The 262,692-nt window shown below is 43.8% G+C and overlaps 4 protein-coding genes across 6 annotated transcripts; 2 read left to right on the top strand and 2 right to left on the bottom strand.

The window, feature by feature from the left end:
* The first annotated feature begins 82,338 nt into the window (after positions 1–82,338).
* On the top strand, positions 82,339–173,262 carry pdzrn3b (PDZ domain containing RING finger 3b). Of its 3 annotated transcripts, none has more exons than XM_041959471.1 (10): positions 82,339–83,328; positions 89,757–89,843; positions 91,824–91,931; positions 164,580–164,833; positions 166,753–166,840; positions 168,700–168,798; positions 168,959–169,021; positions 169,214–169,315; positions 169,554–169,670; positions 170,880–173,262. In XM_041959471.1, the coding sequence occupies exons 1-10, from the start codon at positions 82,615–82,617 to the stop codon at positions 172,389–172,391; spliced, it is 3,144 nt and encodes a 1,047-aa protein (XP_041815405.1). In that variant the 5' UTR covers positions 82,339–82,614; the 3' UTR covers positions 172,392–173,262. The 3 variants fall into 3 exon arrangements, with proteins under 3 accessions (XP_041815405.1, XP_041815407.1, XP_041815408.1); XM_041959474.1 differs by lacking the exon at positions 82,339–83,328 and adding an exon at positions 85,082–85,097; XM_041959473.1 differs by lacking the exon at positions 89,757–89,843 and having other exon boundaries at positions 82,340–83,328.
* Positions 173,263–188,532: 15,270 nt separating this feature from the next.
* On the bottom strand, positions 188,533–195,943 carry ppp4r2b (protein phosphatase 4, regulatory subunit 2b). Its single transcript, XM_041954469.1, has 9 exons — positions 195,807–195,943; positions 195,005–195,086; positions 194,478–194,648; positions 192,824–192,917; positions 192,706–192,743; positions 192,498–192,572; positions 192,206–192,346; positions 191,808–192,106; positions 188,533–190,130 (listed from the first exon to the last, which is right to left on the bottom strand). Exons 1-9 carry the CDS (start codon positions 195,838–195,840, stop codon positions 189,745–189,747), a joined length of 1,320 nt encoding a protein of 439 aa, XP_041810403.1. The 5' UTR covers positions 195,841–195,943; the 3' UTR covers positions 188,533–189,744.
* Positions 195,944–197,007: 1,064 nt separating this feature from the next.
* gxylt2 (glucoside xylosyltransferase 2) lies at positions 197,008–215,387 on the bottom strand. Its single transcript, XM_041955707.1, has 7 exons — positions 214,966–215,387; positions 207,268–207,466; positions 205,999–206,130; positions 201,664–201,915; positions 201,195–201,318; positions 199,263–199,435; positions 197,008–198,243 (listed from the first exon to the last, which is right to left on the bottom strand). Exons 1-7 carry the CDS (start codon positions 215,253–215,255, stop codon positions 198,067–198,069), a joined length of 1,347 nt encoding a protein of 448 aa, XP_041811641.1. The 5' UTR covers positions 215,256–215,387; the 3' UTR covers positions 197,008–198,066.
* A 1,440-nt stretch (positions 215,388–216,827) lies between these two features.
* On the top strand, positions 216,828–257,633 carry shq1 (SHQ1, H/ACA ribonucleoprotein assembly factor). The gene is made up of 12 exons (XM_041956542.1): positions 216,828–216,893; positions 217,818–217,984; positions 218,196–218,260; positions 220,445–220,573; positions 220,701–220,858; positions 221,015–221,127; positions 221,212–221,309; positions 225,783–225,940; positions 226,474–226,527; positions 231,944–232,067; positions 239,850–239,970; positions 256,412–257,633. Exons 2-12 carry the CDS (start codon positions 217,842–217,844, stop codon positions 257,031–257,033), a joined length of 1,785 nt encoding a protein of 594 aa, XP_041812476.1. The 5' UTR covers positions 216,828–216,893; positions 217,818–217,841; the 3' UTR covers positions 257,034–257,633.
* Positions 257,634–262,692: the final 5,059 nt, after the last annotated feature.

Genomic DNA, 262,692 nt, shown 5'->3' with positions numbered 1-262,692 from the left:
GGTTTTTGTGCCTCCAGGGGGAGCTGTGCGAAGTCTGACGCACATTTCCTCGTGTGACATAACTTCAGGCGTAACAGTGATTACGGGTGGTCAGCGCAGAAGGACTTCATCGGTAAACTGTGATGGAACGCGTGGGTAATCATTTCATCGTTTGGGTTTGCTTCCTCTTCGCTGTATCATTCGTGTTTCTTGCCCATGTCACCATGTTCCCAGATCTCAGCAGTTCACTCGGTGAGTACGGTATTATCAAGATATCATCCAACCTAAACAACAGAACAGTTGCTAAGCTCATTCAAATAATCAGCGTTTTCACATATTTTCACACCATCGCTATGGTTATGGTTTGGTTAGGTTCAGAAGACTTCAGCTACGTTGTTCAGGTTAGGCAACAGTTATGGTTGAGGTTCAGAGAAGTGTTGATTGTTATCACCAAAAAATGTTTTTTGAGCAAACTTCAGTTTACTTCTATTGAAGCAGTTCATTTTGGAAAGCGTATGTGTACAAGAATGACTGTCCTAAGATGCACCATCGGTGGAAAAAATGCTCAGTATGACGACAGATTGGCGAAGGTGTTGCCAATCACTTAGCAAGATCATGATTGGTTCTTATTTTTAACTGTCAATGATGTGAGTGATCTTTTCCATTCATTACTGGACACCTCCAGTTCTAGTTCTTGTAGCTGCTAATGTCAACAGGCTGTCACCGACCAGGCCAGCAGAGTGACACAACTCGCGATCAGACATGAACTAGAGTTTTATTCCTAAGAACAACTCTCAGGCCTGCAACTGTGCTACTCAGCTTCACTAGATGCAAACAGCTGCCTCGTCTTAACCACTATAACCGGCAGGGCTCCGGCTATGTCCTGGCACTCCCTCACACACACCGGGAGAGCCTCTTGTAGTAGGACTGCTAGGCCAGCTACCCACACAGGTACTGCGCCAGACTTTGGTGCCTTTCCAGTGGAGACATGAAGAGCTCTTTTTTGACATCTCTTGTCTCTTACACTCCTGTTGAATGGCGTTCTTGTCTTTTCTCCCTTTGTGTTGCTGGTCCCTTTGAGCACTGCTTCTTGTGTGCAAGAAACAGTACTCCTCCTGTGTTACTCTCCCTGAGGTCTGTCCCTTTTTTGCCATTTTTTTTGCCGTGGAGTTTTTCCTTATCTGTGTTGAGAGCCTTAGGATAGCTAGTGTCAGATTGTAATGCAAATTTCGGGTCTTGGGATGTACAACTAAAATCGACGAGACTTGACTGCATGTTTCGGCGAGAACAGTCAGCATGTTGTTATTCCCGAAATGAACAGAAATAAACTACAAAAATAACAGCCAGAATAAACTTCGCTTCTATTGTATTTCAGGCTAACATCAATACACAGTACATTTGTTGCTGGGGAAACAAGTGACATTGACTTTGATCAGTCTTGGAGAGTAGTTTTCATCAGGATCTACGCGAGGAAAATAATCAGCTGTTGCATTCATTCATGATTAAATCAATTTCATCAGCCATAGTTGCTGTAATCCTTTGAGTCTGGATTCATTATCACTCTACAGCAGTTGAACAGCAGCAGCTGTCATTTACAACTGTTCAAATAGTTTGCTCCGACATGGGAGCTGATATGTAACACACAGGTGCATGTTTGAATTCTTCCAGAATACGCTGTCACCGATATTTAAAATTGGGTATTTTTTCGTTGCAGACCTGTTCACATGAACATAAGTGTAACTATAGATGTGCCATTTTGAAAAGAGCAAAGGCAGAAAAAAAGCAGCTGATATTTATAACATATGCACCTGTGGCCCTTTTTTCTGCACTTGTCTAATTGCATTTTGGTGAATCTTTTTTGATTCAGATTTCCATTGCCAGTTTTATTACAAAGTAGTGCATGGAAGCAAATTATACCAGTACATGCAGCTTGGTGATCAAGACAGTGATAGATGATCTTCTTCATGCTTTATAATTTTTCCTATACCATGAAGAATTTTCTGCTAAAAAAACTTAAAAGGATTATGCCAAAGCTCAAATAATAAACCTTAATGATAAATCCTCCCCTGGATCCAAGCAATAAGGTGCTGAAACTGAATTATAGATAGACTTGATACACACTAGACATGTTGGACTTTTTTCAGCATAGTTAGTGATAAGAGTGGAGTTTTAAGTTTGCAACCTGAAAGTCTTCAAACGATGAACAATGTTAGTTTATTCTGTTTTCTCTGCTTATAGAGCATTTTAAAGGCTCATTAGCGCACAAGCAGAGTTTCAGGAAACACTGTATCCACAAACTTTGAAACTCTCTCTACTTTCAACTTTGACATTATAACCACACATTCTTAAGTCAGCGACACCATTTCTTTTCATCAGCCCTATTAAAAGAAGAAAAAAAGAAAAGAATAAACTGATCAACTGCTACGCTGCGCCAAGAAGTGTGACTTACGTAGGCAAGCTGAGCAGCCTGCACAGCCAGCACACACAGACCAGCACTGACGCTGATTTGGCTTCATATTTCTGGCCACCTGCTAAATGTAAATCCACTATTCACCCTGTTCGGTTTTTTCTTTGGTCTCCACCAACTCCTGAAAAAAAAAAAAAAAAAAACGGGTCTTTCGAGGTTACAGCAAATGCTCCATAATGTGCACCAGCTAGTTGCTTGCTTCCTGCTGGTTGGTGCTGGACGGATAAATGCTCTGCAGAGCTGAGAGCAGCTGTGGAGTTGGGTGATCGTTCACAGTCTTTTTGTCACTACAAGTGACCCCTCTCTCACAATACATCCGGCCCATTGTTAATAATGATAACACCTTTTTCTGTTGCAAAGCACCTTTCATGCAAGAACTGCGGCTCAAAGTGCTTTACAACAAAGAAATCACATGCACTGAGTGCTTTGCATGAAAACACAAAGACACAGAATGGACATAAAAACAGGGACAGGACTTTCACATAAAATAAGATGGAGAATAAAACCCAACTTTAATAGCCTTTCATCCGTTTTGTGAAAGGGGTTTGCCTTGGCTAGCGACTGAATAGCAAACTATTGCCATGCCATAATTGATAGTCCAAGTTATTTCATTAACTGTGACAGTTTGCAGTGAAAACAGCGTCACTGTGTCTTCAGCGATCTTAAGTTGCACGGGATGCTCTAAAACAGAAGCAGCAGAGGCACCAATCAGAGTGTTTGCAGTCTACACATGGTATATCTGTAGCCTTGGTGTATACATTTTTCAGGAGGAGCAGGTCAGCCATGGCGAGGACTACAGCAGCTACATGTGTATGCTCTTAATGCATAAGCATAGATACGACTTTAATAATGCATCCTAATGTCTAGAACACAGAATTTCTACACAATTTCCTTCAAGTTTTCTACACATGTGCATTTGCTGTCACTTGGTAAATAGGCTGAAATATGACCTTACTAGTCAACACAGCACATGCATGTATTTACAGTATATGCAGCACTTACAGTGCAGCCCTGTAAGTTGCATGCATCTTAACAAGCCATTTATGCAGCCTGGGTGTTACTGTGACAGCTTTGAGAGATATGCACGGAGACTCTAAACAGCCATTTAATTGAGCAGCTAGCATAAAGCCGGAGCCTGGCAGATGACATATGTTAATATGTCAGTTCTTTTTCTGCACTGTAATTTGTTCCTTTGCACACAAGCCTGGAGCAAATTAAATATGTATTTGAATTGTTTGAATTATACATTTGTATCAGCAGCACGCTAAAGCAATGGATGGTTTGGTGATTAACATTCCTAAACTGCTATGCTGTTATGTTAAATCAACCCGCGTCGACACAAGTGCAATTTCTTTGTGTTCTTGAACGATCATCTGTGTCCAGTGATAAATATTTTCCAGGGGAAATTAACATGTTTTTCGCTACTGGATCTCTCTGTAATTTCTCAGTTTGTAAGTTTGGGGTGTTCAGTCTTGCTTTTAGCCTGTAGTTCTGTGAAGCAGAATTTCTCCAGTCTGTTCCTGGTGTTCATGTTGCCCTGAGGTTTCCTGAAGACTGAGGTGCCAATCATGGAGCCTAGTGGTATAAATAAGGTCTGACACTGTGCATCAGAAAACCCTGAGCTGGATGTAGCATCCCCACTGCTTCATTATATCTTAATTAAGCCCCTCAAACACAGATGTGGCTTCTGTATGCTGATGGTGTGGAAATTCTCAGTTAAATATACTCACAGGGGTTTTTTTGCTGTGAGAAGGACATGGGGGCTTTGCAGCGTTTGTGTGCATCTGCCAAGATGCGTATATCAGCACAAATATCATGCTGCTGCTGCTTCTGCTGCTGATAACTGTTGTAGAGATCCAGCTACACTGGGTGGCATGAACTCACCCGCCTCTGTAGGCTGTGGCAAAAGGACACTGCAGTGTGATGCTGCGTATCATTACACTAATTTAATCCCCAACAACCCCTCAGAGTTTAATTCTGATATCGCTGAAATACAATTTGCTCAAGAAAAACGCAGAGAGGGAGTTATTATATGTGTCACACACATCTGCTACATCCTGAATAAGACATGAACTGAAAAGATATGTTTTAATTTTCTTTTCTACAGTGTGAGAATTCATGCACAGGCACATACTGAACTGCTGTGGAAAGCCACATGCCAATTATTGGTGCCAATATCATCTGATGGGGAGGCAGGGCCAGTCGATCATTACTAATCTAGTTCATAGCATAGTGGCTCTCCTGTGGTTTTGACACAGGGCATCCTTGATCAGACGCCAGCTTTTCATGGCAGGACCTGGATTTAGTGAGGCCTGTCGGGGCAGGAGAATGTGAATTACGGCTCAATGTTCCTCGACAGTGCTGAGCCGGTGGCTTCATCTGTTCTGACAGGCTCTTGACTGTGTGTGATGATGAGAGACAGCTCCGGGTTGGCGCTCGGCACTGGCTCTTCAGCTGACAATGTGAATTATGGAGACCCGAAGGAGCAAGAGCATGCATCAGCAGACCCCCACTCCTATTAATCCTTCCCTCAAAGGTTCCACTGCAGAGACCCCAGACGTACCTCAGTGCGGCTTGCACGCACTTCAAACGCTGGCTGGAACATGATGGAGGTAATGGACCCAGGAGCTCCATTGACTTCTTCTTCAGTTTCTTAAATTTCTCTTGTATAGATACATAATCCTTCAATGGATTCTACTATTTTTTGCTGAATTCAGAAATTATGAGATTGAAATTCTAATATACTATCTGTCTTTTTGACTGGTTGCTTGGTCTACGCAGAACAGATCTGTAGCTTTCTAGTGTATATATAACTTTATGGTGCCCCAACGTGTTCAACGCTGACAAAGTAACAGACATTATGTAATAATCATCTGAGTAAAACACATGAATGAACCAATAAATTGTGAAATAATCTGAAAAAAACATTAAAACGCAACCTCATTATTTTGAAATTGTTTTAATTCGTCCTTATTTTGATATTAGCAGTTTTATTTGATAGAATTTGTTTTCTTTAGAGGAATCTTTATTTCACAATGTTCTTATTCAAAAGCCTGTTTTTATTTCATCATGGCGTTTTTCCTAATGACACTTTTATTTCATGTAATTTTTTCTTGACTCTGACATTCTCATTGGCCCTCACCTTTCAGCCAATCACAAGCACAGTCACGCTCTCCTAAGATAGCGAGCTGGACAACTGATGCTAGATTTAATCAGTTAGCTGGTGTTAGCTTGAGCTACAACAGTGTCAAATACATTTTTAAACCTGCCTAGCTGACTAATGATCTAGGCCAAGTGATCATAGATTGTTTGCTATTTAGCATCACAGTGAGAAGGCATTGTTAGCAGTGTAAGCTAGTCCCTGTTTACAAAAGCAACCACAGTGAAAGACAATTTGAAAGAAAGTGTCTTTGAGGAACAATCAAATTGGCCATATTGGTACAGGGAAGCCATGCCTCCTAATGTTTTATAGTCTATTGAGGCAGGAGCTCTATTCACAATTAAACTAATCAGAACTGAACTTCAACATTGCACTAAGCTAATTGAAAGAGGATGTTTCTATGTGTGCCTTTTGTGTTTATTTACAGCAGGGCCCTCCAGAAAGTTGAAGTTCAGAATTGCAATTGCATTTCTCCAGCTCACAGGAGCTAACCAGCTATACTTGTTAGCATTTGGCGAGCTTGCAAGCTGAAATGAAGCTGGGGCCATGGAGTTGGCTGAAAGCTGAGAGGGCTCTGTCAACAACTGTGCATGCTACATTATAAAACATAGCCTACATTGTCAAATATATGAAACAAAAAGTGACATCAGATAGAATTACATTATAAAAATATCTGACTTTTTTGCAATAAAAATTTCCATAATGAACTGAAAAAAACAGTTTATTCAGGTGATTAATTATTTATTTATAAATTCAACAATGAACACTTTGGGGTACATTACCCTCCAGTGTGAAAGCACCATTTTACCACGTGCAAATCACTGTGTATTTCCACAAAGGTAAGCTCACAATTCCAAAATATTATTTCACAAGGTCAAGGACTGAGTGCCTGTTTTGTTGGCTAACATCAGAAATCAGCGCTATCTACTGCAGCCGATTTATTCAATAACATCTCCCTCACATTTCCGTTTATTTAAGAATCCATTCATGGCGTTTTGCGATTCCGACCATTTGTTGAACCCCAACTTGAGCCTCTGCTGAAGGAGATATGAAAATTGAGCCATTCCAGAGAAAAGACAAATCCTGTTGCGTGTTCCCCGCTAATCCTCCCTTTGGACGGTAAATGCAGCACAGAGCTTAGAAACACACCACCCAGGCTGAACTGTGATGTACAATCTCAAGGAGACAATAGAATTGGTGAGTGTATTTTCTCATCTCATGTCTCTGCCAAGTTCACATGCCCACACACACACACACACACACACACACACACACACACACACACAGGCACTCCAGTGCCAACTGCATCCCTCCCTCTGCCCCCGGCCCTCACAACCCATCCGCCACCGCAAACCACCATAATATGACAGATTTTTATGCCGGAAGGCATTGGTAAGAATATATAGAAAACAAGCAAACTTTATATGAAGAATCTTGCACTTAGGGACCGTTTCCTCCACAAAACGAGCTGAATAATCCACAATTGTTACAGCCAATAAGATGGAGTTTGTTCTTATCTTATCAATGACTCTTAATTCAGAGATGATATGAAAGCTAATGGCTACTCCGTTACAATACTGGCAAGCCATTGGCATCTTGCAACAGTAAATCGGACCAGCGTGTGGAGTTTGTGAGGAGTGCATTGCAACAGAGACTATCCTGTTGCACATACGCTGTCAGCTAATCTCATTACTTGGAAAGAGCAGTCTCCACGGTTGGCATGTTGTGTAAGGTTAACACAACACACACGCACACACAGAATGTGTTGCTGAATATATCCATTTCACTTGCAGTACATTTGTATGTGTCGATAGAGATCTTTGCTTGACTCTAATGAAGGTTGCGATTGATTTTACATTCCGGGCATGCTGTGTTTTCCTAGACGTCGGATTGGGATGTTCCAGCATCAAAATGTATACGGTTGCACTAATGCAAGCAATTGTGTGAACAATTCCTAGCTGACTGGAATTGCGATGAAGTCTCTCGCATCATGAAATGTATTCCATTAAGGTTTTCTTTTGTGCAATCTGCATATGAGTTTTGAGATTGGGATTTAACAGTTCAAGGAGAAGCTAATACTAATAATTTTTTCAAGTCAAAATTGGCTATACACACGGTATGAGTGTATGCATCTATACGCAGCTGAAAAGGCAGTAAGCATTTATTCCTCTCATTGTTTTCTTGTATGTCATTTGGAGGCCGTCTTTCCTGGCTGTCAGGAACAATAAGATTTCCACGGGAGAATTGTCTAGTCCTATCATCGGGTTTTAACCTCTGCTGAATTGAATAAGATCCTGCACCAGGAAGGACATATTATTGAATTGACAGCTCCATGCTAGTGTGAGCCAAACCTCCCCCCTTTATACAGCCCGATATGCATTTCATTCCACACAATTAAGTTAGTTTAATATCAGTCACATTTCTTCCACTCTGTGTTTTCACACAACATCATCATCATCTTTCATTATTTGCTGCTTCTTTGGAGGTCCTCCGCGGCACTCATAAATACTCTGGATTATTCAATTGCTGTCAATATGTCTGCTGCCTCATAAATTCACTGGCATCACAGAGGGTCTTGGGATTGAAGGGGAGAGCTCCTGAATATCAGATTGAGGTCTGTAAGGCATGAGGGGTGTGGTATACTGTGTGTGCACTCTCCAGCTGCACCCCCCTCCCCATGCACTGACCCAGGTTTCACTTGCCCAGGGCTGTACCTGATCTGTACAGCGGTGGTCACATAGATGCCACCGGCCTTAAACATGCAACCTTGCTGAATTATTAACGCTGTAGCAGAGGTGGGTGGTGGAGACAGAAAAGACATGCACTGACAACACATCTAGCTAGCGAGCTGCACATGTTTGACACAATTTTACAAAACCTCGCCTACTTAGCATTTACAAGCAGAATATAAACACTTTATAACACGCTAAAATGTGGTTGCAAGCAAATATAAGGACTTTCTAATGGAATATTTGTGAATTGTCAACAATGTATGTTTTATAGCAAATATATTCATCGTTTCTAACAAACCAACAACATCCTCACAGTGTGTTAAACTAAAATAAGTATCAACTGTTCATACACACTATGCTAATGTCTGCTGTGCTATGCTAATATCAGCATGCTAACAATGTGTGTATGTCTGTACAGAATTTTGTGCCAATCCATCCAAAAGATATTTAGGCTAAGGGAAAACTTTGACCAGCCGGTGGCGCCAGAGAAGGAGTGGATCATTGATCAGTATGCTTCTTCCTCTGGGGACCATGAATGTCATAGCAATCCATACAGCAGTTGAATGATGTTTCTTCTTTTACAGTCAGCGGGGAAGGATTTATCATCACGAGCACTTCATCCTCTAGACTGGGGTGACAGATGCCAAAAAAACACAACAGGCCTAGCGTTGCAACACAGGGAAGTTAGTTTTGCAAGATTTGCAGATGATACAAAGCTTGTAGTGAATATCTATGCACCTTAACTTATTTTAGATACTTGAAAACCCAGTGTCTCATGTAATTTCTCTCCTTAAGTGCTGTCAAAGGCAGCCATGCTAATACTGCCTTTCTAGCTCAACAGGAAATCTGAATATCTTAAAGTGAAAACGCTTTAAGAACTCGTACTGTATCCACACTGGATGACACACTTACCCTTTTGTTTGAACTGCTTGTTGCTAATACACTAAGCATACATAATACACTTTCTTACATGTGCTCTTGTTTAACTATTCAAAATTGCACCATTATGTGGGAGACTTTGGGTGGAAAAGCGAACAGTTCATCCATGGGAGCTAACTGTGGCTCACATTTGGTTTTTTATGTCGGCCAGTCAATCGTCTCTTTCATAAAAGTATTACAAGGTCAAATAAAATGTCAGCTGCAGACACAAAAGCTTGCTCTGAACAGTATTGTGCTGCTGTCCGAGTGTGACTTCAAAAGGCTTGGCTGCACTCAGATTTATTCCATATATCATGCTCAAATGCATGTGTCAAATTTGGATCTTGCAAAGGTTTGAGATTATAGCCTAAGTGAGATGAAATATGTGTACTATACAGCTATAATAACATGGCTTTATCCCAAAAAAGCATTTTCATTGCTGCTCATTTCACCTCTCATCTCTCCGGTTGTAGAGAGACCGGAGGCAAACAGGGCCAGACTTTTCCACCGGACCAAGGCAGAGTGTTTGTTTTGCTGTGGCCTCCTCTCCCCACTTGGCAAACGCCGACGCTGTCACATCAGGTCCTGAACCTCGCTGAGCTCTGGATACAGACATGGCCTGTCTATCAGAATGGCTCAGTCAGCACAATTCCTGCAGTGCAAAGAGACTTCGCCCCCAGGCGCCAACCCCCACCCTTCTTCGCCCCACGTATTCTCTAATAGCACTCCACTTGATGTGTGAGAAGCACAGCTTGTGGTAGACCACAAAGCATTGAATCATTGTTTGCTGATAAAACACTCAACACAGCGAATGCGTACAGGGAGTCCATCTCCAGAGTGCCAGCAATGACTGCAGATGAGACGGGGCAGTCCATGCTGTTCGATTTCATTACAGGCAGATATAATGGCATTGTGTTTGCTGGAGAGAATGGCAACTTCAGTGGATACTGGGTTTCATTTAATATTTCTTAAGCCAGCACAGGTAGGGGTTATCAACAAATAGGATTGGGAAGGATTTTGGTCCATGTCTATAAAAGGATAATCGCATGTCTTCTGCAACAGTTCCCTGTGACGGGCTCCCATTTAGTAATTGGGCTGGCTTCCCAAATGAGATGCAGAAATCCAGTGTTGAACGTTTGATGCAATGCCCAGTTTCCATGTGTTTTAATTTTCTCCGTCTCTTGAAACACCGTTCTATATCACACTACAATAACGCACCAAATAAAAACAATTTTGTGACCTTATTCGATTTCACCATTCCATTCCCACCATCCCCTCCTCAGTAAAAAGGAAGAGATTGCAATGCCATGCGAGGCTCCCAGACTCTGATGGTGATGAGAAGAAGGGTTTCAACAATTACCTCAACAAGAGATGTGCACTCAGGTAAAAATAGCTTGCGATACATGCAGAGCTTGTTCTGCTGACTGAGAACCTACAGGCAAAACAGGCTGAAGTGAAGACTGTCAAATTAGGCACCAAATTATGCATTAGATAGCAAAGGCACGGCTGGTGACTGGTGTGCTGTAAAGCAGCACGAGTGCTCCTGGAGGTGAGGTTGGAAGGTTGTCTCCCACTGTAATGGAGCCTGACAACCCTGTAAAAGAGCAGAGAGAAGGGAAAAGCAGATCTTCTGTGTTTTGAATAACATGACATGCCTCATTCAAGACCCATCTACACCTACATTTTCTAGATGTATGGTATCTTAATTAATGCAGTACGCTGTAGCCAAATTATTGAAATGTGTTGATGAAGAGTAAAAACTTTTAATTAGAAGAGTTTCATGGGTCATAGAGTTAAGCTGCCAGAAAATCTTCAATCTCAGTCAATCTGCACTTTTTTAAATTATATTTTGTGAGTATCCATACTATTTTCACAAACAACATATTTTGTAGAAGTACGTGTTTAATTGTTGATCATTGTGCGTCTGTATGAAACGCACCAGGCTCCAATGCTCACTCCAATGTAAGCCCATCCGTGGGAATATTAGCTGCCCGGAGCGACTGCTCCTGTCACAAAAACTTTCCAACATGTGGTTAATGATGTAAAACAGTCACAGTTCGATCAGGTTTAGGCACCAAAACTACTTGGTTAGGTTCAGAAAAAGAATGTTGACTTTTGTTTCTTTGTCTCCTGACATCATGACACAAGGGTGAAATGTTCAGTCAGACATGGCTTAGGGCAGAAGGGCTTATCTTGGACTTTTTAGCTAATTAAAATGAAAATTTCCTGAAAGCTCTGATGGAGCTCAGCATTCATCCATAATGGCTGATTTATTACAAACAATTCCACTGTCTAACATTGGCATCTGACAGAGTTATTATAGTTCTGCATTTTTCATTTTTTTTAATGTCAGTTTTCAGTTATTTCGTTTTTTCTTGATTCAGTCCTGTAGGCACCCCAGTCTCAATAAACATGCACCAATGTGCTTTTTTGTGCTTTACCTGACAAAACTGCCCAAACTGACAAAAACAAAGACATCTCCTGTATATTCTTTTATTGTATTTATGTCATGTCTCGTCATGTCTGTTAAGCTGTTTGTTTCACAAGCGTCTAGTCTGGTCTTGCACTTCCTGTTTTATTGTGAAACCCTAACTCTCCTCTCATTTCAGACCCATGACTTCCTGGTGTGTTTTCCCACCTGTCTGATTGTCTGCCCCGCCCTGATTGTCTCCACCTGTTCCTTGTTACCTCATGTATATATAGTCTGCGACTTTCCTTGTCCTGTGCCAGATTGTCTTGCTGCCATTCAGTCTCACGTCAGTCCAGCGTATTATCCTTGTTCACCCAGTTACCTTAAGAGAGTTTTGTTTTTTTGTTCCTTGCCTTTTGAGAACTTTAATTATCCTTAGCGTCCTTTGTTTGTATTTTTGATAGCCGTGTGCCTTTTGTTCATCATTTTTGTAAAAGAATCTTTTTGTTATTAAAAACCAGCCTGAAGTCCTTTTACCCCGAACCTGTCTGTGTCATGCATGTGAGTCCTGATCCTCGTGCCTGAGCACTTGTGTCAATTTGGTTTTGTAAGAGCACAATATTGTTTTAGTTTTCTATTTTCTGAAGTCAAATTTTTATTTTTATTTAAATTAGCTACAATGTTTTTTTTTCACAACTTTTGAAATAAAATGTCAAAATTAAATGCAGTGATCCCTGCACAAAGCCAGGCAGCTCATCTGCCAGCTGCTCCCTCAGTGCCTGTGCCGCTGCTGGCATATTTGGGTTCATTGGCAGTGGCACATGCAGGCCAGCATGACGCCCTCCTAAGTCCTGTAATGTGTCCTCATTTATGTCCAAGAGACATACATGGTGCATGGCAATGTTATGCAACACCCAAAATGCCACAAAGAGTGCTTCGACCTGCTGAGGGCTTTATTGCAATGTTCCACCTGACCTATCCAAACATCTGAGTCCAAACATTGTTTTTATTGCAGCTTGTACTTTTTTGTGTCTTTGAACGGAACATCATGCACTGTTGTTGGCATGGTACTCTGTGTAATTAGCCATGTCTTCAACAGACAGCCCCCTAACAGCCACCCATCTGGAGGAGGTGGACCCTTCTGGATCCCTGCAAAGATGACAGTGTTGGCCAGCGTAAAGGAGTCATGGCTTGGTCCAGTATAACTTGCAAATACATGTGGAACCTTAATACATGTGGAACCTTACACGTTGTATTGCAAATCACCCGGGTGTTGATGGAATGGGTTCCCTTACATTCACATATATCACAGTGTTCTCTGATGGGGCACAGAGTTGCACATTCCTGCAATCTATCGCACCTAGGACCCCAGGGAACCCACATTTTGCTAGAAACGCCTGCTTAACCCTTTTTTGACCTGCAGCTGTCATAGGGAATCAGATTAAATCACCAGCATGTTGGACTAGGCTTAATGTGGCGTTTATGTCCGAATTTACAGTAGACTGTGCCATGCCTCCAATAAAACTCAGGCGGTGCTGAAAAGACCCGCTTGTGAAGAAATGCAGCACAGCAGTGGTTTTGACAGCAATGTGGAGTGCATAAGGACAGCTGGCATTAGTCTCCAAATCATCTGACAGGAGATTACAGATGTCTGTTACAGTCTGGCAGGATAAGCAAAGTCTATAGCGACCCTCGATCGTCTTCGTTGAGGGACAGGTACGCGGTCCTTACCATCTGAATAATGCTCCCTTTAGATAGCAGGAAAATACTACACCAGCAACTTTACTCCAGATTTTTTTTGGTTAATCGTGCAGTCGCTTTATGCTGCATCAACAATGTGCCTGACAACACCTCTATTTAAGACCAACACGCCATAGGTGCACAGATATGCTTGTAATACAACGTGCATGCTGGCCGTGAAAATGGCCAGTAGTTGAAGGGCTATTTAACACATATTCATCCTCTGAAGACCATGTACTGTACTGTACTGTGCAACATCTCACGGCAGTCTGTTCATAGCTATCGAGATGATTACTCTGTGGACTCGATCGAGGGACCAACATCACCATCCCCAGAGCACCTCTGCTTTTTTTTTTTTTTTTTTTTTGGTGCTTTATCATTGATGTGTCTTATTTTAAAAATTGGAGAATTAATTCTGTAGTACTTCAAAACTACTAATGCATCCATTCCTAACCCACAATACTGCCATCACTATTCTGCATCTCTGCTTTTGGCTTCTTGACCCTTATTTCTTACAACTGACTAATCTCTGTATTGCCATTCCTCCCCACGGTTCTTGACAAAAAAGGGCCAAACTAATTAGTTACTCTTTCGAGCTGTAATAGTCTCTGAAGAAATTTCAATCTGCCTTTCGTGCACCTCATAGCAGTGAGACAGCTCCTCTCGAGGTGATGAATGGCTTGCTTTTAGTAACTAAGGTGGAAAATCCTGTTTTAGTTCTCCTACATCTCAGAGCAGGTTTTGACACGGACGATCATTCACTCCTACTCTCTGGTTTGGCATCTCTGCCACTGCTTTAGGCTGCTTTCCCTCTATCTGCTGAACAGAACTTTATCTGATGCCATTGGAGAGCTCAGGTCATCGCTGTGATATCCTCCATGGGTCCACTGTGGGTTCAGTTCTTTTCCAAATATATACCATCCTTACATTAGATAACATGCTGAGAAAGAACACTGTTTTGGCATTCCTCGCTCTCCACTAAAACTCTTTCAAATGATTTGAGTCTTGAACAAACATATTCAAATATATCAATTACACTTCAGCAGTTTCCGCTGTATTTGAACTGGCCTTAAAGTTGCATGGATCACCAGGTAGAATTTGGACCAGCAGATAACTGTGTACGTCTCTGTGTAATGGCTCGGGCAGCATGCTGCTGGGGCCGGATGCATTAATCCATGCATGTCCATGACCAAAACTCTTGAAGTGTTGTGTTCACACAAAGACAGAAATAAGCACAGACTCTTTTGGTCAGATGTCTAAAGCTATGGGTCTGTTTTTAAAATATGAATCATTGTGAAACGAGACAGCATGTGGAGCCCCTTTACTTTACACATCTTCATTAGCCATAAATTAATGTTGCTTCATCAGCTGTTTGTTTTCATGAAGTACCTCTGTCCACACCACTGTTTCTCAAGCCTGGTCCTGGAGTACCACTGCCCTGCATGTTTTAGATGGATCCCTGCTCCAGCACACCTGATTCAAATGAATGGCTCGTTATCAGGCCTCAGCAGAGCCCAGTAACGAGCTGAGCATTTGAATCAGGTGTGTTGGAGCATGGAAACATCTAAAACATGCAGGGCAGTGGTACTCCAGGACCAGGCTTGAGAAACACTGGTCTACACCACCAGTCTGTAAGACCCATCGCTATTTAGAGCACCTGTATTATCATTAAATCAACATGTGTGTGATATCTCATCACTATCAAACATCAGAAAGATAATCAAACATTTTGAGAATAGCCCTGAAACAGACAAAATGCTTCACATAAAGGAGAAAATGAAAAGAACATAAATGCAGGAAAATCAACACTAAGAATCATAGCATTAAACGCACAAAGTGATTACGTAAAATTAGGTATTCAAACATGACCTCAAATGGCACACAGTGGCGTGTTTGTCTGACCCATCCATCCACCCACCTTCCTTCATCAGTGGACTTTCTTGCTTATTTTCTGCGTCACTTTGCTCTGAGCCTCTGACGCTGCAGCAGAAGGGTTAACACTGGAGTTAGCTGAAGGCCTGGTGGGCCTCTTACAGACCCTAAAGCAGGCATGTCCAAACTATTCCATAAAGGGCCGTGTGGCTGCAGGTTTTCGTTCCAACCAAGGAGGAGCACACCAGGCCAACCAATCAACATCAAGGGATCCCTTAGTTATCAGCTGAAAAGTGAGATCAGCTGATTAAATGAGTCCAGCCTGGTGCGCTCCTCCTTGGTTGGAACGAAAACCTGCAGCCACACGGCCCTTTATGGAATAGTTTGGACATGGCTGCCCTAAAGGGTACCTTGTGTGTCCAGTATTTGACGCCCCTGGAATGAGACCAAGTTTGCATGGTTTTTGTACTCATGCATTCTTTGGCACATGCCTAACCTTAAACAATATTCATGAAACTCTTTAGGTTTGTTTACGTTATTTGGGGTTTATTTTGTTTCCCTTTATAATCTTGGTTTACATATTTATTTGACGCCTACATTGCAATTCAACTTTTAAAGCATTTAGTAGCTTTGATAAGTGCTGAAATACTGAAGCATGACGCTATTGAAACAGAATACTTCATGTGGAACTGCACCTCAAGTCATATATTCTTCTCTTAAAATGCCAATCACAGTTCAGCATGTGTAAATAATGAATAGTAATGATAGACTAACCCTAACCCTAGCAGCAGTGGATCAGCATGAGCCAAAGCTTGTGTGTTTTCCAGATCTTTGGGTTGTAATGGACAAACGCTGCATCCCTGATTTTCTCTCAGATGTTGCCTGAAACCTCCAATAAACCAGCAGCAGATGATCGCAGTGATCATGAAGGCAAATAATAAACGAGGGAGTTAGCAATGTAGACTTGGTCCTAGTTCATTAAGTGATTTGTGTACAAGGAGGAGGACCTTAAAATGTACGATGGCTGCGTGGCTTCCTTAGAGAATAAGATTAAGATTAAAAGAGTCATCTGAGATCGGGCAAACCCAGTGGAGGTCTATTCAGACAGTGAGGTGAGTGAGAGGTTTCACTTTGGCAGGGTAGGTCCAGCTGGACACTTTTCAGTGGACATTACAGTGACATTTACAAATGGTAAGTGCAGCCTAGAAGCCTCTAAACTGTTATGCAGTCTTAAAACAAATCCCACAGATAGCGTTCGGGTAGTTCCCTCTCCCAACCTTCCCCGAAGTTGTGGCGTTAATGAGACAAGGACGTTAACAGTGATTCAGTTTAATTTTGTCCTGATACAGCCACATAATGCATCAGCCAGTGCTTTTGTAAACTGAAAGTTCGGTTTCCCCCTAAAGCCATGAAAGATTAGGGCTGCTCTGGTTGTCCGGTCTATTTTCTATCACCGCAGCTCTCTCTCCTAATTTGATGTCTGCTGCCCGACTTCACTCTCACAGTCTGTAAATTCTGGATTATGATTATTACAGGTGCTGGTGATAAGAACGTGCTGCTTCTTTAATCCTGATGAGAGATAAATAGAAAACCCCGTACAATGTCTCCACTTGTTAATCAGATGCCTATTATTTCCACACGGAAGTGCTGCTTGTGCTATCGCTGGCACTGCACTGTTCTCTCATGGTTCTGCAGGCTCTGATTGCACATCAGCAAGGCATCATTTTCTTATTACATCAGTCATAGGTCCTGATATCATCCCCAAATCATATCATACATGGGTTCATCATGATAATCCTAATTATTTTTGCTGTTCTTATTTAATCTGAACAATAATGTGTAGCACACTGCAGGCTTATTTCATTTCATTTAGACGTATAGCTTTGATGATAATTGCATGTTTTATTATACAGGCTAATTGTCTTATTCTATCAGTATATGCTATCATGTATGGCATATCATCTAATTCAGATTAGTCATTCTGAGTGAACTCGGAGGAGGGTAGAACCCAGAGTTTGCATCATCCATTTTTCTTTGGTGGTTTGCTTTGAACATTTGACGACTTAAACAGGCTTAAATTCTGCAAATGAGCCCAGTAAGAGCTCCTGTTTCTTCGCTATTTTTAATGTTAGCCTAATCTGAGGCTGACCATCAACTACTCCTGTATGCAAGCACCCAATTAATTTATGTCTTAGCCAATTATTGTTGAATATTAATGTACACAAAAAATCTAGACATCCCTTTGCCACCCCAGTTCAAAACTCCTCCGTCTCAAATGGTGATATATTTTGGAAATAGTCACATGTGTTGTGTTTTTGTTATCTGTCATTCATTTAGACTGAGGATGTGTTTCATCCTTGCCTATAGTCTAGACACCAACTTTTACAATGTGCTCTGTATCTGAATCCAAAATATAAAGATGCAGTCAAAGGTCTCTCATTAAACATTTCACACCACAAGTCACAACAGCTCCTTTGACATGACATGACATAAACAATATTCCAGTTCCAGATGCCGTCAGCACTCAGCTTAATGGTCTCCAATCATTGTCTCTTTTAATGTACAGGAATTGACATTGCAATACACAGAGGGAGCCGTGGTATATTTATTGAATCGCCCTCCCTCCGTGTTCAAATCGATACTTGGATTTATGAGCAAGTCTGCTACATATTTTTACCCTCACCTCCAGACTGGAGGACACATTAATTGGTGAAATCTACTCCTCTGATTAGACATAATTCACATTGGGTATTGTTTAATTCACTTGTAATTGAAGAGCAGAGTAAAGAGACAGGGCTCTTTAATTAATTAACACTTGGATCACTCACATGTAGACAAAATCAATGGCACATTCCTTCATTTATAATTCAGAGACAAAAGTGAAACATTTGCTGCTTGTCCCTAAAGCGATAACATTTACTCAGACAAGACGCGGTGTCTTCGACTGCACTGGGCTGTGTGAGCTTGACAAGTCAGACGATTGGATATCAGTCATGAGGAGCCAGTCTGCAGTCATGTTAATTAAAGTTAGACAAATTTGCATAAAAGCCTACATATGATCATGATTTATATCCATGTGCTTATCCAAATTAGAATGCAGTTTGAGTCACACTGGCATGCTTCTCCACTAGCTCTGATTAACTTTTTACAGTATCAGTAATGTTAGCACCAGGCGCCTGAAGTAGGGGGGCTATCGATGCCCCACTTCCTGTCCCACATTCTTTTTAAGTAGCGAATCACTGCATCCCCACCAATGCCCTATGCTGCTATACTAAAAAGACCAGATCTTTGTTAGCAGGAGGCCTATTTGCCTATTTGATGCCATACCGCCATCCTCAGTACAGCTGGTGAACATTAACATCAACTGTCGAGTCGTCGTTCACTCAAACAGCATCCACCGATAGAACAAGAGGAGGAAGAAGAGGCTTACCCGTTCATCAAAGTCATGGTTTTTGTAAGATATGTCGCACGGATTTTAGTGTCACAAAGGGACGTGAGCCAACAGGACGAATGAGCCAAGTACAAGTGCACCGAAGAGGTGCAGAAACATGCTCCACCAGTGACTGTGTTTATACTGTCTGTGCCATCCAGTTTCATCATCACCCTCTCCTACCAACTGTCTCACCTGCCAGCAGCCTCTCCAAATCACAGCTGAATCATAATGTGGAAGTGATGTGTTCATATCCTTCAACTAATACATAAATAAACCAAGAGCTGAATTTATCTGCCCTTTAGTGTTTTCATTGATATATAGTTATGTTCACAGCGTTTCACCTGCAGCCAGGTATCTGATTCTGACCACCTGACTAAAGCAGGTGGTTGCCTGGTGGCGAGTTTATGATCCACTGTGTGTCCCCTTGTGTAAATGTGAGGGGTATTGTGGACAGTGGTGAGGGTGCTGGGATGGACCAGTGCCAGAAAATTTACCTGATTTTCAAATCCCAGTTCTGACATGTTTGAAAGACGTTGCAATCATTCCCGTCCACTCTAAGACATGAGGTCAAAAAAAAGCAGGTAAACATGAAACAAATTTTTACTTTTTACAGTGAGCATGATTGTAAACTGCTGTAAAATGATGAACACATTTGATTCTGAGCAATACCAGCACCTTATATTATGCCACTGTATGTCATAGAAGTGGAAAGACCAAGAGGGCTGGGTCCAAGAGGGGAAGATTTTGAATGAAAAGCACTCATGCTCATCTGCAGACCTCACAAATGCAACCATCTAACAGCCATTTGCTTAACTGTCTGCGCACTGCAGTTACTTTGTCCCACATACATCATTTATGTCAATGAGGAGATGAATGATTGCAATGTGTAATCATCAGCTGACTTTGTCTTCAGTGAAGATGAAAATAAAAGTGTGTTTGGTGACGGTTACAAATCCGCCTTTCTACTGATACTTTTGCAAGTCTAATTTGTACCGGGTTGTAGTGGCATGTACTACCTCCAGGACATGCCCCTCTGCTTCCAGCAAAGGATCTCGCCTCCTCCCACCTGCTGTGTCTTCATAGGTAACCGGACTAACAGTCAGTGATCAAAATGGAAGCATTGCAAACGCAGTCATTAGTGACAAAGTTTAGCTTGCTTTAAGCCGTGCAGGTGGTGACTGTCTGACTCATGTTTCCCCTCAGGGCTTATCGTAGCCGCATCAGACCGTTCAGCGCCACAAGCCGTATGCTGGACTGGACTCGGCTGCTGCTGATTCCAGCTCTCGCACATACTCGCTGCCCTCAACACTTCCTGAACATGCTGAACGCCAAAGAGACGTCTTTTGGGCTCTGCAGACTCATTCACGCACCGAACAGAAGACTCAGTGCTTGTTAGCCGGTGGATACTATTCCTGCTGCTACAACTCGCTGATGAAGTGAGGCTGATAGACAACTTCTAGTGCATGCTAGTGTTTTTGTTTTGCATTTTGATTTAAATACTGTCAATAGTAAGTAAACCACTTCTTCAGTGTATAAGTTTTATGTAGCCTGCAACTTATTTTGGAAGGAAGATGAAACATAAACTTCTTTACTTCCACTTGAAATACTTGAAAGACCAACAAATTCAGGGCATCCCAGTCCACTAATGGTTAAGACGCATGCAACCTCTATGGCTCCGGAACTAGTTTAGGGATTTTCGTTGCATGTCATGCCCCTCTCTCTCCCCACATTTCCTGTCTGTATCCCCACTACCCCTGTCGGATAAAGGCCAAAATGCCCCAAAAGAAAATCTGTAAAGAAAGAAAAACCAAAAGACTTGAAAGCTCAATATATCTGGAGGTCTGGACCCAGGTATATAAAGGCAACACAACACTCAAAATTATATCACACTTTCCCTGTAAGAAAAGGCATGAGGGACAGAAGCAAAACAACAATGCTGCTTTTTCCAACCACGCAGTGCTGGGCAGTATGCACGGTGTGAGTCATCGCCGTTCACTCAATCCCTTCTTCTCCGAAGGTCGATCTCGAGTCAGCTTGAGTCAACTGTATTCTCACGAGGGCAAGCAAGGAAAAAAACACTATGGATGCACACCGGGCTCCCTTATGGGCCAAAAAAAAAAAGCCTGAGGAAGCCTGAAAAAGTTCTTTGGTGTATGCGCCCAGTGAGCAACTTTTATTGGAATGAATGGACGCGATCTTGGAACACACTATCCAGCTGTCTTAATGTCCATGGTCAGAGCAGTCTGCCAGCTCTGCCTCCATAATTTGCATACAGTGTTTAGATTTGATGACAGGGCAGGCACAGTTTCAACATTGATAATGATTATTGATAGCAGGTGTAATTGCATAGACCCCATGATTAGATGCTTTATCCAGATAATGTGTCCATATAGACTGCATGTTAATACGGGATGAAATTTGAGTCTATCTGCAATCTGCCTTAGTAAACACAAACATGAGAAAAAACATGCAAGCATAACTGAGAAAAAAAATGATCAGAGCATCAGTCGCAGCTCCAAGAGCTGTTAGCCAGAGCAATCTCTGCTGATTTAGATTTACCTGCTTTTAAAAATGTTCCGACACAGCTCTGAACACATCAAATGGGATTGCGCTTTGGAGGAGGGAATCAGAACAATATCATCATTGTGGCTGATCTTAGCACACACAAAGAGCTCAGTTGCAAAAATCTGCGCTGATTGATACTTATGTGATTTTGAAAAGGTTCTGACAGTGTGCTGAAAACATAAGATGGAACGATACTTCAGAAGACGGCAGAAGATATTTGCCATTACCTTTGAAAATTGATTTCTTTTTGGCCTGTAAATAATTTAATATGAGATAAGCTTCTGGGTTTGAAGTTTGCCTCTGTCAGGTCTTGATATCCCTCTGCCTGTTGAGTCGCTCAGTCTGCCCCAGTGCAGCGAGGACGCTTTTCCAGGCACTGATGACGGTCACATTAAAATGCTCAGTGGGGTTTTAAAGCAGGCAAGTCTGGAGAAAAAAAAAAAAAGCAAAATCAATCTTCAGATGATTAACTACCATTTTCAGCTGCAGCGAACTGAGTAATGCACACCCTGGAAAATAACTTGTGTTAAAATCCCTTTTCTCCACCAAAAGCAGAGCATTATATTACATCACCGACACAGCATGCAAAGTGACACTAAGTATTGCTTGGGCAGCTGTGTGCCATATTTTATGTTAAAATACTACAGCAGATGACTGTATGTTGGGGTGAGTGAAGAAGATGTTCGGAGACGAAGGGGTCAAAATGATGAAGGAACCAGAGCACAGTCATTAGGTGGCCGTGACCTAGTAATGATGTTAGTCAACAGAATTGAGCGTCCGTGTTAAAGCAATGCTTTTCATTACATCATCATTGCTGCTTTAACTGATTACTGTCAAGCACGGTCAAGCCTTTTTTTTTCTCCAGACACTGCCGCTCCATTAGGACTGTGTACTGCTCCAGGGACTGCCTTTTCTAATCACATGTATCACAGGCACCCGCACATATTTGTCATGCAGAGCGCACCATAAGCCCAGTGTTCAGGCATTATGCTGCTAGCTCTGGCATGCATTAGGGGAACTGGTATTCTGTAAATATTAGTCTTGCAACACATTTTCAGCTTGAGTGACTCTGTTCATATTAAGAGGTGACAAACAGATGGGATGTGCGAGCGACAAAAAGAGGCAGACTTAGGGCTGTCAAATCAATTCTGGGAGAAGTTGTAATGCTGCCTACGTTAAGCGATCCTTTAATTAAATACAAAGACTGATGCGGCTCCATCTTTTCTGCATTTAGTATCTGAGGAAAAGAATCCACACTATTGAAAAGGCTCCTTATTATCGCTAATAAACAAGCTGTGTTGGATTACTGAAATCGAATTTCACTCAACCAACAGCCTGAATTGCTGTAGCAGGTGAATCAGCATTGCATTGTTGAAGCTGCGGAATTCTTTAACTTGGGCTAGTTGAGTCCCAGGTAGTAATAATAATAATAACTGTGTTTACTTTTCAAGCATGGAACGCTTTTCAGAGGAAGGGAAATAAAGTGCAATTACAAAATATAGATCATCTGTTGCACAAAAGAAGCTAAATCAACTTTAGACACAAACAAAGGAATTTATCAAAAGGAATATCTGCAGAAAAGATATAAAAGGAAAACCAACAGACGGACGTGGTAACAGGACAAAACACCATAATGCAACAACAAAGCAGTCATTAGTCAGAGAGGCAATCTTTTAAAAAAAATTGTTTTGAAGCAGAGTTTAAAAACAGACAGTGGCAGAGTGAATACTAAACGTACTGCTCTGGATCCAGCACAGCAAAGCCCCCATCCCCCTCTGCAACAGCTAAAAGACTTGAACTGCTGGATCTGAGACGCCTTTGGGGACAGGAAGGTGTTAAAAGTTCACTAAAATAATCCATCGTCAGGCCGCATAAAGTCTGGTATGTAATTTTAAAGTGGATTCAGAGAGAAATTGGCAACTACTATAAAGGAGTTGAGGTGATGTTGGAAAAATGTCTTGGCTGCAGAATTCTGCCAGAATTGGGAGCTGAGCTTCAGATTCAATTTTTCAAGCAGGTAAGCAAAGAGTTTCAAGGTTCAGGCAGAAAAATGCATGAATCATGTTATCAGGAGAGCTGGAGACTGCTGATGTTGAAATATTCCTAAATTTGGTGAAACGTGACTGAACAAATTTAGAAAACCACCAAAGTTCAAGGAAACATGTTTGACACTTGAACACTTGCTCGTTATCAGGTATCCACGTGTACTGAAAATTGTGTTTTGCAAAACCATCCAGTGTGATTGAAGCTCCTGAGGACGCTGGGATTATGTAAAAAATAAATATGTCATCTGCGTAATTGCATGTTTCTAAGGAAGTACTGTGATGATGATGAATGACGAACCAGGACATTGTTCTGGTAAGACATGTTGCTGCTTGTTCAAAACCTTTTTCTTCTTAAAATGTCTTTCTTCGTCCGTCTGAGTGTCCCAACCATCATGTTTGAGTGGCAGCACATATCTCAGGCATGTCAGAACCCGGCCATTTAAAATCAAATGGGCATAAAAACAAATGATTACAAACAACAAAAGACCTCACCCCACTGAACCTGACTGCGCTCAGTGTGCACTGCGTTGTGGGCTGTTTACAGTGAAGGCGCTGTTATTGTATGTTTCCCCCAGATCTTTTGAGCTAACGTATATTAGTTGTACATGAATGCAATCAAAGGAGACAGTAGGAAATTACAGATTGTGTTCCAGAAGTGACACCCACAATCTCCAATACAGGACTGCACCATGAAATGCTCATAATACTACATGATACTGATATTATTAAGGGTGGCTCAGGTTCATAATACATGTACACATACTAATAAATCATACATGTCCCATGATACAATTACAAACTCTGAAAATACGAAACACCTGATTTATAAGAAAGACGTGCAAACAATGTTTTATTTATTGCAAAAACGGACAAACTAACAAATTAGTGTGAAGAAAACATTCATATAAACCCACTCTTCATAATTAGAGGCCGACAATATAGGATTCAAGTCCGATCCTCTGTAGTTTGAGCTTTGCAGGTTTTAATTGGGACCATCTAATCAGCAACGATTGTGCACCTGGGACCCCAGGTGATAGCAATTAAATATAAAGCCTGTGTTCTGCAATTTAAAAGTAAAAAAAAGAAAACCCAACATATTTACATGAGTATAACCTACTTACAAAATGAAAGTGACGTTTCCTGAAGTTTTCTTATGCTTCATTTCAGGTTAAAAAATAAAAAAATATTTAGGATACAGCAAATTAGACATATATATTAGACGACAAATGTGTGTGCTACCAAATTCTAAGTGTACGTAACGCTAGTGGCAAGTTGGCTTTGTAACGACTAAATAAAACACCACCACCAGAGATTCAGAGTTGTAAAAGTTATTTTATTTTCAGCTGGTAGCAGCTTTGTGGTTTTTGATTTATATATTATTTCCACATTAGAATGTCCCGTACTTATATTATCTCAAATGTTTCCAGCAATGTTCAAACCCACAGAAATCCATGATTTTATTCAGGGTAAAGCTGTGTTGCATTTGGTCGCCTGTCAAGGCCGACGTACCCTATTTACCACTCTGGTTGCTATAACCTCTGGGGAAACGCATGAAACATTAGATGATACGTCAGAGGGAGGAAAGAAGTCAGCAAACGTGGCTTCACATACCTTGAATAAAATTCAAGGCATTACCTCATCTGTGAATTTCTTCATGTCTGAGTCATGTCAGGCAGATTTGGTTGTTTAACAATGAGGACAACAACTCCCATGATCCCACGCTACTTCACGACATCATCAAATTACGGCTTTTTTTCCAGTGTTTTGATTGAGACATCATTCGCGAGGACAATTTTAAACATCGATTCAAAGCAGCACTCATTCAGCATTATGACGAGCTCACTTCCTGCAGTGCACTATATCTACCCTCACACACACACACACACACACACACACTGTGATGCCCTCAACATTTTGCACACAAATTAAAACAGTAGTCATAATACACTACTTTCTGCTAACAATCCCACAATGCAATGTGTCACATTATGAAAATGACTCTTGTGCATCTTTACTGATTGTGATTGTGCAAAATGTCATGACTCCAAACTTCCATAATGTTACACGTTTACATGCATTATTTGCTTTTTACTGGATTTTTCCTGAAACTTTTGCATCTCAGCAGCTTATGTGTAGGTATGTAAATTATTCTTTGCCATCACATTCAAGTTTGGTACTGTGATATGACTCAGTTTGGTCCGTGTTTAAGGCTTGAGTAGATTATGCTAAAGGACTGTGAAGATTTTTGAACAATGATCAAATTATGCTGAGCTTTATAACACAAGGTCCAAACACATCTGGACCGATGTCAGGTTAAATGAATTGGGATCCCTCATGCCGTGCATGAGAATGTGAGTGTGTTTGTCTATTTATATATCACATACTGTGCCGTTATTCCAGGGTGGATAGATGCATAACAGACAATGCAATCCTCCTCCAGATTTCTGATACAGTTGCTCGGTGACAGCTGGAAAACACATTTAAGGTCTACACTCAAAGGTTCACAAAAGTGAGAAAAACACATTTTCAGCCCCTTCTCCTCATTTTCTCGCTTTCTCCCCAAAGCCATTCCAGTTCATCACCTTCCTTATATTCAGCTGAAATAAGCAGCGGACGTCCAGCTGATAGATAAATATATAAATGACTGGGAGGTTTGGTTCTGTCACCACAGTCATATCCTCATTCACTCACAGGGATCCGTTTTGGCAGAGGTGGTATGGTGCTTGAAGGGCTTTGGAAGTAGGAGTTCTGGAGTCTCCGATGAGAGAGGGAAGAGAGAAACAGAGAGGAGGAGGGCTCTTATCACTGTGCCGGCAATTAATCCTTGTGTGCTGCACTCCCACATATACTGTACACCGCTCCTGTGTCGCACCCTCTAATTTACAGGCTGAGAGACGGCAGGTGTTCAGGACAAAGTAAACAGAGGGGACGTTGGAGGGAGGGATCTTTCGACCTGCTCCAGTCTGCTATGATGTGGCTCCCCGCTGGACTGAAAACAAGGAGGCACCTCTCTTGGTATGCAAAACCTGTTTAGCCTTCCCTGTCTAAGCACTAGGCCAGGGCCCAAGGTCACACTTCCAGGGAAGGCTTCGCAAATGTTGTTCTACCCCCGAGGCGTCAGGCAGCGAGAAAATTAACAGACACTTTGTGTTTTTCAGTGTGTTCCTGTGGGAGAGATGGCTGACTGCCACACTGATCCTGTCTTGATCTCCTCGGCTGAACACTCCATTATTCAAAACAACAGTTTACCCTCTACCCAAAGTTATGTTGCGGGATAAATAAGTTGTTTCTCAATTAAAGCTGTACGTGACGACTTGAAACAATTACATCACCTTGGACAAAAGGTCCAGATTTGTAAATGCGGTCTTTTGTGTTTGTTAGACAATAAACAAGGGTGAGCTGCCTGGTGATTGCAAATCATCGTGGATCAAGACACAAATGTTGAACTTTTTTTAAATAATTTTTCATTATCAACAAAAACAAACATGCATTTGTATTGTAACTGGTGCTAAAACACTTTTGGACTGTAGTTTCCATGAAGTCAGCGGAATCACAAGAGACGGATTAAACTAGATGGGGCTGGCATATTCACTGAGGTTAGCAGCCCTTTTTTTCTTACTAAACTGTCAAGTTGTATTTGTCCTTGTGTATTAAAAGACCAGACCAAGATGTTCTGTAGGTAAAATGTCAGAGTAGCATCACTGCTACAAATTCTCATGCAATATGTATTTGAATGTATTCCAGTATGGAGACAAATCGCTGCTGCGCATCATTTATTGGTGTTGGTCTCAAAAGTATTGAAAAATATACATTTTTACCTCATGATAGCAATAGCTGATCAGTTAACAATTCGTAAAATCCATCCTCTGGAGACATTAATATCTGTACAAATTTCATGGCAGTCTGTAAACTTGCTGAAAAGTCTGGGGGTCGTTAGGATTCATGTCTGGTTCGTTTGTGTCTGAGCCAAAGTTTCTGCCAATCCAGCAAATAGATATTGAGACATTTCACTGGATAACGCTCATCTGTGCTCATCATGGTACCACACCACTAGAAATCAGGTGATCACCAAAGTCATTAGGATTCCAGATGTGTTTCATCCCCTCTAGACACTGAATTTTATCCATCAGTCCATCAAATATTTGTAGGGATATTTCAGTCTGGACCAAAGTGAACCGACTGGCATTGCCACAGTGTGGCAGCTCAGTGGTGCCCACTGACAGACCCTTCCTGCCTGGAAAACAGCCATGCCGACCAACATTTATAACACAGCTTTTCCATAAAAAATTTGTAGTCTCAAGCATAAGCCAATATAACCCCGATGACATCATGAAAGGCTATTTTCTCAGACTCGACAAAGTTCCTCCAGAGCTGCAGAAGACATTTTACAGTTTTTTTAGATTCATAGGCTGAGCTCTTCGCTGCTCCGCATGATGATTGAATTGATCTTGATGTGTAAAATTAATGGAGTTCCCCTTAACTGTCTATAAAACTGTTTGATCTACTGGCAAAAATGAAATGTTAATATTTTGCTGTAAGAAAAGTGTGCACATAGAGCTTTAAAGCACATTTGTTAAACCCCTTGTCTTGATAGTGGCTCCGCTGTAGCAGTACGAGAGCACTGCAGTGGTGTTGCTGCCTGAGCTGCTGCAGCAGTATAATTAGCATACTGTCAGATGTCATCCAGTTGGCCTCCAGACTCGTTGCAATGACCTTTAGCACTGCTTGAACTTTCTCTCAGTGTTAAATATACATATTCTACATTGTTGCATGCTGCTCCTTCTTTACATGTTGGCTGACATTTCCATGCGAGTCACTCAGACGTCCATTGTTATCTTATTCTAGGAAACATACGAGTACTTGTTGGTATTTCCTTCTCAAACTACTGTTTACAGTGCATCACAGTGATTTTCTCACTTATGCTTCAATTCAATATCTATTTACTTTGAATATGCCATGTTTAAGCCAGGCTACAGGCATGACTCCAAGGATAGCCTTCTCAGTCTGTTGTTGCACCACTTTGGTCCAGAAATACCTTGACAATTGTCGGATTGCTTGACATGAAATCTTATACAGACATTCAATCTGCACAGATGATGAATCCTACAGATTTTGGTTACTTTTCTTGTAGTGCCACCATTAGGTTGATTCAAGTCATTTTAATGATATGTCTGGACGACTATTGGATGAATTGCCATTTACTTTGGAACAGATATATACGTTGCCCAGAGCATGTTGACTTTTTGCCAGCTGGTGGCGCTAGAGGAGAGTAATGAAATGAAATTTGGTTCAGACATTCATGTGCCGGTCAAGATCAATTCTACTAACTTTGGTGATCCTTCAATCAGGAGAGGATTTGTCCTAATCTTTGGTCCGAATGCCTCCAAAATTAATGACAGCCTGTGCTGAACTTTTTGTGTCTACTGTTTAATAAGCAAATGTCACCATGGCAACATGCTAAACTAACACGGTGAAAAGGAGAATATGGTATCTGCTTAATGTCAGCATGTAAGAATTGTTGGTGCGAGCATGTTAGCATGCAGACTCACGTAAGCGCTGTGCCTGCTTTAAGTACAGTCTCACAGAGTTAGCCTTGCACATAGGTTAGCATGCACTGATTGTACAAGCCAAAGATCCACGTTTTATTTCTGTCTAGTTTTTGACCAGAGATGTCAAATCACATCACGTAGTAAAAGGCCAAGAATGCTTTCCAGACCAGCAGCTCTTCATGTCCAATCAACAGTGGCCTCATTGTCATTTCCAGCCAATGATGTCGAAGTAACTGACTGTCCAAAGACATCTTCTGTACGCCATGGAAATAACAATGGCTGAATGGGAGCATGGGGTTGAACATGAGTATGGGGCTGTGGGCCGGAGCAGTGCAGTAAATACAATGGTAGCAGTGGTGTATGCTGCTAGCAGATGGTATGAATAGGTTTATAAATGCTTGAGTGGGCTGTCAAAATGATGTGATCTGGCATTTAACCATTTGTGATCTATGGAGGAAAAAAATCTGATGTGATAACCAAAGACAGCGCTATCTGTTCTGTGGCACTGAGCAGGAAAAAAAATCAGATCTGAAAGTGCGGATTTGCTTGGAATAATGGTTTTCACAGTGTGTTCAGATAAAGCATCTCATTTTGTAGATGTCATATGTTGTGATCAGCGGAGACTTCTGTACCGTATTTCCACCCAGAGACGCCTTTGAGATATGAATCCCTGCCAGACTGCGCTCTCAAGAATCCGTGTGCCTCCTCTTGAGCAAACATTTGCATTCGCCACACATCTGTTAGTGTATCAAATTGTCCTCTTGCAAAGTGTACTTCTCTGAAGAAATCTCTGTCAAGGTTGATTTTCTAGCTCAAGGTTGCAAAATGCTGCTTGGACCTCAGTCCACTTAAAATAAAGCTGAACTGGACCATCCATTAATGAAGCAAGCTGAGCATTCTCCTCCACATCCCATACTGTGGATTTTATCAATTATAATCTCATAAGTGCTCATGCTAACATGCCTCCCTAATATAAACTGGAGCATTAGGGATATGAAAATGTATGTTTCATGATCTTCAATCTTTACAGGAAGTCACTGTAATGATTTGTGTACCATGCAAATTAAGGAAACAGTTCTTTTCAAGGTCATTTAAATGCAAGGATCCGCTAATGCATTTTGTATGATAGCAGAAAATTACACATAAATTTGCTCTCACAGGCGAGTGTTTTTAAAAAAAAACAATGACAGGGTGGCTGTGTACCAGGATGACCTTAAAACCTTGCAAAAAACAAAAAAAAGATGGCGTTTGCTGTCCAAAACCTCATCGCTTGTCCCTTTGTCTGTGAGTTAATTGGATGTCAAGGCCTTTAAACAACAGATTTATGTTCTTTCAGGCTCATGCTTCGTCTGGAGAGCGGCTTTGGTCTGGTTAATGTGCAGCCTGAACACTGACACGGCCTTGCCTCGTGTGTCACCGCCTCCGCTCTCAACGTGCTAAGCAGCTCTGCCTCTCCCGACGCCATGAGCCCAAACACGCACTCAGTCCATCCCACAGAGCCGCTGCGCATTTTACCAGGCCCCCTCTCTATGGAACAGCCAGACTGAGACCTAAAGTAGTTTCTGAGCTCTTATACCCACTGAGATGCATTTAAATCAGGTATGTGACAGTTGCGCGTATGTGCATGCACCGAATATAAAGGCAGTGAGCGAGGCTGCTGAGGAGCAGATGAAAAAGAGAGCCATAGACAGAGGTGAAATGTAATGTAGAGGGCGGCTTTGGAAATGCTGCCGGAGCTGGAACATCTGAGAAATGTCTGCTCTTGGCTCAACAGAAACAGATAAATATAAATTGATTGGAAGTGAACTCCCACAATGCAATGTGCCGTAGTGTTCATAGACAGGTGGAGATGCAGAGTGAAGTGCTGTGGGCCTCAGAGGAAAGAGGTTCTCCACAAATGTAACATGCAATCTGTAGTGTGGCACCATTCAGCAGTGGATTGCTTCCTCCGCAACACGGTGATGAAACAAATATGAAAGACATGATGGCCTGTTTTGGCCCTGACTTGTATTTGGAATAATGAATATCTTACAGTTATAGACATTGCCACCGCTTTGACAATGCAATGCAAAAGTTTACTAGAAATCATTATGGCCTCTAATAAACTGTTTTACCCTGGTCAAACTGTAATTTTAATGTTATAGACCATGCTTAGCTTCATCACCGTGCATCGTACAAACAGCTGTTTCCAGCTGGTGTTTGGATGGGCAAAGGCCTCATGGTCGCTTCAGCCAGAAGAAAAAAATCAGCTACTGGTGTCACAAACTGATCAAACCGAGCTTACATCAAAGTTTTCACATTCAAAGCTCATGCAAGCATCAAAGCATCTTCCCTTTAGCCGCCCTGTACGGCGGCAGGAAGAGCGCAACACACTGCATCTGACAAGAGAGTCGCTTTGACAATTCATGAGTCGCATTCAGAAAAAAGCAATTTAGCAAATAAGACCAACAAACAAATGAAGAAGCAGATTTCCCTGCATGACAGTGAGTAAGCAACACAAGTTAAAGGCTAATGCTGCAGACTATAAACAATATGTTGATGTTTTCTCTATTTATTTGTGTTTTGTCTCTTTGCACACATTTTCTTAAGCTGCAAAGCAAGCGCTCTCAGTCGCCGTAGCGATGCCTCTGGAGAGGTCAGAACATTGGTAAATGGCGTACATGACACATTATTTTAGAGCAGGCAACACATCCACATTGTGTTACATCCATTTGTGAGCACAAAGACAACAGCGTAATAAAACATTTGAAATATACAACATATACAGCACATTAGAACCTGCACCCACCCAGATTCCTGCTTAGGTTTGAATGTGATAAAGAGAGTTGTATAGGTACAAATGGGTGGTGCAGAAAACAGTTATGAAGAGATAGAGTACTTACTTGTGGAATAGCTACATGCCTTTGTACTGCTGAGGACCTTAACCTCCTGTTGTTCATGTACGTTGACCTCCTAATACATAATCGAAATAAATACTCTAAAATCAACTAGCATTCAATTTTCACAACAACACCAGCTCAGCATCAGGAAGCTATGGTGCTACATGCAAGCGGGGAGCCCACCGAAGCTCTGCTGCGCCTCCTTCACTATCACAGTGTTGCCACCTCTCACACTTCGTTTGCTGATCAAACAAATGTAGATTGTGTGGCTCCTTTTCTTTGACTTTATTAAATAGCTGTGGCCATCACACAGCAGCAGCATCGATACATGTGACTTCAAATTGAGAGAGGGACTGTGTGCAATTTCTGCACGTGTACAGCAGCAGTGCCTTCATAAATTATTTACATCTGCTAATGTGGAATTACGGTAGCCTTATTAACCTAAATGCTTTTCGGCACGGCAAACAGATAAGCTGTTGCATACAGATTCCAAGTGAAATCATTGGAAATAAAGCGGCCGTGCTCAGGACGAATCCATCAAAGCGGTCGCTCCATTTTTGTTTTGAGGTCCAAATATCGCTTCCCCTATCTTTTTTTTTCTGTCATGTCAAGTCGATTATTAGAGGGAGGTTTCAGTTTTGCTGCTTATTTAATTAATATTTGCAGTAGGTGCATTACTGCAAATGTGGAACTTCTCTCATCTCTTCAGCAATAAAAAAATTAAACAGATACCAGACCTAATTAAGAAAACGCAATTTATTGTATTGAGAGTTACTTTAGTTGCCTCTGTGCAAAGATATGGGACTATTATAAAACAGGGGCAACATAAAAAAAAAAACATAGAACATAAAATTACCAGCACTTGCATGCAGATTATTTAAAAAAAAAGAACAGGAAATAATGCCATGTCACTCACATGTTGTAGTGCAAACATGGAAATGGCTGTCAGTGGTCTCTACTGATTGGCTTGCATTTCCACAATTTATTCTCTATAATACAAAAACAGTGCAAAATCTGCTCTTTTACTCCTCCTAATTATCTTCTGGTATAAATGAAGAATAAAATGAATCATGATGCATGAGATTAAAGTAAAATCTTCAAACTGGGGATGCTCCACACGTTGATACCAGCTCCTGATTGAACAGATTGCTTTATTTCGCTTCAGTGATGACTTATATTTAAAACACTGAATGCTGCGCTTGTTTTAAATAGCGTTTTTTATGCTTCATTTTATCACACACATGGAAAGAGTGGCTACTGTCCCCCTTTATTCACTACAAAAGTGTTTCCAATTAGATTTCAAATGCCATCGCAACTCTTGTCTCCCCAGGCATTATGTGAATACAAGTCTCCGCGGGCTGCACATATTATATCTCATTACTGACAGCGCTGGTCACCTGGGACTCCAATCAGAATAACTGAACACTTAAGCAATTGGCTTCTCTCTAACTGCCTTGCTGAGATTGATTGGGTTTGGGCTCCCGGAGCACCACTTTAATGTCAAACACATAATGCATCGGCCAGACTTGAGAGGAAAACATTCAATCTTTTCATACAATTCATCTAATGATAAGTAGGATGCAGATTGCAATTTGTTTTATATATATCTTTTTCATTTATATTCTTGAATGCTTCTGAGACACCATAACAACACAGCACTGAGCACCAGATGGTTTCCTAATTTGGATAATCTTATCATATGTGGATAGGATGGATCCCAGTACCGTCAGTGCAGAGTGTGGCCAGAGCCATAAATAAAAAAAGGAGCAACACGGGTTGAGAAGTTAATGATCTGAAAGGAGAAATGCTAAAAACCCAACTGGAGCTTAATACAATGGATTAGTTATCTGATCAGAATTTAAAAAGGCATTCAGTATTCTTTAATGGCATGAATTTTGGAAGGGTGGCCAAAGCATTGCCTTCCCAGTTGGTGCCATTAATGGTGATAGTTAAAAAGAGTACAAAAGGCTGGCAGAGGGCAGGCTTGTTGGCTGTGTTTGCACAAGCTGTGACAACTGAATCTGGCTTACCACCGCTACACACTGTTCTATCTCTGTCTGTCTCTCTTGTTTCTTTATGAGAGATCACACCAAACTCTGTGCTGAAAATGGCCATTTTAATGTTTCTTTGCTTGCCACAAATCATGAATCTGGCAGCAGATCTGGCTTAAGTAAGCAGAATTTGCTCTTCGCTTCAGCATACATCTCCTACCGCTATCCCCCGTCATTGTCTACTCATGACCCTCAATCATCACGGTTTGCATGTCTTTAAGTTGAGAGCAGCTCTACCACAGAAAGCTGTTCTTTTCTCTGATTTAGTTTTTTTTAATGAGGATAGACTTGAAGGTAAAACTATCTCGTTATGACGAATGATTGGAGGAAAGTTTGAAAAAGAAAACAATCTGTGCAGCAGAAATCTTTTTTTAAATTTCCTTTGTTTTGATTTATCTTGTGACCCCCAGAGAGATCACAGGATCGGGAGGCACGAGTCTAAAGTATGTCATGGCTACTGTTTTTATTCTTATTAATATTCGCATTTGTTCCTCACGTTCTCTCGTCTTCCTCCAACAACAGACACTGCAATGATAAACAACTGTGGCCAAAATGTGAAGCAGAGCTGGAACGTTTTCACAGTTGTACCACGGTCAGTTATCACAAACAAGCTATAGGATTCTTTCACAACTAAGCTGTTTGGTGTTGATGCCTTTGCCTGTTTGTGCTGCTGTGAAAGCTGTCAATTGATCACTAATGAACACTGGTCCAGAGAGCTGGGCCGAGACCACCTGAAAAGGTGGGTCTCTCAAAGTGGATTCTGGTGCGATTGATTCCCGGTGTGAAAGCAACGCACTCCAACAATTCATCAACAAAACTGCGAGGGAAGCGAACTCCGGAGCGTTTCGGGGATCGATGCAAATATGCAAGATCCCTTGGTAGCCATGGCAACACATAATGCGCACCAGCATGTAAGAGCAAGGATTTCTTGTGAGCATCAGAAAGCGCAAAGCAGTTCAAATAGAGATGTGTTGTGCATTTAAGCAGTCCCACATTAAAAAGCGAGTGAAAAGCAGCAACCACAAAGTGACCGTTCAGGAGCCCTTCCCCTCAAGGAGAGAGGCAGCATCCGTCATGTCAGGTACGCGTGCTGACCCTCAAGGTACAAAGCCTTTCGGAGGCCGCAGTAACTATGAGCAAAGGATGGGAGCCAGGCGACGTTGTAACAGCGCAACAAAGTCCGTGTGGGGATCAGGTCGGGGTGGGTGGATGGGTCAACAAAAGGTCCAGTAAGGTCCAGTCACCGTCTCAGCTGATGATGCTCATAATCTTTTTTTTTTTTTTTGTGAGCTCTTTGTAGCGCAGAGAAGATAAATGTAATGATCTTCCCCCATGTCGCACTGATGATGCAGGATGTTTGTATATGAATCCATTTTAAACATGAAATCAGTCTCCTGCTTTTCTTTGTCTTTGGACATGGTAATTTCACCCACTGACATTAGTGAGAGTTACCTGGGAATGAAACACAATGCTGATGAGCTGTTGCTATGGTTACCTGCATACACCTTGCCCACAGATTTTAGAGCGAAGGTGAAACTGTTCACTAGGGGTGCCCTGTTATACAACTTTAAAAGAAACATGCCAGCCAGTCAGAAACCACTCGTTTCCGAGGCCGTGGCAAGTATAGATCGAGTTCTAAAGGCTGAAATCATTTTAAGTAAGTGCACCATCAATAACAAATGTTATCCTTCAAAAAGGATTACTGCCTGGCCCTCCTTGAATTTCAGGTGAATTCTCCATAGTATCTGTTTTATTGGCCAAATTATGGAAGCTTTTCCGACTTCTTTTCACTCTCTCCATTGTTTTCTTAAAAAAACAACTTAATATTTTCTTTATAGCTGCAAAGTGGGGGAGGAAATAGTGAGAGTGTAGTGGCAGAGGCAGTAGTGTAGCTGTAGATGGGTATTTTCTGACATCCAGCATGCAGCCTAGCTCAGTGGTGGTTTGCTTAAAATAGAAAAGCTCTTCTTAAAAATATAGCTACGGGGGCCTTAAAGGAACTGCAGTCGCTATCTTGCTGTGCACACTTACTCCCAAGGCAGGTCCGCCTTTGGAGGACAAAATGCGTTTGGGTTCCATGGAAGTACTGCCAAAAACGTTGCATTATTTCTCATCGGTTAGCCGTGGCTGTGTACCTGTCAGGCGGCCGCTAAACTTTTCCACACTTATGAAGATTTAACCAAGCATCGCTCTGATGTGTGTTTTATATGGAGAGGGATATTCGTTTTGGCACTTTGAAATAACATCTTACAGATCTATTTTTGCATTTCCACTTTTTTCATTTTCATGCATTATGGATGCATATGTCTACGAGATGAATCGTCTGTTTATGCAATGGTCATGTTGTGAATTTTGGCATCAAAGAGGCCTTTATTTTCTCCCCAAATACCAAGGTTACGGCTCCGATGTGTGACCCACATTCGATATACTTCAAACAATACTGTCCTACGTCAAATCTCGGACACACTCTCAGAGCTTTGCACTGAGGAATAAACAGAAACTACGGCTGCTCGTGAAAGCTCGCCACCGCTAAGCATAATTGGTAAAAGCGGGGAGCAAATGCTACCTTTCCAATATTGGAGCGAGTCCCTCACCATCTCATTGTATCTCTGTTTCTCTCCTGCTGTGTGGCTGCTTATAATTAGTGCAGCACGGACATTATGCAGACACCCCTACAGGAGGTGAAGAAGAGACCACTCCAGTCTCATTAAATATGTATATTTACCTTTAATTAGGAGGTATTCATTTGCAAGTACAACACCCCCGCCCCCCTCACCTTGTTCTGATTTTACACTGAACCTGCTGTATGTAGAGCTGCTGACTGGGTTGAAGGGGTTGAAGCAAATAGACTGTCAACACTCCTCACAGGGACCCTCCATTAGGCTGTCTCTCTCAGCAGCGCACACCCCCGAGGCTATGAAACATTTTGCTCTCTTAGTGCTGCACACTCTCCTTCTTTGTCCATCTAAAGAAGCAGCCCCTTCACCCTCTACTGCTCTGTCTCTGTCTTTTTATTGCTCTAGCTGTCCTTTTGTCCAGGTACAATATTTTCAGTATGTCTTTTTATGATGTTCAGTAAGATAAAATGTATTAGAATAGCTTAAGACAGCGTGAGGCAACCTTTTTCCTATCAAGGGCTGTTTCAGTTTTTATAACATCCCTCTGGGGCTCATACTCAGTGGGCAGGGGGCTCGCTGGTGATTGGGCAGCATCTGAGAAGCTTATTAAGCATATGCAATGGAGGGGAGGAGGGGGCAGCAATTGTATCAGGGTGGCCTTGGAAGAACTGAGTCTTTGCAAGAGCCAGTTATAAAAAGAGTAGGAGGTAGCAGGTCGTTGCTTTGCAGCTCGGTGATTTCATGTTGGAGGTTGTCAGGAATATCAGCTGGTTCCACATTAAACGTCGTATGAAATATGTTCAGTTCCTTTTGTTTGCTCTTTATGTCCTGAAAGCTCTCACCGAATAGATGAAGGAGTTTTCACACTCAGCAGCATATTCAGACGTCACAGCAGCTTTTGTTCATGCAGAGTAGGAAAATGCAGTGTTTCCTCTTTCCATTTGCACTTGTCACAGCTTTAATTTCACTTCAGATGATTTCATATTTGAAGGTTTGAGAGCTGAGAAGCTGCTGGAGGTTGAGGTTCAGCTCTGAGAGGTTCTTGGTAATGTCCACAATGAAGGCCCAATCACACCGCCTGGACTGCCTGGAAGAATGTGTTAATCTACTATTTTATGTTATTGTCTTTATTGCTTCAGGGCCAATCAAATGGTCCCTATAAGGCCCGGGGGTGGAGGCTCTTGTGCCTTCAAGCAAATATGATCATTATGGTTTGAACCTGGGATCAGAATTTGGTCAAAAATCAAACTGTTCTGCTTAGCGCTCCCCTTAGAGGCCTGGAGTACTTTCATTGTGTTGACTGAATATGCAACGTTTTTGTGCTGCATTTGTTTCCGGGTTTTGTGTGTTTTAGACTTAGCATTCCTGTATTTGCAGCCTGTTTCCTGATGATATATTGGTCTTTCTGCAGCATGTATTTCATTTGCATCATTTCTGAAGCTGCAGCACGTTTCTCCTAATGGAAACGTTGTGGCCCGTTACAGTGCTTGACCATTGTCAGCCACTGTAATGTAGCGCTGGTAATCAGTGATTTAAGCTGTACATCCCATTACAACATTTAACATGTGGGAGGACCCATCACGCTGTCAGATTCTATTTCAAGACAAGCTAACAAGCTTCCACTTTCTGAGAGCAAGCTAGTTTACCCACTTTGCTAAAGTTAGCACTATTGGCCACAACACATTACTTTTTGTTTATGTTGTTTCTTGTGTGTGAGTGTGTGTGTGTGTGTGTGTGTGTGTCTGTGTCTGTGTGTGTGTGTCTCCTGTAAAGCCTCTGTTGTGTTTGCCCCACATTATACAGGGTAGTAGTAGTGGCTGTCTCCGTCTCATGGGGCTGAAACTTCAGCACGCCGTATGTTCCCTCATAACTTTAATCAAAACATAGTAATGTAAGTACCATAGGGAATGGTCAAATAAATAACAGATGGCATTAAGCAATTGCTAATAATGTTGGCCTCTCCAGCTGTTTAACTGCCTGTGTGGCTGCTGGTATTGAAGTGATATAACAAATAATTTTTAGCACCCGCCCACACAGCTAACCAATCACATTGCAGCACCAACACTGTTAGTCAGAACCAAAGATCCACATCCCCTGGAGAATGCTAATGAAGGATCACTGCAGAAAAATAGATAAAACTAAAATGTCTTTCTTCAGTTCCACTCGATGGCAACCACTGGCTTATAGGACATACAGTAGCTGATGCCACAGAGGCGTGAGAGACAATCCTGTAAGCAGAACCTGGAAAATGATTGCTCAAGCATGAGAGTGGGAAGTGCATTTGCATAATGTGGAACCTGTTTCAGACCTGTACGTCGCTGTTCATGGACTTCGCTGCATGTAATTCCTTTTAATTTACACTAAATTATCATTAATCCAACGTGAATACACATGGGAAAATAGTGTTGGATGACGCTAAAGGTGGGTTAATCTAAATTACCCAGAATTCGAATCTTTAAGCTCTTCAGGCAGCATTTGCACTGTTGCTTGGTTATAAGTCACATTTACAGCGTCTACAAAAATCAAGTATCAATAATGAATGTCCAAGTATAAAGCACCTTCATCTTGGCTGTTGATCAATATCTTTATGCCCAGCGCACAGCAACACAGCGCACTGCAATTGTTTCTGACTTGTATCAGCTGTATGGGCAGTCAGCGAAGCTCACGCAGGCTTTGAACAACAGCAAAATCACAACTAACAAGTGCACCACTTGAAACCTGAACAACTCAAAGCTTAAAATAAAAGACTTTCTGCTGTGCTGCCTTACATTTGTCTGCCTTTAACTTTCAAGCGCTTTCCTGGTGATAGAGCCGAAGGCAACGACCACCTTAATCCTCTCCACTTCGAGATAGACGAAATGAATCAGATAATGAGTATCTCCCACAATAAAGAATATACTGGCAGAATAGGCACGCTATAGCTTAATATGCTGCCAAAAAGTCTTTTTCATTGAAGTGTTCTCTAGATAGTAATTTAAATGTAAACAAGCAGATTACTCTCTATACCGTTTGCTTTTAATAATGTAGTATGTAAGCTTGTCTGTTCTGATACACAAGTTGAATTTGTTCTGAAACAAGAGAACAAGGTAGCAAAAGGACAGTAAAATCAGAGATCTGTATTTTCTTGCCTTAAAGCTGTGTACCAGGAGCTTTTGTGTGATCGGTTCAGGAATTTCAAGGATTCTTTTTGATTACCCAACTGCAGGTCTGAGAGGAAGCTCGCAGTCCCAGCAGCACAGAGGAGCAGCTTGAATCGCCAGGAGCTGCAGGTCTTACTCAGCTATAGCAGCCATGAGGCAAAAGCAGGCAAAAAGGTAAGCAGATTCAATTAAATCATGGGCTCCGTTATTAAAGCTCATTTAGACCTGTGACTCAGCTTTTAGAGCTTTTTGTTAATCCAAATCGTCGCTGTAACGCTGGTACCGTCTATTTTTCTCATTGGAAAAAGAGGCAGAAAAAAAAACATTTCCTTAAGAGTGTTATGCCAAAAATAAAATGCAGCAATCTGGATGGTGGAACAAGAATCATGTGGGAGTTTACTTTCAGCTACTCAAAACACAGCCCTGTTCGATGTGTGATGGTATGATGAGACTAGTGTTATCTCTCAAATCAACGCATTAATTAATATGTAACCTCAAAAATAGAAAGTGGTGGCAACCTCACCGATTTTCTTTTCCTTTTTTTTTCAAAGTAAGCAATGTAGTTTGAACATGAGTTAGCTGCAGTGCCCGGGTTTAATTTTAACCCTGTGTGAAATGTCATGAGCCTCATCCAGATTTACGTAAACAATCAGGGTAAGAGCTTCATTTTATGACCAAAATGCCCGAAATTTATAGGACCAAGTAAATCAACATAATCGACTGAGAGAACTCATTCAGCCGCAACACGAATTCTTTGTTTATTCCTCATTCCCCCTGTTTGCTTTCCTGTTTTGTGTCATGTCATATCTCTCTCGTCTCTCCACTGACAGAGTGTTGTCTGTTTTCCTGATTTGCGAGGCAGCACACGTCCAACAAGAGGTGGGTCCGGCTGAAATGACTCCTGAAATATCCATCACCGCAAATTACATCTTCGGTAGTGCTGATTCCCTCTTTTGGGCTAATGAAGTTATATGCCCCTGCACAACTACCAAGACGCCTGCTAATGTCTTTTAATTTGCAAAGATAATTACAACAAGGCTCCACTTGAAAATCCATACATGCCAGTAAACGGAGCCAAAATCGACCAATCCACGGGGGTAATTATTTCTCCCTTAGGTTCGCTAATGTACAGATACATCTCAAGGGGCTAATGACACCGATTCGATGATTTATGCAATAATAAAGCAGTCAGGGTTGATATGACATGTGTACAGGATATGAAATAAGCATTTGCATGCGACGAATTAGAATGAATACTAATGTGCTTAGCATCGCTCATATTCAGCGCATTGTTTAGGAAATACCAACATTTGCATTCGTTGCCTAAAGGTGCTGGAAAACCAGGCAAGGTTAGCCCCAACATTATGCAATCTACAAAAAGCCATCGGCTGTGGAGAACAGAACATGTTGTGCGTGCCGCTATCTTAAGGTTAGAGCCTCAACACGCGTACGCATGCTCACTCATATGCATGCAGGGCGAGTGGGAGAAACAATGCAGGAGCAGGCTGAAGGAGACGTAGTGGCAAGGAGAGTCTAGACATAATGAGTTTAATAACGTACAATGTTCATTAAAACGTAGCTCACAGCCTCTCCGGAGGTGTCATCCCTGTCAGATTAGCGGTGCTGAGATATGGCTGGTGCTGAGCTGAAGCAGCCCATATGGTCTGTCTGCTTGACAACACTGTGACCCACAACAGATGTGTTGTTTTTCTCTCCCCTGATGTTAGGATCAGCGTCTTTGTCACACCTGTGTTTTCACCCAAGTCACACAGTAACATCAACAAATGAGACTGTTGGATTTGCCCTCTGAGTCAACGAAGAATGTTTCGACTGTGTTAAGAATACTGGCTTCTTTATGGGCATTATTTTACCTAAAGTGAAAGATAAATCAACCCCATATGGTGTTTGCATGCTACCAGGTTTGGACTATTCTGGAAAGCAAGACGGATATTCACCTGATTATTTTCTCAGATATGTTTCCTCAAGTCAAAGAAGTGCTGTGTTCTTGTTCTGCATGCATCAATTCGTTTACAGTGCATGGCTTTAACAGAGACACCAGGGGTCTCACACGTGGTTAGATTTAGGCAATAAAAGCCCTTTGGTAAAAGTTAGAGAAAGGCTTAGGGCTTTGTTTAAATGTAATCAAACATCTTCTTTCTCATCCTTCAAGTCAGGCTTGATGTTTTGAGTCATTAAGGTTAAGGACAGATTGTGGTCTGGGATAAGTTAAAGTCATTCATCCAAGACGTTTTAGTTGATTTGGCGACACCTGTGGTCACTGGTGGTAATGCTAAGAACTTTTTATATTTAACTGACTTTCATCTGGAATAATAAATTTACTTTGTCAGAAATACAAAAGATGAAATTGAGCAACTTATTTGTTTCCCTAGTTATTTGGCCATGATGAAAATTTGATGGCTTTTTTTATAGGCAGGCTTTTTCTGAATTTCATCCAGCACATGCAGGTGTCATTTCCTGTGAGTCCCTTGTCACATGTGCACACCATTCGAATCACCATCAATGCAAACTATTATATAAAGAGGCAACTAATGAATGTAGATACACTTAAGTTGACATGATATAAATCTAAGTATTAGCATTTCAACACACTGTTTACAGTCTCCCCGAACATAACCATTAAGACTGTAATCATGCTGTAGCTGCTGTGAGAGGACAAAAAAACAAATTAAATACAGTGAGCATATTCCAAAAAACAGAACAAAGGTAGCACATCCTAAGTGTTCAAGGAGTCAAGGAGGACAAAATGGTCCCATTTCACCTGTTTATTTGGCTCACATCACCTTCATCAGAGATCTGATGAACTGTCGCCCTCCTTCTCCAAAATACACATTAAATACATTATTAGTGTTTTTTCTGATACATTCAGTATAAACAAAAGTCCTAACATTAGACAACATTGTTTCCCTCAAAACATGTATTTTCTGTTGTAAGTTAGTCCTGTGTGAGTGTAATTTCTTGGAGACAGAGTGGCTATTTGGACATGTTCTCTTGTTGTCCAGATGGTTTGCCTTCCAATCGTACTTTGTCACCAAGACAAATTATGAGGAGGTTTTCCTGCTCAACTGCGAGTGAGCCGTGATTTATAGAGTTTTCCTGCCACTTCTGCCAACGCTACATGACGAATGCACCTGATAAGCTGTCTGTGATTTCAGCTGGATTCAAAGCGATTTCTTCCGAACATGCAAAGCGCTGATGAACAGGTTCAATATGAACACTCCCATGACAAATGTCTCTCGGCTCACTGGCAGCCATAAAGCTTGAATATTGGGTCATGTACTACATGTGAATGCTACATTTCATTATTAAGCCCCCCATCAGGGCGCATCATTCATTTCCTCATATGTATGTGCGTCACAGGTATCAGGGAAAATGTGATAAATGTGGAGCATGACACCCAGCAGGGACACTAGAGCCAATATTTCTGAGAGGTGTAGATTTCTGTTCAAACACTGTTATATTGGTGCTCTGTAATACATGTCCAGTTTTTATGGATATAAGTGTCTATCTTAAGCAGCAGCTGTCTGCTCTGGCTAATCCTTCAGCTTGATTTAAATGTCAATACCTCCTTCACATGTGCACAAGCATAAATCTGTATGGGCCGAGTGGGTGGTGGTGACATCACGGGGGGCAAGGGGTGAATAGATCTAGACAGGCGCTCGCTGCAGCAGAGGATGCTGCGATAGACCAGTGGCAGTAACAGCGGGCTTTGTAGACTTTAATGCGCATCCCCTGTTGAAATGCCATCTGGAAGAAGCAGGGTGCCTATGGATTAATCACCTGAAGGTTCATTCCTGTCCTCAATCACGCACCCTGCGCTCGTATCTTCGGTGGTCCCTCAACTGATGGACCCTTGAACTACATGCCTGTGTTTTTTAAAGCTTGATGCTGACCGCATGAGAGGCCTGCCGGCATGGCTTTTCAGTAAATGGGGGATACGGAAAGTGGGACGGTTAATGGACAACCCAGGGTGCACACAGATAGATTAATGTGAGGAAAGGAGGGAGCGCCACGGAGGATGCCACTCCGTTGGGGTGTTGTCTTGTGAGGCAACTCGAGGGTTGAGATTTATGATGTCTTGTTAGAAGCGTGCAGATGAATGATTGTTGCCCTGTGTATATGGGACATACCTGTTGGGCCGGCGCAGAGAACTACAAACACACGGGCGCTCTCCTATCACTGGGAGATTCATTTCCTCGCTGCGCTGCTGTATTTTCCTCTTCCTCGAGCAGACGCAGGTGGTCTGTTGTTTGAGAAGGGAATAGGAGCGAGCTGAGTTTGTTTGAAGCTGTTTTTCATCAAAGTATCCCTCTTAACATATTCTCCACCCTCGGTTTGACGTGCCAAGTTTAAAGTAGTCTGCTGGATCTTGTAAGGATTACCAGTCACTATGCCACACTGAAGGTAAGGAATGAATAGCAATTAGTGTGGGGTTTTTTTGAGGAGCGACGATACTTAGAAGTTGGTTTCCAAATCAATAACCTTGTTAACTGAGCAGCAGCAGCACACTGTTGCACCTCACTGGGCACGGAATTAGCTATTGGTGGCATGTGTACAATCGCAATGGAGAAAATGGAAAGAAAAAAATTTGATTTGCGCCGTGACATAGATTAGCAGTGTCATGTTGTGGACGAAAGTGAGGCCGACGCATGAAGCAGATGGAAATTAGCAGATTTCATCGACAAAAGAAAAAAAAACATTTGAGGCAGAGTTTGTTGTTGGGGGCTGTTTAAATTCCCTGCCTGAGGATAATAACATTAACACAAGCTAAAATGTCACACAGAGGGGGAGTTCTGGTGGCCCGGTGGTCTTAGGCACCTACTCTTTCTGACTAAGCACAAGGCTGGGCATGAATCCAGCCTGGGACCTTTCTCACAGGTCATTTCCTCTCTCTGTCTCCATATTTTCTGCTGAGCACGCCTGATAATTATCTAATAAAAGCAAAAAATACAATGAAATATTGATCCAATTTCCTACGCATTGGATAAGTAATAACAAAATTAAAGGAGGTGAAAGAAGTACTCTAACTATTTACTTCTATAAATAAGATGGTTTCATTCAACTTGGGTCTAATTTTCATTGTTTAAACCATCATTCTATCATTGTATTCGTCAAGTTCATCGCTGGGATCTCAGGAAACGGTCCAGGAATTGAGTCCATGTTGGAAGATTGTGTATCTCATAATTTATGCCCAATGCCAACGATCACCACCAATGCAGTAGACCGAGAGCAGAGTTTCCCCCGACATAAATCTGCAATTAATGTTCAGCTTTAGTCGTGGCCATGATCTTGCCCTTGCCATATATACCGACCTTCGCCATGTTTTCCTTGCTAACTCTTGAAGTACCCTAGCATATTTCATTTGCCATGAGCACAGTTTTATTTTGCCTCCATGGAAAACAATAATAATCTGGCTATTGGCTTTTTTACAACCTGTCTGTACACTTGGTGAGTGCATGTTTTTAAATTCAATGGAAATGATGGCCAAAGCTGCAAATTGAGACAATTTAAAACAAAATGAACAAACAATATAATACTACAAATTAATAATGTCTAATTAAAAATAAAAAAAAAGGTCTGACAGAAAACTGCAGTATTTGATCAGCAGATAGAAAAGGGGAATGCAGATGAAACAGCCAGACAGCGGGAGACGATGCTGCAGACAGCCTTGCATGGTACCTTGAAAGACGGGCTGGTATGACAAACATGAGGTAAGGATGGAGCAGAAAAATCCTGACAAGATAAGCACAAGGCTGAGAGCTTTCCTTGGCTGTCAGCGACAGCTTGGGCTACAATGTACTCTATTAGCGGAGCAGCTTGCAATCAAGGAGGAGTGTGTGATTGTGAATAAAAATCTGAGAATGGAAAGCAGATCAAATCAGGCAAGAAGAGATGGAGAGCTGCAGCAGGATGAGATGTTAACAGAAATGACATCTCAATCACTGTCTGTTGCCGCCGTCTTGATCCGCTCTTCCATAGGATCCTCTGTGGAAACTGTTTCTAGTCTAAGTCCACTAATTAAACTATGATTAGGTTCCACTAATCAATCTCTTTCGGATTCCTAGATGTTCAGCAAAGTCAATTACATCGTATCTATGAATTTGACTTTCTCATTACATTTTTTTCCCCATGCCGTTTTTAAATTAAAGCGAGAGCCGAGTGCATTGAGTCGGGCTTAATCAAGAGGGAACTACCAAAGCCCTGTGACTCCGCAGTAGGCAATCGCCCTGAGCCTCTCAGGCTATTGCTATGAGCCAAGGCTTCATCAGGCTTATGAGCGCTGTGTCATATCTGCATTACAGCTGATGGAGGCAGCAGCACCACTCTGAAAGTACCCCCACTGCCTGACTAACCAATGAGGTGAGGTCCAATCCGCAAACTCCGCTACTGCTCCAAAAAACGAGCGGAAAAGACATCTCAGTGCTTCCCACGAGTACACTATCTTCAGCAGCGGAAAGCTATATGAATGATTTAAACTAGCATCTGTAGAGGCGCATCAGCTGTCAGCTGTCAGGAGATGAAAGCCTGGATTGGCTCACAGGGCTTGATGAGAGACCATAGTTGCTGGGTGTTCTGGGACAGAGAATGGAGGCAAGCATGGAGACCAGCTGTCGCACTAACTGCCAGCACCACAGTGCATGGCGATAGGAGGCCCGGGGCACAGAAGGATGCTGTGACAAGAGTAGGAAGGAATCCAGTGTCCCAGCCTCTATGCTCAGCGTTCCCCGAGTCTTCCCCACTCCGGATATTTTATATCCGCTTCGGAATAACCCGAAATCGATAAGGTTTCAATCTCGCTTTATCAGACCGGGCCTGGGAGGGCTTTTTTCCACTATCATAATTTGGACACTTCAAAAGATAGGGGAGGAGCTCTCTCCTTGCATTTTCTCAATAACTGTGCCAAAGCACAGCCGGTTTGATGTGCACTCACTCAGCTTGTCAAAGGGTTATGACCTACATGCTCTACATTTCCGTGCTTCTGCTATTGAAATGTGTGCACCGCACAGAAGGCCTTTACACAGCGGCATGCCCATAAAGACTGCATTCACACCGCAGCGAAAGGTGTCCTCAATGTAGATTTTTTTTCTGTGGCATATGACACTGATCTAATGACTTCTCCTCGGTGTGAAAACAGTAAAGTGCCACTGGGGTTGCTGGGGGGTTTTTGGTTTGTACATTTTTTGAAAAGGTACACATTTTTTCTGGAATTCATATCCAAACCTTATTGTGGTTCTTACTGCAAAGAGACAATGATCAGTTCACTGTGAACAAGGTTTACTCGCCTCAGCCTTAACTCAGAAAATCTTCTTTTAATAGTGAATTGAAAAACAGTGGAGAAGTAGCAGATGTCGCGCCAAGTATTTGTATATTAATTTTTTAAGTCAGATTTTCACATATTTCGCATTTCTTTTTCATAATCAATATAAATTAATCAATGTATCCTATCATTTATTTATATGGAAAAAATTATCACTGAAAAAAATGTGTTGCATTAAATGTGGTAAAAAAAAAAACGTTTTAACACGACTGTTGAGAAGTTTCTGGGGCATGCAGCTCGTATTTGAATCAGAATCGATGATGATCAGTAAACTACATTATTTAACTGAGGAAACTGTCATATACAGATAGCATAGCACCACTCAAACACCTGCCTTGATTAGCATCTTGGTCTCAATGTCTCAATTTAGGTTTAGTTCAGACAAGCAGGATGTGGCTACGTACATGTGGCGTCTTCTGTATGCCATCCTCTCCACATCGCTGTCAGTTCATATTGGTATCAGATGCATCCTAGAATAGACTGGAACAGTGATCCAAGAACATCAGATATAAGCAGCCATTCAGAACTGAGCATGAAGGTCTGCAGTATGAATGTAGCCAAACACACCCACTCAGCCACATACAAATTCCCAGTTTTATTCCATTGAGCCTCTGCGCTCATCTCGCAGACGTCCCCCAATGCTGCCACTGGTTCAGACGAGAGATGGATGGTATGACAGATGCATGGCACAGCCCAGGAGAGGCACTGTAAAAGCAATCTGAGATAAATATATATATATATATATATAAAATGGGAAGCTCAGCCATATCCTGTGTGTGTGTGTGTGTGTGTGTGTGTGATCAAAGGGCATTGGTAAACCAGTATCATCTGGCCTCACCAATCAGGATTCTGTGTGGTCAAGACATCACATTGGTTGTCCATAGCGTATAGTCAAAGTCAGTGTGCATCCTCATATATATATATATATATATATATATATATATACATACATATATGGCAGCAGAGATGCTCATCATAGGAACGTTTAGCAAATCTGTGTTTGTTTTCGCCTTTTTCATCAATTTCAAAACCATATTCTCAAGAGGGAGGTGGGGATGACGCATGGCACTTCAAAGACGGAAACTAGCGAGAAAACTACACATTATGCACTGCAGGTCTCGCATTGCCAGTGTAAACATATTTATGGGCTCGGCACACAAGCTTATGTTAGAGAATATATCGAAGGATAAAAGCATGCAGCCTTATAGGAGATTTTGTCTTTTGAATTCGTCTTTTTATCTCGAGTGTAAAACACGCACCATCTGTAGGCTTGAAAGATTTGTGGCTGAAAAAAGTTAGCCGTTAGCAGCTTCTTCGTGGAGAGAGCAGCTGTAGTTAGTTAGAGCTAGCCTCTGTTCCACCAGCTTCTGTAAATCAATGAGGTCTCTCATTCAGCATTTCCTTCATCTGTGCTTCTGAAAAAAAGACATGTGTTCTTGGGGTTTATTTTCCATATTCTAAAGCAAATCCACATCCACTGAAGCATAGCTTATTTGCAGCAGAAACCTTTGTGATTTAAATAAAGTTAAATGATTTTGTGAGCATAAAAAAAAAAACTACAGCTCCCATGAAATTGCACCAGTGTGGCAGCGTCATTACGACTTAGGTATAATTTTTTTTAATTAAGATTGAAATACTCAATAAAGTAAAAGTACGTCAAATATTGAACTTGAACAGTACTTGAGTGCATGTACTTAGTTACTTTCCGCCACTGCAATAAACAGATATGGCAGCTGCTTTGACACATCGCTCCAATGAACAGCAGCATCTATCTGGCATCTATTTGTGTTATTACAGAATAATATCACAAATAAGTAAAATAGTATATAGAGTAAGTTTCAACAGTCCCTGCTTAGCCATAATGTGGCTAAATGCACTACCTCCAACAGAGCTCTATGGAGGGCTGAGGAAGCACAGTTTGGCCCAACTTCTGGAACATGTCAGTGGCAATGTGAGAAAAAGTTTTCACAGCAGACATGAGTTTTAAAATGCCCAGAAAGCCTTCTCAAACTTCTGTTGCAGCACAGGCCACCTCTTTTCCTCCGCTCGCTCACTACATTCCAATTGTCATCACTTTGCTAAAATATAGCTACATACAGTCCAGATGTACAGCTTTACGGAGCTTTGAGGAGGGCGACTTGGCAAGACAATGGCCGTTTGGAACAAAGTGATCATGCAGATGGACAGCGGAGGAGTGGATTATGCTGCAGGAGTGGTTTGGGAAGTTCATACAATTTCCTCCTTGTAAAAACTTGTCGGCAATTAAATCCATCGTCATCGACAGGAATGCCAGCCGACCGCAATCTCCGTTGTTTGTGAGCAAGGCAGCAGAACCTTTTCGCAGCCTTCTTTTAAGCCTGGCCACTGTTTTAGACTCAGCTTGTGGCTGGAGAGTCACTTTAAATTCACACAGAGTTCCAGACACAAATTTGTATCTCTGACAAAATGGCTATTCTCAACATGACACATCTGTCCACAGTGCTTCTATTTAATTCCAGTTGGATTTGCAAATTATAGCGCTTCCGCTTAAACTGTTTTGGCTTAAGCAGCTAAGTGCATACTATTACAGTTGTTACTTCCCACGGCACATCAAATCACAGGAAGTAGCTGTTGGAGAGAATATGTCGAGGCGGTTAAAGCTCCAGTCCTTTCAGTGTGATGTAAAGTTCATCCCAGCCTCCACTTTTGTTTATTTCTTCCACCTTATTTTGATGTCGTGGAGAAATTGAGATTTGAATAAAAATATGCAACCTTGAGATTTTTGCCTGAATGCATAGGTTGCAAAAAAAAAGGAGGATGTTTTATGACATAATGGTTTACTAAAATATATGTGAGTCACTGCAACACCTGCGAAACAACCTTTTACAGCCCTCTCCCGCCGAGAAGCAGCGGGGGTGTAACGCCTCCCTCCACACCCTGGATTTCATCTGTCTTGTATTTCTCCATAACCAAGCATGGACTTTAGATCGTTTTCACCATTAAACGCGCTAGCTGTAAACCGAATGGTGGCTGTAAACTGGTAATATGAAAAGTGCAGCCCGGGCTGGTCGCATATTTTTGTAAGAATCTGAAAATGAGCTTTGTGCTCTTATCTGAAGGGATCAGCTGCTCAGTTGCTGGATCTTGCTTCGGCAAATTGGCCCTCAGATATCCTCTTGGCACCACTGTCAATCCGCTGTTGTTGATCTCGCCATGTTCCCTCTGTGATACACATAGCATCGCACAATAATTCCTCTGAATGAGGCCCTCACAGAAACTGACACCATTTGAGCATCCCTTGTGTTTCTGAGTCTGTCTTTGATAGAGTTGGGTCACTAAAAAATGCTTCCTCTGAATTGCGGCATGTTTGTCATTTCCCTCTACTTCAAGGGCATCGAGGTGTTCTTATAGGAGCCACATTAGAAAACTTTTACTTTATTGCTCTGCAGCCAAACTTGCTATGACGAGCATTACAGCGTGTGACTTATAGAACCAGAGATTTGAAAAACAGTTTTGCAATACAAAATTTGCTAGAATGGTCCTCTCACATCTTAACAGGTCATTGCTTAGACTGGGTGATCTGGAGTGATCTGCATCAGCAACAGCAAACAATAAACACCAAGGGCATTCGAGTTTTGTAGGATATCGCAAAAGCAATCAATGCAAACACTGTTTCGGGGTGGGAATGTGCAAGGTTAGCCAAGGCTGGAGGAGAACAGTGATGCTACCTGTCAACTTCGTGATGCAGTCCCACAGGGGTCGCCCACTGATTTAATGTGAATAAACAGGTGAATGACAGTAGGAAAGCGGGAAAAAATGGTGTCAACTGTTCGCCGTTTCCAGAGAGAGATTTTCATGAAAGTTGAGGTCGTTCCCGTGTGACCTTTGCGAGTGTCAGCATGTGACCCGAGCTGCTGAGCGGCGTGCTGTGATTTGCACTAAAAAGACACTCTTCTTTTTGAAGCGCCAGACGGGAGAACAGGTTTTAACTGTAGGTGAAGGTTTCAAACATGAATCCAGTTTACCCAGCAGCCCACCTCACCTGACTCTAAATGCAATTCCACCTCATTGGCCCTCAGTTTTTAACACATTTGGGCCTACCTTTGTCCTCTCAGGAAGCAGAGTAGTCAACTATGTGGAATGTGATCCAGCACTCAAAGTGCTTTTTTCCCCCCATTTAGAAGATTGTGTTTTTGAGTACTCAAATTGAGAGTTTCATTTCAAAATGTGGTGGTATTGTTAATGGTCATTTGGCACACTTTGTGATATTTCTCTATTATAAGGCCATTGTAAGATAATTCTTGCATGGAGAGCTGCAGCCTGCTGGTCGGCTTTTACATCTTCTAATTGAATAACTGCTGTTACCAAAAACTGTTTTGTGCACCTGCCAATCACTGTAAAGTCTGGACGGACAATACAGGCCTGATGAAAGATATATTCAATAGAGCAGCTGCATTGTATAATGTATGTCTTTTTAACTGCCACAGCTCCATGGTGTTGTTATTATTACAGCAGGATTATTTCCTTATACCCTTGTGTCAGTTAATTTACATACAAAAGAACCAGTCCCTTTAGAAACAGCAGCAACAAGCTATCATTATTGTACATGTGCAGCCGTAATGTTAACTCTCTGTTCAGGAGCTCTGTAGCACAGAACCTTTTTGTTTGGCACATCATATATTGTATGAGGCTCCACTTGCTCACAGCACAAGCTCAAAACCAATTTCATATGTGTCTATCACAGTTTGAATATTTCCACCAACAGCTCTGCAGTCTCTCAAATTTGCACGGCAGTAGGTCATGGGAAAGCACAGAGGAGGCGAGGCCAAGGAGAGACACAGGGGGACAGGCGAGGGAGAGCTCCATGTTTGTGTTGCTACGCCGATGATGCATGACCTCTCTCTCACACCCTGCTGATTGTTTACCGGGCTTACATGCACACACTTGAACAGTGATGATCCTGCCTGCCGCACGCAGTACTTTCACTGCCCTCCAGTGGCTCTCTAATAATAGTACGACTCAGTGTCACCCACCCCCCCCCCCCCACACACACACACACACACACACACACACACACACACACACACACACACACACTCACTCCAACATGCCGCCGCCCTAACCAATTCCATCAGCGCTTGCTTGCACAAATGTTCCTGGAGCTGAAATGTCAGGATCCACAGAGAAGATCCAATAAATGTTTGCTTACTCCACTGCTATCATCATTTCAGTTTATCTCATTTGGCATCCCTAAGGCAGAACATAAATTACTTTCAATGCAATTATGGAAGTAACCAATTACAACCCTTGTAATTTCATCATACAGTGTACAAATAAGCAGCACAACCCTCCATTTATTACTTGAAACCGTGTTTTTAAGACTCAATTGAATGTGGGGAGAGATCTCAGCAAAACAAAACCAGATGTGGTTCGGAGGGCTTCCTCCAAGCCAAACCGTGAGGAATGCAGGCTCTGGCAAGGTTTTTTGTGAGAGTCTGCGTGGTGAGGAGAAGGGTTCAGGGGTCGAGGAGTTCGTTGTTGTGATGGGCCTGCACGAAGAGCGGCGGAGTCGTGAGGTCACACACCGCGCCAGACGAGGCTCTCTGCAGCCAGGCCGGAGGGGGGGGGGGGCTGGAGCAGCAGGGCGGATGGTGGCGTGTGTCTCTTGGGGTGGGGGGTGAGATCGGTCAGGCAGCAGGGGGCGTTATTGTGTTGCCAGACTCACGGCGAGAACACAGGAGTCCTCTATCATGTCTGGCCTCTCACTCTCCCCCTGCCTGCATCGCAGCCCATCAGATCGGGAGGGGGATTGGAAATAGCACTACACGCTGGCTGAGATGACTGGCTCTCTGTCCTTTGAAGCTTGTTTGCTCTAATTTGGCATCTGAATTACACTGGGATTTTCAATTTGCCTGCAGAGGAATTGAACCAGATTTGCCGTCTCTGGACATAGAACAGACACTCCTAAAGGAAAAGTTCTGTTGGGTCAACTAAACCATATCCTCTACACGTCTATAAATAGAGAAATCATCTGAAACATTGACTACATGTGCTTTTTCATTTAATGACTGTGGTTGTGCACATGCATGCGCACGCACGCGAACGCACAAGCAACTAAAGCCAACCTATAAATACAGCTGAGGCAGAACATTTTACTGTCTTTGCCAAAGCAAGATTATCTGGTTAGAAGTTCAAATCACCAACCCAGTGATTAAAAGATCTATTCAAAATTTCCAGCAGAGGCTGTAGCTGCCACAGATAAAAACAGGCAATTTGATTTCACAATTTCCTTCTTTTCAGCTTTGCCTTCAATGCTCAATGGATTAATATGTTTGTTTTTCAATTTCAGATCTAAAGGCTTCACATATTCGGTTTCTGTGCCGTCTTTGTTCCAGCCTGCCCCTGTTTGAAATTTAGTTGACCTTCTTATTATAGGCATGCTGTATGGCACTTTCTGGAAAATGTCAAGGCCCTCCCCTTCACTGATGTAAGGATTACCAGGTGTTGACCCAGAATCCATTCTCTCCTATTAGAGCTTGTCTTTCTTTTCTCTTTGGAGTGGGCATGTGGGGGTGTGTGTGAGTCTGTCCGTGTATTTGCACACACACTTTAGCTGATGGTTTTTGTCAGTCAATTGCAGAAAATCCTTCTAAACTCAGGAAAAGGAAATGAAAGGAAATTAAAAGCAAAGTATATTATATAATCAGAATGAAAATAGAGGCATTGAGCACATTTTTACATTTTCAGACAAACCAATCCGTGCAAACAGTGTCCAAGCTTCAGGTCTCTGGTTGGCATTTCCATGGCGACAGTTCACTAAATTGAGAGCCATCATTGTTAAAAAGCATGCTGTCAACCTCTGTGGTACTCATATATGAGCCTACCAACTTATAAGTGTTCTTGGTTGTTTTCAACAAGCCCTAACAATCGCTAATGATTTAGCAGCTCTCACACACTCAGTGTTGTGTCTGTCCCCACGCTAAAAGAGAGGATCTAGCTAACGTTAGCCGTCCCCCTTTCATGCTGATAGCAAATGAACAGGCTGCTACTGAGTTTTGAGTTCGGCAGTTTAGTTGCTTAAGTTGCTTGTTGTGTGAATATAATATGAAATATAATGTGCCTCTTTTCAATTGTTGTTATGTGCTTTGAATGCTTTTCTCCAGATGTCTGATATGATGCAACATACAAAGTAAAACCCATGTCAGAGTCCCCACCACCACCACCACCACTACCACCTCCAAAGAATTTTTCTTTCTGCACCTGGTGTCTGTCAAGCAAAGCCAATACAAAAGGCCAGTTGAGGCGTATCCTTTAAGAGGGTCATGTGTTCAGATTTCCTTTCACTTTTTCTCCCCTTGAACTTCTGAAGGATGTGCATGAGCTTAAATGCCTCAGCCTGAGAGAGGGTCAAAGCATAAAAAGCAGCTCCAGCGTCCTACTGTTCCAGCGGAACAGTATCTTTTTTTTCCTGTGTACTGCCGTCTGCCCTGAACTTGGCCGCTTAAAAACTTTGGCCCTGACAGTTTTGTTGTTTCACCAGGCCAGAGAGAAAGAGAGAGGAGAAATGATAGAAGAACTTTTTTTTTGAGGAGTTGTGTTGATTAAAGGCAGCAGCGTGGGATCCATTGAGAGCCGAACTGTGCGCTCATCACACATTTTAAATCAACTCGTGGATGCCAGCTCTTTGCTTTGGCACAACGGCTGATTTCTGCTCTGAGAAATTACCCACAGTGCCTCTGCGTCCACTTAATTCTTATGAAATCAAACTATGCTACTGTATCTGTGCCCTCATGTACTTAGTTCAAATTATGTGTTTTATGACCTTTTCGAATAATTACCCTGATACAAGTGAGCAGAACCTGAATATTCCCTAATGAGGCGTTAACAAGATGAGGTCATACGAAAACACTGATCTCTGTGTCTGTCTCCCGCTCGCCGCATCCAGCTAATTGTTATTGTAATAGTTGTTCTCATCATTATCATCCTCATTATACCAATCAGCACTTGTAATCGCCACCAGTGCCATCATCTCCACCTCTGTCACTACTTAAACTATCACAACAACCCTGCTCGTCACCACCCGATCATTAGCTTCATCAGTGTCTGTTGAATTTCCAGTCAAGCTTCTGAAAACAACTGCGCTTGAGTTTGCTGAAAATCTAGGTTCGACTCGCATGGATGGTCATGCAGCCAGTCCTGCAATTAGCGCTCAAAGTTGCAAAAGTAAATAGAAGATGATGTTCTGTCATTACCGCTGCTGATTGGGAAGGTTTCCCCGTTGTTTAACTGTGCAGAACTCATTTTAATTTGAAGACGCTGCAAATGGCTGGCTCGATGCCAGGCGGGCTTTTATTTTACGAGCCTCCTCGTCATCTGAGAGGCTGCTTGTCAAGCAACCTGGCCCAGATAAGATTGAGGGCGTCTGTCTTGACTACAGTTTGACTCTGTTCCCTTTTAAAAAACATTATCTTCTCACTTGACATTTCTCCATTGTGTCGTGGAGTATCGCTTATTTGGTTTTTATAGCAGCCCTGCAGCTACCTATGTTTTCGGGTCCACTTAGGATTCCTCCAACTGCTGTTCAGACATGTTGCTATTTTCTGGCTCCGACCTGGATGTGTGCATTAAGAGATTCCAGCATTCCTCACAATCCTCCCTCCTTCCCTCCTCCACTTTTATGGATTCCGCCTTCCTGTTCTCTGTGTTTTTTAGCCCAGACTCAGGTTAGAGAGATGGATGTTGTGTAATGAGCGTAATTGTGTTAATCCTTCCGTTTTCACAGCACTTTAATTTGTTCATGCTGTTACCTAATCTTTATTGGGCCATAATTTGTATTCTGTATATGATTACATTTCCTCTTCCAGTGGTTTGGCAATTATGGGGCTTGCACTCTCATGCTGGCTTGTGCAATGCTTGTTGTCGTTACTTTGACACCAACTTGTAAATAACAACATGAAGGCAGGACCTGTGCGGAAAATCCATGTTAACAAGAAAAAGCGGTTCATCCAGATGTTCTTTTTTACGTTCAACGTTTGCTACGCAGCTGCCAACCTCCTCTGACATGACTTACACGTTTAATTGAGTCGTGACGTTCAATTACTTGGTGCCTGCTTGTCTAAGGCTCTCAACATCTCGCTGATTTTTCACTTACAACACATTCGCATTCAGGAGTCCAGCAGAGGGAATATTAGGTATGTAATTTGGTGGTTTTGTGGACTTCTGCTGGGTTATGCCATGTGATGTCTGAGATGGCAGGGAGAGCGCTTTTAGGTCAGCAGTTGTTTATTTTGAGTGCTTTCCAGCAGGGGAGAGGACGAGCTCTGTCACAATCGCAGCACATGCCACTGATAAGCTCCACTTCACATTGTGTCTTTTCTGCTTTCGCCCTCCTGTATCTGATAGGAGGCTCTTGGATGTGTAAACAAGGCCTGGATGGTGTCAGTCCCATGCTGTTCGACTCTGAGTGATGCACAAAGACGTCTTTGAGCTTGAGACAACGCGACTCCTGTAGGATATAGTTTTGGTTACCGCCCGCCTTAGTCAATACCTTCGCTGCAACATCATGAGGAAGCAGAGCAGCGGTGAGGGTGTAGTGGATGCCCTGTTAGACTCATTATCATCAGAGGCACATTTTTCCCCAGCCGCACTGGCTTCTGGACCGCTAATCTACTCCATCTGATTCACTGACTCCTCATTTCCCTGCTGATTCTGAGAGGAAAGTCCCTCTACCGCTATCTGCAGGGTCTAATTTAGCTGTCTCTACTCCGTCCAATCTCTGTTCACATGCGAGCCGCTCAGGGGAGGTGGCTGCAGCTTGATGCAGGAACTGACTTGACCTGGATGCCCATGTACAAGCCTGAGTGAGGTAACAGCAGCAAATCTTCTTTGATTAAGCCTCTCTTGGTTTAAAAATCCTACAAAGGGCTTCCGATAAATGTGCCTGTTCAGCCGATGAAGAATGTCGCCTGTTTTTCAACAGTTTGCATCCATATATATGAAATGCATGTCATAAGGCCAGCTTCTCAACACAGCTTTTTAGATTTCAACATGCTGCATGCGCTAAACACAGCAGCCTCCGTCTACTTCCCAGTGGCAGTTTGAGCCATAGGTCAGAGAGTCAGCGAGGACACGGGCCAGGTGGCGTCTGAGAATGAACAGCAGTGTAGTCGTCGAGATTTACGTCATGAGAGGAGTTAGCATGACAGAATGAATCAACCCTGACAAAGTCCCCGCAGTCAAGGACAGAGGAATTTTAGAACCCATCTCTCGGGCCCTTTTCTGTTCCCGCTGCCTCGGACTCATCAGCACCATGACCCGCAGTGAAACGTGTCAGGTCAGACTAACCCAAAGAGACATTTTCAGGCCACAGTCGGTACCTCTCTGCAGTGTCTCAGGTCAGTTCAGTTGTTGTCGTACTCCCAGCGGGGAGCTGACCTGCAGTGCAACAGAATACAAGATAATATCTGTGGTTACATGGACAGCCCGATTCAGATCATTCTGGTTAGGGAATCTAACATAAATGTTTATATGGACGTGAAATAAAGTGATCCAACAGGATGTGCGTTGACATGCCCTAAAGCATTTCATCAGAACAGAACTTTCTGACATGCACAGAGTGGTCCTGCCTGCTGCAAAGGGTGTAATCTGCCAGAAGCGAAACAGCATTCGATTAAGCAGCAAGTTCTCGTAAATTTGGCATATGTCTTGTTGACAAAGCAACAATTCATTCGAATGAAATTTCCACTTTTATAGGCGGTTCATGTAACTCTTTGTGATTCGTCAAAGATCTTAGGTGGTGTTGTCACGTTATGAATCGGATGAAACAAAGTGATGGTACTCGGCTTGTTCTGGTCCATGGGGAGCCAGCTATGTCAAATACCCTTTAAAAGTTTGTAGAACATGACAACATGCGCTTCAGCATGAAGTTGTTGTGAATAAACCAGAGAGAAACAATTCTTCAGATTAAGCTTTTATAAGCTGCTTTTTTCCTGTGGATTGGGCCAGTCTCCTCCATCTGTGGTGGTTACATGAGGCTTTTTCATTTTCCTGTCAGTCGCCCTGATGCATTAACATGTAATCAAACAATGTGCGCTTGTGATCGACTGAGCCTTTCCAGGATGCTCCTACAACACGCAATCATGATACTATCACCTGTTACCAATCAACCTGTTTACCTGTGAAATGATCCAAACAGGTGTTTTTGGAGTGTTCCACAACTTTCCCAGTCTTTAGTTGCTCCTGTCTCAGCTTGTTTGAAATTTGCTACCATCAAATTCAAAAATAGCAGATGAAGCTGATGAGGTAAAACATTCCATATATTGACTTTGTACTGTGTTCAATTGAGTTTATGCCAAAAAGGATCAGCAAATTACCAACTTCTGTTTTCTTTCTTTTACACAGCTTCCCAACTTTTTTGGAAAATAAAAGCACCAGTAGAGTCTGTAATGCAGTGTGTCAGACAGAGAAAGACTGCATTCAAAAGAGGGAAACAGGAATCAAATTTATAAAGTCAAGTGACACCTTTAATGCTCCCTTTTTGGACTTGCAACATGATACAGTACACTTTCTGTCCCTGTAGGGAAATTTGTCTTGGATTTAAATGCTGCACACACATCAGCTGCCTCCACAGTACATTACTACAGAAGTACTAACTAAACAAAACATATAAACAGCACATACCACAAATTACATATTATTACACATCAAACATACGTCAAATGTATTGCACATTTTGCACATATTACACAACCAGTGATAAGAACACTATGAAGCTGTTGCATAACGCCTGCAGCCTCAAGCAACATGATTTCAGATTTTAATTCAGGTAGGCACTGATGAGTTTTTAAAACGGTTGCATTTACATCGGGATACTCTATATTTTCTGCCAGAGGGTAAGAGCTCATGCTCAGCATGGAGAATATGAGACGGGTCAGACAATATTCTCTGTGCTTTCATGAGAACAGAGCGCTCATATATTGACTGGAGGGACTGGTGTTCATTCCTCCTCATAACCTTCATGGCAGTGTGTACCAGACGAGCGAGCTCAGATAGCACATGAGTCCGGGTCGCAAGCAGGGCAGCGCCACTGGAAGGAATTCGCCTGATTGTATTAAATTTCCCATCAGTGATGCTCTCCTGAGTCTCTCAGAGCCGTACACAAAAAAACAAACATACAAAAATAAAACCAAAGCGTACGGCATCGTGAGCCAAAAGCAGAGTGACGTCATTGGAGCTTTGATTTGGTGCATCTTCAATTTGTTAAAGATGGCGAGTCCGGAGGTTCTAACGTAGCCAACAGTCCGATATGGCTACGTTAGAACTCTCTATGGCTGCAAGTGTTGATGCTAAACAGGAACAGATGTTCTATGAGGTCTGAGGAGCTGACACAGGAAGCAGACTCATACTGGTGTTAAGCCCAAGGGGATCACATCACCTTGCACGGGTAAACCTGCCTGGGCAGCGTCAAAACCCTCAGCATCTGGCCTCCGATGTTTCATGTTTAAAATGAACATTGGTAAGAACGGTATCCCGCTTACTGTAATACAGATCAAAGCAGCCCCTCAAGGACATGGCAGAGGTTCTCATTGATAATCAGCAAAATGCAAGACGTATTCAACTCACATTCAAAGTCCAGCTGAGATTTTGAAACTTCATTTATTCTGCAACAGAACATAGATCTGCTCCTTTTAGAAAACAAAATAAGACAGTTGTATTTTATGTTGCTTCCATGACAATGGTGCCGTCTTGTCATTGTCATGTTCATTCTAGACTTCTGAAAGAGCAGTTTAACCAAAAATTTGCTCATAAACTTTTTTCCTGAGCTCTCAATCACATGTTATGGTCCTCTTCAACTAGCATAACCTTGTAGGTGATTTCTATCATTTTAAATCCTGCATTGTTTCCATCTACAGTATGTTTACATGTTAGCTGTCTTCTTCTTCTTCCCTGCCTTTGTTGGCACATTAGTGCGCTTGTTTGCATGTTTCTGCCACCAACTGTAAATTAGTGGAATAAAGTCAGTTTATCAGTAGAAATGTTTGTGGCTTTGCCCTCATACATGATGCAAATAAAAACTACTACACTACACTACTTGAGTTAAAAAAAAAAAAAAAACATTTCATAATATAAATTGCATTTTATATTGGGTTTTCTTTTTTGTGAGGGTCCATAATTATTCATTATTATTCATAACCTGAGCATGACGTGCCGAGTGATACTTGCAGGAAGTCAATTAATCCTAGTACCATATTGCATCTTAACAGTGCAATACAACAGGTGCTGCTTTTGGCCCGTGGCCCACCATTAAGTTTCAGTTTTGGCTCTCTGAGGCAGATAGTTTGGTTGCCCCTGCTGCAAACACAAACCTGAAATTAGAGGATGTAAACAAGCTTTACAGAAGAGCAAATACTGAGAAGTAGACCTAACTGTGATCCCACATAAATTTCATATAAATCAATGATAAAAGATGATTTACACTTTGACATAGATCTCCACAAGAGCTTTTACGTAATTATAAAGATTTGATTCCTCTCACTGCGTCTCTCTGGCCCCAAGCCCTCAACTTTGCAAGAAAATGGAATTTAATGTGGAGAGAAATGACTTTACTCCGCAGAATGAAGAGAGCTGATGTCTGATCAAAGGGAAGTACTTCTAAAAACATTTCCCATAAAGACATGACAACTTCAAGTCCACCCTTTGCACTGGTAGCAAGAGATGTTCTATTTTAGTTTTGTCAAGAAACACTTTGGGACAAGAGAGAGAACATCTGCTAAAGATTACTCCTTCAGAGTGTTGATGGTGAGTGACATTCTTCAAATCAAGGCAATGATCAAAAGCAAACACAATGGCCATGGGTCTATATTTAACATAAATGCTCCACTGTGAAGTTCATTAGTACGTTTGATGCCCCATTTTCAGATACTCACACTGTTGGACTTTTTCAGTCGAACACAGTGAGACAAAGCCTTTTTTTATTTTTTTATTTTTTTACTTTTTTTATCGCACTCAAGTCCCCAGGACATTATAATGCGACTGCATCTGTGGGTAAGATGCTTTACAACTGTGCACATGTGACATACAGTGCCAGACCAGTACATTAGCCTCAAAGCTTCATAAACACTCCCTCACGGGCTACAAGACGACACATTCTGATGGTGGAAGATGCCACATTGTCTTACTTTCCTGCTTATTACCTCTAGAAATATATGTCAGTCTATATGGCTTATGCCAAGCACAGTACTGTTGTCGACCATCTCAACGACTCTCTCTCTCGCTCTCTCGCTACATCTGTTTCTCATCTTCATTGCTTCCTCTCTCCTGACACAGTAGATTGTTGCCGTTTATAATGTAATGCTACATACTGTTTGTGTTATAGATTTGGGAGGGAACGAGTTGGGGTCTGGAATAGAAAATATTAATAATTTCACTCAAATTGATCATCAGAGAAGCTGTCACTTATGTTGAGACCACCATGTCGGTGCAGACTGAAATATGTATTTCTTTGATTGTCATTGAATTTGGTATTCATGCTCCTCAGAGGCTGCTGGCATGTCTGTAGATTCATAGTCTTGTTCCGTTGACACAAGATTCAGTGACAGCTTCTCTGCTAACATGCTTTGATTATTTAACTCATGAACATGCCTGCAAATGAGTTTGCAGCACCACTGCACATACGGTATATGCACAGTATAGCAAATGCATTGGTTAGAACTGTGACATATTTTACCCTTTTGTAAATATTATGAGAATTACAAAAATAATTGGATATGCAGTGTGTGTGTTTTCTGAAGGTTTGATATGCATCAAGAATTTCTGTTGATCTTTGCAGTGGAGGCAGAAGTAAAATCTAAGCAAAATGTGTATATGTTGTGTGACCTTGCAAAACAAAACAAGACCACTGATTAATGGTGAAGGGGGTAAGAGCTTTGTGGAGAGTGTTGTAGTAGCCGCTGTAATTTTACAAGGAGGCAAACACATCCTGTTCCATAATTGTTATCACCGCAAGAAAGGAAGGCTGGGTTTGAAGTCAAAATTCAAACGAACTCACTGTCAGTCCCACAGTGTGTGTGTGTGTGTGTGTGTGTGTGTGTGGAGCAGCTCCAGGTTTGTCTCTCAGATAACAGGCTTGGTTTCTATTTTTTTTTTTTTTTTTTTGGAAAGAGTTGTTCATTTTTTTTAAATATTGACTGAAAAAAAGAACAATCAGGAAGCATTGGAAAAGCAACGGCAACTGTGGGTGCTGCTTCAGAATGGATTTTTGCTCTGAGCGCAGTATGTAACATAGAACAAATGCCAGGATTATACATCCAAATGTTAAATTGCTACTACATTAGAAAGGGCACGTGATCAGCAGGAAACACACCCCTGCAGTATATATAGCTTTATCATAAATATCCATAGTGTTCAAAAGACGATCTGTGTTGCACACAGAGGAATTTGAATCTCGTCTCACACACGTTTTGCATTTTATGACAAGGCCAACCAAATAGGGCAGTGACACTGAACATTATTCATCATTCATATCAGTGACACTTCTCCAGAGCAGAAATGTCTCATTAGACAGGTCAGGACCTGACTGATGGCTCCCTGCTTCCCAGATCTTTCTCACCTGACAAGCAGCTTTCAGGCTGCAGGAGCAGACGTGCCTCAGTTGTCCCGCATGCATCCCTGCATCTGTGTGGGGATAACGTACAGTGTGCACACAGGTAAGCCATTTGATTCTCTGGCCTTGGAACAAGCGAGCGTTGATGTTTCTGCGATAATAAGAATCAGCCACATTTCAAAAAAACATCAACAAGAAAAAAAGTGCGATAGGTTCCTCTCCAGCGTGTTTTTCTCCTGAGCTTGATGTTTAATATGTCATCCTGAGGGTTAGATTTTATATGGCCTTGTGAATTGATTTAGATCTGGGGGGGAAACTAGCTTTTGCCATGAAAGCTTGTCTCCTGGGTATGTCAATAGAGCTCTGAGCTCAAAGATATATAGCTTCTTCCATTCAGGTGCAAATGTGAGGCCACTTGGCTACAAAGGGAGTCATAATTTTTAAGTGCAAAAAAGTTTTTTTTAGGAAAGGAATATTTAGAAGTTTTAGCAGAATGGTATAACTCTGAAACTGGATTGGAAAATAAATGGAATTATAACTCCAGCCATGCAGGCGCCTCTGTGTTAGGCACAGCAGTGCTTTGAGCTAACTGCTCACATCAGCTTATGCTCACGATGACAATGCTAAAAAGCTGACGCTTAGCAGGTATAATGTTCACCACATTCGCCATCTTGGTTTAGCATGTTAGCATTGAAACATTTGTCCAAGTCGTCCAATTAAACATTGTTTACCCATGTCCTCTAGAACATTTTGTTCATTTGATGCATCATCATTTGTCAGTGTTGACCAACACTCCTGGAAATTCCTATTGATAAAAATCAGTTTTGAGTTGAGATATCTCACTGGATCACCAAAAAAAAAAAAAAATTCAGGGCAGTCCATCAAATAGTTGTTGAGATATTGCATTCTGGACCAAACGGCCAACAGACAGTGCCATCCCTTGAGTCCTGCATCGCTAAAAATCACTCCGGACATGAGGGGAACGAAATCCCACATCCAAAAAAAAAAACATCTACAGGTGCTGGATCAAAAAAACAAACTGAAGACCTGCACGCTGTACCGATAGCTCCGAGCACATTTCATTTCCAGCAACGTTTTGATCCAGCAGAGATCTTTGTCAGGAGTTGTAAAATAACCTGACACAAGTGTGACTTTCAAATATCAAACCTTGGCTTTGAAAGAAACGACACAAAGCGCTTTTTGAGACTGCTCTATGCACATTTTGGATGCACTTTTTATTGTTTACTCTGAACATGGATTTATGTGCTTTTTTTTCTTTGTTCTGCTTTTCACTTCCCCTAAAATTTCCCCAAGCAACCAACACCTGTACATTTGATTTTTCTTGCATACTTTATTCACTTTGAAGCTGCGTAGCTATTTTATAGTACCACAATAGCAATCCGTCATTTTCGACTTGGCAACACCCTTAAATTTCTGTCCACCCCGTTGTTTGACTTGAGTCCCGTGGCAGTAACCCTCAGCATGGCTAAGTGAGGGGAGCTTTGAAATGGGCTTTGCAAAGAGGAATGCTGTGTTTGAACATCACTTGTACATTATCTACAAACTCAGCAGCATGCGAGGCAATAGGTCAGAGTGTCGGGGAAGAAAACATACGGGGGAAGCCTCAGATGTGACTTTCATACACTGTAAGAGCTCAGCACGAGCAGAAGAATGCTCTCCCCAGAGCAGAGATCCCATTTCCACATAATCCGGGCCTGTTAGCGGGGGTCCTGCAGCTCTTGACCAGACTTCCTCAGGACAACAGAGAGCTTTACTGACCCATCCATCAGTACTGTTTACATTCCATCTTGTAAACTCTCAGCTAACTCTGTCTCAAACTGCCTCACTCTCCTTTGAATTCCTCGTGATGATGGCACCCAAGCCCCATCCCCCACCCCAGCTCTTTGTTTATGTATTCCATAGTTGTTCCAGATGTTGGAAATGATTGAGAGTCAGTGTTCTGAGAAATCGCTTGCAGCTCAGTAATGTCGGGAGCTTTCATCAATGACACAGATCATTACAGTTTCAGTTTGCTACTGTATCGACAGCAGGAGTGGATGCCGCCGACAAAAAAGGCAAAAAAACAAAAAACGATAAACTAGATAACGATGATGGATAAGGATGCATCACACTGATTCTTCCCTGCTGTCAACACGTTTCACAGTCCCAATGTTATTCATCATTTTGAGAGGCTGAATGTGACTTTCTCGGGTAATTCTATAAAGGGGTGACAGCTCATTTTGACCACATCAGAAGGGCCAAGACGCGACCTGAAGGGTGTGCCGTGCCCTTGGTCATGTGACCTTAATGCAGATAATTAAGACCAAAGGGACGACCACGCTTCTCAAAGGCACAGACAGCCCTGATCTATTCTCCTGTTACCTTGGAGGCCAAAAGAAACCCAAACATACTTCAACTGAAGTGTGACACGGGCTGGAAATTTAAGGAAGAATGGAAAACGAGGGGAAAGTCTTTTCAAACAGCAGCCTGGCGTTACCTTAACTCGATTTATGAGTTTTCACAAGGCTTAGTTCTAAAAAGAGACAGGCTCACGGCTTGTCAGTGACGCCAGCAACAGCCCACATTAGCAATCACATACAGGACTCGTTTTAGTTATAGCCTGAGCTGCCACAGAAGCAGGCCGACGTACACAATACCTCTACTTACAGAAATCGATACTTTAAGAAAGGAGCCACGGCCGAGCGGGCGCCGAAACAACATCAGAAACAAAATGCCCAATTCATCACTTTCACTGCTGCTATTTCTAGCCGCCGCTACCTGTGTTAGTTAAACAGCGCTGCTTTTCTGGAGCTTTACTCTATTTCTCTTAATGTGACCCAAAGGCACATTAGCTTTCATCAATCAGACGCACGCAAAAATAAAGCAGAACATCTGAGCGACCTTACCTGTGATTTGGGGAGGTATTGCTAATGGACCGTAGCCATTTAAAGATAGTCTCGCTTCGTGCCTTCATTTCTCAGCTGCACTGCACGCTCCACTTAATAGATAGGGACGCTGAGGAGAAAGCAAGGGCTTCTCTCTAACAGTTGCCAGTAATAAAAACAGAAGTTTACTTTCTATCCTCTCCGGGTGTAACAGAATATAAGTGTTGTTATTAACTTTATCTCTCTTTTTGTAGGGATGTGTATCAGAAAACAGGGTTGGAATTGATTTTTCAGAGTGCAGCGCTGACGCTGGCGGTGTAAAAGCATGGCTAACAGGCTAATGTTAGCACCTGGTTTCCATTATGCTGATATTTCTGAAAATCCATCCAAATTTCTGCGCTCCCAAACTCTTCAAAGCAGCTTATCATAACACTGCATATAGTTGCATAAACATAAGGCAGCTATAGGTGGTCTAAGTGGGGATTAATCAGCGTTCATTAGTTGCTCAAATACAGCAGCAACATATGTGACAGCAGGCGACAATGCTGTTTTTGTTTTTGTGCTGAAAACCAATGACATCTTGGGTTAAAAACAGTTCCAGTGCAATTAGATTACATGTTTGTCCTTTCTTGCACTCTCTCTCTCTTCAGTTAATAATAGTAATTAAGTGTTTTGTCATTCACACAATGGGAAGAGAGAAAAAAAACAGCAATCTGTGATATGATAGGAGCATAATAAGCAGTACTTGTTTAATGGTTTTCGTCATTCTGCCTTTGTGAGTTAAAAGAGAGGTTGTCTTTAAACAGCCGTCTTACGACACGGAGCGGAAAGAAGGAAATGTGGCCTTTGGTATTGTGTCTGGCATTTAAAAGACACCAGACATATGTCTGTGTGAGACACAGATAATGACGGTCAGACCACCATGGCTGTGACACTCCGCTCTGAGTGCTGATACGGTTGATGTCAGTCGCTCAGGATCTGCTGCTGTCTCAAGTCGGCCTGCCACGCTTCAGTAAAACACACCCCAGCTAGACTGATCTGCTCTCTGACCTTACATCGAATGAAATTTTCATGAGAATATAAACCAGTAAAATTCTCATTAACTTGAAGATGAATTGGTGTAACTGTGTTGTGAGATACTGGGATTTTCTATATTGAATATTTAGGGAGAGTTATTTTAGGTAGCCTGCATAAGCCTGCTATTTCACTCGAGACAACTTATCACATTTATTATGACTTTGGCTCTAATTAATCCTGCAGCCACCGAGTGTGGCAGTATTAGTGGTTGAAATATGACCTATTTTCTGCCTCCCAGTCCAGCCTCTAACTAAGACATTCTTTAGATAAATAGCTTTTCAAAGGAGGCTCCCTTTTTGCGGTACGTGTAGCAGCTCCTTTTTTTCCCCTCCTCTCTGTGACAACTTTGATGGTCAATTATATTTAATAAACAGTTAGGGCGCAGAAATAAATCAATTTCAGGAGGGCCTAATCCTCCTTCTCATGCAGACTGTGAAGCCACAAGTCCTGCAGAAATGTTTGAAAATGAACTGTAATGGAAGACATATGTCATGCAGCCGAGGTCCTTGGGAGCCCCACATCCCACACGGCTCTCTGCCTGCTCCCTCAGCAAGAAGCGAACTCATGTGACACACAAAGCAAAAGCGCTGTTCTTCATCCCTTCTGTATATTTTTCTACCGGATTTGTGGACGATATTTTGAACCGACGTCATGTGTTCATCGGGGCCCTTTTAATTATGCTATCACCCCCGGGGCTTAGCACATGACAGGGCCTACATTTCGGCAGCAGATGCCCAGCTCCACACGTGTGGTCGGGAAAGTTTACAAACTCTCGGGCCAGAGGTTTGGTGCTTTCACCAGTCTGGTTAACCCTGGGTACATGTGCGAGACACTCCGCACACTGTTGGTGAAGCTACACAAACAAGTCATTTCTGAAAATGCGCCATTTCCAAAACACTTTGTGAAAGTCCTAATAGCCTCTTATCTCATGAATTGTGTGCACGTACACTGCAGCACTCCATCATCAGCAGCTCTAAAATGGTTACAAATGTTTGCCCTTTTCAACCCTTGCACTCAGTGTTACGCTTTTATTTGTCCATCAGCTCTTTAACCAGCTCGCTACAGAAAGCGTCTTGGTTACAAAACATCTTGGGGAAAGCGGAGCCGCTCCATCTCAAATGTGGGACCGACTATTATTGATTTGTGTGTCTGTTTTGTGTGGTTGATTGTCCATCGCTAAGCAACAGTGGACAGTCGAGGCAGCGCTCAGTTGTTGCTGGTTGCGCTCCAGAAGGTTAATGATGAGGCTCTGACCGCGGGAACTCCACGTCTTTCCTGCACGTCCTCTGTGGTTTAATGCTGAAGTGGTTTCAGCATGCATGAGCAGATGAAAGAAGAAATGAGGGGGAGGTGTGTGCATGTGAGGAGCGGGGGTGGGGGGCTCAAATCTCAAAGTAGCATCTACGTATGTTGAAGAGCAGTGCACTCCGAAGGGATCCCGCTTTTCCACTTCAGCGCCTGCCTCAAGAATCGATGCGTGACTGAAGAACTGTACCAGCAGTTAATTGTCTGATTTTGAGCTGATTGTTGAATTGATTGGGATTACTGGAAGGAATTCATTTGTGTGAGAGGCGAGCAGTTTCCTTGCTATATGCCATGTTATGGTCGAACAACGCGTGACCTTTTTTTTTCTCATTTGCATCTGTTTTCTCCAGGCATGTTCAACACACGCTCATTTACTATTAATACAATCTCATGTGTCCCTGGATATGTGTAAATATTCTTAATGACCTAATTAGGATTCCGCAAAGTAAATCCTCTCTGTTGTGAGAAAACACTGATTTGCATCCAGCAGGTATATTAGGTGTGCTGCAGGGAGAAGAACGTGTTCGAGTCAGGCTTACATGAACTAATACCATATAATGAGACCTTTTAATAGAGCCGGTGAATGCTATCCTCATGTAAGCGTCCTGAGCGCAGCTGAACTCTCCCTGCAGTGAATCAGCGAAGGCCACGAGCCTGAAATCACTGGAAAAATGATCGTCTTCTGGTTCTGGCATTGATAACTCAAACATCACATGATATTTTAACTTTGTTTGCTTACAAAATATGACTTTATCATACACAGATTTTGGTCAGCTCATCTATTATTATGGATGGACTCAAGCAAAATGGTTTATTTAACCGTTTGATGATGATTTTTTAGTATGAAAGAGGCAGGAATGTTTATCTGAATAACGTCATCACTGGAGAAATTGTGGTGGAATAATCATACTCGTGGTGTACGACGGGCAATGTTAGATTTGCTTTGAAGGGTCTGTCATTTTGAGTGTGTGTGCTTGATTTGGTCACATCAGCTTCTTTGAAATGAGAAGTGTGCAACTTTTTGACTGTTACAACAAGTTAGACTATGAATCCGTTATTTTTGCAAGCTCAGCAAAAAGCAATGGTCACACTGGAAGCAGCGGAGTTCCACCTCGTCCCAACATATAGCCTTTCGTATTGGTCAAACTCCAAAAAGCTGGAGCCTACAATTCCTATAATGTAATTTACTCAGTAGCATCCTTCCTTCCTGGGACGTGCGCATGTCTTTCAAAGTCCACACTCCCTGCTTGTAACACTGTGTTATACATTTGTTGTCTTCCAGCTCCAAGTCGTCATGACGATCCAGATGACATTACTGCTACATCCTCAGGTTTACTTTTTCAGACACAGACCTCCAGAGCAACTCCATTCAACGGTAGGAGTCATGCGCCGTTCCCCCATTATACATGTACGGTCAAGGACTACAAAAACACAACTCATCGGCTATTCCATTTCTCAATCATGATGATTTAATCGTGGGAATTTGCTCCATATTATGCAGGCCACAAACGTTAAATTTACCACAGATGGTTTGATTTTCGAGCACAGCAAGTGGCTCTGTGCTCCTATATTCCAAGACCAGAGTCAGCGAATTTAAGCAGATTTGTAGTAGGAATGGGGGGCTGTTCTACTTTGTAAAAACGTGTTTTCTGTCAGAGTCGCACCTTTCATGTGGTTTCACTGTGTTCTCATGAGCAAAGATATTGACATAGCTCTCAGTAACAAAAGCGCTTGTCTGGCCACAACACTGAGAGGCATGACATCATGGGCCAACTTAAAGCCACGCTGGAGAACGTCCAGATAAAAGTGGCAGGATATGCAAGCCGTTTAAGCCCCATCTGGTGTGAGCACTGTGTAAGCAGCCTCAGAGCTTTATTATATGTGGCATGAAAGGATTACAGCACGACGGTTAGTCTTCCTTGAAGATCACTGATTTGGACCTGCTGCAGAGTCAACATTTGACCTGGAGGGCACCAGACGGACAGCTCACGCAGACCAGCACTTTCTGAGCAATCAGTATCTCTGAGATACCGAGCATCAAAGGCTTATCGCCTCGTATTGTAGATTAAAAAACAGCGCTCAGGTTTAAACTAACATCACGAGATCATGAATATGAATGTGCAGATAACGCAAGTTAGATCCAAACAAAAAGAAGTCAGTTGGAACTTTGATTTCCAGCGCACCGAACGCCAAGCAAAGTACCGAGAGTCCTTAAGAGTAGATTGTTTCCTGAATGATCGTTATCAAGCTCATTACATGCTCGTAGTTTTCATTTGGAAAACAAAAGCACTGGAGGGTGTCCACAAGGTGTCATATATATCAAAGTGTGATAAATAGTGCATTATTGATTCAGCGCTGCACACATCGTTTAAAAAAGGTCTGGTTTTAATAAGCATCACAGCGCTCCGGCTGCCATTCTCAGCGCTGCTAATGACGTCCCGATGGACTGAGCAGTGTTAGTTCTGCTGGAGCTGCCTCATCGGATGATTCTGATTGGTCGGGAGGACCCCACTCAACTCATTCTCACCTGGCAAACACAAACTTTTATTAACAGTAAGGCTGGTGATGGTTTTTTGACTGTGTTCCTTATTTGCTCTTAAAGGGGCGGTTAACCAAAATGATTGAAAAAAAAATAATGCTTTTCTTGCTCACTTCTCCTCAAAGCGATGTATGTTTATGTTAAAGTGACAAAGCCCTCTGGCAGCCGTCGTACAGTAATTGTGATGGGAGCAAGGGAGGAAATAAGGTGACATCGTATTATATAGCAGCTATATAATACGGTATGGCGAGGGTACGACGGGTCAACAAAACGTCAGAGTGTAACAGAAAGATTGTTTGTTTCCCTTTTCAAACCGACAGTTAACATTGTCTTGTGTTTTTTAAGCATGACCACAATCCTTCCTGAACCTTAACCACATGTTTATTATTGTAACCCTGACGACGAAGCTCCCCTAATCATATTATTTCAACCCAAACCGAGATCCTTCGCTAAACCTAGCCAAATCTTTTTTTTTAATGCACGCTGTACAGTTTTAGCTTTTGGGATGTATTTTTCCAACGGTTCCAGGCAGCCATTGGTTTCCATTTATTTTCCTACAGGATGAAAATAACCATGCAGACTCTTAGAACCTGCTCGAGTTGCAGAATTCATTACAGTCCGTGTTCGTTTGTGTCAGAGTTGCATTATTGTTCCGAGGTAATGAAATGCAGACTTTTCACATTCGTTTGCTCTTAAATTGAACTTGTATTGAATCATTGCATTGCATTAGCATAGATTTTCACATCATGCAGAATTGAATGTAAACCACTGGATGTTTTGAGCAGTAGAAAAAGAAATATTAAATTTCTGACAGTTTATGGTTTGCAGAACAGTTAGCTGTATGTGATGTGTAGTATGGCACATACTTCATTTCTCCTTGATGAACTTGTTCCTTTTCGATTGTCAGACTGTACTGACAAATAAAAAAGGGGGAGAAGAAAAGAGGACATATATTTGAGATAGGCACAGTCATATTTTCGTTTTGCTCTGTTGTTTGTTTGACCCATTTTGTCCTCTTGTTTATTTGTACCACTTAATTTTTTCCACAACTCTGCTTTCCCAATCATGTGTGCCGTTTTTATTTTTCCCTCTAGCTTCTGCTTGTCATTTTACTGTTAGTGAGGCACTTTGCTTATCAATATTTACTCCACATGATTTACTCTGTATTATGTCATTACAGCAGCCAAAAGAGCTGCACAATTTCTTCAAGGCACAAATCGGGACAACCACAAGGTTATTTTTTTTCATATTCTTCTACAAAACACAGAAGTTATTCAGGCCTTGCTCATTTGCGTGTAACAAGTAGGTCAAAAACTGGAATGCTAAATGGGATACTCGTGTTTTGTACAAAGAATTAACATATTTTTGCACATAATATTTTTAAACCAAAGCTACTGCGTGTTATTTTGAGCCCGGCCCACACACTGTTCCCTTTGTGAGATTTATTTTTCACCATGATCCGCAGCACAACAACCAGCATCTAAAATAGCCAAATAAAAGAGAGTGGGCTTTTTCTCTTTCTTTTCCTTTTTTTTTTTTTTTTTTGGGACAGCATTTACAGGAAGGTTGTCTTCAGCTGTGGAGTGGAGGTGTGTTTGTTTTCACACTGCTCCAAAGAATATAAGCAGAGACGTTATCTTCATTCCCATCTGATCGGGCCAGGTAGAGCAGCAGCAGCACTGGCAGGCAAAGACTCCCTTGGACCAAATGGAGTCGAGGTATTTGCCTCTCAGGCATCTGAAGTAGGACGGTGAGAGGTGTATAATCAGTCCTGCAATCATGTGATTCTGATTAAGTCTAAGATTGCTCAACAGAAAAGACTAATTTAAGGTAATAATTTGGTAGAATTTCTGACATTTCCATATGCTTTTACATACGCTCCAGCTGCCTGGAAGATATTTCCTGAGAAACTTCCTCTTTTCTCTTGCGTAGGTTGGTATGTATTTTTTTGTTTACGACAGCAGCAGCAGTGCTTTCTTTCTCAAGAACAAACGAAAGAAAAACTGTTAACATCAGCAGTCAAAGCCAGCATGACTAAATAGACAGCTATGGAACTTCAAACTTGGTTTCAGAAATCATTAAATATTCATGAATAAATAAGCAACAATAAAAGTTCAAGTTTAGAAAAAAGGTGAGACTTATACTCAAAAACTCAACTAATCTGCGTCTCCAGGACTGCGTGGGTGTGGTTTGATCGAAGTTGATTGACAGGCAAACAACAACCCCACAGCTGTCAGTGCAGTTTGAGTAAAACATTGCTACGCCCTGATTGGTTCCCCACTGAGCCACGCCCACTTCCAACCAGTAGAAAGAAAGAAAAAGAAATACTTGAATTTCTTTTGTAAAATAACCCAAACTGTCGTATTACCTTTGCCAAATAACACGTACGTTCTTGTAGGACTGCGTTAGTATACAGTTTATCAGTGCCTTGGAACAACTTCATCAACAGAAAAATGCAATCTCCTGGTCAGATGGATTGCCTGACCAGTAATTTCTCTCATGGAGAAACGAATACCTTAATAATAATGTAATGGTTAACATGAATTCTGTCTTTCGTCTGTGTTTACTCACATATAAACAATAAATAACATCAGAGAAAAGTGCTTGATTTTGTGGTTCAGATGAAGGCTGCATTTAAAACTCAGACTCTAAAAATACTTCATTTCTGCAACCGTTCAGATGGAGTCAAACCCAGACCAGTGTTCCCCATAAGGGAAAGCAATAACTATGACCTCAGTCTGTTATTTTGGTAATGGCTAATTAGAAGGGGCTTGTTTCCGATTAGCTCCTAATGTTACTTACACAGGCCATTGCCTTGTTTCCGTGTATATCGAGTTATCCCTCAGTGAACCCCTCTCGCCGTGTCGTGCTGCTGGAATAACCGGTTTGACTGCTCCAATCACGCTATTTGTTTTTGTCCTCGATCACATACACAATAATGACACCATCAGTCCATTATGCTCGCGTTTTAATCCCAGCATTTGTCACCTAAGGTATGTTTCTGGTTTAACTAATCGCCCTGAAAAGGTCCTGAGAAACTCCCAAGAGAAACAACTGATATTTGGATGAATGGTTTTAATTATTCTGTGAGGAAGTGACTGTGGTCATGCTTGCTGGCCTCACTTATCTATGGACAATGTTGTCCCTCTGCTTTCTTCTCCACACTTGGTTTCATTAATTGAGCCTCATATATAAGGACTTGTCCTGCAATATTTGGACTGAGTTTGAATTTATTAATCAGAACAATTAAACCCCCTAATTAAAAAAGAAAAAAGAAAAAAAAATCATTTCTTCTGTCTTCCAAAATAACCTGAGCAAATAATCAGAGCATTTTCTGATCTGAGCCACATTGGTGTTTTCCAACCCAACTGGCAAATAACTGTTCCTTCACAAATAAATGAGTGTTTTCTGATCTGCCAACTTTATGCTTAAGGTTTGGCTGAGTTTAGGCGACTAAAACTACTTAGGGAACAATACTCATGGTTCCAATTGTGTGAAAAAACAATATTTTCTTGGACTCGCCAAGAACTACAGTTTGGTGTTGTTGTATTTTCTCTTAGTTTGTCCCTTTTTTTCACATTGTCTCTGTATGTGTGGACTCATGGAGCCTTGGGATGAACGGCCAGTCACACGAAACTGAAATTTCACGGTCAAATCAACACATCATATCATACCAGAGGATTCACTCACAGGAGTGAAGTAAATCTGTGCAACTTCTGTTTCGACTGATTATCTTTGACACATAAATTCGCACTGTTGACCAGTAGCAAACCAAGCAGACAGTGCTGAACTTGGGGTCAACAACAAGAGAAGTTAGCATATCAGCTGTGCTGCAGTTCTGAGGCAAATACAGCCATTGATCACAATGTATGAACTTGTCCCCTTTGTCCCACACTAGCTTGATAACCCAGTTAGCAAGTTAGCAGTGGTCCATCAGACCCACTGGGTAAATCTGTCTGTGAGGATTCTCATTCATCCAGATCGTGGTACTGCTAAGTGCTTCCAACTGCAACTGGACTTGCTTGTGGTTCTATTGATTTTAGAACCACACGCAAGCCCAGTTCTAGAATCGATTCTAGAACCACACGCAAGCCCAGTTCTAGAATCGATTCTAGAACCGCTTCTAGAACCACACGCAAGTCCAGTTGCCTTTGGAAGCACTTAGAACTATGTAAATCATTAATTTAGAAGAAAAGTTCACACCTTGTTACTCTTGTGCAAAAATGCTCTGTATCCTCATTAGATTTATGGAGCAGAAGATACCACAGGCTGAACACACAGCGCATCCCTATTTTCCTTTTAAGCTAAGTGGAAAACTGCTCCACACGCTAGATTTATGAGTATCCAAATATTCATCTTGAGCTGACCTATTTTGAACATTATTGGATCGTACACCTGGGAGATAGGACAAATGTGAAGTGAACTCAAGCCAAAACAGCCCTTTAATGTACAGTCAGGAATAAATGGGAGTTTTCTGGCTCAGAGAGATTTAGCATTTAATAACAGAAGCTTGCAGTCAGTGTTTATATTCAGCATTCCTCTTGATACATTCGTATGTATTACAATTACCATATTCAAAAAAAGTAATCTAATGAGCTGCTTGCAGACTTGGATAATAAAAGCAGGGAAATGTTTACAGTGCTCAGTAACTATATTCAGAATTGTCTATGTTTGCTGAGGATGCATTAAAATTGCATGCCAGAGCTAAAATAGAAAAGCATCTGCATTCGACCCACCCCGTCGACTCTGCCGTACAGAAGGGATATACTGTCACGTTCATCGGCAATCAGCCACATATGATGTGACACAAATGGAGGCAGAGCGGCTACTGAGCAGCTAGCCTAAAGACTTTGTGGTGAGCAAGTGGCACCGAAATGTGACTCCACCCCCGCTCCGTCAGATCCTCCGTTTTGGTCGAGTTGAAATCTGGCTTCACTTTTCTGCTGAAGTAACTGATAAGGAGTCCACTCTTAGTTTTAACCCTTTAGTCTGCTTTTAGGAAGTGCTGTGATAGATAGCTCAACAGAACATGTTCCTGTTTTTACAGTTTCCTGTAACCACAATGAGTGTACAACAACTTATCTAAACTTCTCTATCTGCAGTTTAACTGTCAGATTTTGTGGTTGGTGCTTAAGTAAGAAACAATCAGCAGTGGTTCAGCTGTGATCTCAATAGTAAGAGGAAACGCGCTCATGCTCATCAACCATGCATGAGCAATTAGGAGGAGCGTGCAAGTGTGAACCATGCCGGTCGGTTGACCTGTCAGCACTACAGTCACAGCTCTCTGGTTCACGGTTGCTGTTCTCATTATCAACAAGTCCCGCGAGGTAAACAGTGAATCCAGCACGGCGTCAGAAAATACACGCATGTATTCATTTCTTCACACCTCACGCTTGTTTGCGGTGGAAACAGCTGGAACACAACACTGACACATCATCACCTTTCATGTGGATGCGCTGAACTTGTAATCAGTTGTTAATTTGCACATCCAGCAGCACTAAGTAAAAGAATATGGCTGATGATGGCACTAAAGTAAAGATCACCACAAAAAGTTCACACTTGAGGGAGCGTGACTATAACTATGTGGATTCAGTCATTCATTTTTTAAAATGGGGGAGAAGAAACTCTTCTATATCCTTGTGGAGCCATGAAAATCCAGCCATGGCAAACTTGTCGTCTTGGATGGACCAAACAACCATCATTGCCATCCTTTGGCCCGGCATAAAACATAGAAATGTGCTCTATATTGACGTGAAATCGTAACCTTTAAACTGTGCATGGTATATCTCTGAACTTCTCTCTCTCTCTGAAGAGTTTTTGTTTTTTCTTTTAATAAGCCGAGATAAGACGTGCCAAGTACTGTATACTTTGAATGTTATTTATGGATCCAGTGGGAACAGAGCTTCCAGAAAATCAGCAGTGCTTCACAGGCTTCAGAAAGGAACTTTTCTTTTCTTTTTTTTTTTTAATTTGAAAGTGCCTTCCTCCCCCCTGCAGAGGGACTCATCTGTTCCTAATATTACACACTTGTGCCTTGGAAACCTCTGTAACTAATGCATTATGTTAGTCCATATGAAAAAATGCGGAGGCCTTTATACAAGAGCTGTAGCAGCTCACACTCTGCTGATAGCTGTAGGAAGATATTTACCCAGAAAACACATGATTACACATTATCACCACTTGAGAATATAACATGTGATGCGGTATATCATGGTGAGCAATAAGGTTAAACCAGTTTCTTTCAGCATTGTTCATTAGTGGGCAGATGTTTTACAAGCACAGAGGAAATGCATGTGTTTTGTTTGTTTATTGCTTTTAATTCTTTTAAGAATAAAACTGATTTATAGACCTTTGTTTTGGAATTGTATCTGAGGGCAGATGCCCGATGATTTTTCCTGTTTGTAAGTTTGAGCTAACAGAGTTACAGCAGATGATATGTCATCTCATACCACACGCAAAAGTGTATGAACTGTGACCCACTTCGTTTATGCTTGAATTAAATTACAGTCACTGACACAAAAAGCTGGTGGCCCAATAGGTTAAAGCTGTGGAATCAAAACTTTGTTTGGATTTTAAGAGCGTGTTGTTTCAATTAAATGAAGATTTATTTACTTGCGTGGCTCATCTGGGAAGTTTATTAGACTTCATTTCAGCACAGAGAGCCTGATGCAGAACAAAGCACATGAGCCTCGGTGAGGGCAGTGTTAGATGATGCTACGAGGTCATATTTATTGTGATTTACATAATCCTTGTAAATACATTGTTATCTACAGTAGATTTCTGAAAAAAACACTGTGAGATTATGGATATGAACCAAAAAAAAAAAACTTTGCAGCAAAATTTGTAGCCCTTTGCTGTATAAGCTACTAAATATTACATCCATTTTGGTCACAACCAGTCAGAATACTCATCCCCCCCATACACACACTCAATGCACACATACTCCTCTCAAAATGTATACCATACAATCATCAACACATGCAGTAATATAATGCTGGCCATTAAACATTGCTGTGAAAACTGCACCTAATTTACAAAACAGGCTATGAAGTCGATCATATCTAACTGAAGAAAGAAGCAGAGACAAACACACTCATGGAAATCAATGTGTAAGAAGTGGTGGTAAAAAGCTGTTTTTTTCAGTCGCGGTGAGTCACTTGCTGCTTTGTCAGAGGAGCCCTCTTCAACAGCTCTTACTCTCTTTGCCTCTGTCTGTTAATATAGTTTCATTTATGAAGCTATTAACCTTTATATTAACCGCAGTCAGCAAGTGGCTTTTGTGTGAAGCAACCGTGCAAATGCAGGAAGACGGTCTCTAACGGGCATCAATACCGAAAAAGAATCTTTGTGTACTTTAGAAAAATAATAATGACGTCAATCATTATTGCACATACAGCACGTTGTTGCAGGTGCCTCTAGGGATTTACCGCTTCTCACGTTCTATTTTCACTTTTTCTCTTTGGTTGGCTGGGTGTTTTCCTCCCATCCTGGGAAAAGGCTTTTGGAACACTGGTACATGACTTTACTCATACAAATTATAAGTGTTGAACAGTCATAAATTAGTCTCAGGCCAACATGCAAACCAACCATAACAACTAACTAAATAGCACCTACATAATAGTAAAGAACTTGCATGTTCATTCATGCAGGAACCAAGAGAGAAAGGTGCTCTCTCACAATAATTATTATAATAGCAGAGGCAGCAGCAGTTGCAACACCAATAAAACTTGTAGTAGTGATAATTATTATTTTCCTTTGGTCCAGAAGGGCAGTTCAGCTGAAGAGGGCAAAGGCACAGCCTCTGCCATGAAGATTTAATTAGCTACTGTATGTGAGTGAAGATTTAGGTCAGATTTTGTTCTGAGACTTTGACTTAGTTCATATCAAATGGGGATTTTCCCTCCTTGTGCAGCTTCGCTTTGGGGTAAATCTAGACTCCACTGACCCACATCCTGTTTCTAACCTCTGAGAGAATTCAGAGCAGTCTGTGCTGTGTGAAGTGAGGCAAAATATTTATTGGCTTTTTCTTTCACGCACACATAGCAGCCAGCGATAACGGCAAACATTTAGCACATCGCTGTTGTTTTTTGCTTTTCTGCATTTGATCGATTGCATGTAGTGAGACTGGCACAACGTGTTGACAATCAATTGGGAGTGTCATAGCTGTGTGCTCTTAAGAGCGCAGTTCAGCAACAACGCTGCTGACACCTGTGTTGTGCAATCGCTACCAATCACACACTCACATGCTTATGCCTGCGAGGATGTTGTGATGGTTGAGCTGCTGTTCTCTGTCATAACAGACCGACAGGGCCGGAGCAGTTATTTGGTCCGTACCATCTGTCAGTAGCGTGCTAGCAAAGGCCAGTACAGCCTCGTTGGTTCCCAGCCACTTGCCCAACCTGTCCATAAGGTCACCCCCGGACCTTTTCAAACAGCCTTTAAAGTTACTCATTCACTCAAGGCGCCGGAGCCACAAAACTGCAGTTCCCCTTGTGAAAGGCACAATAAGTCACTGATGTTTGTAAGAAAAACAAACCATACTATTAGCATATAAATCATTTGAGGGCTAGACTCAGTTTTGACAATATGACTGACTCCCGAGGGACTTTCAGGCGCATGGGAAACCACAGTGAGATGGATAGTGTATTCCTTTTGTAAGTACATCATGTTTCAGTGCAACATGAAAAGGCATCCTGAAGAGCAATAACTCATCCTCGCTGTTTCCCACATGGCCCTCATGTCTTTGACATATCTGAAGAAGAGTGGTGATGATTACTAAATGGCCCAACTCCAAAACCATATACAAAACACCCTCATCTCACACACTGAAACCTAGATCTCTCTGTTGCCTTCCAACAAAGGCTTCAAGTAAGAAGGTTCAACAATGAAGCCCAGAGCCGCTCTGTTCATGTCACTCAGGCATTGCTTTGCAAACTGTTTTGCTCAGAGCATTTGTGCATCTTTTATGCACCAGATAATCACTTAATAAATAAATAAATATTAACTGATTTTCTCTTAAACGAATAGTCAGACATAAAATATGTGTATTTTTTTTCTTGTCCAGAGTTGGATAAGAAAATTGATACCTGTCTGCTTAGCTTAACGTGAAAGACTGTAAGCATGGGAAAACAGCTCACCTGGCTCTGTCTTGCGGTAGCAAAATGCACATCAGCATCACTACAGCTCAGTGGTTAATACCTTACATCGTCTTTGTTTAATCTGTAGCAAAACCAATGACAAGACCGCAAGGAGTCACTGCACCTAGTCAGGAAATAATCCGGCACATAACCCTGTGCAAAAACAAAACATTCTTTTACACTCTTGTTTGCTATGAATTAAACAAATGAGGGGTAGCATGTCAATTTGTGAGTATTAGAGGTAATAGTGGGCCGATTTTGTTACCTATGGGCAGGTTCAGGCTTGCTGCTTCCCCTGCATGCTTTCAGTCTTTATGCTAAGCTAGGCTAATATGCTGCTGTTTTTATCATTTATCATTTTATCGTTTATTTAAAAAAAAGACAATTCTCAAAATTCTAAATTATTCCTTCAAATTAAAATCAGCTGGAAAGAAACTGGAAGCTGGGATTCTTGCATTTTATGGTCAGATGCTATTTTGACCTACTGGTCTGGTGGGAACATTTAAGGCCAGTCTGTCCTGATCCTTCATTCACAGTTTAGGTTGGAGGACTGGGATTAACTCTTATCTCCACTGGGACGTTGTCGGCGTTTCGGGCTGGACCCAGCACGGACTCGTCTAAGCCCCCTCTGTTGCCACTTCGGCCAGCTACATGGAAAACATTCCTAAACAGACCTGTCTGCTAGATAGAATATCAGCTTCTTTAACATACTGTACGAAGAAAATCACTAACTCCAGCCTCTCACAGCTTTAAGGTTGCTCTGACTCCGACACAGCCAATAAAAACAACTGCTTATTTATTCTCACTCATTTCGGGAGCAAACATTTCTCCGACTGAGGCAGGGCGAGCAACTGACTCTGACAGTAAACATCACAGACAGACAGGCCAGCCTGCTGATCCTCTAGCGGACAGCGTGTTTGTGTCAAGGTTTGCTTCACCAAGGTGCAAAAACAACAAGAAGTATTTGAAGGTGCAGCACCAGAGGGGGGCGATAAAGATGGGAGCAAAGGACAAATGTAGTATAAAGGGTAACAACGCCTGCCTAGGAGGAAAAATGGGTCAAACACAGGACTTTCAAGTGGAACTGGTGCCTAAATCTAACCAAACAGTAACCATCACCATAGATGTTTCTCAACAAGCTGTATTTTGAGATGTGTTTTTTTCATGCTTAGGCTGGGTAAAACCTGACACGGGTCTGTTACACGCTTTGGAAGGTTGTTCCTCCACTGAAATAATAAATCAGAGGTGGCAGGTTGGCCCAGAGGTCGACAGGCTGGTTGTAGCTGGTAGGTTGCTGGTTTGATCCTGCAGCGCTGAACACAAGATTCCAGGATAATACTACCCTGATCGAAGGAGCGAGATTTGATAGCAACCTTGAGCTCTGAACTGTGAAATTATATATGGTCGTACACAGCTGATTTGCATCAGCAGGAAAAAAAATCCAATTACTATGTGAAAACTGACCAAAGAAACAGGTGTTAAAGTACAACAGCAGCCCTCTCTCTCATTTTTCACCCGTTGATTTTTCCACATCTGTTAAAACATTTCTTATCTCTCTAAAGTTTTTTTTTCAAGCCATGACCTAAAGGGTGCCTGCTAAGAAACATGTGTAATCGCACAGTGAGTATGAAACAGGCTGTATATACACAGTACAACAAAGACCTTTGACGTGACTGCACAGGCAGTTTTTCCACCCCATCCAAGACAACCCATAACATCAGTGTGGGATTACTCGCAAGCTCAGACTCTCTCTGTCACACTTTGTCCATTAAGTCTTTGATAAGCTCTTGTTTTTAGTTCTGGATAATGCACATATGGAAAGGTTTTATTGAGCATGGCATTGCATAAAACTGGATTTCCGAAAGAGGAGGAAACCAGTAAGAATAGGTGTCTAATCAAGGTAGGGCAGAACCAACTGAGGCTGTGTGTTTCTGCCTCAGCAGCAGAGGCTATTCTTTTCCTTCACTGAGCACATCCAGTGTGCCTACCGGAGTTTCATTTACAATTCAAATCCACCAGCACTGCAAGGCCTCCTACTGGGAATGAACATGCACAAATCGAAGTGTCAACGTGGTAGAGCAGTGTGTTAGCATGCTTTCTTTATATAGGGAGTTTGGTGAGAGGTGTGTTCAAACACAAATCCCACGGCGGTGCCTCAAATATTCATTTTCATACCACACATTGTGATCCAGGTTGATTTTCCAAAACTTTCGCCTGATCTCCTCCTCATTTAAAGTGTGTTGCAACTTGAAAAACTCGCTTGTGGTTGCACTGGTAGTGTCCCTCCAAAGTTACTTGTTTTCACAAGTGTTGTGCATGCCTGAACGCTCACCCACCAAGTTGTAAATATCTAACTGTCATGTCACCATGTACATTTATGTGGAGGAATTTCGCAAACTATGCATGAAAACAAACCAGTGCATTTTACAGTAGGTCAAGTTTAAGAACGTCTCACATTGGCCTCAAAAAGGCTTAATCTGCTCATATTTTGAACCAATATGACAACCATGGTGCGTTCAGAGGTTGCAGGTCGATGGATGAGGTGCGCTACTCCTTTTCTATCCATACAAACTTTTTTGTTGTGACAGCAAAAAATATTTTCACGCTCTCTCTCACATGCGCAGTTAATAGAGGTGTTACGGTAGAGAGTCCCTGCACACTGTCCTCTCTGCAAATGCTGCCTTCACGACTGTCAGAATCGGTGCCGTCAACTGTTTTGGTCACGTGGACCCCGTGCACCGTGTTGAGTCTGATATTTCTCTGACAAAGACCACGTATGTGTGTCATCACTAGAACATAAATATTAGCATGCTGCAGAACAGACTTCTACTGTAGCTTCATATTTGTTTTTTAAGGTCTAACTTTTAGGCGTCATAGCCTTTAGCAACGATCAACTTTATCCAGATTTTGTCTTTTTTATTTCAAACTTCCACAACAAAGTTGTTCGTACTTGAAAACTTCCCTAAAGTAATTATGCTCGGCATAAACAAACTTTCCTAACTTTTAAAGTTTAGGCTTCCGAGGCGCACTTGAAGGCACCAAAAGTCTCGGTCAATTAGTTGAGTTTAGACAGTGAGGAGAGCTTGTAGTCGGTCTGTGAGTGCTCCACCAATGACCAGCTATTAACGCCCCACTGCTCCGACTCAGATCTGCGGGGGTGGGGAGTCAACAAGTTTGGATTTGGACTTTTGAAAACCATGGGATTCGAGCTGGACCGCTTCAAGGGGACCGTGGACCCGGATTTCAAATGCAACTTGTGCAATAAAGTCCTGGAGGACCCGCTGACGACTCCGTGCGGTCACGTCTTCTGCTCCGGCTGCGTGCTGCCCTGGGTCGTCCAGCAGAGCAGCTGCCCCGTCAAATGTCAGCGGATCTCCGCCAAAGAGCTGAACCACGTCCTGCCTCTGAAAAACCTCATCCTGAAGCTGGAGATCAAATGTGACAACCACGCGCGGGGCTGCGATGCGGTGGTGAAGCTGCAGCATCTGGCCGAGCACGCCGAGATGTGCGACTACTCCCCGGCGAAGTGCAGGAATAAAGGATGCAGCGAGGTGCTCAACCTGGGGGACATGGATGCTCACATGCGGGAGACGTGCGACTACAGACCGGTGGGGATCTGCGAGAGCGGCTGCGGCTTGATGCTCACCCACAAGGAGCAGAAACTCGACAGCCACTGCTGCCTGAGAGCCCTGAAGGCGCACAACAGCGCGCTGCACTGCAAGATCATCAGCCTGGATAGAGAGTTCAAGAAGCAGACTATTAAAGCCAACAAGAGGGAGAAGTCACTTCTGGCACAACTTTCCGCCGTGCACAGCGAGCTCCAGATGACAGCGCTGAAATATCAGAAGAAGTTCACCGAGTACAGCGAGAGGATCGACTCCCTCACCAAGACGGTGGCTTTCTCCTGCAAGGTAAGCGACACAGTTCGTGCTTTCAGGGAGCAGAAGCAACCTTTCCCCCCCTCTTGTTTTTTTTCTCCCTGCTACTGAGGAAAAACCCTGTTTTCTGTGAGTGTAAAATACATGAAGTGAAAAGTAAACCTCAGTACCTCAAAGTGTGTGTTTCTAAATGATCCCCAATAAGTTCACACTAATTGTGTGAACGTATCAGCATAGTTTGATCCATCTTTTCTGACATCCTGCTGCACAGATGTCTCAGGGCCAACTTTTTATGCTTTGAAATATCTGTCTCCACATGTTTGCTTGCAGTCTGACACTTACTGCCTCAGATTTCTGGACCTCCATGTTGTTTGCACAGTTTTTGAAACTGGATCTCAGCCGAAAATGGAAGTCAGAGCTTTTTTTTTTTATGGGAGATGTTTTCTGATCATTCTCCTTCTGTGAACCAAGCTTTCAGGGGTCCTGCGGTGCTCAGGAGTTTGTTTCTTTGCTGTCTGCTTTGAGACATGGATGTCAGCTGTGCCTCTGGCCAGCTGGCAGTCAATGGGGGAGGGCCAAATATTTACTGCAGTTCTGTACACAACAAGAGCCAGGTTCCAGTTATATTGCCTCCTGGCAGCATGCTTGTTTGAGGCTCTCTGTCATCAGATGTTCGCCCTTTCCCTGAGACAATCAGAACAAATTAGAGTCACGGATGTAGCAGGGTTACTGGCATCAAAGTCGTGTGAGTGTCGTGTGAGGCGGTGAATATCAGTGGGAGATGGCTGAGGGCCTGGCAGGCCTTTAGATTCCCAGTGTTTGGTGGATACTGCACACTGCGATGATGAGACAGATTTGATATTTATTCCCTTCCACCTACAGTGATGCGTGTGTGCTTGTCACTGCCTAATAATGTGTCTGTGGGCTAATGCAGGAAAAAGGTCCAGGCACCCCACAGTGTGCGGATGGTTTATGGTTCGAATTTAAAACCTAATGCCTCCTGTAACGACCAATTATCAACATCATAAAGGATGCGGGAGTTCATAAGTTAGTTAATGAATTGAGTTAGTATGTGATGGCTGCACGGCTGCTGTGATCAGCAGAGGGGAGTGGTCAGATTGTAATCAGGCTTCCTTATGAAATTTGTCTGAGAACAGGAGGAAGGGCTTTGCTGTGTTACAGAGAGTGATGTGGATGAATGGGATCTTTTCTCGGATTTCCCTTCTTTAACTCTACGCCTCTTTGTCACCGAAGTTTCGCACTCGGTTTCTCGCACAAGTGCACATCTTGTTTAAGTGACATCTTTCAAAAACGTATCTCTTCTCTCACTCTGCTGACCGTTTTCACTCGGTGCTTGCATTTGTTCGTTATGGGCTCAGTTCCCAGCGAAATGTGTTCCGGTACACTGGTAAATTGCGCATCAAAACCACTGATGCAGGGAAATGGTGAAATCGCTCATGCTGGTGTACAGAAGCTTGCCGGGTCTGTCGCACAGCTGGTTGTCATAGTTCATTTGACAGCGGCATTTCAGCCCTACCACTGAGATGTACGTTCAGTTTATTATTCCCAGCGTAGCTCTGCTGAAAGATACAGGAATTGTTCTGGAAATCACCCATATAAGAGAGAGAGAGAGAGAGCAGGTTTGGAGGAGAAGAAACAGCGTTTTGTGGATGATGTGGTTAGTTGGAAAGCTTCGCTTCTAGAAAGGCTCTTTCATTGGGTCCAGTCAAGCAGTGAACGGGATTGTTCTTGTGGGAGAAACTCAAGACACACATGGCAATACAATCCCACAACAACACACAGTAAGTGTTGGGAACCGAGGATACTCATTTTTGAAGTTTTGAAAGGTTTTTTTTTGTTCTTATTCTTGCTTTCTTCATGACTTCATTTGTACAGCAGTGTGGGGGCTCTCTTTTAGTAGGACACAGGTGTGGACAGCAGGCAGGCCCATCTAGTACCTGCACTCTTTTACTACGAAGCCACGCTGCTGCAACACGTGCAGCATGTGGCTTGGCATTGTCTTGTTGGACTAAGCAGGGAGGTCCGTGAAAAGATGTCATGTGGATGGCAGCATATGTCGTTCCAAAACCTTTCAGCGTTAATGGAGCCATGTGCAGGTCACCCATGTGCGCTAACACACCCCCACACCATCACAGGCTGGATTTTGAACCTGGATGTTCCTTTGGTCCTTTTCCTCGTCAGACCGGAGGACGCGATGATCATGATATCCAAAAGCAAATGGAAATGTGCACTCATCAGCCCACAGCACACTTTACCACTTCGCATCAGTCCATCTCAGATGAGCCCGGGTCCAGAGAAGTCGGCTGTGTGTCTGGATGCTGTTGACAAATGGTTTTCGCTCTGTGTTATTTGAGTTTTAGCCTGCATTTATGGCTGCAGAGACTCGCTGTGTTTCGAGACGATGGTTTTCTGAGGTGTTCCCAAGCCCATGTGACAACATCCTTCATACAACCATGTCAGTTTTTAATGCAGTGCCACCTGAGGGATCAAAGGTCACAAGCATTCAGTGTTGGTCTTCGGCCTTGCCCCGTACATACAGAGATTTCTCTGATTTCTCTGAGTCCTTTGATGATTATATAATGGATTGTAGATGGTGAGACCTCTAAATTCCTTGCAATCGCACATGGTGAAATGTTGTTATTAAACTGCTGGACTATTTGCTCACACAGTTTTTCACCAAGTGGCAACCTTGCTCCATCCTTACCTGCGAATGGCCGAGCCTTTCGAGGATACTATCACCTTTTACCAGTGAACCTGTTTACCTGTGGAATGTTCCAAACAGGTGTTTTTGGAGCGTTCCACAACTTTCCCAGTCTGTTGTTGCTCCTGTTTAAACTTGTTGGAAACGTGTTGCTGCATCAAATTCAGAATAGTGTTCTCAAAAAACAATACAATTTCTCTGTTTGAAAGTTTAATATCTTCTCTTTGTACCGTATTCATTGAACACAGGTCAAACATGATTTGCATAGCCTTGCATTCTCGTTTTTTTATGTTTTAAAGAGTGTCCCACCCTTTTTGGAATCAGGGATGTATGAAACTGTGCATCACAAGTGGGTTTAGCTGTGAAACTCTCTCAGTGGAACTTCCTTTTTATGATGCCAGGGATCCGTTGTTATCAGATTTGATTAAATTTATTGCCTATTAAACCTTTCTCAAAGGAGGTATTTTGAAACGCCCAGGTAATGACATTTATGATGGCTCTGTTGCTTTGCGGCCAGGCAAGTGAGCCAGCATTCACAAAACCATGGGCCTGGAACAACTAAATGGAGTGTATCCGTTACTAGCAGAGCTTCACAATTCAAAATTTCCATGGTGAGAAGGGTCTAATGCTGATTTGTTGTGACATATTTGTTCCTCGAATCACTGTCAGAGAGGGAAAACAGGCCCATCATGACAAGTAACCTACTTTAGTTTCTTGCAGAGAAACTGTCACTCCTCGGCTTATGCTTCCTGTGCCAGATGGAGGATTTTAATGTCTTCTTTTAATATCCAGGCAGCGACTGTGAGGGAGATCAGGGTGACCTGGCTATGTGGAATAACTGACTGGAGTTTCCAATAATAGTCCTAACACTATTTAAACTTCTTCAGTCGGCCAGCAAGCGCAATAAAACAAGGCAAAAACAAAAAGCTCAGATCTCGCTCTGCTTCACTTCAGGGCTGCTCCATTTGCTGTCACACTTTCCATTCAGGCTCAGATCTCCGTTCTGAACCGAGCTCCTCTTTTGCTGTTATGCACGACAGTGTTTGCGTTACTTGACGCGATAAAGAGCGTCTATCAAAATCACAAGACATCAAGCAGAGTGAGCCTCCAGTGAATTTGATGTGAGTAATCACGAGCCCAATCTGATAAGGATAATTGTGGTCTAATTTTAAAGCATGAATCTATGACATAATTTGATAGAATAATGTAGCCCATTAGTTATCTCGAACACATGGGTGTCAGTTGAATAAAACAGATCACATTAGTAACAGCCATCCGGAAGAAGCTGAAAATGATTTTAAAGGAAACCTCAAAAGAGATGGAGAGAGCTTCCTCTGTTTACGTTGGCTTCTCTTAGTAATAATCCTCAAATTGACTTGAAATCTGCTGTATAACATCTTCCACACTCAGAAACGCCTATAGCCAGGTCACAGAGTTTCTGCCTCTTGATCACAGGCCAACAGCAAGTCAATATTTGACTTTTTCACTCTGCTCTACAGTACCTACAGTATAATTAGAGCCACTATGTTACGAGGCAGACGGAGGGGACGCAGTTTGACTGAGGACAGACTCGGAAAGTGTGACTGGTGCTGAGGTGAAGGCTCACCGTGAGCGTGCCAAGTCACCAGTGAGCAGCAGACTTAAGTTTCACTGCCAGCGTGCTCTCTTTCCTCAGTCACCAACTGGCCTGTTCTTCTTTTTCCATTAAAGTTAATGTTAAACGTTTGTTTACTCCACATAGCTTCCATGTGTTCCCCCCCCAAAATGATGTCAGTGTGATCCTGTTTTACATTTTTAGCGGTAAGGTATTGTTTATCACCCAGGCATACCTAATGTTTTTTTGTAAATACACAACCTCCTGAAGAGATTCACTTAATTTCTTTGGCATTAGGGCCTTGCTAGAGTGTTTGCAGATGTGGGAAAAAAAAAAAAAAAAACGCTCCTTAATTACTGTGAGTTCATTTTAATGGCTCTCACAGACAAAATGTAGAAACACCTTTAAAATACATCCAATTTGTTTTGAGGCTTGTGGCAGATTCAGTATAACCTAAGGGGATGGAATAGCCTGTTTTGCCTTTATGTGTCAAGTTCTCAGTCAAATTCTACTCAGTTTTCTCTTAATGGCCAACTGTCCTCTTGTTGACAGTAACGGCTGTAGTTGCTATAATCCGGAAACATGCGTCGCGAACGCTGCCGTGGCTCGGTGCAGGAGGGCACATTCCTGAACGGCCTGACATGTACGTGATGGTCTTTTTAGCCTATATGGCAGTCAGGGCACTGTACATGCCAATAATATCTGCTTTATATTTAGTCTGCCTATGTCACAGCATACTGGAGTGGCAGCTGAAATTATGTTACCTCATAACTCTCCTCTAAGTCCTGCTTAAAAAAACAGATTAAGAGCTGAGTCTGCGAGTTTCCCAGAGGTTTTCATGTCATATTGCTACTGAGTAAGAGGTCCTCCGGTGGATTCATTTACATAGGACGACGGTTTGGGAGAGGCTGGCTCTTTGAACTGGTCACCTCTGGTCTTTGGGAGAACGGTGAAGGTTAGGGCTGAACAATTTGAGGAAAACTGCATTTTTTCTTTCTGTTTTTGAATAAACTCTAGGCTTTTGTTTATCTACAGTGTTAAACAAGATGATCTGTAACAAGCATAATCACAAACATATGTTCGTACATGAAATTAATCAGAGGAACTGTCTTGATGTTGAGTTCTTCAAACTAGTCGATTTGAGAAAAGACTCATGGTAAGTTGAGCCCGATAATGATAAGAGCACCTAATGATACTGCTGACAGCTCAGCAGTGTAGCTGCTTCAGCTAACATTAGCTTCACAGACCTCCAGAATGAGCTGCTTCATAGCCACGAGTCCTGGAGGTCAAGACTCAGCTTTTTGGCTGCTAAGCTTCAAATATGTACAATATATGATGTACTTAAAAGTTCAGTTACGAGAGTCTTAACAACTCATTTACACTCGACAACTACTGAGCTAACGCTACCCGTTAGCTAACTGTTGGTCTGAGTCAGGATGTTCATTTGGGACAAAAGAAAGACTTGCCACTGTTTTGGTCTTTTTGTGTGGTGATCGATGTTTTCTTTCAACAAAACAATCTTCTTCCGAGCATTAATAGTAGACACAGACACGCTTATTAACTAGAGACCCGTCAATAACAAGTTAGTCTCTTTTGTGTTTGGCTAACTCACAGAATTGGCATTGATTAGCAACTAGCTTTCATGATTGCCGGTGAAATCAACAGCTTTGATTTCTTACTTAAATTAGGAAACTTGAATTTCCTACCTACCCCCTACCTTTTAAGACAAAGTTAACTGTGTTAGTTATAATTTAGCTTTTGCACTTTGAAAGTTGCACCGTTTCAATTAGAGGTTTTGATATAAAGTCAGTTAAATGTTCGTCCCCAGGGAAGATATGAATTCAGAGGAGCCATTAAGACGGATTGTTCACTGTTACATTTTCACATCACCCCTCAGTGTGTAGCAGGAGATTATTAACTTTTTCTTTCCCCTACACCTTTTTCTATTTGCAATTTGATGTGTTTGAGCCCCTCTGTTATCTACTAATAAGGTGGATAATTTGTTGGTTATTGTCGATGTTCTGTTTCTACTCTTTAAGTACCCACTTTAATCATCCTCTCGCTCACCCGGAGTTAGTAATGGATTATCATGAATAACCTCCTGCCACCTCTTTGCTCACGTGTCTCTCCTCTGTTTGTCTGTAGGAAGGCGAGACTAAAAGTGTGACGGTTGTCCTTCTTCGTGAGGGCGGATCTCTGGGTTTTAACATCATAGGAGGAAGGCCATGCGCGGTAGGTTGAAAGCCGTGCGTCTCGGAGGTTTCATCTCCCCCGCTGATCAGCCGAGTGTCATATGGCAACCCAGGAATGAATAGCACATACTTGAAGCACCACAAGCTTTCTCTGTACTGACTGACACAGCTTAGACATTCATGCATGTGTTCTCTCGTCTGCGGATAGATGGACCGCATCTATCAAGTTTTATTGTGTTTATATATTGGTCTGGTTTAGCGGATTTGGCATTACAGATTAAAAAAACTATAATTACTTTTATGAGAGTTAAATCTGGGATTATGGCTTCGACCGCAGTTGTTTTGTCTCTAATTGAGGGGATTTTGGTGGTGAGGTAAACACAGAGGAGAGGAAAGGGTCTTTTATCCCGGGCTGAACCTTTCACAGCCACTATGCGTTCTGCCTTGAGGCTCTGATGTGAAAGTCATTAATGATGGGGGACTCTCCTGCCGAGTGAAGGCTCGAAAAGATCTCGACGCTGCTTACAGCTCCACCGTCTATGCACGGAGCCTCTTTCCACCGCGGAGCTCCCGTTGAAACGGTGTTCCCCTTATCCGTTTCGCGGGGACCGGGCTGGACTGTTGCGGTGCTGTTTTTCCACGGCCACAGTGACGCACTTCTCTGCAGCGACATACATTATCACAGTAAAACTCTTTATGGCGGGATACTATAAAAAGATCTTCACATAAAAAGCTGTGTTTTTCACCCCCGAGCCCACGGCCTCGTAGATTTGCAACCTTTCTCGCTCTAGTGACAGAACCGTGTGTCAAACTCAACCATAAGAGAGCAGAGATAATACTTGGCTGTTGCCTTCCATTCTAGCCTCAAATCAGCAGTCTGTGTAAAAGCTATTCATTAAAGTGGAAATAGCTAATACCCCCATTGCCTTTGACACGTGTGTTTCATGTGGCTGTTATTTTGGCATGGCTCGGGAAGAGCAGTCAGCTGCCAGGTTTTGTGGTCTCCAGAAGTGATAGGGGTAGTTGTAAGGCGGGGTAGTTGGAAAGCAAAGTGGTGAGCTTGTTGAAAACTTTGTAGCGAAGCATTGCCATGTTAACACTGTATATGATGCGCCTGAAAGAGGAAGCAGACCAGAAATTATTAATTAGACTTCTGAGGTTTCTTTAAGTATCTCATTAAATTGCAGTTGTGTTGCAGAGCTCGGCAGGCCCGTAGAACATGTTTCATGTGGTTTTAGAGAGAGCGCTCAGAGAAATGTTAGCAGTAGTTTTTATTCCTTTAACGCCAGCCGTAGCTGACTCTGGGGTCATGGCCACAGTGTCAGTTGTGGACTACCTCATGTACATCCGTGTCAGCATGTAGGCCGTTTTGGCAGGCCAGAAGTTAAAGCTGACCAAGAGCAGGGTTAAAGGGTCAGTTTACCAAAATTACGACAAATAGACATATTTCACTCATTTCGTCTACCTCTTAGCCTTCCTGACATTTTTAACCGCTGACAGTGAACTCTGTGGATAAATCCACAGCAATGAGTAACTGGTAAATTACTTCTGGGAAGACACGCTGCGATTCAGAGTCATTCTCTTACAATTTCTCAGAGTTTTGAGCAGCAGAAACTGACTGACTGGGGTGGCAGCAAGTTTCAGAAGGGGGATATCTCAAAACCTCACTATGAAAAACTGAGACCGTCTGCATGGCTTTCTACCGCTCCAGTGATGAAATATGTTTTTCGTTATTTGAGTGATCTGACCCTTCACTTTGTGTTACTGAAAAAAACTTATTTAGTTGGTGTGAGCAAACCATGTGAACATCTGCACAGTGTTTCCAGGGTTTTAAGAAGTTCCCCAAGTTTTATTGAGAGATTTATTGAACGTTTCCAACACTTCTTTTGTTTGGATGTCAGCACTAAAATTTAACAAGATTTCAAAGATTTTGTCACTAATTTGCACACCACTGTTCTCTTTAACCATCTGAACAGTGTCCTCATTATTCTACAAACAATAACTGCAATTTATTCCACAGGACGACAATGACAGCACTTCCAATGAAGGGATCTTTGTTTCCAAGATCGTGGAGAAAGGTCCGGCGGACAAGGAAGGAGGCCTTCAAATCCACGACAGAATAATAGAGGTATGTGGCCCACACTGTGGTGTTTCATATGGAGGAGGGAAAAAACAGAAGTTGATGTACTGTAGATGGTGAAGCTGGATTATGTGACAGCTGCTGTCTGCCTCATAAAAATGACGACAGTGAGGAAGCACGAAACCATCACTCAATATTTATGTTCCTGTGACTTCTGAAAATTAAACTCTGGCTGAAAGCAGCAAATGTGGCGCATCGGATGAGCTTTTCGATTCTGGGCTTTTATTCCAGCTCAAGGAAGTAAATCCTGCAGACAGCCGAAGTTTCAACATATACTTGTACCAATCAACACTCGGGCCGAGGCTTTGTTAAGTGGGGCATCGCTGCAGATAGGCTGAGATAAACCTGAGGCGAGGCTGTCTGTCTTTGGTTTTGCTGAGTGAGAAAGAGCCCTGTGTTCGCTCCCGAGCTGACAAATCCCTTATGACAGAGCTGCCGTGTGGCATCCTCCTCTCGCCTTTAAACAGAATCTCGTGTGGAAAGGCCAGCTCACCCTGAGGTCAACTTGAGGGATGCGTTGAAAAACTCAACATCACAAAGGTTGCCTTTATAGAACGGTTGTCAACCAGAATCTTGCACAATGGCTGCATTGAACGGAGAGGTTTATGTGGATTACAAGTGTGTATTCTCGCCTGCCACAAGATGACAAATACGGTTTGTCGCAGGCTTTATTGTCAGACCTCAGTGAAATTGGCCCAGAGCATTTTGACCAGCACATTGCTCACAGAGATGTTTGTGGAAAGTGTTTACAAGAAAAGAAGACTCCGGCATCTGGACTGTGTTGATCACTCTATCCTGCCATTCATGCAGGCAATACAAAAATGCCGCAAGCCCTCCGGCAAAAGCCTCATGCTGTGGTTTTAAATATTGTGGTCGTAAGTACGGCTACACCATAACTGGGATGTGACATGTTAGTCCTCAATTATAATCTCGTCAAGTAACACAATCGAGTGTCAGGAAGCTCTCCGCAACTTGGGATTTGTCTTGAGATCCTCTAACAAAGGGCAGGCTGGACCGGCAGTTCACCCGGACAATGAGCGAAGGGAGATTAGCTCATGTGTCGCCCGAACGTGCACGAGTGGAGCCAAAGCGCGTCTTTGCATGCATCTGCAGTGTCCATTTTTATGAGTTTTTGTCCGCGTGTTTGCCTGGGCATGTGTGAAGGCTGGGGAATCATGTTAATGGGCCAGATGTTGCTGTATTTGGTTACTTGAGAAGATATCTTGTGTAGGATTTCGTGTTGAGATAGCCATTCACCCTTTATCGACTTTAAAAAGGAGAGAGTACAGATTTCGCTTTAGGATAGTGCTGCACTTGTGTTTGTCTTGTTTTTGAGCTATTGTGGGTGAAGTCATGAAATCTCTTCGATGAGGAGAACACATGAGCAGGGAGGACGTGAAGAGCCTAAGGAGGTAGCAAAGCACCCTATTAAGTGACCTTTTCTTTTCAAGAGGTGAGGGATTACCAGACAGAAAGCAACAAAATAAATCATTCAGCCATTGAATGAAGAAATGCATCAGCTCAGGGGTGCTGCTCCACATTGGCGCTTTTCATCGGATGAGAAACCTGATAGTGGAGGTGGTTCATGTTTCGAAGACTCCCTCTTTGTTAGCTGGTTCAAGCAAAAAGTTCCATGTCATGATTTTTCAGGCCACAATAGGAAATGCAACGTCAGAATGACATGTTTGCAGTTGTGTGGGTTGCATCTTTGACCTCGGGTGATTGGGTCTGTGAACCCTGTGGTTTACGCTGGTGAATCAAAGGAATTTAATCCCAGGCGCCCAAAAGCAGTTTCATGTTCATGTTTTGAACTTGTGGGCTGAAGAACAACAGCTCGTAACTCTGTCCCATTTAGCATCCTGTGTGGGATGCAGTGCGTTAGAAAAGCAGAGGCCTTTCAAATCTGGTTTCTCATCACACCTCTCAGGAAGCCTCTTTTCAGTGGCTTCCACACTTGGAAAATACTGTTGAAATAGCTTTAGTACATGGTTGATGATCTTTGCAAGGTATTTTGACAGTATACTGGATCGGACTCATCCTCTAATCTTACAGTCTGCCAAAAAGTTCATTGAACCCAAGACGATGTCTTCAAATTCCTTTTGAAGAGTCAAAATTCAAATTAGCTTTTGTCAGAATAACAGCCCAAAGCCCAAAGATATTTAATTTACGACCTTCAAAAAAGAGAGGAGCAGCAAATCCTGAGAGGCTGCAGCAGCAAATGTTGCTGACTGACTTAAATGATGAATTGATTACCAACACTACAGTGGATTGTCTGTTGAAAATGATTCATCGGCCAAGCAATTAATCAAGAAATCCTGTTTACACCAGTTTTGATATTAAAAGCCATAAAGCTTGATTTCACAGTGCAATCTGAAAAGTGTATCTAAAAATTAGCTCGTCAGTTGAAGCTAAAAAGTACCTTGAAGGTGGTAGTTAATTTCTTAGCTTTCTGCCAACCACCAGCTTGTTAGCCATTCTTACACGTTTCCTTATTTTAAAGCTGCTGCTGGAAACAAGGCTATAAGAGTTGTGGGCCAGAAAACCAAAACAATGGGCTGAAAGAGGCCAAAACAGTCCATAGAGCTGATGGGACCTGTAGAGTTGGGTGGTAATTCTCAGGGAGTTTGTCATGTAGAAGTATTGATGAGTACAGCTTTAAAGACAAAATCCAGAAACGGCCAGTGTTTAATTTGTAGCATCGCAACCATAATTTCCCATCAAAGTGGAAAGGAAGCTGTTTGCCTTTTTCTCTAACACATAAAATCTGCCTTACGAGCCTACAGAGGTGATCATTTTGACAGCCATTCTCAAGGCGTAGCGTGGCGCTGCCATGGAGATCGACGGCCCTGTAAAAGGACAATCAGATTACACTGAGCAGTGATAACCGTGTTCACCTGAGGAGGCAGAAAAACACAGCCGCGGAGCTGTTTTCTCTTACTTCCGCGGAGGTGTTAGTTCCAGTAAGTCTACATGGATGTAACATGTACATGATGATCCGCGGCTCGTCCTTCTATAACAGGCTCTTAGTGGGGGAGTGTGATAGCAGATGGCCGTCCTCTAACTGAGCTAGAGGCTGGTATGAATCAGCACATGAATGCCTCCTTGTTCAGCCAGACATTTTTCTCATAAAAACCTTGAGCTGTGTTTGCTTTCGCTAGCCACTCCGCGAGCTGAAAAATCGTAGCACTCTGGTCAGGATCTGCCTGTGTTTGCCGCCGGGATTTGACGAATAATTTGTGATTCAGTGCTACAGTGGGTTTGGTCTCATATGGAGGGCTCTGCTCTGCAGCTCTGGCTTACTCTCTACTCATGTTTTCAGATAGCTGATTGAGTGAGCACTTCCATGTCATTTGGAAAATGTTTGCGTGTTTACAGCGTGCGTGCAATCCCAGCCCTTCTTTCTTCCTTCAGAGCTCCGGCATTGAGCAACGCTGGGACGCTGGCAAGAGTTAGTTTCCTACAAAAGTGACCTTCCACTTCCTTCAAGCCTCTTTGCTTGTGCAATACAACTAAGCCATAATGTCACAATCCCAGAATGGCCGTGCCTGAGCTCTCAGAGCGAAGGGGATGTTTTCGGTGTGGGCTCGTGAGTGTGAAAATAGGAAGAGAATGGAGACGCCTGGGCTGCTGTTGTAAATGTCGCCTTGTAAATCCTCAGCAAACATTCTTAGGTCGCCGAGGGTGAACAGCAACAACTACTTTAAAATAAACTGACATTGGGAGAAGCCACTTCTAATATGGAGGACAAGGTTGCGGACGGGAGGGGGGGGTTAGCGAGCAGGAATGTGCCCCAGCTAAGACAACGTTTCCACAAATATACACACTGGATGTCATTTGAGTGGAAAAGTGGAGATTGGAAGGCTGAAATTCAGCAGGACAACCTTTTCATTCTGTGTCAACTCCTCGATGCAACTAGGCCTCTAAAAACGCGAACCAAAAATAGCAGGCTTGTTCGTGCCGGCACCGTTTTGTAACAGATGATGAAAGTTGGATTAGCTGGCAGTTACCTCTGTTCATTTAACCTGTTTGAGATGCATAATGTATTTTTGCATGATTATCTCGAGGAAGAGCAGCAGGAACGTGGTGCAGAAATGCCAGCGGCCACAATCAAGCGTGTCTGAAATGCAAAATAGGCTGCTCTAAATACAGCTACTTTATTAGCAAAGGATGTAAAATTGAAGACTCACCCTGAGACTTTGCAACTCGCTGCACCCAGATCAGCTTTATTGTGTTTGACACAACCTGCTCCCATGACCATATTGCTGCAGCTTATACTAATTATCAGAGAAAGTGATGGGAATTTGGCCTCGTGGCTAAAGTTAACTCCGCTGTAGATGTTTAAAACTTGAGGAAAAAAATAGTTTATCTCATTGGTGCTGTGAAATAATGCATTTTATCTTAAATCGCCGAGAGTAAGTTCATGTCTATGTTTAAAATATGCCTCTGTGACACTCTTTCAGGCAGCATGTCTGCAGTTTCTTGCTTGTCACTGGCTGTATGAGTTGCGAGGTTACCCACAGTGAGCCACTAAACACCTCAAACCTCCCCACAGTTACTTAAGTATCAAGTCACAAGGCCAGAGACAGCTTAAAGCACAGCCAGATAGCACTTAGCAGTGACTGACAGAAATGTGAAGTGAGCTGTGTTGGAGGCGGGTCTGAGGCGTGCACGTCAGTGAGCCTTTATTCGTTTCTGGTGTCCAGGCCAGCGTCCAAGGCAATGAGGAGTGAGATATTTGAAAAACTTTGGGGGAAATAGGAAGCAAAACGCTGCCTTTTGCTGAAAATTAGCTGGCTCTTTTTTTCCTTTTAGACATTCCAGATATTATTCTGAGCCCCGGAAGGCTGCGATGACATGAAAGCTTAGTTTCATTATGGCTGCTTCAGTAAGTGTTCTGTAATGCTCTTTCTGTATTTTATGGCATGTTGTACAATGCTGATCTCAAGTGTAATTGTACTCCAACACTTCCAGTGTGTAAGCGCCGAATGAAACTGAATACTTGATGACAACACTGATGCTTTCTGGAGTGCATGTAATGTCATTGAATCTGACAGCTGTTTTGATGTCCTCCAGGAGAAAAAAAAATGTCAGCTTGCAACTGAATTGTGTGATGGGTAATAAGATGTCGCAGCACATGGCATCCTCAGCAGGACATGTGCCAAAAGTTCCTCAGGCGTTATTTCTGACCCGGAGGGCTATGAGGAACAGACATAAGAAGCTATTTCCCTAAGGAGGATCACATGTTGTTTGGCATTCTGAGGCAAGAAGCAAGCCTTTGTCAGGCTCTTTATTGGATTTCGGCCCCTGTGCAGGCAGTGTGTTTATTCCCCAGATGGGCAAACTGAATGTGGCCCCGCTGTGTTCCTCCTGTCCGGCCCTAGACAGGATGAATCCACCCCAGGCCAAGCGGGACAATCCTAGCAGCGAGCCACATTCCTGTGCCCCGTGGTCCAGCTGAGGCAGGAGCAGGACATTAAATCAAATCTAACTTTAAAGAGTCCATAATCAGCTTCTGGTGGTAGCCGCTGCCCTATGCAGAGCTGGTTTTAAGACGAGGACAAGCACACCTTTGTTTTCCACTGCTCTATATGGGTGAAAAAAAAAAAAAAAAGATTTTAAGACGTGGAGACGTCTCAGTCCAGAGATGGTGTGAACCGGAGGGCTGCTTTTGTCTCCGTCCCCCACCACGCGCAGAATATTGTATTTTCCACTCAGTTTAAACAGCTTGGGTCCTCAAAGGCAGGCCGACGCTTGATGATTTTCGTGGAGACGTACAGTCTGGGCCTACTGTAAATGTGTTTGCTCTGCCCCAACGCAGTCTCACCCAGCTCCTTGTTCGTTGGAGCTCGTGGGTTAATTTATGGCTCCTAAAAGGTTTTAAGGGGGCAGAAATAGACAGGTGTAATTAAGGCTAATTTTCCTGCCAATCAATCACAGGCCTTGTGTAAATGGATCAGCAACAATCGGCTCAAGTTGCTCTGCCAGCTGCTTCTCATGTCAGCCCCTGACCCCCAAGCACAGACTGCCCACCGACTCCTAATTAACTACCCTCAATTAAACCCTAATAGGCTGATTAACAGACCCTTAGTTGTGCTGTAATGGCCCGTCGTTTCCTCCCAGTGCCCCTCTGCAATGCATCCCGACTGCAGCATGTTAATCGCTGCCCACTCTCTCTCTCTCTCTCTCTCATTATCTCTCTCTAGCAGGGCCGAGACTGGTTTCGCACACGTAGAAAAGTGTGTTTCCAAAGGTTTGAAGCCATTTTTAGGTAAATAGATTGACAGGCAGGCAGGGTAAAACAATCTAATTAGCTATTTTATACACATTTCCTAAAAGTATGTGATAGCAGCTTATTGTTTTCCATTGGCTCTTGTATGATCACTTTAAGATTTACATAGCCTTTTCCTTGGAATTGGCCTTGGATTTATTAGCGAAAGAAAAGCTAAATTTCCTTGTAACAAGTAGTCACAAAGTTTAAGTCAAAGTCGCAATAATTACTCCATAGAAACTAGCAAAGCATAGCCAGCAACCCAGCAAGCCACAGGTTATTGTTGCTTTTCTGGAACGTGACCGCCATTTTTCACTGTCTAAATTCCCATGATAGCAGTTGATGGTTGAGCTTAAAGTTCATGCTGGACCTTGGAAACCGCATTTAACAAAACAGTCTCACCTCAACGTCCATTTAGTAGCTGTTGTTGGAGCTTTTGAAAGCTCCAGAACAGCTACTAAATGGACCTTGAGGTGAGATGTTTTTTTGTCAGTTGCAGAGTTGTCAAGTTCTCCTGTGAATGTGGGCATGGAATAGTTTAGTATTGAGTTTCCTATACCATTTCTATGTATATTTTAGATAAAAATATATGACATACTGATATCTGTCTGCCAGTGACAACAATCTGTCCACATACCAAGAACCCCTGTGTGCGGCTGAGAAACTCTACCACAGTTTAATATGTGCATCAGCGCTGCAGTCTAGTCTTCCGTTCAGCCGCACCAAAAATAGCACAGCATGTCAATGTAGCTTTCTCAATATTTGAGATGATCACAGTAGGAATCTCTCGAGGGAGCGACACAGAAATAGGAAACAGTGGCACAGTCCTAAAACCGTCAGCTTAATGAAAGTGTTGACAGTTTTCACCGAATGCGTTCTCCATTGTGTAGACCACAGTTTAAAAACTCTGTGTTACTACATTTAAGAAGTTGTAAATCTTCCTGCTGGGTTTCTGCTGCCGAGGAGCCAGAAATCTTGGAGGCTTTCCGTTCTCATCTCTGTCTGAGCTTTAGGGTCAGTCAGCAGAAACGTCCCCACACGGTGAAATGCCTCGCCGTGGTCGTTTTGCCAAATAAACCAAGAGTGCTTAACATTAGGCCTGTGTAAAAGTAGTTTATTCCACTTAGAGCTGATAGATAAAGGCATTATGGCAAACATAAAAACTAAATGGGGACTGGTGATTGAGGGAATGCTCCATGCAGGGAAATCAATTAAGTGGAGAAACAGCCTGCCAAGCCTCAGCAGTAGACTTAAACATAAATCACAAGACGCTGACATGAATGCAGCTTTGTTTGGTTGATTTTTATTGTTACATTTTATAGGAAACTTGTTTTTTTTTTTTTTCTTACAGAAACTCAATTGAACAATGGCCACAGTTGTGCCTCTTTTGACACAACAACAGGATTCTCGTGAGTCTGTTTTATGACCAGCTCTAACCATTATGGCGATGCACGCAGGGACTTTCCTGTTTTATTACGCAGATTCCATCTCTCACTTGTTGGCGGCAGACTCTGTGACACGTGTATTTGTTTCTGTGGAAACGGCTATAGGCTGACAGTGATTTAAACATGGTTTGTGTGGCATTGTGTGATCCAACACTGGTCCCTCAGCAGATTATAGGCTATGGATTTCCCTCATCAATCAGAGTGCCAGAGTATGCTTGTCTTCATCTCATATGGAACCGTTACAGTTGTTGCTCCAGTGAGATGATGAAGTGGGCTTCATTTCTTTTCCCCCTGCTCTGTATGACTTTAATCTCAGCTCGCTGTTAATCACGTAGGTTTGACTTTTTTTTGTGGAGTGCTGTCACCAGCGCAACAGAAGAGTTTCTGAGTTTTTCCAGCCTTTTTTGTGCTTCTCAAAGTCTGTCTGCCCCCAAGATCTCAATCTGTTCTATTCTGAAGCACTTTGACTCATCTGAACTTCTAACATGATGAAACTGAATGGTTCCTCAGCGCTTAAGAAGGTGCCAGACTGACAATCAACAAGGGCAGGAGGGCAATAAAAAGGAACGCAGGGTCAGAGCTAATGATTTTAGCATTAGTGCTAGCTGCTTCCTAGCATTCAGGTACTTTACATTCTCAGCGAGGTGAGGGGACGTGCCTCAGTTTGCTGCCTTCACTGTAGAAGTGGCGATGACGGCCACACGGCGCATGATGAATATGGTGTGGCGAGACATGCGGTCCATTCAGCAGCCTAGCACACTCACTCTCAACTTAGTGCAAATAAATCCGGCCGGCTGAGTGAGTTTGGTCACAAAACCCAGATCAAATGGTCGGAGCAGGCAGTTAAGATCAGATTTAAACAAAGAAAGCCGTTGCATCACCTATTTATCAGTGCAAATGTTTTCAGAAGCAGATTTGAATGGCTGTGATGTTTTTGCTGTAAGAACTACCAAACTTACAGTGTGGAAAACTCCATCTAATCCCCAATTTGCAGCTTTTTCTGCATTCTGTTATACAGTATTTGTTCATTTGACAGGTCCAATACTTCTCCTGATCTTAAGTTTATTCTTATCTGTCCTTAAATAAAGTACAGGCCATCACCCGGTCCCAGTGTCCAACACCTTCCGTTCCAAAGTTTATAATTTTTGAGTGTCGGACATATTGTGCGATGTGTGAAGTAAAAACAGCATGACGTTTCTGAGATGCATCGCTCTTTCACATCTGAAGTGGCAGTCTGACCTTCAGAGCAGAGTCTGAAGCTGTTCTTACACGAGCCTAATTAGGCTGTATACGCCGCAGTACTGCGGCTGTGGCCAATACTGCTGCCAACAGATGTTAGCTTTCATTTTGTTAGGTTCCGTTAGGACTTAACAGATGCAAAACACACAGGGTTGACATCACCGTACATAATTGTCCCTCCTGTACATGACAGATGTTCAGTAATGTCGAAGCTAATTGGGCTACATCAACACACATTTCTTTGAAAGAACTGTTGCACTTGTGCCTTAACGGGGCGCATTATGTACAGTAGTCCTGCAGTGCCAAATTTCTGCACACACCTGCTGTTCTTCAACTTCAAACGTTAAGCATGCACTCTCTGAACACTGAATGGCGTTAGCTGCTAGCAGTGTTGACCCGTTCTTTGATTTGGCACCACAGGCCATGGTTCGACTGGCGGTGGTGGGCCGCAGCTAAGAAGTGGAAGCCAGGCGTCCCTTATCAGAACGTTTTCTTCACTCTACCGACTAATCCCGACGACGTATCCCGCTTTAAGAGTCGCCACCGCTGCCACCCCCCCCCAGCCTCTCTTGAGGAGGTTTAGAGCTCCCCTCCATTCACCAGCCAACTGGTGGAACCGGCGGCCGCTGCACAGCCTTTTCTCATGCAAATGTGTGCAAATAGAAAACATTGTTCATCAGCGTGGTCCTCCGTCTCTGTTACGCCGCTTTGCTCTGGCCTTTCTCTTGTTCCCCTGAGAGAGATGTTCCCTTTCAAGTGCTACCTCTCTGTCTCATTCAAGACTTCCTCTTCCCTTTTGACAAACAGCCTGGAGGAATGGCCAGAGCCGGCTCATTGAGCAAGCCTTTCAGCTATCAGGCATAGGGAGAAAAAGAGAGAAAGAGATGTTCTGCAGGCGCCTCCCTCAGACATCCCCGCTCATGTCTCATTTTTTTCTCTCCCCTCAGAGGATGAGTTATTCTATAGTGGGAAGTAAAGTGTGCTTTCTACCAATACTCCCCTTTCTCCGACAATATACAGGTGCTCTCCCCGCAAGTGCGCACTTCTCTGTCTTCTAATTCCACCTGCATATGTGTGGTGATATATGCCACATGTTCGCTGGGAATCTGAAGAAAAATCGTAGCTTTTCCCATCACTGAATATTTGTGGACATAGCTTGTAAGAAGACTATATTTTTCCACCCATGAGTAGCTGCTGAATCTGAATGATTTTCTGGATTTCAGCATGAGCTTGCAGGGTCATTAGAGAGTTTCATCAAAGTATGTTTAATAACATGTCTCTCCCATTCACACTGATCCACTGCGCATTTTATCCTCTCCTTTAAAATGGTACACCTTGTACCTGGGGTTGAATAGGTTGTGTCCACAAATTCCTGTAGATTAAGACATACCATAGTGCTTCAGCAGAGAAAATAACTGGCAGGCTCAGGAGAAGCCCAGGACCACCGGCTGAGAGCAGAGAGCCCTGTGCCAAGGTCAACGCCAAGGTGTCAATAAAGATACTTTCACTGCCTGCTAACAGAGGGGTGCTTTGATTAGAACCTCAGCAAGAATATGTTGCATTTAATAAGAGAGGCACGCCAGCAGACGCACAGTGGCAGCCATTTTGTCTGCATCTTGGAGCGAGATCCAAGGAGATTTCCCCCTTCTTTCCTCCGTATTCCAGCGGAGCGCTCGGCGTGATTGATATGTGCAGGTGGTAAAGGATATCCCCCTGAGTAAGAGTTCCCAGCTAACATGAAAGAGAATATTTTCCCTCCTTGCCATCTTATGAAAACAGTAGTCTCAAAGCAGAAAGCCGGAGCAGGCCAGGAAAAGAAAAAGAAGTCTAATTTAACGTCTGATGTCTCTAACGTCATGCCGATCCTGGCTGGACAATAGGCCTTTGTAAGGCCATTGTTGGCTCTTTTTTAACACTCATAACACCATAAGCCCAGTTGCCTTGCGCTTACTTTTAAATACAAGGAAATTAAGCCTTTTGTCGCTGCAGTTTCCACACTCCCCTCTTCTGCGACAGTTTACCCTGACGATAAATGGAAGGAGGCTGTGCGTGCCAAGAGGGAAGATGGAAAATTATTGCAGGGTAAGTCAGGGAGCCTTTTCTCCTGCAGAGTGCTGAGGTGTTCAGGTTTATTTGTGCATATGTGAAAGTCAGAGGAGAGTCCAGGCTCAAAAGAATTCTGTCTTTGGGAATATAGAGCTGGGATGCAATCATGGACTCTGCACAAGGAGGAGGGTTTAAGCTGTAGTTATGGTCCAAAAAGAGACTGAATGTGGCTTTGCCCATTTGCTGCAGAATATGTGATAGAAATTATTCTGCAGTGGGCCTTTTCTCTTTGAAAGTCTTTTCGGGTCAGCGTTAGGGTTAGGACCCTTGAAGCCTTCTGCCCCCGTCTAGCTCTGCAGAGCACCAGGTCACCACCATCTCTCAGCCTCGACCTTGATTTACACCAGATATCTATTTCTCTTTTGTTTTCATATCGCATGGCATCATCTAGCCGTATTCTGCCAGGACACGCACTCGTGGTGATAACAGAACAAAAACACAACATGGAAAATATGAGAGCTCAGGAATCCAGCCACCTGAAGCAGGGACTGATGTAGATAAAGCAGAACTGGGCCACAAGAAGGGGAAAACTGCATCTCTCTGTTTGGCTTGGAAGTCCCTTTGACTTCTTTCTTTAATTTTTATTAAGAATTGTTGTTTTTGTCACATTAGTTGCCTTCATTAAAAAGGCCTATTTGCTCTCTTTCTTAGCGAGAGAGAGACAGAGAGAGACTGTGAACAAACAAGGCTGGTTTTAACACTGTGGCCTCTCTCCTCTCTGGCCCTGCTATATCAGGCCAACAGCTGCTGTCTCTCAGCAAAGGCATGCTGACTGCCGGGGCTTGGCTTCCACACACACTGGATCTTACACAAGGCCCTTTATTTTTGGGCTTATGACTTCGAAAAAAAAAAAAAAATGCCCACTCCAAGCTGTATCTTGGATTTTATTAGTAGAAGGAGCAAAAACATGGATTCATGTCTGATGTGAAACCTTTAGTGGATAAGCTGTTGTTTGCTGTGCTGAATTCTCAACTCCCAGAGTTGAAGATTTAAACAAGGCATCTCAGGTAGAGGGTGTGCGTTTGTGCTCCACGACTCAAATTCCTTGAATCTGAGCCAAAGAAATGTAAGCCCTCTCCCAGCTATCCCATGGCGCATCAAGACAAGGTTATCTGATTTTTGGAGAGTTAGGGCTGGTGCTGTTTGAACACTGCTGCTGCAGCTCAGTCTGTTCACAGACAACAGCCTCAACAGCATGGGGCGACCACCACCCAGGACAAACTCCCTTACGTTTGTCGGGCCAGCTCTATGACCAGACCTTCTCTGTCAACATGTTGATATTGATTTTTTTTTTCCTGCATCCCACAACTTGCCTCCACTTTTTATTGCCTCCTCGATTTGATGGTTGCAATAATATTTTCGAACATTATCACCGCATGTTAAACTTGCCGGGAAAATAAGAACCACATGTCTGTGCATTTTCTGCACAGAAAGGTATGGGTCCAGGAAAATAGAAAGCTCCTCTGTCTCACGTGGACCTCCTCCCAGTCCCTTACCTCCAAGTAGCCGACTCGCTCCTGCAGACAAACCACAACCTGCGGTGCATAATACTGACATGCTCTCCTGCCCCGGGAGGAGCATTTCGCCTCCTGCGAGCAACATTTCCACTTCCACAACTCTCATAATTCAAACAATAATTAGGAAATGTTCATGGCACCGACCGGCCCCAAAGTTCACGTTTCAGGTAGGGGTTAGAAGGAGAAGTGGTTCCAGACTGTTAATGTCTGTCACAGCAGAGTCAGAGCCCTGTGATTATTTTGGTGCAAAGGTCCAAATAAACCCCACGTGGGTCACGACCTTGCTGATCTGAACCAAATGTGCGGCGCTTTGCGACCTTTGTTGAAAGACTCACCGCGCAGAGTGGCTCAATATGAGCGACAATAGATGCTTTTTCCGCCATGGCCACCCTCCTGAGCTCCTCTCGGCAGAACATTCCGACAGCAACAGCGCAGCCGCTCGCAGGCTCAGCTTTATCTGCACACAAGCTTGTTTACACACCATCATTCGTCAGGGAGTCCTCGGGCAGGTTTTTACACAAATATACAAATCCTCAGTCGAGCCAACCTTTTGAAGGCTCCTTTAAAATGTGTCTAGACAAATGCCTCTCTCATCCATCACTATCCATTTGCAAGTGTTGAATAAGGGGACTTGGTTTTCATCTCGCCTGCAGCTGTATAAAAACTGTGGACATCAGCATGTATGTTACACATCCATTCCAATGGGCAAACACAGGTCATTGTCACGCTTTCTTTGAAGGGTGAGTGATTCATCAAGTGGCGAAAGTCAACACTTTCAAACACGGTCAAAGCCTAAAGGACTCCGTCAAGCGTGCTTCAGCTATCTCCCTGCTTCTCTAACACTGAAGAATTTACATGGCCCTCAAAGTCCAGTCAATATTTATGCAAGCTTAATACATTAGGGCAGGCCAACGAGACTGTGATCAAATGTTTCTTTCATCTGTGACCTTCCTCTGACTCAACTCACGGAAGCCTCGAACCAGGCTGGGGGTAATCAGATGTCAGGCTTGGTGTTCGCTAGGGAATTGAGCGCAGCTTCATACAGGGGGGCCAAGGCTTTTGTACACTCCCCTCAAGGCCTACCTAGCTGACTGCCCTCAACTCTTCACTTCACTCTGACACATTGCAGCGACAGAAGTTAATTCTGCCTCATTCCTCTCACATAACAAGGAATGCAGGATGGGACAGGGATGGGAGGATGGGGGCAGGATCGAAGCATTCAAATCCTTTGAGAACACATAGTTTTACATAGATTCTTTGCAATGCATTTCAGTGTGGCCGTGAAATGCTTTTAAATCAGTTTTCCAGCTAGACCGTGTGCTGTTTCACAGATGGTGCCTGCCTGTAGCACGTGTTGGCAGTTGAAGCTGACTTCAGTTCTGTTCCTGCACTCCTGTAACAATCCATTTATGTAACCATAATGTATCAAAGAATAGCTGGGACATGGCTCTGCAGGAATGGAAGAATGAATCTTCACCTTTTTGTGCTGAGAAGAGCATGCCAACACTGTGAGGTCAAGGGCTATAAAACCACCACTACTGGTGCTGTTGTGGCAAGAGCTAGCTATAAGATCTCACAGAAAGCTTCTGCCTGAGCACTCCATGTTTACAGGCGAGAAACCAGGGATTAGCTTTCCTATTAGGACCCCTGGAAATGTTTTCTCACATGTTAGTTGCACTCATTTTGTGCTCAAAATCACCATCTTTCGTAAATGGCTGCCGTCGTTATGTGTCTTCGTCCTGTTTGAGCCTCGCTCGGCTGTGTTTTGCGGCCCATGAATAAAATTACATGATGCAGAAACTCTAGGGGGCCAGACTGGAGACTCCACTCACTCAGTGATGAGGGGCAGTGAAATACCTCTCCTGGTTTGCCTTTCCAAGAGGATTCTGTGCCATCGTGCTGAAATGACAAGTAGCTGCTCCTGACTTTTAAAACCTCACACTCACTCTGTCTCTCAGCCTCCAGTGTGTCTTTCACTGTTTTCTCAGATGGTTCTCTCCTCATCTTGAGCACACATTTGTTCTCTCTTCCCCCAACATCTGATTAATCAAGTATGACTCTCTGTGGAAAAAATGCAACTCGGTGGTTTTGATGCTTCGCTTCTTGACGGTGTGTCCAAATGTGGAATGTTTGGAGCTAAATAGTGCGTCTGGACTTGGGAGGGGGAGGAGGGGAATGTCATCCCTTTAGTGTCCGTCATGAATGGTGTCATTGTAATCTTACATTCAAGCTGTTCTCACGAGTCGTTCAAGATTACACAGTAAAACCAAACCAAGCCCACTGAGCAATAACTTGATAGACACATGACATGGAAGTTAAAAAGTACACCCTGGTAATGAAGTGCAGCGTAGTGTGATTTTCCCAGCGTGCGTCTGCGGGCTAGCACCTCAGGACACTCCATAAAGCTCCCTGTTTTACATACTGTACGAAAGAAAAGTCAATTTAAGTGCAAGAGGTTCAAGTGCCAAAGAGAAGGTTCATTTGGGGAGAAACACTGCTCAGCTGCATATCATTTCCATCACTTAAACAGGGATTATGGTAATCTTGCATCACCTGGTTGTAGTGTCACCTTCCTTCCCTTGTTGTCGTGTCTCCTGAGGAAACCATTACACGGGCTTTCACAGCTGACTGGGCTGTTTGTCCAGCCCCCACACAGAGAGTAAAAGTCAACTCAGAGAGGAAAACTGCACCCCTCCCCGCCCCCATCATGAGAACAAGAATCATCCAGCTGGAACCAGACGAGCAACGCTTGCCCACAAACACATGATTCACTTTAGTCAATTAGCCTGTTCGTTCAACAAAGCTTTTTATACCTCCTCGAATATATCCTTTGTGCTGTTCATTCAGAGCCTAATCTGTGAATCGTAAACAAGCGTGTCTTAAAGGACAAGGACAAACGAAGGAGGTAGTGGATGTCAGGAGAAAGTGATCAAGAAGACCTGACACCAAACTTGGAGCTTAGATCCAGCAGCACCTGAGATGAATTATAGATTATCCACGGTCAAAGGAATGATAAGAACACAAAGTTTTCTCTTTCTCTTGGACACATACACTTTATCTCCTGCACCGTTTAGCCACAAACCATGATCTGTGTATATAAAATCAAGTTTTTGCTGTGGTGCCAAGTCTTGCTCCCCAAATCATAGCGTGTCAGGCTTAATTACTCATTTGTCCACATCTTAACCTCTAGGTAGTGCAGTATGGAAATGATGTGGCAAGGCGTGCTTGAGGAATGCATAATGTAGTAATATTTGTTTTTATGAAACTATAAAGACGCCTCTGTGGTGACTCAGGTTTGCAGGATTTGCTAGTTTTGAACAAGCATGCCTCGGTATGGGAGATTGGACACAGCACTCGAGAAGTGCCAACAATGGCTGTTACTGACCAGCTTCGAGTTTCTGCCATGGTCCAAACATGGTCAATACGTTGGGCATCTATTTTTCATGTTTTTTATTTTTCAGAAATTGGTGAGACTGCTTTCTGCTGATCGTATCGAGGGGCCTTGTTAACATGTTCTTCTTTATTAACATGTTTTAAGAGTGCTGAAGATTTTGAGGAGGAAATGAGCGAGTAAAGTGAGATCTGACACCTCACATGGGTTGGCTCAAGATGCTGGCTGTGTTTTTCAGGAAGAACAGATACAGGTTATTTTGAGGTGCAACATTTTCCACTGTGGAACATAGTGCTAAATGGGCAAGTTGCACACTGATTACCAAGTGTGACATCACCAGTTTGTCGATTCTGTGCAAAGTTTGTGTTGAGGTACTGAAAGAGGCTTTGTATACTGTACAACAAGAGGGGACAAAGGAGGGGATGGCGCATGTCTGCTCTCTGTAGAGAAGGCTTGAGAAAACATCCCTGTAGAGTTTCCCATCTGGAGCACAGAAAAAAAAAAAGGCTGCAGAACCATATTGGCGAAGGAAAATATGAAGGAGACAAAGAGGGAGTGGAATTAAAACAGGATCTCTCTATTCCTGCTGGTTAATTCAAAAGCTGCGGTGCCCGGAGGCTGCCTGCTGGATCCCTGTCTGCTGTATTGCTCTAAGGGGCAGATTCCCCCCCAGTTCTGCTTATCTAAGCACATCCAGTCTGGTCCAGTTTTTGACCCGCTGCTCGCTTTCAGCCCCAGTGTTTCCTCCTTTGAGCTGGATGTGTGGTCCATTGTGAGTGTGGTAAAAGGCTGGCAGCACAGGGACCACCAAAGTGAAGGGAATGCCCAGTGGCCTCTATCAGCAGGAAGGCCAGTCAGATGTCCATTAGTAGCAGGTATGTCGTGAATATTTAAAGGCACCTGGTGAAGTTTTCCTCTTGTTTCAGTCTGCAGTTCTCACCAAAACATATTTACTCCATTTACACATTGACATTTGATGTGTCTTGGGCAGATGAAATGTAACCAAAAAGCATGAGAGACATTTTTTCCTTCTAAAATCACCACCCATGGGCCTCATGTAGCCCAGGAAAACCAAGATGCTAGATGGACTGCATTTATATGGCGCTTTTCTCATCTTACCGGTCACTCAAGGCACTTTACGACACCAGCCAGCATTCAGCCATTCATACACTGGTGGTGGCAGAGGCTACCATGCCAGGTGCCACCTGCTCATCAGGAGTGATAACCATTCACACACACTCACACACTGACGGCACAGCTATCAAGAGCAATTTGGGTGTCAGTATCTTGGCCAAGGATAGTAAGTGTGTTAAATCACATCTGGTTTTTACCCAGAGATTAGACATTTGAATGTCTAATCTCTGGGCAAAAAAAGTATTGTAAATGCACAAGTGTAAATATTGCTAATGTACTTGTCACGAGGCCACAAACATGTTGAATTCATTTCCATCCCTGTCATGCAGTCCCCCTTTTCAGTTGATAGACACAGCCAGTCTTTAAGGTAAACGCCTTTTTCATTTCCCATTACATGGATGATTTGACATGCCTAGCTAGCGGCTAATGAGATGTCTCCAGCTGAGGTAATGTTGGGATCAGACTGCAGAATATTTTTGGGTTTCAGGATGATCATTGTGTCAGAAATTCTTGTTGTGTCTTGACCGGACTGCACGAGGGATCCAACTGATCATATCTTTCATGACCTGAACGACATGCAGTATATAGGTGATAGAGGAGGAACTGTTCCATTGCAGCATCAACAGCAGGGCATGATTTTTCTATAGTTTCACCATGCTTTCAGTTTACATTATGAGGCATCCAGCTACTTCATAAGAAGCTGTTTCTTGTGTTTTATGGTCGTCCTTGCGTTGAGAAAACAGACAAGTCCTGCTTATCAGCATATTGCAAATTGCAACCGGAGTGGTCAGAACTCCACAGGGTTCCTTTAAGCTGCACCACAGGCATAAAAAAAGTCATTAAAATAAACCCATCTAATCGTTCTTAATCAAACTTGGATCTGCTGAGAGAAAGTGTCTCATTCCTGCTAATGGATCGTATGTGCTTTCCAAGCCTGGCGTCTTCTATACTTGATTTCCATGATTGGTGATTATTGCATCTTAACACGTCAGCAGTGAACTTGGCGAGGTCACTCCCGTGCTGTACGACAGATCTGCAGCCATGTTCATTTTCTTCCAGCTCACATGCTGACTCATCCAGCCTCCACGGCTCTGGATGGGAGCAGCTGGGAGGCTCGCATGTCGCAAACACATTATTAATATGTATGTGTAGAGCATGACTAACGCTGCCAATAGAGATGTCAGTTACCACTATGTCCATATCCTTGGTGTGTCAGTTGGATCTCTGTATAGTTTTGAGTAATGACCCTTAGATTAATGAGTGTTGTGGGGGAAAAGTCATGTTCTGCTGCCTATCAAAACATTGCTTTTCCAGCTAGATAATCTAAGTGTTCATATTTTATCGGTTTGATGTCATTGTTTTTGTTGAGTTCATGTGATATCAAGCTCTGTTGTTTCATTTTTTGGAAAAGAAACACTTTGGCATAAAGTAAAAAGGAATTTAATTTTTACAAGATTCTTTTAAGAGATCTCTTTTCAGAACTGCGTCCCAATTTTCACTCCGCTTTTCTTCATTTGTTTGCCTCTTGCTGTGTTTCGGAGCATTTTAGCACCATAACAACTGCTTTGGTTGCATGAACAGCTGCTCACAAGACGCAGTTTTTGAATAATTTCAGTTTTGGATTGATGGTTTGCCAGTCTAGCAATTTCATCTCAAATTTAGTCTCATCTCACCTCATTTCTTAGAATCGTTCACATAATAAAAGAGGATAATCAAAGAAAATTGGGGTTGTTAACTGCTGACCATGTGTATCACCCTGCATGCTCTCAGAATGATCAGTTCCCGGCTCGTACTGGCTGCGGTGATGACACAGGCCCATATGGCACCACACCAGCCTCTGATATGCTTTTTGTGCACAGAACAAGAGAATGTTATTCCACACATTCCTGAGCGGAGCCTCTGTTCTCTCAGGATGACCTTCAACTTATCTCTCCATCAGAGCACGTCTGGGGGTGGGAGAGGAGCGGTGGGACAAGTGGGGGGGGGGGGGGGGGGGGGGGGTGAGGGATGCATTCTCAAGCACGCACACACTCATAGAACTGGTCTGGCTTGTTGGCAAGCTGAGAAGCCCCACGGGACTGGCTCTGTAATATTTTGTTGGTCGGTTTTTGTGTTTGATCCTGTCACTGTAAGGAATCAAGTCTTCTTTGTGTGTGGTTTATGTCCGTGTGTGTTCTTGGGTTGTCATCTTTGTGAGAGCCAGTTTGAGCTTTAGACCCTCGGAGTCAGGAAGTTTGGGAAGTGAAGTCATTCTGGCCGGTTCGCTCGTCTGGGAGGTTCTATTTAAGGACTAAGCCTCGGGTTTAGGGTTAATTTACATTCTGGGTTACTATAGAACAGGGAATTCATTTGATTATTATTGCAGCTAGCATTTTGCAGTTGTTATTTTTACCATCAACCGAGACAAGCAAGCTCTCACATCAAAATGGTGACGGCGGCTCCTGTGGACGACGATCTCAGCTTTCGTTTTGGTTTCTGGTTGCTCCAAGCTTCCCACAAAGGAAGTCGATTCGAGAACTTGGTTGCCAAGATAGTCTCCGCAGTAATATCGCCGCTCAGTCCCCCTCCTGTAGAAGAGGATCCTGACAGTTGCTGCATGTACTGCTGTAGATCAGGTTCTGGGGGTTTCGGCGGCTCTGTGCACTCACGCACAGGTCTGACTGGATAGGAAACAGTCCTGGCGTCCTCGCTCCAACCTCTCAACTTCAGGCTTCCACTTTCGTACTCAAAATGTCAGCTTCACTTTATTAAGTCATTTCAGCCCCGTAGGATCCAAGAACAGCACTAAATCTGTCACGCGTCCGCAACGCAGGCCAAGAAAACATTGAGCTCTGTTGCGAGAATATTGCCTCTTGTCACGGTAATGGAGTCATTTTGAGGGAGTGAATCAAGGTGGGGAGACTGCTGCTGGCCTCGGCTCGGTGGGGTTGTGCTTGCCAATCTGATCTGGTATCTGTTTTTCTGCTAGCTGTTATCTGCTATCAAATATGCTCTGCTTTTACTGTGTGCTTGACCAGATATCAAAACGATTTCACAACGGTTCACAGCTGTTGCATTATCTCTGCCCAGCCAGAACAAAAGAGTGAAAACATTTCGATCATGAGACAGTAAATATGCATCGGGAAACCATTCTCAGAAGTGGCGTAGCTGCAGCGATGGCTAGTATGTCAGCTGCCAGCGGACGGGCAATCGGTCCACCACACTGGTCCAGACTGAAGGGTCTCAGCCATTGTTGGATGATTTGAAATTTTGTCCAGACATTCATGGTCGCCAGAGGATGAATCGTAGTGACTTTGTTGACACCGAGGCTTTTCATCTGGCACCATGAGCAGGTCATACTTGTCACTTACCAGTTATACATCACAACATCTACAGGATGGAGTGGCACAAAGTTTTGCATGGACATTCACGGTTCCCAGATGATGTATCCTCCTGTCTTTGGTGATCCCCTGACTTTCTTTCCAGCAAGGAAGGCCCACATTTGTGGTTTTGAGTGAAATGCCTTGACAAATATCGGACACATTTGCCTTGAAATGTATGTGCCCCTCAGGATGTATCATAACAACTTTGGTGATCCCTTAATTTTTCCTCCTGCGGCACCATTATGTCAAAATTCAGATTGTCCAGTATTTTGGCTCTTGTTAAACTATGACATTCAGCCATATTTTGTGAGCATTGTGAGCATATTAGCACGCTGATGTTAACATTCAGCTTGATGCAGTTTAGCTTAGTTTAAACAACTTGGAATTCTAACAGGAAACAGTGTTTTTTGGAAACAGAAATAGGATGATAAGGTTGCACCACAATGTGAGACACTTAGGGACATGTATAATAGTTTTTAGTAGTTCAGTATAATAGTAGCGATAATACTTATAATAGTTATTGTCATTATAAATTAATCTGGCCATTTCTTTTTCTTTTTTGCCACTTTTTTCACTTGATGGATTATTTGTTTAATTCTATAAAATGTGAAAAACATCCCTCACCACTGTCCAAGTGGTAATTGGTTTGTTTTGTCTGACTAACAGTCCAAACCTGAAAAAAATACCATATTTTCTATTGCACAAAACTGAAAAAAAGCTGCAAATCCTCACAGTTGAGAAGTTGGAATCAGAATCTTTCAGAATCCGAATTTTTGCTTGATAAAAGACCATCTAATCAATTATGAGAACAGTTCAGTGCTTTGTGTTTGCAGCTCAGCTTGAATATGGTTATGCCACAGTCGAAAGGTGATGCTTTGCTTTGGTTGTTGTTGTGTCACACCACTGCTCCAACTGACAGATTGAATTTCTTCACTCTCCCAGCAACAGTATGCCTGCAAAAACAAAGTTACCTAAGAACCCTTTTGCTGTTATGAGTTCATGTTTAGTTTATGTTGGGGATAACTGAAGTTTAGTGGGGAGTTATAAAAAAGAGTATGTTGTGCTGTGCTGTGCTGTCATTAGCTGTCTGGGTGCATGTGGGGTTCTTTGTGAAGTTAAAATAGAGTAGCTGCTCAGATGCCAGCTTCATCATCGTACGTACAATATTACTGCTTCCACACATTCATTTTGTGTGAACAACTGTGTCTACTTATGTAGACGTGTGTGTGCCACTGTGTGTGTGAGGGTCTAACTAAAGGCCAATAGCCTCTTCACATAACTCCCTCTTATGGCCCCGTAAAGCCTGATAGCCAAACGCCACAGGGCTAATTGGAGAATGTGTGTCTATGTACGTGGCTACAGCCGAGGTCACAGGGTGTCACAACCCAGCTAATCAACATCAACTGCTTGCAAATTACCAACACATGCTGCCTACTTACTGTAGGGTGTGGGCCTGAGTTTGGTGCCAGAGGTGGGGACTGACTGATGAGCGTGCTTCAGAGCAGGAGTCTTTGGCTGAGGTGCAATCAGTATCTTTTATTTTTGATTGTTAGCACTCATGGTTTGTGATTCCAGCCGCTCCCGTTTTTGCACTGCTACCGTTAAAATAACTGAAGTGTTATTGATTGGCTGATTTCTTCCCTTAGAAAATCAGCGGATTTGAAAGAATTTGTTTTGAGTCTGCAAGATTTGCCGCAGTGCAGATGAAAAAACCTTTTCTACTCCTCTCAGTAGCAGAGCTAAGAAGAGGCCCATTGCCATTTAACATAATGCAGCGATGTGTCCCAGAGCACATTACACATTTGTCAAAACCATGAACAGCTAGTAGCGCTGAGCTCTCTGGGTAGTGCTCTGCCTACTGAAAGCTGCCCAGATGGCTACTTCACTACCTCCAGAAAATCTGACTTGGAGGTGACTCTGTACTCAAGTTCCAAGCAAAACTCAGCGTGGATTTTAGCACCCTTTACACACGGCTGCTAGCTGCCATTTACGGCAGAGAGAGGCCTTCTGTATGCAGTACAGTCCTCAGTGGTGGTGGACCTACTGAAAACCATACAGTCCCCAGACTGCTGCTCAACTCCTCTAATAATTAGCTCCTCATAGTTTCAGGCATGATTTAGGTCTGGACCGAAAATCCCCCTGTTCCCCCACCGGAGACCATAAATCTACTTAAAGCCGGCCAGTCAGAGCGCGGGCAGCTCGCCGAGGTCTGTGTTCTGTTGTGGTGTTCATGTCCACAAAGATGAGCCATTCTAATTTCATTAGCAGAATATGTATACAGCCTCTGTTCCGCCCTCCTCCAATCTGGCTGGAAACAGCATGCAAATGAAATATCGCATCTTCTCAGGAGTGTTGCTGATTTAGAGCGGTTCTGATTTAGGTACTGTAGCAGGCTGCCATGTGAAACTTGGCAGCGCAGGTCTGTGCTGAGCTGTGCTGGGCCGGGGGAGTGGTTGACTGAGTTAAAGCTTGCCTCAGCATCCAGCTGGAGCTGAGCTCATCTCCCCGGTCTGACTCAAGCCTGAGCGAAGAAGCAGATGATGTGTTTGTGTGTGTGTGTGTGTGTGTGTGTATGTGTGTGTGCGTGTGTGTGGGATTGGACAAGGGAGAGGTGTATTTACAGACATCATTAATATCTCCCTGCGCTGTGTGGTCACATTGTTGGAGTTAGACATCATCAGTCAGATCAAGGAGAGCAGTGTTTAGTGGCTCTGGTAATGACCTAAATCTCTTTAAGTGTTTTTTAAAACTGTCCCTTCAAATTAAGCTCACGACTACCAACCAAACTCAGCACTGTGGCTGCCTGCTCTAATCTTGACTCTTTTCACCGCCTACTGTCAATGAAGACTGTTTACAGGCCCTGAAAACCTATTTTCATAATCAACATCTTACTATAAGTGATTGGCTGTGACATTAAAACACCGTTTTCTGCCAAAGCTGAAGCATCACTGGTCACTTCCCTTGAGACATTTCTTCATTGTTGTTTTTCTCACTGGCTTGACGTGGGGTCATGTGGGTGGGCGGGTAAGACTCAGGATTTGACAACATAAGACGTAGCATCTTGTGACACTTGATGGGTAGTTTGCTTGTGTTGCCAGGGAGATGCCACTGTTAATCAAATCTGATCAAACTGCGGCCGCGCATTCCCGACTAGCATAATGTAGCACCAGCGCAAGTGGAGAAGAGTCAGTGAACTGACCCAGAGATGACAGCCACACATCGCATCAGCCACCATAGGCTACTGGTCACAGCGGACCACGAACGGCTGCAGCAGCCAAACTCCTGAGTGTGTTAAATAACGCAAGGGCGTGTTTTATGATTGATGACTGGATGAATTTTAGACGTCCTTTCGAATGTTTCTGCTCTTTTAAAAGTTGCATAAAGCTTTAAAAGCTGACAGCAGCATGACATTTATGTTTGATGCCTGGGTGCTGTTCTGTTTTTGGTCCAGGCCCTGGCGGGACAACTCACAGCTTGTGCCCACCCTCTGACAGGTGCCACGACTGTTCTCAGTATACGCCGCTCCGTCAGTCTTGCATGTTGCAGCAGAGCACTCGATCAGTCTCCTGTGTGTGTTTCTTGCGTTTTCAGACGTCAGTTGTCCTTCTTGGATCCCGGAATATGCTAGTCCGCGTCTGATTCGCACGCTCTCCTGCTGGCATCGGTGCCTCACCTCGAAAGTGGAGCTGTATATCAGCCTTTAATTTGGCATGAACGAAACCGATCTGCTTTATCGCCACGCTTGGACGGCGCGAGGTGTCAAAGCAATCAGCGTTGGTGGAAACTAATAGCATTGATGAGCACACAGCCGTGTAACTCCATCTCCAGCCTGCACATGCCTACATGTGGATTTACGCTGATAACCACCTGCATAAACTAGCGCTGAGTGCATTAAAAAACACACACACATCCAAGAGCCAGTGCGACAGCTCATAAACAGTCTTTATTAATAGCCAGCACTTTCAGATGTTGGTATTCCATTTGCAGGGGAAGCAGCCGGTAGGTATTCTGGGTAGTTTGCCTCTTAAAACACTGGCATGCTGTTCACTCCATAGCGCAGACATATAAACCTCCTCCTCTACCGCCCCGCTATATGTTTATCCTGGATTAGGTCATTTGTATCCCTACACCTTGGAGGCCAGCTTTTAGCAGCGAGCCTGAAAGTGAGAGACGGCTCTGTCTGAGCGTGTGAAGAATTTTCTCGTGCAGATTTGCGGTACAGTGAAAGACGCGGTGTGCGTTTGCTCCCTCCCATCGCATCTCAGGTTCTGCTCGTGTTGTTTGTTTATGTGAGCGTCATGAGTGGCTCACATCCTAACGTCCTGCGTGTGACACGGGGTGTTAATTATGAAAAATCGGAGCTGCCTTTTGTATGTGCGCACTGTTTTACCAACTCTGTGTGTGTGTGCCCGTCTGCCTTCCTTCATGCCTGCTTATGTGTGCGCATCTGAGTGTGTATGTGTGGTTTGCTCTTAAAGGTCCACATTCATCCAGTGAGGCCCAGTGGTGGCCAGCAGCTCGCCAAGTGCACAACAGAGCGCCTGTTGTGTGATTGGTCTGAAGCTGCGTCAGCTCCTTTGGGAGAGACGTTAAAAAATGCCCCGGTCAAGAATCCAATTTCTGTATGCGACGTTTAGTCCTCCCTCAGCTTGGATTCTGATGGTACTGAGTCCATCATTAGCAATTTGAATGACATTCACACAGACTGGCCAACAGCCTTAAACAAAATAGTGGTGCTTGTTTTGAAGGACCTCGTTCAGCCTTAAAGGGGCTTTTATTGTTCTAAAAACCCGCGTCACCACTCATCCCTGCTGCCACCAGGCCTCAGGGAAAGAAGGAGCGCAGCAGCTTAACTGATGCAACCTGCATGCCCACTATGGTATCATTACCATGATTGATTAGATTAAGCCGACACCTCATTTAAAATGTTTGCGTGTTTTAAGTAGCTGTGCACACTCCTGTTCGTTATTTAAAAGGCTTTGCCAAAAATTGTCTCCCCTTCTCGCTGACTGTAGCAGGCCTCTGGTTTGTTACTGCGGCAGGAATGCTGGTTGTCACCACTTGCCACGTTGTCAACAGAACCGGAGGTAATCTGAATAAATCAAATTATTTACACGACCAAGGAAAATCAAAGATGCAGCAGAATGCAAGATGTTTTTAATCAGGTTGTGTTTACACTGATAATGACCTTGCTTAGATTAAAGCACTGACATGACAATCACTGTAATTGCTTTGAAGATGCAGTATATAATTACTCTCTAATTTTTGGAAACTGGGACACTGAAAACCTCATGCTGAGGCGAGCACCTTCACAAAATGCTCACTTTCTGTGGCTGCATGTAAAGGTGATGGTGCCTGTCAGGAGAATCCATCCGGCTGCACTCAGTTTGCAAAGTTTCCCATCCAGGCCGTAGGTTTTAGCCGCCCCACAATGCACCACATTATTTATTAAGACTTTTTTTTGCTGTTTCACCCTGCCTCAGGAAACGTCACATGACTTTATGTAAAACGTCTGGCTACATGCTGCTGCGTCAGCCTGCTGTAGCCGTGTCTTAATTTGGTCAGATTGTTCGTAAAATGGCTGAAGTCCAAGGCAGGCAAGAGAAAGCAGGCAGGGAGACTGATGGACAAAGGCAAGAGGAAAATCAACAAAGGAGGAAAAGCAAGCAAGGCTGTGCTGCTTTCTGTTTTTAAGACCGGGGGAAGACATAAGCATGCCGAAAGAAAAGGACCGTTTCAGCTGCATTGACTTTTAAACTCTTTTTTTCATAAATCAAGTGAATAAATCATCCTTTAGACTTCACATTCTAGAACAATTCCCCCAATGCAAACTTATTTCAAGAACTTCTTTGACTCAAGTGACATTTTCTTTATACTCATCTCATGTAGTCATCTGGCTTCCTCTGCTTTGTGTGGCGCTGCACTGGGCCGGGGGGAATTATTTGTCCGTTATCACAGACATTTTTATATCATTTTCAAAGTAAAGTTCTGTGAGAAGGGACTGAATATACTCTGTAAGACATCGTTGTATTGCGTATCGCATGCGTATTTTCCACAAACTTACGCATTATTCAGAAAAATGCCACCTCAACCGTTAATCAGATTAAGATCAGATGATTGGAATGCATGCAAACCCAGTCGGCACGTCGTACGCGGTGCCTCCGAATCTGCGGCTCCCCCCACTTTTCCGTCGCTGTTGCTGTTTTTACGAGAGCAGTTTTCCCCATTCTTCTTCCCCCAGGTCCCTCCAGGTCTGATTTGTATTATACAGTATCTCCCAAATCCGCAGCGCGCTACGATGGCATAACTCTTCATGATGGCTGGATCTGGGCTAAAGCCGCTGTCAGAACAGGATATCTTGCTAATGTGTTGAGCAGGCCCCGTCCTGGCACAAGAGAGGCAGAGAGACTGAGTAGGTGGAGGAGAAAGCGAGGGAGACAAAAAGGCTGAATGGAGAATGAGAGCGTAGAAATGCAGCGACAAAGCCTTAATTGGGTTTGAAGTGGCAGGCGGAGATGTCGATGCTTTGATCTGAGTCGATTATTTTAGGACAGTGCGGCTGTTTCCTCTTCCCTCCCCGTCTCCCTCTTCTCTCTCTCTCAGAGCGAGCGAGCCGGCCTCACAACCGTGCACAGCTGCACCCACAGCTGTGCGTCGCTCCGCACCAGACCCTGTTCTTTATCAGCTTGATTGGTCACATCTGGCATCATTACTTCCACCTTGGGGTTGTCCAGCGTGGAGAAGGGATGGGGGGAGGAGCGCGGGGCATTGGCGGACAGGGGTGGGTCAGGGTTGGAGTGGGCTCCTGGGGGCCTAATACTGGATGTAAGGCTTTAGCTAAAAGCAACATGGTTCTGTTTGTGTTTGCTGGCCGGGGCCCCCGGTGTGTGTGTTTGCCCTCTGTACCCTCGAGGTCTTCCAGCACACTGGGCTTGAAAATTGCTCAGTGCAACAGTATTTCTTTACTCAGAGGTGTCTTGTGTTGGGGTCTGATGCACAGAGGGTTGGGGGAAGTTCCCAGGTGCTCACATGTTAAGCAACGAGAGCGCAGAAGCTAAAATGATCTTTGTCTATGGTAGCTTAGCAGCTATACGTTACTAAATGAAACGCGCCTGTGACACCAAGAATCAAATACTGCCTCGTAAAAATCCATGGAGTGCTTGCTTGGATTAGATTAGTACACTTCTTCTTCTACAGTTTTTGACTTAAAACAGATTTTTTTCCAGCTTTATCTTGGCAAAAAAAAAAAAAAAGTCTATGGCTGTTAGGATCAGATCGGATTGATTTGGTTTGGTCTTGATGCTGTGTCTGCACTAATGCAAATGATGTAAAAAGCGTAAATGATTCTTTGCCCCAGTAAAGCCACGAGAACACCAAATGTAAGGCCGTCTTTGTCTCTGGTGGACGGTCACCTCCAGTGGTCTGTGCTAGCACTTACTTGTCTCTTAAGTGAGAAAAATGAGGATTTGCAGCAACTCTACATGCTGCCTCAAGCCTAGTTACAGTACACTGAAGAGGCAGTGTTCTTGTGTGGTTGCTTGTGTTTAGGCAGCAGGCTTTTTCAAAAAAGACGTGTTTATATTACTCAAAGTTCGAAAAATCAGACAATACCCAGCTCGACGCTCAAACACCGAGAATAAAACGTGGGCAGCTGGCTGCAGTGATCCATGCAGACACTTGTTGAGTTGAGTGATTTATCTGAAAAGTGAGAAAAGTGAGAAAAATGAGAACGTGTAGCATCTGTAGATACTGCAAATTGTGCCCCCTCCTCCCCCCATTGTCTGGATTCTGACTCTTGTTCAATTATTCACTGAGCCTGTTCCTGAATTACATCAGAATTTTGCCGAGTGTGCAGACACAGAGACTGTGTTTTTATAGGCAGTGTTGTTAGATGACAGCTTGGCTTCGTTTGTTAAACGAGAAAAGGGGATTTGTAGGGGAGCGTTTTAAGCCCGAGTTCAGCGATTAGCAGACCATAACCAAAACCGTCTTTGTTTTTGGCTTCAGCGCTTCATGCCAACACTTTTAACATCGAGGATCTGTCACATCTCTACGAAAATGTCTTATTTACTTACTCTTTGATCAAATACTTCTTAAATTGTATATCTGAATATTAGTATTTGAGAGTTTTTGTTGTTGTTTTTTTTGCATAAATGCATCACATAATCAGTGTTGATATGTAATTTATCATTTTTATTAAGGGTTTTGTAGAGCAATGTGCTTATGCTTCTCAAGGTCAGGTATGGAAAAGGTGGAGATTTGTTTTGGTAAAGAAACTCCAGTATCATATCAGCACTTGTATTGAATTATTCGAAACGATGCCCAGTCCTAACACTCACTTGTTGTTTCTGTGTTCTGTAATTTATCTTTAAAATGAGAGAAAGTAGAACTTGTAGCAACTCTATAAGCTCTGAGAGAGAGAGACGGACTGGTAAAATTAAAGATGAAATATGGTGCAAGAATAACAAAAGCAGGAGAGTACGCTTTGTTTATGTGGGAAATAACTTTCCTTTGACATAAGCCTCTGACATGCTGTAGGCTTCTCTCATCCTCCCTTACACAAGAGGGTTTTTTTTTCGTTTCTGGAGCAGCCTAACCATACCTCACACCCTTTGAGACACAGAATCTTTATTTTCCACCGTCTCCACTTCCTTTTTTCCCTCCTGTACCACTTGTAGTTGAACTCGGCCCCCGCGGTGAAGTGCCAGCAGCTTTCTGCTGCCACAGAGCGCGCTGGAAGTCGCTGTCATGGCGAAGCTGCCGAGGAGCAGTAAAAACACAGCCAGTGACAAATGAGATCAAGGCCGGAGTAGCGTGTTACATGGAGGCTAAGTAACAAAGGGTTTTTAAGCCTCCGAACGCTGCGTAGCCAGCGCTAATTCTCCGCACATGTGCTGAGTAGTATCCCTCCGGCTCTCCAGCGGTGGAGTTGCGATCCAGATGCAGATACAAGGCTCTGAACTGAGCTGACCTCTCTGTGGCACAAGGATCTGCATCAGGGACTCGTGCCCAACTGTGATCACTGTGAAAGTGTTACTGGCAGGAGCAGCGCCGATGACGTGCTACACGGGCGCAAGTACGCCACCCACGCAAATGTGACTGTGCGTCAGCCATCATAGCTGCTCGGGTGGTGAGTGAAGAGGACGATTGTTCTGTCTCTAAATCTCTTTCTCTTCTGTCTGGGAGGACATAAAGTGTAGCCCCCCCCCAGAGGAACCAGTTTCCTGCCATGCCTCCATGCTGAAATCAGATCCCAGCGTCGCTCGGGCCTTGTTTTTCTTGGCAAGGGCCGCACACAGACACTCACACAGAACTGAGTCTCCCGACCATTTCCACCCGCCATCACTACCTCTCCTTTCCCCCCCTCGCTCCTTCTCTCCACCTCCGCTCGCTTCTTCCATGAATTTACAAGGAAACGAGGCCTTTATCTGCATTTCCCCAAAACCGGTTTTCACGCCACCGGAGTGTAAATGTCTGACGGATAAAGCTGTGCGCGAGGGCTCGCGATGGGGGAGCGTCGCGAGTGTTGAAAACGTTGTGATGAGGATAGATGCTAGACGTGCATGTTTCTCCAGCCATTTTTGGCGCTGTAATTTGAGCCCAACCCGTTCAGCCAGCACATATTTTAATGACATTTAAACATCTCCAGATGTAATTTGAAAACGGGCCAAACAAATGCCTCGTGAGGCTTAATAAGATGATATTTTCCTCCCCGCAACAGGCCGATGCATTATGTTTTAGAGATAAGTTTTACAGTGAAGTTGCTCTCTTTTTCTGACACAGAAAAAGCCCGAAACTCCTCAAAGGCTTGTCTTTGTCGAGCAGGGCAGCATTCCACTGAGTTCATGCAGAGGATTTTTTTTCTTTTACTCCTCCAGTTTGGAGCGTTACCATCCCTTCGGCTTGACGAAATGCGAGTGATGCAAAGTAAGCGTATTGTTTTCCAGTGCAGCTCTGCGGCTTGTGGGAACAGGGTTGTAAAGAGGGTTTGAATGACAGAAGCGTGCACTCTGGTCAGTCTGCTCATTGTCGTCTGCTGTTTACATGCCTTTGGCCCTCGCACCACTGCCATGGCCTGGGGCAGTTTAACTGCAAGCCCATGAGTTAGTGCTGCCTGTTGAAAAGGTGCTCTGTTTCAGGGCCCAGCGGTGTGGAGGAGCGCTGAGTCTGTGTGCTTTTCATGGATGGGTACACAAGGCTTGCATTGCCGCCCCCCCCTCGCCCGTCTGCTTGTGTTTGTGTGGTTATGTGCTGGGAGTGGGGGGGGTCGGTGGTGCTACAACAACAAACTGGGCTCATCAGTGACATTAAACAGTCCCATATTTCAGGAAGAAAGCAAACAGAACTGGCTGCTGCTCCGCATTTGCACTTATTACAAGTGCATGCAAGTCAGTCGAGCACTTCGAGGAAGCACCCCTCCCACAAGGACATTAAATCCAGAATCAAAGTCATTGATGGAAGTTCAGTTATCTCAGGCTATTAGCTCTCCACCTCCCTCTGTCCTTCCTCCCCTCTTACCTACAGCAGAGCACAAATGAAACCCATATGCCAGTCACGCAGGCATTGTGAGTTACTGAATCGAAAAATGACCCTATGCTCGGATCTCCATCTTATCCTCCTGCGACGTTTTCCACTGAGGTGCTAGCGTGCTCCACGGAGATGGGCGGGGGAGACGGAAAGAGGAGTCGCGGCCCTCTTCCACGTCACCCGGCCGATGGCGTTATCACACAATTACAGCTGCTTAAATACATAGACATGGCTTGTAATGTAGCCGACATACACTGACCACATGCCCCTTTCCCCCCCGCCCGCCTCACTGGAGCCATCACGTGTCCCTCCCTCCGCTCGTTACGCCAGGATACAGCTGAGCCTCCTTTTTTTTTTCCTCCTCTGCATTTTTTTTCTTCCATGCTCCCTAATTTGATTTGGGGCTCAGCGGATGTTACAGCTTGATCTTAGCACGTCACAGTGTCTTGTTGTTGTTGCGTGTTGTAAAATGTTGTTGTTTTCCCAGCTTTCCCATGGCCAGTAATTAGAGGCGTGTGATGTGTGGGCTTCAAAAGGGTGGGAGGGAGGCGAGGTGAGTCGGGATGTGATTGTGGGGATGGGACAGGGGCTGTCTTCCCCTCAACCCCTCCACCGATGGTACCCCCATCCCGCCCGCCCCTGGTGTGCGTCTCTCCAGCCAAGGCCAAATTAAAAGCCTTTGCAGCTTGCATTCACATTCAATTAAAAGCTCCCCTCTGCGGCCGCGGAGAAACAGCTGCAGAGACTCCAGGCTGTCTGTTTTCCTCAGCCGCTGTCGAGAAGGTCGCGGCTCGTCTCCCGTCGGAGGTTTACGCCCCCCCGACACACACAGAGACACATGAGACACCGAGAGAACAGCTACGATAGCGCGAGCCAAAATCGCATCCAAATGTTTACATGACAGGCGGTGTCCCTGTTTCATCGTCCCCTTATCGCTCCAGCATAATATGGCGCAATTACAGAAAAGATATGGCAACGTGGACAACAAGCCAGCAAGAAAGGGAAGTGAGTAATAGCTTGTAAACAGATACTCTCCGGCCTGTATTCTTTGATGGAAAAAGACGTGTACCTCAAAGACCTGAATGAGCCTGTCCACAATTATGCGTTATTTGCTGATTTGAATGCTGCTCAGACTTTCCACATCAGAAGCTCTGATAAGACATCTCACTATTATCATTACCTCTGCTTGAACTGCTGTTTGCACACTGCACCATCAGATGGAGAGTTTTTCATTGTAGTCTGGCCATGCGTTCTGAATTTTTCCGTATAGTCAGAGAGAACACGAAGAAGAGTTGGCGATGAAACCACTCTCTTTGTGTTTGTGTATACAGTGGATATATAGTTTGGTGGTCTAGAATTTAAGAGTATAGTGTATATGTTTGATTACTTTGATTTGAACATGGGAATTATGCTTGCAAAAAGAGAACTAAACATCACAAATATCCTAAAATGCACATTTATCAGCCTTTCGCTTCAGTTCTGTGCTGCTCACATTATGAAAGAGATCCGTAAATCCCAAGACGTTTGCCGCATCGAGGCAAGTTTAATGTTGGGTGGCCTCGTCCTCCCTCCCTGAGAGGTGAGGAGAAATGATCATGCGGTCGGCAATGGCTTCCACAAGTTGCTCGCCGGCTGGCTGCGAGGGTGAGGGCCGAGGCGTCGCGTCTGATCCAGCCTAAATTTAAACCTGTGGACAGACGAGTCTAGCCAGCGGCCAGCCTCATTCCAGCCGCCGATCATCCACGGCATGGAGGGAGAGAGAGGGAGTCAGCCTCGGGCCTTTTAAGTCTGTCCTCCTACTCCTCTCACTCCCTCCTCTTCTCTCCTTCACTTCCCTCATCTGTTTTCTCCTGCTTTTAAATTATACTTCATAACTTAGGCTACATTCTCCAGCCTCCAGACTCTCCAAAACTGTATATACTAGAGTACTTAGAGCATTGTTGAGGTGAAATATAATGCGCCAGTGGGATTCACTTCCTATTTAATCCTTTCAGGACTGTCTTTTGGCTTTGAGAAGTTGTCATTTTTAAGCAGTTGTCCACAACATCTTCCAACAAATACATCTGGCTTCTTTCAGCTGCTGATGGATCTAACACAACCGTGATTCAGTTTGTACAGAAACAGTTTTCATTTGCTTTTATGAACACCTGGGAGGTTGTTTCCCAGAAAAAAAAAATCCTCACGCACACTGGAAGTGATGCATTTTATAGTTTCAGCTGTGGCACAGTTGCTTTGTTTGGAGTACCAGTAAATAAAAATATGAAGCAGCAGTTACTGTCACCTGTAGAAATAAAAGACCGGTACCGAGAAAACATCCAGGGAGCAGACGCGATAAGATGCAGTGAGGATTTTACAATAAATCCTCTGTCACTGGCTAATTACTGGCAGCTTGTTTCTACCTTTTGAATTTTGAGTAAGTTGATAGTCATCTGACCTCAACCCCGCAGACACAGCCCATGTTGTACTGGACATACTTGTTTGGGGTTATGTTAACAGTAGTCTGTTGTTCTGGAAAATGTTGGCTCACTCTCCCTGATGTGCTTGTATGGCCTTTCCTTATCTCTCCTCTGAATGCCTTGGCTCCTCAAATCATGTAATAGATGGGAGAGTTTAGACAGTCACAATGGAAGATTGGAAAAAGTTCAAAAACATGCGCAGATGTTCGCAGAACAGCGCTGTTATTGTGTTACGTTTGTCTTCTTGGTTTTATTGCCGCGCTGAGAGTTTATGTGACAATGGAAAAAGAGCTCTGAGCGTGCGCGCCTGCGCGAGCCTCATGCCCTCAAATGCAGCAGCGGATTTGAGCGGAGTCCCACGTGGCTTGTGCCTTCCAGGCCTGAGCTAAGCCAGCGAAGACGCATCAGCTGGGAGCTAAACGGACCTCACACGCCAGACAGCGCAGAGACAGACAAGATACTGTGTGTTTCCATTCTGGCTCTGTCCACCTTCCTTCCCTCCTTCTTTCTGTCCTTCCTTCCTTTCATCCCTCTGTGTTTCCATCCCGTCCTCCCTCTCTCTCTTGCTTCATTCCACTCCTCCCTGTAATCAGGGCCCTTTGAAGTGGGCCGAGGAGACGGATTAGAGTGGGACCTGCAGGGTCTTTGACCTGGGGTGAGCCGGGGACGAGTAATTAGACAGGGAATTAAGAGGAAGCACAGCCCCTCTCACCGTCTCTCTCATGAATTGTGTGCCTGCCGTATTGGAACCATGCTGTTACCATTCAGAGCTGTTGTTTGAGTTTTTTGTAAAACAGTTTCTAGCAGTGCTATTTCATCATTCATCAAGCAGTAGTAGCTGTGACAGACACCTTAATTAATAAAACCAAAGCACAGCAATCGAAGCGACAAAAAGTAACATTATTAAATACCAGAATAAATAAAAATAATTAATTAGTTTTAAATTAGTTTGAAATAGCCGCATTAGCTCAAAATATGATGGAAAATGAATTTTATTTATGTTTCAGCACCATAATGAAATTGGTCAATTTTTTTAGATATGAGGATTATTATGAAAGTACTACTGTCTCTTTTTGTTAGTTACAAAATACATTGCTCTGATATGTCAGTAAGTCTGTAAGAAGCCTTAAATGTATTTTTTTTCCTTTATAGATGAAGCAGAATTTAAATGGATTGGGGAAGCCATCCACTTTTCCATTCAAGTCCTCCTGAGTGCAGTTACAATAATAGCAACAACAAAAGTCAAAAGAATTAGCAGTAGTAATACTACTAATATCATTTTTAGTAGCAGCATTAGCATTAATTAGCACTAATAGAAGAAGTCGCTGTTGTAGTGTTGTAACAGTTATCAAAATGAATGACTAGCTGCACTAGTAGTAAATGCTACTAACAGTTGTAGTATCTGTAGTAACTTCACTCATGTGAATCCCGTACATTGACCTGTGGTGTGCATATGTACGGGATCGTTGAGGATGAGCGTTAACTGTGGAGAGAGAGGAGTTATGCCCATCAGCCCAACCAGCCGAGACCAGGCGCTGTGTTATTAAACAGAGACCGTCTAGAGGAGCGCCCACATGGCCAAATATGGACATCCAGTCAGCCTTGGTGTCTCTCTGAGGGAGACCAGATTGAACCTAAACCAACTGGCCCACAAGTGACATGAACACTCCGCTAAAGAAATACACTTAACACTCTCCATGTCTGTCTTTCTTCTGTTTTTGTCTCTGCAGGTAAGAAAGATTTCCTGTGCTAAAAAAAGTCTGTGATCTGCCATGTAAGTAAAATGTCACAGTGTTCGGTTCTCTGTCCTCTCCTCCTCCTTCCTGAAATCCATTCACTGTGTGTGTGTGTGTGTGTGTGTGTGTGTGTGTGTGATATCCCCAGGGTACCTGTTGTTGTGACAGCCTCTTGACTTGAGTGCCGTTAGAAGATAATGTGTAAATTGTAATCTGGGAGCTCCCGCTCCTTAGCCTGTGTCATGCTAATAATGCCGCGCGTCAGTCAAACCTGGCCGCTGATTATAGGCACAAGCCGATGCTATCTTTCCTCCTTTTTCTATTGTGAGGACGCCACAAAAGGAGCCATTTACCAGTGGCAATTTAGTGCCAGGAGGAGAGTATTGGCTGTGCGATAATAGAGACTTAACCTGTATTGACTTACTCCTTTGCATAATCCTTAAACTAATGCTAAAGAGTAACTTCCAGTTGACAGCGTGTGATTATTACAAGTTAATAGTGCAGAGGTAAACAGATGAGTGACACTGGCTGTAATCCTTACTAAAGGGCTGTGAGCTCAGGCCTAAAGGTGGAGGAGAACAAAGTTAAGGAATTCATAAAAGATCATCTTGATCTTTGTTTAGACTCTGGTGTTCAGGCGAGAGGATGTTCCTTCCACTGTCTTTTTCTGTAGCTCTTATTTTACTCTTTACAACAAGCACCTTTCCGTTGTCGAGAAATGTAATTCATCTTTATGTAAAAGTGTCAGGCGAATGTCTAAAATGTAAAAAGCAAACTGTATCTGTCCAAAGCTCCACAGGATTGAAGAAGGGTGGGTGTGGGGGTTGTGTACTTGTAGAAATACCAAGAAGAAACTCAGCTCCATCAGCACACACATTCACACACTTCCCCATAAACCCATAACTCTCGCTTACATAACCCCACCTGCCTTTCCCCGACCTCAGCCACATCCTGGAAGCAGCAGGGAGTGGAGGAGGGGTGGATGACAAGGGGGTTGTTAAAGATAAGCGTGTTTAGTCTAACACTGCGAGGAAGTTGTAGACATCCTTATCATTAACAACGAGCAAAGTCAACAATAGAGCGAGGTTAATATTTGGTGTTGGTAACAGTTTCAAGAATCTGACAAGGAACACAAAGGAGGAATCAAGGAAATGTTAAGTTGTAGAGAAGCGTTATAAAGAATTTATATCTACATGAAGTTTTCCCTCAGTTCTGTTTGCTGTAGGATTGTATGACCACAGGACGGAAGTCTAACTGCAGCCTTCCCAAACTGACAGAAAGCTCAGCACAGTAGCGTGGCCGGTCAAGACGCAAGAATGACATAGTGGGGTAATGCAGTCTGGACGGCAAATCCCGATGGTGCTATCTTCGCACAACCTCAAGAGCAGCAGCGGAAATTACTGCTTTACCATAACACATCTTTCCATTCAGGCTAAGGTGCCAAGTACGGGAGTACGAGCGAGGCAGTTCTCCAAAGAGCCTTTTTCAATCTTCGACATTTTGACCCCTGATCTCACCACATCTCAAACCCAGGAGCATTCCTTCAAGACCAAATTCTATCCTCGCATTGCCTGTGATGGCTGACATCATCACTGTTTTGCCCATTAGGTTCGCCTCTCTTGAGAAGAAACAGCTGCGTCACCCAGAGACCATGTTGAGGGTGTATTTCGGTTCCTCGGTTAAATAGAACATTTGAATTCGGTTCTCTAGAGGGCCAGCCAACCCGACCGTTGGGATTGACGAGCAGAGCATGTTGTACAGTCTCACATTCAACCTCATTTCCCTTCCAAACCTTCATCCACTTTGGCCAGACCACACATCCTTAAACGCTGATAGTTCTGCTGGCTTGCTCATATTCTCCTTTACACACAACCGCGCAGTCACGACCTCAGATAGGGATCACATTCAGCCTCGCTTGGCTGCTAACTACCCTCAATTGCATTTAGGGCTTACAACCGAGCAGAGCTTGAGGTACCCCTCAGTATTTATAAACAGTTATGATCGCATTTGCTCAATGAAATGATCTGAAATTAGTATTTTTCTGGAAGGTCAACACAACCATGGCTGTCAAGGAGACAGATCTTGCATTGCATGTTCTATACGCCTGCTGTTTATGTGGTTTGGTGTTGGCCGGGCTGCCAGTAAAAATGCGCAGTGGGTTGGTAGAGCAGGAGGTTACAAGGGGCTGCAGCAGCCATGATAAAACGTCATGTGGGTAGATGGTAAAGTGCACAGCCTGCCTTCTAGGACTGATAAATCCAGGCCTGTTTGGGGTGTTTAGTGCCCAGAATAGGCTTGGCTAAGAAGACCGGGTGGAATTGAAGATCCCGGGATACAAGTTTTGAGCTTTAGAGCTAAGTCGTACCTTGTGATGAGGCATGCAGTGCAATAGCTAAGGCTACATGAAGACAGGAAGACAGTTTATTTTCAGATAAGAGACAAAAAAAATCTCAAATTCTCACCCTTCAATATCTACAATGAATTCCCAAGGTGACAAATCAGAACTTTCTTATTGTTGTATTTTTAAAATACAGTGAATATTTTCCTTTCTCTATTGGGGTGGGCAAAGGTAGTAGTGATAGTAGGTGGGTGGAGGCGCTACGCTGCTCGCCGTGGAAGCCGAGAGGCCATTCTGGGAGAGCAATGCACCGTTATCAGACCAGAAGTGAGAGGTACGGGTGGTGGTGGAAGGGGGGTTGATGTGGCATGTGATGCAGAGAGAGAGGTGATAATGAGCCTTGTCTTAGCCTTCCACATTCCACCCTCCCCAACACTTCCACGCTATCAGTGCCATCTGCCGCCCTGAATGTGCTTCATCAACAGTACCAATGAGTCACTGGCTGGCAGCCCTTCCTCTCTCCACAGGGTTGTCTCTGTGAATAAGGATGTGTTCTTCATCAACCTCTCTCTTTCTTCCCATTGTACTCTTTATCAGTTTTCCTTCCTTTATTCTCTCTCTCTCTCTTGTCAAATCGCCTCAATCAGCCCAGAGTCAAGTGGAGATGCCGAGGGGGGCGTTCGCTGATGAGCTGATGACTTTCACAAAGGGTCAAAGGAACAGGGATTACAGCTCTGGCTCATGATGAGCTAGCAGCTCCAACTCACCCGGGCGAATGATGGCAGTGCCTTGGCATCTGTGGATCTTTAGGGGCATCAATGTGAAATGACAGCACGGCTGACAGGCAGCGTACAGACAGATCTGGCTCAAATGCCGCTTTACCCTCCAAAACGGCCAAATCCAACTTCGAGAAGCAGCGGAGTGTCTCTAGTTCCAGCCTTTTAGAAATGAACGTGGGGCCACTGACATTTATCTGGGAGAAGATCATTTGAAAATGAGCCAGGCTGTTGTAACTAAGAGATCCTGGGTTTAACAAGAGCACCAACACAGCGAGCTGTGTAGCCATCCTTTAATTTAACCCTGTTGGGCTGCAGCACAGCTGGAGGGAGCGCCGTTCAATGGATACAAATCCTCTGTTAGTACGTTGTGTAAACCCCACCGCAGAGGGCGCATTCCTCTTGCCCAGGGCAGGGATTGGTCGGAGAATCCTTCACCCTCTTTGAAAAACCTTCATGCTGCAGCTGAAGCAAGCTTTGGATCAGATGGGATTTACACAGACAGATGAATGTGTTTGTGTGTACTTCTGTTGTCTGTCTGTATGAGGACCATGCATTGTTGAAAGAGTGCGAGTTGAACAGATTCAGCCAGGCTGAAGACCTTTCCTGTCCTCATTGCTGTTTGTCATTTTCGGTAGTTGTTAAAATTGAAGAAATTTTGCCAATGAATCTTTGTATTTGGTTGGTATGTTAAAGTGGCATTCCAGCAATTCATATAATTAAATATATAGATATAATGAAAATGAAGGGTAGACCTGATGACGCAGGCTCGGGTGGGGAGAAAATTGTAGTTGATGGAGGGTTCCCACATCTGCAGAACTAGAAGAATGTGTCTGTATAGTATGTTTTCACGTGTGCATGTGGTTCAGAGTGGATGTGTGTGCTGCGCAATCCACAGGCTGCTTGTTAGTACAATGTCAGACATGTCCATCAGTAACATCCCTTGCTGCTCCATAGGTGAGCCCCAAGCCGCCGCTGTGACGCATACTTCACCTCTCCCTCTGTTTACCTCCTCACCCCCTCCACGTCTCTGTCTCTGTGCTCCGGGCTTCTTCTTTTCAATTCGCTTTTTCCATCGTCCGACTCTCTCTTCCTGCCTCGCGTCCTTGCCTTCACGGCGAGTTGAACTTGATTATAAAGCATCCCTGGGAATCCTTATTTAGTGTGTATGAGCAAGAGGTGGGGGGATTTTTCCTGACCTTCTCTTCCTGCCAGCTATGGTCTGCATTTCTGAAAAAAAAAAAATGCAGATCAACCCAAAGTTTGTATTGCACACATCCTGGCACTTTCTTTTTTTTTCAGTACGAAACCTCAGCCGTCGTGGCTGACCTTCTATAACTGGCAACCTCAATCAGGAGCAGCAGAAGTAAAGAACAAGGCTTCCCTCGTCACCTCTGGCTGTTGGCGAGGCTTTCGCTCCAGTATGAGAAATCTAATTCAATTAGTGGGTGCAAGGCCGGGAAGACTGTATAGGGCTGCGTGACATAAGGGAAAGTGAGAGCCAGAGAGAACTCAAGGCCAAATGGGTCTAATCCCGATCCTCCTTATCAGTCCCGGCCTCTGGGAGGCTGTGTGTGGATCTTGACCCTCTGGGGGCTCCTTTTGTGGGGGAATGCCTTTTATTCCTCTGTCTGATCGGACTTCAAAGGCAAGGCAGGGAGTGGCGGTCATCCTTTCTTTCATTACCAGGAGCTTTGCGCTAATCTGCGAGGGCACACCTGACGCCCCTCCCCTCTCCGAATCGCTCACCCTCCCCACCTTCTCCCTCCACCAGGGGGGCTAAATGCTGTGTAATCTGGGTATAAAAGAGCCTTAATCCTCAGCAGTCGGGTCGTGTCCTCCCGCACCGCTACCTGAAGCCTGGATGAATTCCCGAGCTCGTTAATTTGTTAATCAGAGCTGGGTTAGAGAAAAGGCCGAGCAGGGATCAGAGGATGAGTCAGCGTAGTCGTTAGTAGGAGCGACGGTTACAACCTCTGACCTGTGCATGAGGGCATGTATGACATACAGAGGCACATTTAGTCGTGGATTCATGAAGCAGAAAGACATGGTAAAAAAAAATCCTGCCACTGTGCTTAGCTGTGAGATCAGGTTTGCTGGCTGCCTGATTGAATTCTGCACTCTTGCTTTTTTCCAACCCGTGGCTCACAGCGGACAGTCTTTTATAGCACTCTGGGTTTCGGAGAAATGTTTGACAAAAGGACCCCTTTTATCATTCACACAGAAGTTGTAACTTGTTACTCAAAGTTAAAAAGTAACCCGTAATCGACGGCTGCGGGAGCTCCTTGAAAGAATAATAGCCCCCTGAGTGGTTTTCACTTCTTTTTCACTTCAGATCAAGGTTTGCATGCTCCAAAAAAGCAAGCGCTAATTGGCTAACATCGTGGGGTTTGTTAAGGGGCCTTTGTTATGCGAAGAGAAGGACGAACGGAAAAAACATCGGCAACAACAACCCAAGTGCAAAAGTCAGTGTACTTTTTAGGTCTGGCTGACAATACACAACACTGTTATATTCCCAGTTCCTTCATATTCTCCTCTGATTTTAGTTTGGGGAATACTTGTATCAATTATAAGCCCACATGGATCTCTTCTTTAAGCCACGTCAGGTCACAGGCATACAACAAGAGCAGGAGACAAACCTTGGAAAATATTTTTTTTTCTTTTTACATAAGTCCATTGCAACGGGAAAATGAATTTCCACTAACTTCATTTTCAGCACTCTGGCTCTCAGTAGCATTAGAGTTGATTTGCCAAGGGCCTCTGGAACGGAGAATGTAACAAGAAGTGTTTGGCTTCACAGTGTAGCGCTGGTGTGAACTGCACTCCCTGCCTCGGGCCTGTTCTCTGTATAATTCTTTCCCTGGGAATCTGTGATAGATAAAGATCGATGTGAGGGTTGGAACCATGCCCTCCACCCCAACCTCTTGCTCCAGCACTCATGCCCCTGTTTTCCTCCTCCTCCTCATCTACTTCTACTTCTCCTCCCTTTCTCTATTCATCTCCTCGTGACGAGCAGTAATTACAGCAGCTCCTCAGCCTCACCGCCAGAATGAGCTGTTTACATTGGGCCACTTGCCTCTGGCTGCTGTGGCCAGCCTCTCATCCCCCATTGAGCCCAGCAGGAGCAGCCGCACAGTCACCAAAACGCAACCCAGAGCGACCCGGAGCCCGCCAGGCCCAGCTCACCCGGGTTCCCTCCCAGCCCGTTGTGCTCCGCCCAAAGCCCCACGGAGCTCCATCAGTCATGTTCATCACACAGCACTCCTTTTCCTCCTCTTCCTAATGGCGGCGCGCTACAGTTTGGATTTCCAGCCCAACTCGTCGAAGGTTTTAGTGTAAAGAGGCGGGTCTCGGAGCCAACGGCTTTACCATATGCTGTTTTCCTCCGTGTTTTCTGTGCCTGAGGGTTGAAGCAGAATGAAAGAACGTACTCCCCTGTGCCACAGAGGAGGTATGTTTGTTTTCGCGCTGGCAGCCAGGGAGTGCTGTTTAGAGCTGCGGAGCCTGCACAGGATCCTTGTAGCCGAGCTGATGATGTGTTGCGCTGGGTGGGGCCGGGGGCGCCCTCCACTCTCCGGCCCTCGGACCCAGGTGCTTCCTGTCTGCCTCCTGGAAAAGTGCGAATGCACCCAGTGATGGCCCAACTCAACCATGAGCCTCGCGCCGTTGCTGCTGCTGCTGCAGTGCCTTGTGGGACCAGGAAAAGGGCTTTAAACATCCGACAGATTTTTTTTCCCTCTCTCTATTTTTCTTCTCTTCCACCTCCCACGCTCTCTGCTGTTCACTTGGACTCTTGTAAAAGAGATAAATTTGTCACCAACATCTGCAGAGAGAGTTAAATGCTAAACAGGGAGCTTTGTGCTTGTGTTTCTCCCTCTTCTCAGGTGTGGCCTGTTCCACTGGCACCACGAGCAGATTTCATACTTAAAATTCTAATTTAGCCTGACAGCGCATTGTTCTGTATTTTCTTTATTTCTCACATTGTTCTCCAAAGGAGCCCTAGAGTTGTACTCCAGTAATAATCCCAAGACAAAAGAATATTTTGGCAGATGTTTTCACAAATGAGAAGGGATTTATACGTTTTCATGCCAGCTGTGGCAGTTCTATAAAGTATTTATATGCTCCCTAAAATATGCATTTTATATGTAACTGGAGTTGCTGTCTGCGAAAAGAGCGCAGGTCGACCTGCTGGAGCTGCACACTCCTTGCAGGCTGGGTTTTGTATCTGGATAGAGGCTCAGTTCTGTGAAGATCATTCTTGACGCCTGTCCAGCTGGCCTTGCCCTAATCTGTGAAACACAACAGCAGAGGGATGGAGCGACCCCTGGTGGCCACACTATGCACGTACACCTTCGGAGCCATTTCACTCTTCAAAGCTGCGTGTCAGAAATGATACGTCCAAGTGAAAGTAGCATGTCGCTGGTGGTTGTTGTGAATTCTCAGTTTGTTGACTCTCGATCGTAGTTACATTCATTCCTGTCGTTTTACTATCTGACTCACTTTTGCCCACCTGTCATGCTTATGTTTTATGTCTGTCACAGAAGCATCTCACTAACAAGCTCTGATTCATGACTCCTCTGAAAGGTGTAATTTGAGGTTTCTGGTGGAAGTCCAGAAAAAAAAGGGTGTCTCTTCGCTGTCAAATCATGTCGGGAACAACCAGCTGTGATCATTTGCATCCTCTCCCTCTCCGACACCCAAAGGTTCAGGCTTTTCAACCTGCGGTGAAGGTAATACATTAACAGCACCTCTTGTTCTTCTCCTCCTGCCGCTCCGTAGCATGAGTCATCAGATGAGTCTGTGTGAGAGGACTAAGTGAACGGCGGTAATAACGGACAGCCCTGACAGGCACTGGAGTACATTAGTTGCTCGTAAAAAGAGTTGATGGCACTCGCTGGCAGGCTGTTCACCCATTGTCAGGTATTTCATTGGCCTCCCCCCTAAGGGTATCTCCATGGCGATGGGCGCAGTTAAGGTGGTGTTTATTTCCAGGTACCTCTGTCTGCCCCATCCGACGCCAGCAGTCTGTGTCTGCTGATAAGGCCGAGACTGGCTGGGAAGAGACAGGGACTCAAGGTTAATACCCACAGTCTGGGAGACGTTTGCTTTTGCTTTAGGGTAAAGTTGTGCATTGAAAACTTTATTTCCCGCAATTTTATCAGCAAATTGTGTTTCCCTACTGCCTCGTGAACTAGTTTATTCCAGGGACTGCATCACGTAAAAAATCAGAAAAGTCAAATTAGAATCATTCTTAACATTAACATTTTTTTGTCTCTTGACTGACCATTTTCTTGCTATTTCTTTAGAAATTCAAAATGTCAGGTGTATATTTTTACATCAGTGCCGATAGCGCATCCCACTCTTCGCTGCCTAACAACAGCACAGACAGAACCGCACTTTAAGGTCAGAAGGGTCGTATCCAGTCTGACCCTGAGAGTCACCCCACACCTTGGTGTGAGCAGTGACCGGAGCAGCGACTGGCCAAGGTCAGTCACAGGTCACGTCCTCCTCGCTCCTGTGTTCAGGCCTTCGACCTCTGCCGCGCCGCAGAGGTTCAGCCGGCTCACCACACGTCCAGCGGGGTCTTTCTGTGTGCGAGGGCTGGTGAATAATTACCGTTGCACTGGGGCAGGCAACCATGACCCACTTTTAAGTTGGCTTGCATACCATAACTTTTATAGACATATATGTGACGTGCTGCAGGAAACATTGACATTTAAGACTTTAATTTTCCACCTGAATGAGTTTAGGGATTTGTATTTGGTTCTGTGCCGGGTCTAGATGTGCAGATAGGAGGGGAAAGACGGTCCCGGAGCCAGCTGTGGAAACAGAAGATAGTGAGTGAGCCAGCGAGGAAGTGAAAGGGATTTGGTGTGCAGGATCTGCACAGCTCTGCAGAGATGGAAGTTTTCATTTCCTCAGGATAGCTCTGGCTGTTTGAACAGGTGGGCCATCCCCCCCTGGGGCTGTAAACGCTCCGGCCCCTCTCATGTCGTCCAGCCTGCGCTCCCTCCTGGGCGTCGCATTCTTCAGTCCACAGTACAGCTGAGCCTCTGGAGCAGAGAAGCAGCGCTAGCACAGATCTTTCCACCCAGCTCTGTCTTTGCAGGAAAGCCCAAACAGACTCTGCACTAATGCTTTTCCAGTCGCCCTCCTGTCATTGCTGTTATTTCTGCTCCGAGCAGCTGGGCTGAGAGGCATGGAAATGCTTGTTAAAGGGGGGAAAGTGAGCATCTGAGCACTCTGATTACAGGGGTGAGGAGGGGTGAGAGCGGCGTGTTTTGGTACATGCTTTGTGTGTTTTCCCCAGGGGCATGGATGCACCCAGACTGAGTCATGCTAGACTGGAGCCATGGCTCCAGCTCTCTAAGCTCCTTTTCCTCTTTCCTCCTTCCTCTCTCCTCCCACTGTCGACATGACCAGCTGGGCTCCTCAAACATGCAAACACACACACACACGCTGGAGAGGTACTTGACGGGAGGACAGAAGTGGGGACGGAGGAGTGATGAAATGCCAGAAGGAGTGGGTCGGGCAGTGTGAGGCCCACACTGATATTGATGGTCTGCTGTAGAATCTAGCAGGTAAACACCAGTGTGGCCCCTCCTCCCCCACAGGACAGCTCATTGGGATTAGGCCACTTGCTGAAGCTGTTTCCTCAAATTCTCACTTTGCTAAAAGCCACAAGCCCCCCGTTGCCCCCACCTCATGTCTGTTGACTTGTGTTTTTCTCGTCCACTTCCTGTCCTTACCTCTCCATCCCCTCTCCTCATTTCATTTTTCTTTTCCTGACCGAACATCTGCCAAAACCATCACGCTGTCTCTGCTTAACATTTGAGCAACATGAAAGCAGTATTCTGAGGCTCCTTTGCTGCTCAGCATCAGCGTGTTCACTCCCAGACCTTTTCACATATCACCAGTAGGTGGCGATATGACTCTTCAGAAGCTCACTCAGCACTCTCTTTAATAAATAATCTCTTGCCCTTATTTGATCCCACATCCCTTCAGCAAAACAATGTCTCATTACCGCTATGTGTGATTTTTAAGGAAAAAAGAAACCTGGGTGTCTCAGACACTTTCTCAGCTGCTTGATTTTTTTTTTCCTCTTTGGGATTCTTGTCTGCTTGTAATGAGATAGATGAATATGTATTTGAAAGTGGAGCACATACAGTCCCCGAAGCTTTAGAAATGTTGGTGGTATGTGACAAGGAAAGATGGTTTGCTGTTCATCAGGGAGCCACAAAAGAGGCGGCCAGCTGTGTTTGTGGACAAATTATCTAATGGATGTTTCAGACTGGATTAGGATTGCACACAGTACAGTGTATGCTCCTACAGTTTATCTAGTGAGAGCCTCACAGTGGTAGACTGCTATGGATTTTTGCTGCAACAACAATTGCAGTAAAGTATCCGTCACTACATTTTCTGCAGTTTGAGGATCATACCAGTCTTCAGGACAGCTGTATTGACAAATTTCACCCTGAAGAAGCTCTCTGACTCCTTGGAGAATCCAGGTGAAAAACTATGAGTATATAGCAGATGATATGAAACCCTGTAAGACATGCTTTTCAAGATATGTAAGTAAGAAGTATGAGGGATCATGAAGATAGAGTGAAGAGATGATGGGTCAGGAGACTGTGTTACTGAGCAGGATGCCCATTGTTAATCCTTTTTGATCTCTGTTCTTTCCTGCTGTCTGCGAGTGGTCCGACCTTGTGGACCTAACCCCGAGGTGAACACCTCCTTCTATCCTTCTCAAATGACATGACCTCCTTGTTGAATGAGAGCAGATCAAGTGCTCGCAGCTCTCCAGGCGTTGTTTAGTCTGGAGTGCAGGACGGCAGCTGGACTCTCACTGGCCTCGCTCCTCTCTCTGTGAGGGTTTCTCTTGCTCTGTATGTTTTGCATGGGCAAAGCTGTTTGTTATTTCCCCGCTGGTGGTGGAATGTGAGTGAAAGTGCATGCCAGAGAGCGGGCGTGTTCGTGTGCGTATGTCATGAGGGTCGGATTCTACAATCCAAATCTCGGTGCTGCATGCATTGGCAGAGGACAGCGGCTTGGGGCAGATTTGTGATGTAATCGGGAGTTAATCTCTGCCCTGTTGCTTGCCGATCAGCCCCACAGGGCGGTCAACCCGGGCATGCATGTAAACCTCAACCCCCCATACACACACACACACACACACTCTCTCTCCATATATCTGCAGCTCTGCCATCCCTCAACGCTTCCAACTCCCATCTGAACCAATAATCTCATTACCAAAGCGAGCACAGGAGAGAGAACAAAAGCTCCAGTTCACCTGAACCCTTGTACTCATTACACATCAGCAGCATTAGAGCCCGCCGGACAGAGAAAATCACATTGTCGTCAGGTTGCATAACATGAGTATGCGCGTAGCTGAGCTGGTTGAACAGCCACCAGAGCCGGAGCTCAAGGCCGAGGACGCTGATGTAGACAGGGTTGGACTGACTGCCCAGTGAGCATCAGTTTCCATTCTCAATGTCAGAGAAAAGACATGAAAAACAGCTAAATTAGCATTTCTTGACGCATTTCGTCATAAATCAGCATCTGAATTCTTTTCTTGCTAATTGGAAAGGATTATCTCAGATTATTATACAGTGGCTGGAAGGATGTTGTGACCTCAGAGGGTTTGCTGAGTTTGTCAAATCTTTAATCGTGGAGCATTTTGATGGAATTCCAACATAACGTCTTGTTTTTTATGTCGTAACGTGCACTCTGTTGCCTGCTGATGAAGACAGATAACCTCAAGAGAGAAGTCTTTAACAATGAGACAACGCCCCTTGAAGAGAGCCATCGACACGTTTGGGATGCAGGTTGCCATGGCGACGGTCAGAAACAGGTTGTGTTTCCTTGGCGACCAGGGTCCTGTCTGGTGTGTGCATTAGCTTCCTTGTTACTGTCCTCTCAGATGCTGCCTGCCTGACAGTGACTTCATCCCAACCACACACACACACACACACACACACACACACACACACACACACACAGTGTACTTTGGAGATGGTACTTGGATTCCTATCTCCATATAAGTCAGACTTTGTAGCTGTACCTTGATGGCCAGATGTCTGATTTTACTGAGTTGGAAATCACCCTGGATATCTACTGATATATGCATGTTCTGTTTTTCTTGATGCATGTTGTTCTTGACGTAATATTGAAACTTTGAAAGTAACTTTCTGACATTTGTATGATGTTAAAAAATCTAATCAACAAAAAAAAGAAAATCCCCTGTCCATTTCCAGCCTGCATTAGGCTGGTGCTATCTTTTCCTATTCTACTCAATTCTCATTTTCTAATTCATCTTTCTTTACCTTCATCTGTTTTTTGAGATACTGTCTTTTTGAGGTTTGCCCTGCTCACCCGTTTCTTCCATTGGGAGCCTTTGTGGTGAAGCAAAGGGGAAACAACAGCATCAAAGTGAGGCACCATGTCAACCTGTGCCTCTCAATCAGGAGAAGGGGGAGATATTGAGATGGCTCATGACAGCCCACTGGGACCTGGGAGGGGGAGGAGGGGAGGGAAATGTGGGGAGTTTGGGTCATAAAACCAATCATCTTTTCTTTTGGGCTTGCTTGGGTTTGTATATACTTATTTTTCATACTGTCTGCTTCAGTCTGCAAAATGTGTCTGTGATGGATTTTTAGTTAAATTGCACATATATTTATTGTAGTTATGATTTAAGTTTCTTTATGTCTTTATTTAAAATCAATGATGTACCCACAGTTTCCTCTGCTCCTGAATAAATGGTCACTCTCTGCCTTAAAATGCTGCTTATGCTTAAAGAATGAAAGTTCATTTCTGTGCAAAGCTTTCATGGTCTCGAAAGCTGTGTCAGAGGATTGTTCCCCCTGACAATAATGCAGTTAAAGTGGAAACACTCAAGGATGCACCAATCCAATTTTTGCCATCCAATTCAGATACTCAGGATATCCTCCATTAACGAGTACTGTGTACCACACTGCACTGGAATCAATTTAATGTAAGGTGACCTGAGGCCAGGGACTGCTGTGGCACCCCAGCCCACCATGACTGAATGAATGTAGCTGAAAAACTCAATTTTATAATGGCATTAACAAAGGAGCTGGATTTAATATGGACCATGGCCGATGCCTGATCCATTTAATCAGGTCAGTATTGGTGCCATTATTGATTCTGCCTACCTTGATGCCTTTTTGGAAGAAAATTTGCCATTTAAAGATGGAGAATATTAGCACAGAATTCCATCTATTAAACCCAAAAAACATGTGCATGTTTTAGTCTTGAAAATCCACAGGTAACTCTAGAGAGCTTGACTGTCATCATGTGCATCAGCAGTCTGGGTTTTAACTGGTGTTGTCACAGTCAGTTGTCATGTCTGTATTCTGTGACTGAATAATCACAGACTTGCGATCTTCAACGGCACATCATCGTGCTTCCTGTCTTTAGTTTCCTGCTTTGCATTTTGCTCTTGTATTCAGCTTTGATCTTCAGGTTTGTTAGTGTTATTCACTGGCCTCAGTCTTTGTTCACTCCGGCTGGCAGCACAGCCAGCCGTGACTGGCACATAATACCTTTTTACCTCTACGACTGAACTGCAAAAATCAATCTTTTTTTTCTTGGCTGAGGGACGTCCACTGGCTCGGAAGCAGTCTGAATGATGGCGCGTTAGCTGAGAGCGGTAGATAAGGAAGAAGTCAGTGGTGGACTGAGGAAGGAGTAGTTTGTAGTGAAAAGCTCTGACAGAGATAGATGGGGCTCAGAAACCTTGGAGTGTCAGCCTCAGTGGAAAGGAAACCCGAGTTTCTCCTGGCAGACCGTGGTGCATTTGGATGCTGCAAATAGAGGGGGTTAGCAGCAGTAAAATATTAATTAGATCGTTCTTTGCTCGGCATGTTTTAGTTGGACTGTGCTGTGCTGTAATTACATCTGAACTATGTGTACATTTCACCATTACATCCATATATAATTGGCGAGGATCTCATTTCAAAACCAGGGGCATTAATATGGAGCTGGCTGTCTCTCCTCTGCTTTAACAGCCTCCACTCTTTTTTGGCAATCCACAAAATAGTGGAACCTAACTGCAGCCTCAAGAGCATTAATAAGGCCGGGTACTGATGCTGGGCGACAAGGCCGGCCCGACAGCTGATGTTTCAGTTCATCCTAATGTGTTGGATGGGGTCGAGGTTGGGGCTCTGTGCAGGTCAGCCAAGTTCTGCCACATCAAACTTCAAAAAGTCATTTCTTCATGGGCCTTTTCCCCTTCGTGGACAGGGGCATTGTCATGTGGAAAGAAGGTCTATTACTAAACTTTACATTAAGATTTCCCTTAATTGGCAACAATTAAGGGGAAAAAGGGTCATATCCAATTGTTAATTTGTCAGAAAGGATTAGCAAATGATTCTGTTTTATTTGTGTTTTACACAGCATCCCAACTTTTTCTTTTTTCTAATCATCGTTACGCTTTTGTTCATGACCAGATACTTGCAAAACTGATGACATCTCCATCAGGATCAGCTTTGCTTTGTTAAACATCATACCTTCCTTACGCAGCTGCTTGACTGTAGACTTGTCAAAATAGAAATATCAGTACCCTTCCTGCCTCTGCTTTTTTTTTTTTTTTTTTTTTTTTTAGCAGCCATGTGGATTTGCCAGTATGTACAAAAACAATGAATTTAAATCAGCCAGTTCTGTCTTGAGAAGTGTGGCGCCAAATCCTCATAACACATTGGAAAGTCCTGGAAACGAAAAAGATGTGCTGCAACATAAATTAGCAGTTTTTGTGAAAACAAAATACAATTGTGCTCTATCACTGCCAGTTAAGGACAGTAAATTCACAACCTTCCTTTAATTCCAATTGTTAAAACCAGTGTTGTCCTGGCTGCTCCTGTAGCATCCCTGAAGGTCTTTAAGGATCGTCCATACACTCTGGACTGTTGTGGTGCAGCAGCCAGCTGCTACGTGAAGTTTTTCCAAGGCAGAGGGTGGGTGTCACCTGCTGGCGGGGGACAGCCCTGTGGTCGCAGACCTCTCACCTCGCTCGCCTCTCCAAGTATCCCCCAAGTCCCCCAGCAGGCTGTTCATGTCACAGCTTGACTGACAGGTACAAACTAACCAGTGTGTGCTCTGAGGTCCTAAACTCACCCCTGTCACTCAGCTGTCCCGGGACAATGCCCAACTGTCTCACCCGCTTGACCCGCCTCTTTGTGTCCTTATTGAATTACGGCACAAGTTGGTGCTGTGCACTCCTGGAGTAATTGAAAACATGTGATTAAAAAAAGGCAGGGATGTGCACCACTGAACGTGACTCCATCCAACGGGAGCACCGGTCAAATGGAGCCAGTGAAAGGTGATATCGGCATGACGCATCCTCATTATGAGGACTTAAACGTCCCCTTTGTAGGTGTTAAAATAGAGCCAGGATTTAAGGCGATTGAAATGAAGTCATGTTCCGGCGGTCTGCTGCGGACAGAGCGTAGCCTTTTAAGGTTCCTCCTCCCTCTTGGCCTTGTCAGGGTGTCTGCCTTGATACAAAGAGGCTGTTACACCTCTTCTTGCTATATAAGCATTTGAAAAGACCTATGAAGTCCAGTTACTCTCTTACTCTCTGTAATATTGTTATTTATGTTTCCTCCGTCTTTATGTTGTATCCTCAATTGCAAAATTCCAACCACAATGAAACAAAACTACCGATAGTGGTCCAATTTTAAGTGTCAAAGCATTTTTTTCAGGATTTTCCGACACTTGGGAAATTCAGAATCCTATTATTAAACATAAGAGCTAAATTTTAGCCTGATGTAATGACAGCAGAGTGGATTTAACATCGGTCTACCCACCTTTGAATGGAAGGGATACTCTTTGAGCCTCTGAATGTTAGCGGTGTGCCATATACTGCTCACGACAGCACCAGTATCATTTTAATATGATCAAAAAATAATATCGTGATCATGGCAATGTTCCAACTTCTTGACGTAATGACGTCGTACTGCTTTGCACAGCAACAACAAGCATGGCTGACAGTGAATGTAGCATTGCTGTGAAGTTGGATTTCTGTTTTTGTGTCAGCTTTACAGCATAGCTTCACCCCAGGCAACCAGGTGATTCTTGTTCCTCCAATATCCACTTACCGATATCTCGTTCCTCTGTCGCATGTACCAACTAAAGACACGTGTCCTCGTAAAGTGGGACAAAGGCTAGGTATCCCATTAATAGGGGGATGGGGTTATCCTTGGGCATTATTTCACACATCTATATCTGTCTGCAGTGGCCCCCTTCTGTCATGAAATAAACCACCACAGGCAAAGATGATGTGTAGGTACAGACACTCAGGAGAAGGGGGAGGTGGGCAAGGTGCATAATTGTTGCTTTCGGGGAGTGCCCGGGCTCATGAATGTGTGCTCTGTTCTCATTACTACCCTTGATTACCTTAATCCTCCGTCTGAACTCAGGCCTGTCACACGCACCGAGGGATCTGAGAGGTCAAAGATCAAACCATCCCCCCCGCTCGCTCCTCAAATCACAGTCTCCTCATTAAACTGCAGCCTTCTCCCTATCTTTCCCTTCTCTCCCTCCATTTCTCTGCATTTACTCCCCCAGTCCCTGCGCCATCCGTCCACCATTCCCGTCTGTCTGTTGCTCTTTTGTGAATCGTTCCCTTGGTCCTGTGCTCTCCTTGAGAGCGAAGGACTGGGTGCTCTTAGCATCTCCACAGCACTGTGCTCTGTAAAGGCAGCATTTGCAGGGTACTTCAGCGCAAATGAAGTTGGTACGAGATGGAAATTACAGGCTTGAGTTCCTTAAAAGCGTGCTTCTATTTTTCTCCCCCGTTCCATTTGGAAGGGAATGGAAGGCTGAATTCGCAGCTCTTGTTATTTTCAATCAAACACACTCCTTCTGAAGATGTGTTGGTGGAAACACTGCTCGAAAAAATGATATTTGGGTTAATGATGCTCAGCGCATCAAAGGAGAAACCTGCACTTTGGGACCATTTTCCAATTCCCAGTTCGATGTGAAGTACACTGAGCCCAGCGTCTGAATCAGAAATGAAATGTTTTCAACCAGCGCCTCATATTGACATGAGTATTTTCTGGTTGTCCTGACAGCCAAGCGTGTCGGGATATGATGTCTTTCATCAAGACATATATGCTGAAAAAGGCTTCGGCATGATCCGCTGAGTTGTTTGGTAAATTCTATTATACAAACCATTGTTGATTTGTTGTTGGAAAACAGGAAAACTCTGTGCATGCTTTGCATACAATCATGACACAATGCTGAATAACACATTAGCACACTAAATACTTTTACTCGCACTCTGAGAGCCACTTTGCACAATCGTTTCTGTACATTTATCGACATATGTTACAAATTAATTTTCCATTCGGGCTAATGGCATTAGCATTACGTTCGTTAAAAGCCTTTTTTTGGGGTAATCATTGGATCAGTAGTGCAGAATGGGGCCATTGTTCACACTTGGATTTCCTGGGAGTTGATAATTAAATTTACTCTGGGCAAACCTGGTTTGTATTGTCATGAGCAGATGTGTCATGGGAGGCATTGGAGTGTAGTATATTGGCAAAATCTAATTCATTACAGACTACTCATGGCTGTTTGCATAACCAGTAATATCAAGTCCTGCAACATTTAAACTGCTTCTAGCTTCAAATAAGCATATTCACTGGCTACAAATTTGTAGTAAAGGATGGTTTGGATAAAGGATAAAGAGCGAGAACAGACAGGCTGAAGTCACCATATTGTGCTAAATGTGTTGCTCAAAGACATTTTAACTTTCAAACTGCCAGAAAAAAAAAAGAAAATGGATTTTGTACTTTGTGGAATCCAAAAGGTCAGCCTTCCTCATCAAACCAGATTGTCTCAGGTATCCTGTGGGATTTCTTGGTTAATGATGATATCCAGTCTAAAACTTGTCATTTCACACCTCTTAAAAATCCTGGAATCGTTAAAGAGACAGTGATCCCCTAAACCACCAGTGTCACCAGCTATTATTTTCATGTTGGAGGCTGCCCATATTTGGATTTACCTCAGTGTCCTGTAAATGCAATCTGAATAATAATAATAATAATAAATATTAAGATAAGATACCACTATAATAGATAAATGTATTGGTCCGAACCAGTTTTCTCTGCCTCACAGTGCATATGAAGTGGTAACTATCGGTCAAAGTGATGTTTACAATAAGTGTCATCTGGCAGCCACTTGAGCCCGACACATGTGAAGAGGAGCAGACTGGCACAGCAAAAACAACAGGGAGGCCTCTGAGGTCACTGCCTCGGCCTGACTAATGGGCCGGGGGTCACTTAGCAAAGAGATTTACCGACTGGTCAAGACACCCAGTTAGCACGGCTAGCAATTTCATCAAATTGCTGTGTGCTAAAGAGGTGACTGTGTGTAGAAATAATATTCCCCCCTCCAGCGTGGTGGCTCATTCGTCACAGCTGACTCAGGGCAGTTAAACCCGGCTATGCGTGTGGGTATTGGGACATTTGAGTGATGTCAACCAGCATGTCAGTCACTTACCTCTGAACGACCTTAGCGCTCGCTCAGAGCTTTTCATTTTGAAGAGCACTGTAATGTAATGAGACTGAGGGCTGAACATGGACCTTTGGCTGTAACTCACTCTGCAGGACCTTTCACTCACACAGGCTGACATATTTTCTCTTTCCACTAACAGGAATAAACCAAATTTACCCTGACATGTGGACACTGTCAATTTCTTTTCTCCACTTACGATGTTTGCTTGCTTTATAGATTTTGTAGGTTCCTCATGCAGTTTAAGCAGTGGTGTCAATGGAGACTGGTGAAGCAAAGGTGTTGCGGGGGGAGAAAATGTAATTGAGGAGGAACTGGAATCAGCTGTAAATGTGAATTGTACCCGAGGGTATTGCAGAATTTGGAAGAACTGGAGATAAACCACAGTACAAGCAAGTGTGAAATCATGACAATTGACAATTTCTGAGGACAGGCTGTCTGAAAGCACAATCCCCATTTGATTGTTTGATTCATAACTACAAAGACACAGTTCAACCTCGTAGCCAACTGTGGGAAATGTGAACACGTCGCTTACCTTCTACTAAGGATGTTCCTGTTTGTCCCTAATGGGCGTGTTCTGTTTCTCTGGTCTTTGGGGGAACAGGTTTGACTTACCTGTAACCACAGAACTGGTCCCTGTTTTATCCACATGCTGTTGGTGTTGCTGTCTGGCCTGATAGTTCCTCTTCTGGCTTCAGCCAGCCCGCCCTCCTCTTGATTTTGGCAGTTCTGATTTTCTTAAATGGGTAAAAAGGATGGATTGCACTTTTCCAATTTATTTGAAGACCCCATGCATCCCCTTAGTGTTATGAATTATTATCAATCTCTTCCCGCCTCATGCTCTAATCTACCAAACTAAAAGACTCAGCACAACAGAAAGTCTCAGGTCCAGTTAAGTTCCTGTTGGGCAAAATGCGCTGCATTTCTCTAGCTTTTATCCAAAGCACTTAAGTTTGCCTTACCTCTCATTCACCCCTTCACACATACTCTTTCCCAAACATTGGAGTATAGTCTTGCTCAAAGACACTTTGACATGTGGACAAGAGGAGCCGGGGATAGAAGGGCCACCCCTGTGATTAATGGCCGACCCACTCTTTAATGGGTTCAGCTCTGACACATACAGCTCTAATGCTTCAAAGAATGAAAAGGTGGTCGACTCCATACACAAAACCTGTGACACCCTTGGTGCAAGTTGTCTGACTGCCTCTGTACTCTCTCAGTCCAGAGCCATTTCGCTTTGTAAGCTCCCACCTCTGCCTGCGGTCTCAGCAGTGTTTGCATCCACGCTTCCTCGCTGTGCACCCAGTGTAGCTGGAGGCTTTGGCTGCCAGCGTGCTGGAGAGCCAGGAGTGATGAAGGCTCGTGGAATTAGCTGGTGACAGGAACTCCACGTGGACTCCAGAGTTGGCAGAACCCTACAGGGAGCCCCACAGTGGAGGCACATCATTGAGCCCTTCTCTCAGTGCGGGAGAGGGGATGAAATATGAACTCCTTTTAATATCCCGCCTAATAACTGTGTTGACAAGTGCCATGAGTTACCTTCTACAGGAATGTCGTGGCATTTGGATAATTAGCTGTAAATAGTGTTTTATTATACCTCTCCTTCACACGGTAGTGGAGACATTTTTATAGTAGCAAAGGTTAGGTGGTAATTTAGCAAGCCTTATTATGGAGCTAAATACAGGTCTCTCATAGGTGGTGGTGGGTTGTGGCATGGTTGGCCGGGGACCAAGCCAAGAGAATCACTGCAAGAACTTTTTGTCCCCACCAAGAGCAATTAATTTACACTTAAACTCATCCCGTCCATGCCTGCATCCACTTGGCACCAGTAGTGGCTCATTTGGAAAGCCAGACAGCTGTCTTCTATACTCCTTTGTGAGCGATGTTTGTTTTTACTTGAAGAACCTGACAGAGTTGTCTTTTTGAAAAGTGGGCGATGTTCCCACAAGTTGGCAGAGTGACAGAGCGTCCTCCCTGTTGGACACGCACAAAAACTGATAATTGCTTTTGTGTCCTAATGTGGGTATAAACCACCTCGGTGACCGCACCGCAACAAATGCCTGAAGCTGCTTTTCTCCAAAAAAAAACGAAGGTGATTTCATTCAGCCCAGAGTAGAATTATGTGCATTTTGCTGTCCGGTTGTTGATAGTGTGAAACAGCCTCAGGGAGCTCAAAGAAAGGAAACCGGTTTACAGATTTATCGTACGTCTTCTCCAAAATCTAATTGGCCAGAAATATCCAGTGTCAGACATCAGGATTTGTGTGCAAAAAGAGCGTTGCCGTAGCGTTTTAGCATATCAGCCTTGTTAACATCGCCTCATACTTAAGTAATTACACTGAAGCGATAGTAATGGCATTATTAGTTGTTTGAGTCTCCAATTAAACTGTTTCGGTGGCTGTCATTCCTGCTGGCTGGGCTCCCTGTTGGCACAGGATCTGGCTCGCAGAGTAAATAGGAGTACAAAGCTGACAGCTGTCTGATAAATTATGCACAGCCCAGTGTTTCAGAGGTGGATACACACACACACACACACACACATGCTCGCAGCCACACACACGCTGATCCTCGCATGCTCGGGCCCCAGCGGTACAGTTGGGAGGAACTGGAGACTCATTAAACTCCTCCACACGTTTAGTTTCTGTTTCTGCCCCGTTCCATCCTCTGTGGCGTCCCTGCGTCTCTCCGTCTCATGTGTCTGTCTTCCTCACACCTTCTTTTAACGTCCCTTGTGATAGCTCCCGCTCCGTCTTGCCGCTCCTGTTGGCTCATCTGGTATCTCCATTAGCACGGCAGCATTGTAGCTGCCTTCTCCTCTCATATCCTCTGCAGACTGGGGTGGAGGGGGGGCTGATATGAGCCCTCAGAGGGGACTCAGTTATGCCTGAAATCAACTCAACGGAGGCCTTCTAATCCTCTCTCTGGTGGACCAAACCTGTTGACCATTGCTGGAGAATATTCATGCCTCAGGAAGAGGATGTCAGAGGAAAGTGTCTCTTGTTTAGCAGTTCAGTTTAACATCTATTGGTTTGCTTTTTACCACTTTCTAGTAAGTGACAGTAACTTTTGGGTTGGTTATTTGACTCTAGCATGAAACCTGCTTTTGCTTTGTCCTCTTTTTAGCCAGTTCCTTAAAGAGTGGACTGCTCTAGAGATTTAGTTTTAGAGAGTTTAGGGACTCACGAAGGACAGATTGTAAAATGAAGGGTCAAAAGCAAAGCAGCAGAGGTCCAGATAATTCACTTGTGATCCCAAAAATGCTGGATCCTACATTTCCCATAATGCACCTAATCGTCATGCGTAAAATGGGTGGAGAGGCTCTTTAATCAAGGGGACCCCTCCAATAAATGTTTGACTACTTATGGTAAATTTATACTCTCCTCATCTGCAGTTCTTGCCAGTGATGTAACTTTTATCAGCCGGTAATGTTTGCGAGCAGCCACCCAAGCTGTACACGCCTGCAACACGCTAACTGCACATGTGTGGAGCGCGTCCTCTTATACACACACACACACACACACCAAATGTAGTGTGTACAAAACTGCATACGTGTCCACAGTCTGCGTGTGTACAAGAATATAAGGGCTGTTACATACTGGAGGGGGCATTCACACCAAAAAGCATATTAGCTTTGCATAATATTTTAGAAGGAGCGGAATGTATTCAACACATTTGTTAGACCTCAGTGATACACAAAATGCATTTTGGTGAGTAGCACTTAATGTACACAGAAACTCTGTTTACATTCCTCACCTCTAACTTCTAAAAGTTAAAGGTAACTTTTACAATTACATATGGGTTAATTGCTGTCAGCTTATTAGAAAGTGAGAAACCAATGACTCTTAATTATTTACTTGCTTACGTTTGTACTGCCGACTCAATGGCTTATTCAAATGTGAAAAAATAAACATCAATTCTGTTTATTCCAATTTAGAAACCTTTATAAAGCGGGCCTTTTTGGAAAGTGGTGCGCTTTGCTTTGAGTGGCGTTCCATTTCAGACTTTTTGAAGAGTCTGTGCGTCCAGTCCTGCCAGAAACAGGAAAACTGCATCCTCCTGTTTATGTTGTTCAGCATTTGTGGCTTCACCTCACAAAAGTACAGTTGAGGACAGTTGAGGACAGTGGAAAGTCCTCATTTTCAATCTAACTTTAAGAAACATGACGTAAAGCGAAGTTAATCCAGCCTCTGCTGATGCACTCAACAATGACATTTTACAGACAAGCCACATGAGGACATTCTCTTCATGGATCTACAATGTGTAGCCAATTTAGTTTTCCCCGTTGCTCTATCGTTCTTCATCTTCCACCCCTCCTCCCTCACCCTTCCCCTCATCCTGCCGTCTGGACAGTGCATTAGAGTCGTGTGAGAGGACCTGGACATCATGCTCTTTCCTTGTGTTATCACTATCAGCCATCAGTGTCCTGTTTCTTCACATGTTGCCACGTTGTCACCTTCTGCAGACTTTGGCTCCACACCCTGTTGAGGCCACCTTTTTAAAAAATCCCTCCTCAGCTCTGCTCACTGAGACCTGGCTTCCCACGATGTAGAGATAAATGGCTTTGCATTTTCTTGAGCAGCAGACTTAAATGTTGAGGTTGGGTTACGTTCATTTTAATGGTTCTGCCATCATGTGTACTGGAGACAATGAGGGTCAGTATATGCATTTAGTCCTCAGTCACACACTATAAATCTTCAGATTCAGTTAAAGGAATATTTCAACATTTACACAAAATGCAAAAAATGTGATGTGACGTGAACTCGTGAGGTTTAGAGGTTCTGGTAGATGTTTTTTGTCTGTCTTTGTACAGAACCAGCTGTTTCTCTTGTTAAGTTTGCCACAACAAGCAATTTGAAGCCTTGAACCTTGTGCTCAGTTAATCAAACATATGAAAGTAGCACTAACTTGCAGCCCAGTAGTAACTTTGCTAGCTAGCTTTGTAGCTTTGTTTGTAGAAGCTTTATTCTTCTGGTGAAATTGTCTGTATTTTAAGTTATGTGAGGAGCATAAAGAGCTCAAAGGGAGGGAAGACGACGTGTCAGAGAGTTGTAAACCGCGCAGGGATGCTGCATGCTGCAGCGATCGCCACCTGATCCCACTGTGGCTCTAGTTAAAGCCATGACTCTTAAACTGGGCCCACCGGGACGCAGGAACGACACCAGGCAGCCTCTATGAATATGAATGATCCAACCAAGCATAGATCAAATGCACAGGACCCGAGAACCACGTTGCTAATTGGGAGGGGATGTGGTAACCTCTCGCCCTCTCGCCGCTTTGAAAGAGTAAACCAAATGTTGATGTTTATTATAACAAACCGCATGGCATTATTATTGTTTGGTCTGAACCCGCTGAGATAGGAACCTCTGACTCCGTGTCACCATCCAGACCAGTAATGAATAAAAGCTGAAGTGTGTGTGTCTCTCCACTGAGCCCACAGATCAAACCACACCGCAGGGACGGAGGAGGCGGGTTTTGTCACCAGCGAGGGCAAGAAATCTAATCAGCAAGGACAAAATTAAATCTGCAAACACAATGACGGACAGTGTGCAGACACTTCTCCCCTGCTTGTGGTCGAACAGGTCCTCAGTGACTCCTCTGCACCATATTTTACTGCTGCCGATTATTCATTAATACGCATATTTTGTCTGCAACAGCTGCCATAACCTTTAGTGCAGTTGTTCATATCGGAGCTGTGTCTCCATTTTGACTTTATGAATGGGATAATCTCAGTGTGAAAGAAAGATTAGCCGGGCAACAGCGCCGGCTAAGGCTCTCCACTGATCCCAGCCCCAGGCACAACAGTGCAGCTAATGTGAGCGTAGAATTGGTTTTCATGCTACACTGGATGAAAGTTTGAGCCTAACACCCAGACGAGCAAAGCCCGCAGTAATTATGAATGATTGTTAGGTTCACACAGATGTTTTCAAGGTTTGCCCGCGGCAGATTTTTGTCACCATCACTTCCTGTGCCTTAAGGGTCTTATTTTCATATCAGTTTTGTAGACTGTCCAGTATTCTGTGCGGTTAAGGTTGTGGGAAAAAGATGAGAATTTATTTGAAGACAGCCTTTGGTTAATAGCACCTGGACAGAATACAAACACAGAGATTAAATGGAAAAGTGAAATCTCATTAGCCGAATTCCCATCCAAGTGTTTTTATGTAAATTAGAAATAAGGGAAGCTGAATAGAAATGGAAATTTCTGATAAAATTCTAAAAAAGACTTTGCTTGAGGCGGGAGTGTTTTTTGCCAATACATAAATTATGCCATGAAAACCTGTGGCAACACATTTAACAAAAAGTGTAGCAATGTTTATAGCCAAAAAATGTGAATTGCGATTCTGCCAAAACCCTGCAGAAAGGCTGCACTCCTTCACATCAGTGTACGATATGAACTGCAGCTGGATATAGGGCTTTGTGCACAGTGCATTGCAGTTCCTTCTTTGTTTCTTTGTCTGAAAAATCAAGACCATTAGTTGACATCATAGAGCAGCTTCCATTTTCGTAGTTTTTGTAATACAGTTTGACTCCACCCTCAGGCTTTGCGTTACGTTTGGTGTGACATTTGAAAAAATTTACATAAAATTTGCCTGACATTTGACTGGAAACCGTCGAGCCTCGCTAATAATACGGCTGTCTTGGAAAAGCGCTGGAGCCGTGGACGTGCTGATAGATAGGGATCACTGGACACATCTGGCAGGAGGAAATACCACTATCACTAGCAGTCAGGGTTTCCCCCACAGGACCACCCCCATCCTGCCATGAAATCTATCCAGGTATGTGGCTTAGCACCATGGGCTTAATTGAAGCAATCCTTTGTATTTCACAACAAGAGTGGGATCGAGCTGTGAAGGGCGCGAGCAAAGAAATCACACTGTTGCACTGCAGCTGCCTGTGAAAATGCAAAGTCTACAAACCAACAGAATAACCAGCAACAGCATTTGTTGCCCCTAAAGGATGTTTATCTTCGGTTGGCTGTGTGACACCACACCAGCCAGCAGGACAGATGCCAGGTCTGCCAATGCAGCAGTACCCGTTGTCTGCACACAGGGCAGCGGATCCCAAGAAGGACCCAGAGATCTGTGCTGTATGACGGTACGCACAACATGCTCCGCTGGGAAAAGTCTATCCGGCTGCGCTGGAGATGGCCGACACAAACATTTATCTGGTTTATTTGTTTTCCCTGGCGTTTCGCTTGTGTATTTGCAGAGAAACACACGAGGAAAGAGTGCTCAGTGTCTCTTTCTGCTGGATTAGTAAACCAGAGGTCACCAACTGCTAATTTAACTGGGGCACAGAAAGGGAACGCCGCAACAAAGCTGCAGAGCATAGCTTTGGAAGCAGAAGTCACAAATATTTAGCGCTTGATCCGTCGTCACAGATGAGTGTCTTCTTGTCACACTTTGCATTTCAAATTAAAAGTCTGGAACTGTTAACAAACAAGCTTCTGGGACCCCTCGAGAGAAGCATATTAGTCTTGTCATGAAATGAAAAGCCTCTCTGTGGCTCAGCTTGTTTCTGCACAATAGGTCCAATGATGTTTATTAATTAAGAAGACTTCATCTCGCAGGATGTCAGCCTCTTTGGTCAACCCCAACGTGTTGGACCTCCTCATGAATAATCAATGAGCGGCTGCTTAATAAACATGAGGAGGTGTATATAGCCGAGCTCCGGCGCAGGCCTCCGTAAGCTCAGCTGCAGGCTGGGAGGGCGTCGGAGAGGGAGGGAGCATGTGAGGCGAGGCGGGAGTGGGGGGGGGAGTGTTAGTGAGAGAGAGAGAGAGACGAGGCTGAGCGGAGAGATACAACCACAAGCTGGGGGGAAGTCAATCCTGTCAGCCAAAGTCGTTGTGTGGCTGAGGAAAAAAGCCACCGAGTGGGCAGAGGGAGGCAGTTCAGAGAGGAGAAGAAGATATCTGCCGCCTCTCTCTCTCTCTGAGGGGAGAGTCTGGATGGTGCGAGCCCCTCCACCATGGGATGCAGCCTCTGTACTCTGCAGAAGCCTGAGGAGCAATATAAACTACTCTACGAAGTCTGCCAGGTACTGTGACCGAGCCTCTTCAAGCCTCAGGAGCAGCTCCTGAGACTCTGTCGGGGTTGTTTTCTTGTGCTTTCTTGTTCTTCTGGTGCCGCGGTCGGTTTTAGTGTTTTATCGCGTGCTCTGACTTTGCCCCACTCGTGTCTCCGGGGTCACTGGCTGAGTTGGAGTGGAGTGGAGTGGAGTTGAGTAGTTGTCGGCTGGAGCTCCTGCAGCTGAGCAGCCTGAACTCTGGCCGCAGGGGTCAGCGAGAGGTGGCGCGCTGCGCTTAAAGGAGGGGGTGATGAAGAGGTGACAGCTCCCTCAATGTGTCTGCTAGTGTGTGTGTCGATCACTGCCCACCTCCTCATTGTCAACTGAATGCTGACTCGCAGCTTTCTGCCTTTAACCCCTGGTTGACTTTCACTAAAGTTTATATTTAACACTTGGGTGCTTGTTTTGCACATTTTTTTCCACCAAAGAAAATAGAGCAGGCGTGTCGTAGATGCACCATTAACACAGAGGGAGAATGTTTTCACGAGAGCAACAACAGCTCAGGTTTTTTTTTTCTTTCTGTCTTTTTTAAGTGTCTGTTAAAACAATACTTGGATACAGTCTGGATCAGTGCTGGAACAATTCATTGATTAGCTGATCAACTAAAAATTTTATCACATTTATCAAGCAACAAAAGGCAAATATTGTCTGAGCTTCTCAAATATGAAGAATTACTACTTTTCTTTGTTTAATATGACTGTAAATTGAATATCTTTGGACAAAAAATGAACAGTTTCAAGCCATCAGCATGGACCTGTGAAAAAATAGACAAATCACTCATGAAAGTCACATTCTTTGTTCAGGATATCTGACCTTGCGTGTTGGATTTATTTGGAAAAGAAACTCTAATTGATTCTGGATGTTGATGCACCCTTTCCCCCAGGAGTTAGTGCAGCATCTTCCACCTCACTGTCTGAACCTCCTCTGCCCTCACGTGAACTCAGTATGAACCCACCTAACCCCGCTCTGCTCTCAGAATCGTCCGATTGCAGATTGTATTATTAAAAGGGAACGTGCTTAATGCTGAAGCCGGAAAGAAACAGACTGAAGTGTTATGTATTCCTTCAGTGGAGAGCATGTGGGTGTATCGTTTGCACCGTGAGTGGCATGTGGCGCCCCAGAAGACGACCGTCAGCCTTCTCTCTTCTTCGCTGGCTTCGCCTCATGTCAGCTTTAATTGAGACAACACACTCAAAGTGCCGGTTTATTCATCTGAGAGTGTTTGGATTCAAGTGTCAGTCCGGTCTAATGAGTGAAAACACCGGCCCGCCTGACAGCAGACAGCGTACAGCTCTGACAGACTGTCGCGCGTCTTTGAGGCTGTGGCTTCTCTACTCAAATCTGCTTCTTCTTTTTTTTTCCCCTCCTTCTTTTCATCCATAATGGACCCCAGCCAAGTGTTACCATCCTATCACACCGAATTACATCTCCATTTACTGCACAGGGTGCCGGTGGCCAGTGGCTGGTTTAAATGAGCGTAATGATCGAGCTCTCCGTGGATCTCGCTCATTATTCTCCCCTAAAAAGCAGCTCCCTCCCGTCAGAGGAGGACAGACATTGTGCCTGCAGATAGTTTGGCTTTGATCAGGTCTGTTTGTGAAAAAAGAGACTAAGTAGTTTTGGCTTCTCTCAAAGAAAAGATGGGTGTTTTGCAGTGGCATAATAAATGGATTATGGGTGCTAATATTGGGGTCAGAAAGCCCTCCACTCCTGCACCCCCAGCCGACAACTTACAACAGCAAAAACATGGTGTGTGGACGAGGGCTGTCGCTTCTTTTGTTCTGCTTTCTCTTCGGTCACAGTGTCATCTTGCCTGTCAGTTATCCTGGACCGGCAGGCCGTTCGACTGCTTCTGTCGCCTCACAGCAGTCTTTGCTTTTGTCAGTTACTCCGTCTGCCATCGGGGCTCTGTAGAGAACGTCAGTGCGTCGGGTTTAACATGACAAGTCGTTTGTCATTCTGCTCCCCTCAGACAAGCCAATCAACTTCAACATGACAGCAGAGATGACACAGATGGTTTCTGCTGCTCTCTGAGTCTATTTCTGCTTTTAAAGGTCGATCATAGTGATGGAAGGAATTTGTCTTTCCACCAAAGCAAATCCAGCAAGTCTTGGCCGGGACCCCCTTTCTGTTTCATACTCATCGGATTGGTGGAAAGTTTGAGAAAGCTTTTCTTTCGGGCTGCAACAAATGATTGTTTTTATTATTGATGAATCTGCAGATTGTTAATTGAGTTATGGTTTGGATTAAAAAAATTCCAAAAATAGTGAAAATATCCATCCCGGTTTGACCAGAGCCCAAGATGATCAACAGTCCGAAACTGAATTTTACATTCACATAAAACAGAGAAAAGCAGCAGATCTTCTCAACTGAGAGGCTGGAAGCAGAGACGACGTTTGAAAAATGACTTCATGAATTGATTGTCAAATTGGTTGTGATAGTTTTTCTCTCGACTCGTTGACCAATCATTGCTGCTCCACTTTTCTATCTTTCATTGTCTAAGCAGAGCTTGAAAGGAGCATGAAGCTTTTCCTCTGCTCAGTCAGGTGGAGAGAAGCACAGCTCTGGTTTGGATGCCTCTGTTTTTAGTTCTCATCATCAGGCAGAGCTGTAAACTTGGATTTGAGGCCAGCTGAAGTTGCCAAAATGAGGACTTGTGAGACTTTAAAGCAGAATCCTGATCAGTTTTGACCCGGTGGAGTTCCAAGGCCACGTCATGTAATCATTTCTCTTGACTGAAGTACAGCAATAATACAACAAGGAGCTTTATAGTTTGTCTGTTTACTCAGAATTATGAGAAATAGTGAGTTTTTCATGTCCTTTGGCCAATTATACCACAATGATCAATCTAAAACAGCACACATTACAGAAGAGACACAACTGGTCCAGTCCTCTGACACACTTTGCATGTGTAATCATTACATATGTCCTAGTAGACGGTGCATTCATGAACTACAACTACTAACCGTGGTTAATGAGTTCAGGCTCATTTTGCCTGCATTCACATTGTATACTATACCTCTGCAGCTGTGGCGCAGTTGAAGAACAGCCTGTATATTTTCTGTATGTTTCTGTCTCATTTTCGATCAAACAACTGCGAGAGCATCATGAAGGCTTCTTCTGGTCATGCCCACAGGACTCACACATGAAGCGTTTCTTTGCATTAAGTGTTCAGCATTTGCGTGGCGCTGTGCCTTTCCCCGGTACAGTAGATGGTGGCGAGTGGAGCCTGTGTGGACGTCCCTCTGGGGGATTCTGGGAGGTCTTATTTCTCCTTGCTGATAATACAGGCAGATCCTCTTGATCAGTGAGCCTGGCGCAGAGCCCACTCTGCTCTCCCCGTCATCTCTCTGAGGGCTTAATAATCCATGAACACTTGAAATCTTTCCAGTTCATTAAACACCTTAGCTCCAACTCCCCCGTTGGAAGCATGAAAAATATGGTGTTGCACTGTTTTCTAAGACTCAACAGACCAGGCATCATCTTTTTTACCTGAAGGCATTTTATCAGTCCTAGCAGGATTAGAAATGCTTGCTTGCCTCGGTAACTTTAGCGGTTTGTTTGGATAGAATTAATGAACAGCTTTGGCATCTGCATACATCATTTTCTCCAAGGAATTGCACTTCTGGAAATGTTAGTTTACAGCACTGAGTGTCAATAGAGCAATACTGGATATCAAGCATTGTTAGGGTCTGTTAAATGCAGCCAACAAGGCATTTTAGATAAGTGTTTTCCCTTTTCGTTATGATCATTAAAAGCCCGGGCCGCGGCAAGCTCAGCGCTCCCTTTTAAACTTGACCCTTCTGACAACAGCGAACCCCTCGGTTCTCTCTTCAAAGCTAAAGGTAAGCACCATGTGGAGATGTAAGCTCAGCTGCTTTTGTCAGGGACTTCAAGGTAGAGGCCTTGGAAACTCTGTTTGACAGTCCTAGGGCTCTAAATCTCTCCAGAAGCACCACATAATGGTTGTGGCGCCGTGCTGCGGCGCTTGCAAGACCCAGAGCTTAATTAGAGCTTCGGCGCAAGCTGGCTGTTGAGGCTGTGATCCGTACTGAACTGAGCTGGACTATTGTTTGTTTGCGAAGTCCTTTGCTTTCTTAGCTCTCTCTGCATCTGTCTCTCTCCGTCACTCTTTCTCTCTCTCTGTTCCCTGCAGAGGAACAGCATCTCAAACCGAAAACGACTGATCTGCAGAGCAATAGAAGTTTACAAATGAGCCCGTCGGAGCATTTCCTGTCTGAAGCTTTCCAAGTGCCACTGCCTAATTAGCCATATTTCTGATCGAAGGCTGCAAAGATGTCATGCTCAGCTCTAGAAGCCAAGTTGTCGTGGCGCCAGATGGTCACAGTATGACATCCTCTGGACCCGACAGACAGAAAAATGAGATGGAAATATTTGTACAAGACAGCCCCTCATCCCCTCAATCCTCTACCCCTCCCCTGTCGCACCGTCAGAGACCCCTGCCATCAAAGCAGCCACCAGAAAAGGGGAACCAGCGAAGATGGCCCTTTTGGGCCCTGTAATGAGGCTTGACACAGACGTCGTACAGAGACAAAGCAGGGATCACCAGCTAGCGGGCGCAGTCACTGGAGCCTGACACTGTGTGTTTTTAATAACGGCTAAGATCAGGCCCGGTGTGCCGTCACATCTGTTAAACACTGGAGCAGGTGGCTGGCTGCCACAGGGGAGCTCTCACAGGAGCTGTGTACTTACTGTCAGTCCAAAGCAAATGACAGGGAGGGATCGCAGCCCCAACAGAGCTGTAACAACGTCCTGACAGTACAGCGGGACAGAGGTGGGAAAAGCAGCAGTCAGTGAGCAAAGCAAAGTAGAAAGGAGCTTTGTGTTAGTCAGGAGTAGCATTTCCTCCACCTATAAGTGAGCCTGTTAATCAGACTGAATCGCCATTTATTCCCACTTCCCTCGTTATCAGTTTCATTACTGATAATCATCAAAGTCGCAATATAAAGTACACCATGACAGAAGAGTCTGCCAGTATCGCATGTAGATGTCAAGGAAATCAGTCATAATGATCAAGTCTTCTATTGCAAACTGTGGCTCTTTATTAACATCTGACTAACACGACTCGACAAGCCAAAGACCTCACTTGGAGGTTAGTGACAGAGATTTCTGTTGCTCAGTAAATGGCAAACTCATTGGCTAAAATACAAAGTCAGCACAATCCATATAGGAGTAACAGATGTCAGCTGGTGGTGTGCTGTGCAGAGTTAGTCTGAACCTTTTCAAGGAGGCTTAGGAAGGGATGATTTCAGCTTTCTCGTTCTCAGATGAGAGGTTTCCTGCACTTATTGTGCATCAATTAGCAAGTGTTTTACAAGAGCAGCGGTGCATGAAGCTGATTGCCACAGTGGGAACGTGATTAGCAGCACGCTGATTATAAAATTAGCGTACATGCTCATTGTGTTGTGTTTATGTACTGTGTGTGCATACACCCGGTAATGAATAAAACATGTGCGGCCTGTGAGCAGGCAGGCACATTTGAGTGATTGAGGAGGATTATTTCTCTGTAACAGGCTCTGACATGGAGCCTCTCCCAGCAGTCTGCTGACCAGGAGCTCCTCTTTTGATGAAGAGTCTGGCATCATATGTCAGCGGCGCGGCGGTTCAGACCCGACTGTGGAGGCCACCTGCATGGACAGAGCTGTGGTCCTTCTGTGGACATCCAGGAGATTCATTTTGGGGGGTTTTGTGTGTGATTGACTCTTGACTCGTCCTCTTCCAGTGGAGCGTTTCTCTGTTTGATCGCTGTTGGACCAAACTTGACTTTGCCGTGTCGAACAAACAGACTTTGCCCAGGCACAGAGCTTAATGTGCCGTCAGGCCTCACAGGTGTTTATTATGTGGTGTGTCTTCATGTTTGTGTGTGTGTGTGTGTGCGGAGCTGCTGTGGCTGGACAGAGAATGAAAGCCTGGGGTCGTGGAGTTAGATAACTGTGCTAATGAAGCATGACACGTCCCCGGGTTTCGGCCCGTTGGCAGATATTACCTTCCCCAGCTCCACATTCATTCCCCTTCATACCCCTGTTCTCATTTTTCTGTTAAATTACCCAAATAAAACTTTGGAGTATCTATTCAAGGGTTTGCAGATGAGTCACTTGAGTGTCGTCAGATTTAGTCAGATGAGTGTGAGTTACTAATAAATGCCTGAGAATTAGCTCAACCATTTAGATTTTAGATCATTTCTACATAGTTTATTCAAAAACACAATGGATGAAACAGGTGAAAGGTCTTTAAAGGAGAAGTTCACACCTTCAGTTGGGCCCATTAGACCAGAGACAGGAAGCAGAAAGCATGCTGGAAGTGGTTTGGGCTCTTGCTTGATCTACTGTGGACAATACAATGTCCCATGCTTCAAAGAGATTAGGTGGAAGTAAACAGTGGTGTCTCTTTCAGTCCGCATTACGTTTTTAGCTGTTTGCTCTGTAATCCTCAGTAAGCTCGCACACTGCGGTAAATAAAGACTGCTGTGTTTTCAAGCCTCACACCGTGGGGAGTTTTCTGTCCGCTCAGTTAGAGGAAGCCTTCAAGACACGTTCAGAAGTGTGCACATCCACACACACTGAGACGTCACCGGCCGCTCCTCGAATTTTATGTCTTTCTTGTGAAAATGGTTAAAAGTGAAATAAAAGAGGGATTAACTGTGTTTTTCAAGAAGAATGACCCACATTCACACTGCCACTCAAACGTTACATATGCCGCTCGGAAAATAAGCCTTCAAGTCTTAACGCCCTCCGTCACGTCGGCGCTCCACGCCGTTCCGAAATACAGACTTTGAAGAATTCGTCTAAGAAGTGTAGCCGACCAGAAAGAGGAGGCGAGCGCCCCGGCTCTTTAAAATGCTTGTCTATAGAGTGAAGTTCCCAGGGTTTCCTCTAACCCGCCTCTGAAAGGCACCGTTCGCCTGGCAGAGTTTCCACTCTGTTCACCTCGCTGTGTCTCCCCGAGGAACAGAAACACTGGCTCTTTAATGATGTTCTTCTCCTCTTTATTAGAGGATTACGTGGTGATTGAATGGTCCTATCAAAGACTAATGTTACACAACACAGTCAGTGAATTGACTTAATATCCTGCAAAAGCTTTTCTGTGCGATAATGAGAACTGGGGCTCGTGTTACTGGCAGGGTGGTGCTGGGACACCGTGTAAAACTTAAATAAAGCAAAATGTGACAACTTGTTCATCTCTTTTCACATATACTCAATTGGAAACAGTACAGTTATAGGCAATATATTTCATGCCTGACCTCATCAGAGTCATTGTTTTTTGTAAATATCTGCTTATTCTGAGTTTGATGCAGCAACACGTTTCAAACAAGTTGAGACAGGAGCAACAACAGACTGGGAAAGATGTGGAATGCTCCAAAAACACCTGTTTGGATCATTCCAAACAGGTTGATTGGTAACAGGTAACAAGTCAGCTGTCCAGTCTACTGCACAACTCATGGAGCTGATGTCAGCTCAGCTGCCTGATGTTGCCAGTCAGTTGTGAAATATTGGCGGTCGTTTGCTACCTCTGTCTGAAATCAAGAACCTGCTTTTAGAAAAAGCGTACGAGAAATTTGAGTGATGAATCTGCCATCATCATAAAACTGTGTATGTGATGTGGAAGACCAGAAACCTGAGCGACATAAGGGGGGCAGGGCTTGGCGCCTGCCCCCCTTACGACCCTTTTCCATCTCATGTTAATGCACACTAATTTCAATCTTTTTTGTTTTTTTGGGGTGTTCTCATGAATAAGAAAGCTCAATTTCAATGAGACCACTTGATTAAATCAAGAATAAATGAAAACCTGGGGCAGCCTCGCCACATCTACCATAACAATAATGAACATAATAATGAAAGAGGTCGAGCTCACTGCCTGGCAGATAACCATCTTTGGCAGCAGGTTAGCTATCACTGAATAGATACACACACACACACACACACGGATTCCCACATCAACATCTCAATCCAGCTCGATTTGCCTTCCATGGAAGATACCACGCCAGGGCTCGCAGCGCTGCTCACCCCTGGTGCCCCTAATTATTACCGAGAAGGCTGAAGACTGACGTAGCTATCTCGTGCGTGCGCCGTTGAGGGAAACTGAAATCTGGAATTGCTCTGAAACAGCAAATCCTGTGCAGGGATGCAGATCCCTGATTCCTGTTGCTTACAGATCCAACGTGATATTTTAATTAAAGAAAATAGGCCGTGAGTAACAAAGCCACAGCTGTGTAAATTCCTCACCTGACACCGGCCCAGCAGACTTGTGAGTTAGACCTAATTAGTATTCCTTAAAGGAGGGCCTTGCTGCCCTGTTGTCATTAAAATGGATTTAACAGAGACCCCTCTCAGAGGATGCACCAGAGTCATTTCTGCGTGCCCGTCATCGTCGCGTTGTGTCAACATGAACAGCAGCTCAAGTTTGCAAAAGGCAAATCTGGCCTCAGATTACAGTTGAGGAGGCGTTCGTGGTACCAGAGCTGCTCCAGCCCGGTGTCTTCGGCTCATTTCTGCGTGAATTGAGTTCTCTGTTCTTCACAAGCTGCTGAACTGCGGCTGCTTTAAGTCGCAGGGTTAACGTGGCATAGCTGGAGAGCCCAGCGGTGGTGGAGCATTGTGTATTGTGTCACGGGAGTGTTGTGTGTTTTTTCCCAGTGTGCTGCAAAGGGCCGCTCTGTGTCAGAGGTGAGTGTGGTGAATGGAGGTCGTGGGACCCCCTCCGCAGCTGGGAGGAGACTCCCCCCATTGAGAGCACTGAGGCAGAATGCTTCGGGCTCAACGAGACGGGGGCTAAAGGCTTTGTCTCTGGTCCGCTGCCTTCAAGTAGCCCCGGGATTCCTGGCAACCAGGTTGCCTGCATGCAGAGAGGAGAAAGCACAAAGGCGCTTGTATTCCTCAGCTGATGTACAACATCATGGCGCGCTGTGGGAAACAAAGATGGCTGAGGATGAAGGGCCCGTGTGATTATAGGAAGGCTTATTACCAGCAGCGACAACAATTAGGAGTGCAGAGGTTTTCTTTCACGTTGTGAGTTCCCTTGGTTTGGTTGTGTTACAGCTCGGTCAAGACCAGTTTTACATTTTTTCTTTGAGCGAGAGGCCAGTCTCCTTATACCTCAAGGCTGCTTTGTCCGTAGGATTTCTTCCATTAGTATTCTGTGATGTGATAACTCGCTTTTCTCAAAGTCGAATTATTCAGAGCAAACTGCAAATAGATGAACTATTAATTTTTGATGCGGAAGAAGTAGAAGTTTAAGTCAGCTGAGATGATCCAATTATCCTGCAGGCCCAGGATTAGCATTTATCTGCTCTGGTTGTTAGTGGCCACATAGCCTCCTCTAAGGTTCTCTCCTCTTCCATCCCTTCTCTGAGCACACACATACAAGCCCAGTGCCTTTAGTTTCTATATGCACTTCTTTATGGAAATATGTACTCAGCTTTATAGCCTGGGTCAAAGTCAGATTTTGTAAAAGAAAAAAAAAATGCAGCGTTATTTCCCTGGAGCCGATTTAATATCACTGCTACTCCTTATGTGCAGCACCACGGTTAAGTCTGCAAACTATGCCATGAATTCAGATGAGGCAACCATGGCCGGAGGCTGGTGAACCAGCCAGCCACATGTTTATCAGAGAATTAATCTTCAAACATAGGCTTGCATGTATGTTAGATGTCAGGAGGAGAGAGAAGGGATGCTAAAGATTTATGATACGCCTAATGACCTGCAACGCTACATGCTCCTGCTAGAAAGTAGCTTCACTCTAAGACAGCTTTGAGTGTGTGTGTGTGTGTGTGTGTGTGTGTCTGTGTCTGCAGTGGGGAGACAGGAGAAGCGAGCGTTGAGTCTGTGAAATGAGAAGGGCCCCAGGCTGAGATCCTATCAAAGCTTTCAACACATTCAGGAATCACAAACCAACAAATTCCATCTGATGTGGTGATTGAAAGCGGAACGGCGGCTCTGTGCAAACCCTGATAAAGCAGAGGGTCAGAGTGGTGACTCTGGATGATATGTGCATGCAGGCGGGGGGGTGGGTTCAACTCTAAAGTTTACAAAGCTACCACCTGTTTAGGGTTTTAACATCTCTTCACACATAGATCCAGTGATGATCTGTGTGCAGCCTTAAAATCCTCTTTACTTCACTGTAAACCTGACTGGATGTGGCGACACATCGTGTTGAGAGCGCGGCCTGCGCTCATCACTCATCAGCACACGCGGGCCTTAAGTGGCTCGACCAAACTTAATTAGCCTCTTCTCTGCGACACGCCGCGGCCTTTTGCTCAAATTAATCTTCTCAGGTTAGCGTGCGGCACCCATTCCACTGTCTCTGACAGCAGGTCAAATTTATCCTCCGCTGAGAAATTACTTAGCTAAATGAGGGCTCCTCCATGCAGCCTCAGCTAATGACCTTGATTAATTAAAGAGAGACTCTTCCTAATTAAGGTCTTATTCTGCTTGGTCCGACTGTGACCCTGTAAAACAAGCTGAGGCAGTAATGAGTCATTTCTCAAACAGAACATCGCTGCTGAGTTTGTGTGAGCACAGTGCTTCATGTGAGGCCTTAATCATCAGAGATAATGATTACATCCATCAGGCAGAATGAATATCCTCTTCAGTCTGAGAGATTACGACACCAAACGGATGAAGGAACTGTTGCATCCTCGTGATTGCCGCCCTCCATCAACACACCGTGCAGAATCCGTAAGAAAAACTGCTGAATTGTCTCCCTCTGCTTCTTCTTCCAGGTCAATGGCAAGGACCTCTCCAAGGCCACCCACGACCAGGCGGTGGAGGCCTTCCGCACCGCCAAGGAGCCCATCGTGGTCCAGGTCCTGCGCCGAGCCCCGCACCCCAAACTGGTCAGCCCGGCCGCTGACTCCCAGGTCTCAGACATCAGCACCCAGACTGACATCACCCTCCAACACATCATGGCCCTTACACAGCTGCCCCCCTCTTCACCCCCCATGACGGAGCTGGAGGAGTATCTGCTTCCAGAGGAGTAAGTGCAGACTCATGAAGAACTAGAGGGAAAGCCCTGCTAGCATGGGCACAGATTCTGGATCAGTCACGGCCCTGACAAACAATAGACATTTCCTCCAGCCAGTGTTGGCTCAGTGGATGAAAAGCTGCCTTCATCTCTTCATGGACAGTCCAGTGATGTTAGAATATATAGTGTAGAAATTGAAAAACCAGCATACATACTGTATGTATAGACTTTATTGACACGTATGCCTACATGCAGATGTAAACATGCACATTATACACAAGCAAACAGGGAACTGAACGTGGCAGAGTGGACAAAACTCCCACCAAAGCAGGCCCTCCTCCATTTAAAAGTCCTGTATCTGCAGCTGTGTCCTACATCTGCCTCTGTAGCTAATAACTGAGTACATGCAAATAGCAAAATGAAAGAAGATAAAGATCACAGAAATGCTCTCTTCCATCACTAATTCATGATTGCCCAGGTAGCCAGAATGTGTTGGCTCAACAGTGGCCTAGCTCTGGCACACCTGGGTAGCTGGACTCCTGTCAGGCTAGGGATGAAGCACCAGCTGTGTTCAGGTAACAGCACTGCACTGAGAAAAGCAGCTCCCTCATTCATTTGAATGTCATAAGTTTTGCCCTGATCAGCCTGACTCAACTTTTATCACAACGCAATGCAGCGACAACCCACAAGGCTGCAAGGTGCAATACTTTGTAACACGAATGCTGTATTTCTACTCTTTAGCTCTCGATCGTCACAATGACAGGTAGAATGGTTGTAAAACCCTCTGTCTGAGTGTTATAACCCCCTGTGCAGGCACTGTTTTGGTGTTTCACAAGCCATCCAACTGATGGGTTTATTGCTCAAACCAGCACTTTTGGATCGTATTTCATCGTCTTACCAGTACCTGAAGCAATTTGGCCCTCTGATGCCAACCACAAAGTCTTCTACGTCATTCTGGTGATGGGGAGACTAGTAGACAGTGATCTTTAAAACCTCCTGTTAAGTTGCATTATCACTGTGGTAACAAAAGGAGTAGTAAACATGTTTTCAGGAAGTCCACTATAAATGAGACAATGCATTAAATCTGTGGTGTCAGGAGCCAGCAGTTTTAAAACGGTCACTTCACTGTCAGAGACGATCAGACCTTTCACCTTGATAGTTAATGCATTGTCTTCTTCACCACTGCTGTGATCACACAGGATGTTTGTCACGTGCTGGAGGTGACTGCTCCTCCAGGGCACACACACATTCAAATGATGCTTCACTTCATTTGGATTTGCATATTCCCAAAGTGCATCTATTCTTTCTCTCGCTCTGTGTGTGTGTGTGTGTGGACATAAATCTGTTTACATTTTCACTCATCTTCTTTATGGAGACAAAAAAAGTCCCCATAACATAAATCATTAAATTTTAGGCTGAAGACTTGGCCTAAGATTCGGTTAAGGTCAGGCTTAGGGTAAGTGTTAGGGTTAAGTAGTTGTGGTTGTGGTTAGAGTAAGTGTGTGTGTGTGTGTGTGTGTGTGTGTGTTAGGCCCTGGGGCTCAGAGAGTCTGGATACATCTTACACTCTGTGGCAGCAGCAGTTGCCTCTTAATGAACAAACGTGATTTCTGTAATTGATTTCTGAGTCAAATTAATAACATGGCATGTTAATTTGTGATTAGCCTCTGGGTGTAGCTTCAATATATCTGATTCAAGAGTGATTTCTACGTTGACTTCTTATTACTTCCTCTCTACTTCTCATTTTATTTTCAAACTCTGGGGCAATTTAATCCAGATTGACAAATGTATTAGTAAATTATTTTTTTATGCGTGTGTGTGTGTGTGTGTGTGTGGGTGTGTGTGTGTGTGTGTGTGTGTGTGGGTTACTACGTGTTAAATTTGCATTCCGTTCTTTTCCAGTTTATCAAACGCTCTTTTTCTTTCCTCAGGCATCCTCCAGGGCATGCATACTTTGACCCCAATGACTTCCTGGAGGGCATACAGCAGGACATAGAGCGCGAGGAGCTGGAATACGAGGTGAGCATCAGCTCCGTCCCTTCTCCTCCACTCTCCTTTCAGTGAAGATCTACACTCAGACAGCATTGCGTTACTGCTACACAAGCAGAGCCGAGGTCGCCTCTGTGTCTCCAGTCCAATGGCCCTGCTAGCGACCACAAATCCTGATGTATCACAGTTATTGATGGGGCACTCTCCTTCATGCAGACATTGAGATGTAGGCCAGACAGGAATCGAGTTGCTGGGTTGTTCCAGCAGATGCACAGCGGTGACATCATTACTTATTAGTGACATGGGCTAATAAGTCTTCCTCGGCTCCTACGCAGTGGAGATGAGGCCCGGTGGATAATTAGATGGCAGAGATAATAGGTCCGCAGTGATGAATCTGATGATGCACGCTAACAATGTCTGGATGAGGCCACGATGAGGCCGCGATCAAAGCCTTTGTTGTGCTCCTTCAGTGACCTCCGCTGACCCTGATGCCCCCTCCCATTAAAGCCCAGCCACCTACTGTTTGATATTAATAACATCCACGGAGGAACTGTGAGGCTAAGACTGGAAAGGTAAAGTTGAGGGCGGCTAATGGCAGATGTGCAGCAGACAAACACTGACTAACCCCAGTGGCAATCAGTCAGTTTGCATCACTTTGCCTTTGGGCCTTTTCACGTTTCTGACATGACTGACGCAAGATTAAATAAAAAATAATAAGATGTCTGTATGAATTCTAGTAACCAATTAAAGTAAGTTGATGCCATTAAATCTTTTTTTTTCATGTGGAATATTGAAAAGAATAGTTTGACATTTTGAAAACGTGGCCAAGTTATAATGCAAGTGTTCGTTAAGTGGACATGCATGTATGACTAAATTAAAATGAGTTGCACACAAGCTAGTTCTTACATAAAGATTAGCTGTTACTAAAGCTCAGTAGCAAAGTTTGCATTAGCCTGCTGACATATTACCCATTTAGTATGAATAATAAAGGCTAATGTCAACACATCTGACGAACACTTGATCTAAATGTTATTTTAATGATGTATGCTGCCAAGTTTTTAATTACATTTCACTGAAACAACACAGAATACCTCAACTAGATGACCAAACAATGGCAGCTTGTTCGCATAACAAGATATTTCAAACACATTGTAAAGTGTATTAATACAACTCTGAACACACATATTTTCCATGTAGAAGATGAATGCTGCTGAAGGGGTCTTGAAAGAAAGTCACTAAGTTAGCAACAGTGCCTGAAACTGTATGTTTTACAGCTTGTGATGCTACACTCACACTACAGATGTTTCCCAGCAACCAATGTACACATTGCTTAGCTGTCAAGTAGCTGAGACTTTTCTTAAGATACATCAATGCAAACTAATGAAGTAAATCACTAGTTTGAAACAAGTTAACAGTTAGGAAAAGAGGTGTTCACCTACTATACTAAACATATTTCCCAAAATGTCAAACTATTCCTTTAAGACAGTCTTCAGTATTCAGCTGCGACTCTGTTGTTTTCGGGGGGTTAACCCTCACAGAGCCCATCCTCTGCTCTCGAAGAACAACGCTGCTCGTATCTTTATCTGTATCTGTGAGATTACAGGTGTTGACAAGTGAAAAACGGGACTCTGCCCGTCTGCAGTCCCCTGCACCATCTGTCATTCTGTCAGCGGTCCTCTCAGAAAGCCAATGGCTTCCCTGCATCCAGCTGAAAGATTCATTACAGTGATTGATGGATCACTGTTGCTCCATGATCCCATTTCGTAGTCAATATATTCCGTCCGTCCAGAGAAACATGAGCAAATATACTACCATTCTCTACTCGCGCTTGAAACAAGCTGATCATTTCTAGATGTACGGGATATTAATTTGTGCATTTGTCTCACCAGGAAGTGGATTTGTACCGAGCCAATATCCAGGACAAGCTCGGCCTAACGATCTGCTACAGGACCGATGATGAGGATGAGGCTGGGATCTACATTAGCGAGGTATGTGGAGCAGGGTAGATCCCAGTCTGCTTCAGCAGTTAGCAAACAGCAGCTGCCAGGACTGACAGCAGAGATGATGTTCACTTTAGCTCCGAAATGTGCCCAGAAATGTGAAGGTAAAAAGTAACCTTAACCTCTTGCCTGATTCTCTTTTTTTCAGATTGATCCAAACAGCATTGCTGCAAAGGACGGCAGAATTAGAGAAGGCGACAAAATCATTCAGGTAAGATCACTGTTTGACTTTGCTTTTCAGTTTTTGTATTTTTCTATGACCTTATTGCTTGTAAATGAATCATTGGTATTGAAAAAAATGTTAAATGTAGCATGGATATACAAATTTCAAGGGTCCAAAACAAAGAATTCTCAGTTAATTTGAAAAAGATCAGGTAATTCAATATTTCCTTCGGCCCCTAAGATCAACGGTGTCGAGATCCAGAACCGGGAGGACGCTGTAGCACTGCTGACCAGTGAGGGGAACCAGAATATCTCTCTGCTGGTGGCCAGACCAGAGATCCAGGTAATTAGGAGGTCGTTTTGGGTGTGATCTCAGTAAAGGTTAACGGCACAAGGCATGTTAAAACCTCATATGGTCTCTTTTGGAACCAGATAAGGTGTGTCCTGTGAAGGGAGCTCTGTTCTCATGCCAAAAAGCAAAAGCTGGACTTCCAGTAGTCGATGTTCCATTGTTTTGATTCAAACTCTGCAGCCGAATATTTGCATCTAATGAGGCGTCTCTTCTCCCCACTGCGTCGCAGCTGGACGAGGGCTGGATGGATGATGACAGGAACGACTTCCTGGATGACCTCCACATGGACATGCTGGAGCAGCAGCACCATCAGGCCATGCAGTTCACTGCCAGCATGCTGCAGCAGGTACACACACACACACAAACACACACACACACACACACACACATGCACAGCGTGAAGAGGCAAAGTAGCACAATCAATCTGCACACACACACACATATGTTCATCTATAGATTATTTTGGCCAAGCCAATTCTGCTGTGAGTAACAGCTGTTCAGTTGTTTTTAGCAACTGTTTTTCCCTTCACAGAAAGTAGAGACTCATATGGAAAAGTACGAGCTCATCAGCAAAACTATGTGAAGCCTTTGTGAAAGGTTTCATGATTACTTTTAGTTGTAAAAGTAGACAAATTTTATTTGTGCAACCATTTATTTGCTTTGTAATATTAATTACTCTCTAGGCCGTCCCACCACCCTCACCACTGACCACATACCCCTCAATTTTAGACAAGGGGACACACAGTGGATCCCAAACTCACCACCAGGCAACCACCTGCTTTAAAATATCAGAGCAACAAGGATTGAGATTATGTACATATTAATCAAAGGATATGACCACATCACTTCCACATCATGATCCACATGTGATTTTGAGAGGCTGCTGACAGGAGAGACAGTTGGTAGGAGAGGGTGATGATGAGGATGGATGGCAGAGGCAGCATAAACACAGTCACTGGTGGAGCACAGAGGGGCAGAACGCCTCTTGGATGCGCTGAAACTTGGTTGATTTGTCCTGCTGGCTCATGTCCCTTTTCTGTCGGTGTGATACACTAAAGTCATATTTTGCATGTATTTTAAGTACCAGTGAGCCTCCTTGCACAAACTTTTAGACTTTTTGGCACGCACTCTTCTCCTTCTTCTTCTTTTATTGGTGGGTGCTTTTTGAGTGAATGACTTCTCATCATTAGATGTTACAGCTAATGTTCTACATTCTGTTGCTGTACCGGAGGGCAAAGCAGCAAACACATCAAATAGGCGCTTATGCCTCCTGTCTTTTTTTTTTTTTAATAGAAAGGTCAAAGGTCAAAACTATGTGAGATTTAAGGGGAAAATATTAAAAGAGGAGCACAGCAGAAGAGAAGGGTTAAAAACAGGAGAACAGGAACAGGAGAATTATCATTATTATTACTGAAAAAAACAGTTGAACAATTATACACCACAGTGTCCAATAATACAATATTGCTGAGTGCAGTATTTCCACTCACAGTCAGTGCTCTTTCCTTCTCCTTGGATGCAGCACCGTTTCTGAGCCATGTGTTGTCTTTTTTCACAGAAGAAGCACGAGGAGGATGGAGGCACCACAGACACAGCCACACTGCTGTCCAACCACCACGAGAAGGACAGCGGGGTCGGGCGCACAGATGAGAGTACAAGAAACGACGAGAGCTCGGAGCAAGAGAACCTCGGTGACGACCAGACCACGGCCTCCAACACGCTGGGCAGCTGCAGAAAGCTGACCTACAGCCAGGACACCCTCGGCAGCGCCGACCTGCCCTTCAGCGGCGAGTCCTTCATCTCCGCAGACTACGCTGACGCCGACTTCCTGGGCATCACGGCGGACGAGTGCGAGCGCTTCCGAGAGCTCCTGGAGCTAAAGTGCCAGATGAGGAGCAGCGGAGCCCAGGGTCTGTACTGCCAGGGTGGTGGAGCAGGAGGCCAGGACCAAGACGGCGTCGACAAAGAGCTGGAGCTGCTCAACGAGGAGCTGCGCACCATCGAGCTGGAGTGCCTGAATATCGTCCGTGCTCACAAGATGCAGCTGCTGAGGGAGCAGTGCCGCGAGTCCTGGATGCTCCACAACAGCGGCTTTCGCAACTACAACACCAGCATCGACGCACGCCGCCACGAGCTCTCAGACATCACAGAGCTTCCGGAGAAATCAGACAAAGACAGCTCCAGCGCCTACAACACTGGCGAGAGCTGCCGCAGCACCCCTCTCACGTTGGAGCTGTCTCCGGACAACTCGCTCCGTCGAGGCGCAGAGAAACAGGGTCCGACCGGGACATCCGGCTCCAACGGCAGGATGCTCAAATCTCTCCTGTCCCCCGTGCAGGAAGCCTGCGGGCCCAGCCGGAGCAGAGGTTCCTCCAAGGATCCGGATGGAGCCCTGCAGGCAGAGAGCAAGGAGAGGAAGCTGGGTGAGTCCAGTAAGTCTGGACGGAGCTTTTCCCAGCCGCATTCACCTTATAAGCATGCCCACATCCCAGCCCACGCCCAGCACTACCAGAGCTACATGCAGCTGATCCAGCAGAAGTCAGCTGTGGAGTACGCCCAGAGCCAGATGAGTCTGGTCAGCATGTGCCGGGACCCCATCACCGCCAGCGACCTGGAGCCTAAGATGGAGTGGAAGGTGAAGATCCGCAGCGACGGCACGCGCTACATCACCAAGCGGCCTGTCCGAGACAAGCTGCTGCGGGAGCGCGCCCTGCGCATTCACGAGGAGCGCAGCGGGATGACCACAGACGACGACGCCATAAGCGAGCTGAAGATGGGCCGCTACTGGAGCAAGGAGGAGAGGAAGCAGCACGCAGTTCGCGCCAAAGAGCAGAGGCAGCGCCGCGAGTTCATGAAGCAGAGCCGAGCCGATTGTCTGAAGGAGCAGGCCGGCCCAGAGGACAAAAAGGAGCCCAATATTATCGAACTCAGCCACAAAAAGATGATGAAAAAAAGGAATAAGAAAATATTTGACAACTGGATGACCATCCAGGAACTGCTGACCCATGGCACCAAGTCTCCAGATGGCACAAGGGTTTACAACTCCCTCCTGTCTGTGACCACAGTCTAAGCCCTGCTCTGAGTTCAGGCGGCAGGCCAGCCAGAGGAGGACAGGCTGGACCCTGGTGGACTGTACATAGGACACTACCAGTTGGGGTAGAGATTCCTGCCTCGTTCAAAGTGGCAACATTTTGTAAATAGGAAATAAGGAAAGCTTTTTCTGGACAAACATTTTCCACCACTGCAGTGAAGAGAGGCTCCTTCAGATGACGGTTGAATGGGACATGGCCATGAGGATGATTTTGGAGACTTTTTTCAGATTCTTTCAGTTACCATTTCTACCTTTTGTGCTTGCTCTTTTGAGAAATTTTGGAAACAAAAACACAATATTTGACTTTTTTGGAAGGTTTGGAAAGTGTGTAAAGACCGTGTGCCATACATAAACAGCCAGCATTTACACTATTTTACATTATTTTGTTTGTACTATATATCACTTATCAGTATTTTACTGTTATGCATACTTAATGCTTTTATGGAAACAATGCTATTTTCCTGCAAGGTAGAACTCGTAATCCTTTTCAAAAGGACTTTTGTAAATTAAAAAATAAAATTTTTGTAACAAATCCACTTTTTTAGTTTGAATTTCTCTCCAATGGTGCTGATTTCCCAAAGTTAATAATGCCAGCGACGTACCATCTGTTACATAATGTAGAGCGCATCATAACGTGATATCACTGTGTATGTACGTATCTTTAGAGAAAGGTGTTTCTCCCATTGAAATTGAACTGTCTGTGTTTGTTCAAGCACACCTTGTAGTCGATTTTGCATTCTTAGGGATTTCACTTATTGACCAGAGTAACATCTTAACAAATCCTTAGTTAGCCACACAATTTGATGTCTTGTAAAATGAGAGAAATAATAAATTATTGTTTTATATATGATGAGCTTTCAAATGTTGTTGGAGTTTGTCATTTTTTGAGAGTCGTTGGATCACAGAATAAAGCCACACAAGGGAAAGAAGAATCCAGATGAACCCAGCACACAACGTCACCAAGTGTGTTTCACACAGAGAAGTTCAACAGAATCTGCTGCGCTGAACTTTGTTCTGTGGGAGTCTGAGATGTTTTTGTCCAAGAGGAGCACTGCTTATAGCCTGGAGCTTCCTCTGAAAGAGTGAAGCCTGCTGTTTGGCTTCATCTCTGCCAGGCTCCTTTTACTCTCATTCTTTTATAGTCTCAGTTCATACTTACGGCCTTAACACTACAGTGTACACTGATTAGCAAACCTGTCTGCTTAGTGAAATACAGTACCATAGCTTTGATCCTGCTTTTTCTCAATCTCTTAACCCATCGGCTATCATCTGATAGCGATTTAGCCCCTTGGACAAACGGCCAGTCCATTGGCTTCTGGTGTAGCCAGTGGACATCCAGATAATGAAGACTTCCTCTTCTTCCTCCATCATTCTTTGCAGTCCAAGTAGCACCTTGAGACATGAAGATGACATTTTAGTAATCTTTGTAAACAGATATGTGCATATGAAAAAGCTAAATCAGCGTTAAATGATAGCCAGTGGGTTCAAAATTGCCTTTCAGCCAACGCGTTCCACCTCTTTTGCTCGCCACACTGACTGTTTACCTTATAGAGAGAAGCCTTTTATTGTCCCGCTCAAGAGCACCGGTGGTCTAAGAATGTAAAGATAACTGTTGAAAGTTTTATTTCTGGTGAAAAAATAATAACTGGCACAGTGTAATAAGCCAATCATCGGTCAGTGAATCAAGTTTTTACATGCTTAACACTGGTGATTGCACCTGAGCTCAGGTGGGAGTTCTTGTAGCTCTGCTGGAGCTACATGAGACCACCAAGCTCCATGAACCAGTAGGAATGGTTAAGGTCCAACTTCTCTCTTTCTAACAACAAGGTGCAACAAAACTAATAGAAGAGTCAGAGAGATGTCAATCAAGCGCAGTCTGTACACGCCCACACAGGCCTCAGCAGAGATCTGGAGTAGAAACGTCTGTGTGGGTGGACTATGACTGTGTAGGGCCTTTAAAAAGAAATCGACCCTGAACAATTTATTCTATCTGCAAAAGTGTGCTTACAAAAGCTACCTCTACTCTGTAAATTACACCCTCAATAGCTGTTGTATCCAATTCCCAATATGTATGAATAGGTCATTCCACAGTGATGCATACAGTGAGACATTTCATCCTGTACAGTTTTGCAGAGCGCTGCTGAGTGCAGTAATTCATCAGAGGGTGGACCATGTGATAGAAGACCCACAAGGATATCTCTTAGGTTTGAAAATAAATCTTAACACAGGACTGAATTCACTTCCAATCCCGCTTTCCTTTTCTCGCTTGTTCAGCATCAAGCCAGTAGAGTTTAACACTGGGTAATAAAAGCCCCGCTGATCTCTTGTTGAATACGTTTTTGAATACAGGATGTGCTTTCTTAATGGAGTCGCGGAATCAGACTCTCTGTTCATGTGAACTTGCCATTGTTGCAGGGAAAAGAAGTCTATTTGCTGCGTTTGTGTTTCATGTCAGAGCCCAAGCAGAGCAACAGCACGTCATGCTGGCGTTAACATGAAGCGCTCCGGTCGGCAGAGATCCCTGCTGTCCAGATCTGACAGTTAAAGACCAGCAAAACATGCGTGTCAGTCCTTTTCTCTCGTCACCACGAGAATCTTTCCCCGGTGGATTTTGAGCTGGTGGCTGCCCTCCATCATCCTTCATTTCTCTTCTCCAGCCAAACAAAGTGCTCCATCAGTTCATAACAACAATCTGACATAACACACTTATGTTGTTTCATGTTGTAAATGAGTTGTCTTTGGCACGAGGTTCTCTCACATGGCGATATCTCCTTGCTGGGCTAGTGGTTTATTTATCTGACTCAAGACTCCTACCATCTGTTAGAGGGGCTTCGTACCCTCCGTCCCATATGATCCTACAATTAGCAGCTCAGTGCCTCAGTACTGAGGACAAAGGCAGCTCACACTCTCTGCTGATACCCTACTTTTGTCAATTTCACTTCCATCAAATGCAACTTTTGTTTTTTAATGAGGCAACAACAAATGAGCTAATTTAGTGTGTTCCTTCATACTCAAGAGCATTTGTAATTTCACTTCTGAGGTTTTTGACCTGGATCTCTTTAAATCACACCCTCTAATAATAATGTAATGCTTCAGTTAAGCTATAGTTGATCTTAAAGCTGCACCAACAATGGGTCAATTGACTGTGTGTAATGTGAAAAGTCTCCCCCGTAGTGACAAAGAACTATGACCTGACTCCATTTCCTCAGTTCTGCAGAGCATTTTAGCATCTTTCAGCTCACTGTTTTGGTTTTACAGGCCACAGCTTCACAGTTGTTGTTTTCAGTGAAAAAAAGCTCTGATAACCCTACGATATGCTCTCTGCCCAGCACCGGACAACAGACACGGTTAACTAGGTGGTGAACACAGAACACATTTTTTTCAGGAGTTGGTGGGGACCAAAACAGAGCTAAAAGAGGAATGAAAATTGAACTTCCATGCAGTTCTTTGCTAAGATGTCAACTTTATGGGGTGATGATAGATGATGATAGATGTGTTTAGAGCTTGCTCTGCTGCCACAAGTGGCCAAAAAATGATAATATTGCCTCTTTAAATTGTTTGAACACAGTAACATCCAGATTCCGAGTTTACTATTCAAAGGGGTACTTCAGCAATGTAGTATTCCAGTGATAAAAATTGAAGCAGCACAGGTTGAGATGTCAATAATTGCCCATGACAGCGTCTTTCATGAGGCCCTTCATGCATGGTGCTGGTAGCATGCCCCTAGTCTGTATGGCAGGTTTAAGATTTACAATCTCCAAACCAAAGTGACAAAAAATTGGAGACTTGAGTCGTTTTCTCTGACTTTTCTCATTCCACAACAACACAAAATCCTCTCCTTCATGCAACTCATGCACACACATACTAGAACAAACACTTGTCAACGTGTGAATTATTTAAAACTTAATCTCCTTTATGCTAAAGGTCTGCAGTTCTTTTATGAAATCCCAGGTGCTGTCTTCACTGTGTATTATTTGTCAGCCCTGGTAGTTCATGCGTTCGTCTCTTGTCTGTTTGACTCTGCATCACTTAGCAGGGATGATTATGATAATGAGAGCAGCCCAGGATGCAAGCTCAGCCTCTTCCTCCATGTCTGGCGGAGTATAATTGATCACTCCTCCGCAAGCCTGGCCGAACCCAAGCCTTGTGATTTATGTCTGGGTACAAGTCTCTGTACACACTCTTTTAATGGGAGATAACAGTATGGCATGCAAGGCAAACAAAAAGCTCAAGCAATCAATTCTGGGATGTCCCCCCCTCCACCACCACCACCACCACCACCACAGAATGCTGGGAGATTAGTCGATCACATACTTGCTTTACTACCCCCATGTATTTTTATTATCTTTGGGATGAAAGTGTTCGTCCCCCCCACCGATCTGACAGTCCTGCGTTTGGGCTGGAGAGCGGGACTCATCAGTTTAAATGTCAGCGTGGAGAACAGGCCGACATTCCAGTGTACTCATCCATTAACTGATAAGGAGGCGGCTCCTCTGCTGCCCGCGAGCGCCGCTGATTCTGATGCTGTTGCACCGTGGAGATGAGAAGCACTGAAGGGCTCATACCTGCTCGACAAGCCCAGACTTTATCCATCACGCCGCCATATTTACAGGCGCACTGTCACAGTCACAGGTATTCCCTTTGACAGATGACAGTGGAACTCAATTCAGGGAACCATATGTGGCCAGTCTGGGTAAAAATCAACTCGCAGCGCCTGATTTTTTTGCATGACCTAAATTTGGATGACCAATTTTTTCTAACCTCGGAGGCGCCACGCCACTCCAGCGAGTTCAGCAGGCGCTGAGACGGTGTTAGCTCATCTCACACGATAGATTAAAGAGAACAAGGTGCTGGATAAACAGAAAGAAACGCTGAACCACACATTGGCACTCTCCATCATGCCTGAACATCAGTCAAAAAGCTCGCACTTGGATGTGAAGCCACGTCCTCGGAGCTTTTTAATCCCTGACCTTTGAAGAGTCGTGCTCCGTAAAATGCGATATTCACAAAAAAGCCTCACCCCAAAAAAACGGAGCTCAGCATAGAAACTGGAATTGCAAAGTATTTCTTTCTAACTTGAGGCAATAAATCTTGAGCTCTCATTACTAATTGGAATCATGCACATATCTTCAATAGTGACTGGTGTATTATTTCCTAAATTTAATTAGTGGATTTTGGGATATTACTCTGACCTTGACTTGCATGACTGATCAGTGGTTTAAGACCAGGGTATTAAGACTACCATGATAACCTTGCTGGGTGTTAACAGCAATGGACTCATAGTTTTATAGAAAGTGAAGACATTTGACTGAGTGAATAAAAATACAACTAAAGCATTGCTGTACAACATAGGAGGGAGCATTACCTCCAATATAGTTTTCAAAGAGGTCATTACAAATAAACACGACAGTTTCTTAGTGAGCTGCTGTATGGACTGTGACAGTGCAGACCCCATGCACCTGAACACAGCTCTGTAAAGGACTGGGAATTATTCTCAGCTGTGCCTTGACTGACTCAGAATGAAATATAAGCCTCATATCAGCTGGGGATTGTTTTGAAGAAGTGACAACTTTGTTGTATTTTACAGCATTTAATCATTCTTATTTCGATCCAGAACAACCTGTTTGCTGAGAAATCATATGTGACAGGCGGGACAGACGAGCAGGCCTCCAAAGGCAGCCGAATATATCACGTACATAAAAGATGAATAATAAAATCCACAAGCTTTTCTGATTTATCACAAGTACGAGGTGGAACAATGCAGAGACATTCCAAAGATTAATGTTAGGAAAGGAGCAGGAACATGTTGTTTACCTGCAGGAGATATGAGCCGGGACAACATGGAAGAATCTGACTCACCAGTCAGAATGTAGTGAGTGATCAGAGGTGAAAAACTGATCATTTGGACATTTTGATATCCCGTTCTGTCGAGCCCATCCATCATATTCTACTTTTCAAAAGTATGGAAGTGCCTGTAAAAAACATTGACGGGCCGTTTCAGCACTGTTCGCCTGTCAGGCGGTGGAAATGCTGGGGTTTGTATGATGTATGATGACTCAGTTGTATTTTGTCTGAACATATTTGAACATATTCTGAGCGGCCCAGTCAATTCAAACCATTCAGAGCACAAACTTATTCAGTGTTTTATATGCGAGCAGCCTTCAGAATCTGGATTATGGGTTTAGGAGGGAGAGCCGTTCAAGCTCTCGTTTTAACTAAAGGTGAATCGACAGCCGTGCTAGCAGCTCTGTGAGGCTGTACCGATGCACAGACCACACAGACACACAATGTTCATCCTCTTAATTTAGCATGTTAGCACGCTAAACAAATCACACAAAGCTATTACACAGCTGAGGATGATGGGAGTGTCAGTTTTGCAGGTATTTGGTCATAAACCAAAGTATTGGATGGAATTCAGAGGAACTCAAAGCAGCGAGATCTGTGGCTTTTAAGAACTCAGGTGAGAAAGAGAGGCAAGAAAAATAAGCCAGACTTAAAAGTCAAAGAAGAAAGCATGGTTTGAAAGTCCCCATTAACTGTGAGCGACCTTCACAGGGGGCTGAAACAAGTGCACGGCAGCACCGTGATTATCTGTGGTCGGCCTGTGGGCTGCTGGTGCTTCTGTCTTTGAGTCATTTCTTTGCACTTTGACTAAAAGGTCAGGACGGGTAATCAGGCAGCAAATAACCGGACAGCTAGAAGAGCAGGTGTGTCACATAACCTTCTCCTCAACCAGAGGCCTGGCAGGAACAGGGAAGACTTTTAAAAATGACACGTCACATCAGTGGTAACAACATCATTCCTTCACCCAACCAAAACGTTTTGCACGAAACATCAACCTGGAGACGTTCCCACTTCATCTGAAAAAGTTTTTGCTTCATCCTTTCACATTTTTCCATCAGACGAACGCAAAATGTGAGCCAGCTCCTTGGGTGCCAAACATAAATGTCTCTAACTACGTATTTGACCCTTGCATGGTCTTGTTAGCTTCAAAGGCCCTTTTGCTTGTGTTTTGTTTATGGCCCAGCGGAGCCATAACTCACAGCGGTCCGTCCTCCCACAGCTCGTCCCTCTCTGCTCCACTATTCTCACAGCGCAGTTTCCTGGGTCAGATCGCATGAACCTCTATTGCTCCCTTCCCACAGATTTATTGGTTTGACAGCTAATTTATCCGTTATACACATTCCAAATTATAGGCTTCGGTCAGCAGGATGGCGGCAAAAGAACAAGGAAGCGGAGAAAGAGCGAAATAAAAGAAAACACATGCTGTCGTTCTTCTGTGCCACCATATCTCCCGCTGCATCCAAAGGATTCACCTCACCCTGGCACAGTGTATCAGCACTCAGTTCAGAGAGACTCTGCAGCGCTTGATAACACCAAAATCATTAGGTGTTAAGCATGGCACTGTCACTGCAGGCTGACTGCATGAATGTAGAGAAACCAACAAGAGATGAGCAGGTTGGAGTTCTGGTTACAGGGATTGTACGCAGACAACGTGCTGTGCTCGAAACATCTGATGCTCTGCCAGCATGGGTGGGTGCAACTTTTGGATTGTTAGTTTTGGAAAAATCACCAAACACGCCTGTCTAAATGATACAGCAGAGCGTTTCATTGTCTGAGAAGCACTTTTCAGGAGGATAAAACCCGACTACAGGACACTGATGTTGCATCTTCTTTTAAAGATTCCCACACATTACTATTTATATGGTAAATAATGCAAGAAAGAGACCACCAACCACCAGCCCTGCTTCCTGTTTCTATCACTGGGAACTTAACAAACAAGACTTGTTTTCCCTAAAATCATGGAAGAGATTTCCCATCATTTGAGTGTCTGGATTGATGGTTGTCAGAGTGAAACCTTTAGCTTGGAGCTGGATAGCTCAACAACTACCGGCTAGATTGCAATCAAACACGGTATGAACATTGATAGACCCAAACTTGAACTTCCTGGCATCTCTCTTGGAAAACAGTGTGTCTTTAGTGGCGACCTGCACAATGCTGGACAAATGGGTGCAACAAAAAAAGTCCAGTCACATCACAGGACTTAGCAGCATTAAAATAAGCAGATTGCAATGAGATTGGCAATTGTTTGACATTTTGGAATATGTGCCTAGAAACCACAACTTGTTGTGTTTACTGAATCTGTTACAGTGTGGGATTCATGAAAGAAGATACAACATGTTAATTAGTGAGCATTAGAAGTATTGGTGCATTTCTGAACCACAGAGCCACGCTCACTGAGGTTTCCCCCTGCTTCCAGTCTTCATGTTCAGCTAGGCTGATCAACACCTGGCTCCAGCGATGCTCTTCATGCCAAGACGTGAGATCGGTATTAATCTTTTCATCAAACAATGGCAGGAAAGTGCAGCTCCCAAACACCAAACAACTCCTTCGCTGATCTCTTGGCCTTTCTGTCAGGACAAACTTTAAACTACTCTTCTGAATTGCTAAACTGTCGTTGGTTCCATCACACAATTTTATATTGGCTTTATGGGCTAAGTATGTGTGCACACACAAGGAATATGATAATTTCTATACAAGGAAGTTTACTTCTATAGAAAAAAGGACATACAGCTCAACAAGGACAAAAAGCCTTTTGCTGTTACAAAGCCTGTATACTGGGAACGTACAATAAAATAACCCCATTCTATCATGTTAATTCATTAAGAAGAGCAGCATGATAGTCTATTCCTTATTACTTGGGTGCAGTAACTTGGACTTGGACAGCTTTAAGCCCTGCAGCGGCCCAGATGATTCGTCTGGCCATGTCAATTTTTTTTTAATCTAAGCATTATATTCATTTTTGACTTTCAGTCTGCACCTCTGAGAGTTCTACAAGTTCACGATGTGATGTGCTAAATGAAATGGTGGGAAAATTAAACTGTTCTTCATTTTCAAACGATCCCCCCCAAAGGGCTCCACTCTGAGAACCACTGGAGTGAGGAATTAAAATCTCCGCATGATACAAGCCGTAATTGAAAGACTTAGTAGCTGAAAGAAAAACATGCTCCAGCTGTAGTCTAATTATGAAAAAACATCAGTGATTCTGATAAAGTGAACATTATCCTTTCAAATTCATACACTAAAGGACAGAAGCTGCGTGCATGTACTGCGTTCGCGTGAGCCAGAAAGGCGCTGTGTGTATTTGTGGCCACAATAAATGGCTGCATGTGGTGTGTGTGTATGTGAGACAGTATTGGTGTGGCTTGCTGGTTGGAGGAGGAGCTGGCTGCACACACCTGTGCCTGATCTTCATCAGGAGCTTACTTAAGGCGGGCCTCAGGTGTTCTCGCTGCCAGATTGCCACCGTTTTGTGGTAGATCGTTCGCTAGTGCCTCAGAGAATTGCTGCTTGTGATTTCTTGTACTTACCCGTGTTCTCTATATCCAGGATTCAGCTCGCAACCCCCAAGCCACCCAGCACCTGTACCAGTCAGCTCGAGCCCGTGCCACACAGCCAACCTTCCTCACCACCTGCTTGCTCGCCTCCCCCACCTTCCCTGGAGACACCACCTCAACCTACTCTTCCCCCTAACCTCAGCCTAAATAAACTTTCACCTAACCACCTTTCCCACGTGTGATTGTCTGCATTTTGGGCCCTGCTCCCTTGCCTCGTCACACTGCATGTGTATATGAGCAGTTTGGTGGAGCTTTTCTTGCATTTATTAATATCCCTGGAGAGCATGAGGTAAGGCTGAAGTTCACATATGTAGGAGCTCGCGGTTTGTACAATTTAGACATCAGCCTTTTCAGATTTACAATCTCCACCTCCCTTGTTCATTTATAACGTATGTGCCATGACGTAGCTGGTCTCCAGACCGCTGGGCTGCGCGACAGGCTCTGTGAGTGACTCTTATTTCCCGCCTATTGATTTAGAATGCAACAAGCGGCTCTAAATGTGACAAAGGCTGCATTGTTGTCGTGAATGGACTGTGCTTATGATACACAGTTTTTCTGGCAGCAGTCCTCAACCATCCATGGCATGCTGTCACAGGCCACATTTCAACTTTATGTTCCTCCAGCTGAGAGTCAAATCAATACCGCTTAAGTGTCCATCGCACAAGAGTCTATTTCATTAAGCTGGGTTTGAGGGGCTCAAATAAATAAAGGCTAATTGTATTTAGTGTAAAGAGTTCAAGTGACCAGCCTAGTCACTCTCTGATTTCTTTATGTCTTTGCTGTCAGACATACTTGAACCACAGGCCTGAAGGATTACTGTAATATATGTCAGTGTTTGCTTGGACAGGTAGCAGCAGCTCAAACAGAAACTCTCCAGTGTGGCCTAACAATCCATTATCATCATCATAAAGCATCCAAGCAACCCACCTCCTCAGGTGCAGGATGCGCGTACAATCCCACTCAACAGGGGTATGACACGCACACACACACACACACACGCACACACACACACACAATTGCTGTAATTGCAGCTTTATTAGTCTCCCATTCGCACTTTTTACAACCTGGCGCAAAGAGCAGGTCGCATCTCTGGAAATGGCCTCTAAAAGCATGGGGCTGCTATAAACAAGACCCTTCAGTGCCATTAGACGGAGTGGCTTGGGGGAGCAGCGGGCCCTGTGCTGCCAGCATGGTTAGTAAAGTCAATTAGTGTACTTCATTAGAGTGTAGTAAACTTGCAGAAAGGCCATAATCTAATGAATACTGGAAATGTTTCCTATTTTAGATGGATATTTTATAATGGACATTAATAAAATGTACATTTTTTTAAAGCCAGCCCTTCTGTGACAATGTATTTTGGCACTGCTGTAGCTTTGAGCTAAATGCTAGCATCCTCACAAAGGTGTGTGACCATCCATAATCATGTTTAGCAGGCATAAGACTGAGGTCATTAGATTAGATTCCTTTTTTCCCCTGCCTCTACACCGTTTTGGCTGTTTTGCCCCCCCCCTTTCAGGATCAGCTTTTAGGCATGCACGATCAAACCCAGGCACAAACTTTGTGACAAGAACAGAAAACCCTTTCCAATTACATAATTCTAATGAGCTTATTATGACTGTGTTCATAAAGGGATAACACGATATACTTCACTAACGCACAAGGGGACACACGTGTGCACTTGCATGTGTGCACACACACATGCAGGCGTGCGGGGACGTGTGCACCCACACACCTCTTTAGCATGATCATCATTGCATTTAACATATGCATGTGGTACGGGAATGTTAATGAAATGTAATCATTTAATTTGAATAATTGGATAACTTCAAAACCAAAGTGATTGTGTATCAGGGCTGAGGGGTTCCTGAGGTATGGTGCTAAAAAATGTGATTTTTATGAATAATCAGGAACTTTAACTCTAAAAAACATTACCTGACATAGATACATGTATATGCGACTGGCTCAATGCATGGAGTTTTTTCTAATTCATTCATCATATTCCAAGTACACTTTCATTAAAAGCCATGAGGGACATGTCGAAATAGGTGGTGTCGACTGAAAATAAAATGATCACTTCTGATATAAAGATAGAATGTATGCCATGTTTTTTACACTTTATTAAAGGGGACATTTCAGTTAATTAAAAAAGCTTTTAAAAATAGGTTTTGGTGACTCAATAGATCAAATACAGTTAAAAAGGTCAGAGGGACTCATATCGTGCTCTTATGTCTGTGAGACACAGATGCAGAAGGTTAAACGCTTCTGTAGGAGTCAAACTCACACTCACTCCTTTCTGTACAGATCTTTTAACACCGAGCCACGCTCCCCAGCCAGCACTTTATCACCGTCCATAAATGTCACCACTTTATGTTACGTGTGATGTCCTAGAATTTCCCGCCTTGGCATTTTTGACGGGACTTGAAGCCGATCTGTAAGAGGAGGCTGAATCAAAGCACTCCCTCCACTCCCTGTCTCTCTGTCTGTGTGATGATGCCATTCTGACGGAGAGGTGGAAACTCAAACAGCAGCCGCATGAGGCTGGCGCCCGCTGAGCCTGCCGCCCCCACACTGAGCCGCAGAGAAAAACACCCCTCAAACCCACCGGAGCCCGGACATCAGAATAATTGAATCTCTACCTTTTTCTCCGCTGACCGTTTCAGAACATTAGATAGTATTTCTCACTGTGGCCGCTTCGCTGAGCAGTGCTTGTGAAGTCTGTCTGGAGGCTCCCTGCGGTGGAGCCTCCCTGCTGACTCCATTTTTAGGCGCGCGTCTCATTCTTGAAGTGGGGGGAAAGTAAATGTTTTAGTGTGCCAACACACTGAGCAGCATCCCACCCACTGCTGGTGTTTGCCATTTTGTCAGAGTGGTTCAGAATGTTTGACCCCGCTGTGTGCCAAATAATGTAGCTTGACATTGACACCAACCCCCCCACCTGATCCTGGATCTGCTCATGCCTGGATTCCTCCAGCAGAGACACTTCACATATCAGGCAATGCAGGGACAATCAGTGTCTCGCCTTGTTTACTTTCCTAACAGATGCTGCCAGATTTCCACTTTGCCACATGATAAGAAGCTAGTAATAACAAGCGGCGTACTCCAGATGAGCCTGATAAAAGCTTCGAGACACGTGGGGCCTGATCTGACGTCTGTGGTTTTCGAAGAGTCGTGCTAAATGTGTCACAGGTTGGGCCGGGCGGCAGCAGAAACCACCACTCTAACTGGCACGTGGACAGTAACGAGAAAACATGGTTAAGTCGTCCCAAGTTCATTCACAAGCACTCGCAGCCTGAGACAAAAAATCAGAGAGGCGTGCTGGACGGAGCTGAAGGAGGTTGTGATGTCTGTGTGTGCTTTTTCAGCCGATTCAAGGCAGCGTGTAAAGAGGCATACTGAATGTGTCACAGCCTGCATGGACCGGCAGCAGGAGCGCTGGGTCTGCATTCTGATTTCAGGGCAGGCTGAGCGTGTTTGGCCTGGCTCGGAAACTAAACAGTACCCTCTATTGGATTACACGGAGATTGCGTGGTGGTGGTGGTGGCCGTCGGAGAGGACATGACCGGCAGTGGAGATGCCGCTGCTGCTCCATCTGAGAGCTTCCAGTCCTGTTAAACCCCTCAGGACGCTCAAATCTCACAAGTGACGCGCTTCAGCTAAAAGACTAACTCCTGTGTTATAATGACTTTCTTCAGACTTCAGATTCAGAGGTGAATGTCGTCTTTTAATCCTGTCACCAAGTGTGTCCGGCACTGAAGTGCTTCCCCTCAGCATGATGACTGGAGACAATTAGCCTGATTTGGCATGCACTGTTACTGACCACAGATCCATTTAAGAAAGCTCTTCTCTTGAGGCAGGTGGTGAAGCATGAAGCTCAAATCTAACTACGTACAGCAGCCCGGTGGCTTTCAAGTGTAGTCCAGAGGCACCCAGGGGTCCGAGAGGGGGCTCCGGGCGGGGTCAGAAGCGAAATGAGGAAGGGTTTAATTTCATAGTTATTTTACTGACTAGTTTGATCAAAGGCTTCATTCTACTCACCACAGCTGTCACTATTATAATTCTACATTCATACATAAGTACAGTGAGCTGCATATGGGACCTGGACTACATGGTTTCTAAAGATTCAAGATCAAGATTCAAGAGTCTTTATTGTCATTGCACATGTCAATGAAATTTTCATTGCAACCCCCATGTTAGATGGTAAGAAAGATAAGGCTAGAAAGAGTGAATAAAATTAAGATAACTACAATAAAATAAAATAAACCAACATGCAATAAAAAAAAAAAAATATTCGTGAAGCAATTAAAAATATAACAGAATGAAAATATACTTAGGCAATAAAATATACTAAACAATAAACAATAAAATATGGAAGTGAAATGTGCAAACAGAATAAAATATACAAGCAGAATAAAATATAAAATATACACAGTGAAATGTTCCGACAGAATAAAATATGCCAATGAAACTGAAATGTGCTGATATACTAAAATGTATATAATTATAGTATATGTGTGTACATAAAAGTCAAGTACACAGAAGGTGCAGGTGGAGGTAGAGGTGTAGGTGTAAAGTGCGGTGTGCAGTGTTCACAGTTCACACAGTCTCTCACTGCAGTGAGGGGCTGCTGGGGGTGATAGCTCTAACAGCTCTGGGGAAGAAGCTGTCCCTCAGTCTGTTAGTGGTGGTGCGGATGTTCCTGTACCGCTTTCCTGATGGAAGCGGTACAAACAGTCTGTGGCCCGGGTGGCTGGGGTCCGTGGCGATGGATCTCGCCCTCTTTCTGACCCGACCTTCATATATAGAGTCTAGGTCAGGGAGGGGGCAGCCCACGATGCCCTGTGCAGTTTAAGACAAACGTGTGAGCAAAGACACCAACATCCAGAGTTTTAATGCATTTTTTAAAAATGACTTGAGAGAAGTGATGCTGCAGCACTTTCAAAATATATCCCTGCAGTGTGTTTTCTTTCATTTTCACTTTAATTTGGTTTTTCTTTGCTTCTCAGGGAGGCCAGAGGCAGCCTTTGTCATTGCAGACGACAGGCTGGTGTATTTACCTTTCAGACGTTTTATCCCTCGCTAATAGAGTCCTGCTCCCCGTGCCTGCAGACACACAAGACAGCAAAGATATCATGTGGGGCCCAAAGCAATATCTGCGAGTGCAGTAATGACACAAACCGAGGAGTGACTAAGATACAGTAGAAACTGTGACACAAGTCGGAAGAGGCCTTTTTGCAGGCGACTGATTAAAAAGATTAAAAAGTCTGTGAAGTCTTCGAGCCCCCGTCCTCCTCTGTGCGTATCATCTGCCATTCAGAAAGCAAGGGGTCAGATTAAAAATCATTTGGTGTCAAGCTGCTTTTAATATCCCTCCCGCCCTGGCATTTGTTTCCCTGGAGACAAGTCTTAAAAGCCCACCGTTTGAACAGTGCCGCATGGATGAATGCAGTTTTATTTCCTCAGGGAGCCTGGGCAAATTTCAGCTGTCAGAAAGCAGCAGTGACGGACCATATTGTGAACTGACCCATAGGAACACATCTTAGAGCTCTGCTGTACAAATTGACATGAAAAGTTGTCTTTATTTAAGGGGCAGAGGTTCAGTGCTCTGTGTATTTTGATTATGACCACAACCCCACGACAGATGGTGAGCCTCTACAGAAGCAGCCCTCCAAACACGTCATGTGTGGTTTCACCATCGCCCAAAGACCGGCCAAGTCAAACGGGCCGCCTTCATCATTTCCAGATCGCGCTTCATGGGCCCTCTGACAGGTGACACAGACGGAGGAGACAACAATAGAGCTATTGGGTTCATTACTTGCAATAATGAGCAAAGAGTCAGATACACTCAAAAGAAAACCTTCCCACTTTTTTTTAAAAGGCCAACAAATCTTCCTGCTCAACGTTTTTTAGCACCATTGCTGCCTTAAAAAACGTTCTTATGGAAATTAAATCTAGAAACGTTTGACAGACAGCAGACAAGAGGATTAACATGGCAAAATAACTCATCAAACACAGGTGTGAACATTAATATTTCATTTTTAGGTTATCCCTGTGGTCCTGGTGCTGTGCATGCTGGGTAAATGGTTTCCTGTTATTAGTTACACCTGTGCTTTTCCGGCTATGACAAGTCAAAATGTGCCAACAACAGCAGCCGACTAATCAGAGACCAAAATACACGCGGGTGCAAGAACATTCTGGCTGTCATGATTTGTCGCTACATAACACAGTGACAGATTGAGACAGCTCTAGGAAAACAAAGGTATTACATTTTTTGAAAAACATTTTGCTTCTTCTTCTAAGATGTGTTGATTGGCAGCGGTGCTCCGAAGCCGCAGTTTGATGTCAGCTCATTTCCTATTAACACAGTTAAGTACACTGGTGCACACTATAAGCAATTAAGAGTGCAGTATGGAACTGGGACACAGGTGTTTCTGTTGCTGTTGAAAAGTTAATATAGTCCAGAAAACAGACAAAACATGATTTCATTTTGACCTGTCGTAGCAGGCAAAGCACAGGTGTAACTAATGACATTAACAGACCAGTTCTGTTAAATGTGTCAGTTGCCCTGGAACTCAAATGAATCAATTACAGCTGTTTTCCTGCTGTAGCAATGTGTCTGCGGTGAAAACGGTCTATTGGACAATGCGTACACTAGTAGTAAGTGAATGGTGAGCAGAAATAATGAGGTGCTGTGTGAAAGTAAGCAAGACCACCTCGCATAAAAATGTTAACATTTATTGCTGTTTCTGAATACTGCACTGAAAGCAAAAGCATTCAGAGTATACACAGAAATTATACAATAATATATGGTTTCACAAAGGCAGTGAACACATACTGTATTACAATCTACAAAAATCTACTTTACAGAAATTTAAAATTCTAAATATCAAAAAGTACAGCTGCAGAAACAGGTGTAGAACTGGAACCAGAAACTGCTCTGGATATCGGTCGGTGAGACAACATGGTGACATCACGATACAAAGAAAGCGGAAGTCATCTTTGTACTTACAGCTGGTTTTGGAAACTACAACTGGCAGACGAAACAAAAACTTACTCCAAAAAAACTCATTGAATTGAAATGATCATATAAATTATGGTGGTTTTATGCATCCAAAATATATCATTTTACAGAGACTCCTCTACAAGGTAGCATGTCATAGTATTGTTCAGTGGGATTGGTAGTGTATCATTGCAAAATATGGTTAAAATAATATAAGGACACAATGGAAAAGAAATGTCTCCCATCTCATGACGATGGAGAAATAGATTTTAAAACAACGCATGTTCCCATCAGCCAGGTGGAACTTTGTGGAGTAACAGCAAAGTGGTGGTGGGGTGTTACGTTCAGGTCATTGCTGGACTAAAGACCATTTCAACATGAGCTTCAGTCAGGAACAGAAATGATGGTGGCAGCTCATATCGTTTCATAAATAATGAGGGGCTGGCATGGCTCTGTTCTGACCCTGGTAGTGTGGTACACTGGGCTTAAAGGGTACAAAACATAGACTACTGATCTTGTGACAATGTCCAAATGGTTGGCGTGAGTGGCAATAAGAAAGAAAAGAGACCACCCCTGTATCCAAACAACCCCATTGCCTATAAAACAGAAGAAGAAGAAAAAAAAATCCAGCCAAGAAAGTCAAGACAGCTGAAACCAACCCCTTTTAGGGAAACTTAAAAATAGAGGATAGGAAGATCAATAAAATACTCCAGTCAAAAAACAAAACAAAACAAACAAAAAAAAAAATACTTCAAATGAAAATTTATTTGTATGCCCACACCAATGCCAGGTAGCCATTTTGGAGGAGTGTCCAAAAGCGGGACGAGGCGTTCGTCTTGTGTACGAGGTGCAGTTATCCTCATTCCCAGTGACAGTCAAGCTGGATTCAAGGACAAGCTGGTTTATGGTCACACGTAGCTGCAAGGGGGCCTTCAGTCTAGTCCTGCTCCATGGGCTCCTCAGTGGTCCCAGTGTTCAAGGTGGCACTTTCCATGGCGCCCTCTGTAGGAGGTTCAGACGTACTGCTGGAGGGAGCGAGAGCTACGTCTTCTCTGGCTGCTTCTGCACTCTCCTCTATGCTACAGCTGCTACCACTGCTGCTACTACTGCTGCTGCTGCTGCTGCTGCTGACTGGGTCACTGTTGCTCTCCTCACTGTCCCTGCTGGTCTCAGGGCTCTCCAGGACGCCAGCAGGTGCCTGCTGCTCTGTCTGATCCATGTCACTGCCCTCCTCCTGGGAACCACATGGCACCTCCCTCTCAGCCTGCTCAGTCTCCTGAGCCGAGCCTGCACACACCTCGGCCTGGGTGCTGCTGGTGGGTTCTGTGGAGAAAAAGTGGAAACAGATGTTAATATACACCACAGAGTATGTTCTATATGATGGTTTAGGCCTCTTCAGACTGTGAAATGACCCAAATCTTTCCAGACAGATAATGATGACTGCTTGCCTTCACACGTGACTTAAATTATTCAAGAAAACTTGTTATTTGCTCACATGAGCATACAAAATGGAATCAGTGTGTCCTGTCATTAGTGCACAGAAGGTAGATTAAATTTACAGTACAGTATATTAAGTCAAGAATATTACAAGGATAATAAGACCCATGAATAATATGCCTCTTAATATTACACCTTAGTATGAAGATGGCAAACAATAGGCTTGAATATAAAAGTTACTGCATCTCAACCTGGCTAGCTGAAATTAATTTTTGTACAACCTGATTAACATCATATGCAATTGATCAGCCATATTAATGTAAATGCAAATCATGTCTGGGCCTACCAGCTACCTATCTCTATCTGACACGAATGTCTTTGCAAACATTTTCTCACAAAAGTTGAGAAAACCACAGTGACAGCTGAACTTGTTTTGACAGAACGAATCACACTGATGCTGTATGTAAAAACACTGACAGCACTGGTTGGAATGAGCCTGTCCTTAACCGCAGCGGAGCGATTCGCATTCTAAGTAACAGCCAAATACTGACTAGGAATTTTGTCCATGAGGAACGTCACCACAACGATCTGAAACACCATAAAGTCTTGACCTGTCCCCTCATTCAGACTAAAGAAAGAAATCTAAGTACTTTTGCAGCAAATACCGTCAGAGTTATCCAGGCGCTCTGGAAACCCTTAAAGTACTAATGTACTTATCTCTTGCCAGTAAAGGACTTTAACAATCATTTAAATGAAATTCACCATATTTCAGCCCAGCTGGTAATGAAATACTCTGACAATACATGGCGTGTCAGATTTTCTTTTAAACAAGCTCAAGTAATGTTGCTCAAGCCCGGTCCCTTCAGTGGTGCTCCCGTGGGAAAGTTTTGATGCATGTTTACAAACTGGGGGAAATAATGAGAGCTTCTGAGCTACTCAAAAATTTAATTATGCAGATCTGATTTTCAGATGAGATGGTGTACAAAACTGGCATACAGGTCCCATATTTTCACCACCAGTTTATTAGGTATGCCTCATTAGAACTATTGCAGTCTAATACAACAGTCCTGCAATAAATCCTACCGTCACGAAGGTTATACTGTCAATTTGTGTTAAGACTGTTTTAGAGAGGCATTGATTCCACTTTACAGTCATTTAGGGGGCTGCGGTTTGCAGTCTGGTTGAACTGTACTGCATTACACAGCGAGGTGTTTCTGTTATTTAGCCTTCCCACACAAAATAACAGAAACACTACTAAGCATAACGCAATAACATTCAATAGCACCACAAAGTACAACCTCCAAAATGACCATAAAGTTGAATGGAAAACTACTGCAGGCCCGTTGTATATGACTCCATTCGTCTTTGCTAGGCGGACCTAATAAACTAGCAACTGAGTGTAGTATGCAGCCATTAAAGCCCATTTGGCGTAAACTACCTGTGTGAACTCTTTTCAAGAATGTGTATGAACATGACTGAACAGCCAATGATATAATTTCCCCACATCACATCACAAACAAACCACTTACCAATTAACACATGGCACATAAAAAAAACCCCTACCTTGGTCTTCAGTAGCAGCAGCACTGCTGGAGGCTTCATTCTCCTGGCTGTAACCGACCTTCTCCTCTTCCTCTTGGACCATTGCTTCTGCCTCTTTTGAGAGGCAGGTGGCATGTAAAGGCCTCAGTGTGTCCACCTCCTGCTCTTCTTCTTCATCCTCCTCATCTTCCTCCTCCTCCTCATCCTTGCTGAACTTAAGTCTCTTCACCTCCTGCTGCTCAGCTTCCATGTCCTCTTCCGCGTCTGGGTGTTTGTTCTTCACCGAGCTCCCCAGGGAACCTCCCGACGCTGAAACCTCACTGACAAACACAGAAGAAACAGGAGATGCAGATGTGATTCCAGTGGGTTTATGTTACACGGAGAACAGATTCTCTGCTGGGTTACAGCTTCTGACATACCTGGAGTCTTTATCGTCTTCTTGCTCCGTGCTGAGGTCTTTGTTGTCTGTACTGTCTGGCAGGCCATTCGCTGCTAGCGAGTTGGCCAGAGACACCTTTGGTCGGTTCAGCGGCCGGGGAGTTCCAGGACCATTCACTTTCCTAATAATACGGCAACAACAGGAAAAAACATAAATTTTAGAGATGAAAAGGAGTGGAAAAAAGCTTTTTTACAATAATGAAAAATATAAGCTGTTGTAGTTTAATTTATGCAAATTTCAGGATCAAGGACTAAATCTGTCCCCTGCACAACCTCTCTGTAAAAGCAGATGTGTTCCCAGGAAGCATCACTCCATTCATCCTATTGACAGCACTGCATCCATTTTTCCTGCACAAGTAAGGTCAGAAAAACAAAACTCTTTATCCAGTGGAAGAAACAATCCCCAAAATGTTACGGTTACGTAACATTACGTTATTACGTAGTTATTTCAAAAAAATGTTCATTTGGACATGGCACTTACTCTGAGGTTGGGTGCACACAGCTTACCACCATTACATTCTAGAAGGAAACAAGAATTCTCAAATGAGTGAAAGCAGGTTAAGAAGTTATGGAAAATGGCCACTCTGGTTAGGACATACCTTCTCCACTCCCCGAAGAAACTTATCTGTTCCTGTGTAATTCCTCTTGGGTTCTGTGAGCAGCTCGCACAAGCGCTGGATCGTAAAAGGAATTCTACAAATTTGAGAGAGAGAGAAAGTGTCAGTCATTATACACTAACTAGAAAATGTGTCATTCAGGTGGTCTTTTATAAAAATTTGTCCTAACATTCTTAGTCTTTTATTTGGTGGATCTGCTGAGTACTCAGGGATACTGGGAGCTTGGGGAAGAAGTCACAGTAGCAGCCAAGTTGTACATCAACATCACTAGAAAATTATTGAATACATTACTGTAGCAAGGTGACCGGACAGTTGTCAAATAAATTGTGTTTTGAGTGCAAGTGGAAAATGTCCATCAAACTTTTTCCAGAGCCTAAAGAGTCATCTTCAAATGCTTCATTTTGTCCAACACTCCAAAACCCAAACATTTTCAGTTTACCATCATAAAAACACAGAAAAGCAGCAAATCTCTCTTTGGACAAACTCTTTATCGCTCATTGAAGGGGTATTTCGTCACCGGAAAGAATGGCTTTTCGTAAAACTGGACTGCATAGACAAAAAAAGTTTTTTGAAATTGGTGCTATATGACCAGAGGAAAAATGGCCATGGTATTCCCTCTCCTCTTAAAAAGTAGAAAACCTTCAACCAGAATGCACCACCCCACACCACAGTACTCATTGGTGAAGTACTGCAAGTTGGGCTGTGCTAGTCCAGATTGTAATAATACAAAGCTGGTTGAAAATTGACAAAGGTTCCCTTTAATAACTGTCACACCATGTTGCTGCTGCTAGTTTAGGTGTCCTCTTGCCATTTGAGTCTCAACTGACCACACTTTGGGTCTCCTCTGCTTTGAACATGGTATGTCTGTCCTGAGGTCCCTTTTGGATGAGGTATTTTTATTGTCAAATTGGTTTATGCACATTGGATTTGAGCTTCACAATCTTTTTTTCATCGGTGCAAAATCTTGCATCTTGGAATACTTCTAGACTTAGGTGTCCTAAAATTTAAATCCAACAATCCTGACAGTTATACCTGAATATGACTTAAGTGAAACAAAGTAATGCCACTGAGGAAGAAAAAGTCCCTTGAAGTTCCAGAGACCTAGCCTGTGTCCAAAAGCACTTCCTCTTTCATTCACTCCCTTCTGCCTACCCTATGATTGACAATCAATAGTTTAGAGTAAGCAAATTGAGATTTGTGACACTGTAAAATGCAACACATTACCTTGTAGGATAGTTAGCAGCTTGATTGTAGGACTTTTGGGGGGCAGTATATAGGGCATGAATTTCACACAAAGAATTTGGACATTCAAAACTAAATAGGTTAAATATAGTGCACTACATAGTAAAGTGGGAGCCAGGCCTTGCCATACAATTTGGGACACAATGAAAAGCCTCAAGACATGGACCTACTATGCAAAAAAAATGATCAAATCAGCATTATAGCCCTTACAGTTGTAACACATGATGAGGAATTCTGTTACAGTGACGAAGACAACAGATATCTGTATTGCAAATAGGGTGAGTAGGGGTACACATACGGTCATGGGGAACCAGACGAGGCTCCTCCATCCATCTAGTCAGCCTGCCACTATCACTACACATAGAGAAATGTAGCACTTCAGCTGGGTACCTACCCATTGTACCCCTTCACAATCTTCAGGATCCTCTCCTTCATATCTTCAAATGGAATTGACTCCACGTTGGGATTTGCCGGACCTCTTTGTTCAGGTGCTGAAGCTCTAAAGTCGTCCATCACCTTCTCCAATTTAAACAGGAAGTAGTTCTTAAATTGAGACCACTGAACCCTAGAAGAAGCGGGAATAAGGCTCAACACATTTGCCATCACACATCAGAATATAGGAAGAACTGCCAAACCTGGTCAAAAGTATACAATGGTTGGATACTGCATAGGCTATGGCAACATTTTGTTCAAGAAGAAACACGAAACGGTTACAGTGACATTAAAAATGGACAACAACCCCAGAAAAAAATATTTCTGCAAACTCTGTATAAAATTATTCCTGGACTGCACATACACAAAATGTATGAATACACTCACAGTCCGTTTAAATATTCCTTAAAAAAGCAAAATGTGTGTTTGCGTGTGTGTGCTGTAAGGAGTTATGAAGGGGAATTAATCAGGCCTGAAATGTTGACTTACATGGTCTCTCCAGTCTTGGCAATATGACATAGAAACTGTTCCAGCAGAGGACATGCCTCCTTCTTTGCTTTCTTGTCAAAATCTGAGGAGACAAAAAACCACGGCGTAAATAACGTTAAACATACATGGACATCACATTATGTACTAGCCTGAGCAGAGATGAACAGGCTTTGATTTAGCTGACCTCTCTTATCCTACAGATTTGATAACTCTGCTATAGAGCATGGCTGTTTTGGCCACCTGCACTGTTTCCCTACTTGAGCCAACTGAATGAAGCTTCTTAGCAGGTCTCTGATCACACTTTTCCTAATTAACGTTAGCTATTTACATAACGTAGCGTTAGCGAGCTAGTGGAAGCTATTTATCTAGCTAGGTCGCCTGCTACCTACAACTGGCTTAAGTTTAGCGCACTGGCTAGCATGTTAAGTTAGCCGCAACAGCGTAGCCGGCAAACAGCAGTCTACCGGTGACACTGGCCAGTTACTTGATCTGAGGCAAAAATATCTGTCAGCAACGTGTCCAATACTGAGGGAAAATACATATAGGTTAGGAAATGCGGACAAAGAAAAGCATCAGATTATAGTTAGCTTTCTTGCCTGGCTAATGAATTGGACAGACAGCTAACCATTTCCGTGAAACCGCTGGTAAGGTTAGCGTTAGCTCGTCCTGAGTAGCAGCTAGCAAGAGACATTAGCTTGTGAGCTCCAATTCGTTTATTTTTTTATAGTATAACCATTACAGAAGCGCACGTATAACACGTATAACAATGAACACAAAAACTATCGAAATAAAGTGAAGTGACCTCTGAGCGCCTCTTGAAGCGAGTCAATTTCCATCACGTCGTTGCCCTCTGTCAGCCTTGTGGATGTAAGAAGCAGACTGGCGGCTAGCTGCTGCTGCTAAGCTACGATCTCACAGGCAAAGCGGAGGGAGCATTTTAATATGGCGCCGTGAGGTCACTGCCTGCTCAGCAACAGACAAGGCACCACACAGGAAGAGCACCAGAGCGCTGTACGTACCAGATGTGCACTCACACCATATGGAATATGTACTTATAAAACAAAACAGAATAATACTTGTTTTTAATCAAATTAAAGAAGATAAATAATAACATTGCATTACATCAGGCCTAATTCAAAGTTCTGTTGTAATACAAATACAACTAAATGTAAATATATTGTTATTTTTTTATGTATCACAACATGTTTGATCTGTCTAGATTCAGTACTATATGCATATAGACACATCTGTACACTACTGTGCACCCTATAAGATGAAATGGTTTAACACACACACACACACACACACACACACACACATAAAGAAAGAGAGAGAGAGATCGACATGTTCAAACTTACGGGTTTTATGTTTTTATCAGAACTCTTATTCTATCCATTGTTTCCTCTTTAGAAAGGTCACCATTTATATACTTTCTGTCAGGAGGTTTGGAAAATCATTTATTATTATCATATTACTGCATATCTTAGATGCTTTTTTTCCTAAAAAAAAAAAAAACTAAAACATACAAGATCAGAACTGCTAACAGGTACTGATTTGATAAAAATGACGACATTATAGTGTGCTGAATACTACTGTGCAACTGAACAAATGTTTGTCCTAGAGTGACAAACAGCAGCTAATGACAGACTGGCAATATTGGCCTGTGCTCTCAGCATACTGTTATATTGGTTTTGCTAATCTGCTGTTCCTCAGGCCCCTGACACGGATTCAAGAACTGGCACTGAGTTTAAAGGCTGTGTTTGAAGCCCTTGAAGGACAGAACTGGGGGACTTTTTCCTTAAACATGAGTTGATCTTAAAACAACCAAGATGAGCCATAGTTGAAGCACGTACGGTGGTGTGTTCGTATGGAGTCCAGTTTCCAAACAACAAGCAAATTATGTTATCACAGCAAGTGCAGAATCAAACTAAATATAAATGCAGATGCTGATGTCAAGAAAAAAATGTATTATATTTATTATATTAAATGAGACTCAGTACATTGCATCGCTTTATTTAGAAACACATGTACATGACCGTGGAGCCATTTCCAGTTTCCAGTTTGAATGATATATTTAAATCATGACACCACGTTGAATGTAGTGCTGCTAAAACATATGACACGTGTTCACAACAGACCATACATCATATTACAAGCCATGATACCGTCTCAAACACACACGACTTTTCTTGTAATAGTAAACATGGCAGACGTGGATATTCATATGGCACATATTCAGCTGTAGCATGTCACTGGCTTCAAACGCTAGCACTTTTGGTTTTGATTCGCTCGGACAGCGTAGCATCTAATGTCGGACATGTCGTCTACAAACAACCAACCAGTCCTAATATCATTCTGAAAGTGCATTTTAACATTCGGTACGTGAAGTCAAAGTCCGTATTTCCTCCGTTGTGCTGGATTTAATACTGTCAGTGGCATTTGGCAGCCGCAGAACAGGCCAAGAACTGGCAACTCTTCTCATTCACACAGACTCACAGTTCAGTTGTAAATCATTCACATGATTTTAGAAGAGTGGTTTATGAATCTACTACCTCAAGCAGTAGAGCCTTTCAAAGTCCAAAGGTGACTTTGTTTAGTGTATATATCATGTTCATGAGCAACAATAAAGAAGGTAGATATGTTTCTTAAACGCGCCGTTGACACTAAGATGCCTTCGATTTTGCTTTTGACCCACACTCGAGATGAAGAGCTGATATTTTCATAATTCTTGACATAAAAAGAATTCATGCAGTCGTTTTTTTCCCTCATTGTCCCCACCGTACACGGCTGGGATGTGAAAGGTCTAAGACGGCAATAAGGCAAACCTATTCTACGGCATCACTGACCAGCACTGTATGCTCCTCTGTATACATAGGCCTGTTACCCATCCCATCACGAGATGACCATCGTGTTCATGAGACTGCTCCAGCAAGTGTAGCATGTTGAAGTACTGCAAACGCAGAGCCGACAGTTCAGTCCGAGAGATGCTGGTAAGACACGTAATCCACAGCGGGATGGTCCGCTGTGTTGTCAGATAAACCGGGAGTCAATGTCTCCGTCAGTTATTTGTGCGGCCTGACGTGTCGGACCACTTTCTCCTCAAACACCTTCCTCATGGTCTTTTCTATCTGCTTGAGGAAGACTTGAGGAATCCGACCACAGAGCGTGTTGACCGTGTCCAGGAACTTGGTCTGGATCGGGTAGAACAGCGACTGGAACATGTTGTCCTCGAAGGGAAACTGCAGGAACAGAGACATTGATCCCAGAGGTATTTCAGTTTGATCACCTTTCAATGGACGGTATCGCACACTAAGTGGTATTTACAAATCGTGTCGGCCGGGGTGGGGTGAGGTGCTGGTGTTCTGTATTAATCATAAATTACGACCCGGCTCGTCTTTAAGAGGCTTATCTCGGCAGAGCAGGGGGGGGACTGACTCTGCTGCCGGAGAAAACAAACTCTAAATTTAAAAAGTGACCCAGATTGTTTAATGCAAGCAACAGTGAATTTGTATCACAGAGAAAATACTTAAAGCTGCTCTTTTTCTGGGCTGAAGTCATTAAAGGAACAGTCCAGCATTTAAAAAAAAAAAAAAAAAATGCTTCTTAGCATCACCTAGAGTCAGATGGCAGGGTTGATATCAGTAGCTTTTCAGGTGTTACTTTCAGTCTGAGTGCTGTGCTAGGCTAAAGGTGTCAGACTGGATTAGGAAGCACAGAGTTGAATTTGACTTTGTTTTTACCCAGACTCCGGTTAAATAGTAAGTAAATGTATTTACCAATATGTGAGTGTATTTGTTCCTCTATATTTTATGTATATAAACAGTATGCATATTCATTGTATGACCCATCCAATACAGTACACAACCTCAGTCGCCCTCATTAACAGCAGATATTCTGTTGTGCCACAGCAGGAAAAGCACAAGTGAAACCAATAACATGAACGATGGATAACACCAGGGTCCTGGAACCTGACACACTCGAATGGAATGCAGCCGTCGTTAACGTGACCTGCAGCCTCTGTTTTTCTGCCAGAACATTTCAAAATGCCTGCTGTATTATGCTGCTCTGTTATTGCAGCCACTCTTTTGGGCGAAATCTCTTACCTCACTTAAATGTTTGTTTATGTTCTTGTCATCACTTTGATCATTAAATACAAATATGGCTTCCCTTATGGAAATTTTATTGGGCTTTGGGATTGACATCTTTTATCATTCCATATTGTGTCAGTAAAGCTTGACTAGCCCACAGGGATACTTACATCACGTATTGCATCATAGACGACTTTAAACGCCGGCTGCTTATCGTCATGGTACACTCCACGGTTGCCGTGGAGGATGGAGACGCCCTCCTCTTCAGCCCCTTTACAGTTACTCCCGTACATACAGTGATCTGGCCTGTAGTTCCACTGGCAGGGAAAGATGAAGAGACACTCTGGAAAAAATGACACACACATCATTGCTATATATTATAGCAAACACTGCATCTCAGGTAAATACAGGACTGTGAGGCCTGACTGTTTAGAAACAGAGTGAGGAAAATGTCTCTTTCCTCCCATCTATCCGTCTATTTATTTGCACCTAAACAAAGACAAAGGCCTCTGAAAACACACACGCAAAATTACTGCCACTGCGAAGAACACTTTAGCAAAGCAATCAACCTCCAGCTGCTTCAGCACAGCAGCTCAATGGCGGATGCTTATTACGATACAATACAACTTTGTCAGTTTACACTGAAATTCATTTAGCATCCGTAGGCCGTTCCGTTAAAGAGATTCACACACAGAGATGACAGCTGTACATATCACATTACAGTATATCCTCTGGATTCAGATCTCAGGTGGCAGCACATTGATTTTGATTTAACAACAGGACAGACTGATGTGTAAAAGAATTACTCAGCCTGACAGTGGAGGGACTCTGAATAATTTACTGGTGGGCAGAAGTTCTTACTCTCTGTTTAAAACATGCAGCGAGTCTGAAGAGATGCTGTTAGCAAGTCTGAGCGTGCTCTTGTTGTGGGTTGCTCGAGTGTGCCACAGGACGGCCAATAATCTTACACTACAGCTGCATGGTGGGAATGCATACATGCTGTATGCATAAACATAAAAAAACCCAACTATATATATATATACACACATATATTCACATATATATACATATATATACATAGCCATTATAGTGATATCAGTATCCAGTTGTGTGAGATATGGTGTTTGTACGGGATATATAGTACCAGGCTAAAAAAAAAGTTTAAGTGATATAGATAAAAATATAGACGCTTTCTTCCATTTTTATTAAAAAGCTACATGTGTCAAAACATCAGCTCCATTCCATTCCCCTTTAACTCCATCATGTCTGATCTGTAGAGCGATCGCAGTCCTGTTTCCTGGTCAAAAAGAAGCGAGAACATCGTGGACTAACTTGAGTATTTCTCTGGAGGTAGCAGAGAGCTCAAAACTGTACAATGTAAAACAAACACTTTACTTCATCGGCTGCGTTTTCAAGCAAACTCTGGCGATGCCAGGCCGACCGATGGCTCTGAGCGCTTAATGCCCACATCTGGCCGCTGCAGCTGGAACTCGGTCTGCTGCTGTTGCCTACAGCCACAGCTTCATGTGTTTACTGATCCAGAGTCATAATGTGAACTGGTTTATTAACTGGGCAATAAGACACAATTTATGTGGACATGTTGATAGTGTGAAGCGTCTGTGTTGAAAGTGTGCAGACGAGTAATTTAAAATGAATTGAGTTTGATATTTAGGCTATGCCTTTCATGGACCTTTAATAGAGCACTTTAGCAATTGCTACCCATGTGCAATTTGTGTAAAATCTGTTCTGGCAGTATATTTTTATGGCAATTTTCCCATAGTTCTTGGGGCAATATATATATATTTTTTTTTTTTTTTTCTGCACGTTTTTCTTTTATGTAGTCCCTTGTATGATAAGTACATAGATATAGTTAGCTTTTATAATGCATTTTGTTATTTGAATTTTTCTATTTCTGTTTCTATTTTCTTCTCCAACTGCTATTACCTGCTGCTGTAACACCCAAATTTCCCCGGCTGGGTATTAATAAAGTCTATCTTATCTTATCTTATCATAAAGCCTCTTTCTGGGGATAAATAATGTGTTTTCAGTGTGATAATAATATGTTATGATGATTGCAGATAGACCGGTAGAAAGGACTGTACCTGGGTTATAGTGGAAGATAATATTGAGGAGGTCCTGGTCTCCCCAGGTGATGTGGTTCTTGTACTTCTGATAGAGTGGATGCAGAAGATCCTCCCATGACAGGCCACTGGGGATCATACTGTTCTGAAATGCCAAACAACATTCACTCGCAAACAGCTCAAGAGCAGCCTTTTTTTTCCCCCCCAAAGACACATCATCAAAGGAGGAGCACATTTACATTCCCATTTCCATTTGCAATCTGCTGGCAGTATTAAGAGCTGGAGAGCTGCTAAATTGAGTTCTGAGGGCAGAAGTCTGTGATGCTAGCGTGGTAATCAGAAAGCTTCAATCACAGCCCACTCAGAGCACTCAGCCTGCGACTTGAGCTCATGGAAAAAACCCTTCAGAATGCAAAAGGGGAAAATCACAGCTCACTTTAGCTTTCTACCGATCCGAGTGCGAGGAAATATGACTATGTTTTGACCTTACCTTGAACATTGTGCTGCGGATCCTCGTGAGATTCATCAGCATGACACCAGAGTTGACCCCTGTGACTCCATAGAAAGGGTGGCGTGCAAAGCGGCTGTACCAGCCAATCTTTGGGACCTCGTGCTCTGGGGCCATTGCTGCCAGCTGGGTGCTGTTAAAGGACTTGAGGAGACTCCAGATATCATCCATGGGCCGCAGGAACAGCACATCCGTGTCTACGTACAGTAACGAATCCACGTCTTTTAGGATGACCTGGGAGGACACGATGACGGTTATTGTCATCATAGTTAGCATAACATGGTATTTATGACCACAACATTTTATTCTAAAGAACTGGATTGGGCATGATTCCACCATGTACTACTCAAGAAGAAGTAAATAAACCTCATGACAGTGTTAACCTTGTTACATAGAAAAAACACATTATTTTCTCACAGTGTTAGACTACACTGACTCTAGCATGTCAAATGCACCTCCCCCTTTTGCACAAACAGCACGCTCTCCCAGACAGCGACTCATATATTAATAAACTGTAACTATGGAGTACGAGGAAAGCATCAAGAGGTTCAGTTCAGATCAGATCAACTCAATGTCTGAGTGGGGAAAAAGTTGGATTCAGCATCAAACATAAAGGTCTACAGCCAGGCAAGCAGCTCTGCAAGGCTGTGCAATGCTAACGTCAGCATGCTAACTTGCACACAGTGAGATTACCAACATGATGTTCAGCAAGTGTAGCTTTTACCATGTTCCCCATCTCTGTTTAGCTTGTTAGCATAGGAACGTATGCTAATCAGGACAAAACACAAAGTGCAAAAGAGGCTGATGGGAATGTGATCAGTGTTCCAGATATTTGGTCATAAACCAAACTGCAGGACAAATGAATGTTTTGACCTGATGATGGCGCTAGACGAAAAAGTTGAGGGATCACCAGACTAATTACAGTTCATTATGAGGGTGTCTGGAATGTCTGTATGAAATATGATTGTGATCCATTCAACAGGTATGAAAACATTTCACTCAAAACCAAAAATGTCATGTTGGCACTTGTGAAAAAGTCACCACAGTCAGTAATATAATGTCCAGATAATGGCAATCCATCCATTAACTGTTGAGATATTCCAGTCTGGATTGAAGTGCTAGGTTGGCTAAAAATTTAGCTAAAACAGTAAAACTTGTGACAACCAGCTGTTGTTATGTGGTCTTCAATGCTTAATACAAATAAAAAATACAGATGTTTTCTCTGTGTCATGGTTTACCTCCCTGTTTGCACAAACAGCTTGCTCCATGAGACACTGATTCACTCACATATTAACAAGGGACGCATGACATACCAGTGGCTGACAAGTGAAAAAATGAAATCACTGTTATCGTTCCAATAATGGAGTTTCAGCCAATAATGAGGTCCGGCGCACTGTGCACGAGCATGCACACACACACAGACACACACACACGGTGGAGATCAGAGAAGAGGATGAATGATGTCAAAGCGCTGTTAGCCAGCTGTTTTTGGAAAAGGCATGCAGGCTTACATGAGTCCAAGGGTTTAAGCACAACATAGTTTTTCTAATACTTCTGGTAACCCATACATGCTTTTCAACACTTAGACACACATTAATTAGTCACATATTAAAAAAATAATTCCGCTTATTTCCAAACAAGTTTACAATAAATTAATCTGTTCTGTATTCTAGGGATGGTGGAAGCTCTCTAAATGTTGGTGTTGTATAAGAAAAGTAAACAAAAATTAAATATCTATCTTTTCCTCTTTACTTGTTTGCATTTGTAACATTAATATATGTTATTGTATTGGTATTTGCCACAAAAACAGACAATCATTGGTTCTTATTGCTTGTGAAAATCTAGATCTATATCTGAGCATCTGATAAAAGAAAACTATAAAGCAAACAGACATTAAGAGGTTCAGTCCTGATCAGATCAACTACACATGTGAGTGTGGAAAAAGTGTGTTTTAAGGGACTTTAAATAGAGTTCAACATTAAACAACCTATGGGAGAAAAAGCAAATGCTGACTTCCACTTTCTGCCAACAACAATACGTCAAGTTAAAGATGAGATAATTACTTCCTGTATCCACTGATGAATTGTGCTGTCGGTGCGTGGCAGAAAGGCTACAGGGCCACTTTGGCTGAGATAACATTTGGGTCTGACTCTTCACAACCAGCCAGACTTCAGGGCTGAGAGCTGAAATTAGATTTCAGGCGGCCAAAGTGACTCCGGGTATATAGTGAGGACAGAGTGAGTTACGCATGACTTCACTGTTTAGCACATGCTGTCACAAAGTGTATGTGTAGCAGTCAGAATATACCACGTAGAATATGCAGCACAGACAGGGGTTCAGGCTGCGTCTGTGGCAGAGTTACAGCGCTGCTAATTGGGATGGTAGAGTCTGAGGTGCGTGGTCAATAAAGACAGGACCAGTCGAAGCCAATGGGCGGAGGGGGGTGCTAGTAAGACACTATTCGCTGTGTTTGACCATGGACTGAGCCTGTGCCTGCTCTTTGTTGGGCTATGTTGCTGAGAGCAGAGAGGAGTAGGTGCTGGTGTGTGTGACAAAGCAGCAATCAATACCAACAAGCCCGAACAGAGCAGTAACCCACTGTTTCAGCAGCCTAATTTCCTGTGTGTATATCCACAGCTATGCAATAATAGCCACTGTGGACCAGACTCCCTGAGCAGGAGCACACAAACTTCAGTGTGAATGGTGTGTTGCAAATGGTGCGGTTACACTCTTACTGGACTATAACCCACAAAAACACCCAGGCTGCCCACATAATTACAATCACACTCTTCCCTTACAGCTCTTGCTCTTACTTTTCTTAGTTAGTTGATGAAGTTAGTTCCTCTCTGTTCTGAGCAGTGTGAGAATGAGGTCAGGCTTTTTGGTCAACGCTGTAAGCTATAAGCGTTTTTCCACCAGGTGAACTTAACCTGGAGCTTTCCATAAACTGAACCTTAAAGGCCCTGCATGTGGGAGAACACTGGGGACATGAAGGAAGGTTGAACTTGTGCATTGACACGTTAAGCCGGCCTGAGAGGGACTCGCTGTCCTTCACACTTGGCATATGTGGGCAGACTCCTGCAGGCTGAACTCCCCTGATAATGGATGGGACTTCATACACACATTGTCTGCTGCTGTGATGATGCGTGATTCTGTATGATGCAGGACATACTGTCTAAAGCTAAGTGCATGTGATGTTTCTTCAAGTTTTTGGTATGGCTGTGTCCGTATATGCATGCTACACCAAGCTCCCTTGTGACCTTGTGCCACTGAGTCTTACAAACTGGAGTTTTGGTTATGCGTGAGTGAAAAGGCGACACAGCTTCGGAACTAGGTCAAACGTGCACAATTTTCGTAGGCCAGCACAGCCGCCGGACAGACAGCAACAGATTAACACAAGAATTTAATCTAGAATTTTTCTTCCAGGTTTACACTTAATGACTTAAACGTCAGATTCATTGAATAGCCAAAGGCCCGACCCTATCCACAGCGGGAGGTCCCTTGGGACAGGTGGGCTGCCAGTTCCGCTCTCAGGTGCAGGTGAAGACTCAGCTCAAAATTTACAGACTATAAGCTCCACAGACCATTTGACGTAGCTTTCCCTGTGGTCCAGCAGAGGGTGTTCTTATAATTCACTATCAGCCTGACCTATTGCACGGCGTATTGAGCAGTAAACTAAACTAATACATAAAAATGGAGGAGGACACCAGTGAGCAAAGGCAAAGGTGCTGGTTCCAAAATACCCAAACCCAAGACTTGAGTTCACGCGACTCACTTTGAAGCCGGGCTGAGAGCTTGGTCTAAAAGAAGTCCACCTTAAAGATCAGGAGGATTTAACTTCCAAAACATCACCGTGACGGCTCTGAATCAGGATGGACCAGTGCAGCCTTTACATGATTCAGACTACTGTAGAGACAGAAAGTCTGAACGGTTAGCTGTAGGCTTTGTGGCAAGAGAAAACACCTATGGATCTGTCTGACCTGCAATATGTTCATTACATGGTAAGTAAGCCGACTGCTATTTCAATGAACAGCAGCAGAAAAAGAAAATCAATAGCCAAGCAGAGCTTCACTTGATGAAATTACTGGATTCAGTCTCTGGAGACGGCTTATTTGTTAAGCAAATGCTGCAGAAAAGGTGTGAAATCATCAATAATCGCACAAGTAATTAATTAGTACCATGCAGTGGGATAAAATGAAGGCAAGGAAAAAGGTGTTTGAGTAGAAACGAAATGGATTAATGCCACTTTTTCTTCACACCGGTTAATGACATTATGCATGGCGAGGATATGAGAGGAGATAAGCGCTGCAGCATTACAGGGAGGAAGAGTCTCTGAGCGGCACAGGGCTTGAACAGCTTCTTCCACTCGTCGGCGTTCCCCACAGAGAAGGTGATGGGGTAGATGCTGTACTGGAACTTGGCTGAGATGGAGCGAGGCCACTGGTTCAGCTGCAAGTCAAAGCAACACATCGCATGTTATACAGAGGAAGCATCTAATGGACTAAACCCTAAAAGGTTTACTAAGAGTGTGAGAAATTATAAACAGGCCTTATTCTGAAAGCTAATCTCTCTCTTTTCACAGACTTACCAACATAAACTGGCTCGTAAAGACGGCCGTTTAAACCAGTGAAGTCACGTCTCGCAGTGCCACGCAGTTCTGCGTGGAGCACGTGCAGCCGCCAGCTGTTGTTTTATTAAAAAGCTACAGTCTAAACAAGGGAAGGCACCCTCTTTAAGTCCAGAGTGTACCGCTAAAGCTCGCGTTATCCAGTGCGTCAGGCGCCAAGTCCCTGTGTAATCATCAGTTTAACAGTTTGGCCCTGAGAAGAGTGAGAGCGCCGCGAGCAATTGGCAGGGCTTGTGCAGGCGAGGACAAGAAACCAAAGGAGAGACAACATTTCCAAGTCCCTCAACGCACATTCGCCATGTCTCTGAACGCCATGGCTGGACGCAACAAGCATTTGTACTACATTACGCCCGGGACACACTGCCTTTTCATGTCGGGGCCCGTGCTAACAAGTTGGAGCACCTAGAGCTTCCACATGTCGCCTATTTTGTGCGTGTGACACAGCAAAAATAAACAGTGACAATGATCTGTTGACAGTCATATTGACATCATACCAGCAATATTCCACCTTTCACTCCATTTACAGTGTTTAAACTGTGGTAACATTCACACAAAGGCAAGCTCACAGGTCCAGGGTTTGGATTTAAAGCTGTTTTAGTGATGTTAATAGGCTGTTAGTCACTATTAGTGGAAGTAATCAAAATCACGGCATGCACCTCTGTAAAGGTGACTTTGAAGCGATGCACAGACCTGCAGAAAAAGCAGGGTGTCTGGGTGATATATTACAGGCCAGCCTTGAGATAAAAGGGGTGTATGTCTGTACCAGAGTGAGTCAGAGAGGCAGAGTTAAAACTGCTCTGATCTTGATATCATCTATCACAAAGAGAGAAGGGATGTTTAACACGCGCTGGATTAAATCTGAAGTCACTGAATGAGCAGAAAACAAAGCAAAACGAGTGAAGCTGGTCTGAAGGTGTGCAGTGTATAGAGTGGGCATCAGCCCAGCGGAGGATTCTCACCCGTTCTTCAAACTGGGGGGCCAAAGGGTCCTCGGCAAAAATGTGAAACGTGATCCTCTTGAGGCTGAACAGGACGGCCGATTTGACCATGGCGAGGGTCTCGTCCAGACGATTCCCACAGGCCACCACAGCCAGGTGCATGACCTCCTCGGCCCGCGTGCGCTTGGCCACGGGTCGGGCCACACGGCTCCGCGGTTTACTAAAAACACACAAAAGACGGAGATGAGAAGTGTACTAGGCTGAAAACAGAAGAGAGGGAGGGGCTAATAAATCGATGAGCAAGCCTTTGTCATGTTTTCAGATCTAAATGGGTGCACGCCATGTGTTCAGAGAGCGGAGGGGGTTTGGACCTGCTGACAATCACTGAGTTCTCTCACTCGTCGCCTGTGAGCTGGCCTGTGTTCTCGTGAGAACAATGTGTTCTCTACAACAGATGTACTGAACTTTACTCGAGTCAAAACACAGATTAGCTTTGATCAATATGGGATTTTGAAGGTCGAGACTCATATTTATTTAAGCCGAAACATTCTGATAGTTGTGGTAATACATATGTGATACACACACACACACGTGACCTTGAATGCTTTTATACAAAAATCCCCCAAATATATGAGCACTTCAGCACTTGAAAAGCCCATTAAACAGCATTAAACCCTCCTACTTGGGCAATTACTGACCTCTTGCTCCTCAAAATGTTGAACAAAGATTCTTCTTTCACTGAACAAAAACATTTGTCCACTTCACTGCAGCGCTATCAGGCTCATGCCAAAGATAGCATTCAAATCCAAGACGCCGCTTTTTTTAACGTGATGGAAAATGATGTGTCGTGCATCGCTTCTGCACACATTTCTCTGCAATTCCGCCCGACATATTTCAATGCCAACGTGACAACTGACAATTTTAGCTGCAGTGAACAAAGCCCAGCTGCTCTACATGCATTTGTAATTACAGACTCAGTGGCAGAACTGCAAAGGGAGAAGCGGGCCAGAACTATTCGAGCAAGTTTCCTTCATTCTGATTCTTTCAGACCAAGGCTGTTTTTGAAAGATTGAACCCAGCGTCTGTGCTGGTGGCCTACACGATAAAACCGAATAATCACAAATGTATGTTGTTGTTACGTCAACATAGTCACATAAAATTATGCTGATGGGTTTTCTACCTTAACAGCTTCAAATTTTATGTAAACTGGACCAGTTTAGCACATTTACAGTAGTATTACATCAGTAATACTAATGACTTGACATTACTCAATTATATATATATATATAAACATATATACACACACACACATATACATATATATATACATATATATATATACATATATAAATATATATAAACATATATATGTGTGTGTGTGTTTTTCAGAACAGCAACATAGCTGTCATGATCGGCATGTCTGACAACTTTAAGTTATCTTACTGACTTGACGTCTCTGCATGAGCTTGAGCAAACGTTAGCTCGTGTTAAGACTGACAGGACCAGCTGCTCCACAGCAGCAGAACGCCGCAGGTCGCGATTCAGACATCTGAAGGCGATACGCTTAAAACAACGACGGTATGTGCTCGACGGTTTAACAGGAACACGGAAACTACTGCTCACCATCCACCACCATGATCAACACTCATTTCACTCTCAAGACGGGGTGGTGCTTCAGGATTTGGCTGAGTGCAAATACTGCAAGAAGGCATGAGTACAAGTAATACTACACCTCATGGAATTAATGGCAATTGGCTACAGCTGACCGGCCAGATATTCGATATAAATCCTTGTTTTGGCTTGTTAAGACATTGTTAATGACGTTCATGATGATTTCATTTGTAAGAGAAGAATGTGTTGTATTTTCTTCCAGTCTCACTCCAAAGGCTGCGCATTTTTGGACAGAATTTTGTATTCTGGTTGAGAGCTTTCCATGGACACCCCATACAATGGTGATACATTGTAAAGTAAATATCCGTCCCATCAGAGCACTGATTGGATAATATCAGGCCTGCATCTTGTGCATATATTAATCTATTAAAAACACTTTCCCCTTTCAGCACAGGTCTCCTCACCTGCCAACACGTCACTTCGTGAACACGTCAGCAGCACAGAAAGTTATTTTGGACATTGTGTGAATCAAGACAGAGGAAAGAAGAAAAGCAAGAAAACAGCGGATCACCACGTTCATCCTGCCGCCAGGTAGACGAGGAGCGAAGTCAGTGACTTCCCTCAAAGAAGTCACATCTGTGCCTTCGCCTTCGTTCATCACTGCCTCCACAAACCACCACAAATATGCACAACCATTTTTTTTTCCTTCTCCTTCTTCCTTCTGCTCTGTTCCTGCTTTGTTCTGCCATGCTCAAAGGCAAGGAGGTCATTTATCTGGTAAGAATTTGCTCTCTCTGCAGAGCTGGTGCTGCTGCAGAGTTAAAATACACCGAGCCGTGCGGCATCTCCCACTACGATAAGGAAACATTTGTACAATGGGGGAGCCTGAGGCTAAGGCCGACATCTTGTAATGTCCTCCACATGCTCACGCTGCGTGGGCTTGTTGTAATAACAACATGTACAGCATAAATGTTGCCGGAGCCATAGGGGGAGAAGGCTGGCACACAGAAAAAGAACACAGAACCTTTTCGGTGGAAGGCAAACGGTTTTACGAGTAAAGACGGCGTATACCAAAAGGCGCAGATTTCCTCCGCGCCCGGAGGAGGCAGAGAGTCTGACGTTTAACGGATGGGAAGAGAGAAGAGTGAAATTTGACAGGTGGGTTGCAGGGCAGTCTCCAAGCGTGACACTTCGTTTTCTGCATGGCTGAGGGACAATGATGGAGCGCAGATTAGGACGAATGAGAAGGTGCTGAGAAATCTGTCTGCCACGCTTCAAAGGCTGACGCTCTGTCAAGGTTGTTGAACACACATTCCTATTTTCCCGCAGAAAAAGCAATCCATTATCTCCTACACAACTGTAATCACGTTGCACTTAGTCATGCAAAATAAATGCCCTTGAAAGGATTTCTGCATAAAACTGGATGACAAGACAAAAAAAATAAAAATTCTTTGTTGCACAAAGCAAGGGCTGCACACATGATGTTTTGTGTCATGGCACTGTTCCCCACATCTGGAAGCAGTCAGAAAGCACAGAAATATGGTACATAAGGACTGAATTCATCACTGGCTGCAGAGTGAGCATAAGAGGAGCCCTCTGCCTACAAAGCACCGCAGCCAGCCCTTTCAAATCATGTAAGGAGAGAAAAAAGCAGCACCTTCAAAGATAATGTCAAGGAAAAAAAACGTGCATGTACTGAGTGAAGAGGCAAAGTAAAAACTACACCAAAGAACACCTCGAAGGCATTTAATTAATCAGCGTCGACCGTAACTGGGTCATTTGGTGGAGTTGTATCCAATGTGTTCCCTTTGGTTTGAACCAGTGGGTATCAAAGGTATGAAAATGAACATGTTCCCATCATGCTCTTCCACAGGGCGGATGGAGCAGAATTCAGCTCTTCAAGCCCGGCACAAAATATCTGACCACATGGCAGTGAGGATACAGATACGCCTTCAGACCGATTAACTGCGTTCACGGCTGACTTACGCTCTACTCGACAAGCTGCCAAGACGCCACGCAGCGAAGAAAATTCAGAAACTTGAACAAATCTCAGAGTTCGTACAGATTCAAAGCTTTATCATCACATCTGAATTGTTACTATAAATCCAAGTGTGAAAAATTAAGTTTACATTCACTTATACTCACAGCAATCAGTGTTGTCACTTTGTTCATGCAACGCTTCATTCAACCAAGAAGTCCTCACCAAACCCGACATTTTATATGCTCGTCTTGAAAGCTTAACCTTCATACCACTGACCAGTATGGACCAAAAAACAACAACAAAACCAGATCCAGGACGGTGAAACTTGGTCAGTCATTCATCAAACAATGTACCAAATGCTTTGGGATGAGAATATAGAGATAAACTTTGAAGTTTTGGCAAAGGATGTTTAGTTTGGTGCTCTGCTTTCTACTTCTGTTTGCTGTATGAACTAAATAATAATGGTAACCTTTGCCTAATGCTCTTGAATTAGATCTTCATCTTCATCTTGAGCTGAGGCAGCTGAGTGTGTTTGGCAAACGCAAATTGGAAACTGGAGCTAGTGATTTAAGTGAGCCTGCACACCCACATGCATCACTGTCAGAGTCAGAAATCAAGCCTAACCACTGGTGACAGCTGCACCTGAAGGCGTCTAACACAAGAACTATAGTGTTCCTGAGCATTTCAGCCAGTCCACTGTGCCTACCCAATGAACACAAGCACGAGCTGCAACTGCCCAGCAATGATCAGGCTAACCTTTGCGTGCTGCTACACCCCCACTGAACGCTACTCAAATGATGACTACATTTAAATTATTGAGTGCATCACCAGCACCAAGAGATTCGTGTTCTGGAGTGCAAAATAAACAGGGCTCCAACTAACAAATCTCCCCATTATTAATTCATCTGTCAAATACTGCATCCAGAAATGTCAAAACTTTGTAAGAACGAGTCCATGCTGACATCTTCAGATTGCCTGTTTTGCCTGGCCAACAGTCGTCCGACAGCGCCAGACCAATTTGCAAACACAAATCAGTCTGGAACCTGTTTATATTGGTGTTTTTATAATGTCCTAATGAAGTTACTAACTTCCATCCACAGTAACCATGGATGCATTTGGCCAAAAGTCACCAGTTAACACGGTTACTTGCTGAACCGAAACACTGGCGGTGCAGCGGTGGCCCTGCTTTAGACAAACTTTTAAATTAGCAAAGATTCAGCAGCTGGATTGCTTATTTCTCACCTCAGATGTGTTCAGAAACAGGTTTTGGCGGACTGCTATGGTGAAATAAGTGAAGGTTTGCGTAACCGACTTCATACCGCGGAACGCTACAGCTCATGCTCAAACCCCATTGGCCCACAGAAGACTGTACAGACTGGATGTGAAGTCCCCGTATCAGATAAACTGTTGTACCTGCCTGTCACAGACCAGGACGGGGGGGAAATCTATCTGAACTGGAGGGGGACCAGACACACCTGTCGGAGCACGTGATAGATGAGCTTCACGGGCGAGGCCAACGGTCGAAAACTCAGATATTTCATTTACAGTATTAAAGAGAGAAAAACGTCCTCAGAAATGTTGGCTTTTACCCAACGCGTGTCTTCCTAGCGTCTCACTTGTAACCTAAAAGTGAGTTAGCCCATCTAAAGTGCAGGTTGAACCGCCCCGATGGGGGCTCGAACAAGCGCCCTCTCCAACCACGTCAGGCTACACAGGCAAGGGAGAGATTTCCAAACACTCCCGGCGGAACGAGTGTTCAGTCATGCGAGGTGACATTTTTATAGCTATGCATAATGCCACCGCGAGAGAGTGACTTCTTTACTGCGAGGAACACAGCTTAACTACATTTGAAGTGACAGGGCGAGGGATTTGTTTCAACACAATGTATCGACACCCATCTAATCCTGCAGATGCAGACCTTAATTCAATGCAACAAAGCAGACAGAGGGGCTCCGTCGGTGTTATTCTGCATCTGACGCTCACGCCGACGGTAATACAGAGATCACACTGGAGGAATGTGTGACTTACAGGTGAAGGCTCTGTTGTGAGGATTATAAGACACAGGCTTACATGTTTACAGCTGAAAATCAACCATTACTTTCATTGTCAATTAGCGTATTTTTGATCACATGATTAATCGTTCAGTGCAGAAAATATCTGAAAACTGCATGTGGCCAGCAGTCCAAAACCCAAAGATATTCAATCTGGAACAAGATAAAACAGAGAAAAGCAGCGAAATCTCACATTTTACAGTCTGGAACCTGCACGCGTTTGCCATCAACGAAAGATGATTGTCTCAAATTAGTGTCTGCATCTTTTCCCCCCACAGCGCGGGGTATGTGCATGGTGCTCTTCTCTCTATTTTTGGCCACAGGAAGTAGTGTGATGTGTCAAGAGGAAATGATATGATTAGGAAAAACAGGGATGTTTGTCTATTAGGCATGCTGCACAGGAAATCTGTCCACCGCTCAGATTTACACATGAGCAGAGTGTTGAACAGCAGATCCAAAAAAAAAACAAAAAACAGCAAACTGTGTACACCCATATCATAAAATGTCTGTTTGGTGCAACAGAAAAGGGGAACTAGAGGGGCACCGATGGACAGCCCTGGCACATGAAGGATTCTCTGCCCCAAAATCAATTATTCAGGCCTCCGTGTGCACATACAGCCTTGTTATCCCTATGAACCACATTAACAAGCAAGGCTTGTATGTGTGTTACATGAAAACGACACCCTTTTGTTCAGAGTCCTCCGGCTTTTATGCTTTCTACCAAACGGCCAAACCGGATTAGCTCATGCAATTTAATGGAAGAAAGTTTTGTGGAGACTTTGGCCAGATGCTCAGTGTGCTTCTCCCTAATCGCAGCAGTCAGTCTTGAGCCTTTTCCAAACCTGTTAGTGTTTTTTTTTTTTTTTTTACGGCCGCCGGTGACCCCTTCCACCCCATCTCCCTTATCAGCGCCGAGCACACATGGAGGAGTGTGGTTTCTGGGAGGACGCAAAGGTCTTTTCTCAATGCGACGCCTTGATGGTTTTTATCTACCAAACGGTGTCCTAAACCTCCAGTCTGGCTTTGGAGGAGAATTATTGCCTGCCGGCGGAGCGGGTATCTCCTCGACCACATCGCGGCCATTGTGGCATCGCTGGCATTCAACCCAGGAGGAAAGGCAAGGGATGGATGAGGCTGGAATTAGAAAACTGGAAGACATAATAAAAACGCTCCCATCCCTGAACGGAAATAGCAACAGACAAACCCTGCCTTTTGTCTAAATTCGAGAGGCCGCAAAGAGATGGTGACTTAATCAGATCATGTGCCAGGGTGCAGCTTCTCTTTAGCCACGCAGGGAGGGAAATCACACCTGACAAGCTTCGCACTCCCACACGGATTGTTTTGGCAGACTTTGACAAGAGAGCGGTCAACAGGATGGGTTTCCGTCTTCTGTCACTTCCACCGATATCTCATTGGGGTTGCAGCGCACGCAACCCAAACCATTCTGTGCTCATTCATATTCCTCATTGATTGCTGTTTATGTCGCTCAAGGTGACCTTTAATCCCCACAATAAAAGCTGGGGTTTGAATTAAAGGCCTAAAAACCTCAAGGGTCAAATGATGAAGACTTAGAGGTCAGGTAATGATTTATCATTGTGCGGCGCTGCTGTTTGACGTCCTCTGAGCAAACACTGCCAACATTTCCACATAATCACGTTAGTCATGCTCCACACTCACACTGCAGCCAGTTATTTGAGCAACTCCTGATTGCAGCAGGGTGATTCACAGTGCCATAAATGAGAGAGAGAGAGAGAAAAAATAACTAATGGCCATTAAAACGCAGGCAGGCAGATGCCCACATGCATGTTGGAAGTGCCCCTTGACAGATCAGGCTATTGTGGAGCCTGCGTCCTTGAGCGCAATGTAGGCTGTTTGATGGAGGGGCACGTCTGCTTCACAGCGTGATTAAACGCTGACACGGTCACTCTCTAACTTCCTGGCGACAGGAAAGACGAGATTCAACACCAAACGCTCACCGATGCGTTAGCGTGTGCGCGCAAACGGAACCGGGCGCGGAGGAAAAGAGGCTCATCAAGGCTGCAAATGTGTCGACAGAGGAGAGGGAAACAAACTGACCTCTTTGCGTTCTCGCTGGCCCCTCTGTTGATCGCCGGCCCCTCTTTTCGTCTCTTGAGGACCTCCTCCGCGCGCGCGACGACTCCGACTGGGGGCTTCTTCGCAAACTTTGCTGCAACATCGCGTCCGAGCACCGGGGGCGACGGGGAAGAGTTGCCGTCCTCCTCCTCCTCCTCCTCAACAACTTCTTTCAACAGCGGATCGTCGGCGGCGTTGCCCCCCAAAAAGTACAAAAGTAGGAAAACTCCGAAGCACACGGCGATCACAACTACTTTGCCGTGGATGCGCATGGTGAGAGCGACTTGTTGCGGCTGGAAGAGGCAGGCGGGACTGCGCTCATGTCTGCGAGTGAGGGAGAGCGGCGCGGGTTGACATTTTGTTACCGCTCCCCGCTCGCATTTTCCTGCAGATGATGATGGAGAGCGGAGAGGAGCTCCTCATCGTCCATGGAGGACTACACCGAGGAGGTGTGGCTTCTCCGGCAGTACCGTAATGACGCCAATACTGTCGCGCAATTATACTGGAATAACAATATAAGTGTTAAAATGGGTCTGTAGTAAGACAGGTATTAATGTATATAGTGTAAATATATATATATATATATATTTTATCTTTGGTACAGCAAAAACACATTTATTTTGGCATGTCACTAATGTAAGACTACTGTATACATGGTTGCAAAGTTGCCGTGAGGTTTTTAAGGACATTTCATATGGACACAATAAAATCAGTTTTTAGTCACTAATATTATTGTCTTATTCCTCTTTTAAATTGAGTCTAACAACGAGTGATTTGTCATCCCTAATTATCACCAAACAATGCTGATTCACACCACACTTAGCCAGCCAAGAGCAGGCCAGAAAGAGCTGTTCATTAAACCATCCATCTGGTAATCAGTGGTGAAAGACATATTCAGATCTTTTAGTTTCAGTAAAAATAGCAATACCACAATGTGTGGACACATTATGAAAATGGTGGGCCCCTGGGCATACTCACGCCTTAAAGGCCCTCCTCACCGTCTTTGCTGTGGGGCTGTTGTATTATTTTCTCTGGCAGGGCGCACATCAACCTCGAGGCGATAAACACTCACTTAGAAGGCATCATAATGGCTCTCGTTTTGTTCAGGATATTTCTTCAGTTATTCACAGTAAAGTTTTGCGCTTGTATTTCCACTTAGGCGTTTTAACAGTAACTTTGCACAGAGGCTTAGATTTAGGAAACCGTGACGTCTTTGGTTCCCGGATGTCTGATTCATGTATCCATACTACAATGTAAAAATCAAGGTCTTGCATTCAAAATCCTGCTTAGATAGAAGTATGCACGTATTGCCAGCAAATGTGCTCTAATTATCTAAACTAAAAGTGCTCCTTATGCAGCAAGATAGGCTATTACTGAGGCATTACTGAATAAACAGCATTTTAATGTTGTAGCAAGTGGATTTGTACTGTCTGGTAGTGTAATCTACAATAGTGCTTCATGTTTTACAAGCTCACATTTGGTTTTCTATGTGAATTATTGATCAATCAACAAATCAAATCGTAGTAACTAGCAACTAGTAAAAACTACAATGTTTGCCTCTAAAATATCGGAAAGTAAATGTAAAGTAGCATCACTTAGTACTTCAAATTTGTATTGAAATACAGTAATTGAGTAAATTTACAGTGATTTTCCAACACCACAGCTGGCAATGGACTTTGTCTGCCTGTTTGTTTTGTTTTTCAGTATTTTAAAACCATGCATGACCCTCACTGTAGCTCTGATAGACATAAAAACATTCCCCACAGCTGCTGTGGTGCATCCTGATACATCTGGCTTGTGAGAAACTGAACATTTTCACTACCAGTTTACACTGTATTATACGGTAAAACATGGACGCTACATCCAAGAGCTGCCAGTGGAGCTTGTTGGGATAACTCAGTGTTTCTCTGGTGAGTGCAGTGTGTATGCTTGTTAAGTGTGTCCTAAATGTGCTTTGTTTTAGTGGCTGTCACTGAAGTAATTTAAACAGTCAATTTCTAAGTGTTAAGTAGCGTAACCTGGCTGCTAGCGCAGCTGCTGCTGTGCTACGATACGTTAGCCGAAACACGAGGACAACTGTCATGTGTTAGCTCAGCTTGCAGGCTAGTAGCGAGCTAACCGTAAAACCTAGCATCATTTAAAAAACACGTTAAGTCAGCGTGGCATCGACAAATATGGTCTCCGTATCCCCACCCCTAAAGTCGTTTGATTTTCAAAGTCTGCGGTTTAATTCTTAATGCATGTCGGCCAAAACAGCTCTGTGACACTCAACATTTAGACCTGGAGAATACTTATACATGTGAAGTCCCTAACTTCCTTACGTGACATAGCTAGCTAGGGTAAAATAGAGAAAATGTAAGTTAACCTTTTGAAAATGCTTCTCGGTAGATGATGGTTATGCCGGACATAATCATAGACCATAATAAGTAGGTAAAACGGTTTAAGGATTGTTTTGAAACATAGACACATCTGTCAATAATGAAGAGCTTTTTAAATGCCCTGATTTCCGAATACAGTTCGGTATGAAGATCTTTCTAACCAAGAGAGAACGGAAGGACCGGGTTACAAGCCTCACTAAGGACACTTGTAACTGTAGTAAGCGAGTGGTTATGTTGTACACAAGCTCTGTGTACAGTCCTCACCATCAGTGTGGCACACGTGGGCTGCTGCTCCTGCAGACGCGAGCAACTAAACAACATTAGAGTCAACCACAAGGTGGCATGCTGTAGTCAGCTGGGCAGTCACTCATTGTACCAGCCTGGTAGACTGCTGTGGAATGCAATCCTATGTACTGTAACTGGAATTTAAGGCTCTTTCTCTCTCTGATGCTACAGGTCTGTATTACGTCCTCATTCAGAATGATAACCCCTGCGTTTGACCTAAGCCAGGATCCCCAGTACCTGATCCTCAACATCCGTGTGCCCTACACCAGAACATCAGAGTTTGACCTTTACATTGATGGAACAGATTTCAAGTTCTATGCCAAACCCTACTTTCTCAGGTGAGTTTACACTGTTGAAACCGAGGTTGGATGCAGGAGGGGCGATGAAAGCAGTTAATTCACAGGCTTATCAAGTAGCATCAGCTATCTCAGACTTGAATTTGCATTGATTTGTTTTCTGACCATGGTCTCAATATCAATAGAATACTGGGGGTGCGTGTCTTTGTCATTAGTGGCCGTAACCATCTGTGTGTATGAATGTTATTCCCAGATTGTCTCTTCCTGGAAGGATAGTGGAGGATGGGAGAGAAAAGGCCAAATTTGACATTGATAAAGGTAGGTCCCATCATTATATGATGAACACATGCAGTGGCAGTCAGGCGGTGTGACATGTCATTTGTATGGTGTCATTCCGCTGGTGTATTTGTGTGTTTAAAGCACAGGCAGCAGTTGCATCAAATTTAGCCCAATTTATGCAATATTGTGGCTTGTAACTAGCAGTATAGATTCAGCACGCACACCACCTTGTATTCCTTCTGTGTTTCTGTCAGCGCTGTTATTTACAATCCAGTAAAAGCATTTTTCCAGGATCCTTTTCTGAGTTCTAACAGCTGTTGTTTTTTCCTCTTGTCTTTGTCAGAATGTGCCAACCTTTCTTTCAACAAGTGAAAAACCAGTTTTCCAGCAGCTTGCTGAAGTTGTACAAAAGCTATCTCAACATTTTGAGCTATATATTCACGCACACACAAACACTAAACCACAGAATCATACGAGACGTCCAGTAATCTGTATGCTGAACAGGGACTGTAAAAAGCAGTGTGACCTTTTTGCCATTTTCACAGTGAAGATAAAGGCAGAATGTATAGTGAGAAAGAGACAGATGACATCAGCTCCAGAAATGAACAATTGCCGTTATATGTGTCTTCTTCACTAGGCCACCAGGGCACCCCAGATTGGTGTAATTTGAGGCTTTTTGTCTTGATTTGGTCACTGTATGAGAATTTGAAGGCTCAGTTAACATTTTATTCTGGTTATTCTGGGTTTGCAGGATCAGTGTTGACATGGATTCATAAATATTTATTGAAAATATAAATGTTGCAGTTGGAAACTTATGCAGTGTGGTCCTTATAAGAACATACATGTGCTTGCTTTGCATGATATTTGTGACGAGCCACACTCTCACAAGGCACTGATTGACGTGGTTCTAGTAGCAGCCAGTGATTGATCCTCAGGGTGTCTTTAATTTGCTCTTCAGTCAATCAGCCAGGGTAAATGATCCTCCTGATTTCATCCCATTTAAAGGGCCACTGGAACCATTTGTAATGTCAGAATGATTGCAGCCTGCAGGCTGCAGGCTGTATTATCTCCTTTCACAGTGACTGTGGCAGAGAGCTCATGTAGGACTGTCTTGAAATATATAGCAAGCAAATTAAATATTCTAATGACGATTTGGGTGACGTTTACCACTGTCTACTACTCTCTGTCACTGTGATCTGTCTTTGACTTTCTGTTGCATATAATCAGTTCTAATAAAGCTGTCTTTACGGAGGCGTCTGCCTTATGGACTCTGACACCTCATTGCCCGTCTGTCAGCATGGTCCCAGTTAACACGCTGTGTCCAAATAAGCCTGTAACATCTGCTAATAAAGCTCTGCTAATGAGTGTCCTTGTTTAGACTTATAATGAGCAATCATTAAGATCCCTCTTCCCGGCTCTCTATTCTGCAAGGCCTGCAACTCAAGCAATTAGTCAGCTTCCGTCGTAAAGCACATCTAAGCTTTAACACTTGGGTGCATTGGAGTTTTATGAGGTCTTTAGGCGACCATCAGATTATACCTCTTGTGTGGCCAAATCAGTCTAATTCATCAGTCATGGATTGCCCGTTTTTTTTTTTTTTTTTTTTTTTTGTTTTTTAATAGCACATACAAAGAAGCTACTTAGATTTGAAGTGTTGCATGCACAGGTGGCCAGATTGATCAGGCTGTTTGTTCTTCACATTTAAATCTATGTACAAAGAGTGATCAATTGCACTTTTTTTCTTTACGATTAAAAGTATTAGTCTGTCATCAAACTGACTTCATATAACATACAAGTTTGTAAAGAGCGTTTAGTCATTTCTTCGATTAAGTCGATAGCTTCTCAACTTGTAGTAGTTTTTTTAAAAATTCTTTTTAGATAGTCTAGCATAAAATGTCAAAACCAACTCACATTATGAGTATCCTGTCACAGCAGAAGTATTCAGTCAGTATTCATGCCTAAAAGCAAGCAAATCCTCCCGTTTGAGACTCTGTAGTCACCAAATCATCTGTACTGTTACTTGACATTTGGTGAATGAAGCAGTAATTGGTCGCTATGATTATAGCTGTGGTTGATTTCTTGTCAGTCATTTAATTGGTTAATTGTTTCACCACTAGAATCAATCCAGTGTATTAGATAACATGATTGTGTGGAGTGATGTTATTCAAAAGGAGCTTTGCACTGGTTAGACATCCCTTACTTCCTGTCCCATCTTTGCTGTAGGTCTCTTCAATCTTCGGGTCCCTAAGGAAACAGCTGGAGAGCACTTTGAAGGACTTCAGATGCTGACAAGTCTCCTCGCCCCAAAAGGCTCCCGGTCAGCAAAACCACTGGTAGAGGACTTAAGCACAGGTGAGTCAAATCTTCACAACAGCTGAACTTGTTTATAAAGAAAAAAATAGTCTTGCATATCTCCACAGAGTGTGCAGACAGGAGAAATCTAATCTACTTTACTGTAATTTCTTAACGTTTCAAAAAGGCAATGAAAGCGTGGGAGATGAGGAAGACGAAGATGAGGAAGAATTTGACTGGCAAGTTGAGCAGGAGGTGTACAAGGAGAGCTCTGAGGAGGAGCTGAGAGCCCTGCAGACATACGGCTTTGGCAGTCAGAGGTCCGGAGTGTTTGCACGATTACAGGTGAGGTAACAAATAATGATTACTTCCTCCGTCTGTGACATCTTCATACCTGTTATGAATGTGATGAGACAAAGCTGCTGAGTAGAACTGTTTGAATCACACAAGTGAAGTTAAGATGACACAGCAGGATTTGACATGTTGGGACTGTCCTGACAGGAGGAACTGAGCGACGTGACTGATGTCAAGAACCCCGACGGAACGACAGCAGCGCAGAGGAGGCAGGCACGGCTAGAGGCAGAGGCGTCTGCATTTTCTCCTGACCATTACCTGTGAGTGTGTCAAAGTCAAATCCTCGTGACGCCCTTAAAACAGCGACTCCCCGCGCTGTGTGTAACGTCGACGTGTCGTTGCAGGGCTGATTTGTTCGAGGATGACGAGGTACAGGGGCTGCTGAAGTTTAGGCCGTGGTGGGCAAAGCTGAGTCCTTCTGCAGAGCAGGAGGGAGAAGCTGGTGAGTTTAAGTCATCCTTTCATAATCATCTTTTTGTTTTTGCTTTTAAAAAACAGTAAAATGTGAACAATTGATACAAGAAGATCAGGTAAAGATACCTAGAAGACTCCAGCAGCAGGACATTAATAACTAAGTAGAGTTGTGTGTGTTTGCAGTGCAGAAATGGGTGGATTTCCAAAAAAATCCTTTACATCAGCACACGTTTTTCCTGTTGTAGTGAGATACATATATTTTTATGAATGTGAATCATTTGAGTTTTTCTAGAAATTAAAAGTAACCAACAAAGTAGTGACTGAAGGCTACCAGAAGGGGGCATGAAGTTGCAAAAATTAAGAGTGCAATCATGCATTGTTAGTTAATATTATTTGACCAAATTAAAATACTCTTGGTGACTGTTTTCACTATCCCCAGTGCTGCTATTCCAAAACATCCATTAATAGTATTGTGACTTGAAATGTTGTATGTGCAGAGTTTCAAACAGGAATCTGTTGGCTGGGACTTGCGCCTGGAAGTTACTGACATTGTTCTCTGACAATATATTAATCCCCAAAGGACACATGAGTCTTTTCACTGCCCCCTTCCAGTGGAAGGTCAGCTAGAGAGCTGCTACAGAACTGCACTCCCTGCCAGAGTGCCTCAGGGCTCTTCAGCAGGAAAGACATTTGCCATTATGGGAGATTGAACTTGGACCTTCCCTAATCACTACATCTCTCAGCTGCCTGTTGACCAATTTAAACAAGACCATCTGCTTGTTCGAATGTGACAACTCAAGCTCAGCATTTATGCTGTGTTTTCAATGTCTTTTTTTTTTCTTCAGCTTTCTTTTTGCAATCAGTTCCCATCCAGTTCAAAACAATGGCTCATTTACTCAAATTGAGACGTGCTGCTTGTTGGCTGGAGCCTCATTTCTCCGTTCAGCCTCTTGCATAGGAGTGATAGCTCGTGAAGCCTCGGCACTGCGAGAGACTGTTTAATTGTGCCATCCGGCTCCTCTAACAGCCTGCTAATTCCAGCACTTCCACTGTTTAAGCAGGCGTGTGGCTCACAGCCACAGCTTACATGTAGTGCATGGGTGTCGAACTCTTGAGAGAGGATTTAGATTAAACTGATAGCATTATCGCAGGAGGGAGCGCCGCCGGTCTCGTCTCCACCAGCGCGAGGGCCCGATCGCTGACGAGCAGCCATCAGTCAGCAATGCAAAGGCCATTAGTGTAGCCTCCGAAGAACATTATGGTTCCCTGTAGCCCCGCAGGCACCCTCGCCTCATTCTGCATTCTAAGACGGAGTGCCTCAGTCGGGAGCCCAGGCGTAGATAAATGGGCCAAATTAAACTTAATGGCTTGATTGACAGGTCGAATAGCGTTAGCCTCAGCTGAGTGTGAAGAATGGCGGTCGGTTAGGAGATTTAAGCGTCTTGCCGTCAAATCTTGAAAGCATGCTCATGATTTTAACTATTTGTCGTATATTTCAAATGGGGACCACAATTCCTCCGTTTGCTTTTTTCGACTTTTCCCTCCTTGACCTCCGCTAAGTCTGACATATATGTCGCCTGACAGATGGATGTGGACACAAGTGCTAATGAAGTAGAAACTGGCCCCTCTGTGCTCTCCGGTGTCGGGGCCAGCACACTGACAGGCCACAGCTGTCCACTGGAGGCCTTCATTCACACACACTGGTCCAGCTAAGTGGTCCTGACAGCTCAGCCTCTCGCTACCTGCTGCACTTTGTTATGGCTGGGTGCAGAAATCTGACCTTTGACCAACTAAGACAGTACTACCACACTACCCAAGTTTGCAGTTTGAGCAGACTGTGTCATCAAATGTCCCTTCGATTTCATACTTGACATGATCACAGTGTGTGTATGCACAACATTAACCATATCTGCCATCCAAGGTCACATGTTGGCCTCTTACATTTGTGAAATTCTGGAAACGTTTCCCAACCCTCAGCAGTGTTTCAACAAAGCATATTTCCTCCATGCCATCAGGCCATCTGGACCTGTAGAGAGCAGTGAAGAGCCAGGCTGCCGTTCCAACTGGAGGAATTAGGTCAGAAATTAATTTGCAATCAGCAGAAGCCCTCATACACTGTGTACTAATGCCCATTAGAACTGATTGGCTCCACAGTGGAGATGAATGAATGTGGTGTTGGGAAAATCAATCAGGTCTGCTCACCTCACCTCACCACTTTGGCTGCAGAACTAATAGAAAATATATCAGGCTGCTGGGTCCAACTTGCAAGCGAGTTGGTGCTCTGTTACCATTTAGAGTTTGCATTTAGTTGATGTGAACGTCAAAACCTCAATATGTTGTGCAACATCTTTCATCAGAACAGACTGCACTTTTATCCTTGTGTTTGTTCCACAAAAACACTACTAGAACCACGGCGTTATGTCAACCTTTGTATTCTAGATACATCTTTGCTCATATATTTTTTTCTTCAAGTGCCTATGCATCCTGCTCTTTGTCTACTGTGTGTGCGTGGACGTGCTTGCATGCGTGCATTTGTGCGTGTTTAAGAGTCACTGGGTGCTTGCGTATCTGTTGCTTGTGACTGCAAGTCAGTGTTTTAAATCTGTTTTTATATATTTTCATCCCTTCTCTCAGTGTGTGTCTTGCTTTGAAGAAGAGTGTGTGCAGATGTTGGCGCACACGCAAGTGGCTCTTTGTGTCCGTCTGTGTGTGTTCTGCTCGGCTGTGCTCTGCAGCTGCGCTGATGAGGGACTCAGGTAGCGTCTGCAGGGAGCTAAAACCTGACGTAATGCAGCAGGAATCTCCATCCCAGCAGAGCCAAGTTCCCACTGCAGCCACAGAGATCATTTCGAAGCACTGGGTGTGTACGTGTGTGCGTGCGTGCGTGTATATGTATATCGAGTATGCCTGAGTGTGTGATTTTGTGCATTTGTGTACATGCTCCAGCCAACACACACCAGTGCTTCGCACACATCAGGGGCTCAGTGCAGGGACTCTCCTCTGCTCATGCAGAGAGAGGAATTGCTTTCAGCTGTTTTATAAGCTGCTGGAAGACAGGAAAAAAACTGTTGAGTTACAGCATGTTCCTGCAGACATTCAGTGCGCCTTTCAATACTGAACGATTCAGATAGCTTAAATGGGATTGAAGTCTGTTTGTGCCGCCCCATTAGGCTTGCCACAGATCCCCATTAAGCAGATGCCTCTTTCAAAAGGCAACAGTTAGTGAATTTGCAGAGAGCAGGGATGTGGAGGTTTTGAGATATTTTCAAATGATGGAACTTTAGGTTTTCTTAATGCAAAGCTGTTAAGCTGTCAAACACATCTAAATGGGATTGGCTTTACTAATTGAACTAATTTAATGTAGGCTTCTTTGGCCTACTTTGCCTCTCATCAATTGCTGTCATGTTGCGCTTCCACTAGGCACGATTTGACATCCACTTTGTTTATTCTAAACTTTATTTTGCCACACAGCTGGACTTTAAGCTGCCACTTTAGAATGAAAATCACCTGCAGCTGCACAGTTGATCCAGTTATATTACCACAACAATGACATTTCAAGGTTGGACTGTGACACCATGACACTTGCGTGGTTAGCATTCATGAGATTTGAAGACGGCATCTGTCTCATTGCATACTGCAATCTTCAGTTTCTGAACACACAGGCACTCCCAGATAAACATGTTCCATTTGAACTGGGACGTCGGAATTTCTGAGTTCCCAGTTGGAAATTTCAACCGAAACGCAGCCCTCAGAAATGTCACTAGCACCGACCTCAAAATCCAAGATGGCGGCTCCAGGCACTGGTTTTGGAACGACAGATTAAAATGCAGGCAGAACTTTTTTCACACAGTGGAATTTACTGCAAAACAAACATACCATCTGCACCTTCTTTCTTCCTCTACGATGTTCTAAAGGTGGACCTCACATTTGTTCTGTAGTTGTCTGTATTCTGAAAGACCAAGAACAACAAATGTTTTCCTGGAGGCTTTAGTTTACCGACTTGTTGCATGGTCAGTTTCCACGCTAAATGGAACGCGCCGATACTCACACAGGCTAAATATCCAGGCTTCCTGCAGATTTGGTGAGGATTCATAGGAAATAGCAAAATCTTAGTCCTTGTTTTTCCCTATTCTCTCTAAAACACGAAGCCGGCTTAGCGTAGACACTAAACCCAATTTATTAAGCTATTTCTTTCACAGCAATTAGTGTGACTGTTATCTTGATACATAATTTTTTCATACGTTTTTGATGTGAAAATGTTTGCTTTGTATTTCGAACTAGTGATTGAAGGGTATGCTTACATGATGATGCTTTGGTGGTGTGCCGTGTTCATAAAGTCGTACATCACAGTGGAACTCCACTTAACCACCGCCACCACCGCTTCTCCCACTCTCTTCTGGTTTGTTGTGCAGGTCACGGGGCAGTCCGGTGTCTCAGTCCTTTTGAAATGCATACGAAAGACTTGTGGTGTCCTGAAATGAAAATCCATGTTCTTTCGCAGCTGTGTCATTCACCGACGATGAAAAGGAGCAGCTGAGAAAATTCACCAACCGCTCCTACCTACTGGACAAGACGTCTCGTCACCAAGCGTGGCTCAGCCTTGTGGACATCCTGCTGGCTTATTCCTATGAAGTGCGCTCCACGGAGGGAGAGCACAATGTGAGTGAGTGTGTGTATGTGTGAAGAGGCAACTCCGCTGAGCAGCACTTAGTCTTGGATGACAAAGCCCTCTATCCTCAAATCCTTTAGACCCCCTTCCATTTCATTCAGAGCCTTAAGAGATTACCAGCAGATCCGAGAGCTCAGTCCAGGCCTCTTTGTGTCACTCCTCTAAGGTAGCTGCAGAACGGCAAGGTGAGCGAGGCTGATTTCATTGTTAAAGACAGTTCATAGCATGCGTGAATCAAATGCTAGAAGTATTTGATACGGCACGATGCGGGATTAAAGCCCAGCTATGAAAACAAAACCTGTCCTATGTGAACATTTTAATTTCCATGTGGGATATTTTAATAGGGAGAGTTTCGAACAAGTCCCCTTCTTTATTTCAATTACATTGTAGCCTGATCTTTACTGTGAACAGGAATCAGAGCAGCTACTTTGATTTTGCCAAAGCAGAATTAATTGTACTGTATGTCCTTGTAGTCTTTCCTGTCTCGTGCTGTTGTACTAAGTGGTCCCCTTCTGTCCTGCAGGTAGAGTCACCGTGGACAATGAGAAAGCTCAGCGGGACTCTCTGCTGGCTCGAGGTGAGTCGGTTATTACACAAGGAAATAAGATGAACTTCTGTGAATGATTTGCTCTCACACACTTCCATATTTGTTGTTTGTATAATATGGACAATGCATTAGAGTACTTGTCACACACTTGTCAAGTTGCTAATTTTTACCTGCTTTTCCCTGATCTGATGTCCGCTGGCTCTTCACCTTCTTTGATTTCACACAACAAAGTCTGTTTCCAGTTCTTGGGTAGCGTATACTGCATTGCATATGTGAAAAAAGTTGTAGAAAGCCTTTGGGGCTGCAGAGTGATAAGTGATGTCACTTGAGTCAGCATTGGTTGGAGCAGTTTGAAAAGAAAAAAATGTGTGGGTGTGGAGTTGCCCACTCCTCATCTCTGCTTGAGATGAGACGGTACTAGCATAACATACCCAAATCTCCAACCAAACTCTTGGGGGTCGAGTTGCTTTGTGGGTATTGTTTGTATGTGCCAGGTTTTGACAATGAAGTAGAAAATGTGGGATAAAAGAGATGATGTCCCTGGTTCTTCTTCCCCTGCTTTGACTTTTTAATGTATTTTTGCCACCTGTAAATATTTCTTTCTGGTCTATAATGCAGCTGATTTGCATCCTTAACCACTTGTGCTTTTAAAATCGTCTGTGGGCAACTAAGGGTGAGACCCATGAACAGATGGAGCTGGTTTCCATCGAGTTACAGATGTGCATTTAGAGAACATGTTGGCAGGTCTTGTTGCCAGCTGAGAGCTGGCATGCTGCTGCTCCTGACCACGCAACCATGTCTGGAGTGTCAGCCATTCTATATACTCATGATGTCTTGCTGATTGTGTCCCTCTTGCCAACAATATTTCAGCATGATGTGACACCACTGTATGGAAACCGAGCTTATTCTTTAAGCAAGTCTCGCCGAAAGATTTATCAGCTGTTATTTTCTTTTGTCAATTATTAAAATGAAAAAAGCACCAAATAAAGATCTCCCACCCCTACTTTCAGCTAGCCAGCAAATAGACACGGGCGTAAATATGAATGTACAGATATAGACCATAATATATGCATCATGGTGGAAAAAGGGCATGATTTCCATTGAAGTATGTCCTAGTCGGCACCATCTGTAAGATCTGAAAGTCAAACAGAGTTCAGATTCAGTTCAGGTTCAGGTTTGCTCTGTTTCTTAATGATGACATTCTCACAGAGGCAACCCTTTTGTTCTTAAAGTTAGGTGTATGTTGGCAGACACTTGCTTATTTTTTTAATAATGTACGTTTATCTTCTTTTCTCTAACTGGAAAAGAAAAAAATGTTAAAACATAAGGACAACGAGTTGTCTTTCTTATTCTGCCATTATTTTCCACAGTTCGTATTCCAGACTTTGAAACAAACTTTGTGTAAAACATGCATTCTGAGTAGTGAACATTTTTAAAATACCAACTGTGAATATGGCTAAGAATGTCATGACAAGTTCAGCTCCTCTTTTATTCTCCTCTTGCACTCCTTAGACTTGCGGTTGCCTCTGATCGTGGCTCAGTAGCGGCCGTTGAACAGACTTGTTTTGACTGGCGGGTAGGTTGGCTGTATGATACAGAGTGACTGGAGAGGTGAACATCAGTGTGAATGTGTGACTTTCACACATGGTTTGACTCTGTATGAATACCTTGCTTGACCGTTGCATCAATGGTTTGAAGACGCACTCGAGACTCTAATTTTCTAACTCCATCACTGATATTGATACTGAAATGAACAGTCCAGGTCCATGTCTCTAACTCCAGCCTTCAGTGTGAGCCACAGGCACTCGGCACATTACCTGAGTCCTGTACAACCTGTGTGTGTGTCTGTCTAGAGGAGTTTGCTTATGTCGTTTAACATCTTAGCCCATGTCCATGATAGAAGGACATATTTAGACTTGTTCCTGAGTCAGATTGGGTTCCACTCTCGCTGGTGTTTTCAGATCATTAGGTTTATCTCAACCTCTCCCTCCTCCTGGAGTTGATGATGGCTGCATTCGATCCAGTGCAAGCAGTTGACAGACAAACCTCAGTTTGGTCCAGGCTCATTACACCTTACTCTATTGTTTCCTGCTCTACATTATTACTTAGTTTTTCTGTGTAGTCAAACACAAAATTCAAATTCTCACATTACATTAAGTATAAAACAGTGATTTAATCTATTAAGCTATTACAGTTTTATTCTCCAGTGTAAACGTACACAGTTTTGACTGTTGTGGTCTGTTCCAAGAAGCAGGTTCCTGAGTAATCCTGATAACTTTCACTGAGTAAAACCTGACCTAGAATAAGTCTTATTGCATCAGACCTTGTTCTGGATTTGAGGAGGTTTCACATTTTACTCAGCTAAATTATCCAGATTACTCTGTAAAAAAGCTTCTTGGAACAGGGCCCTGCATTGTGAGAACAATATAGCGATGTATAAGATGATTGATCACAGGGGATGTTGGCAGAAATTGTAGAAATTTGGCTTCTTAACGTTTCTGTGGTATAGTTTCTTTGCAGGTGTGGTTTTGTCAAACCCTGTGGCTTTCTGTCCGTTCTGCATCGCTGGAGTGTTGTTTTAAATTTCTCCACTTCAGGAGGCTTAGTGTAGAGCTCAAATTGTAGAGAAAACCATGCATTTGCAGCAATGTGGGCATTGCCTTATGAAGCGGTAGATCTACGTCTCATATCCGTATACACCCAGATTACATGAAGAATTTTCCATAAATTTCTTTACTTTGGGTTTAAATCAGAATGCATTTCATGTAAAGCTGGATTTATAGTTGATGCAAGGGGTTAATGGGAGGTTCACCATGATACTCGTATCGGCGTATGTTTTGCCTTTTAGTTCTCATTTATTTTACGTTGATGGCACCTTCACAAGGCTAGACTGATTCTCACAGTAACTGTGTTTCACATAACCCTGAACATGGGCTATGCACATACTTGTATAATTGGAATTACATCCAGTCAGTAATGAGACACCACTTTTCTCATTACTGACTGGGAGACTACTCCCGTGCAGTCACTGTTTTTATGTTCCTTCACTGCAGAGCAATGAGTGTGCTGAGTACAAGGTTTTCAGTAGAGATGGTTTTGCCAGATTTGCGTGATAAAAAGGGGAAGACTGCCGAGTATTTCAACTTCCTTAACGTCATCTTTATTAGCAGCATTCTCCGCAGGAATCAGAATCTTGTAAGAGAAAACACCAGCAGCCAATCTCAGTTCCTGCAGTTCTTTCCATTTTATCTTTAAATGATATCTTCAGTGCTACTGAACAGAGAAACACAGGACTCTCCTGGATGAATCAGCGATCATACAAGTTTATGTTATGGCTGTCAGTTTCAATTATTTCAACTTCCTTTCTCTGAAATCATGTTAGTCTGCCATTGTGCCATGGTGGACAGTGCTACATACTACAAGACCCATCACCCTCGACCACATTGCACCAATCACAGTGGTAGTGAATTAAAAAAACTTTCATTATAACAGCTGAAAACACAACATGTCACCATAGTTGAATTTCTCTTGCAATTGACCTTGAAATTAAAGGTAAATGATTTGATGATCTATTGATCTATTTGATGATCTATTGATCTATTAATGCAGACATGGAATATGATATTCATAAGTGTGTTTTTGTTTCTAATCACTTCAAAATAGGAGTCATTATGTTTTTACGTTATCTTAGAATGAGCTCTTTATATCTACAGAGGGAGCGGATCCTCCTCCACCGAGTCTGCCATGTTGCACCACCATGTTTCTACAGTTGCCCAGAACAGACGAACCAAACACTGTCTCTAGAGAGGGCCTTTCAAGTTTTCCTTGTTCATAGCCACCAGGTTCTCTTTCGCTTTTTTCTAATTTTCTAATGCGGTTGTTAGTCTTTTGCACTCATGCTTTAACTGGCAAGAGTTTCATACCATAGAAGTGGTCCAACTGTGAGTCACATAACATTGTCTATAGAAAAAATGAATTGGATCTTTACTTCTTTAATACCAGGGGGTGCAAAATATCTCTTTCTACCTTTCCAAGGTAGCCTGGAAGTGCAGTCACATTTTTAAGTCGGTACACGTCCACTCCAACGCAACCCCTTAATGAACAACCATAAATCAAGCTTAAATCTCAGTTGACTGATGCTCAACACCAACCTCTGTTGTATTTTATTCTGTTTCTTGTGGTGCTCAAGAGAGTTATTGTTGCCAGCTGTTTCACGCTTTCATTGACAACAGTTGTGCATGAACACATCTGCCGAGACAGATGATGCTGTTGAATAGAAGATCCTTCATTAATGTCAGGGACACATTAGAGTTCACACCACGCTGCAGAGGTGGTAAGTGTGTCCCAGTGCACCTCCAAATATTTCTTAAGTGTTAAGATCCCACAGGGTGCTCATTAGGTGTCGGACACGCACACATGCTCACCGCTTGTGATCGAACCACCCGAGACGCATGCCGTTGCTAATTATAAACGTGCCGACGAGGCTGCTCGGAGGAGCTTGGTTGCCGAGACCGTGACCACAGTTTGAGAGGTGGTAGTTTTCCTGTTGTAGTAGCAGTGGAGTAAAGAACAGTCTTCACCTGCCTGGCAGCCCTTTGCTGCTCGTCAGTCAGTCAGCAGAGCTGTCAGCTCCTATTGACAGGCCACCTCGCTCAGTGCCCCGCTCCCTGTCTCCCGTCCCTCCTCCTCCTCCTCTTCCCTTCACCTTGTGCTCTACAATAGATTCCTCTCTGTCTTTGACTGCCTGTCCGTCCAAGTGTCACAGCTGAAATCAGCTGTGCTTGCTGACTCCATTCTCCCTCTCTGCTTTCGCTCTTTTATGCTCTCGCTGTCTATCTCTCCCGCCTCACTTATGCCCAACATTCTCCTTTCCCCCACCACCTTATCCCACTGCCATCCCGTCTCCCCTCCTCCCTCCATCTGCTGCATGTTTACTTGTCCTCAGTCGACTGCGCTGGTGTGACTGTGGTTCCTCCCCCAGCAGCAGCAGACCTTATTTACTCTCTTGCTAAACAAGCCCAAGGGAGCACATGATCCCCGATGACACGCACTTGCAAGCTCGCAACACATCCTTAACAAGCCCCAAAGAAAAGAAGAGAAAGAAAGGCAGGATAAAAATCTCTGTTTCTGTCTCCAGGCTGTGTGTCCATGAGTACAGAGAAAATCTGAGAGTTAAGGCAGTGATTAAAGAGAAGCAGCAATTAACAAGCTAAGGCTGCAGAGGTGTTTAAGAGTTGGGAGCCCCTGTTTTGCCAGCTCTATAAATGAGGGGTTGTTAGGAGTAATTAGCGTGCCAACGACTGCAATGCACAATAAGAGCTGGTCTTCGTCCTAAGGAAAACTTTATTGTTTTTTGCATTGGTGTGTCTGTTTCCATTTCCTTCCCTTATTGCATAAAAACATGGTCTGTTTTTGTGCTCGATGTTCCATGTCCTCTGTTTTGCAGACATACAACTCCTTGCAAGACGTCCTGGTGTCATTTGGACGGAGGGTTTTATGCTACCCACTCTACAGACACTTTGCCATGGTCGGCGCGGCTGCTCGCGACACAACTAAGATTTTGCAGTCAGGTGAGTCCCCCGTCCCCCAGCGCCACGCCACCAACTCCCCCACACACATTGCCAGAGTAAGCTGCTAAAAAGACAGTCAGCATGCTTTCGTGGTACAATCTCGAGCGGAAGCAGACCGCTGGACACACACGGTTTGGAGAAAGTGGTTCATGCTGCTCATACTACGGCATGTGTTTGAAAATAATATTCCTCTAGCTGCGAAAGAGAGTGGCCCGACCCACCTCTTCTGGGAGAGAAATGAGGATTAGTTGAGAACGGACTGTTGACTTTGATATCTCAAAGCCCAGAGTAATCTTTAAATCAAAATCCCCTGCGGCCAGATGAAACTCTGCAGTGTAAACACTCTCAGGATGTGTGAGGGCTAAGATTATCCAGCTTGTGATGATTTTAATGCTGGTAAATGACAGCAAATTAAAGGCCTTTTAAGCTCCAGATTAGCATTTCTGCGCCTCATTAAGTAGGAAGATGAGTTGATCACAAGAGCCATGGAAAAGGCAGTCGGGAGCCACTCTTTCCCCTCACCTTCTTTCTCTTACCTCAGAAACACTCGTTCTGCCGTAATGAGATTTCTCATGTTCGTTGCGAGCCTGGAAATTGTTCCAGTGCTTACTGACAGCTCATACAACTTCATACTCTGCCTCGTCTTTGTCCAAAAACAATCAACTGATAAGAGGCTCTGCTTATTTGTTACTGTGTATTAAGGGAAAGAAAGTAATTATTTCACTATTATTTTTCATAATGTTCACTCCGTACACTGTATAAAGGAACACGATGAAGCGTCCGGGGCTCAAAAGTGAAGCCAATGTGGAAGTGCCTTCAAACTGCATTTCAAATGGCCAGCCTCTAATGGTGACCTCACTGATTGCACAAAGAAATCCAAGTGCATAAAAGTCTATGAGGAAATGACCCGACACCTTTTTGATTGAGCACCTCAGTAAACTTTTTCTGAATGAAGTTATAGTCTTTTCATTTTATAAGTTATGGCCCCATTCAGCGTAAAATAGACAGTAAAGCAGGGTATGCTTTAAGACAGGACTTCTCAAAGGCCAGACCTCAGACTGAACGGCAAGTCAATCCGGACACAGCCTACATCATCAGGCCGCCCTCGAGTCACATTCAGCATCTGCCATTATTCCCCAATAGAAGAGGCCCAGTCCGGCTGGGATGATCATCGGTTAGCTTGCCAACCCCTGGCAACAAGCCAAAAAGTCCATAATTCGTAGTTCACCCATAAGGCCTCATTCATACAAATGCTATAAGTGTAACATTTTCTATTTTGAAATGCACTTTCTGTTGATCAATAAATTGTCTGTAATGTTGAATATTCTGTGTCGCTGGAGATCACAGATTCAGATTCAGTTTCACAGTGATCTTGTCACAGATGAATGTGGTTTCAATGTGGCTGATTTCCCTATAGCTGACACTATTGTCACTTCAACATTAACTCCTGCAGAGAGTGTTGTGTGTTGTTTCTGCTGAGTTCACACATTAACAACACACCAGAGACTGTGTTATCAGACACAGAACGTGTCTCCTTTTATGTAGTACACAATTTCTGCAAATAGTGTAAATGTAGCTGTAAGAATATGTCTGAGTTTTGTACATAAGAGATGTGACATTAACCCATTCATTTAATGTTATTTTCTTATTTCCACTCGTTCTGGACCTCGGACGTCTGTCTGAAAAATCAGACTGGGACCTTTGAGGGACAGGTTTGAGAATCCCTGCTTTAGGGTGTGGCCATGGTGAGACACAGGTGCAGTCAGGTTGCCAGTATAGGAGGATGTAACAGCCTCTGGTTCTCAGTCAGATCCACCCCTCACTCCTCCCCACCTCTGACCCTCTCATCCAGGTATAACCAAGGTGGTGACAGCCATAATGCCAAGCTCAGGGTTTCTAAGCGATGATCCACAGGCCAATGGGTGATGTCATGGTGGTCTTTTATACATGTCTGCGGTGTGAACATTATGAAAAATAATAGTGAAATAATCAGCCTTTCTTCCTTAATACATTGAAAGAGTGTATGGTTCACTCACTACTCATAACCGTCATTATTTGCAAGCGTTAGAGAGGTATGAGTAATTGGGCTTTTCCTTAATGAACTGTAACACTACAGTAATTTGGCCTGGCGTGTGTCTGAGGGTGTGTTTCCTCCCAGCATTACTTTACACACTAATTAATTTGTCAGGATAAAGCAAATGGAAATGCACGCTCCACGTTTGAGGCACTTCAGTTAAGTGGCTGTGAAAGCAAACATTCATAGGTATTAGCAAAACAAACCCATTATTGGCAGCGCCCAGGTTAAGTCCTCCGAGGAAATGTTATCCGGGGGTAAATATTTGAACAGCCCTGTGGCAGCATGGCGAGTATTCTCAAGGAGCTCCAGCACCTGCCTCCTAAGTGGCTGTAACTAAAGAGCTACAGGGCAGGTAAAGACGAGCCGGGGGGGGGCTACATTTAGGAAGTGTGGAGGCCAGCCCAGAGGTTGTGCTGCTTTCATGATTGAACTGACAAGACAAGAAAATGCCAGATGTGGTCCCCTGTTACAGATCCATCCACCATGCACCTCTGCTCTCATTCATTCAGGCAAATTCCCCACTGGTCATGGCATTTTTTTGGGAAATCTGAGAGAGAAGGCAAGGAAATTTGGGGAATTTAATATGTGGTAGTCAAATGTTAGTCCAAATAAGCACTTACCTGAACTGACCTAGTGTTTACTACCATTGCATGGTGTGAACCCAGTACTGATGGTCTTTTATTGGATGAGATGTATGGATTGTGTGTGTGCACTGGTGATAAGAGGGGAAAAAGGAAAAGACTGAACGAGAGGAAAATTAAAAAAGACAGTGATGATATTGAATGCAACATTAATGTATGTCCATTCATTGTAACTAGATGTACCAAACTACACAATTGAACCGCACTGAACTGTTTCATTGACATGTGCAATGACAATAAAGACTCTTGAATCTGTTGAACTGTCATGGCTAAATTGCCCTGGCACATTAGACCTGACACTGGATGAAGATGTTCCTCTCCTGCCTTTCAAGCATATCATCATCAATGACAAAATCAGACAAAGGCAGAACTCGTCCTGCTGCTTTTCCTGATTTGTGAAAGTGCCTCTGGTCTTGCTCTCAAAAACTGAAAAGTGAGAAGACAGAATGTAATATTCTTTTAAAATCTTCATCTGAGACAAAAAAATCTTTTGTTCTCACATTTCTGGAAAGTACAATCATCTATTTCACCAGTGTAACCCTTAGCTCAGGCAGTAAGGCAGTGTTCAGTCATTAAACCAATGAGGTATTTATTAGAGATATAGTCTATTCGTCATAACATTTCTCTTTTTGCAGATGATGTGCTTTTATTTTTGTCCGAGGTTCAGGAGTCTTTCCCTATGTAAGCCCATTTCCACCAATGTGATGAAAGAAAAAAAGATCCTTTAAATCATTCCAAAGAGAAACTTTCTCAAAATAACGAAAATATCGAAATAATCACTTAGTATCTCAAAATAGTTATAAACTTTTTCAAAATCTCAACTTTGTCATTATGTTAAAATGTGGTCATTATTTTGCAATAATAAGTCTTTTTTTTCACATTATAGTGATTTGCAGCATTTTTTCCCCTGGTATTACTGAGATTTTCAAAAAGTTTAGCTTCTTTTAAGTTACAAAGTCAAATGGTAAATGGACTGTATTTATATAGCGCTTTTCTAGTCTGACCACTACTTTAAAGTGCTTTTATGACACAAGTCTGTATTCAGCCATTCACACAATGGTAGCTAGGCCACCTGCTCATCACGAGCATTAACACACTCACACACCGGTGTACAGCATCGGGAGCAATCGGGGTTCAGCATCTTCCTCAAGGATACTTCGACATGTAGGCTGCCAAGGCCGGGGAGCGAACCAATGACCTTCTGTTAAGTGGACGACCACTCCCGAGCCACAAACGCCCCAATGAGAAACTTTCTCAAAATAATGAAAATATCGAAATAATGGCTTAGTATCTCAAAATAGTGATAAAATCTGCGTGATGCTGGTATGAGCCACAGTATTCCAGTGATTTCTTATTTTTTCCGTCTTGGAAAAGACATATATTTCTCTTTAGAAAAAAATGTGAGAAAGAACTCTACTCAAATAATGAACACTGTCCAACGAGATAAGGATAGATTGTGCAGACTACCCAATTCTCTATCAGCCAGGATTTCAATAATTAATATGAATGTTCTACCTAGAATAGATTTTCACAGTTCCATGTTATCTTTGTCCCTTCTGCCCAAGTGCTGGGAACATTAACATAAAGTAATCTCTCAGTTCATATGGAAATGAACACATCCCAAAGTGAAAATGAAAACTTAACAGCAAGGGAAAAGAGTTTGGAAATTTGGCGGTTCCTGATATGAAACTATATGCTTCGCTTTACATCTATGTCCTTTATGAAGCTGGTTCAGTGATGATTAATCGATTCCCTGGCTTGAAATACAAAGGGGAATTGTAAATGCAGTCCCTCTCAGATATTACTCTCAGACCAGACAATATAAACTAACGTACCTGGTAGATATTTAGTGCAAGGCTGAAAAATGTACAGAATATGGTCAGATTCCAAGCTGAATGAACTTGAATGTTGATGCACATTCCTCATTTGTTTTGTATTGATCGCTGTATATTGTCTTTGCTGCCTCTGCACTTTTTGGAATCTCTACATTTTTGTGCAATAGACACAGAATGTTTTGTTTTTGGTCCCCTTCACACCCACCACTGCATCTATGCAAGCCTGCTCATTCAGCAGCCATGAAACAACTGCTGTTGTCCGTTTCGATTGCACATTGTTCCCCACTAACTGGGTAACCTGCTTTTGTCTAATTAACGCACCTTGTGCATCTCACCAAGAAGAGTGGGACTTTCTAGGCACCTCACGATTCCATTTGATTCTGAGTCAGAGGGCCATGATACAATTATAAGACAATTATTGATGCATCTTGATGATCAAAATTGTTTATTTCTATACATGATTTTTAAAACATAATATGTTTACTTCCATTATGCTTTATTAATGCAACAGAAGCCACAAAAGGTATAGCTGTGTCAACTGGAAGCTTAAATTTGCCATCATGTTTCCCAACATTGCAAAGAGCCAACAAGAAAAGAAAGCAAAGTGTGCCTGTGGCAGCATCCTTGTAGTACATTAACACAGACTCCCAACATGTTCTGAATCACCTGATAACAAAAACAGCCTGTTAGTGTTCGCTGTTATTAACGGAAAGCCCACCTTACAGGGCTGAAAATGCTCTGACGGCAGAACTTCCTGGTTAACATCCTCTTCCCTGGGAGTACCCAGCAGAGCAGTTGCAGAGGAGGAAGAAGACACAGCACCTTTCTAATGTTAAACCACTTCATTTTCCTCTGGTACAGATGTAACTGCTGAAAGAACAGATCACACAGGAGGGTAGCTGCTAAGTAGTTAGCCGAAACCCCATCTCACATGTTGGGGCGTTCCAGTGCATTCTCCAGAAGCACCTGAGTCACAATCATTGAGTTAGCAAGTGCTTCTAATATCAGTGTTAATCCATTAAATTCCAAGTTCCAATTATTTACTTTTCTGCATTGAGAGAGAGGCAGAGAATCGCGATGCATCAAAGAATCGATTCCCTCCACCCCACCCCTACTCTCCAAGAATATCAATGTTGAACTGGCGCAGAGAGCAACCTTTCCCCTGATTTTTTACAAACATCTCATGAGTCTTCCCTGTGAAAAAGAAGTCAAATCTTGGATGTGAGTGTGTTTTTGCCTTACATGATCCAAGTCCTGAATTTGAGGGCAGAGTTCCCTGCATACGATCTCATGCTTAAATGAGAACCAAATGTTTGTTTAAGGTTTTCCTCACTGCGAGTGCGCTGTTTGTTTTGATTGGGCTGGAATGTCTCTGGACAATGCCAACCAGCTCTGCGGAGGTGGAGAGGAGCCTTTTCTCTTGCCCTCTGTGGATTGTTGGCCACATCTTAACGCTATTTATATGCCTGATTGGAGGGAGAAGTGCTGTGACAGTTTGGCATGTCGTACACTTCAGGGAAAAGTAATTTGCCAGAATAACAAATGGAGATCCAGCGTGGTGCACTTGTGGTGTTGAAAGCTGCAGCATGCTGTCTAAAATGATCTCAAAACATATTTCCAAAGTGCAGGTGTCGACCATACGCCGTGTCATCTGTAACAAAAAAACTCCCACCATTTAATAGATAAACATGCTTGATAGTTTGCATACTTTGGCTGGCAGATGATTTATTTAAATCATGATTAAGATCCAATTTTCCGTAATTAATTGCATACTGCATCACATGCTGAAAGATATCACAAGATATCCCCTACACACAAAATCCACATTAACCTAAGGCGCAGTTGAAATGGAATAAAAAAATGATAAGTGTGGTGTGGTGGGTGTAAACTAAACTATAAGATGTATCTGCACGGTATTTAAGTTGTTAAGTACACATATTTCCTCACTAACATGTATGTGGTATCTAGCTCTGCAGAGAATTGCGGTTTTATGTGCCAAGCTTTTGAAATATTCATCTTGATTTCTGCCTCCTCCACCCCAGTTCCACAGAGGCTTGTTTACGGTGCTCACAACAACACTATTTATTTATTTTTATTTTTTTTTGCGTTTCATAAAACACACATAAACCTCTTCATTGGCAGGAGACATTTGCATTCAGCCTGAGGATGGGGGAACAAAGTTATCTCTCCAATTCTTTTGTTTTTCAGACTGTAAGTATTGGCGTTGCAGCATCTCGAGTCATTAGTGCGAGTCAGATTCACGAGTGAAAGTCAGGCATAGGCCCAGTAGCATCAGTATTTCTCTGGCTGGGGAATTTCCAAAGTTTTCCAATGGCTGATTCAAATAGCAGGCTTCAACGCAGTAGCTGTGTCCATATTTCATACCACATACCAATTCTAAGCAGGTTTTGACTCACAGTAGAGAAGAGTAAAAATGAAATATATTCAAATAGTTCAAAGGATTAAGCTGTAAATCAGATTGGGTGGCAAATCCATACATTCATGATAAGATTGCAGCAGTGTGGTGTGCAAAAAACAGACTTCGGGGCTAGAAAGCTTTGACAACTTGATACTAAAAGCAGACAGGATTTTCAGAAACTGACTTCCTCCAATGCTAGTCAAAAAAAAAGAGACGTTTTAAAGCACCAAGCTGTGTAGCTACCTGACCTGTATTGGACTTGCTGCCATGCACAGTTGGGAAAAACGCTTCAGTTCATTACCTTGCTGGGTCGAATCATTGATATTTGTAAAATTTTAAGTCAGGCCTTCAGGTTTGTCAGATCACAAGCAACATGGATTCAGATGAGTACTGTAATGATGCTGTACAATAGCTGAATGGGCAGACTTCAAGTGGAAAGTCATCAAAAACATTCAGTGCTATTTTTGACAGATCAAGGCAAACACGTTTCTGACAGAAAGCCTGAGCAGAGCCACCATTAAATTGACAGAATGAATGCCAAAAATAGAGTTGTCTTCTGTGGCTCTTTTGTCTCAGATGAACCACTTCTTAACCAGGAACTCTTCTTAAACCGTATGGATCAAATTACTCTGCAGCTCGCTGGGATTTTCCTCTGATCCTGTACCTTGGCTTTTATGTATGGAACAATGACTGCAAGCTTTTAGATGCATGCTGTGTCTGCCAGCCGCTGGAGTGCATTGTCATTCTTAATACTAAGGGCGAATAACACTGTTTTTCCATTTGCCTGCCACGGTGTGTTCCTGTGCCCAGGGAAAGCCTGTGTCCTCAAATGCCTGCTGGATATTCACAAAGTCTTCAGAGAGAACGACCCGGCCTACATACTGAACGATCTGTACATCACAGACTACTGCATCTGGATCCAGAGGGTCAAGTAAGTTCACCAACACACACTCGTAAACCCATGCACGCACACATCAGGGGCCTTCATCTTCAGAGAGTTACCTTCAGAGCCAAGGGAAGTGCCACTCAGCCCCCATGATGCATCAGTGCTTTAGACGAGAGGATTGGAGGAGTCATTTGTCACAGCGGGGCCAATTGAATGACCAAGCCAGCGAGAGATGCAGTCTCCCTTGTCTCGGTTCTCACGTGTCAGAAGTACCATCAGTGAGACTCAAAAGAACCAGCTGCACTCAGCGGATTCACTCTATGAAACTTTTAAGAGCGCACATGTGTGTGCTGGGCCGTCTCATATCATCTGTGGGTGTAGCCTTCCACTGGCACTGCAAGCCAAACATGCAAAATCTGCACTTTTTCCTCAGAGTGATATAGGTCTGATGACTCTCTCCTCCTCCTCGTACATTTTTTACAATTACTTACACATTTCAAATGTGAGCCTGCAAGCACATTACTCAGTAATGAGCTCTGTTTTACTCTTGGCCAGGGTTCAGCCAAGTGGTGTGCTCGTCTGGAAAAAGCCCAGTTGAAAAATGTGTGCCTGATGTTGTAGGCTCGGCGCCCAGATGCAGACACGATAAAAGGTCTGCAGGGATTTAGCCCCCCCAATTCTCTCTTTCTTCTGCTCTTTTTCAGCAGAAGTCTTGAATTCTTCTCTTAAAAATGCTACAGATGCTTGGGTCTTAATGGGTGGGAAAAATCGATAGCTTAGTTTAGGGTTAGTGGGATCTATTTTTGACCAGAGAGAAGACACACTTTTAAAGTCTCTCACATGGAGCTTCTGAAGCTTTGTCAAATCACTGAAAACTCAATCAGTCTCTTATCAGCAGAGGGGCACCGGAGCATTGCCTCCCCTCCCTGCTCCTCCCCCCTTCTCCTCCGCTGTATGCTGGAACTAAATGTCAGCTTGACCTAACATGCTGACGCCTACTACACCCTGCATCGATCATTAAATGGATTACCTCGTGCTCTCGTAGCACTGACCTGCAATTGAATTGTTACATTTCCATTTTCTGTTTTGTTTTTTTTTCCAGTCAATAAAGGAAGTGAAGTTTAAGTTTTTTAGCCTCTCATATAAGCTGGCATGTTGTGAAAAAGACATTTGGTTTAGTAAAACAACAAGAACCGGCACAGACAGGAAGCAAAACGGGTCTAAGAGTGGTGGCTCAGCATCACATGCACACTGGTCATAAGATTTCAAAGTGTGAAGGGTTGCTCGCCCATACTTTCTTTAATGAATTGTTAAACGATACCTTATATACTTAAATAATTCTACTGCAAATGCTTTAATTGGCAAATAAAGCTCCTCCATGGCTTCACTTTGTGTCAAATAACTGCAAGTCTTTTGCCCTTTTTGGCCTCTCCAAGCAATAGACACACAATAAACAGCATGAATAGAGGCACATCAGAATCCACAATGTCCAAATGTGGGGGGTGGGGAATCACAGATCAACTACGTAATCCCTGCTACTACTCCCAGCCAGTGGGGTCGAATTACAGCACAGTCCCAAAAGATGTGAAAGTGATCAGCCAAGCAGTTCCCACACTTCCTCCAGCAGAGACCACATCCGGGTTCGCCACTCTGCAACTGTTTTATTTTTGGGGTAATGAAAAACCTGCTCATTTTTTTTTAATGCAGATTCTCTAGTAGTTAATTGTGTTTTACAAATGTTCAGCCATTTCTCCTCGGTGAGAGTTATATTGACTTCTTTCTCCAATTTTTGATTTGCCACGCATTGCACAGTGACTCTTAGCAGACTGTGGGCGTATTGGGCCGGTATGCATCAATACATACATCAAGTACATAAATCAGATTCATTCATTCATTAAAATGCTGTCTAACTTGGAGATATCTGAAGAAGTCATGTCTTTCTACATAGTAGGTGCCTGTAAATTGTTGGAAGCTGTCCATTTCAGGAAACAGGTGTAATACATTTAAAGGGCCACTACTTATACCTCCCATCCAGCTGTGCAGGTTTGAAATCTCTGTCATGTGACATCCATCTTACCACTCGAGCATTTCAAATTTTAGCGTAGGGAATGCTCAACAGTCTTTCCATTTTGCAACATAATGTGGGTTGCACCAGTTAACCAAATATCTCAGCTGTGCTGCTTTATAATAATCCTCCAGACGTGGAAGAGACATTCCCCTTAGGCATCTGTAAAGTACTACATTTGACCCTAGGTTTGGCCTCTCCATATAAATCCAGAAGTCATTCTTTTCCACTCATTAAACTGATCAGGAGGTATTTCTATGGACAAGCATTTTCAAAAGAAAAAGAAAGTGTGGTAAAATGTAGATCTTTATTATATCCATTTGATTATGCATGTCCAGTAATAATAAAGCCCATCTTCTCAGATCAGCTTTCATTTCCTTTGTGATAGGGGAAGAATTTATTGTGTAAATAGTGGATAAGTCTTTTTGTATTTGGCCCTCTAAGTACTTAATGTTGTTTTTCTTTTTGAAGCCACATCATTTCTGTGTAAATGTTTGTGGTGAGTAATTCTAAAAGATGGTTTGTGTTTCATGGTAATTAATTCATCCCCTGAGTAGGAACCAAGTAGTTTTAGATGAGACATTAACTTGGGCAGACTTAAGCCTGGCTTGGTGAGAGGTCACAAGAATATCATCATCCAGTAATACCGTGTACCTGACATTATCCAGGTACAAACATATTTCATATTCCATTTCTCAAACCAGACTCCCACTGCTGGGGCCTCTCAGGATGCTCACCTGATGCTGTGTCGTTACTGCAGCGGCCTGGCTTTGATTCTAACTGGTGCCCCTGTGCTGCATGTCTTCACCTCGCTCTCTCTCCCCTCTTTCCAGCCAGTAGCTGTACTATTCAATGAAGGCAAAAAGCCAAAAAATATTCAAAAGAAAGAACAATCCCTGTTATTTCCCTATCTTGTCTGATTGCTTGTGCGAGTGGTTCAATAAATAGTGTGAAGAGGGCTTTAAGGCTACATCCACACAAATAGTTTTCAGTTTAAAATGCATAACTTTTGCTACCTCTTATACCAAGCATCCACACTACTCTGGTGCTTTAGATCGATCCCCTACAACTGAGAACTTTGGAAACGCTGACACCATTTTAATTTGAAAACTCTGGGGTTGAGTTTTAAGGTGGACTGGCAGAAACCGAGACTTTTGAAAACAATGATGCAGACACTCGTGTCCGCTCCCTGTTTGTTCCACCCTTATCACGTGACCCTTTTCTGGAAGAAAACATCAGCCTTTAAACGTGTTTGAGCCTTGATTATCAGTGTTTTTTACATGCAACGAATACGGCAGTGGCAGCCTTGCCCCACAGGAGCAGTCTAGGTTGGCAAGCATGGTGAGCAAATGTTCATTCAGATGTTTGAAGGCAAGGTTTGCACCTTTGAGGAGGGTGATGGACATCAAACACTGAGGACCTCCTTTTTGTCTTCTACTGTATGCTTGTTTTGTTCTGCACAACTAAGTTCAAAAAGAAACAGTAAATTAACAAAGCATAACTGCTGCTCTCCAGCCAGCCAGCAGAGCTGCTAACATAAGAGCAGACAACTGAGGGGAAACAAGTGAGACGTGTGCTGACCAGACCCATAGTGCAGTAAAATAAAGACAATTTGATGTGTGTGTTGGAGAGACATAGAGCAGTGCATGGCTATCATAACCTAGTAGCAGCAGTAGTTTACAGTATGGTTGTTGGTGGCTACTGGAAATAAAACCACTTTTTTGTGACTTTTTTTTTTCACTGAACTTATCTCTGAGTGGGAGTGCTTGTGTGAGAAAGATAGAGGTAGAACTTAGGCAAAGTGCCCAACAAGACCCTCCATTATAGAAAGTTATTCTATGAATCACCATGTTTTGTGTGACTGTAAGAAGGTAAACTGTGTGTCTGTGTAAGTGATTCCTGTTCATTCAATGTTTGAAGTTTTGTTAGAATGTGTTAGTTTTGAACCTGCTGTGAGTGTGTTCAGCCACTTTGCACATGTTTTTTAGCATTGGCCTCACTAGCTAAATTGCCATCTTTCCTTTAGCATTGAGAGGTGCTGGTAGATACAAACGTATTGTAAATTGGATCAATAGACTGATCTGGCAAGACTGCCATTTGTTTTAATACTGCCGTTGAGAGAGTGATACAAACATTTCAAACATCTAACTATTGCACTGCTAAAGCCAAAAAGTTGCAGTACCAAATATAAGTGTACCCAACTTACTGAGTCAAATTCTTTTCAGCCTCAAGGCTGACAGTAATAGGCTTTGCATTATCCTTCTCATATGCTCAGCCAGGTGTAAAGCATGTCTCACATTGTCTGTTTTTAGTCAGTCTTGTGTGGTCTGTATCAGTTAGATGTGAGATTTGAAATTATACTCGCCAGTCTTTTGTTTTGAGGCATATTATCTATAATCTACAGTATATTCAGGTTGGCCGCTGAAATAATATCACCATATTTCAGGTATTTCTGGATGATGATGTTTATGATGAAATGGGGAGATGCTGAGAAATATTTTGGTTTAGAACTAGGGTTGATATGGCAAAAAATATGATCACAATGTTTTTTTCCACATTGATCAATATCAGTATTTATCACAATTTGTATTCTGATAATGCTGCCAGTTTTAAGAGTATCCAGACAATAGCTAAGGCCTGAAGAAATCAGAGTTCATTAGTCAAACTTTAGAATATAGTTTAACATAAAGAATAGAACATAATGTAAACATTTAAATGTGCAAACATGGCCTCGGCACTTACTAAAATAATGATGTGGTCGCTGGGTACAGCTGTAGGAAAGCTTCTTAGACAAATGAGAGAAACTAATGGGACCGCAAATGTACTAAAGACTCTCATACTGAGCCTAAATGAAACGAGTGCACATAAATTAGGTAAATAACTTGTTGGAATTGGGCCCCTGAAACTGGTTTGTTGGAAAATTGACCACGGCAGGTCGGAGAACACATCAGCTGGATTTAAGCCCTTCACATGTTGGATGGAAATAGTTCGAGTAATGTAAACAGGACAGCATAGTGGTGCATAACTCTCTAGTTTCTGAAAATCACAAAGTCATCATTTTTCTGTCGTCATCCAGCCAAAGGGAAAAAAATTCACCTCACATTACTCATGCAAGTTTGACTTCAGTGGGAGCTTTTGTGTGTTTTTATCCCAAAGTGCCAGAATACTGTACATTAGCCCTAAGCTAGCGAGCAAACGGCTGGCATTGAGGGTGTGTGTCTGTCCGTGTGTTTGTTTTCAGTTCAGCACTCACCAGACTCCAGTTCTTTCAGTTATTTCCTTCCAGTCTCTTTTCTCTTTCCCCCTTTCCCCTCTGCGCGTTCATGACGTGAGCAGTACATTTCCCCTCCAGTAAACATTCAACGAGGAGAGGCTGATTACAGTACAGGTCAGCACCTCCGCGGCTCACTGCTGCAAACAGGTTGAAGAGGAGATAAATCCACTTTTTAATCCCTGAAGTTTAAAGAGTAAACTCTCCTGCCGCCGGCAAACGGCTCCAGATCAGAGCAGAGTTTGGTGTGTCTTCAGGCGTTTATTCCTGCAGAAGCTCTGGTCTGCCCCTGGCTCTCTCCTCCACAGCTCCCCGCTCTCAGCAGCTGTCTGCCAGCATCTGTCTCTCCACCTCGCCCGGGCCTCCCCACACAACACTCTGCAGAGCGCTGCGATGCCCACGATGCAAGTTCCGATGTCAGCGTTATAAATTCAGCTTTGAAGCTTTGAACTCCGCTGCAGGCCTAGTTTTCAGTGTAGACGCCGCTTCGCCGACGCTTTTGAGACATCCAAGCCATTTCCATATAATTGATGTCATGCTACCTTCTTTGTCAACAATTTCCGCTGCTTTGGAGAATAATGTGAGTTCATTTGGAGCACTTGAACATAAAGAATGGCTGTGTAAAACAAACCGGCTGTGGGGCAGTAAGCTACTGCAGGCAGAGTGGCCACAGATGTCTCATTTCTGCTTCTTCAACAGGTGTTCGGTACGTTTTCTACCGTCCCCCCCTTTTTTCACTTATGGATAATGAGCACTGTCATCGTGGCTCCAGTAAAGTATATCCTGAAGTCAGTTTCGTTCCCTCTGCTGTGGGCTATGCTCTGAGGTTACGCTGCTGTCCACTGTCTGCCTGTGAGGAGCTCAGCCTCGCCCCCGAGCTAACAGACAGAGCAGAGGCAGAGAGGCAAAGTCGCTTTTGTGACGTCAGTTCTTTTTGTTCGGTTTTTCCTCTTTTCTGGAGGACATTCACATCCACTTTCTTCAATGGTAGCTCAAACAATGCTGTTTCCAGTGCAGTATGAGATGGTCATATATACTAACTGCAAGCCAAAAACTGCAAACTGACTGGCTGTTTGTTTCTGCTGTGTGGCAGCCTGTTACATCTATCCATATTGAGTGAAAATGTCCAAAGCTTATTCAGTGTACATTTTATTGTGATCCCCTACTGAAATTGTTTTATCACCCAGTCCTGTTTGGAACTCATAATAGCTGCTGAGCTCTCCTTGTAATAATCCAGGTGCTTCTGCTTGAGGTGGTGAAAAAGTAATGATAATAATAATAACTAGACAATTCCGGCGCTGCCGAAATTTTGACAGTGGCACAAGGGGGCTGCTGGTGTTATCTATACCACTGTTTCTCAAGCCTGGTCCTGGAGTACCACTGCCCTGCATGTTTTAGATGTATCCCTGCTCCAGCACACCTGATTCAAATGAATGGCTCGTTATCAGGCCTCAGCAGAGCCCAGTAACGAGCTGAGCATTTGAATCAGGTGTGTTGGAGCATGGAAACATCTAAAACATGCAGGGAAATATTGGCTTACATGGAGCAGCAGAGCAGGGCCGCTGCTGCAAAATCCCTCTTTTATTTAAATTTGGTGGGGGCTAACCCTTTAAAATTGAACTTTGACGAGAGAAGAAAGGTTTTTCTCCAAAAAGATCCAAAAATTATGTGTCCCCTATTCACCGTTTGGAGTTTACGGCAATTTTAGAAAACAATTTCAGGCGATTTCTCACTGGCTCTTTCACTCTAACTGATGAGGTCATCCACTCTAGGGGGAGAAATTCTGAGCATTTTTGTGAGAAACTTTATGGTCTTCAGATGGTCATAGCTCGGAAACCGTAAGAGATATCAAAAATGTGCCAAGGTTCCCGACAAAATTATCTATGTTTTAATGTTTGAATGAAGTCTCTAGGAGAAAGTATGGCGGAGCAGCGGACAATTGAAAAAGGCTGAAATTTGAGGAAATTCATTCATTTCTTATGGGAAATTCTTTGCAGTTTTTTGCGAATAACTTTGCAAATTATTGACGAAAGAGCTATAAAAGACATATCGCACCATTCCCGATTGAGCCGCACGTTTTGTTAAATAGTTTGCGAGGGTTTTCTCAAAGCTGCGGGACTAGTTACGCGCCAAAATTCTGGCGGAAGATGAAAAATGGGAAGAAAAAAGGCGTGGGATAACTCTCTTTGAGCTCTCTTTTGAGTTTTTTGAGCTATAGAGGCGAGTGGCTCTTGCGTTACCTCGTACCACTAATAAACTTGATTTGTATAGCACCTTTCCAACAGGAATTGCAGCTCAAAGTGCTTTACAACAAGCCGGAATATTGCCATTATCACGATTTGATTTTTTAAAAATCATATTAATAGTGATGCCGGTATCATTGTGAGCAATATGATTTGACACATCCTAATCTATATTAAGAATTGATTGTGGTCGAAGTGAGCTGCATTCTGTTTTATCTCTGCCTCTCTTTGGAATTTCAGGTACCATCGCTTACTTCCAGGAGACCAGAGTCTCATGTGTAGGTGTGTGTAGTTGATGTGAGTTGAATATCAGGAGTGTTAGTTGGTGTCAGTAGGTCTCTAAATGTCTTAAAGCACTCTACTGGATGGCCGTCTATTCCCAGCGCTTTTCATTTAACCTTGTAATGGCACACTCCTCTTTTGTTATCTCTTGTGTCATTACTTTGTTTTCTTCAACTCTATTTAATGGTAAATCTAGTAATTCTTAAAAACCTGTAATGGTTGAAGGTTCACTGCCTTTTTTTGCTGCGTGTACAGGTCTGTATAGTATTTTTCAAAGTCTTGATTGTATGGGGATCTTTCATTTTATGAATGGACCTTTCAGCTTGTTGTTTGCGTCTTCTCCATGCCAATAATTTTTTGGCTCTCGGTCCATCCTCATAATACCTTAAATTAATTTTGCATTCATCTCTACTTGCCTATCACATATTTTATCTGACTTTTGTGTTATTATATTTATTTGATTTAATATGTGGGAATCACTCAGTTCCATGTGTTTGCTTTCTAAATATTTTAATACACATCATTGTTCCATTTTCAATACCGTAACTGACTCTGACATGAGATTGATTTAACATTATGTGGGCAATGGTCTCTCATTTTTACACCTTTACTGCAGCTGACCATCAGGTCTGTACAGTTTCATTCTTAGGAATCGCAACAGACACAAACAGACACAAACACTGAATTTCTGAATTAACTATAACGAGAAAGTGATCCACTTTGCACATGGTGCAGTTTTTATGTCCATCAGAAGTAATTGGACAGTGGGCCAGTCGTCCCTGGTAGACTGCTCAGGAAAGGCTTAGCAGAGTTTATCATCGTCACTCAGCCATCCTCGCGCTCTCTGGGACCTCAGTTTTCGTCTGCGCTGTCCGCTGAGGCTCAGCAGAATCTCCGCAGAGTTTTTCCTGAGCTCCTTCACGGTGCGTGGTTTGGTTCTGACTTCCTCTAGCTCCAGTTATCTCCCAGGAGGTTTTCCTCCGCCTCTCAGTGGGTGTGGGACCGGTCATTTCATTTCATTAGTCATTTCTTCTTCAAATAGCCTATTGCGTCTCTTGCATTGTTATAAGTGGTGTCATCAAAGAAGAGACTTTTGCAGGGGATGGCATCTGGAACCAAATCCCCTTTTTATTCTAGCATTTTTGTGGGGTACATTCCTTCCTCTTTAAAACTTCTGCAGGATCTTTTTCAATACCAGTATCACTTCTTTAGTTCTGAACTCGAGGCAGGATGTGACCAGGGATCTCAGGCTGGCATCTTGCAGTGGTTTGGGTCTGAGTGGCCATCATGTAGTCACATAATGCTTGTTGTTGTTTAAGTTTAGGTCTTAGGCTCACACTCGAGAGAAATTCCGTACTGTCTTCACTTGTGGTTTCTGAAACTCACAGGAAGGAACTCACAGTCCAGATGCAAAGCAGCACAGGGGAGTCTAGTCCTGTTCTCTGAGGTCTGGAAAGGTCGCGGTTTCCACAGACCAGCCCCCGCTATCATACGTTCAGTTTGTTGTGGCAGCCCTTTTGTGTCATCTGTTTGGTGACAGCTCATGTAGGCATTGTTTTCTTCAGTGCGAGATATTCCCCTGCGTAGGATTTGTCATCCTCCGCTAAGTGAGTCGTCTCTGGGAGCCAAGCGGTAAGATGAGATGTAATCTATACCCTCGGTGCAGTCCCTGTATCTTGTCAGTCCTCGCAGCCGCCGAGGCATACGCGATCAGCTGCGTATGATGGACACAGCGATTAATGGATGTTTGCTGGCCGGAGGGTTGATTTATTTAATCTCCGCGCTGTCCCACATGCATTTCTACTCCTAAAGGTTCTTTGACTGCCGAGGCATCGGTCTCAAATTTACAACCTCGTAAAGACTTCACTGTGATTTAAGCCACAGGGCAGGCGCCCCCCTTTACTCTCACACACAGAGTCGGAGCTGAACCCTGCGCACTGGAATCAAGAGCACAGCCTCAAAGCAAATTTCTCCTCACATTGTCTCAGTGATGTGTAACTTTCTTCTTTTTGGCCACCGTGGTCACTGTTCCAGAATTTAACACACGCTTCCTTTGTGGAAACTGTTTAAACTTCACCCTCGCACACACATCCAATCCCAATTATATCCGAATTGTTAGCAGAGAGTATTATTCCAAATGGAGCAGCGGCCTCTCCAGTCCATTAGTTTCAGGGTATGCTTTTGAAGGTCCTCAGATGCCAAAGCCCCTGCAGAGCTGCCGGACTGCAAAGAAAAAGCGAGTCGCCTCACTCTCTCTCTCTCTGTCTCTCTCTTTGTCGTCCTTCCCTTTATCAAAAAGCTTGGAGAGAGGCCAACATAGATTCACGGCAGCCAGCACAGACAAAGCTTATAAGCCTGGCGTTGTGTTACACTACCTCAGTTAAATCAGAAGTGCTCCAACTTCCTTTTTCACTGTGGTTCACGTGCAACCACCCACCTTCAAACAATTGGGTCAATTAGATTCTATCAGAGAAAAACACAGCATTGTAAAAGTGATGTGCTCCAGGGTTCCCCTGAGAGGAGGAAAGTGAGGTGAGACTCGTGTTTCCATATGTAGTCATTGGTGGAAAGGAAGAACTGGTTCTATGTGGGCTTTTTTCTTTTGCTTAGTGAATTTGGGACTTGTCTATAAGACGTGTGAATTGGACAATCACACGTTGCTCCAGAGACTGGAAAATTGACAAGAAGTGGTGTAGGGATAAACCGAGCCCCGCACCATAACAGCTGAATGGACAGACTCAAATCATTGTGAATGGAAGGTGTGAATTGAGCAGGTCCCAAAAAACATGGGTGTTGGTTTCACTGAAGAAAGAGAGTACAACAAAGAAAAAAAACTACATGACAGTTACAAAAATGAATTTGTACACAGTCTTTTTCCTCTTGGAGGACGAAGCAGCCCTCAGAATTTCTCTGTAGACTCTTCCTCTCTTGTCTTGTTCGGCATTGTGTCCATGATAATGGCCATTGGCGAGAGTCTGCAGCTCAGACAGCAGCTCCCCCGCAGGGAAAAGCATCTGTGGCTCCAACAACTGGGAGAGTGTGAGGGCAGCGAGGTCAAGCATGGGGTCAGCATGTCAGCCAAGACCTGTGGTCAAACGCCTTGAAACTGCACTTGTGCGTGGTGGCGTGGTGTTAACCACCACCACCCCCCGTCGAGCACAGCCGGCCAGTTCACCCCTGTCTGCTTGTAGAGCACAAGGCACTGATTGGCCAGACTTTCCCATCAGCTGTTTAGCGTTCATTTCACTTGCACTTTTTTGCTGAGAAATGAAGTTAGGTGGTTTCTGTGGTGTGATGCTCCTCGTGTGTGAGAAAATGGGGAATTGTCCTGCAGCTGAGCCTGGCAGCTTCCTGGTGTTCCCCCTCAACCACACAGCTGATGTGACAACCAGATGTTTGCTGGGGAGGACTTCCCTGGAACCCACCAGGCAGCGTCAGACAACTGTCAAACGCCTGTCCAGAAGGCTTTGAAACAGATAATGGAGCTGCTCTATCTGATGGTAGCCTCAGTGCTGAAGGAGATCCTAGAGGCCCTGCTGGGGAGAACAAAGACACAAATGTCTCCCAGCTAACAGGGATAAGTAGTACAGATTTCCTCCCAGCATGAGGCCACTCTGCTTTTTTCTCTTGAGTACACAGGCTCATCTTAAACACAGACTTTGCATAATTTCCTCTTTGCGTGTTTGGAGTGCCCACTCTAGTTATTACAATCGATTGTAGTGGAGGGATTTTGTCTTTCGTTGCAGCCTCTAAGGCCTGTGCATATAATCATACGCTGATTAAACAACTGCTCCTAACATCATAATTTCTGTTACTTTTATAGATACAAAGGAGAGATACTACAGTCGAATATGACGCAGACAAACTGAATAACTATTAATATGATTTCAGGGCTTTAATGCCTGAGGGATTACATAAATCAGAAGGTGAGAGAGGAGACAGTAAAATCAGATCGTAAAGAGCTGAACGTTGGTTATAAAGATCCCTCAGTTCCAACTGTAGAGTGTAACTCTGACCTGAAAATTTTAGCTTTTCAAGCTGCAATGTTAGAAAAAACAACTCTCAGCACTTTCAAGCCTGAGGGCTTTGACTTTTTGAGCACAGACCAAACCAAAGCCTGCCGTGGAGAAGATATATGTTGCATGCTGCATGTTGATAAAAAATTCAGCTCCACTTTTAAACTTAAATGATGATGTGGGAAATACAAGGAAGCCTTGTCACTCGAGGCGTTTTAAGAATTTTCCCACATTCCTTCTTATGCTCCACCAAACCCACAAAAGCCTTAAAGGAAAACCGAGTCCTGTTTTTGGAGTTTTGTTCATTCTTTCTATTGGTTACGATGATATTTCGCTCAGCAAGGTAACAGCTGGGATCCGGAAACACGGAGTCAGGAACATAAGCCACCAGTTTAGCCATATTATTTAAACTCCTCATTAAAAATTCCTCATTGTTTAAAACAAGATTAAAAGTCTATAGCCATGCTAGTGATTCTATTGGGCTACCACTCTGTTTAGAAAAATAATGTTTACCATCATAGTTCAGTGTGCTTTCATGCTAAATTAACACTAAGCACGGCTGCGGATGATGGAAATGTCGTTACTTTTACAGGTATTTGAGTTTAAACCAAGTATTGGACACCAAGATTTTGAAATGATGCTGGCGCCAGAGAAAGAGTTAAGGGATCATCAAAGCTTTTGCAGTTTATCCTTAGGGGAGCAGGAACGTCTGTACAGAATTTCATATCACTCCATCCAATGGTCTACATGGATCAAAGTGGTGGGCCGACCACATGAGGTTGCCATCCCCAGAGCCACGTCGCTAGCTTGGCTGAAAAGCTGTGTGCTTGTACAGCTGCTGTAAGTCGAGGCAATATCAGCAATGAAGTTGCTGAGTTAATGATAACCCAGGCTGTAAAGGTAAAATAAAATTCCTGACAGTCAACAGATAGTTATGATACAGTACATCAGTGTTTGTACAGAACAATAAATCTTTCCCAGGCAGCTACAAGTCTGAACATTGACGCTTTGAATAAATACATCTGTGTTTCTCATTTCTGGAATGGAAGTGGCATCCAGTGCCTCAGACCGTTCCAGTATTCAGTCACACTGACGGATCACATCTCCCAGTGTCAGCTTTTATCCCCCTCAGCTAGTGAATGATGCATTTTGTGAGTTACACTGAGGAAATCTGGTGCTCATATTACACAGATTTATGCATCTGAAGACAAGCTTTATCTGAGATGTTTTGAAGAGCACAGACATGTTGAATGAGTTGCCCTTTCAATGAACACGGGCCTGATGAAAGAAATGTCAGATTGTAATTTAGCTCGGCTCTTTCTCAGACACTACACACACACACACACACACACACACACACACATACTCGCTTCCCTTTCTCGTCGAAAGACTTTGGCAGATGGAAGCGTCTTTGTCTCGCCAGAAGTTTTCCAACCTTGAAAAAGCCACCCCTCCTCAGTTTAATGAAGGCAAACCACAACAGCGGTGCAGTAATGACTGGATTGTGTACAACATTATCCCTCCCCCTCCTGGACAGAGCCTTTGTATTCACCGCAGGCCGAGCTTCTCCCACCACAGAGCAAGGGAGGGGAGAGAAAACAAGCGCGCCTCCCCAATGCTAACTCAATAATGACTTCCCACGGGGGAAAGAGAATACGGGGCAGTCTTTGAAGTGGCTGTGCTGCAGGAGGCTCTTCTGCCCCAGCCTCGCTACAGGAAGCGCTCACATGGGTTTATAGAGCTTGGGACCTAAACGGGCTCCGCGCAGCCTGCGCGCACTCATCATCATCAGTCGAGGTTACATTAATGTCTTGATATCCCGCAGTCATTCTGGGAAAAAAAGTTATTTGTCACTGTTAAAAAAAGTTGTGCAGGACTTGGGGATCTGAGCTGAAGCTGTGCCTGTCTTTAGTGACTCCCATACATGGAGGCCGCAAAATTGCTGCTCTCAGTTATCCAAAGAATGCAGCGGTTTCTGTTGTTCACACATAAGTCACCTCTTCAGACTTCGTATGTGTTGACATGCTTGTGTGTGGAGATGAAGCAGTGCTCACGCTCAGACGAGGTGTCTCCAGTACTCGTCTTCAGTTTGCAAAGCATAGATTGATTTGGAGACTCTCGTCGCGTGGTGCTTTCATGTGCTCCAGTATAAATTGGAAAATCTGCTTCCCCTGCACAGACGTTAAGCAGATGAGGGGATGGCAGCGTTGGATGGCAGTGTGGTGGCACTTTACTCTAGTGCCACCACGAGGTTGACGGTTAAGGTTTTGAGTGAAATGTCTTGACAGCTATGGGATGGATTGCCATGGAAATTACCACAGACATTCATGCTCCCCTCAGAATAAATTGTAATACATTTTGTAGATATTTGCTGAATTTCAAATTCAGCAAATATCAACTCTGCTAGCTGTCAATTCTGTGTGCGCGCTTGACGTCTTATTACCTTTTTTTTTTGGTATGCAGTTATTGTACACAGTCCTGGCTCTGTAAATGGCTCGGACCGAGACACAGCGCACTATCCCAGCCAATCAGCAACAGGTGGCGTTTGTGCTCGTGCACAGAACAAGGCTGGCAATTACATTTATGTGACAGGCCAAAGACAATTATTCTGTCTGTGTGTGGCCTTCAGCCTCAAGCACATTGATTCCTACTGGAGATGTAAATGCTTAAACACAGGTCAAAAATATTCATTTTTATTGTTTAAAGAAGGCAAAGTAATTTCCTTCAACAGCTTGGCACATTTGACTGGATTCAGAGACTTTGTAGCTGTAGAAAGTCGTGCTTTTCGGTGGCACTCACAGCTCCGTGACTGAAACCACAGGGGAAGATTTTTCAAGACCTTTTCTGCATTCTGAGCTGGCAACTTGCCCAAACATCTTAGCGGGGAAACCGACTGCTGTTTTCAAATTCTGCCACGTAGTGACACAGGAAACCGCCAGAAACATTTTTTGGATTAAGGTGCACGCGTGAAAGGGCATTCTGTCTCTGCACACCTTCCCCCCATCCCCAGGATGTGCGTCCGTATGATACAGCGCAACTATAAGATCTGTTTACACAGTCCCTCCTGAGGTCTGAAATGGATGCATAGCCCCTACATGCTGCTTCCATAAACACACATCTCTCCAGAACAGGGAGCTCATTAGGACTGCGCGGTAATGAGGAGCCATCCTGGTGCTCAGCAGTGGGTTAATTGGGCCAGAGAGGGCACCGGGAGCTGAGTGTGAAAATGTGAATGGCAGCGGAAGAGTAGCCCCTCCGCACGCACAACACACACACTTTATCCCACCCTGAATGGACATAGTCTGAATCGCAGTGACCCGCAGAGGTCACCTTGTAATCACCATGGCAATGGGGGCAGCACACACGCCCTAACCGCATCGGGGGACGAATAGCAACCACTTAAGTTTTTTGGCAGCATGGCAGGCATTCCCAGCGTGAATAATGTGCAGGCGGGGGCCTCCCAACAATCTGATGGCTTTACACAAATGGGGCCTTGTAGGAGGACATTCATCAGCAATAAAACACCTTCTCTCTGCTCACGGAGTCTGTTGTGTCTTCTGTGGCGACACAACTATAAAACTAAAGCTACTGCACGGGAACATTGTTTAATGTGCTCCTTTATGAGGGCATTCTCTTGCTCTTAATCTTTGGAGACACTCAGCTGTGGGGCTGCAGCACGGAGCCGTTCTCCATCCAGACTTTTATTGACTGTATTGCAGTCAGACTTTGTGCACAACTGCAGTCTGTTGGGCCATTCAGGGTTACACTGCTTCTGTTCTGCAGGGTTTATTCTCACAGTGTGTTTGGGTTCTTTCTGTTCCCTCTGCAGCCTGATTGTTGGGTAAAATGTCCAGTTAAAAATTCAAATCAGACTGTAAGGCTCTTTCTCTCTCTGGCGTGCATCAAATCAGATTCTCAGGGATTGTTGGCAACTTGAAATCATTTAAAAAGAGAGCACAAATGTATCCTTTAGAATGTAAAAATCACATTTTTTGGTGTGAAAGGTCCCTCTGCATGCTCTCACCCTCCGCAAGCATCTGTCTGATCGTCACAAATCGCAGCTACCTCTCCTCTCGCCTCGTCCGCAGCCCCTAACTGTTGGCTTAGCCTCTAGGAAGGCGGAGGTGAAAGCGCGCGTGTGTTTGCATGTGCGGGCCGAGGTGGAGGAGGAGGGGTCCGCCTCTCCCTGTAATCCTTCTCAGTCTCTTATCACCTCGCGCAGGGAGAGCAGCAGTGGGGGAGGAGAAGAGCCCGAGCCCCGTGTATCAGTGCCGCTCATCTCCCTACATTATTAAACATCCATATTTCCATATTTCATTGAGCCCCCCGCGCCTCAGCAAATCGTGGTCTATTTAGCATTCAGATGAGAATGGGATATGGTTAATGGGTATTAGATTTGTAGATGGTTATCCTGTGGCTATGTCTTTAGTACGCAGAGCCGGTCGATCAGTCAGTCGTCAGTGCCTCGCTCTCTCTCTTGGGTACCACTGATGAAGTTGTATCTGGATGTCTCATTTTTTCCCCTCTTTGCATAGTCATACAGCAGGTTTATTGCAGAGCCAAACAACTTTTTGCTTTGCTAACTTATGTCCCTCTTTCATCCTCACAGGTCCAAGAAGATGATATCCTTGGCCGCAACATTACAAAAAGCCTCCCTGCAGAAAAAAGACTTGGAGCTGGAACTTGAGGAGCTAGAGGCGGCAGCGACAATGGTGGCAGAGGAGGAGGAGGAAGAAGAAGGAGAGCAAGGAGCTTCCAGTGACAGCAGCAGCAGCAGCAGCAGCAGTGACTCCTCTGATGAGAGTGAGGAATCTGAAGCTGAAGGGCAAGGCTGCACCGACTCCAACGAGGAGGGAGGAGGAGGAGAGATGTCTAAGGACAACCCTCTGCAGCCCCGACCGAGCTCTGCTGCTTCTCCCATCCCCCAGGAACCCGCGAGCACACTCTTCTCAGCGGAGAGAAACGTAGACGCCCTCCCCTCAGCCTCGGAGGGCTCCAAGCGGCTGATCCAGGAGCTGGGGGAGCGGGTGGCGCAGGAGCTGAAAATCTCCCAAGACTCCAGCGACAAAGCAGAGAGAAGCTGCTCACAGCCCCACAGCGCTGCAGCAAACACTGAAGCAACATCTGGGGGAAGCAGCAGCGGGACTCTCTTAGAGCTGAGTCCTCGCAGAAACCCTCTGCTCATCGTCCAAACGCAGGGAGATCTCGATGAGAGTGACTTTATCTGCTGACAGAAAATATTGTGGAACCTGAAAGCCACTTTTTGAACTGTTAACTCCATGCAAGTGATGTAAGAAAGTATGTTTGACTCTTTGGCTTTTGATGATTTCATTTCTCCTTTTGGACCTTGTTTATTGTTAGTGCTTTAACTCTGCTGTAAACATTGTTTTACACAGAATGATGTTTTCTTAATTTATGAACTTGCTAAGCCATTAAAATCCTTATTTTATATTTGTGTTTTTTTAATAAGCATGTTTATGCACTCAGTTTTCCTCATTGCATCAAAGGATAGATGAAGTCGCGGCTCAGCTCTCTATTTCTTTTGTCTTGCCTCGTTTGTTATCTGACTTCTTGCAACTTCTGCTCTGTCGTCTAAGCTGCCTCATATGCTGTACAGATATATTTTTATATTTTCTCTCTGCACATACTGTGTTTGATTTTGGAATAATTATTTCTGCTCCTTTTTAATTGCTAAAAGTAATTCAGCAGTGTTTGTGACATCTGCTAATAGTGTAGACCTTCTCTACTATGCATTTGTATTTCCATACCCACGTTAACAAATTCAATCTGTATATCTATGTTGGACTCAAATAAACAAAATAGGAATGTCATTCCAGGAAACTGACAAAACATTTGTCATTGTTCGTTGTTGTAAATCACTCAGCCAATGCGCCTGGCAGAGCTACTTTTAGGGAGCTATTCTCTTCCTGATAAATAGCAGGAAAAGCGCTAACCCCTTCTTAAAAACCCCAGCATTGATTGAAGTGGAAAAGACTCTGCCGGCACTAAACGGGGCTGCGGAGCACGCAGGAGTGATTGATTCATCTGGCATGAATGGAGGAGCGCCGTCAACACAGCTCAATATCATCGGCAGCGTCTAGCAGGCGAGAGAAAACAAACAAGGAAGCACATGTCAGACAGATAGATGAGAGCTGCGAGCGGGGCCGCGGCGCGGGAGCCGTTTGTTCCAGAGATAAGAGCACCCCGGGGCCCGAGGCAGCCGCGAGATAGAGGAGCAGGGGGCCATCAGAGGGCCAGCAGAGATGAACTGACAGTCTGGACGGCTCAAGCGTCCACGTGAAATGGCAGCAGCCATGTCCACTTACCCTGCAGGAAAATACATTTAAATGTGCGTCCCCTGAGCGGAGCTGTGTTGATTACTGTAACTGAGAGAGGAAGATGAGATGCAGATGAGCAAAATTAGCTTTTATATATATATATATAGGTTTTGTGATGCTGATGGGTCATAACTGGCTGAGGGAGTGATTGATCGGGCACATACGCAGTGTTGCCTCAGGCTTTTTTCAAGGTGAATTTCATTCTCTATGAATGAAGGCAGCTCAGGAGCCGCCGGTGATGATAGCTCCTTAGGTAGGCGGTGTCTGTAGCATTGTGTTACCAAGATGGATGGTGTTGTTAAGCGCCTCCCAAGAAGAGACATCCTCCTCGCAACACCCCCATTGGGAGCGAACGCCATCATTGCTGTGACTGAGATGAGTTACGCCGTGCAAGTCGGCCCATTTAAAACCCCTTCGTTCTGGGGACATGAGTCCTGGGACTGCGAGGCCCCCGCAGGCGGTGGTTCCCTCTCCCCGCAGGGGTTTCACATTGATTAAGTGACACTGGGCTCTGTTGCCGTTTTTCATTTTAAAGTGGCCTCCATATTCTCCCATTAGTGCAGCCGTCTCGGAGCCTGACCGGGGGATCCGTGGCCAAGCTCAGCACTTCAGTAGGTTCTTCTGCAATTAATACTCCTCGCCGGCGGAGACTGGTTTAATGAAGGTAGCTGATGAATTATACAAGGCAGTAATTAATGTGATGACTATGCTCTGTTTTGACTTAGATTTGATAAATCAGCCCCTTACTCGTGTAGTGAACGTGCCCTTTGACTGTCAGGGGTCTACGAAAGTGGAGTAATGTGTTCAGGACTCGTGCGGGCCACCGTGCTAATTAGCCCATTAGCAACAGCATGTCTAATAATGTAAGTCTTCAAAGACTTGTGATATATTTGCTTTTACCAGCACATGTGAGCAGACAAACGACTGCAGCATGTTCACATACCTACCTGCACACTTTATATTTACCTGGAGAATAAAAAAGTAAAATCATACATATGAAACATACAATTATTTGCCTTCCTGCTGAGAGTTAGATGAGAGGATCAATACCACTCTCATACCTCTGAAGCTCACTCACTGAGTGAGTCACTGCACCCGGCTAAGAAATAATCTGACACATAAACCATAAAACCACATCACTGGATCACATCTTTTACACAATCTAAGAAGATCCAGCATTATTAGCTTTTCTTCTGTTGGTAGGTGGATTTTTTTTTTTTTTTTCAGGCTGGCTGATTCCCCTGTTTCCAGTCTCTATGCTAAGCTAAGCTAACCATGTCCTGGCTGTGTGAATCCATATTTAATGGGCAGATATGAGAATGGTATTGATGTTCCCATCTAACTCTCATCAAGAGATAAGCAAAGAAGCTTTCTTTCAAATAATGCCTTTAATGGACTAGTGTGTGTGATTTAGGGGATCCATTGGTAGAATATGGCACAAGTGGAATATGATATTTGTGAGTATGTTTTCATTAGTGTGTAACCACCTGAAAATAAAAACCATGTTTTTGTTACCTCAGAGTGAGCTCTGCACATGTTCTACAGGAGCCCAGAACAGACAAACCAAACACCGGCTCTAGAGAGCGCCTTTCACGAGTTTCGCGGCCATCGTAGGTCCAGGCTAAATGCTTGGAAGGGGAGACGTGAGGGGAGGGGTTTTCCTCACCAATGGATGCCACTGAATCCTGCACACCGGTCTTTTAACTCTAGTTCCACTGAAGTTCATCTCCAACATATGCAATGCTCTAAAGTACAGAACATCCATAAAAGCATGAGCTTAATTGCATCTTGCAGAGGTTGATTTTGAGGACACACACAACAACCACAGAATGATGTGGGTGGCCGTTCTGCATAGCTAATATGAGAGTCTTCAGACTTAAAGTGTCATGTGTTGTACGTATAGAGAATAATTTGACCATATGAACTACCTCATGTGCTCATATTCACGTTTTATGTCTGTGTAAATATTAAGTGACACTATTGGCCCTTTCATGTAAAGAAGCTCTGTAACAGCCCTGCATTTACTGTGACCTTGCATTGACTCTGAGTAGAATTTTTTTAATTATCTCACTGATGTGATAATGCATTCCCTCCCTTGTTTTTGTTTTGAATGGGAAAGGCAGCAGCAAGGGCAGTGTTGTCACTGCCCCCTCTCCCTGAGACACACTGCCTCTGGTTGATTGTAATAGAAAACTCAATCTCCTCTCCTGTTCCTGAGAGGCAAAGTGATTCTGGTGCTTGAAAAGATTAATAGCCCTCAAGAAGAAATGAATCAGGTGCTCTCCAGGGCCTGACCCCTCCAATGGGCGTGCAAATAGAAATCCTTTTGTGCACCTTCTTTCCCTCGCGGCTGTGTCGCCCGGCGCGGCTCGGCTCTCCCTTTCGTGGCCTTCGTACTGTGTCATGTCGCTCCAGGCTTGGCCGCCGAAGAGACGAGGAGCGGCTCTGGCGCTCGCGAAAGGAGAAGCAGGTGGCCGTTCCCCTCCGCTCATTCTTCCGGGCTTTGTAGTCGGCCCTCTTGCAATGACTGGCATATGGTAATGAAGGAATGAGTGCATGGGATGTGTCAGTGTCTCTCAGGCTGACAGTGCTGACAGGGAGGGATTATCTAAATGGGCTATTTTCATGCTCTTAATCACAAAAGAAACAGTGAAATACCCCCTTTCCGCAGTGTGTGGAAGCGTATATGTGTGTGGCTGCGTGTTGACAGCGCCGGCATCCACTTGTCGTCTGTAGCGTTGCCTGGCTGATTCACTCTAATTGGTGTGAGCAATGTCCGTTAAATCACTCCCTAACTCTCAGTGGACATGTGCTATCAGGCAGCTTAATGCTGCAAATTGCCTCTGCCATGCTGGAGCTGCGTGTGTGTATGTGTGTGTGTGTGTGCGAGAAAGCCTCTCATCGTTATAGCACCTTGTTAAGTGCGCCGAGGTTGCAGGGATGCTGGGAAGTGAAAGGTAGAGGAGAGTCACCTAGAAGAATGGACGCGGACGAGGCTCGACTTGCTCAAATTCTGACCTGCTTATATCTGAATGTACATTTTAAACTCTATCCTCCTCCACTTAGTGCATCACAGCGGCGCCCCTGAGGACGTGACAGCCGAGATGCGGCGCCGCTCGTCAGAATTTCACACTGGCAGACAACGGCACATTTCTAATGAGGCTGCTTCCGCATTGTGCTGTCTCTAGCCTGTTCTCCTTTTGTCCACAACAGTTGTTCCTTATCGGAGCCAGTCCACGCTCGAGCGTATGTGTCTGCGCTTTCCAAAAAAGCTCCGCTCTTGTGTTTGTTTTCATAGCTAAAACAGCTGTCAAACACGATTAATATTTCAGTGAGAGACTGTGCTGGAGGGAACCTCTAAGTGCTACGGGAGTTGGAAACAACAAACCGACGCTGTTGCTTTCTGGCGTTCTCCCTCTGCGGCTGTGTCTGCTGTATATGTTCGCCGCTATCCTGCCCTGCTTTCATGGAACTGAGCAGCTCTTTTATGACTTCTGAAACAAAGCGGCGCAGGGTGGAAATCAAAATATACCGGGTGCAGCTCTCCTGGTTGGTGTCAACAAACTGTTGATGTATCGCTTCATTTCAAGCCGCGGTAGATTGAACAACCATCGTGCGGGCTCTTTGATATTTCCTTTTGAGAGGCAAGCGGATCAGAGCTTCGTCGCAGGAGGACGAGAGGGGGCCTCTGAGCTCCAGCTCCGTAGCAGCGCCTGTGTTTGCTCTGCCTTACGTCCACGGTACGGTGCCCTTCAGTTTTCATGTGAAGTGCACGTTTCTGCCCCTCTTGGCTTGGAGCAGAGCAGGCCGAGCCTCAGACTAATGATGCCTCACGGATGTTAGTATGTTGCAACCAGACGGTGAACAAAGGTTTACCGTGCTCGCGCTCCCCGAGCGCTCTGCAGACAAGCTCCCCTGACATTACCGACGCAGGATCTTGACACAGATAAAAAGCTTCTGCTTGCGCATAAACACAGAAACACACTGCTCTGCTCTTCTAAATTTGCTCGGCAGTGTCAGTTCTGGCACTTCCGTTGACACGCGCTAAGCAAACAAACAGACTTTCCACCCTGATCACAGCCGCCGGAGCAAAACACCACTTCATCCTGCCACGTTTCTTCCCCGGCACCTCCACGGCTCTCTCCTCAGATAGTCCACCGCATTTCCTCTAACCCACTCTTTTTATTTCATGCTCTGTCTATCACACCCCCCCACCTCGCCCTCTCACTTGTGGCCTTCCTTCTTATCTCCACCCAGCTTGAATTCACTCTCTTCCCTGATCTTTTTAACGTTGTGTCAAGCTAACCCGCGTACGTCCCACCCAGATGTCGTGCAACGCTTCCAGTAAGTCTCGATTTCGCCCTTACACACATCACAGGGGTTGGCCTCTGACCATATTCCTCCCTCTTGGGATGTGTTGCGTGAAAGCAGATACCCACACATGTCGCTATGTCGATCCTGTCAGCATGTCACGGATCGGCCGCCCGCCGCGATTCAATCGCTGTTCTCTTGCACGGAGAGGTGTAGATTACATCTGCATGGTACAGCGCCG

The sequence above is a fragment of the Chelmon rostratus genome, chromosome 2 (assembly GCF_017976325.1).
Source record: "Chelmon rostratus isolate fCheRos1 chromosome 2, fCheRos1.pri, whole genome shotgun sequence".
Lineage (NCBI taxonomy): Eukaryota > Metazoa > Chordata > Actinopteri > Chaetodontiformes > Chaetodontidae > Chelmon > Chelmon rostratus.
Note: the sequence above shows the minus strand (reverse complement) of the source record. Positions and strands in the feature narration are given on the sequence as shown.

Excerpts from the sequence above, each read along its gene's own strand:
- pdzrn3b (XM_041959471.1), top strand. The coding sequence starts at position 82,615 with ATGGGATTCGAGCTGGACCGCTTCAAGGGGACCGTGGACCCGGATTTC. Across the intron at positions 89,844-91,823 it reads TAGGAGGAAGGCCATGCGCG|GACGACAATGACAGCACTTC; the intron begins GTAGGTTGAAAG and ends TTTATTCCACAG. Across the intron at positions 169,316-169,553 it reads TGGCCAGACCAGAGATCCAG|CTGGACGAGGGCTGGATGGA; the intron begins GTAATTAGGAGG and ends ACTGCGTCGCAG.
- ppp4r2b (XM_041954469.1), bottom strand. The coding sequence starts at position 195,840 with ATGGAAATTGACTCGCTTCAAGAGGCGCTCAGAG. Across the intron at positions 192,744-192,823 it reads TTCTTCGGGGAGTGGAGAAG|AATGTAATGGTGGTAAGCTG; the intron begins GTATGTCCTAAC and ends GTTTCCTTCTAG. Across the intron at positions 192,107-192,205 it reads GAAGACGATAAAGACTCCAG|TGAGGTTTCAGCGTCGGGAG; the intron begins GTATGTCAGAAG and ends TGTGTTTGTCAG.
- gxylt2 (XM_041955707.1), bottom strand. The coding sequence starts at position 215,255 with ATGCGCATCCACGGCAAAGTAGTTGTGATCGCCGTGTGCTTCGGAGTT. Across the intron at positions 201,916-205,998 it reads CTCAGAGACTCTTCCTCCCT|GTCATCCTAAAAGACGTGGA; the intron begins GTAATGCTGCAG and ends GTGTCCTCCCAG. Across the intron at positions 201,319-201,663 it reads TCCGCAGCACAATGTTCAAG|AACAGTATGATCCCCAGTGG; the intron begins GTAAGGTCAAAA and ends TTGGCATTTCAG.
- shq1 (XM_041956542.1), top strand. The coding sequence starts at position 217,842 with ATGATAACCCCTGCGTTTGACCTAAGCCAGGATCCCCAGTACCTGATC. Across the intron at positions 221,310-225,782 it reads AGAGCAGGAGGGAGAAGCTG|CTGTGTCATTCACCGACGAT; the intron begins GTGAGTTTAAGT and ends GTTCTTTCGCAG. Across the intron at positions 225,941-226,473 it reads CCACGGAGGGAGAGCACAAT|GTAGAGTCACCGTGGACAAT; the intron begins GTGAGTGAGTGT and ends TCTGTCCTGCAG.